The sequence below is a fragment of the Antechinus flavipes genome, chromosome 3 (genome assembly GCF_016432865.1).
Source record: "Antechinus flavipes isolate AdamAnt ecotype Samford, QLD, Australia chromosome 3, AdamAnt_v2, whole genome shotgun sequence".
Classification (NCBI taxonomy): Eukaryota; Metazoa; Chordata; class Mammalia; order Dasyuromorphia; family Dasyuridae; genus Antechinus; species Antechinus flavipes.
The window spans coordinates 330,681,656-330,970,013 of NC_067400.1; the positions used below are offsets into that span (position 1 = coordinate 330,681,656).

General features: G+C 34.5%; 1 protein-coding gene and 1 long non-coding RNA gene across 3 annotated transcripts; one reads left to right on the plus strand and one right to left on the minus strand.

Moving 5' to 3' along the window:
- The first annotated feature begins 29,403 nt into the window (after window positions 1-29,403).
- Window positions 29,404-40,076, plus strand: LOC127554246 (uncharacterized). 2 transcript variants are annotated; one of them, XR_007951923.1, is made up of 3 exons: window positions 29,404-31,018; window positions 32,416-32,768; window positions 39,266-40,076. It is a non-coding gene; the product is annotated as an uncharacterized LOC127554246 (long non-coding RNA). The 2 variants fall into 2 exon arrangements; XR_007951922.1 differs by having other exon boundaries at window positions 29,405-31,018; window positions 39,269-40,076.
- PIK3CB (phosphatidylinositol-4,5-bisphosphate 3-kinase catalytic subunit beta) lies at window positions 35,405-202,208 on the minus strand. Its single transcript, XM_051985635.1, has 24 exons — window positions 202,042-202,208; window positions 149,829-149,937; window positions 110,365-110,551; window positions 99,062-99,287; window positions 94,978-95,201; window positions 92,845-93,024; window positions 90,801-90,971; window positions 88,796-88,873; window positions 86,179-86,427; window positions 85,236-85,332; window positions 80,949-81,079; window positions 80,407-80,457; window positions 70,508-70,696; window positions 69,482-69,603; window positions 66,490-66,633; window positions 65,588-65,687; window positions 53,533-53,711; window positions 52,055-52,164; window positions 51,231-51,309; window positions 46,702-46,869; window positions 42,973-43,096; window positions 41,553-41,698; window positions 40,083-40,215; window positions 35,405-36,750 (listed from the first exon to the last, which is right to left on the minus strand). Exons 3-24 carry the CDS (start codon window positions 110,533-110,535, stop codon window positions 36,613-36,615), a joined length of 3,210 nt encoding a protein of 1,069 aa, XP_051841595.1. The 5' UTR covers window positions 110,536-110,551; window positions 149,829-149,937; window positions 202,042-202,208; the 3' UTR covers window positions 35,405-36,612.
- Between the last annotated feature and the right edge of the window lie 86,150 nt (window positions 202,209-288,358).

Genomic DNA, 288,358 nt, shown 5'->3' on the forward strand with positions numbered 1-288,358 from the left:
CCTTGAATCTCTTAGGGCCAGAGAGCACTATGGGAGGAAACCCATAATCCCACTCTCTCGTATCCCACAATCCCTCTCTCTCGAAGAAGGAGCATAAATAGAGCTTCAGTGAGCCCAGTCAGGGAGTTCAGCTGAAGATTGAGAAGGGAGCATCAGTTCAATTGAGGAGAAGCCCTCTCTCAGAGGTGCAACCAGATTCACTTCATCTCACACCACTGTGGTGGCTGGGCTCCTGCACTTCACCCCCTGAGACCAAGCTGGTCTGAAAGACTCTCCAGAAAGCTAGCCGAGCCCCAAGTGAAGGAGACAAGAGATTCATTCCATCTTTGTGCTGGCTGGAGGCTGAAGAAAGCAGAGGCAGAAGCAAAGGACAAAGCTGCAAGAGCTCTTAGAACCAAGCAGAGAGATAGGCCTCAACTAACCGGGCTATTTTGGAAGGAGAAAATAAACGTTTGAACTTTTATCACCCGGCTGCATTTTGGGTGATTATTACTCTTAACTGCAACTAAGGCTGCCTCCAGAAAACCTCCCTGAGAAACCTGCTCCCACAGAGAACCATTATATTTTAAAGAAGAAAAACACCACATTCACCTTTAATAATGGATGTTCCACGGAGTCCAAACTGTGGGACAGGTGCTAGACCCCCTTATCCAAAGTGACTACTCGGAGGCATCTCCATGTACAAAGAGGAAGCATTTATTCAGTCCTTGCAAGGAGAGGCCCAAGCACACCAGCTGAGCAGCCCACCATGGTATGTGGCCGGAAACAAGGAATGGATTATATATAGCGGAAAAGACCAGTACACCACCCCCTTCCTGTTGATTTTAAACTTCATTGGATAGACTGAAAAGGAAGTAACCATTGATCAGTGGTTGTCAGCAGTGTGGGTTACATGATTTCCCGAAGCTTAGATCTTCTCTCCAAGCCTCTCTGTATTCATCCTGCTGGTCATTTCTTACAGAACAATAATATTCCATAACATTCATATACCACAATTTGTTCAACCATTCTCCAACTGATGGACATCCACTCAATTTCCAGTTTCTAGCCACTACGAAAAGGGCTGCCACAAACATTTTTGCACATACAGGTCCCTTTCCCTTCTTTTTGCCCTATAGACCCCTGAGAATGGGGTCACATGACTTTCTGAAATTTAGATCTAAGGTCTGACCCACTCAATCCCACAGTGTTTTGAGAAATCTTCACTAGTCCCATTCAAAAGGAAAGATGGCTTTCCATAGCAAGGTTCTCCAGATTTTTTTGTTTGCAAATTGCAACATATTGATTATTAAAGTTGCAGGCTATTACAAGTTTTCTTCACAATAAGATCTACAATCATTCAAAAGAGATAGGCCTGATAATGTACAGGGGAAAAAAAGTGGATAAAGAATTTATATTAAGCAGAATTCAGTGAAATTGATGGCTCACTTAGTCTATCTTCCCTATTGATTTGGTTGACTAATGATCCCACTCAAGTGAGGTCACTTACAAACTTATGTGATCTAGCTATCCATTTTCTTTTGGAATTCATAAGTTTTCAAGGGATACTGATTAGGCCTTCAAGAAGAACAAGGACACTCAAAACACTAATTCTCAATTTTTACAACACATAAGGTTTTGAGGTTGCAGGTTTCTACATTTCATAATCATGGAAGACAATGATCTCCAAAGGATCAGAATCCTGAATGACTCAAAACAATGGAAAGATGCATACTGAGTCTTTATAATGATATATTGTTGATTTGTTCTTTCTTCCTTTCTCCTCTGTCTACATAGAGTATTATATCTTTATTCTAGGGTGCTCTTCCCAAAGGAATTATAAATTTTGATAGCTGAAACTTCTTGGGATTTACAAACCAGATTTCTTAAAGACCATCCTTAAAGCCAAATCACCCTGTTTTTTGTTGATTGAGCAAGGATAGATTCCAGCCCAACGCTGACTTGGTCATTATTTGGCCCTGATTGGCTCAAAGTGAATGTAAATAGAACTTGTTTCTATTTTGGCCAGAAACTCAGAGGATTTGCCTGAGGGTCTTTCCAAGATTTTTATGCATACATAAACACATATATGTATATGTATATATACACACACACATATACATATATTTACATATATATATTTCCCCCTCTCGCTAGGTAAAAGAGACCACCTTTGTCTCATATCTTACCTAGCTTTAATCACTGATTGAATGCTGTCTCAATCAAACTGAGACCTGGGGAATGACTTTAGCTTAAAAATACCACTGTATCCAAAACCATCTCTAGTTATCCTGATCTAATTTGGCCACTGGGTACAGATTGCTCGGTTCAATTCACTCGCAAGTTATAGTATCACCTGCCAGATGTTATGGTCCTCTTTGAGAACAAAATACAAACCACAATAGCACAAAGAAAATAATTTAAATGATGTGGATTATTTTGCCCATCTTTCCATTCAATAAGAATATGCCCAGAGTAATTTAAAATGGGAAATGTTAATTTGCTGTTTCTCAGTCAGTTCTCACATGTGACACCCCAGACCATCTTCCACATAGCTATGAAATGGATCTTCCTGAAATGTAGATCTGATCATGTCTTTCTACTCAATACTACTTCCAGAATCAAATATAAAATCTTCAGACATTCAAAGCCTTTTACCTCCTCACAGCCTTTCCATTCTTATACCTAATAATGATGAGGTTCGGCTCCTCTCGATTCCCAGTCAGGGAGCCAAAAATGATGAGGTTGGGCACAGGACAGGAAGTTGTGGGAACCCCCTTTTGGTTGGTGCAGGTCCTTTGTAAATGAATTTATGAACCTGAAAAGTTAAACTGGCAAAAATAATTTATTAATAGAACTGAGAAGTCAGCTTTTGCAGACTGACTTCCTTTGTGTCAGGTCCTGATAGAGAAGTAAAGATCTAGCAGAGAAATCCTTAAAGAGATTAAGAGGGGTAGGGTCATTTTAGGGAAATAGGTGAGAGAAAGAGGGAATAATGCTGAAAGAAGAGAATGTCTTTTCAGCGGGCAGAGGATCACTGCTTTGCCAAAGAGAGAGAGAGATTCTTTGGCATGATTCCTGCTTTTGGCCCTCTTCAAGGAATTGGGCTGGAGGAAGTTTGTTATATGGGTAGCTCTTGGTGGGAGCTGGGAACAGTTTGAGTTGGAATCAGAATAGAGAATCTTGGAATTGAATGAGTGTCCCTGGACTACTACTCTCCAGCTCAATATAGTTGAATAGAAATCTCTGTCTCCACTTGGGCTAAATAGGAGTGGTCCTGGACTCAACTAGTCCCACCCAGATAACAGAATGAAACTACTTTATCTTGATTCCTCAGAGCTTCTCTGAGGGAGTTTCCTAAGCTTCCACCCCAAAGTCCAAGAGAGTGTTTTGGGATTCCCCTCATCAATAACTCTCCACATAACCTTGTGATATTCTTGCTATTCCATGCATAAGAAACTTATCTTGACCAGTTATTTTCACTGGCCATCCATGCCTGGAACACTTTCCTTTTTACTCCTGCTTCCCTGGCTTCTAAAAAAATCTCTCAAATAAAACCCCATTTTCCATGGCAAAGATTCTTAAATTGGGTCACAAACCCCATGTGGGAGACACTAATTGAATGTGAGGGTCTTGAAAAAATTTGACAATAGTAAAAAATATCAAATATTCCACCAAGATTTAATTCTATATGTAAAAATAAACATCCATCTCATCTATATACCAATTTATTTTTGTCTTTAATGGTAAAATTATATGTATATCAAAGGATTGTTTTAAAATAAATGTCTTTATGATTTATCAGTAAATGATTTATATACCTGATGAGGTCTATATATGGGGTACCTAAGTGAAATCAGGGTTTAATTGAGGTCTAGTGGCAGGTTCAAGGTACAGAGAGTAAAATAGAGTTCCCCTGCAACCCCTCTGGATTTGGCGCAAGGATACAGAGTTAAATGAAGTCTAGTGATGGTGTGAGAGTCCCCTACAAAGGAATTTACAGGCCCGAAAACCTAGATTGTAAAAGAGGTTTTATTATGGGGTTTGGAAGTAAGATTAAAGTCTGATTAAGGAAATAGGTAAAGGCAGAGAGAGGAGGGCACTGGAAACAGGGTTCCAGTGGACAGAGGGTCCTTGGGGTACCAGGAATGGTGCTAGCATGTTTCAATCCTCTCCAAAGAGAGGGCTCCTGTTTGACTCTTTTATAAGGAGAGATTTAGCTAAAGGGGCCTGTGGGTGGAGTCCCAAGTTGGTTCCTTTGAGCTTTCAGTGGAGGCTTGAGTTTGCTTGGTGGGGGTTGGGAAACCTGAGTAGATCATTAGAATGAGGGCTGAGAGAGCCCAAAATGACTCAGAATGGAGTTGGGGCTGGGACAGGCCTGGATCTTCTATTGGAATTCAAAGGCACCAGGATTTGTGAATCAAAGGTCCTAGCTTCCTGGATTGATAATGCACCAGCTAGGAGGGGTTGGGAATCAGAAATAAATCAATTCTTTTAAAGGGACCACAACCCGCATCATACCTATTTCATATACCTATATACCCAGGGTCACATAAAAATTTCTCAGTTGAAAAGGGGTGAGTGGAAAAAGTTTTAAGAAGACCTGTTCTAGAGGAAGCTCTTCCTGATTTTCCTTAATTCTAGTGCCTTTTCTCTGTTGCTTATCTCCAATTTGTCCTGTATATATTTCATTTGTATATAGTCATTTGCATGATTCCTGAACTAGGCTGCACCTTGAGAGCAGAGCCTTGTCTGGTTTTGTATCCCCAGTGCCTGGCATATAATAATTAGTAAATGCTCGTTGCTTGACCAATGACCCAGAAAGCTAGTTAAAGACTAGTCTAGTATAGAAGTATACCATTTTGTATTTATTTCTTGTCCTGCCCAGTTTCATCTGTTCTCAGAATAATATTGTTTTGTTGGGATTCAGGTTAAGCTTTCTTGTTACATCCACTACTTGTCATTATTTTGTCAGACTATTGTTTAGAATCTTCCATCTACTCTCCAACATTTTATAAAATATATTTTACAACTACTTAAATGCAATGTACGCTTAGTTTTTGCTGAGTACTGTACTTCAGTTTTTGTGTACTGTCATTGAAGATCTGGAGACTTCTTGGATATTCACCCACTCCTCTGTCCCTCAACCTTGAATTGTGGTCTTCAACTCATCAGCTTGGTCTGTACACTTATTCTTCCCACTCTTCATGACCTATTCTCTAGTCACCAACTTCAATTCAAAAAATGAGAGGTTTCTTTTCTTTTTGTGTGTGTGAGGCAATGGGAGTTAAGTGACTTGCCCAAGCTCACACAGCTAGAAAGTTGTTAAAGGCTGAATTTGAATTCAGGTCCTCCTGGGCTGATGCTTTATTCACTGTGCCATCTGACTGCCTCAATAGGAGAGATTTCTTAGTGAATTTAGATAAAGTAGAAGTAATGGATAAGTCATTTACTGTATATAGCAATGGTAATTAACTTCTTTGCTTTACCTGAGGTTAGATTCAGTACAGAGGAAGAGACCCTCCTGAGGGTGTAGTCACTATTTTCAAGTTCTACTGAGTGAACAGGTTTTCTTGCCTCAATTACCAGTTCTCTTTGATTCATACTTTTAAGTCATGTGAGCAACAAGATGGAAGAGTAGACATTTTCTCAAACCTCTCCAAAACAGAAATTTGCACCAAAGATAAAGCAGCTTTAGCGTTTTCCATGCTCTAGGACACCCATAATTCACAAAGTTTGAAAAGGAAAACTAAACTCATGAACTGATGTTTCCTGAGAGCTGACTCAGTGGCCTCCCCACATCCCCCATGCTAGACCCCAAGGACACAGGAGTTTGCAGCAAAACCCAACTCAACACCATGTTCTATTCCCCCTATTCCCCCCTCTCCAGTGCCTGAGAGAACCTGAGTCCAAGCTTTGGAAATTTTCCCCTCTGCAATAGACCGCAGCCAAAGCCTTCAGGAACAAAAATCTGCTGGGGATGTGGCAGGGGTAGAGGGTAGGAGATAACTTTATAACACCAGAGTCCTAGTGCCAGGGCAGACAGGTCCGTTATACTAATACTGCAAAGCTCCAAACTTATGAAGGATCATAAAACTTAAAAAAAGAAGGGAGCAGGACAGGACACTTTGGGGGGAAAAAAGGAAGGAATAAGGAGTGAAGGAGGAGGACCCATGCAGCACTCCATTACACATGAGGAAAAGCATTACACAACATGGAGATGGGGCTAGTTCTGACCACCCAAAAGTTACTTGGGGCTGAGACCTATGCTGGTGAACTGGTGTGAAAATTGGCTAAAATGATTTTGTATCTAGCCCCTAAAGAAACTACAATCAGGAGAGTGAATCAAAGTGAATGATAGAGGAAAATAAAATGGGAAAAAAATTTCATTTCGAAATTACCAAAGATTTCAGAAAAAAGAAAACAAAAAATTGAACACAAGCAGATTGTTGTTGTTTGTCTTTCCATTTCTAAGAGAACCAGAAAAAAATTTATCTTCTAGATCCAGGCAACAAATGCAGATATTTATGAATAAATGCTGCAAAGGAAAGAAAAATAATTCAATATTTGAGACAGAGAACTCTGTGAAATCTGAGAACACACATACACTGTTCCTGAGTGATTCAAAGGAGAAATAAGAATTATGAGAGCAGAATTTATAGCCTGCACAGCAAAAATAATGGGCAGAGTAGAAACATTGGCATTTGCAATGGCAAGTGTCTGATTCATCCCCTTTTCCCAGATGTCACCCCTTAGGCCAAGACATTACTATGTAATCCCAGAGTAGCAAGTCTTTCCACACTAAGGCAACACAGGTGATCTATTGGGAAAAAGTCAAGTTCTACAGTTGAGGGAGGGATCATGTGTTTGCTTCTATTATAAGGGGATTACAAGTTATTAAACCCATTTTAAACCCAACAATCTGAATCCATTTTTGGACTATATAAGTGCAACTTAACATTAAGTACTTCATGTGTAAGTCCCAGGATCCAAATGTAGATATGTACAGAATCTACTCTCCACTTGAAAATCAAGTGTAGATAAACAACCCAGATGAAAGATGGAAATGTAATGTCTACAAAAGAGAGGTCAAAAATAATATGCGCTATACAAGAAATGTGAAAAAGAAATTGTTTTCATCTGGGAGATAAAAGTCTCAGATGGTTGTGTTGAAAATCCTGAACTGGGCTTTGGATGAAGAGACTTCAATAGACATGAGGAGCATTCCATGGGTGATACTATAATGCCAGAGAAACTGAGCAAGTCAGAGATTAGAGACCAATTCAATAGTTTATTAAATGGAGAGATAAACTAGGACCAATGAATCCATGTTTGGTCCCAGGGTTGTATCAGAGGGCAAGCTTTTTTATAGGATAATAAGAACAATGACATAATTGGGGAGGTACCTGGATGGGGATAACCTTATGGGGGGAGGCCTTTAGGATGACACAATGGAGGAAGGTTACTGATATTCTAATGACATCTAAAATGGATAAACCTTTATCCTGTCACACATTAAGAAGGAATGTCTATAACCTAAAAATATAAAACCTTTATCTCATCAACCATTTAATAGGGAATGATTACAGCCTGGGGTTTTGGGGCAGAGCAACTGAGGTAGACCTTTATTTCATCAAACATTAAGAGGGAAAGATTATAATCTGAGGCAGAGTAACTAAATAGGACAATGGGGAAACTAGATCAGGACATATCCTAGGTCAGGACATCAAAAGGGAACTGTGGCACAACAATACAAGGGTCCAAAGCATTATGGCAGAAGGCACAGCAAGAAAAAGATTTGAGAGTGATTCTTTTGAGACATAAAATATATGCGAGCAAGTCAAGTGAGGTAAGTTGGGAAGAGATTAGAGTTAGATGGTAGAAAGCTATTGTTATATGTATAAATTTGGACTCACTGAAGCAGGCTCCCCTCCTAAAGGAGACCCCAGCATATGTGTCTACTTTTTCTTCTCCAATGGAATAAAGTTTTTTTGTTTATAACCACTATAAATTTTTTTTCAAGGTTAACTGTGGTTACAATAATGAGTTCTTTAGTGTTTTCGTAGTTAACAGTGGTTGTAAAACTGTTGTGACTCTGGTTATTTTTATTTATTTATTTGGTCAGAGCTAGCAGTTAAAAGCCTGCTTTCTGTGAGCTTTCTGTTATTTTTTTTTCCAAAGTGAGCAGTGGTTGCATAATCTCTCAAACTTTTTGCCTATTTATTTTCAGAGTTGACAAGTATGAGGAAGAAATATCTATTAGAGCTGTCCAGAAGTGGGAGGGATTGCTTTGTAACAATGAGTTCTCTGTCACTACAGTGTTAAACATGTAATAGAGTTGATTCTTCCTCCTGGGAAACCAGCAAGAATCACAGATAGGTCATCTTTTAAAGTTAAATATTGATTAAATTGTATCTTTGAAAAGAAAAATATGCTGCATATAATAGATTCATAATTTCATGTACAATCTTTTTTCTATGTGTAGCCTGAGTTTCTAACAAGAGCCAGCCTCGAAGGGCCTTTGAACATGCTCACTTTGTTTAACATGGAGCTTGCAGAGTCCTTGTGGGTATCTAAGATAGCTTCTTTTGATTGATTGCCAGTCTTTAAAATGTAAAACGGATAGTACTTTTAAAATATTGGGTACTAAAAAGTGAGAAACATGAGAAAGTCAGAGAAATATGGAAAGAATTGTAGAAATTAGTGCAGAATAACATAAGTTGAACCAATAGAATAATATATAAAATGACAACAGTAATGTAAATAATAAAATCAACTTCTGAGCTTGGTATCTAACATTAGTCCTGAAGAAACTATGTATGAAACATGCCTTCCTCTCCTGGGTAAAAGAAGTAGTAGGACAGGGAGCAAAATGTTGCATATTTTGGAAGATGGAAGATATCACATTGCTTCTTTTTGCTTAAACTTTTATTACATTGGTGAGGGACCAAAAATGGTCAACTATATTAGGAAATGACTAGTATAAAGGATCAATAAAACTCCTTTTAAAAATAAAATCAGATAGTAGTTGAAATAACAAAAGCTATGGTCCATGGATTGGTGGGCACACTCTGGGATGTCTGTGATTGGGGATGAGCCCTGAAAAGAGTGATGGTTGCATTCCCAAAAGGATCTTAGTGACTATTAGCCCTTCAGGGCTGATTTCTTGGAGGGGAACAGCCTGGGCTTCCAGGAACATGGGTACCAGAAACTCCTAGAGGAGTTGGGCCCTATGTCTGACATGTGATGTAGCCCAGAACACAAGCTGAGCAGTTTCATCAGCTGAGGGTGGTACAGTGGGAAGTGCTCATGCATCAGTGCTGGGCCCAGGACTCATGCACTAAGATAATATTAATTGCTTCCTCCTCCTGATAAAAGAAATCATGGGACAGGGAGCAAAATGTTAAATATTTTGGAAGATGTAGCTCTCTTATAGGTTCTTTTTGCTTATTATCATGAAGTGTTGGGAGTGAATGGGGTCCATGTGCCAAACATGAGGATGGCAAAATCTTTACTCAAATTCTAAAAAAACAAACAAAACAAAACAAAACCAAAAAAACACCCTAAATACTAAACAATAATATAATGGAAAATTATCAATGAAACCATATATCCTCATTTAACAATGACCCCATAGTGTTTGAAAACCCAAAACTCCTTTAACCAATAACAAAAATGAATCCCATATATCAAAGGAGAAACCTATTCTGGGAACTGGCTGCTAGATTTGCAAAGAACTGATGAAAGGAAATGTTTTCCAGATTGCAAAGTAATACGGGTGGGAAGGCTGAAGAAGAATGAAACTTTTCCAGAATATTCTCTTGTAAGGGGTACTGTCAAGTGATAAATAAGACCTTATTCCCAGAACATTGAAGTAAGTTTTAAATGCTGTATATCCATTAGTGAAGACCTACATTAAAAAAAAAATAGGCTGGAAAGAATCTGAACCTATTTTGATAGAATAATGTACTTTGTTCTTATATCACTTGTGGGCCACAAACTATTACAATCAGGCTATTTGACCAGACAATTGATTATATTAAAACTACATTGGTTACAAATGTTGTATGTCTTCCCAAGAATAGCTCTGTTTACACTGAATAGCCAGAATCTGGTCCCCTCACACAAATGTGCAATTTACTTCACCTGTTATAGCACTAAACCAGGCTGAATGAAATAAAGAATTTAATAATATAAATAAATTCAATAGACTAATTGGGGAGAAGATACTTTAGACATCGGGAAAAACATTGAGCAAAGGCATAGAAATGGGAAAGAATAGGATTATTTAGGAGATAAAGAATATAGTCACAAAATTCTAGATTTAGATCTGGAAGAGATGCATGCAGTCAACTGTGGCCCAAGGGTCAAATGATTTGACCCTGGCCACAAAGAAAATGAATGACAGAGCTGAGATTCAAATTCAGGTCCTTTGACTCCAACTTCAGTTCTCTTTCCTTCATATAACACTAGTAGATTGTTTGGCTAGAACATTGAGTATGCCATAAAGCTGGAAAGTGAAGAGTACTGAATGTCAGAGAAAAGAGGTTGGATAAAAAAAAAAAAAACATCCTAATCTCAGATTAATTGAAGCAAGAAGTTCACCAAACTAGAAAGTAAGAATGTACACATGCATGTATGTATGCATACATGAATACATACATATATGTATGCTACTCTTGTAATCCTGTCTATTTTTCAAATTTCTGAAGATATGAAAACTTAAATTTAATAGTTACTTATATATTGTCATTTCTTTGTAGACACTGTATGTTAGTAAAATACTAATTTGAAAAGGCACATCTAGAAGAAGGCTATCAGGATGATGGGTATATCCAAAGCTATGTCTTAGCAATAGAAAAAACTAAAATAAATAAAATAAAATAAAATACCCTAGGAGTATTTAGTCTGAAGAAATGACTGGAAGGGGTGGAAAACACAGATTTTTACACTTTTCAAGTACCCAAAAGCCTTTCATTTTGAATAAGTATTATACTTTATTTTATCTCTCTAGAGAGAGAATAATTAGGACTAGTGGATAGATGTTATAAAGAGCATTTCGACTCACTATAAAAAAGTACTTCTTAACAATCATAAATCTTAATGATAAAGAAATGGAGAAGTAAATTCCTCATTAATAACAGTATGATGTCCTTCCTTCTTACTTTTAAGATTTTTTGATTTAATCATTTTGAATGACAGAGTCAATTTAATCTTTTCCTAATGATTAACAGCTTAGAACAATTAGGAAAAAAAATTTGAACATGCAGATAGAGAGAAGATAAATTTGGAGGGTAAACTGGAGCATATTTTCTTTCTTTTTTTGCACATGGCCAATGAAGGAATTTGTTTTTCGTCATTATGCAAATCTGTAATGAGTTGTTTTTCTTGACTTTTTATTGGATTGGAGAGGAGGAGAGGGAAGAGATTTAAGGGAAAGAATTAAAAACTGAAAATAAAATAAAATTGAATTTTAGAAAGAAATGTATGAAAGAGAAAGAAAACAAAATCCTATCTCTAGTTCTGTCCTTAATATGCACCAGAAATGATTATGATATATAATTAACTTCAAAATATTGTCTGCTGTCATAAAAATGATTACATTAGTTTTAAAGGGGGAAAAATTATAAAATTATAATAGCACAGATTTGAATATATGCACATATATATAAATATGTATATATACATATAAATATATATAAACAAATATATAATATATGATCGTTCTCTGGGAGCAGGTTTCTTGGGGAGGTTTTCTGGAGCCAGTCTTAGTTTCAGTTCCAAATAACCACTTCAAATGCAGCCCGGAGTTAAAATCCAGTCCTTTATTGTGTCCTTCAAAGTCTTGAGCTTCAGCCCCTAGCTCTCTCCAATGTCCCCAGTCAGCACAAAGGTGAAATAGGGAATGACTGTCTCTGCCTCTGTGATCTCGCTTAATATATGTCAGTATTGGAATCCTTACAAAGTGTTAAGTCATTAGAATTGATAGAGACAATAATTATCTAATTTAGCATGGATCAGATTAATCTGATTCTACAAGGAGATGTTATGGGCCAGAAACAAGATACTAAGTGGAATTGAGGAGACAATGTTTAAATCTAGTTTAGAATTGATTTAATCTTACAACAAATAATGGTTTCCCAGTGATATAATGATTGGTGTGTACTCAGTGTACAGCATATAAATAAGAAGTTCTCAGGGCCAAACACACAAGCACAGACGCCCACTCCCAGAGGCAGAGACAGTCATTCCCTATTTCACCTTTGTGCTGACTGGGGACATTGGAGAGAGCTAGGGGCTGAAGCTCAAGACTTTGAAGGACACAATAAAGGACTGGATTTTAACTCCGGGCTGCATTTGAAGTGGTTATTTGGAACTGAAACTAAGACTGGCTCCAGAAAACCTCCCCAAGAAACCTGCTCCCAGAGAATGATCATATATTATATAAAAGAAGAGAACACCACATTTTGGCGTCTGAATGTGGGGCTGACAAGACCCTGATCTCAGTAGAAAAGCCTCTGATCCTGAATCCAGTGTAAAAGTCTCCTTAAACCAGAAATTAGGGTGAGTACAACAAAGACATTTTGTTAAAAGAGTCAAAGTAGAATTTCTTTTCTTTCTTTTTTTTTTTTAATAACTTTTTATTGACAGAATCCATGCCAGGGTAATTTTTTACAGCATTATCCCTTGCACTCACTTCTGTGTCAAACTTGGGTTCTCAAATTGTGCAAAAGATGATTGGTAGATAAATTATACTTGTGCCATGTCATAAATGGAGGTGAAGAGGCATCTGTCTCTTTTTTTTAATTTTTAATAACTTTTTATTGATAGAACGCATGCCAGGGTAATTTTTTACAGCATTATCCCTTAGCATTCACTTCTGTTCGATTTTTCCCTTCCCTCCTCCACCCCCTCCCCCAGATGGCAAGAGTCCTTTACATGTTGAATGGGTTGCAGTATGTCCTAGATACAGTACATGTGTGCAGAACCGAACAGTTTTCTTGTTGCACAGGGAGAATTGAATTCAGAAGGTATTAATAACCCGGGAAGAAAAACAAAAATGCAAGCAGTTTATATTCATTTCCCAGTGTTCTTTCTCTGGGTGTAGCTGTCTAATAGTCTTTCTCATAAAAACCTCATCTCTTTGCAAAATACTAAATATCTTTGTCTTGCCATGTTGCCACAAGATAATAAACACATACGCTTTCATACAACAGATAATAGCCCATGATAAAAAAAATATTCTTACTGCAGAGAAATCATAAAATGTAGACAAAGTTGTCACACTTTCCTAATAGCCTGGAGGCTTACAAGCCAAAAAACAAAAAATAAATATAAATTGTCCAGCCTAATTAAGTGGCTAAGCTAAAAGTGGTCCAACAATTTGTACAAGTGCATGACTGAAGAGGCAGGGCGGGGTTGGTCAAAGTATCCTTGGTACTGTCCACAGTATCAGTGCTGAACCAGCTAGGCAACCAGCTAGGCAAATACAATTATTGGATATGGTGCTGAATACTAGAGAATAAGTTACCTAAAGAAATTGACCCATTGTATTAATCTTCTAATCTCTCCCTAGTCCTAGGCACAGTGCCTAATGCTTACTAAACATCTAATAAATTTTGTTAAATGGATAGATCTATGCAAAGTCCATGAAAATTAATATATAATTTCTAGATAATTCCATTTTCAAAAAATTGTAATTAAGAAATTTTATAAAAAGTAATCATTTGACCTATCCATAAACTTTTTTTTAAATAACTTTTTATTGATAGAACTCATGCCAGGGTAATTTTTTACAGCATTATCTCTTGCATTCACTTCTGTTATGATTTTTCCCCTCCACCCCTCCACCCCCTCCCCCAGATAGCAAGCAATCCTTTACATGTTGAATAGGTTACAGTATATCCTGGATACAATATATGTGTGCAGAACTGAACAGTTTTCTTATTGCACAGGGAGAATTGAATTTGGAAGGTATAAATAATCCGGGAAGAAAAACAAAAATGTAAGCAATTTATATTCATCTTCCAGTGTTCTTTCTTTGGGTGTAGCTGCTTCTGCCCATCTTTGATCAATTGAAACTGAATTAGCTCTTTTTATCAAAGAGATCCACTTCCATCAGAATACATCCTCAAACAATATCATTGTTGAGGTATATAATGATCTCCTGGTTCTGCTCATTTCACTCAGCATCAGTTCATGTAAGTCTCGCCAATCCTCTCTGTATTCATCCTGCTGGTCATTCCTTACAGAACAATAATATTCCATAATGTTCATATACCACAATTTACTCAACCATTCTCCAATTGATGGACATCCATTCATTTTCCAGCTTCTAGCCACTACAAAAGGTCAAGAATTTCAAGGGAATTAATGAAAAAAAAAAATCAAATGAAGGTGGTCTAGCTGTACCAGATCTAAAATTATATTATAAAGCAGCAGTTACTAAAACCATCTGGTATTGGCTAAGAAATAGACTAGTTGATCAATGGAATAGGTTAGGTTCAAAGGACAAAACAGCCAATAACTTTAATAATATAGTGTTTGACAAACCCAAAGACCCCAGTTTCTGGCATAAGAATCCACTATTTGACAAAAATTGCTGGGGAAATTGGAAATTGGTATGGCAGAAACTAGGCATTGACCCACACTTAACACCAAACACCAAAATAAGGTCAAAATGGGTTCATGACCTAGGCATAAAGAATGAGATTATAAATAAATTGGAAGAGCATAGGATAGTTTACCTCTCAGACCTGTGGAAGAGGGAGGAATTTATGACCAAAGAAGAACTAGAGATCACTATTGACCACAAAATAGAAAATTTTGATTATATCAAATTGAAAAGTTTTTGTACAAACAAAACAAATGCAGACAAGATTAGAAGGGAAACAATAAACTGGGAAAACATTTTTACAATCAAAAGTTCTGATAAAGGCCTCATTTCCAAAATATATAGAGAATTGACTTTAATTTATAAGAAATCAAACCATTCTCCAATTGATAAATGGTCAAATGATATGAACAGACAATTCTCAGATGAAGAAGTTGAAACTATTCATAGACATATGAAAATATGCTCCAAATCATTATTAATCAGAGAAATACAAATTAAGACAACTCTGAGATACCACACCTGTCAGATTGGCTAGAGTGACAGGGAAAGATAATGTGGAATGTTGGAGGGGATGTGGGAAAACAGGGACACTGATACATTGTTGGTAGAATTGTGAACACATCCAGCCATTCTGGAGAGCAATTTGGAACTAGGCTCAAAAAGTTATCACACTGTGCATACCCTTTGATCCAGCAGTGTTTCTACTGGGCTTATACCCCAAAGAGATACTAAAGAAGGGAAAGGGACCTGTATGTGCCATAAACTCTTTAAACAAAAGTATAGCTGGCTTAATTAAAGGCTAAAATATCTAACAGTTTCTTAGATTGCATCTCCTTTGAATATTTCATAGCCTTTGAAATATATAGAAATGTTGCCGGCTCCATTTATCTGCCCATCAAGGATATCAAACTCAAACCCAAGAGAATTCTATTATATTTGTCAACTAGGCATAATTGTAGACTCTAGTCTGTATTTTCCATAGTAGGTCCTCTACCTAAAGTTAAAAAAACAACTTTATAAGGAATTGCTTTCATATCAATTCCAGGAAAACACAGGATGACCTGGGGTGTTGTAGAGGTACTAGATGCCAGTTATTTGCAAGAGTAACTGGTCTTCAGTAAATTCTCAATAGCTAATAGTTCAGTTCATATTTAAAATTCAAGAGGATAAAAGGACCAGGAAGATACTGAAACTTAGCAACCCCATGGTTACTTGATCCATCAAAAAGTATCTCTTTAAAATCCAGTGGCACAGGTTCTTGAGGACAATGGGAATCCAAAAGTAGGTCTGCTCTATGACTCATCCTAAGCTCATTTCCATACAGGATGATTTAAAATGTTTTCTCTCTCTTTTTTTTAAATAACTTTTTATTGACAGAATCCATGCCAGGGTAATTTTTTACAACATTATCCCTTGCACTCATTTCTGTTCCGATTTTTCCCTTCTCTCCCTCCACCCCCTCCCCCAGACGGCAAGCAGTCCTATTCATGTTAAATATGTCACAGTATATCCTACATACAATATGTGTGTGCAGAACCAAACAGTTCTCTTGTTGCACAGGGAGAATTGGATTCAGAAGGTAAAAATAACCCGGGAAGAAAAACCAAAATGCAAATAGTTTACATTCATTTCCCAGTGTTTTTTCTTTGAGTGTAGCTGCTTCTGTCCATCTTTGATCAATTGAAACTGAGTTACATCTCTTTGTCAAAGAAATCCACTTCCATCAGAATACAGATTTAAGATGTTCTCTGCACATTTAATCAACTTTATAATATTAATAATTATATAATATAATTTATAATATGTATAATTTGCTCACATAGACATTAACTTGTCAATAATTACTGCTGTAAGTTCTTGTGTTTATGATTGTACATTTTTGTGTACCCCTATTTTTTATAATTCTCAATTCTAGTTCTTTTATCTGTAGAATTAACTGGAGATGGAACTGGCAAACTACTCCAGTATCTTTGCCAAGAAAACACCAAATGGGGTCATGAAGAGTTGAACATAACTGAAAAACAACTCAATAACTACATCACTATGAGAATTCACAAACATTGGTCCTCTTTGAGATGAGCAATCCCTGAGGAAGAAGACAAAAGTAGGAGATTAGTTAATGAGGGAATGGCATTGGAAATGGTATAACATAAAACACAATTCTCTTCTTCACATAAGTAAATTATATTCCATGTTCATATGATGACAATTCACATTTCTATAGTGCTTTAGGATTTGTGAAGTGATTTTCTTACAGCAACCCTATAATGCAGATAGTATAAGCATACATTCCCATCTTTTGAAAGGCAACATGGCATTTTGATGTAGAGTTGGCTTTAGAGTTGGGAAAACATAGTGAAAATCTCACCTTGGAGACAAACTTGAGTGTTCAACCTTAGGCAAATTATTTAAATTCTCAATGATCTTGGAGTAGTTTCCTTCTCTGAGACTTCCCTGAATCAGTGAAATCACAAATCAGGTTCCTATGTTACAGCTGAGGCAATCTAGGCTCAGGAAATTTAAGTGACTCCCCATAGTCAGACACAGTTAAGGGTCAGAATCAGAACTTGAATCTAGGACTTCTGACATCAAGTTCAGTGTTCTTCCCATTATATCACACTTCTTTATAAAGAAAGGAAGTAAAGTTCTTTTGTTTCTTTCCAGATTCTTATCTTACTTAGGCTTGAATAAAGAGGACAATTAGTTTGCTATCTTTTATAATCTGATTCCAGTTATTCTTTCCAAAACCAAAAAGTAGCTCTATTTCTTAATTTTATATTTTTTGCATATATATGTACATATTTCTTCTCTCAAAAGAATGTATTCTACTTAAAACTAGGGATTGTCTTTTTATTCCCAGCTGCTAGGATAATACTGTCCATAGAAGATTTCCTTTCCTCTCCTCTCTTCCCCCACCACTTGCACACAGGAAACATTCATTTGCAAAGAAAATTCATCACAGAACTGATGGAGTACACAGTAGTCATCCTTCCAGATCTCTCTCTACCTTGTGATTACACTCTCTTTAGTGAGAATTGCTTGTTGGAAGCTCCAAAAGAACAGAAAGCAGAAAGAACTTGACTCTGGAACCTGAAGACCTGCATTCAAATATTGTCTTTGATGCTTGCTTTCTGTGTGTCACTGGTCAAGTCACTCAACCTCTATGAACCTTAGTATCCTTATCTGTAAAATGAAAAATTTAGATTAGTTGACCTCTTGAAGAACCTTTCTTTCAGTTCTTTTACAATATGCACTTGGGAGAAATTGATTTCCTGCACTCTCCCCCTTCTTCCATAAGGGGGAGAAGTGAGCAAAGGGTTCTGAAAGCAGAGGGAGCCCACATATACTTTAAATCAATGTTATTTTGTTTCCCTATTTGAAGGAAAAGGGTGAGAAAAACTAAAATCTCTTTATCAATTTATTTTGAAGAAAATACAGAACATTCCAGATGTCTCAGATGTATCAAATACCTAGTTGCATAGAGCAGGAAGAGATTTTACACATCTAACCCATATCCATTTTTTTCCATTTTTTAAATAGCTTTTTATTTACAAGTTATACGTATGGGTAATTTTACAGCATTGACAATTGCCAAATCTTTTGTTCCAATTTTTCCCCTCCTTCCCCCATCCTCTCCCCTAGATGGCAGGATGACCAGTAGATGTTAAATATATTAAAGTATACATTAGATACACAATAAGTATACATGACCAAACCGTTATTTTGCTGCACAAAAAGAATCGGACTTTGAAATAGTGTACAATTAGCCTGTGAAGGAAATCCAAAATGCAGGCAAGTGAAAATATAGGGATTGGGAATTCAATGTAATGGTTCTTAGTCATCTCCCAGAATTCTTTTTTTTTCCATTTTTAAAAAAAAATTTATTTTATAATAACTTTTTATTGACAGAACCCATGCCAGGGTAATTTTTTTACAACATTATCCCTTGCACTTGGTTCTGTTCTGATTTTTCCCCTCCCTCCTTCCACCCCCTCCCCTAGATGGCATATCCATTTTTAAGATGAAAAAACTGAGGGCAGATGATTTACTCAGAGTCCTGCAGGTAATCAGCAGCACAGCTAGGATACGGATCAAAGTTATCTTAATGCTAAGTTCAGTGCCCTTTCCACTGTTCTATTATTAGTTAAAATGGTATTACAGGAATCAATTAATTCCACAGGGGGAAAAATATTGTAATTGAGTTTCTGACTAAAGAACATCAGAGTGAAGCTTTACAGTATCATGTTGAGATTGTTATATTACTAATGTTATTAAGAATCGACATTGGTCAGAGTAATATCATTATGTGCAATATGCCTGTGTTTCTTTGATATTTCCTATTTTATTGACTTATGTCTCCATCCTTCCCCTCCTTCCCTATCTTTGAGTGCAGCAGTATTTTAAAATCTTTGACTTACTGAGCTGAAGGAATGTATTGACTGTGCTGTGGTTTATGGAAGGTTGAGAATAATTTAAGCACTTTTGTGTCCCTATTACAGAAGCCCCAGAATGAGCATAGCCTAGGAATCTACCTGTGTTTATGCAAGTGACAAAGAAAGCCAGCATAGGGGATTTAAACATACACACACACACACACACACACAGAGTTTATATATTTAGAGAGAGATTGGAGAAATGGGACTTGAGTTCTCACTAGTCTATGGATGTTCTTCTCCAATTGCTTAGACCTGACTAGAATAGCAAGGTAGCTTACAAATAGCCCCCAGGTTTGTCTAAGGTTAAGGGGACAAGAACACAAGATCATGTGTACTTGATCACAAAACGAAGAAGTGCAGACTGGGGAATCAAGCAGAAGAATCTGGAAGCTCCTTGTTTTGATCAGCTTAATATCATTTTCATGAGATTCTTCCCCTCTCTCAGTTCTGCAAATTCCAGAATCATATCAAGGAAAAGTTGATTGGATTTCATGACCTCTTAAGTTTTTGCCCTCTCTGTACCTTGAGGGGTTGGTGTGAGTTCTGAATGGGTCACAGGCTTGAATGTGTAAAATCTAGAAAATAAATGACCAAAGAGTAACAGAAATTATGCAACTTTCTGTTAACTGAAAATTCCAAAGAGCTCACACAGGTTATCCTAACTACAGTTAACTATTAAAAAATAAAATAAAACCAAAGAGCTAATAATGGTTATAAACAAAGTTTTCTTTATTCCATTAGAAGCGGGAAATTGGACATATGTACTAGGGTCTCCTCTAGGAATAGACCTGTTTAAGGAAAGCCAAATTTTTATAGATATAGCAGTTACTATGTAGTAAGCTGTAGTCATGGCAATGAGGGGTAACAGCAACAATGAGACAAGTTTGATTCATAGCAGGCCTTCATGACCGGAGGGTGGTTCCTTTCAGGTGCTTGTCTGAACTCGGGGACCATCCGGGGCTGGTGTGGAAACAGTTCTGGGATTTTGCTGTGGCAGAGTTCATCCATAGAGTGAGTACAAAGGATTGTTACTATACCAAGTTGAGGGCACAGTTTGCTTTGCTGTACCTTAACTCTGAAAAATAGGGTGTCCGTTAATATTATAAAGTGAAAAGTAAAAAGAGAGGATCTTGGTATGGAGATCCTGACAATATTAACCTACTATAATTTATTTTGGTTATTTTGACCAAAGCCTTTATACTGTATTTTTGTAAGACACTTTCCATGAAATACATTGAGGTAAGGAACCAATTGGAGTGGCCACTGGCATAGGACCATATAATTTATGAAATCTGATTGGAAAATGAAGAATTATTTCCTGAAATGAATTTGGAATTTGATGCCCCCATGGAAGAAAGCCAAAAGATGAGTAAACTGGCCAGCTGCCTGTATAAAAGAAAAGTATAGGGAGCTTGGCTAATAGTCCAAACCATCTTCTCATGTTGGGTGGCTAATAGAAAAACAGAAATTTAAAATATTGCATTTTTGGGGAAAAAGCAAGAAGAAATCATGGATGGGAAGGTTCAGGTTGACATAGAATTGATTGTTTATTTTTTAACAATCTCAGAGGTTGTCAGATTATCAGTCACATGGAATTAAATTAAGATCTTAGGCTTCAAGGAATTTACATGATAATCGGGGCAAAATGAGTTCACAGATTATTACAGGCATGGAGGGTTAACCTATGCAAAGGCACAGAAGGTAGTAGATTGGTCAGGAAACAAGTAGGCCAGTTGACTGGAATGTATTAAATGAAGAGAAATAATTTACAATCAGTCTGGAAAGATAGATACAAATCAGACTGTGAAAGGCAATAAATGCCAAGCAAATGAGTTTTGTGTTATCTGCTGAAAGCAATGGGAACCCACTGAATCTTCTGGAGTAAGCAAGCAAGTAATATAGTTAGAATCATACTTGAAATATTGGAAAAGTCTGGAGACTCAGGGAGAGAGGGAACATCATGTCTGTCCTTTAATGTCTGAAAGGTTGTCCATTATTAGGCAGCATTTAACTAATTTTTGCCCCTTAACCTGGGGAAAAAATATTTGAAGGATTGTCATGAAAAAAAGACATTTAATTTTCTCTGATTGGCCCCCAAAAAGATCATAAACAATGGCTAGAGTTTGCAAAGAAATAGATTTTGGTATGAGATAAGGGTATAGATCTTTACCATCTGTAACAAAGAGAATATCCTTTCACTGTCGTCATCACTTACTGTAGAAGAATCAATCCATCAACAATATTTATTAAACGCCTAAAAAATGCCAGGTATTGTACAAGATGCTGTTCTTGATAAAGATAAAAATTAAATAATCCTTGCCCTCAAGTGGCTTACATTTGAGGGGAAAGATGACTTGTTCTGTTTGTGCTCAGGTAGCAGAAGTAGGAGAAATTACAGAGATGTAAATTTAGGTTTGCTGTAAGAAAATATATCCTAATGAATAGGATGAGCTTGGACCTCTGATTTCCCTGGCATAGAGAATGGTCAGGTGAAGAAACTTAATCTACTCATACTGATCAGCACCTTCTCTACGATTTACATTTAAGGAGTGGCCTATAGCATTGTGATGTTAAATGACTTGTCCAGTGTTATAAAACCCATATATATATAAAACAAGACTCCTGATCTTGGCTGGCTTTCTAGCCAAAATGAAACACATTTCTAATTACAGCTTCCCCATTAGAATAGTACAAAATGTATTTGCCACATGAGGCAGTGGGATCTATCAAAGTAGAGGTCTTCAAAGAAAGGCTAATTCTTCATCACTTGTAATAAATTGATGTTACCTTTCTGTTCCAGTCATCATCCTCATCTCCCAACCACCATATTAGCCTCTACCTTTGGGATAACAGGTTCTGATAGGGAAAATTTTGTCTTATTTTGGTAGAAACCAATGTCTCACCCACCTACCCCCCTTTTTAGGTCTCCTTTCTGGTATATTCCCCTATTAGAATGTAAGTTCTTTGAGGACAGAGACTTTTGACTACTGGGCATATTTATATTCCTAAAACTTAGCACAATACTTGACACACAGGACTTAATAAATGCTCAAATCTCTCATCTTTTACCTAATATTCTTATTTAGATACTATAAGAACAAAATGGCATCTGAAGTCCCTTCCAATGCTTAAATTCTGTGATTTGAACAATTCTACCTTGTTACTTAAGAAAGATTTCTTAAAATTGAGGGAAAAAAGTGGGATGCTTTACTTGGCTTTTACCTTTTCTAGCAGGATTTTGTTTGTGATACATAAGAATGCAGATAATTTATGTATTCTGCTATTTTGCCAAAATTAATAATTTTTTCAACTAATTTTTTAATTTAGTCTTTGGGATTTTCCAAATGTATCATCATATAGCCTGCAAAAGAGATAATTTTATTATTTTGTTCCTTATTTTGATTACTTTCTTTTCTTCTCTTATTGCTATTGCTAGGAATTCTAATACAATATTGAATAATATTAATGAGAGTGGCTATCCTTGTTTCACATTTGATCTTACTGGGAAAGCTTCTGGCTTATTACCATTGTAAATAGTGCTTGCTGATGGTTTTAGATGGAATGCTTTTTGTCAGTTTAAGAAAAAAACTATATATACTTTCAAGTGTCTTTAATAGAAATGAGTGTTGTATTTAATCAAAAGCTTTTTATTATTGATATAATCAATAGTTTTCTTTATGTCAAACTATTCCTGTATTCCTGGTTTGATTCCATTTGGTTATAATGTATAATTTTTATAATATATTACTGTAGTATTTTAGTATTTTATTTAGAATTTTTATATCCATATTTATTAATAACATTTGTCTATAATTTTTTTGTTTTTATTCTTCCTGGTTTAGGTATCAGTGAAGGAGTTTTAGTAGGATCCTTTCTTTGTCTATTATTCCAAATATTTATTTATTTTGGGAATTAATTGTTCTTTAAATGTTTGATAGAAATCACTTGTGAAATTAGTATGGTCCTGGTGTTTTTATGTTTCTCAGAAAGCTCATTTATGACCTGTTTGAATTCTTTCCCCACTTCCACCAGCAGTATTTGTTTGATTTTTTAAAAAACAGTTCTATTTAAAACTTAAGCTCCTTGAAGGCAGTCTATTTTTTTTTGTTTGTATTTGAACCTTCTGTGCTTAGCACAGTACCTAGCACATAGCAAGCACTTAATTCATGCTTCTTGCCTTATCTTACCAAGAATACCTACCCACTCTTCACCTATTTTCCATCTTTCCATTCAGCACATCTCAAATATCACCTGAACTTCCATGTCATTCATAGTCTTTCTTGATAGTTCTATCTTGTCTAAAAACTCCCACATGATCTACCATTTAGGTATAGCTAATTTTGTATTTTTCAGTCTTTATTGGTTTTATCTTCCTCATTCCACTGAAAATTCCTAAAGGATAGGACCAGTATATCCTTCTCTTTTCCCCACATATCAATCAGAATGATAAACACACAAGTGATAAAATTCGGTAAAAGATCACTGAATGAAACACAATCTCCTGCTTGAGATAAAGGTAAAACTGAAAGAAATGCAGGAATTTCAGAAATCAGAATCTGGATTCCCTGTTTTTACTGTCTCCCAGAGCTGTTTCTCTAGAAGAGCAAAATTATGCTAAAACAATGACTTAAAAGTCAGTAAAAATATTCTTGACAAATGAAAAAAAATTGAAACAAAAAGAATTAGTGCTTTAAATTTCCATGTGCTTTCTTTGTACCAATGCAGCATGGTAGCTAAGGAACACAAGAGAGAAGAAAGGAAAGAGGTAGAAACTGTGTGTTTTTATAATGGTTTTTATAAAGCTTTAACTCGGCTCAGAGACATTATCTTACTGAACATGAGAGAATCCATATTGGAAAGAGGCTCTGTAATAAAAGCATAAAATTCTTCAGGCAGAAGCAAACTTATGAGACTCATAAGAAAATTCACACTAGAGATAAATTGCTTAAGTATAGTTAATGAATGTTAGAAAGCCTTCAGTTGGAGGGAACACATCTAGGAACATCCTGTTGGGTAATGTAAATGTGACCAACGTAGAAAAGTTATCATCCTATAAGGAAACCTATCACTTCAGAATTCATGACTATGCCCATAGAATGACTCTAGCATGTATATTTAATTTCTCATTACAAGCTTCTGTGGAGTTTGAGCATAGAAAACACGGAAAGTGCTTCATAGGATCACAAGGTCATAGATTTAAAGCTGGAAAGAACTTTAAAAATATACCAAGTCCAATGGTGCCATTTTATAGATGAGAATACAAAAGAAAAGAGTCATTATGTGACTTGCTCATGATCTTTTGTTGTTCAGTCATGTCCCACTTTTTATGACCCTATTTGGAGTTTTCTTAACAAAGATAGTGGAATAGTTTGTTATTTCCCTTCTTTGGTTCATTTTACAAATGAGAAATTAAGCAAACAGAATTAAGTGATTTGTCTAGGGTCACACAGTGAGTTTTTGAGCTTGGAGTTGAATTCACAAAGATGAGTTGATTTCTGATTCAAGCTCTGTTCTCTGGGTACTGCACTGCCTTGCTGCTCAGTGTTACACAACCAATAAGTATGTGAGAGAGGCAGTATTTGAACCCCTAAGTACTTATGAATATGAAATGGAGGTTATAAATAGTTAAATAATTAGATCTGATCAAGTACTTGGATAATAATGGTTTGCAACATTGTACAAGAGGCAGCAACCAAAAAATATCTCAAAGTAAAAGAAAAGCAAGAAAGCAAGAGGGCTATTTGTCACTTTATAAACAGTTGATGAAAGAAGGAAAGGGAAAGATTTATCCAACTAAATGCAGAATTTCTGCTAAAAGCACGAAGAAATAAGCTTTTCCTAAATGAATAATAAAAAGAAATAGAAGAAAACAATAATATGGGAAAGACAAGAGATCTTTTCAAGAAAAATTAGAGATACCAGGGAAAGTTTCATGCAAAATGGGCATAATGAAAGTAAAAAAAAAAAAAAATGGCAGGGGTTTAATAGAAACAGAAGAAATCAAGAAGAGGTAACAAGAACATGCAAAAGAACTATATAAAAAAAGATCTTAACACCAATGATAACCACAATTGTGTGGTTACTAATCTAAGTAACATTCTGGAGATATCCAGACATTCTGGAGAATGAAATCAAATAGGTCTTAGAAATCATTGTTTACATATACTTTAACATATTTGTTATTTATGGGACTATCTGCCATCTAGGGGAGGGGATGGAGGGAAGGAGGGGAAAAGCTGAAACAGAAGTTTTTGCAAGGGTCAATGTTGAAAAATTACCCATGAATATGTTTTTGTATATAAAGAGCTATAATAAAAAAAAAGAGAGAGATCATTGTTTACAATAAGGCTGGGGGGGGAGGGTGATAGATCTCTAGCTGAGATAATTAAAATCTTAAAACATGAAAGTGCTATATTCAATATATTAGCAAATTCAGAAAACTCAATAGTGGCTACTGGACTGGGAAAAGATCAGTTTATGTTTCAAACCTAAAAAAGAGCAATGCCAAAGAATGTTCAAATTATCAAACTACTGTACTCATTTCATGCACCAGGAAGGTAATGCTTATGATGCTACAAGCTAGGCTTCAGTAATATGCGAACTGAGAATTAATAGAACAAGTTGCTTTTTGAAGAGGTAGAGCAATGAAAAACCAAATAGTCAACATTCACTGGATTATGGAGAAAGCAAAGGAGTTCAGATAAACATCTATTCTGCTTCTTTAACTACACTAAAACTTTTCACTGTGGATCACAAAAAAATGGCAATTTCTCAAATATCATCTTATTTGTCTCCTGAAGAAACCATATTCAGACCAAGAAACAACATGGAACAATTAATGGGTTTAAAATTGAAAACATAAGACAAGGCTGCATATTGTTATTTTATTTAACTTGTGTAGAACACACAATGCCCAATGCCAGGTTGGATGAATCAAAAGCTGGGAATTAAGATTAATTAAGGTTATCAGGAGAAATATCAATAATTTCATATATGTAGATGATACCACTCTAGTGATGGAAACTGAAGAATTAAGAAGCCTTTTGATGCAGATTAAAAAAGAAAGAAAGCTGTTTTTTGAAACTTAACATCCCACCCACCCAACACTAGACTCTTGGCAATTGGTCCCATCACCTCCTGGAAAATAGAGGAAGAAGAAATGGGAGGTGTGTTGTTTTATATTCTTGGGCTCTAAGATTACTAGATAGTAACTATAGTCTTGAAATTAAGAGATATTTCCTCCTATGGCAAATTTGGACAACCTACTAAAAAGCAGACATCATTTTGCTGATAAAGGTCTATATAGTCAAAACTATGGTTTTTTTCAGTAGCAATGTATGGCTGTGAGAGTTGGACTATAAGGAAAGCTGAATGCTGCAAAATTGATACTTTTGAATAGTGGTACTAGAGTAGACTTTTGAGGATCCCTTGGACAGCATGGAGGTAAAAATTAATTCATACCTAAAGATATTAATTCAGGCTATTCACTGGAAGGTCAAATTCTGAAGGAGAAATTTAAATGTGTTGGCTTCATCATGAGAAGAATGGGATTCATTGGAAAAAAAATTGGAAGCAAATAGAAAAGATAATGGCAGAGAGTAAAATAGACAGTATTATGGAAACAATGAGCATGAACTTGACTTCAAAAGATTTAGTGGAGGAAAGAAAGGCCTGGCCTGATATGGTACATGGAATCATGAAGAGTTGATCTGAATGCACAGCAAAATCTTCTTGATGCAATGTCTAATGCTCCATCCACTAATCTGTGCTTCCATTCTTCTAGTCTTATTTGTTTGTTAAATACTGAAAATCAAAGTATCCATTTACCCCCATAAGCCACAATATTGTCTAGGGCTCTGAAAGGGAATATTGACAGTAAATAGTAAAGATAAAATAATAAAAACTTTAAATCTCTTTAAGGGGCAAGGATGTGGTAGGGTGGCTCACACAAGATACTCCTCACCACCAATACTTTAATTTCTGGACCTGGCTGCACAGCAGAGGCTTGTTGCCCAAGCAAAGCAAAAAGAACTCTGACCACAGACAGCTTTTATGGAGGGAGAAAACAGATCTCAAAGCCTGAGGTTCCTAAAGGCATATCAACTCGATGAAACCCCAAAGGATGATATGAGCTGGTCCCTATATTCCACAAGGGTTTCTTGGAAGAGTTCAAAAAGTATCTTAAAAAGAGTTAGAAGAAAAATGGGGAAAAGAAAATGTATGTGTTATGGGCCAGAACTTGAAACAAGGTACTAAGTGGAATTGAGGAGACAATGGTTAAATCTAGTTTGGCATTGATTTAATCCTACAACAAATAATGTTATGGGCTAGAACTTGAAACAAAGTACTAAGTGGAATTACTAAATGGAATTGAGGAGACAATGGTTAAATCTAGTTTAGCATTGATTTAATCTTACAACAAATAATAGTTTTCTAGTGATAAAATGATTGGTGTATACTCAGTTTGGAGCATATAAGGGAGAATTTCTCAGGGCAGAAGGACAAGTATACTAGAAGCTCTTGGAGACTGAGACAGATTTATTCCATCTTCTATCTTTGTGGTGGCTGGAGGCTGAAGCACAAACCTTTGAATTCAGAGACAGTCAGGGAGATTCAAAACCCAGAGAAGACAGGCAGGATCTCGTTTTCGGAACCAAGGAGATAGGCCTCCAGAAAAACTGGCCAAGCCCCATGTGAAGGAGACAAGACTTTGAAGGAGACAATAAAGGATTTGGACTTGCCTGAACTGAAACGAAGGCTACCTCCAGAGATCCCAAGAAAACCTTAACAGAGAACATTACATTTTAGAGAGAATATTACAGATATGGAAAGGGAAACAAATTATCTGAAGGAAATTCCTTTAAAAATAATATGATGAAATAGGAAAAGCATGTAATTGCCTACAAAATAGATTTGATGAAATGGAAAAAGCATATAATTCCTTACAAAATAGATAAGAAAAAGAAACCAATTAGTTGAAAAACAGAATTTGTGAAATGGAAAAAAAAAAACATAATGCTAATTTGGGTTCAGTAGCATTACAGTTGAAGAAACTTAGAATAGGTGAGTTGGTACACTCTATATTTAATAGATCTACTAGCTCCTGAAACTGATGAGAGCCCTGGAGATTTTGAATTCTTTCTTAGATGCTTTAAATGACAACAGATTGAATTAAGATCCATGATAGCCAAATTTCCATTGCATCTACAACTTACTAAAAAAGTTATTGCAAATTGTTACTACAACTGTTATAATGAAGTTCTATTATTGCTATGCTGTCAGTCCCAGTGTTGTTTGTCCCATAGGGGACAAGAATGTAGCATATGAAGCCAAGATGACACAGATGGAGATCATCTGACCATACTGATCATTTGCCGCACTTTTAAACAAAATCATGAGTCAGTTAGTGATGTTAAGACAATTTCATTAACTACAGGTCCTGATGTGTGGAGACAATGTATGCCAGCAGCTGTCATGAATCATGGGTGGATTTAATTTGCCTTGTAGAAATATAAACTTCATAAGCAAAGCCTATTAGATATAATAAAAGCTTTGGTTACTCAGTATTTTATGCAGCTGGTACTTTTATAATGAACAGGATATTGCTTAAGAGTAAAGGACAAGCAAGTAGTGCAGTTGCATCCTTCAACTACTCTGGACCACAAGACAGAATGGATGGATGCTTTACAATGAATTTGTCCTTGCAAACAAAGAATTATATTCAGGTATATACAGATTTCAGATCAGAATAGTAGGTAAGCCTTGCCCTCAATATTATGATATGAGCAATTTCCCAAGCCAGAGACATTGGACCGCATTATTGCTAAATTTCAGCCCAAGCCTATATTACTCATACTGAATATAGTGCTCTGAGATGAAGTTATTCAAATTGCACTCTTTACATTGGTTCATTGATGTAATGATCCTTATTGGAAACTTAAAAAAAATTGTTTACAAGAAATATTACAGTCTGATTTCATAAATAAAACAATTATGCTTTTTGTGTGTTAACACTGTAGCTCATACTGGAAAAGGTAATCATGTTTCATAGTTGATTGAAAGTAGTTCTATACATAATACATACATACATATATATATATATAAACTATGTTATAAGTAATTGGAAATGCTTCTAAAATGTGTTTATGAGCCATGCTATACATGATTATTGTAACTGTTGATATTCCTTTTGTAAAAATGTGAAATGTTACAACTTGTGCTTATGTAGACACACTCTTTAGTCTCAACACAAAGGCAATGACTTCAATAAAGAGTATTTATACTAAACTGTAAAATCCTCTTCTCTTGCACTCATCACTCACTCATCACTGGTGTCTTGTGAATAAAGATTAGATCATATATTGTCACCAATGTAGGGATGACATTGGTCTTCCCACCAATGCAGATCAATATTTGGTGACTTATAGTTGAGAGCACAGAGAATAAGTGATTGGTCCACAGTCACTATATGTCAAAACTTGGACTTCTTGATTTCAAGACCAGCTCTCAGTATGCTGCCTCTTTCTTTCCCCAGTCATCCTAATTTACATCTTTCCACTGAACACACACGATTCTGGAAGAGTAAGTGAACTTGTTGACTTTGCAAATCCTTTCCTCACATAAATCCAATTTACTTGCATGTCATGGCATCACCTCTCTGATATCCTGGTCCTTTTTGAGAACGAAGGACAAACAACAAGGCTCTTAAGTGTTTTCTGAACTGAATTGAGAAGAAATATTTGATGAATTACCTGAATTTGTGACCAGTTACGAGTCTTTATCATTTGCTTTGGAAAACCAGTCTGACAAATGGGCAGGATGCATAGACTTGCCTGCATGTTGCCTATTATCAAGAGTGAACAAGGATCTATTGAAGAGGCAAGACAGATCCCCAAATGCAAACACAATTAGGAGCTTTGCTGCAGAAGGAAGAAGCTAATTGGATTACTCAGGGCAGCAGGAGGCTATTTCGAGAGAACATACCCTAGCACGGAAATGAAGATTAATCTAATGTTGTTCCTTAGAGAGAAGAAATTGTTTCCTAATGTTTAGCATTGTCGACTAGATCTCCTCCCTTCTATCACCTCATACTTCAGCTTGTGCAGGAAACAGAATCTCCGTTCTTAGAGAGAAAGAATTCTTTCCCTTTTTTTTTTCTGTTGGATATTGGCTCCACGGTCCTGCAGTAGTTTTCATTTAATGAGAAAACTTTGCTTTCTTGGTCCCTTCCTGTGTTTCTTAGAGGACTATCAGACGCAGTCCTTATTTCCTGGGTCTTAACTTGATATACTAACATTTCTATTCTGACCAAATGTAAGAACTTGTTCTGCCTATCATTCATCTTCATTTGCTTGCCAAGATTGGAGTAAGGTAAGTGTGCATGATGCAAGGATCTATTACCCTAGTAATTTGGCCCTATTCTTTCTTCACAATCCGCTTTTTTATTTACTGGAAATGTCCTCTCTACCACTAAATTCCAGTTCATCGTTTAGCTTGTTTATGCTCGACATGAAACTCTCCTAGCCCACCCCTCCCCTTTCATTGATTCTAGAGCACTTGTGACAAACCAAGATATGTGTGTGTGTGTGTGAAAGACAAAAAGAAGGGAAGTGGAGAGGAAGACAGAGAGTACCTTCTATCCCTTACTAGACTAAATTTCTAGAGGGCAGAGACTTCCCCCTCCTCTTGTATTTCTTAGTATCTACCAGAAACTTTTTTTATGATCTGGCTGCTTCCTCTGGGACTTTATACTGGGATTGACTGATCATGTTTCTTTTATCTTCCAGGTCGTTCAAGACCTAGCCTGCTGCCTTGTCCTGAGCTCTCTTAGGACTCCGTAAGGCACCATGAGCTGGAAGAAATGGAATCAGGAAAGCAAGGAAGTCCCTTTAGGAGAGTTCCACAGTAGTGGAAGAAGGAGAGAGCACCTGCTGAAGAGGCGGTTTCCTGCCCTGAGGTTCTTCTCTGAACCGGTTAAATGGAAAAAGTAAGAGATGGATGTGGGAGTAGAGAATGGGGAAGCATGGAGAAAATAGTGGGCATGGTATCTTTTTATAATTTGTGAAACTCTGTAGTTTATAGTACTCTCTTCAAAAGCGTTTCCCATCAAGTGTACTCCACTATAGCAATGCTGTTGGCTACAGTGAATAGTTAAAAATATTCCTATTTTATCTTTGAGGAACTAGGAAGAACTAGGAGGTCCAAGAACTAGGAGAAATGATAGATGACTTGCTCAAGGGCATAGGAGGCAGCAGGATATTATGCAAACATTGGGACTAACTTTGCCACATTTTTAGTTAGGAAGCCCCAGGCAAGTTAGAGAAACAGAAGCTAAAATTTGGAAGGTGCCTTGGAGCCTATATAACCCAACCCTATGTGACCAAGAACCTTTCACAATAGAAGGCAGTTCAATGGTTCAAAAGGCAGTCCTTTCCCCTATTTAGTTCAACTCGACCATGTACTAATGGAAACAATTCCTGCCTCCAAGGAAAGTGGAAAAAATCCCTATCTCCAAAGAGAATTACACTCAACTCAAAGAATGCAACATGTAGAAAGACAAGTGAAGAAGGTAATTTAATCAGTACCAGGGAGTGGATGCCATTTACTTGTTTTGGACAATTCTAATTATCTCTCTGAGCCTGTTCCCTCATTTTTTTTTTTTTTTTTTATGGAGAAAACAGTAGTCTTATCTATCTCCTTTACAGAATTGTGGGGAAAGTGCACTGCAGATATTAAAGTGACATGAGATGTCACATTAGTGACCACAAACCTTACTACAACTACCACTTCCAGATGCTGCTGCAACTTAGAACAGACAATTTTTCAGTGCTGCCCTTTCCCTCTGCCTCCCGATAGGATCCCTTTATTTTTAGGCCTCTAAAATTCAATTACTTTTGATGATGGACATTAAATGGAAAACACAACTTACTAAATGTGAGATTATAAGAATTTAGAGGATAGAAAATAGTCAAGAAAGGGTTCAAATATTATGTGTTACAAAATGGGGTAACTTGGGCTTTAGTTTTCTTATTTTTAAAAGGAGAGGTAGGAGTTAAGTAACTCAATTCTCTTCTGGCTCCATAGTGTGCTCATGCATTTAGGATTAGAAAGAGAAATGATTATAAGTAAAGACATATCTTAGGTAAGCCACTCGCTTTCCTCAAGCCTGTTTCCTCATGTGTAAAATAGATTTCCACTGTCTGTCAATCTTTGATCTTATGATAGCTCAATGATCCAATGCAAGTGGGAATGAGCCCTGTGCAATGGAAAGGACTGGAGATGAGAAAATGAATGAGGCCTGAAGAATTAGGATTGCAGAGAAATTTGAATGTCAATAACTGAACCCTGTTCCCTCACCTAAGATGACTATTACTTCCTTTACAGGTGGAAATCACCAGTCTCAGGATCAGTTCCTTCAGTTCCTTCCAGTCCTCTGGTAAACGGAAAACCTCAAGAAGGTGAAATTCAATGTCTTCATGGGACAAGCTCTAAAGAAGCCTTATTTCCCCAAGAGGGAGGTACTTGGCAGGGCATGCCCCTGAACAGTACATGTCCCAGGTGTGAGATCGTGAGTTGCAGGCAATGTGACACCCTGCATTCTGAACGAGACTTCATTGCTCATAGTGTGCTGGAGCACTATGACCAGGCTGGGAGCCAGAGAGCTGGCCAGTTGCACAGGGGTCATCAGAGGAGGAAATGGAATTGATGGTTGGGATCCCATCCACGAAACTTGACAAGTGAGTGAAATTGTCTTCATTAGCTTCTGCCTCCTGTTTCTTTGTCCTTTTACCGTTTTTAACAGCTTGGTCTACTCTTTCCCATCCTTGTACTGTCCAGTATACTTCCCTCAAAGAAAAATCTGATAATAACCTAATTATGCTGTTTGGGTTTAACCAGTTGACTTTGGATTCCCAAGGGAATATTCTCATTTAACAAAGGAAATTGTTTTACTTTAAAGGAATACATATCTAATGGTATAATTCCAGGCAGTATGACAATGAGTTTATAAGTAGCTGGGGTCTGCTTGAAGACTACACATCAGGTTAGGAAATTACCTATTCCTAGCTATGTTACTTATAATTCCCTGTAGAGGTTCCAGTTTATTTCTATTTTTTTCCCTAGAATCTTGCATCTTAGAATATACTGCAGCAGACTGCTGGCAGACAGTTTATCCATTAACATGCTATTGATATATATAACATTACATGTTCACACTTTAACCACATAGTGGCAAATATCCCTTGTCTAATAGGTCTCAATTTGAAATAATAGAATGCTTTGCTTGGTATTCATAAAAAAATCTGGGCAAGTAGAAAAGGTAGGTATTACCTCCATTTTATATACAAGGAAATTTAACTTGTTAAAATAGATACCTGGTCTCCTGACTCCTAGTAGAGTTCTCTCTATCAAAAAATTATACACATATACACACACAAACTTATTAGGTGGTTTTTGTTTTAAATATGTATTAAACATTGTAATTACAAAAAAATGCCCTGCTCATCTGTCCCTTTTCTGTACTTCCCTCTACATTAAAAAACAAGTTTTATTTTTTGTTGTGTGCTTTTAAAATTTACAATAGTAACTTGTTTAATGCTTAATGCCCAAACCCTAATTAACCATTTATGTGAGTTATGAGTAGTGATAAATGCTGCTTGCTCTAGAGTCTCTGATCAATGAAAAGAGCCTTCCTATTCTCTGGACCTCTTTCCTTTCCTATATAATTTCCCTATCGGATGACCACGTGAGTGAACGAAAATATGGAGATGAGATTTAAAAATCAGATTCCTTAGTTCCTCAGTGGTGTTTTTAATTTCCTAGAAAATGTTAAAGCTTAGAGGAAGTGTGAATTAGTGTTTGTGGAGAGAATGTTCATTCACATTGATGAAAATCACACGTTCTTGAATTAGTGGGATTGTGTGAAGAAACTATATGCAGTAGTTTTTAAAAATTAAAGAAAATCAGCATGTGCAAGTTATAGCACAAAATAATAAATAGGCACTTATTAAAAAGAAATATAACACTGGAGAAGATGAAAAGTCAGAAATGAGAGACTTTTTCCAGTTTCCATAATTTTTTTTTTTTAGTTATCTTCAAGGGAACCAGGTATGTATAGATAACATATGCTCGATCTAGAGCTTATATCAAACTTTTTCTGAGTAGCTTCCTCAGGTATATTATGACCCAGGGAAGAAGAACCAAAAAACTATTTCACATGAACGATCAGACTAAATTTCCAATAGACTGGTTAGCCTCAATAAATATTCCTTATACATTTTTATCTTTGTATTTTCAGTGGCACAATTCATGGCACATGATGTATGTTTTCGTGAATTAAAATCCATTTGGGAGGGAGGGGGAGGTAATAATAAAGTTCCCAAAAGGTAATATAATTATATCTACCTGCCCCTTATAGGTTTCAGGACAGGTAGGTATGAGTATTTTGACTATATATAATGATAGTGGTTTATAGTTCCATAGGCCCTATCTAGAAATAATAACATTTCCAAAATTCTCAAAGACTGCAAATAAAGTGACTGGCATAGGACAAAAGCCAAGGACAAATATCTTCTACTTCAAAGGATCCCATCTTTGGATACTACTTGGGTGTAGTCTAGATGTGACATGGGTAGGGGTACAGTCTGGCCTATGAGTGAAAGGCATTCCATATTTGATTGCCCAACAGACTCAAGAGTCTGTACCAGTCTAACTTTTGCTGAGAAAGAGATTCTTAGCATTCACCTAGTTACTAAGGCTGCTTCAAGAGTAAGGTGAACATGCAACCAATCAAACTTACAAGCATCCACTAGCCTGCAGAAGAGTTACATAACCTATATTTCTTCTCCCTCTTCCATCCCTCCCTCAAACAATAATGAAATAAAGAACTAGGGAGGAAGATGAGAGCCATTGTTCTTGGGAACTATGTAAGAAGAAAGGGTGTAGCTTTCAGAGAGTTCTTCAGATGGCTTGGTCAGCTCTTCCATTTCTGAAAAGGCACTTCACTCAGGCAAGGATGACCCTGGGGAAAGAGGAATCCAAGGCAGGACAGACTGCACTGTATTTTGACTTGTCCACTGATTAGTTTGGACCCTCTAAAGAGACAAAGAATCTGTTCTCTGAAGAAAAGAAAACAACTTTTAATCAAACGTCAATGGAAAGCATGTTTAGTTGAAAAATAAACATATCTTGTTAATTTCCTTCCTCTGTCATTGTGGAATGAGAGTGACCTGTGTTTGGAGAACAGGCAGCAGCTTCAATGGATCTCTCGATGCTCATTGGAGTACACATTTTACACATTCAAACCCGTAGTTCCTATTGCACATATCAAAACTGCTCTCCACTTAGCACCCTAAAAATCTGGTACCTCGGCAAATAACTTTTTAAAAAATCCAATTTATTATGCAGCTGAACACACAATATTCTGCAAAAATCATCATGTTAGAAATTTTAATAAATACAGTAAGAACAGATCTGAGACTGTTCATTGGCATTTTCTAAAAAATACTGAATTTCAAGTTGGGAATTTACTTCATAAATAGTTTCCTTGTCTTTTGTTGCCTGTTTTTTTTTTTTTTTGTTGTTGTTTGTTTGTTTGTTTTGTTTTTTTTGGTACAATTGCTCAAGTATTATCCCCATATAGCTAACCTTTCCTTACACATACAGTACATAAATCGTGTATCAACATACTTCATTAGGGAAGTGGTTGGAAGAACTGGATCAGTTAGTTACCAGAAAGGAACGTGGAGAAAAAGAAGCCCTGCTTTTGGCAAAAACAAAAACCCTGGCTGAAGAAAACCAAAGGCAACATATCTGAGATACTTTTGCACACACATACACACACACACACGCACGCGCGCACACACACACATTCACTCACTCACATGTGGGCACATGCGCTTGCGCATGCAAACACACATGTGTATATATACATATACACACATATTTGTGTGTATGAAGCATACATGCACACAACCATTAGATTTTCAGCAAGTCCTGATGGAATGATACCATAGTATAGAAATAGCAACAAGAAAAATCAACAGGTTTCCACAGGTTTGATTAAAAAAAAAAATACATCAATTTTTAGTTTGCACAAAGACACCTTTTTTAAAAGTCTCATTCTGAACGTAAAAACAGCCACTGGTTTTTACACTGTCCCATAATTGCTGTGTGTAAAGTTCTTGGCTGAGTTAGCATATGTTTTCATGACACAGAAAAATGAATATTTACATCACTGCTTAAAAGTACCAACTTTTAAAAAGAAGAAAACATCTAGTAGCTTTCTGCGTGCAAAGTCAGCAAGAAGTGATTATCCATGATGTTGATAGATTTTGTATTGGGTCTTTGTCAATCAATCAGAAGTAGAGTGCAATCAATCATGATCATTCAGGTTAGGTTGGAGATTTTTTTTGTTTGTTTTGTTTTAAACTTGGTGTTCCAGGATTTTGTTCCCTTTTTAATTAACACTTGTCAGGGCAGTGTTCAGTTTAGTGCAAATCCAAAATGAAAGCCAAACTAAACAAACCAAACCAGTAACAACAGCAAAAGAACAAAAAACACAGGGAGAAAAGCTGGCACTTGTTAAGACCGGTAATCTTTCCTCATGGTGTGTGCCATCCAGTTTACTTTAGTAGTCCAACTTTCCCTGAGCGCCTCATCAAATTTCTGCTTAAATTGCTTTAGTGCTTCTTCCTCACTCTTCCCCAAGGCCAAAGAGTCCTAAAACCAAAAATAAATTAGTGAATGAATGCTTGTGTGAAAAAATAAATTCCGACCTAACCCATAATATAAAATTGTGTACATACACTACAAAGGTCAATTCAATTCACATCCTATGAGTGTGCAAGCAAGGTTATGCTAGGAGTTATCAAAGGTTAAAACTGTACCAAGACTTTTGTGACACACAGGATGTGGCACCCTGTGAAAGATAAAAGTTCTGCTCTCATGGAACATATTATCCTGTTAACAGTTCTTTCCATAAAATTTTGTATTTTATACAAATAAGTTTCTTTTTAAAGCCTATTTTTTTTTCTTTTCGCTAATGACATATGCAATTATGTAACAATAACAATTCTTATAAGTAATATTTGGAAAGCAAAAGCAACAATAAAAATGTATATTAAGTTGGAAGCTAACCACTTATTAAATTCTATTTAAAGAAACAAACATTAGAACTTGTAGCTACTGTGGTGTAAATATGGCTCTTCTGATCAATGTGTATTTATATGTATAAATAAAATATGAATTAACTAAAGAAGATGTGGTAAACAAGAATAATGTCCTAAGTGAAGGGGCTGATAATCTTTCAAAAGTGGTATCAAACTGGTGACTCTTTGTATTAGTGGGGAGAAAATGGGGGGGTAAATAACTAAAACTTGAACCCAGAATACAAAGAAATGATAATGAATAGAAAAAAAAAGGAGGGGGAGGAGTATCAAAGAAGGTCTATTCACACATTCACATAAAAACCACTCTTTAACTATATGCCTTTTGCTGGCTGCTGATGCTTGGCCTAGGCTCTTGTAAACAAAAAAGAATATTTCTCTTTTGGTGACTTCCTACAAAGACACATTCTAATGATCTCTTCAGTTCTCTATCTTAATTGGAAGGCTATATTTCCAAATATGCTCAAATTAGAGCCTGTTACTACCCAAGCCAGACTGAATGTGTATATGTGTGTGTGTGTAAAATACTCATTAGAAGAAAATGGACTGAAAAAGGAAAATAAAATTAATTCATTTCAAGGTATTCAAATCTATTATGGTTTTGCCTCAGTTGTGTACTTTACATCTATTTAATTAACTGTAAATTAAAAACTGTAAAGTAGTTTGTCAGAAGCAGGTAGGAAAATGACCCATTAAGACCCTGAGACAACACTGGTGATGAGGGAGGAAGCACTTGCTAATTGCAGGGGAAGAAAACTGAATTCAAGGAAGAAAATTAACTACTGGATAGTTAAGGGAGTGGGACAGAGATGTTTAGAAAAGTCCTTAGGAAATATGAAACTAGCCAATGAAAGTTCCTAGTGGCAGAATGAGGTTTTTTTTTTTTTTTTTTGGTCCTTCATTCTCAGAGAGGACATGACATTAGGGAGGTGATGCCATGACAGGTGAGCGAGTTGTACAGTATGGTCAGGTGCACTGGACAGTTGGGAAAGCAGGATTAACTTATATTATATTATATTATGGAACTTAGCAAACAACCATAAACAGAATGCTTAGTAAACAATGTAAGGAGGAAAACAGTTGGGGTCAATGGAAGGAATGCTTTTAAATTATTATCTGTTTCCAAAAACACTTCTACATCTCCAAGTTTTTTTATTTTTTTAAATGACAAGATTTTTCTATTTTAAACTTATCAGTGCATGATCTAGAGTAGCAAAAGTTTAGAGGAACATGATAAAGATCATGATCATGAGGTCTTGGAATTATAATTAATCTGCTCATTACATATCAGTATTTTAATTTAAATGTAAATTTCAATTACTATCTTACTATCATTCAAACAAGCAGCATTTATTAAGCGCCTCCAATTTCCAAGGAACAACACAAAAGTGCTGACTTCCAGTGGCCTGCATTCTACTGCTTGAGAGTCAGCAGCTACACAGCAAAAAAAAAAAAAATTTTTTTAGGGGGACAGACTGAAGTCACTCAGGAGATAAGGAAAGGTTTTCCAATAAGAGGTGGAAATAGTGGTGAATTATGGAAGCTAATCAAAAGTGGCAGACATTGCAGTAAGGGGGAAAGAAGGTAGGCAGGAGAATCTGCAGAGACCTGCTGGTTATAGAGAGAGGGTCTGGAGGGTCTGACAAACTGCAAATAGACCAGCCTGGCTAGAACTGAGTATGTCAAAGGAAGTTGGAAAATAAATCTGGAAGGCAATAGTGAAAGATTTTAAATGCTACTCTTTGACTATTAAGAGATTTTGCCTAATAATTTGGAACATCTTGGAAATGATAGCAATAACACAATATAAGTAATTATGTTAAAACTGCAGTATTTGGTGTCTAGTAAACACATCTACAAAAGACTGAACTGCATGTTTTAATAACTAAGCTATTTGTCTCTTCTAAATCATTTCAGGGAATAAAAAATCCTTCCAAAAGTATGAAGTTTTACCAAATGTCATAAAATGGTTATTTTAAAATTAATCTTTTTTAAAAGGTTTCATTCAACTTGATTTTGTTCTGAATTCTAAATTCTCTCCCTCTCTTTTCTTTATCCTCTCCACTAAGAAGACAAGAAAAATAACTGCTGAAAATATGTATACACATACAAAACCAATGTCCACATTATCCATATTCCAAGGGGGAAAAAAAAGCAAGAAATAAAAGAAAATATGCTTCAATCTACTAAGTGCATCAGTTCTTTATCTGGAAGTGTAGAGAGCATGTTTCACCCATGAGTCTTTTATAATTATGGTTAGTCATTGTGTTTAGTTTTACTAAGTTTTTCAAAGTTAATTATTTGTATAATATTGCTTTTAATCTATACATTGTTTAAATTCTGCTTATTTCACTTTTTTCTTTTTTCTTTTTTTTTTAACTTTTTATTGACAGAACCCATGGCAGGGTTAATTTACAGCATTATCTCTTGCACTCACTTCTGTTCTGATTTTTCCCCTCCCTCCCTCCACCCCCTCCCCCAGATGGCAAGCAGTCCTTTACATGTTAAGTAGGTTATAGTATATCCTAGATACAATATATGTGTGCAGAACCGCACAGTTCTCTTGTTGCACAGGGAGAATTGGATTCAGAAGGTATATTATTTCATTTTCTATTGGGGCATTGGGAAACCATTTCTTACAATGCAATAGTAGTCTATCATATTCACATGCCATGATTTGTTCAGCCTTTTCTAATACATGAGCAGCTCCTCAGAATTTCCAATTCTTTGCTACCACAAAGAGATGCTATAAATATTTTTGTACATATGGTCCCCTTTTTGCTTTTTTTTGATTACTCTGGAGTTTTGATAATTAGCTACCACAACAAATTTCTTGTCAAGATTTAGGAATGGAATTCTGCATGTATTACAAAGTCAAGTTCTTACCTTAAGATACTGTATATCCTTGACTGAGGTGAGCTCAGGAAGTCCTGCTGTCAACATCAGAGCAAACAGAGTGATAAAAAGATTCCCATGCCTTCGTAAAATCAAGTAAGCATCTTCACAACATTGACGGAATCTGCAAGTAGCAAATCACATAGATGTGGCAAAGGAGAGAGCATGTTTCAGAAAAGAACTCTGACAGATATATGGTTTTCTAATGACTTATAAATTACTATGCTATATTTTTACCAGAAACTTTCACTTTTGAATGATGGAAGAAAGTCTACTCAGCTTACCTTACCAGGTAAATAATCTAATAATCATATATGTGCTTACATGCTTTTCTCTAAATTGAAATTGTATATATGGCAATATGGTAGCACAGTAGAAAAAGAGCTGAACCTGGAGTCAGAAAGGTTTGAATTAAAATCCATCTTCAGACTTGGATAAGTCATTTAACTTGTTTGTCTCAGTTTACTCAACTGAAACCTGGAAATAATAATAGAATCCATCTCCCAGGATCAAATGAGAATCAAGAAGAATAATACCTGTAAGATGCTATGATATGGGCATGCTGGGCACACTGCAAGTGCTTTATAATTGCAAGCTATTATTACTGTTTTTATTATTAATGATGATAATAAGTAGTGTAGTGAGTGTATGGTGACTATCGAATTTGGAACTGAATTAGATTTGAGTGGATAACAACACTTGGTTTCTTTACTTGGAGAATTCTTCATGTTGTGTTACATACAGGGAGCTTGCAATTGATAAAAATGATTAGCTGTATAATGTATATAACTATTATGTATGTGTGTATGAAATCATTGTTATTCAAACCAACAGGAATTATTCGCTCTGATTTCAGATAAGCAGAAATAAACTGATCCTAACCAAAGTGTTAACAAGTTCTATGTCTTTATTTTTAATTTTTTATTAACCTAATCACTCCAAACCACGACAACATCGAGGACTGAATTTGAAAACCGTGGACTTCTATTTCATAGGAGGTGGATTTTTAAAAAGTGCTTATTAAATTTAACACAGTAGGAAACAAAAGTTTCTGCTTGTGTCTCCTTCTGAACTTTTTTCTTCTATATATTTTAGATGTTTAGTGATCTTTTTTGCATCATTATCATCACCCATTAATTAAACTCTTAGAACAAAGTCAAGTTTGCAATGCTATAATCTTTCTCAAGAGCTATACACTACGATTCAATTTTTTTTTTCACAAAAATAAATAATTTCACCAATAATACTAAGAACTTTCTACAAACTAAGCAAATAATGGACTTTAAGTTCTGGGTTTATGGAGTTGAATTGAAATAGTAAATTCATTCACTTTCAAGCAATGGACTCTAAAAAAGGTAACCTTTCCTCTAAATAGAAACAATGAATAGGAATTGCTAAATTCAGCTGGCCAGATGAGAAAGTGTTAGACGCATTTAACCTTGACATCAGGGATACACTTACCGGCCAAACTTCTCTGTGTTTCCTGTTTTTCCTTGCTGAATGACATGAATGAAATCATAGGTAAGAATGAAAGGCACTCGTTCCCGTTTAATGCCAAATTTAGATTTGAAGTTTCCAAGAATATGTCCAAAATCGATGTGGAAAAGCTAAGAAAACAAATGGAATTTCATTGTCCCAATGACTGGACTCTCTTTGCTGATGTGTTTACAACAGAAAGACAAATCTCTCAGAAGTTGCAGGCCTATGATGCTTCATCTTAGCATTATGTGCCTAAAAGTCAAAGTATTTCTTTTCCCTTAAGAAGGGATTTTTTTTAAAAACATTTCTAAGTTTCTTAAGAGCAATATATATATATATGAGACAATATGTGTATAGTGGGAAAAAAAAAACAGATTTTTACTAAAAAGGCAATTTTCCATTTCTAGCTTTCAAGGAGCAATGCTAACTAAATTAGCAAAGGCTCTGTTTCATTAGGGAGAACAGTGGTTGCTGGATTCTTTACTGACAGAAAGCATTTATATCACTCCAAAGCTTGTTTCATTTATGAACATCAATCAGAACAGATCTGCTCGAAGTTTTAGATTCTACAAGTTCATTCTTTCTGTAAGTAAAATTAAAATAAGCCCATTCAATTTCAATAAGGCCTCTTTTTTTCCTGGTAAACTCCTGAACCATTTTTATATTTCAGAAAATACACCAGGAGCAGAGAATTTAAGTGAAAATATTCTTGCCTTATACATTTGATTAAAAAATGTTTTATGTACCAATGAAAATCACAGTGATTCATACCTGAGAAAAATTTCACATGCAAAGGAAGATATTTCATAAGAAACCACCTGGCCTAAATCTTTCTTCTCAATGATGAACATAAAACAGTATTATAATGCTGAGATTGTCCATTCAGATTTCTCAAAATGAAGACAAGGACTTTAAAGAAGTCAAAGGAGCACTGGAAGAAATGGGGAACTAATTATGGCTTAACTAATTAATACATCTCAGCACCGTCCTCTTCATCTTGTTCAGACTTCATAAGCACCCCAGTGTATGTTGACTTTATGTTCTGTTAATTAGGAATCCACTCCTTTCCTATCATCTCTCCTCACCTCTATTCTGAATCAATCCTTGCAGATTATATTTATTTTAAATCCTCATGAAGTAGATACACCCATATAATTTTAAATAAAATGTCTCAGTGACATTTCTAAAAATGAACAGAAATCATGGCAAGTATGAAGCATAGAGATAGAGGAACAGTGATAGGAGTTTTATCTCAGAAAAGAAAACCTAGAATGAAATCTATGGCTAATAGTTTGTCTAGAATTTCTGTAAGGAAAGAAGTAATTCATTTGGGGACATATGATAACAGCAACAACCCAGTATCCTTGGACTTTTCATTGAAAGACAACAAATAGTAACTTACCTGTCCAGTCTTCCTGACCATGATATTGTCACTATGTCTATCACCGATCCCTAAGACGTAAGAAGCTACACAGTAGCCAGCACAAGAGAGCGTGAACTCTTCAATGGCTCGATCTAAGTCATCCCTAAAATCGTCAAAAAACAAAAGGTAAATTTAGGCTATTTATGTTATCTAATGTTAATTCAATTCAATATCAGTTAATGCCTTATATGTAAAGAGGAAATTGCATTCAAAAGCTCGAGAAAGAGAAGTATATAAATATAACAACATGTGAGTTAGGCTTTGAAGGAAGAGAAAGATTTGAACAGATTAAAGATGGAAGAACACATAATTCATTGCAAGCATGAAGTAAAGTCTTACTGATTATATCACTAGTATTTTACAGACTAAGCAAAGTCATAGAAAAAGAAAAGAATGAATGTGGCTGTAAGGTAGAGAACATGAAAGTAAATATTATCAAACAAGAATAAAAGAAAAATTAAAAATAGGAAATGGCTTTCAATGCCAGGTTTAATCATTTGTACTTAAGTTGTTGGCAATAGGAAGCTACATAGAGACATGCATTATGAGTATAGTGTGAAAGCTATTATTAGGGCAGGGAGAGATTACGCATATCTGTCAGGAGGCGTTATTAAATAGTACAACTGATATGTATAGAACCTTTTACATTATTACCAATGAAAATAGAAAGAAAGGTATGAAAGCTATATTATTATACAAGTAATATTGCTAGCTTTTGGCAACTAATTGGATGTAAGAGGTAAATCTTGAAGAGCAGTCCATATTGGGGTCAAAATAATTCAAGAGATGCTCAGAGAGAATAACAAATATTGAAGGGGATATGAAAAAATAGGGGCACCTACAATCACGGTGGAGTTGTGAATTAGTCTGTCCAAAGGGATATAGCTGTGCAGAAATACCACCATGACATTTGTATTTCAAAGAACTCAAGGAAAATGGAAAAGAACCTATATATACAAAAAATTCTATGTATAGTAACTTTTTTTTTTTTGGTGGTAAGGAACTGGAAATTGAGAGGATGCCAATAACTGGGGGGAATGGCTGAACAAGTTATAGCATATGATTGTGATGGACTACTACTGTGCTATAAAAAATGAGGGAGATGCTGGAGATGCTTTTAAAAATCCTAGTAAGTTTTTAATATGAACTGATAAAAAGCAAAGCAAGCAGAATTAGAAGAGTAAGCTAGGGGAAAATATAGACCAAAAAATAATTGGAAACTAATCTTATACTAAAGAATGATTCGTGAAACAGCAAATCATAGATATAACTTCACCCAAGAAAATGACAATAATGAGGTCATACCAAAATGTGTGGGATGCAGCCAAAGTGGTAATAAAAGGAAATTTTATATTCCTAGAGTCCTACTTGCATAAAATAGAAAAAGAGAAGGTAAATGAATTGGGCTTGCAACTAAAAATGCTAGAAAAGGAACAAATTAAAAACCCTCAGTCAAACACTAAACTTCAGATTCTAAAAATAAAAGGAGAGATTAATAAAATTTTAAGAGTTCTATGAAAAAACCAACAAAATTGATAAACCCTTAGTAAATCTGATTAAAAAAAGGAAAAAGGAAAATCAAATTGTTAGTCTTAAAAATGAAAAGGGAGAACTCACCACTAATGAAGAGGAAATTAGAGCAATTAGGAGAGTTACTTTGCCCAACTTTATGCCAATAAATTCGATAAATGAAATGGAAGAATACCTTAAAAAATACAGCTTGCCCAGATTAACAGAGGAAGAAGTAAATTGGTTAAACAGTCCCATCTTAGAAAAAGAAATAGAACAAGCTCTTAAATCAACTCCCTAAGAAAAAATGCCCAGGAACAGATGGATTTACATGTAAATTCTATCAAACATTTAAAGAACAATTTACTCCAATGCTATATAAACTATTTTAAAAAATAGGGATTGAAAGAGTCCTACCAAATTCCTTTTATGATATAGACAAGGTACTGATACCTAAACCAGGTAGGTTGAAAAGAGAGAAAGAAAATTATAGACCAATCTCCCTAATGAATATTGATGCTAAAATTTTAAATAAAATATTAGATAAAAGATTACAGAAAATCATCCTTAGGATAATATACTATGACCAAGTAGGATTTATACCAAGAATGCAGGGCTGATTCAATATTAGGAAAACTATTAAATAGTAAATTGTGTGAAGATAAAATGTGAAAGACTTAGCTACTTTGATTAATATAATGAAAACTGTTTATCTACAGAAAGAAATGAAATCAAAAGCAAATTCAAGTATTTTTTTTTAACTGTACTTTGCTTTTTGCGGGAGGGAGCAAAATGGCTAATATGGAAATAAGTTTTGGATCACTTCACATGTATAAGATATATTACTTGCTTTCTCAATGATTAGAAGTGGATGGAAGAAAGGAAGAGAATTTGGAACTCAACAAAAATTTTTAAATGAATTTTATAAATATATAAGTGAATAAAAAGTGACACTGATAAAAAAAAATACTAGGATAAGGTGATAGATGGTGAATAGGTAGTGATAAGGTTGTACATTGGTGAATAGGTAGTGATAAGGTTGTACATTAGTACAATGGAGACAAATTATACCTAAAGATGATTAGAAGTAGAAGCATTAAAAGATCATGAATTATTCTGCCATTTAATGGTGCTATTTCTAAGGAATGTTAAATAGTTTAGTGTGAAACAAACACATGCCCTAAATCTAATGAAAAGACAAAATACATGGTAAAGATAGATTTTGCTCATAGTAATTGGGAAAAGAATTTTGAAGCAAGTCTCTCTGATGAATGCTTCATTTATCAAATGTATAGGGAACTGATTCAAATTTATAATAACAAAAAAAGAGAAAAAGATAGGTTTTGCTTGATGATTAAACTTAGGGAGATAAAAGTGAGTTTTAAAATATTTTTAATCAACATGGAAATCAGGAAATTAATTATTAGATATTATAGTTCTATAGTTTTATTTAAGTCATAGTGTTTAAAATGAATATAGACTCCTTGTAGAAGCTAAAAATTACAGTTTCTTAAGACCCTGCTTTTAATTAAAGCCTATTTCAAAAAACATAATAATAATTAGACTCTAACTGTGAAATTGTTTGTCAAGCTTTAGAACTTTGGTCCAGAAAGCATTGTCAAACATTCATTTTATCCTTACAACAATTCCATTATTATTGCTATTTCGCAGATAAGAAAACTGAGAGATTAAGTGGCCCAGAGCCACATAGCCAAGAAACATTTGAGGGTACATCTGAACAAAGGACTTTCTAATTCAAAGTTTAACCTTCTATCTACTATGCTACTTAACTGTCTCTAATGAATATATATATATATATATATATATATATATATATATATATAGTAGGAAAGATATTATAGTTCCATTGTGATCTAGTTAGATCAATAAATATTTATAAAGCTAGCAATAAAGTTGGGTGAGACCTTAATAGACATCTAGTTCCAACCAATTTATAAAATAAATCCTTCTACAACATACAGAACAAGAAGTGATCCAGGCTACATATGAAGCCATTCAAATGAAAGAATATGCATCCATTTCCTAAGGTAGTCCCTTCCACTTCTTGTCTACTCTGATAAAAGACTTTATCAAACCTCTTTATAATGTCAAGACAGTGATAAATTTTCTAAAGAGAGCTTACTGACATGACAAAGCCAATTACAAAGCATGACGGTAATAAGAAAAAGAATAACTAACCCAGAATTATACTCTTTAAGCCAGTTTAGAAGAGCATCTTTATTGAAGGCAGCGGTAGCAGCAACATTACTACTATTTAGCTGAATATCGGCAATTGTTTCAGAAGTACTAACAACTTCAATTAGGCCAGAACGGTCTCCTGTTGCTAAACAACCATATGGCAGCATTCTAAAAGAAAAACACATTAATATGTTATTAGGAAACATGAGAGATATACACATTTAAATAACTTATTTTAAGATTAGGTGAATAAAATTTTGTATTTCTCCCTTAATGGTACAAAAAAATAAACATGTTGGTTATATCCCCTCCTCCTACCTTCATTTATGATTTTAGTTTCACAAGGAAAAATTAGAATAATTTTACTTTCTGTTAAGAAGTAATTCACTTAGGAAGGTGATATGTTAAACCAGCCCTTATAATAGAATAAAGGGGAAATCTAAGAGATTGAGAGAACAACACTATTTTCAATTTAATTTTTCTAAACAAAAAATTATAATCTAAACAAACAAAAAAAGAAGCAACTCATTTCCTCAATGTTCTAAAGTCAGAACCAAGTCAGCCAAAAGCTTTGTAAAAAGGAACTTTTATTGGGCAGCTAGCTGGTATAGTAGATAGAGCACCAGCCCCAAAGTCAGGAGGACTTGATTTCAATTCTGACCTCAGCCACTTAACACTTCCTGGCTGTGTGGCCCTTAACCCCAATTGCCTCCGGAGGAAAAAAAAAAAAAAAGAACTTTTATTCTTTTAACCAAAATAAATGAAAGTTCATGTTTGTATGATTATCTATCTATCTCTTAAAAAACAGCAAGAGCATATGCATGTCACTGAGTTCACAAGATTGTTACTCCTTTACCCTAAAGCAGTCCTCATGAGTTAGTCCCAGTAGACCCTGCTCTCTCTTCAATGTGACCCCTGTTTGTCTTCTCTAACATTTATGACCTATTGAGGAACTGACTATTTTCTTTTCTTCCCTACTATGTCCTTATTCACACACTCTGAGGTCAGATTCTACCAAACTACTCTCTTCTATTTCTTAGATGATGCCACAAGTTTCAGTGAAGAAAAAAAAAAAAATCCATCATCTAGTATTTAACAGTGATGATAGAAATACCTTTCTCTCTTCATCTCACTTCTCCAATCCCATGAAAGGGTAAAGAGACTGTTCTCCTTTCCATTTAGTTTTAACCATATTTCCTGGTCAGATCACATTTGAAGCTTTTTTAGTTTTCTGGGCCTTGCATTTCAAATAGGACACTAATAAGCTGGAGAAGGTACCCAGGATCACAGTTAAGATGAAGTGCTTTAAAATCATGCTATATGAAGATAAGTTTAAAAAAGTAGGGATGTTAACCTGGAAAAGATCTAACAGGGTGGATATTATAATTAAAATATCTGAAGAGCTATCATGCATTAGATTTATTCTCTTTGGTTCTAAAGATCAGAAGAGATTGATGTAAGGAAAATTTCCTAAAAATGAGAAACCAAAGTAGGCTGCTTCAAGAAGTAAGTCCCTCCCTTTACTAGAAGTCTTCAACCAAAAGCTGGATGACCATTTGAAAGGTATATTGAGGAGGGAGGAGGTGTATGGGTTGTTCAGGTACAGGCTGAATTAGATAGCCTCCTAAAATTCCTTTCTAGTCTGAAAATTGGTGCTTCAAATTTTTGGCACTATCTAGTCTTCTAACTAGAACTAACTAACTAGAAACCTTGGATTCTTCTCTTTCAATGAATTTGTCAATTTTTAAAATTAATTCAGTCTCTTTTACTCCTGGCCCTATAATATAGACATATATGGTACCTGGGAAAACATAATAGTTCATTAAAATAACATAACTTGGTATGCGAAATTTCAAAAATCCCTTTGGCAAACTTGATTTCATTGTTTAAAAATACTTGATTTTAATATTAAATGTTTAGAATCCATATTACCAAAAGTACTTCTAGCCTTTGAAACAAGAAACATTAAGACATTTTAAGGATGAGATTAAATTTCAATAGTTTTGATAAATGGTACTATCTAGTCTTCTAACTAGAACTAACTAACTAGAAACCTTGGATTCTTCTCTTTCAATGAATTTGTCAATTTTTAAAATTAATTCAGTCTCTTTTACTCCTGGCCCTATAATATAGACATATATAGTACATAATAGTTCATTAAAATAACATAACTTAATAATCATGGGTATTTTGCCCAAAAGCTATTACAATGGTATTACTTGATATGGTGGGGCTTAATATTATTGTGAAAGAAAACAAGAGTATGGGATTATTACCTGAGTTTTTACTTGTTCTGGTTTCTATGCCTAAGTCATTCCCCTTTCCTGCTTCTTCCTGACTACTATAAATATTACTTCTCCAATTATCAGTCTCAAAACTTCTTCCATGAAATTCTTGACTGCTCCATATTGATATATCTCGCATTTTTAATTTATTGTTCATAAAACTTGTTTTGGGATTTTAAAATTCTTACCTGATAGTATTGCTAGAATATTTCTCATCTTCTTTTAACTATATTATAAATTCTTTGAGGGTAGGCATTGTGTTTTGTGGTTCTGTTGTTTTCTACATAGGAAATTATAATATTGAGGAATTGCTCAAAAATATTGCTCAAAAAAAAAAACGGTCAAATTTAAGACAAATGGTTGCAACAAATTTTTGGTTGCATATATTAAAGCACGAAGAAAATGTTTCTGACAAGTTATAAGTCAGTTAAGTAAATATGTGAGGATAAATGTCCTGCTTAGTATGATGGCTTGATTAAAAATATGGGTAAGATTCAGGAAGAATGCTAAGAAAAAGCCAGGAATTTGAACTAAAACATGAACTTTGAGTCTCAAATTTATGACAATCCCCACCTTTCCTTTAATACCTTTGCATCTAAATTTCCTGTTTATAAGTAAAAATAATGGTTTGTTCTAAATCTATGGCATAGTTTTGTTCTGGATCACACAGAAAATTTATAAATCATTTAAAAACACTAATAAGCCATCAAATTATTCTTCTAAATTCAAACCTGAGTTTGAAGGAATTCAACCAAAAACGACTGATTCCTGTAAAATATAACATATTTTAAAATGATCCTTTAGTCATGGTATTATTTAGAGAAAAATAACTATTTGTCTTGGAGAACAACATTCAGGTAAAAAGAGGGAATGTATCCCCCAAAGTTCCCATATATATTACTAAGGAAAGAAAAAAAAGTCAAGATACACTCCTCAGAAACTAAGGGCACTGACTTGTAGCTTAAGAAAATGGCCTTAATTCCTTTGTTTGAAATGATACCAGTGTGAATACTAAGAAAAAAGAAATTAATCTCAGGCTGCCTGAATAGCCTCATGCCCAACATGAAGATCAGGAAAATTGGATTTACATTTTACTAGAGGAAGACAACCTAATGTGTCAATTGAAGCTTTCTTTTACATTCCTTCCCCCACTCTCCACCTTCCACATGACAAAACACATAGTAGTCACCCAATGAACACTTGTGTGGGTCAACTACAGATTATTCCATTCCTTTTCTAAATATGCATTTAATGAATACTCTTTTTGAAAAAAATATTCTCTATATCAGTGACAGAAAACAACTGAGGGAAGATATCAATTTTCCCAGTACCTCATTAATAAGTTTATCCACAAAGGTAATAAAAATTAAACTCCAATATAGTTATTACTGGGTATTGCCAGCCCTTTCAAAAAAGGGAGAAAGAAAGTCTATTTCTACAGATCCTATTCTAAAAGAACACAGTAAGATATAGTTTTATTAACTCATGTAGTGAATTCATATATATTACTTATCACTACATAGTCCATATGGACAGTGATGTAACTTTAGAATATTGAACATGGAATCAATTAGCATGAATGACTTAATAGAGGTTTTAGGGAGAGGGGAAAAATATAAAATAGTACATTAATAAACAAGAATATAAAACTTCAATAAGTACAACTAATCCAAAATATCCTCAATTCTATTATTAGCTTTTCTCTTCTAGAAGATGTTTATCTAAGGTAAAGCTGAATAGAGTTATTCAGAGATAAGAATGGGAAGAGTCAAAACTATTGCTGCAATTTAAATTTTCCCACACTGTGTGTTCCCAATTGTTTTCAGCTCCAGTGCTAAGCAGGATGGTAGGACCTGAGCTATACATTATACCACTGTACACTCAACTATGAATAAATCTGTTGTTGTTTTTTTCAATTACCAACAACAAAACAACCTATTTTTTTTCCCTTCCTCTATCTTCTCCTTGGAGGAAAAAAATACTTTTAACAATTATGTATAGTCAAGCAAAGCAAATTTCTTCATTAGTCATGTAAATGTGATGTTTTTACTAATAGAACCCTTCAGTTTTAGAAAACTTGGTGTACACAAGAGGAAATCAAACTGATGACTGGAATAAAGGTTCCCTCACTCTCTATGAAGAAGTGCATTTTCAATTTTTGTGTAGGTAATAGCCTAAAAATGGCGCAAATGAAAAAGGAGAATACATATTGGGTTAAGAAATTGATCCATTACAATTCCTTACCGGAGATCCAATCCAGCCTCTTTCCAAAGTAAATCCATTAACCGCAACATTTGGAGGGTCAACATATCTTGTCGTAGGTCTAAAGGAAAAGACTGTTTTATTTGTGTTTTTGATTTACTATGCTTAATAAAAGTATGGAAGCAAAATGTGTCCAAGTATAGGGGGGAAAATTAACCAATTACAAAGGATTACAATAGTATTACAAAATTCAAATGTTATAAAACATATTAGTTTATAGTACATCTACCACTTCTTAGCTTTGTAACATCAAGCGACTCTTGGAAGCTCTAAATTTAAGAAATTAAATTAAGGTCTCTAAGTTCTATTGTAATATAATCTCAAAAATAGCCATTTAGTTGATAGACCCTCACTTTTCTATCATGTCTTTTGAGCTCATTCATTCAATTATTAAGAATTACTGAGCACTAAATATTTACTAATTTACTAAAAAAATACTAATTACTAAATACTAATATCTAGTATTACTTCTAATTCAATATATAGTTTTTGCTTCTCCTGCCAGTTATCTGCATATTTAAACTAGGCATTTGAACACAGCATCATTAAATAGGTAAATATCTTGAATATCTTTGTTAGTGTAACTGTCTTAAAAGTCCTTAATTAAAAAATACCAATTATACACTTTTATATGAATAAAAATTTAGAAAAAAATCATTTAAGAATCAAAAATTCCTCTATGTTGTTTTATTCCACAAATACCTGAGTAGACATATGATGCATCTACGAAAAGATGACAATAGGCAATGACTTACAAACTTGAAGGAACTAAAAAAACAAAAACAAAAAACAAAGAAAAACCTTACCATCCCCATTTTTAAAAATGACACCCAATGGATCTCCTCCAAATACTTTGTTATTGTATACTATTCTCAGAGGCTTCATTTTAGAATCCATGTACTTGCACTTCTCAACACTAATAAAAGACAAAATCATTAGGAAAATTCCACTTTAAACAATGATAAGATAAGTTTACATGAGTTACTGGGTTCAAACAGTCCAAGAACTTTTCACACTGGGTAAACCTGAAATCAGAGCTTAAAACATGGAAAAAAATTATTTTACCTCATCAACAAAGGTTCTATAAGAATGGTCGTGGTAAGCAGAATGCAGTATTATCAATGGCATGGACTCACAAAATACAGATTTTTCTTAACACTATTCCAAATTGCTTCATATTGGGAGCACTTTCCATGGTTGACATGGATCAAACTGAAATTTGAGACATTTTATTTTGTAATATTTTCACCTCTCTCCCTCCCCAATAATCCCTCAGTTTCCTCCATTTTTCTTCACTTAATCATCTTCCTGTAGTATTGTCAATCTGCCTTATACTGAATGATTTCAAAATCAGGGAAAAATATTCATTAGCAATGAATCTAATCTAATCACAACGGTATTCTGACTTTTTGAGGAAGAAAGGGTCCAATTCTGGATTTAAATAAAATTTTATTACTAGCATGTTTACATGAATTCATTTTTTCAAAATAAATATACAATTTTCTAGAGACTGTATTTTAAAGCACAGAAGGCAATGTATTAATTTTAAATGATTCCTAAGCATTTCATTTTCAATTTTCAGGGAGAAACTACAACAAAATTTACTTACTAAGTGGAACTGAACATTTAAAAAATATCACTTTCCTAAAGCCATGAGTATATTTTATCAGAATTTAAATGTTGGTCATTCCACACTAAGTATCATGGTCATTTATATTTTAATTTCATTCATTTATGTTGCAAAGCAATTGGGGTTAATTGACTTGCCCCCCAGGGTCACACAATAAGTGTTACATATCTGAAATCAAATTTGAACTCAGGTCCTCCTGACTTCAGGGTCAATGCTCTACCTACTATGCTATCAAGCTGCCTTCATTTTTTATTTTAAATCCAATTTAAGAATATGATCTTATATTATATAAACATCTTAAGTTGGCAGAATCCAGATTTACAGAAATAACTGATTTTATGCCATTTTAACTACCTCTTCAGAATCAGTAGACAAAGTTCTACTAAGTTAAAAGATTACTATCAATTTTTACATAAGAAGTAGTGGTTTTTAACCTTTTTTGTGTTGTAGTCTCCTTTGGAAATCTAAACCTACAGAACTGTTGTGAGAAAAATATTTTTCAAGCTTGAAAATAAACTACATATGATTACAGAGGGGGAAAATACATTGAAAATAGTTATTCAAATATTATAAGAAAATCAAGTTTTGAAATACAAGAACCCATGATATATATAATCCATTTTCTATTTAAGAGAAGAACAACCCATTACTTACTAAAGTTCTGAAAGGATGACACAAGGATTCAAAGGTGACTGAAGATCAGAAAGAGCTTCTCGGTAAGCATTTTGTTTTAAGCATGTATGCATTGCTTCTCTTCCTTTTGCTTTGTTTAACTTTACTGCATTCAATTTTATTAAACTATTTAAAGTCTTCAGCTTATTAAGAGCTTCAACCTGAAACATGTTTTAAGAGATTAATTACTAAGGAAAAAAGAAAAAATGTTTTCTGTAATCATCTTAATGATACTTTACCTGATTTTCTCCTCCCTCCTCCCCACCCCCTCAAAAAAAAATCCCCAAACAAATCAAAACAAAAAACCTTGTAAAAGTAATTTAGGAAGAATATTAAAACAAGAACAAAGGTGAAGACAACATAGCACAGTAGCAAGAAGTAGAGAAGCTCCTGCCAAAACTCCTCCAAAGAGATTTTTAAAATGTATCAGACTGAATCCTGATTAGGAAATGCAAGAAAAAAAAATCACAGCAAGTCAAGTTTCTAATCTATGACAGCATTGGGAGATAGAGAAAGAAGTATATGAGCCCTGGGACAGGGTCTGGACAAGAATGCAGTATATACACCATTTCAAGCCCCCACATCCAAGAATAAGTGCCAATTGACAGCTTTGTCATTTACTATTTAGTTCCGGGTTGCAGATCTAGGATGGAGTCCAGGATGGACATGCATTGTAGGATGGCATTTTGGGATAGAGAGCTGTCACAGGCTCTAAGCTGTAATTCAGAAAAGAAGCAATAAGGTTATAGCTCAGGTCCCAACAATAAAATGAAGTTTCAGTTATAGCTTGTAGCCCACTCTGAAACCTTCAAAAGAATACAGGTGGCTAAAAGGATCTAAACACAGGTTAGGAAGTTCAAGATCTCAGTCTAGGATAGCAATAATGAGACTTTTGCTCTGAATTTGGCGATTTTGGTGCCACTATCTCTGAAGTCCTAGAATAACAAAACAATAATAGAAGAAAAAAGCAATATACAGGCCCAGACCTTTGCTCCAGAATTATGCAGAGCCAACCTAATAAAGCACTTATAATGCTCAACAGCAACATAAACAACAACTACATGGCATTTATTATGTGCCTAGTCAGAAAGCAAGCTGGGAAAATGGGCAAAAACCAGCAACAAAACCCCATCTTAAAAAAAAAAAAAAAAGCTATTATGATTATGATGACAGAGAAGTAAGAACAGAACACAAGAAAAGAATGACTCCCAAACACATATATACAAGCAATGCCTAAAAGAAAAACAACATGATCACAAATTCAACTAGACTTTTTGGAAGAGAATGAGTGACAATTTTAAAAAGATAAAAATAGATTTTCTAAATGAAATGAGAACCAGAGGAAAAAACTGGAAAATAAATGAGAGGTATGGAAGAAAAAAAGAGAAAGGGAATTAACAGCTTTACATAAGTCTTACAAAATCTTGTCCAAATACAAATTCCTTGAAAATCAGAATGGAACAAAAAGAAGACAAATTTGTTGAGGCAACAAAAAAATAGTCAAAATTTTAAAAAATGAAAGTAAAGGTATCAGTCCCATAACAATGATCCTGAAAACACAGTGAGGAGAAAAAAACAAAGAATCATTAGATTATCTGAATGCCAAGACCACACTTGTCTCTCTCCCCGCCCCCCCAAAGACACCCTTGATATATTTCAAGAAATTTTAAGATAAAACTGTCCAGATCTTAGGATGAAAGGGGAAAATGAAAATAGAATCTATTGTTCAATTACTAAAACAAACTTCAAAATAAAAACTCCCAGAAATATGACAGTCAAAATCCAGAGCTCCCATGTCAAAGAATGAACACACTCATGATCACATACAATTTATCATCCACTACAAAAACAAATAGGGAACCTGGAATACCTAATGTTCCAACAGGATATAGGCTTAAAATCAAGAATAACTTACTAGCAAAAATAAGTAAAATAGGACAGGGGGTGGGGATGATGGATCTTTAATGAAACAGAGAACTTCCAAGTATTCCTGATGTAAAGAAAGATTGGAGCTTCATAGAATCTCTGAAGTTCAAATACAGGAGTTAAGAAACATAAACAAGTAAACAAATGGAAAATGTATAAGCTTCTCATACTCTAATATGGGAAGATGATGTATCCCATCTGAACCCTTTCACCATCACAGATATTAAAGGGCATCTATTTAGGAATGTATGAAAATGATTTTATGATGTCTTGATCTTAAAAGATATGGGAGGGAAAAAGAATACACTAGGGGTGGGGTAGCTAGGTGGCCAAATGGATAGAATATCAGCCCTGAAGTCAGGAGGACCTGAGTTCAAATCTGGACCTCAGACACTTAACACTTTCTATCCGTGTAACCCTGGGCAAGATACTTAAACCCAAATGCCTCTGGAAAAAAAAAAAAAAAAAACCACTAAGGGAAAAGTTAAGGAAAATTCTCATAATCAGAGAGCACAAATAGACATCTAAAAAAAAAAGGAGGAAACAGTGGGTGGAGTGGTTGACTTTTGAACTTACTTTCATCTGAACTGGTCAAAAGAGGGGAAAAGACACATACAGAGTTAGGTATAGAAATTTCACTTAACAGAGAGATAGGAAGGAAAGGGAAGGAGGAAGAATTAGAAGGAGAGTAGGTAAATGGAGGGATTAGTTCTAAGAAAAACAAACTTAACGATGTACAAAAATATTTATAGTTCTTTTTGAAGTGGCAAAGAATTGCGATTTGAATTGCAATTCATTTGAGGAATGGCTGAACAAATTATAGTGTGAGAAGATGGAATAAAATTTTGCTGGAAGAGACAAAGATTTTACTCAAAAGCCTAAACCTAGCATTTGAATATTTCACATCTTGAATTATCTTTAAAAGTCCACAAAGTCTAATTTAGGTAAAGATATTATCTAGGGGGGATGTTAATAATAAAAATAATAGCATTTATATAACAATTTAAGGTTTGCAAAGATCTTATAAGATCATCTTAACTCAAGTAAGTATTTATATCATCCCCATCTTACAGATAAGGAAACTGAGGCTAAACAAGGTCAAACAACTTGCCCAAATAGCTGAAACTAAATACTATGTGCAATACACTGTGTCAAAGGCATAGATACAAAGCTAAGTAACAAATACTCCTTGCCAAGGAGTAGACAATCTATTAGGCTAGATACATGGGTAGATAAATATATGCTAGTATAGGCCCAAAAAATAACATCTGCTGCCATTCTATGATGGAGAGAGAATTTTCAACCAGGAGATAAAGAAAAGTGAAAGCTTCATGGAGGAGGCAGTATTTGAGCTAGGACGTAAATGACTGATTTATAAAAATCAAGTCAAGATGGAATGATTATTAAAGTTAGACTTAACTATACAAAGCGTGGCAATGAAAAAGAATGGGATTTGCTGAAAGATGGAGGGCACTATATTTTGGCTAGAGCAGAAGTTGTCTTTGTGGAATGAAATTAAATAAGACTAATGACGTTACCTATGGCTTTGTTCTGGGTTAAAGAGTTTAGACTTTATTCTGAAGACAAATGAGAATTTGTAAAGCGTTTAGAAATGGGACAGGAGGAGTATCTGTGACATCATCAGGCTTGTGTAGTGAGAAAAGTTTGAATCTAAGGGAAGGAGCATCAAAAGGAAAAGGTTTACTAGTAAGTTACTACAACTGGGGCAGGTGGAAACTCAAGTTTGAATTAGTTTGATGGTTTTGGGAATTAGATAAAAGGGAAAAGTGTAAGAATAATTCTATAGAGCAGAGATTGAATTCCACATCGGAAACTGGGACTTGCACTCAAGAGGTAATCGTTAATACATTTCCTCTGTATTCTGACCTCCTATGGTTCCAAAGCATGGATCTAAACTGAGGTATACAAGAATGAGGGAAAAAGAAATAGAACTGATCAGAGAAATGCAAATTAAGACAACTCTGAGATAGCACTACACACCTGTCAGATTGGCTAAGATGACAGGAAAAAATAATGATGAATGTTGGAGGGGATGCGGGAAAATTGGGACACTGATGCATTGTTGGTGGAGTTGTGAACGAATCTAACCATTCTGGAGAGCAATCTGGAATTATGCCCAAAAAGTTAACAAACTGTGCATACTCTTTGATCCAGCAGTGTTTCTATTGGGCTTATACCCCAAAGAGATAATAAAGAAGGGAAAGGGACCTGTATGTGCCAAAATGTTTGTAGCAGCCCTGTTTGTAGTGGCTAGAAACTGGAAATTGAATGGATACCCATCAATTGGAGAATGGCTGGGTAAATTGTGGTATATGAATGTTATGGAATATTATTGTTCTGTAAGAAATGACCAGAGGATGAATACAAAGAGGCTTGGAGAGACTTATATGAACTGATGCTAAGTGAAATAAGCAGAACCAGGAGATCATTATACACTTCGACAACGATACTGTATGAAGATGTATTCTGATGGAAGTGAATTTCTATGACAAAGAGACCTAACTGAGTTTCAATTGATAAATGATGGACAGAAGCAGCTACACCCAAAGAAAGAACACTGGGAAACAAATGTGAACTACTTGCATTTTTGTTTTTCTTCCCGGGTTATTTTTACCTTCTGAATCCAATTCTCCCTGTGCAAGAAGAGAACTGTTCGGTTCTGCAAACATATATTGTATCTAGGATATACTGAAACATACCTAACATGTATAGGACTGCTTGCCATCTAGGGGAGAGGGTGGAGGGAGCGAGGGGAAAAATCGGAACAAAAGCGAGTGCAAGGGATAATGTTGTAAAAAAAAAAAATTACCTTGGCATGGATTCTGTCAATATAAAGTTATAAAATAAAATAAAATATAACGAAAAAAAAGAAATAGAACACAAGATAACTGGATTAAGGAAATATGTTATTAAAAATACATTCAGAGAAACTGTCACTGTATGGAATTCTCACAAAGAAGGTCTCAACATTTCCACACATTTTGAAAAACATAACCAATTCTGATGTAGAGATTCTGACATGTTAAAGTAATGAACTGTAATACATGATGGCTATTTTTCAGTCAACCTCTAAAAATAACTGATAATTTTTAAAAAATCATTTATGCCAGTTGCAATATAACATCATGTGGTCAAGATTTGTGGCTGCGAAACATTTTAGAATGTGTGGATTCAGGATATATTTAAAGAATTAAAGGTTTAAAGTTTGACCATTATTCAAAGTTGAAATCTTGAACCTATCCACCCTCTTTTTTTGGATATAGCAAAGCAACAATGTAGTAAAGATTAAAATTTTGCAAATAAGTATTGGTTCAAGTATTGGCCCAACTTCATAGAGGTTAATGTTCCTCCCTGTTTGTTTTTGCCTCCTTTCCTCTGTTGATGTCAGTGTCTTCAGGAGAAATGCCTAGTTTTCTACCTTCTTGCCCATCTCTAAAAGTTTAGTTTCTATACTTGATTCCTTCCCCAACCAACTGCATAGAAATATGCCATTTTTTTTTTTTGCAATGAATTCCCACAGAACTTAAGTCATAAGTACACTAATTCAATTAATAGAAATTTAATGTATACACATGTAATCTAAATTATATGATGAATAAGAGAGCAGAAATCACTTTCTTTACTTCCTGTCAAATAATTCTCCAATTTAAGAATATTTCAAAGGACCAAGCTGACCAATTAACATTGTGTTTAATGTGTGAGGCCAAAACCCCCAATAATTTAATGAAAATCTTTTTAGTGTTAGCTTTTAACTGGAGCTACTGGCATATTAACAAACTGACTGGTTTGAATTTCTTTTAATTTCTAACTAATTAGGAGTAAAATGCTAAAAAGGTCTAAAATAAATGACCAATAAACTCAGATATACAGAATTTCCAAGATAAAAGGACTTTAGAAAATTTTTAGTTCAAATACGATAAGACCCAAAAAGCATAAGGGATTTATTTTCATAGAGATACGAAATTGCAGAAGCTACAATGTGACTCAAGTACTACACACCTACCCTCTCCAAACACATACTGTTCTCCAAAGGGGCACTGCTCTCAAAAGTTTTGTACTGTAGCTTTCTGATTACATTCACTTCTGATTTCTATTTGTAGACTATTTAAATTAACAGGTAAGAATGGTGAAAAAAGGAAGTTACTTTTTTCTCCCAAGAATTATATAAAGGCAAACATCAATTATATAAGGAAAAGAATGATTTGTAAAGATGATTGTTATCCAAAAGAAAGATTGCTCATCATACAGTTAAGTGAAAAACTTTTGTCCTCATCAATGTAAACAACATCCTTATTAACCTTAAGTGCTAAAAACATAATAGCTAACTATCCTTAAAAATGTTCATATTTTTATTTTTAGCAGTCTGGTTACAAGGGGGGGTGGACAGGATTGTGTAGGTAAGTGAATTAATACTAAAATTTCTATTGACATGACTAACTTATCAGGCAGGATAGTATAAAAGTTTTAAGCTGCTTGATTACAAAACTGAAATAGTAGAGACCTGTCAGGTCAGCCCTATATCAAAATCCAGATCCCAGTGCTTTTCCACAATCCCATGGTCTGTACAAACATGGGTAACAAAGGAGAAAAATGGAACCGCTACTGTGCAAACAGGAACTTTCTGAAGTATTCCTACTTTTAATTTCTTCTGTTTGCACAGTTGGGAATCTCTTGTGTCCTATTTTTGGCTGGATTGACATTCACTTCCTGACAAGTACAATGAAAACTTCAATGGCTTGAACCAATTACTTTTAAGGAATTCATCACCTTGCCTTTTTTATAGGTTTCCAAATCTAATAAGAACTGACAGCTAGGAACTTTTTCTTCTACTCTTAGTCATAGAGAAGAATAAATACTTAAAAGTAGGAATTATGTCTTCTGTGTATATTACTACAAAAGAAAATGAGGTTCTTTGAAAATGGAAAAAAATTTTCTCATACAAGTAATTATATTTAAGAATTAATGAATTTTAAATGCATATTCCTCTTTTTCATTCTTGCTTTTGGGACCTAGCATTTGTCATCTAGTTTTATGTGTCTCGTCTCATAAAGTAAGCTCTAGGTCTCTTGAGATTAATTTTTTTTCATTGAACCTATACCATAGTATTGGAAATTATCAACAGTACTCATTAAATAAATGCTTGCTGAATACATGAATGCATGTGATGCTGCCAAAAATCTTTTTTCAAGTAGGAATAATCCTGAGTTAGGACAGTTTCCAACTTTGGTCTCATTTAAGTCATAAAATATGAAAATAACAAAAATAAATACACAAAATAATTATTACTCCCTTCTTCTTCTATAAGAGATGAAGCCATATGAGAGATCTAGGTAGGTGGGAAATCATTAATCATTCTTTCAGCACACATCATAGACTTTCAATAACTTAAAGGTATATGTATTTTTTCAGGGTGCTTTGGTAGAAAAATCAATCACCCTCAAAGCACATTGAAAAATTTCTATGACCTTAATCAGACTGGTCCTTAGATACAAACATAAAGGCTAATATTAAAAGTCTTCCCACTTTAGAAACACTAATTCTTCAAGGTTCTGTAATTTTGAGGTCTGAAAAATCACCACCAGATCATCCTTTTCCTCCTCCCTCTCCAACAGAGAAAAAGACTCCCTGTTTTGGGAGAAAAGATTATCATCAGAATGAATTTTTCTACATATATGCAAACTGTATAAATTATTAAAACAAAGTGGAGAGGAAGACCTTGATTTCTGTGAACTTTTTATAAATAAGAACAAACCAATGACAATTGTTATGGATCAGATATCAACATCCAATAACAATATAAAATATAAACTACATGGATCCTCTGAGTCAGTTCAATCCAAATGAAACACTGATTGAATGCCAATTATATTAAAGATACTATTCTAAATACTGAGTTGAATACGAATATAAATAAGATATTGTACTTATTCCTTAAGGTGCTTAAATTAAATAGGAAAGACTTTTTGTACATGTACTAAGTGTTCAATACAAATACAAATAAAAGAAAAAAAGGTTAAAAAACAGTGGACCCAGAGGCAGGAGGTTTGGGGTCTGGATTTCAGGAGGGATATCTACAGCAAGTTTCATAAAGAAATTGGCATTTAAGTTGGGTTCATAAAAATGAAAAAGATTTAAATGAGAGGAAGAAGATGGTGAATAAATAAGAATTCCAAACATATTAAGCAAGAAGACTATAGTCACAGAAGAGAAAGAGTATGAGATATATTCAAGAAGAATGCACATAAACAGGTCTCACTAATTTAATGGACTATATGCAGTGAAAAATATTAAAATGAATAACAATTAGTATGACGATTTACATCTGATGCAAAGTCAAATAAAGCAGGGACACACACACACACACACACACACACACACACACACACACACACACACAGTATTAGAGTACAACATAAGAGCAATATAAATGGAAAAAACCAACCACAAAACAATCAAAAGTGAATGCAGCAAATCAAAGAACAAGCATAGCTCCAACAAAGAGACAACAGAAAATGCCCACCTCACTCATTTGCAGAGATGGAAGGTCCATGGACATGGTATATTGCATATATTTTTGAACTTTTTGGATGCACTGATTGGTTTTACTGACTGTTGTTGGTCTATTCTTTCTCTCTCTTTAAAACATTACTTGTTATATGGTATGGATCTCTGGGAGGGGGTAAGGGGAGTAAGAATGATGGGAGAAATTTTGGAGATAATAAAAAAAAAGATAAAAATGTTTTAAATATATGTCTAAGAAAACAAATTCAGACAAATCTGGGGAAACCCTTAAGAACTGAATCAAGAAAACAATTTATGCAATAACCAAAAAAAACTACATGGGGGAAACAATTTTGAAAGAACAATCAATTCTAGAACATAGAAGATGAAACCTACCTTAAATCTTCTCACTAAAAGGAGATGTACTAGAGTTAAGAATGAAATACATAATTTTTGACACAATGTGTAAATATTTTGGCTTAAATTATATATATTTTTGAATTTTTATTGTTTAGGAAAAATTTTAAGGAGAGAAAGAATAACATACCAAAAAAGAGAATTAAGACAAATTAACAAAATATATAGAAGAGAGCACAAATTACAGAAAGACATACAGACAAATCAAAAGTATTTAAATCTAACATACTACACAAATATAAATACATAAATATACACATATCAGAAAGCATTCATTTGACTTTTATGACATGCAATTCTTCTTTCTTTGTGCATAGCAACAATCCTATTTATTGATGTTTATTAAGATCATTCTAAAAAAAAAAAATGAAAAGGAGAAAAAAAATGAAGACTAAGGGTTAAAATTATCCAGATGTATAAAAACATGATGTGTACAGATGAAGTATATTCACTAAATTAAAAAAAAAAAATCAGATTGGGGGAACTCTTTTTATCCTTAAAAGAAATAAATTAAGAATAAGGAAATGAAATTATGTATAAAAAATTAACACCTACATGCAATTCTTTATTCCAAAAGAATATGTATAAAACATAACTCTAAATATAGAATTCTTAGATAATAGTACCTTTAAATGTAGAGGATGCTTAATAAATGTTTAATTAAAAGAATAAAGAATTCTAGAGGATATTTTTTACCTTCTAAAATCATGCTAATGCTAATCCCAGAGTAAAGACACTTAATAACTTTTTTATGTCATAGACTTACACCCCCTTAGTGAAGCCTATGGATCTCTTCTCAGAATAATGGACAGGTAGAGAACACAATGGATAGAGTATGAGGCCTGGCTAGAATCAAGAAGATCTAGGTTCAAATCTAGATTTGGATATTTATTAGTTGTATGTTCTTAGCATGGTGCCTCACACATAGGAACTAAATAAATGTTCATTGTTTTATTATTATTATCATCATTGACTTTGGGTAAGTCACTTATTCTCTTTATCTCAATTTCTTCAAATACAGAATGGAGACAATAATAGCACCTAACTACCAGAGTTATGAGGATTAAATTAAATATCTGTAAAGTACACAGCACATTGCTTGGTATATAGTATGTGCTATATAAATGATTTTTTATTATCACTGCCATTGTTTTTGTTGTTGCATATGTAAAATACATAGGATTATAAAATAAACAACAACAACCAAATGCATGGATCTCCTAAAATTTAGCCATAGAACCCAAGGGACTATAAGACTAACAACCTTTTAATTATAGAGCCTTTTAGAATCCTTAGTGTAATTGTTAAAAACAATACCATGATAATCTAAAAATATTTAGGTAAATTCTGACCATAAAGAATGTTGCAGAAGGGATTATAATGCTGATGAGAGATTAGCTTAGAAGGATGTTAAAATTAGAAGGAATTCTAAGATTCTATGTATTAAATAACAATAATTCACCATGAAAAAAATCATTATGCAATGATACTAGGAACAGATACTAATTTAGTTATTAAATTAAGTTAAACAAAGCATTGCGATCATTAAATATCATAAAAAATATACCCATTAAAATTACAAAGCTCCCAGCTATGTTTGGCTTCTACTTAAATCTCATTATTATTGATAGTTTATAATATATTAATCCCTCAGGAGGTTAAAATCAGAAAGATCCTGAATATAACAAAAATATCAGCATTTTCTGGTAAAATATACATATCAGCAGTTTTTAATGGCACTAAACATTCTGAAACAAAGTGGAGGCCCATTGAAAATGGCTGAGCAAACTGTTCCATGTGAATGGAACTGAAAACAAGATAGGAAATGGGGAATTCAAAGGAATATTAGACGCTTATGTGAACTAAAGAAGCACAATAAAGAGAACAGATCCAGTATAACAGTGAACACAAAAGAAAATGCTAAAAAAAATAGTGACTCAAATTCATCTTGGCTTGGAGATGATGAAACACACTTTCCACTTTCCAGTAGAAAGGAGACGGGGACACAGAATGCTGGATATATTCTCAAACATAATCCCTCTGTTCTCTTTTGTACGATTTCTTTTCCTTTGTTGTTACAAAATAGAGTTCAAATGGAGTTCAAAATAGACTTGATGAAATGATGTCAAAATGACAATGTTGGCTACAATATACTGAACAACATGTCATCTTGAAAGGTGCTTGTCATACCAGGCATCTTTTATTTGGGGAAATGATGAACAATTAGTCCACAGAAAGGATTGTGGAACTAGAGATCTCTCCCACTGCTTACAATCAATTCCACCAAATATCTTCTGAATTTATTAAAGAATCTGCTACACTGGAGTGGTAGAAGAGATGTCAACCACATGTATACTGCTTATATATATATAAATCACACATATCTAACCTAGATATATATATATGCATTCACATCCACAGGCTTTCTCAAAATTCTTCAGGCAACAGCTTCAAACTTTTTGAAGTTTTAAATTTAAACTAAGTTTTTTTTAAATTAGTAAAGTTTTATGTTTTAATAGTTTAAAACTAAACTAAGACTTTAGAGATACTCTATATGTGTAAACAAAACAAAGAATTATGTGGTATTTTTTAAGTTTATAAAATCCATTACTCCAGGCAAAGGAGGCTAGAGTGGTTCACAAATGAGAAAATAAACAATGGTTATGACAGAAAATTAAAAATTTTGACCCCCAAAACTTTTTATGCAGCTAAGTTGAAGAGGTAATTAAATGAGAAAAGATTTTTTGTTGAAAATTCTTTGATAAAGATTTGATATATAAGATCTACAAAATCCTGATTCAAATATATAGGAATGAAGCCCTTTCTTAATAGAAAAATGGTAAAAGGATATAGGCCGTTTTCAAAGCTAAATTATACTAAGCAAGCCTGAGGGATACCTATTACATGTATAATAATACATAATAATTTCTACTTCCCAGATGAAGAAAAAATGGCCCATAGAGGATTAAGCTGATTTTCTTCTGTGATATATTTGTTAAGAAGGAGGAATTAACTGAATTTAGATTTCTTCTGAAAACAAGTACCTCATACAATTTCTCTATAGCTAAACAAGTTTTGGGCAAAACCCTTGTATCTGTTGGGCTTCAAGGTTCGTCTCAATTCCGATTTTTTTTTTTTACCATTAATATTGAAATTCAAGAGAAATTAATACCTGTTTAGAAAGTACTTTCATGTAGCCCACACTTCCTCGACAGTAAGCTTCAAGTATTACACCAAACTGCACTGAAAAGGCAGGAATGTGCACCTCTGACCTAAAGAAATTCAATAAGAAAATGATTAATTTATCAACATGCATATTACATTGTCAAAAATAGGTGGTTTTATTATGATTCTAAATTGTAATGGTAGCATTTAGAGTAAAGTTAAAATATTTGCTATTGTTGACCAGAATCCTCCCCCTATTTAATTTCCCCATTTGATGTCTGAGACAAGAAAATATCAGGAATTTACAAAGCTCTTCAAGTGGTGGAGGTAGGGAGCAGAAATCAATTCTTTCCTCCACAAAACAATAGGAAAACAACTGATTCATACTCACATGGGCATCAAAGTTAAAAAAAACAAAACAGTATATTTTAAAATCATAAAAACTACAATGGTTGAACAATGAATATAATCTCATGTGCATATATCCCTTTTCAGCAAATTTTAACTTTGCATTAATCAAACATAAGAAGCATAGCTAAAAGACAAATAAAACAATTTTTGACAGATATGCATTCATCTATTTTTAACCTGAACAACCTTATTACAAGAGTATAGAGAATTCAAATTAGTATAAATCGCTATAATTTTCAATTTTCATTAAAGGAGAGAAAAAAATGTATAAAATGATTGAAATATCTCAAACAGAATATGATGGATACTAAAATGCTAAACAGTTTTAAGCTACTAAAGATATTAAAGTTTAAGCTGTACTATGGAATCCCTTTTTCTTTCCAAATTAGTTAAATTTGCTCATTTATCATGTTGGATTATCGTGCTGAATAACTTCACAGGAATACAAGTCACTTCCTTTTTCCCTCACCAAAAACTTTTTAACTAAAATCTACTTACCTAAGATGCCAAAACAGAAACTGCCCTATCCTCCTATTAGCAAGTGCTCTGTCTAACATAAACCTAGATAGGGCACAATCAAGAAAAGGTTCGTATTTCAAAACTTGTACAAGTTGTAGAAGATACTGAGATAGTTCTTCATCACTGAAACAGAAGGAAGATCAAGTCAAATATAATATTAATGAACAACAGAAAAAGACTTTATTATAAAAATACAGGTTTTATAAAAATATAAAATTAATATATCAAAAATTAAAGGAACATTTTGAAATACATAAGTACATAAATAAACATATATAGGGTTACTAAATATCCTATGATAGTTCTACCCGGCTAATCAATTATATCTACATTAAATTATACATGTGCATAAATAATAATAAAGGAAAGCATATGCCACTACACATTTAATGAGTGGTTCAGAATCAAAGCTAGACAGCAGGTAAAAATAATTTTATTACTTCTTTTCCTATAATTCCTTGACTTTCAAGTCAAACAGGATTGTTAACTCTCACTGTTCCCTGAAATCAACGTACCACCTCTTGCTTCCTTGCCTGTCCATAGACTTATCCAACAAAGCTAGAATATTATCTCCTAATCTTCTCTTTATGAAATCGCTATATTCCTTCGAGGCTTACAACTAGCAAATCCCTGATTTCTAGATTATTAGTATTCTCTCCCTCCACAAATTATGATATGTAGTTACTTAACTGACCATATATACTCTCTCTCTCTCTCCTTGGTAAATCAATAAACCTTTTTTTAAGTGATCAAGATGTGCCATGTACCATATAAGCACTAAGGAGAAAAAGAACAAAACATTCCCTGCCTTCAAGACTCTTAACATTTTATAGGGGAAGAAAACACTTATGTACCCCTCTTACCACATACACACAATATATAAGTGGAAAAGGGAGAGAGACACTATCTGGGAGGATCAAGGAAACTTCATGTAGAACATATGAAGTAAACTTTGAAGGAAGTAGGTATTCTAAGCAGTGAAGATAAGGGAAGAATGTATTACAGGAATGGGCAACATTCAGTTAAAAGACTAGGAGATAGGATGGAGTATTCATGTACAATGAACAAGAAGTCCAATTTGGTTGGAATATAGAGTATACAGTATGGAATAATATGAGCCTTGAAAAGTAGGCTTGATCAGGTTACGAAGGGCTTTAGATGTTAAAGGATTTTATATTTGACTTAAAAGGTACTAGGTAGTCAATAAAAGGTAGTCACTAGAGATATTATATAGGGAATAAAAGGAATAGAATTGAATTTTGTGAAAATCCACTTTGAAAGCTGTATAAGGGACAATTAAGATGAGAAGAACTTAAGGCAAGAAAATCAGTTAAGAGGCTGAAACACTCAAGGAGGGAGGTGAAGTGGGACTGAACTAGAGTAACAATTATACGAAAAGAAGGGGACATAAGAAATGTTGTAGAGAAAAAAATGACAAGATTTGTGATTTGTTTAAAAATAAAAGATTAAATGTGGGGAATAGGTGAAAATGAAGAGTTGAGGCTTCAAACCTAGAAATTCTCTTTTGGACAAGTTAGATTTGATTTGCCTACGGGACATGAATTCAAACTGCTCCAAACGTAACTACCTTTGGCTAGATCTGTGGCTAGATCTCAAAAGAGGATCAGGTATTAGAAAGACTAGCAATATACAGATTTCGAAGTCATCTACATGGAGATAATAATAAAACTCAAGAGGATTAATCCAGTCACTAAGACAGAGGGGTAAAAAGAAAAATAAGATAATTTATAGTTGGGTATTCAACTACATAATTTCAACAGTGACCAAAAATAATTAATTTGCATCAACTAATTGGCAATATGAGATACAATGAGACAAGAATACAGTTTATAATTATTTAGCAAATCCTTTATTTAGATTTAATTTAGAGCAAATCAAAAGTATAAGTAGAACTTCAAAGCAAAAGCTTAAAATACGAGAGACTATAACATTTTTAAAAGATTAAGAATCTAGGAGATTTATGTAAACCTGGTATGCTTAGTATAAATCATTAAAACAAATTCCTTAAAGATACTACCCCATATACTTCTTAGCACAGTTTGAATTACTAAATGTAAATGAAAGTAATAAAATTTCATTTTTTTAAAATTTAAATTTAGGGGGTGTTCCTTATCTCAAAATTTTTGATTATACATTACCAATTCACCTTGCATCTTTGAAAAACTAATTAATTAAACTAAAGTCAGCAGTATATTCATGATAGGAAATTCTGACAACTTGTCTTTTTTTTTTCTTCAGCAGTATTTACATTAAAAAAAAGTATTAAGTGGATTCAGTTATCATCATTGAGACAAACTAAAAAACTATAGAATGTACATCTTAATGTAGTTAGTGATTATAATGTCTAAAATTATCTAAACTTAGTGGTTAGCACTCAAAAATAAAGGATGATAAACATGGGAAAAGTGTAATGACATGGCAAGTAAAGTCAAATTTAATATGAGATTAAATCTACTAAAAGAAGAGTGAAAACAGTGAAACATCAGATTAAGTATCCTATGTTTATTGAATGAATTATATTAATCCCTAATTGTACTATCTTGTAGAAATTACTTATTTCCCTAACTATACTGATGAAAAGTTACAAACAAAAAATTTAATAAATTTTAGAAAATCAAGTTTAGTCATGGAAGAGGAGGTCCACCAGAAGATAAATACAATAGATGTATATAAGTATTGAAGATAAGTACATTAGCTACATAAGCATTTGATCTGCTTTGTGACTCAACCAGCTTCTTCTCTCTTCTTTTTGTTAGAGACCAAATATATGCTTAGCGTGTGTACAATGATTTAACTGAGCAAAAACTTCTGATTATACTAATAAATTAAAAAACTAAAAATGAACTAAAACCATTGCCTTGAAATCCGTTCTTTTCTCATAGAAGACTGACAAATAATATAAATGTTTTTATTTTGCCAATTACAAACCAAAAAGACAATAGAAAAGTACCTCATTTGTTTCAAGCAGCCCACTGCATACTCCCTTACATACTGGTCTGGATAATTAAAGTCTAATAATTCCAATGCTTCTCTAGGAGGCAATTTAGGCCATATCTGAAGAAGAGCCTGTAGCTGTTGAAAAATAAAGAAACATTAATTAAGATGTACTTGTATTTTAAAGTCATCACTGACCATTAAAAAAAAAAAAAATTATAGAATTGACAAATTTAAAATATGGTTCTAGGAAAAAACTTACAAAGCTAATAAATTTTAGCCAGCCCAGTTTTAAAAAGGGAAAAAGGGGAAGGAGTGGTGAGGGTGGGGAGGGAAAAGTAAAGAGGAGAGACCAAAAGCCATCCGCCAGTAGATAAGCATTTAAATGAACTGGACAGTTCTCAAAAGACTGCTCAAAAAGTATAAACTACTATATCAGAGAATGCTCCAAATTACTAATGAAAAAGGAAATGCAAATCAAAACAACTCCAAAGTTTCACCTCACAGCCAGCAAACTAACAAAAATGTTAAAAAAAAAAAAAAAAATTGATGGGGATGGTCACTTTTAGAAGGTGTGGAAAGACAGGGACACTATAGTGAAATTTAGAATAGTCAACCGTACTGATGGCATACTTTCACCTACCTGTAAGGGTAAACATTTAGGCAACAATGTTTGCTAAATAATTAGTGATAGCAGAATCAGCAAATAAATCTATAAAAGAACTTCAATATTATTAATAAAGCAGATAATAAAGAATATCTTCTAATTCTGCAAGACTGAGGCAAACTGATGCTTTGAGTTATATTTTGTCAAAGCTAGAAATCTTACTATTTAATGCTGATTCTAATCAATCAATTAAATATTTATTAAGCATCTGTAATGTGTAAAATACTGCGCTAGGTCCTGGAATACAACAGGAAGGATAAAAGAACTTCTACTCAGAGATAATCAATCTTACTTATTCAACCCTTATGCTTTCAAAAATCAGAAAAGACAAAGATATTATTAAGAGCCAGATACTAGTGATTTGGTTGAACTTACCTGAGCAACATCTTCAAGTTTGTTCCATTTGACAGACAGTAGCAATTTTGGCAATGATTGGGGAAAATTTTCTCTACAGTCTTGTCTCAAAGTCCAAATAAGATCCATTTCATTCTCACATAGTTGGGATAAGGGATCCCTCTCCATGATTTCTTTGAGCACAGCATGAAATTTTTTCCCACCTCGACTCTAATAAAGTAAAATTTATGAGATTAAAATAAAACTAATCTTTGTTGATTGCAAACTATTAAAGACATATCTTACTTTATTATTTTCTACTAAAATGAACAAATACTAATATTTACCAAATTTTTTTTTAATGGGAGAGTGGGTACCTTGGTCTTCTTGATTGAGACTCAAACAATATTAATTGATAAGCCATGGTATTTCAATAAAATAGCCTTTCAAATAAAATAGGCTGTTTAAAAAACAACTAATTCCATAGAAGAGCACTAGGTGGCAATGTTGTCATTTTCTTCAAAAATATTACATAAACAGAACTATGTTCTGTTCATACCTACGTACCCCATTCTTTTACCATTTTCCATACCTAAAAAGCAAATATTCAGAAAAAACAATTTCCTTTGTTTTTTAATAAAAAAGGTTTAGTGAAAAGGGCAAAAAGGGTAAATGCAAACAAAAGGGGCAGCTTCTTGATCTGCTTCTTTTATGTTTCAATACACAAAATATTCATATGCAGCATTAACATTTAAAATTAAACATTTTTTCCTATTTTTATTCTCAAGATAATATATTAAATAAAATAGTACATTTGTTTTATGGCACATTCTATGAAGTTTGGAATAAACAACAAAGGTTACTTTTAACATATCTGTACATTTTTGGAAGATCTTGTTCTAGTCAAAACCTTTTACTCTTAAATTTTCTTTCTGCCAAAAGAATATGAGGATCTGTACTGCAAAAGAAGGCAGCTAGGTGGCATAGCTGATCAAGTACTGTATTTAGTCAGGAGGATGAGTTCAAATCCTGCCTCAAACACATAGTGGCAGTGGGATCCTGAACAAGTCCCTTAATTGCTCTCTCCCTTTCTTTCCTCATCTGTAAAATGGAGATAATAAAAGATTATTGTGGAGCTAAAAATGAGATGACATTTGTAATCTTTTAAGCACTATATAAATATGAGCTGCTATGATTTCAACCTGGGTTTCATATTGGCATGTCAATGATTTTTAAACTATTATGGTATCTATAATGACAGGGTTTATAACAGCACATCAAAATTCACCTTGAAATGTTATTTTTGTACTAATTATTTTTACTAATTCTATCTGCATTAGCCTGCTTTATTTTTTAAATTAATTTTAATTCCACTATACCTTCAGTGGAGTTAAAGCTCAATCAAAAAAAGCTGATGCCTCTGTACAACCTCAATCTACAAAAGGGCTCAGATGTAAGCTCTTTTCTGGGATGGAACTGCTTTTTTTTATACATCAAAAAGTATTGAGAATCATTACATTTTCTCATGTCCAAATCCAATCCTTTCCCATTCAGCATAAGATTAATTAAGGACATTTTCATTTTACTTTTGTAATAAAAAAAATTTATAAGTAGAAAGGAAAAACTACTAAATCTGATGAATTTATGTTCCATGTTTGTGTTGGTTAAGGTATGTGCATCATAAAAGAAAGTTAAGGTGGTAGGTTCTAGATAGTGAAATTATATAAAATCATTCTTGTATAAGACCAGGAAAAGCTCCTAGGTAATGCAGTGGATAGAGCACCAGTCCTGAAGTTAGGAGGACCTGAGTTCAAATCTGATCTCAGACACTTAACACATCCTAGCTGTGTGACCCTGAGCAAGTCACTTAACCCCAATTGCCTTAACAACAAAAAAATACACACACACACACACACACACACACACACATATACCAACAAATTCCTATTTAAAAAATTGTTATAAAGGTTCATGGTCATAGGTTAACTTTGAGTGCAATGAAAGAAGTTAGTCTCACATTTTTTGGATTTCACAATAGCCAAATCTGAGACTTAAGTATCATTAATCTCCAGTTCTGTGCTATTAAGACTTACAATTTTGGTGCAAGTTGAGATCAATATCTAAAAATACAAGATCTGAATTGTAGAATGTGATAAATGGGAACTGTAATACAGGGCATAGGTAAACAAAAAGAGATTCTGTTCAAAGGTTAAAAAGTTCTCACCTGAGCTTCAAGTAACTGGTTATTTGACAAATATGATGACTTAAATGTTGTTTCAAAAAGAAATTTGTAGAGGAGTTGAAAAGTTTTATATGTTAAAAAAACAAACTTGGTTTGGTTAATAGAATGATTAATAAAAGGAATAGGTGGCTTGTGTCAGAATTACTGTTAGAAAATCCTTTTCTGAAGGAAGTGTGGTAAAACATGCACCCTGAAAAAAATCTAATTCCATACTTTAGAAATACCCCAGAAAGTAGGAGTCAACATGCAATCAATAAAGACATATTAAAATACTAAATACAACTATCACCTATAAGGCCAACAAAAATCAAATGATTAACAGAATAAGTAGGTTTTTGTAATATTTCCAGATGAACTATCTGGAATTAAAGCGCATGTGATTTAACATCTGTGCATCTTATCCTAGCAGGCAGAAACAAATATCATAGGGACCTTTGGAACCTTATAAATTAACAGAAAAGGTTTGTAAATGAGGATTAAGGACAAACATGAAACTAAAAATTCATACAATTTATTGCTCTAAACACAATGGACAATTGGTGCATTCACAACCCTATCATCACTACCAAATTAACCTAAGTTGTCTAGATTTAGCCTCATTCTTCTGTTTTATTGTAATATAAAAATCCTCATTAGTATATATTATTTATAAACTTTTCCTGAGATCTGAGTTAACTGAGAGTTTCTAAGGGGCATGTAGGCACTATATATGTTCCAAGAAAAAAGTGAAAAGAAAGACAGAAGTAAGCTATTCAAGGGACTAAGGTAAGATTGGGCAGGAAAAAAAAAGATGACAAAGCTGGCCCCAGCATCAGTGCTTTCAAAAGATGAAAGTAGTTTAAAAATAGTTATCCCCATTCAGATTATGACAGAACCCACAGATAATAAAACTGGGGATAAGGAACCAAGTCTTTTAATTTTCCAAGATAACTCATTATTGCTTTATCTTTCATGGATTTATTATCCAAAATGGCAGAAATCTATTTACATTCTGTATAATTCTTTAAGTTTGTATATTCTTCCCTCAATACTTGAATAAAACTTTCTATTTATTTTTCCTAATTTTTTCATGTCAAACTTTTCAAAAGGTTTTATAAGTAAATAAGATATATGCAAAATTTTTCAGCTATTAAATATACTATTTGTGACTATAACTTTTCCCATTTTAAAGCTAACAAGACAGTAATCAAATCAAATGTTTATGTAAGCATTGTCCTCAAATGGCTAAAATTATCTTTCTAACCTCTGATATTGCATGTTGAATACAGCTGTTATAAATCAATTATCATCTAAAGATTTCTTTTCCTCCAAAATTCTCTTTCGATTAGGAAGCAAATAATTTAATTCAGAAAAAAAAAGTAAGCAAAGAAGGCAGGGCCATGCTCTATCCAGCCACTCCTGCCTTTATTGTCCATTATTTGACTGCCTGGTGCTGTATTGTTACCAGATGGGAGGAGAGGGAAGTAAAGAACAACTCTTCATCCCCACATTATAGTTGCTACTCTGTGGACTGGCTTTGTACTAGAGCTTTGTGGTGGGAGTAGTTTTAAAGTAGAATTCTAAAAAAGTAAACTAGGAAGTAGTTATGGAGTAAAAAATATAAAAGGTATCAAATATGCTAAATTTGGAACTATGCCCAAAGGGCTATAAAACTGTATATACCCTTTGATCTAGCAGTGTCACTACTGGGTATGTATCCCAAATAGATCATTTAAAAAAAGGAAAAGTACCCACATGTACAAAAATGTTTATAGCAGCTCTTTTTGTAGGGGCAAGGAATTAGAAATTGAGTGGATGATCGCTTCTCGGCCTTTTGGCTAAGATCAAGAAATTGAGTGGATGATTGAGGAATGCCTGAATAAGATATCATGTATGAATATAATGGGTTATTATTGTTTTATAAGAAATGATGAGCAGGAAGATTTCAGAAATGCCTAGAAAGACTTACATAAACTGATGCTGAGTGAAATGAGCAGAATCAAGAAAATACTTTACACAGTAATAGCAAGATTATGTGATGATCCACTGTTACAATTAGCTCTTGTCAGCAATGCAGTGATCAAAAATAATTGCAATAAACTTGGAATGGAAAATGTCATCCATATCCGCAGAGAACTATGGAGACTGAATGGGGATCAAAACATAGTATTTTTACCTTTTTAAAAAAATTTGTTCTTTTTTCTTTCTTGTGGTTTTTCCCTTTTGGTCTGATTTTTCTTATACAACATGACAAACATGGAAATATGTTTAAAAGGAAATACGTTTTAAATAAACCTATATTAGATTGCTTACTGTCTCGGGGAAGGAAAAGGTAACATAGAGAGAGAAAAAAGGAATGCAAAGTCTTACAAAAATGAATACTGAAAATTATCTTTATATGTATTTGGAAAAACAAAATAGTACTGAGAATAATAATCATGGCAAGCAAAAGTTGTTTTAGAGTTCTTAATAACATTATCAGACTAATTATGTTAGACATAATTTCAGTTGAAAATTGTGTTGAATATGACCTAGGACATAAAAAAAAGATTAGAGATTTGAAGTCAGTCGACTTTGGAACATTTCTGGCCCCAACTTCCAGACTGCATATCACCATTTTCACATTTAATTACCACTGCTGTGACCTGGGCCAAATCACTTCCAGTTGCCCTTTGACCTCAGTTTTTTTAACTACTAAGTTTAACTTTAAAAATTCTCAAATATTCCTATCCAGTTCAAAATTCCTTTAAAAAAATAGCTAATATTTATATTGTACTTTAAAGATATTTTGCAAAGTCTTTGACATATGTGATCCTTACAACACCTCATTTTACAAAACTGAAGCTCACAAGTGATTTGTCTGTTATCACACAGCTAGTAATTGTGTTAGCCAGAATTTGAACTGAATTCTTATAGTTACTCTAAATTATATCACCCTAAGGCATAATTATTTTGCACTTGCTAAGAGTGAAATTCAGTTACTATTTATCATTGGGGTTGAAAGATTTTCCTATTATACTTATTTATTTACCTTTGCGCATTCCCTCTTTTAGATTTCTCATGTAAAATAAAACTAGTTCTTGTTTTTGCTAGAATTCTGATAAATCATCCTATTTTCCCATATGAAACATACTTCCTTTTAGCTTCCATAAACCAGGCTAATGATACAACTCACTCTAAAAAAAATCCTCAGCACCAGATAGAGTTACAAGTGAATTCTACTAAACTTTTTTTTTTTTTTTCTGAAGCAATTGGGATTCTTAAGTGACTTGCCAATGGTCACACAGCTAGAAAGTGTTAAGTGTCTGAGGTCAAGTCTTCCTGACTTCAGGGCTGGTGCTCTATCCACTGTGCCACCTAACTGCCCCTTCTACTAAACATTTAAAGAATAATTACTTGTAATACTGCATAAACTAACTGAAAAATGTATAAAGAAGGAGATATGCCAAATTCCTTCTGTAACACAAATATGGTTTTAATACCTAAACCAGAGAGGGCAAAAACAGAGGAAGAAATGATACACGAAGTTCTCTAAAGAAGATAAAAAATTTAAATAAAATACTAGCAAGGATATTTAAAGCAATCTATTAGAAAAATCACGTACTATGATCATGATCATTATGATCTTTATGTTCATTATCACAATAAGCATAACTGACCATATCAGTAACAAAAACTACAAAAATCATATCATTGTATCAATAGATGCAGAAAAATCTTTTTAAAAAATGCAATACCAATTCTTAGTATCAAGGCAAGAAAGAAGAGGAATCAATTTAGGTTTTTTTTTTTTTCAAATGACTAATAGTATTTAGTTAAAATAAAAAGCAAGCATTTGCTGTAATGGTGATAAACTAGAAAATGTCTTCTCCAGTATGTTCAGGGGAAAAAACAAGGATGTCAGTTATCATCACTAATATTTAATATTGTTGTTGTTCATTGTGTCACACTCTTTTCTCTGTTATCGCCCCAAATCTGTACAGAATCAAGTTCATTGTTTGACCTTCACTCTTTATCAGAGTCTTTTACTTCAGAGTATTTAAATGTCAGCTTCAGTTTTTATCCTTTTAGGGAATAGTCTGAATTAATTATATAATAACTGATTTGATTGCCTTGCTAGCCAAATGAGTCTTCAAAATCTTCTCCAGCACAACAATTCAAAAGCATCAATCTTGCAGCATTCAACTTTCCTTGTAATTCAACTTTTGTAGCAATATGCTGCTATTAGAAAAACCACAGCATTGATTATATGAACCTTTGTCAACAAAGTAATGTCTCTGCTTTTTAATATGCTGTTTAGATTTGTAATAGCTTTCCACAAACAGAACAAGTTTTTTAATTTCATGGCTGCAATTGCCACCTACAATGATCTTGGAGATCATGAGAATATAAAAGCTGACACTGCTTCCATTTGCCAGGAAGTGATGGGACCAGTGCTAAGAATATACTCCAAGCAACCTTAACTTTTGGCTATTGATTGCATCCAGCCTGATATTGTGCATGATGTCCCCTGTATATAAGTAAATAAAAGGACATTATACAGCTTTGCCATACTCCTTTTCCATTGTTTAATCAATTGTTCCATGTTCAGTTCTAACTGTTGCTTCTTGACCCACATTCAGTTTCCTTGGAAGATAAACAAGATACTCTAGTATTCACATCTTTGAAAATTTGCAAAATTTTTTGTGATTTATGCAGTCAAAAGTTTTACTGTAGTTACTGTACTGAAGCAGAAGCAAATATTTATCTGGAACTCCTTTGCTTTCTCCATAATTTAACAAATGTTGGTAATTTGATCTCTAGTTCTTCTGCCTCTTCAAAACCTAGCTTGGTCTTCCAGTAATTCTTTTTTTACATCTTGCTGAAGCCTAATTTCCAGAATTTTAAGTATAACTGCTGGCATGTGAAATAGTGCAATTGTCCACTAATATGAATATTATTTGGCACTGGCCTTCTTTAGAATTGTTATATAAACTGATCTTTTCTAATCCAGTGGTCATTTGTTGAGTTTTGCAAATTTGTTTGGCATATAGACTGCAGAACTTTTAACAGCATCATCTTTTAGGATTTTGCTGGAATTCCATTATCTCCACTAATCTTATGTTTGCAATGCTTCTGGCTCTAGATCAGTAATCACACTATCTTGTTTATCGGTTATATTAAGACTTTTTGTGTATTCCTACCAACTCCTCTATTTTTGTTTTTGATTTTTATCATTCCCGTTTTGGCACAAAACCTTCCCTTGATAACTCATTTTCTTGACAAGATCTTTTGTCCTTCCTATTCTAATTTTTTTTCTATTTCTTTGCATTGCTCATTTAAGAAAATCTTCTTATTTCTCCTTCCTATCTCCTAGAATTCTGCATTTCATTGCGAATATCCTTTCTTTTTCTTCTATCCCTTTTACTTCCCTTTTTTCCTCAGCTATTTTTAAAGCCCCATCAGACAACCATTTTGGGTTTTTGCTCCTCTTTTCCTTTGGAATGCTTTTTGCTTCTGTCTCTTGGACAATGTTGTAAAACTCTTTTTCATAATTCTTCAGACATAATCTATTCATCACTTCCACTTCCTATTTATAAGGGATGTTATTAAATCATACCTATATAGTCTGATGATTTTTCCCTATTTTGTTCAACTTAAATATGAATTTTACAATAATGATCAGCTCTTGGCCTTGTTTTAACTAATGTACAGAACTTCTCCACCTTTGGCTGCAAAGAACGATAATTAATTTGAAGCCAATGTTGATCATTTGATGATGTACATGTTTAGAGTTGCTTTTTGGGTTGTTGAAAAAGTTTCTCCATGACTAGAGAGTTATCTTCACAAATCTCAAAATTAGTCTCTGCTCTCCTTCATTTTGTACTCCAAGGCCAAAGTTGCCCATTATTCCAGGGTTTTTTTGGTTTCCTACTTTAGCATTCCAAATTCCTATGTTTAATGTGACATCTTTTTGAGGGTGGTGGGAGGTGAAGGGTGTTATTTCTAGAAGATGGTATAGATCTTCAAAGCACTGAGCAACTCTGGCCTTTTCAGCATCAGTAGCTGGAAAAGACCTGTATTACTGTGATGTTGAATGATGTGTCTTCAATTCGAGACATATCATTTTGTCATTTTTGAGATTCAATACCCATACTGGTTTTCTCATCTTTTTACTGACTATAAAGGCTACCTATATCTATCTCTAGATATAATTATCTCTATATAAGGGATTACTGTCTATAGCAGTATGCTTAATGATTACCTGAAATAAATTCACACATTCCCATCCATTTAAGATCATTGACACATAAGATGTTAATATTTAATCTCTCCATCTCCAGTTTGACCACATCCAACTTACCTTGGTTCATAGTCCTTACCTTTCAGATTCATGTACAATAGTGATCAGCATCAGACTTTCCTTTTATCACCAAATATGAGCTTGCTTTTATTTTTAGCTTTGGCCCAATTGCTTCATTCTTTCTAGAGCTATCTGTAATTGTCCTCCAATCTTCCTCAGTAATGCATTGAACACCTTCCAACTTGAGAGGCTCATTTTCCAGGAATGTGAGCATCCATGCTCTTGTATTTATTGGGAAAGTTTCTAGTATATCTTGTCCCTCCTCACCCCCCTTCTGCCCTCCCACCCTCCACTCTCTCCAATTGCCTAATATTTGCTTATAGTTTTAGATAATGCTATACCCATGTTTTGTAGGGTTTTTAGGATAAGTGAGTATTGTACTTTGTTAAATGTTTTCTATATCAATTGAGATAATCATGTGGTTTTTGAATATTTTTGTTAATGTGATTAATTATTTTAAAATAAATCATTTTCCTAATGTTGAACCATCTTTATATCAATGGGATAAAGTCAACTTGACCATGATAAATATTATGGTTGAATTTCTGCAACTCCACTGATAGGATTCTATTTTTTAAATTAGAATCAATACTTATTAATTGTAGAGGATCACAGACAATGGGGGAACACCAGGTGAGGTATAAGACCCTTCAGCCCAGAGGGAACCTGCTAACAATCTTTGGTCGGCTCCCCATCTCCCTTAAGGGCTTTCGGTGCCCTTAGTGCATGCTAGTGTTTTGTTACATGAGGGTATGAGGGTATAAAAAGGGGAAAGTCCTTGGAATAAACGGACTCCATTTTTCTACCATTCTTTGGAGTCCCGCCTCATCACCTCTCCACTAAAACAGTATATTTTAACCACCCTGGCATGGAGGATCTAGAAAGCACAGTATGTTTTGTCACCCCATCTTGGGGGTTTTAGAAAGTAGTATAAGCCCCTGTGGGTGCTCTAGAAAGCAGGACACAACAATTAATGATATTGGTCTATGATTCTTTTGTTACTTTATCCTTAAAGTATGGTTTATGTATGGAACTATATTTTGTAAATATGAAACACATTTTATCTTTCCTTAAATCAGTAAAGCATAGTTCAGAAGCTACTATACAAGGTTTTTACTGATACTTCAGTCATCAGAACAATCCTTCATGAAATTACTTTGGCTATGTTTATTTGTATACAGTTGGTATTTTTCTAGTAAAAATACAATTTCTTTTAAGGACAAGAAATATTTGATTTTTTAAAAAATTTACATTACATGCAATAGGTAATATAGCAGAACCTTAAGAAATACTTGAAATAAATATGCTATCTAGACACTGAATAATACTCAGAAGTATAGTGACAAAAAAGTTGCTATTTTTACCTTTGATACTTACAGATACATTACCACTGTCACTACTTGCAATTTCAGCTGCCTTTTCAATAATCTGTTTTTAAAAAAATACAAACATACCAAGATTAATTAAACTGAATAACTTAATGAATCAAAAGGCTTAATTATACTGATATTATATAAAATTTATTATAAGGTAAAATATTGATATAAATCCTTTAACTTGGGAATTATCTAAAAGGCATTATGAAGCAATGAAAAACACCATTTGGAGAACAGGAAAAATCCATGCTCCACCACTAATGAACTTTATGACCTCAGGGCTTCTGGTACTCAATTTCATATATAAATGAATAATTTAGTGTATCTATCTTGCAAAGGTAAACTACTCAAAGGCCACCCACTATAATTCAAAGGGGTATAAATGACCAGAATCCTAATCTCCCAATTTCCAATTCAATGTTCTTTTTTCATTCTGCCATGGGGAGAATACACATTATTTCAAGGTATATCATGGGAATAACTGAAAAATGCTATTAATTCCCTACAAGTCAATTATGTGTATACAGAAAATAGTCACCTTACCTTATCAAAAGGAGGGTAATAATAAGGCTGTTTTTTATTCTCAGGGAATTTAACATGTAAAGTTGTTGCATTTTCAAAATATGGATTTGTTTGAACAGTTCCCATTGGATTCAACATTTCTTCAAGTTCGTCTAAAACAAGAAAATATTTTTAAAATTTTTTAAAAATAAAACAAATCCTTATTACTACCAACCCTCAAAAGTCAAGTAAATATACAAAAAAAATGATCAAAATGCCTGTTTGTGCTAATGCTTAACACAAAGTTTTTATTACAATGTAACTTACATTAAAAAAAAATTGACTTTCAAAGTAAAAAATAAAGGAAAATATGAGGCCTATGCTGGAAACTATATTTATACTCTACAATGCACTGGAATCTCTTTTTATCTTCAGACACATAGCAGATTCTATTTCCTTAAAAACAACATCAGAAACACCTTCCCTAGATCTTGATACTTTTTCTAAATACCACACAGAGGATTTCAAAGTTTTTAGTACAGTTTTGAGCTTAAAACTGCACTAACACATTTAAAGTTACCCTACATTAACTTTTTTTCATTACCTAAGTTTTGAAACAAATAATACTTACCTGTATTTTCACCTTAACACTCTACAATCTAGTTTTAACATACAACATCATACAAAAACAGTAATTGTGAAAAGTCATTAACTCTCCCTTCTTTTCAAATCTAGATTTTCATCATTTATCCCTCACTATCTTTGATTTCTTTTTTGTAGCTGACACTGGTGTCCATGTTTTTCTTCAATGACCTAAATTAAGATGGTTTTCTTCTAACATCAAAAAAAAAAAAAAAAATCAAGAAGGAATGTTTAAAAATTACAAAAAACAAGCATGGACCCAAAGAAGAAATGCACTCCCCTTTGTAGAAGATAGGAGATCCATAAAGTATGTAACATTAAATATAGTTTTAAACATTTTTGAAATATTGTTGGATTTGCTGATTTCTTTTTTTTTTTCCTTTAAAAAATATTCTCTGTCCTATGGCACAGCTCTTAGGGAAAAGGAAGCATGCTAGGAGAAATTTTGAAGATGCAAAATCAAAAAATATCAGTATGGAAATTTTGAAGAAATTGTGCATGGAAGTTTGATTACTTTTTTTTTTAATTAAAGAAAGGATTAAAAAGTATTGAATAAGGCTGACATTAGTTTGAAGATTTATAGTACCATGTTATGTTATTTGTTAACTTGTAAAAGCCCATACAGTTCTTTGTAAAACATAGGTGAACAAAAAGGTCAATGTGAATAGGCAGAATTACAGATTTAGAATTGGAAGTTATTACAGAAGATACAAATGCCTCATCTTACAAATGAAGTAACATCAATGAAAGAATAACTGATCTACCTAAGGCCATAGTACTAAGTCTAAAGAACTTACAAAAATAGTATGCTATAACACATATGATGTGGTATGTGGCAAAGGTTAGATTTGCAATTCTTCTGACTCCAAAGTCTATGTACTTTCCACCATGCCTCAAAATATAGACAAAAATTAAAAAACCAAAGTACAAACATATTTTTGGAGTAGGAAGAGCTTAAAACATCACCTGACAATTGATTTTCCTGTAACAATTTCTAACTTGATATTGGCTATTTACATATAGGAGAAGTCATAAGAACAGCAAACATTTAAGGTTAAAAAAAATTAATGAAACATAGCTCTTTCCACAAAGCCCTACTAGTTTAGTCTTACTATTCCATTAAAAATATTATTTTCTGAACATCTTTACAATTAAAGGTTCTGATAAAGGCCTCATTTCCAAAATATATAGAGAATTGACTCAAATTTATAAAAAATCAAGCCATTCTTCAATTGATAAATGGTCAAAGGATATGAACAGACAATTTTCAGATGATGAAATTGAAACTATTACCACTCACATGAAAGAGTGTTCCAAATCACTATTGATCAGAGAAATGCAAATTAAGACAACTCTGAGATATCACTACACACCTGTCAGATTGGCTAAGATGACAGGAAAAAATAATGATGAATGTTGGAGGGGATGTGGGAAAACGGGGACACTGATGCATTGTTGGTGGAGTTGTGAACGAATCCAACCATTCTGGAGAGCAATCTGGAATTATGCCCAAAAAGGTATCAAACTGTGCATACCCTTTGATCCAGCAGTGTTTCTATTGGGCTTATACCCCAAAGAGATACTAAAAAAAGGAAAGGGACCTGTATGTGCCAAAATGTTTGTAGCAGCCCTGTTTGTAGTGGCTAGAAACTGGAAAATGAATGGATGCCCATCAATTGGAGAATGGCTGGGTAAATTGTGGTATATGAATGTTATGGAATATTATTGTTCTGTAAGAAATGACCAGCAGGATGAATACAAAGAGGCTTGGAGAGACCTACATGGACTGATGCTAAGTGAGATGAGCAGAACCAGGAGATCATTATACAATTCGACAACGATATTGTATGAGGATGTATTCTGATGGAAGTGGATTTCTATGACAAAGAGACCTAACTGAGTTTCAATGGATAAATGATGGACAGAAACAGCTACACCCAAAGAAGGAACACTGGGAAACAAATGTGAACTATTTGCATTTTTGATTTTCTTCCCGAGTTATTTTTACCTTCTGAATCCAATTCTCCCTGTGCAACAGGAGAACGGTTTGGTTCTGCAAATATTTATTATATCTAGGATATACTGCAATATATTTAACATATATAGGACTGCTTGCCATCTTGGGGGGGGGGGGGTAGAGAGAGGGAGGGGAAAAAATGAAACATAAGCGAGTGCAAGGGATAATGTTGTAAAAAATTACCCTGGCATGGATTCTGTCAATACAAAGTTATTATTAAATAAAATAAAATTAAAAAAAAATATATATATATATGTATATATATATATATATTATTTTCTGAAAGTTAGAATAAATTAAGTCTCATTCCTTCTTCTTTTGTTACTTCCACTATCCACAGCAAAATATCATGTGGCACTTTTGGGGGGGCCGATCTTTAATACATTGCCATATAATAATTGTGTCTTAATCCCTACTAGATTGTAAACTTTATAGGAGCAGGGACTATGTGGTATCTAAAAATTTATGTGTCCATCAGCACCTAGTAAAGGGCTGTTAAGTGGCACAGCAGATAAAGAACTGGCCCTGAAGTCAGAAAGATAGACTAATCTTCTCAAGGTTAAATCTGGCCTCATATCCTTATTAGCTTTGTGATTTTGGACAAATTACTTAAATGTGTCTGCCTCAGTTTCCTTATCTGTAAAATGAGTTGGAGAAGAAAATGGCAAATCTCTCCAGTGTCTTTGCAAGAAAATCCTAAATGGGATCACAAAGAGTTGGACATAACTGAAATAAATGAACAGCAATAAAATAGGGTTATGCATCATTAAACAGGTGCTGATATTTTATTAGAGAGGTGAATTCAACATAACTGGGAATAATTAAGAAACAAATGTTTAATTTTAGAAGTATATAGCACATATTCATAAGAAAGCTTTCTATTATTTTGGTAACTCAAGATATATAAGGAATTTAAGTTAATAATGATGTTTAATTCTTTATGAAAGAGAATAAAATAAACGTTTAGATTAGCACTGTGCTAAATGTCATTTTACACATGAACAGAAACTTCATGAAAAAAAGATTCTGCATAAAATATAAAATGATGTATGAACATAATTAAATATTATGCAATCTTGGCCACAGATAACATCTAATAAAATACATTATCCCCTAATTCCACACACATTAATGAAAAGTAGGAAATATTAAGTACAGAATACCACATTCGATATTGCTTTTTAGCTGGTTTTTCTTGTTGTTGTTCAAAACAGAGCACCCACTGGGAGGTCTCTTCTATCAAGAACTAACTGAAAGTGAAGTCACCAAAAAACTTTTAAATTATGAATCAATACTTAAAACTGATCCCTCCAATCAAATGGAAATGGGCTATGTAGCCTCTACTTTATTCCAAAATTTCAAAAAATTCCTTTTATATAAAGGAATATTCCATGTCCCAGGTACCTAAATGAGCATGTGTAAGCTCTCAATATATTTCAAGTCACAAAATGATCTGGAGATAAAATAGTATGCCTTAGAGAAGAAACATAAACATAAACATATTTGATACAATACATAAAAAAATCTTTCCATTGATGGAATATACAAAAATGATTTTAAGTGCTATTCTTTTATTTGAACTGAATAAAGAATTTTATTTGCAAAACTAATAAATATACAATATAAACAAAGTTATTCTAAAAGCCTCAAAATTAGAGTATAATTCATACCGGGAAATGATGACCAGCTGTGCAATATGATGTCTCCACTTTTCAGCTGTCCTTTGAAGTCAAACACCATGGTGTTTACCCATGCCACAGGATAATGCTATAGAAGAAAGGCATACCATATTAAAAATGCTAAAAATGAACCAGACACTTTAAAATACCTTGGCAGACCAAGTTAAGAGGTTTGATTTTTTTTTTTTTTAATAACTGACAATGCAAAGAAAAATCATGTTACTTAACTGTAAGAAATTTTTAAATGTTTAATTAATACCTACCCTTAATAAATGTGCCAAATGTAAACAATAAATAACCATACAAATGTCATCTTTTGGTAACAGAAAATAAACCACAATAATGCTAAGAAATCCTGCTTCAAATTGCTGTTATCTTAAAAAATAAAATATGGTAATTATTTTTACAGCTTTTTAATATTTAAATTTATAAAAATCAAGAGGGAAACATGAAATTAGATGTAAATTCTTACACAAATAAGTTAAAAATCAGTGATGAGAATGAAATGTAAAATAAAACCAATAAAATTTTGATTCACCTATTTATAATAAATTAAATTGGCTAACAATGAAATTCTGAATGATTTTAGTGTTCAGTACCTAGGTTATCATAAAAACATTTTTCACTTGGGAGTAGTGAGGAGGTTGATCTCATGCCTCAAGATAACTGAACTTTTTAACTCTGGGAGAGACTCTATTAACTGTAAAAATGTTTAAAAACTTAATAGCTAAAGTTAATAGCAACTTTAAAAGCAAAAGTACAACAAAGTTAGATTCTTTTTGAAAGTGAATATAAATTGGGGTGATTTTCTTGGTCCTTAATCTTATAATTATTTCCTATTCACTAGTGTATAACTTCCCTTATCATTTCAGCTAATATGAAATTTTACACTTGAAATCCAGCTCTTTTTTTAAAATTGGAGAAAATAACTTACCACTTTTCCAGCTTTCCTGATAGTCTGATATTTGGAAGGATTAATTGTCTTAGTTGACTTTTTTGTTTTCACTTTATCCACAGCATAAACCGCAAAGCATAACCTAGCCATTCTTGGTAAATCACAGATGTTAATATCAAATTCCAGTGGTTCACTCCAAACATGGTCATTTCTCCCAGATATCTCTGAGCTTACAACTGGTTTACAAAGAAGTTCAGTTCCATGAAAAAGTCCAGCCCTGACATGAACCTGAAATATATAGAAACAATGCCTAGTACTAAATATATTAAGAAAATAATCAGAATAAAAATTAATTCAGGTTAAAATAAAAAATTGGTTAGAGACTAAGGAAGAAACCCCTATCTCTCAAGCCTACATGAATTTTGAGGAAGAAAAAAAAGGATAATACCAGATGATAAAGGTAAGGGAGGAGAATAGTGTTGTGAGGTCAAATTGCCTTAATAAAATAAAATAAGCTAGAATGAGATTCGAATATATATATATATATATATATATAATACTATACAATCTCCTTAATATAAACAAGGGTTCATAAGCCTAATATTCAAAGGAAATAAGGTAACTGAAAAACAAAATCCTCTTTTCTCTTCAATCTGTGCTCACTCACTTGGCGATTTTGTTAGCTCCCAAGGGTTCAATTACCATTTCTATACATCTCTTTCATATCTTCCATTCTTTCCACTAATAGAAGTAGAGGATAAAAGTTGAAGAGAAGCAGTTTTAAGTTCACTAAAAAAGAAAAACCTTACCACAGCCACCCAAAATTTGAAAAGGATGTCTTGTAATTAGTGGGATTTTTTTTATCTGGAAGTTTTCATGTGGAGAATAAATTACTAATTATAAGGGCTGGAGGAAAAGCAATTTATAAGGGATCAACCACCTCCAAACCTAAGCCTCAAGGTACCTAATTGCTGAGCAAAACTAAGTCATTCTACATGGTGAAGGGCATCTCCCAGAAAAGTTTCATGACTGTCACCTTAGAATTAACTTCCAGAATTAGTCTGAAAGGCCATTCTGGAATTGACTGGACCATCATGGTCATCCTTTACAAGTTTGTTGTCTCCCTTCCCTCTAAAATTAAATTATTTAATTTGAAGTTGTACAAGTTAGTAAACTGTTCACTCTTTTCACCGGTAATCCCATTAATGAAAAATTTTCCCAAAAAGGTGACTGTCAAAGGGAAAGGACCTCAATGTACAAAATTATTCATAAAAGCAGTATTTATGATAAAAATACAAAAGTAAAATACAAGCCCAGTGATTATAAGTATGCCTACAAAATAACAGAATATGACCATTGCCATCACAAATGAATAGCATTCAGGTAAACCCAAGACTAATCTGAAATGAAAGTTAAAAAGGCAAAATCAATAATATATCATATACAATAACTACAACAAATATAATGACAAAAAATTGTGTCAAACACAAAAAAAGTAACATTGCTACCAAAGTTAAAAAACACATTCTGTCTTCTGTTAACAAATAATAAACTACAAAATGAAATCTGGAAAGTGAATAGTCATTTATTCACAATCATTATTTTTAGACTCCTTCAGTTAATGGTTTTTAACAAATATACCTTGTGGATAGGAGAGTATAATTTGGTTATTTCTTGGAAAGTTGTTGTATATTCATGTATATGTACAGTATGTATGTATGTATGTGTGTGTGTGTGTATATATATATATATAAAGGAATTTCCTTTTTTTAGTATGTGTGTATACACACACACACACACACACACACACACACACACACACACACACTATATATATATATATATATATATACACATACACATACACATACACACACACATACTAAAAAAAGAAAATTCCATATGCATTAATAGAATCAAAATTTTGGTTTACAATATGTGAGAAATCCATGAAATTTTAATTGCCACAAGACCTTTTTACCAAGGAACAAAGTTGATACTGCTTGGTTCTGGCAAGTGATCCTAAGTATATAATCATGCCAGAAAAATCATGGACTAATTGAGTAGCTTTCCTGTATTACAGTATTATTCTATTATCTGCCAAACAAAATAAGGGAAAATGCATACTTAATACTTTTAGAGATAAAATGCCTTGTAAGGTTTTTATGAAACTCTGTAGAATTACACAATAAATTCTTGTGTGTTAACAGCTTGTGGCCTGAGATACAGTCATCTTTTTTCTTCCAGGAAATGGTACATTTTCTGTGTTCAGCATGTTTTGTTTTGTTTTTTAAATAAAATGTTGTGAATGAGATTGTAGGGGTGAATAGATAACACGAGTTTACGTTGCTTCATATAAGCATATGATCAATCCAGTCCAGTTTCTTCCTCTTTAATGCCTATAAAATATGATCCTCACTGAAATTAATCTTTATAAATTAGATAAATGTTAAGTCTATTCCATGAAGTAAATCTAATTTTACCTGGTCTTTGAAAAATGACTGTTTTTAAATAAAACATTTCATCTCTACTCTTACTTAATTGTACAGAAATTGGGAAAATGCTAAACATGCATGACAAAATTTAACAGATGCTAAATAAATTAGTTAAATGGCCTATTAAGTGACAGGTCAATTCTAATATTAAATAAACTTACTTTGACGCTTTCTTCTGTGTTCAGTTTAGTCCCTTTAACCAATATAACTTGGAAAGGCTGGGTATTATCCCAAACATTCTACAAAAGAAGAAAATTGTGCCCATTTTATCACATTGAAAAAATTCTACACGAAGCAAATCAATGAAACTAATAAGAGAAGGAAAGCTGACAATGTGGAAAAAACAAAAACAAAAAATATTCCATCAAATATATGAAGATCTGAAGTATAAGATATAGTAAATTACCAAAAATATATAAAAACCAAGAGCCATTGGATAAGGATTAAGAGTCACTGGATAAGTATTTAAAGGATATGAACAAACAAGTCTCAAAACAAGAATTATAAACTTATTACCAACAACAGGGAAGGTAGCTGCAAATCACTAATAAAGAGAAATAAAATCAAAAAAGCTCTTGGTATTTTCAAATACCCATCAAGCTGGGAGAAAAGACAGCAATGGGAACAGTCAATATTGCAGGGTTGTAGAAAGACAGGCAGGTTCACACCTGTTTGATGGAATTATGAATTGTTACTCAAAAAAATTCTAGAAAATAATGTAGGAATTGTAATAGTAACAACAACAACATCCAGTCTTTGACTCTTGGCATTTTCTTTATAAGTATCTATGTTCCAAGGAAGTTAAAGAAAGAATACCCATTATTCATAGAATCACCTTTATAGTATCAGAGAACTAAGAAAGTAGGTGCCCACTAATTGGAAATGAATAAATAAACTGTGTTATACAAATATAATGAAGCATATAAACAACATGTAAAATACATAAAGTCATCAGAAGAAAGACATATGAACTGATATTCATTCATAACTAGGAAAAGAAATTGTATAATTTTTATGACAATGAAAAGTTAAAAAAACAACAAAAAATGAAACTGAACATTATAATTAAGCCTGAGCTTGGTCTTAGTTTTGCTGATTTGCTTTTTTCTCCTTTTTTATTATTTTTATTTTAATGATTAACTTTATGGGTAGAAGAGAAGGGAGGGCTATATTCAGAAATGAAGGGACATAAAAACAAAAGTTAATTTTTAAATGGTGCCAGTTTTTTTAAAGTGACAAAATATTCTGCACTGAATATGGAATATTCTTATCAGATATGATATCAACAAAATACTATCCATACATAAATTATGCTGGTATTTAAGGAAAATATAGCAACATATAAACACACGTGCAAAAGCATATATGAAATGTCCAGGCTGGAGAGCTGGGAAGGAAAAGAAAACCAACCTATGATTCTAAGAAGAATGAAACATGATAAGGGAATAAATCAGAATAAAATCTGACTGATAGTTTTCATACTAGCTGGAATATTGAACAAGAATTCTGAAACTTCCATATTCTTGAAATATAGAATGAATAAACATTTGCCTTTTAAAAAAAATATTATTATGACTAAACAAAATCTCCTTTTGTTCTTAAGAGTAATACAAGATTCTGAAAACATGTTCCTATTAGCAAGTTCAATATATTTAAAAGAGAAATAGTTCATAGCCACTGGTAGGTTAAAAAAATATTTAAAAGGCGCCTAGCACTTCTAGGGCAGAAATTGAAAACATCAGCACTATTAACATTTTAGCAGATGACATGTTAACTGTTATGACTGGTACTGAGAATTCAACTTAACTTTTTAATCAGTTGACTTGGATTTCATATCATCAAATTTAATCTTAAACTCTGATGTCAAACTATCTTTCCTTTAAAAAATGTAAACATAGAATATCAAACATAACACTAATATCTTAAATGTAAAAGTAAACTGACTGAAATGCACTAAAAGCAACTTAAAATAACAGATGGGAGGAAAATTAAAATAACTGTGTAAAGTTTTTTTTTTTCTTAAGAATTTAGAAAGACAATTTATTAGTAAGTGATAGTCTTTTGACTCTTAATGTGGCAAGAGGAGAAATGAGGGAGGAAAATGCCAAGAAAAGCTGAAAGATCATACGTTCTTTAGGGTCACCCAAGGATGAAGAGTAAACTCACAGAAATTAATCGTGTTTTTTTGGGGGGCAGTGGAAGAGGAAGGTTCGATGAATTTCGATTTATGGCAGCTTCTATGGCAATCATTTCCTGTTCAAACATCTTCTTTATATTGCAACATTCAACAAGAGTGAGTTTGGGAAGAGTTCTATTCATGACACAGTTTCGGATATACTGAAATAGAACAGAAGACAATTATTACAAAGTAAAAACTTATACTATCCTTTCAACACAGTCCTTCCACAAAATTTTAAAAACAAGAATGAAATTAGTCAGAAAACTGGAATCTGAAATTTGAATTATTATAAAGTATTTGAAAAAATCTAACCTAGAGTGGTAACATTCACGTAAGTCCATATAGTGCAAAATTTCAAAGCTATTTTTCCTTTGAACACCAAGCAACTGAAATTTAAAATGATTCAATCAAATCATTAATAATGACAATGATTAAGACAAAAGAATATGCCAAAGAATAACAAGAACACATTTATGGCATGGATTTTTTCCAAGATTAGCTAAAGAAAACTTTTGTTAAATAATTTGCTTCCAATTTTTTTCTGGTTTAATTGTAGAATGAATTGACTCCCATTGTTTCTGATTCTTTTTAAGCTATTCTATTGATGGTTCTTTCTATTTTTTAATCAAAATCAAATTATTTTGATGACAAACTATAGTACAATTTGAGGTCTGGAAATGCTGTTTTACCTCTTTTTTTACTTTACTGTTTTTTCATTATTTATTCTTCCAAAGAAATTTTGTTAAAATTTTACTTAGTTCTATAAAGTATCTTCCTTCCCTGCTTTGATAATTTGAAAATGTAAATTACTTAGGAAAGAATTCCCTATTTCATAAAAATTGCTGGGAAAATTAGAAAGCATTTTGATAGAAATTTGGCTGGAAGTAGGAACACCGAATGATAGTTTGTTCAACTGTTGAAAAGTATTAATAGGATCTGTCATTTTAAGGGAATTTTTACTAATACTTAATAAATACTTAACTGACTGAATCACAGTATGAATATAAGTCAAACTTTTAATGAGAGAAGCAAAGATGAATGAAATGTAGTAACCAAACTAAACTCTTCTGGAGGATCAAAACTAAGATGAACACTTTGTATCTTCTGTTGCATTGTCTATTGCCTTACACAAAGCCTAAAGAATGGGCAAGAAAATCTGAACTATTAATAGTTACTGAAGAACCTATCAAAACAAAAATACTAGCATAATTCTATCCCTTTTAGATTAAAATCTCATAAGCAGAAGTTGCACTACGTTAATAAGAATAAATGTTAATCAGAAAGTCTACATTGTGCATGATATGTATGTATATACTACAAAATGGCATAAAGAAATAGTGTTTTTTTTTTTTTTAACTCAATGGCATTAGGAAAAATAAAGAAAAAATTGAAATAGAAAAATATTATTTTATAGTATTACAAGTCTTATATTATCAAATTTAAGAACTCTGATCAACATAAGGACCAATCACAATTAGGGAACATTATTAAGATTCATGATAACCAGTTATTGAGAGAAATGATTGATGCAAGATATGTGGGCTAAAATATACATTTTTGGACCAGTTCAATGAAGTAATTTGTTTTCCTTGACTACAAATATTTGTTGCAAAAGATTTGTTTTTATTTCCTTCTTTTTTAGAAATGGTGGTGGCAAGGATAGAGTAAAACATGAAGAGGGGAAGGGAAAAAAATGAAAGGAAGGAGGAGGTAATTAAAATATTTTCTTTAAAAATACATACAAAAGACAACAGAAAGAAGACTAGTAAGAAATACAGAAAAGCAGGACATAACTTGAAAGTTACATATTGGAATTTTTTAATATATTTACCACCTTCCCTCCCCACCCCATCCCAAGGATAGCAAGAAGCACATAAGAGTCCTGCAGTTTCATATAAAATACTTTTAGTATGTCATACAATGGCTATACATATGTTCATTTTATTTGCTATTTGTTAAGTTTACATGTAATAATTATAATAAATTTTAAAATGTTTAATGTATGATTTTAAATTATAACAATTTACATACCTGGAACTGAATTAAAGGGTGATCACCGAACACAAATTCTAGTCTCCCACTGACTTGTAGCACATAGTCATAGGGATCAACTTCATCTTCCTTTCCGTGGATAGTCAACCGTTTTCGGACTACCAACTCATTTAATTTGATGGGACTCATATTAGGAGATACTTGGAAACTAAAAACATCCTTTTAAAAAGAGAAAGCAAGTTATTAAATAAAATACTGCAATTATCATACTGAATTTTTTTTTTGCCACAATATCATTCAAAATTGAATACGCTAAGCTTTCAATTATTTTGATGCATTAAATTACCACAAAAGAGAATTGTCAGAGTTTAACTATAGAAAACAGATATTATTTCTAATATAGGACTTCTCAACTAGAGTTAAAAATAGTAACTTCCAATTCATGGTGAATTTATAACTACAAAGTGTTCACATACAGGGAGGCAATGGTCCCACTATACTCTCTGCTAGAAGTATAATAATTCTGAGTAATTTATTATATAAATGGAACACAGACAAAAATCAGAAGCCAAGGAGCCAAGATCTGGAAATAATGTCAAGCAAAGAATAAGTGACAAGGCTGGGAATGTTTACATTAGAGAAGGCTACCTTTAAATACAGCATGGTTTGCATATTATGAAAGTGACAGATATAAGCTATAAAAGCTAGAACCAGAATTATTCAAAATAAAATTCACTAATCTTAGTATCTTAAGACACAATTTGTTAACAATTAGAATTGTCCAACATTGCATGTTAAAGTTAAAAATTACTTATAATAAAATACATTTAAGCAAGGCCTGGATGACCATATATAAAGAATATTGTAAAAGTATTTCTTATAATGCATTAGGAGGTTGATTAGATTGATCCCAGGGTTTGTAGTCTAATTGAGACGAGGTACAAAAAGAGAAAATTTTATAATACTATACCACCAGGAAGACAAATTAAAGATAAGATGTATAAAATACCTCTTTTAGGAGAGCAGGCTTCATCAGTATCTTTTTAGAACAAAGAAATCAAAGACTCAAACACTTCCTCCTTATGTTTCTATTCTATCAAAGTTTCTACTTATTGAATATAAACTGAAAATTGATAGAAACTGGAGAACTGTTATAAAAAAAAAAGTTAATACTTAAACATATGCCCATTTGATAAATTAGGGAAGGTAAGGAAGAGAAAGAGACAAAAATATGATTTCAAAGTCAATTTTTAGACTCCAAAGACTAAAAGTTAAATGACTTGTTTTCTTTTTGGTCTAAGCATTACAACAATTGGTTTTTATTTTATCAGCAATATAACCATTGTTTTACTATAAAACAGGAACTGCTGAAGTTGTTTTTCTACCATCAGTGAAATGGAATATAATTTCTCAAAGTCCCATTTCAATTTTTTCTAACTGTGATATAAACTGAAGCAAAGAAGTAGAGCAGGGGAAAAGCAAGATTACTCAATTAGGATGCTACTGAATTATCCCCACAAAAGAATAAAACTCACCATAACAAATTATTCTCCTCTTAATTTTATTTAAATTTATGAATTTTTGTTTATTATCAAATCTTCCCTGTATTTTTATGATTCAAGTAATCCTTGAAAATACATTATTATAAAGCAAATTGTCATAGTCCTTTTGCATTTATGTGCCCTATTTGGCATCCTGGCAGAAATCAGCTGACTGAAAGTAGTAAATTTTAAGCATTAAGTACCATGGAATAAGCAAAATGGCAAAGTCTAGTCTAGTGAAACAGAGAGAGAAGAGTACTTATAGACTGTTTTATCTTCTATGTGCATTATATTCCCTTTTTTGTTCAAAATCAAAAGGAAATCTTAAAAGAGTTTTCTTTTCTAAAAATCTTAACTCCCACATACTCCAAAGCATACATTGTATAAAAATAGGAATTTTAAGGGGAAAATATGTTGAAAACACTAGCAATGAAGTCACAAACTACAAGTAGCTGAGTTAAGAAATGGCCTAAAATTCTTATTTTCTTCATTTGTAGGTCATTAGGCAACATAACATTAATTTGATTTCAATGATAAAAATTCAACAAACAGGCAATCAACAACTTAAAAGACTAATACTGGAATCACAAAGGAAAATGTTAAAAATTGCATTAGAATCATATGAACACACCTGGCAATTTTCAAAATGGACAGCAATCACAAGATTTCCACCATAAAGTTTATCTTCCAAATTTTCAGGAATGGAAGGTTCTTGTTCTGGTGGGTAAGTATGCTTTAACCATTCTATCCAAGACAATCCCACAAGGGACTGGATCTTTTCTTCACTGAACTGGCGCATCTTACTTCGGAATTCATTCACCTCAGGATCTTCCAGGGCATCAAACTCATGGAGACCTAAATGAATTCAAAATAAGATGATCACTTAACTAGCCAATCAAGTAAAAAGAATCATATTGTATGATAGGAAGATAAATACACCTATGAAAGTTAAAGATTATCCCAAAGAAGTACATATAAAACCAGAAAGAAAAAGTTACATCTTGAAAAAAGTATCAAGAGCAAATTATTAAAAATATCAAACTTCACGTAATTAAAAAAAAATTAACTTTGTTAAGGAATATACTTGTTATATAATCAAATACTGTACAACACAAAAACAACTCTTAGAAAGAAATGCTATTTTAATACCGATTTTGAGATAATGAGACCTTAGATTTATTGTAAATTGTATATCTCTATTATTTACAAACTTCAGTCATCAATGTGGAAGTTTTAGACCCTGAAAATATTTCAGGTAATTTGTATATATGAAATTTCAAACAGCAGCAGCCATGTTCTCATGGTAAAAATATTAACTAAGGGTCAGTTAGGTGGCACAATGTATAGAAGACCAGCTCTGAATTCAGGAGAACCCAAGTTCAAATCTGGTCTCAGACACTTAATACGGTGTGATCCTGGGCAAGTCACTTAACCCCAACTGCCTCAGGAAAAAAAAAAAATTAAATAAACAAATAAGTATAATATTCTACTTTTCTGTACCTAATTAGGAATCATTTCTGCTTCAAAATGCACTAAAGTTTCTTTTAAGTCTGTGATTATTCTTAAATCAGTTCAGAAAAATAATAAATATAATTAATTGAATATTAAAATTTGAATTTGGACAATGAAACAAAATTTGGGGATGTCTTCTATATCAGCATAAGAAAATTGACTATCAATAGATTGTCCTTTTGAAATTAAGATTAGAATCAAATTGTATGTTCTTTCTACACTATTATCCAAATAACCATGAGCCATAAAATGGGATAATACACCAGAATGCACGCGTGTGTGTGTGTGCGCGCGCGCGTGTGCTTGTGCATTTAAAATACTTTAAAACAGGGTCTGTTTTCATTCTATTTTTATTCTCAGTGCCTAGCAGACAGTATAAATTTAATATTTTATTAATTACTGATTTAAAGACGGAAGGATCATCTGAGAATATTTAGTCTGATCTAGTTTGAAAGATTAAAAGTAGGGGCCCATTAAAGGGAAGTAAACTACTTAGGAATATGTTGATAATTTTGTTGATAGCCCTACCAAGTCCTTTGGTTTAAGGGTTGCTTTTCATATAAAGAGACTACTCAACAAAAGAGATTTTTTTAAACTACTAATACAATCAGAAAACTTATGAGAAGATCACTGAATTACATACTGTGTGATTTCACTTATTAATATATTTCTTATACATCTACTACAAGAGTTGGTTCAAATTGTTTTGTGAATTTAACTAGGTTTTTAAAAAATTACCAGTAAGTATTTCTTGACTAAAATTAATATCTATAAGTACACATTTCTTAACATATTGTAACAGGTATCATGATATATAAGCTCAAGCAGAGCTTGTTTAACTACCAAATAAACAAAAAACCAAGCCTTTTTTTTTTTTAAATTTATGAAAATGCTTTGATAAAGACCCTCATAGTATGTCTTCTGGAATATACACATATATACACAGATATACACAGATATTACCTAATCATAAAAAATAAGAAATCAAACAGTGGATTTAAAATAATACTGATCATAAAAAAGAAAAAAACTATCAGGCATATCAACTTTCAGGAAAGCATATTTTTAGACTAGTTAGTTCAGTTGTATCAGTAAAGGTTTCATTGTCTTTTTGTGAGTTGAGGCAGAGGCAACAAGCTTGATCCTGAAGTTTAAACAGAAGTTAGTTTCACTAATTGTTTATTGTTTTACCAGAAGGAATGACCTCATCAGTCCCTAATTGTGTTTATCTCATTACATAATCTACAACTGTAATGCTTGACTTATTAAGTATTTTTTGAATGAAAATTCATTCTGGATTGCTTCTTAAATGTATAGTCAATTTCTAAATATGCACATAACTTATAAATAAATTTTTTTCCAAGATATATTTAACCGTATAACAACCTCCATTTCATTGCTAACTATACATATTATGATTAACTATTAAAAACTGTTGTAACTATTGGATTTAATGAAATAAAGTGCTACAGTAAATTATAAAAACTCATTAGGAGATTTGGGGGTAGAGAAAAGCATTTAAATTTTAGTTCCCAAAAGTATTGAAAGAAATTATAAAATTATATTTCTAAACTTAGGCTAGAGGCTTAAACTTGAGGCTTAATTGTACATGCATTATAAAAGCTTATATTTAATTTTTGTATGTCTTAGATTCATATGCCTTGAAGAACAGTGGTTATAGTTAAAACATAAAGTTGTGGAAAGTAAGCAGATCCTAGAAAATCCTTTTTAGCTGAGGTCTTAATGTAGATTGGTCAATTTTCCAAATATTCCACATTTGTTTAGTTCTTTGACTAGCTTTCCCCTATATCCACTAGAGGCATTTAGAGAACACAAAATGATCCTAAAATTCAACCAAGAAGCACACAATTTATAAGGAAAAATCCAAAGTGAACTGAACAAAAAACTACATCCAAAATTCAAATATAAGTTTTTTAATAGTCCATTCAAAAATTAGAAAACACATTTCTTGTTCAATACCATATTTTGACAATGTTTCTCTACTACGGCACATAAAATCAATGAGACAGATTGAAATTTGACATAGAAACTTGAGAAAACTTACATAAACTGATTCAGAAGAAATTAAGCTAAACCAGAAGTACAATACACACAATAATTGCAGTGATAAGCGAAAACAATAAGTAATAAAACCCTGACTAAATGTTAACAGCCAGTCTCAATCCTGAAGAGTAAAGGATGAAACATAGCTCCATTTTCAAGGAGAGGGGTAAGAGACCACAGAGGTAGAATGTGGTGTATAATGGAATACATGATCATTATGACCACTTTGCTTAAATACATTTTTTTTGGTCATAAGAAAGAATTCAATGTTGGGAGTTTAAGGGAAAATAAAGAGGACATGAATAAAACTTAAAAATAAAACGAGGTAATACAATAGTAGCTCCAGAAAATAGGGTAAGTTTTCTGGGTTCTAGTGAATATTCTGTCATAACTACAAAGCCAAGAAAGGTCTTCTGGTTTTGCTTATCACATTAATATCAAATATATTTTGCATCCCTACCTTATCCATTGAACCATACTTTATAATAAGAGAAAAGAGAGGAAAGTTCATTTATTTAAAACCAAACATATCTCCCATTTTTTGCATCCCTTTTCCAAAAAGACTATTAGTCCACAATGACACATCCTTCATGCCTCAACACCAGGCCCTCCTCCCCCAACATTAGGAAAGTTAAGACTTTACTCATTCTGAATTATCACACTGCTTTATTTAAATTATCACACTGATCAGAACATGAAGATTTTTTCCAGTCTCTAGATCCCCCTCTAAGGAGTAGTCTTTTTCTCCCCAGTGGTCACACTTGAGATATTTATGTACATACCCATACAGAACAAAAAGCTATATGGTATATCATGTTTCCATTGGCAATTACTTTGCCTAACTATAGAAACTAGAATACAACTTATGTGTTAAAATTAGAACAATATAAGTGAGAACTTTTGCCTGAGAAACAGAAAGCCAGTTTTATTAAAGTAATGATATTGTCAAAAAAAAAAAAAATTGATGCTAAAAGCTTATTTCATAACTACCTGACTTAAAAAAAATCCCAAATATCATATGAATTCATCTACATGTATATGTGTATATAAGAATAACTCTCTACATATGCATGATTTTAATCATTTCCCACACAACAACAACAACAACAACAACCACCCAACATTGAGATTAACATTACCTTTTCCTATAAGAACTCCAATTTTGGAGTCTAATTTTTCCCCTGGGTCACAATTTCTTGTTATCACTTTGAGAACTGGAAGAAAAGGTCTGACATCACAGAGTCTTCTTGTTTCATCTTCAAGCTCCTCATAAACAGCAGTCTGATTCACACATGCAAACATATAAGATTCAATTTCCATAAGAAGGTTAAACATAGGGTAGTTGTGAGCTTGCTTCCATAGCATCTGCAAGTAATAATTAGACAAATATAAAGTCAGTTCTGCTATAACAGTTGTTTTGAAAATGTAAATTTGTCCCGGAACTGAAACATAAAGGAACAATTTGAACATAATAATAAGAGTTTGCATATGCACAATTCTTCCCTGCAACAAAGAGAATGCAGAAATCTGCAATATTTCACAATAACTCACAAACTTTGATGCTTCCAAAGTCCATTTCCATCAGCAAATTTCAGGTCTTTTTTTTAAGGTAAAGTGCCATGTTTACAGTAAATCTTCTAGTACAGTAGGAGATTAGAAGAATTGTCCATATAGTATCCCTTCTGCCTATGCCCCTTCTCTTATACACAGAGCAATAATAGCCAGAAGCTTTTGGAATTTGCCATTATTTATTGTAGTACTTATATATTTCTTAATTAGTGATTCATCATTATTAGGTTCTTATCTTTTTGTTTTTAATGTCAGTAACAAAGTTTTTGAACACTGGGACCTTAACACCATTTTCCCATAACCCCTAAAATTTCTAATTATGCAATTTTACTTTTGGAGAATTCATATGTTGAGTTATAGCAAAACTGACTGCACAGCAAAGCAAAAACAAAATTATATTATATTCTCAAATAAGTTACGTCTTTTATGGATGGAGGAAAAAACTAACATTAATACAATCTAATGATTAAAAACTAGCAACAGTCAATTTCAGAAACCAAGAAAAAGAATAATTGGCTAAAACAGATATTTTTGAAAGAACTGAACCAAGAACAAGAGACTACTAAGTAAGCAGTAGCAGGAGCTTAATCCATCTCATTTGGCTAATTCTTGCCAATGACTAAAAAAACAAACAAACAAAAAAAAAAAAAACCCAAACTCTACACAACATTTATATAACTTCTCATCAGAGTAAATGCAGCATATGAAAAATAAATAAAATAACTTAATTTTTTCAAGTTATAAGCACAATTCAATAAATAGACAGTGTGCTATAAGAAGAGTGCTGGATTTGTCATCTCCATTGGACCAGGTGAGCTCTATCTAAAGTACCTAGCTCTCTTAAGTTCAAAGAACTTATTGATCCCCAAATAGGCACATCTTGTTTAAAGCAAGAAATCACATTATTTTAGGGATCCTTGGCTCCTTCTCTACTGTCTTGAATTTCTATCTATGCTTCTTTCATCTGACTCCTTCTATCTACTCACAACCACAGCTCTAGGTTGGCCCCTTGTTATGGTTGCTTGGGTTACATTCTCCTGTTGCTGAATAGAATTGAAGAAAATCACCAAACCCTGGTAACCAGTCCTCTACAAATTACAAAATGTTACATATTCCAACTTTGCCTTCACTGAAGTAAGTTTATCTTTTATACTTCTCTGATAAATTCATTATCTCATTCAACAAAATAACTTTACCCTCTCTTCTCAAACACTGCTTTCCCTCCAATACCCACACCTTCTTTCAGGTGAGGATTTTGCTTCAAATATCATCAGATGTCACTGAGAGCACCTTTCCCCTTCATTTCATGTCACTAAAACTTTCCCCACCATCTTCTCCTTTACTCTCTTTCAAAATATGAACTAACCTATGCCCTTGACAAGTGAAACCATCAGGCATTCCCTGATGTCATCCCCTCTTATCTTGTACAGCAGACTGATCCTTCTACCAAACCCACTCTCTCTCTAATTTTCAGTCTCCCCTTATCTAGTGGTTCTTTCCCTGCTACCTACAAAAACACCCAAGAAATTCCCATGCCCAAAAAACCCTCCACTAGATCAATCCATCTGTTATTTACTGTTATGTCTCTAATCTCCTACTTCTGATAATCATTCATACTTGCCCTCACTTCTTCACTTCTCACTTACTCTTTGATCAGATTTCTTAAACTCATTAATCAAGTAAAACTGTTCTCTCTAAACTTATCAGTGAATTGTTAACCAACAAATGTGAAGGACTTTACTCAATCCTCATCTTTCTTGACCCGTTTGTTGCCTTTAATACTGTTGATGTCCTTCCCTACTTGGAAATTTTCCCTTCTCTAAGTTATTGTGACATTGCTCTTTCTCCCAAGTTACGCTACTTGTCCAACCAATTTTTGGGAGTCTCTTTTCCTACATCTTCACCTATGACACACTTGCTAAATGTGAGTCTCTTATCCCTAAGGGGCTCCTTTAAGCCCTCTTCAGTCTCTTCTAATTAGCTTCCATGGACTCAATTATCATCTTTATGCAGATACCAGCCCTATATACTGAACCCTACACTGTCTCCTGAATTCCAGTCTCCTGTTACCAACTGCATTTGGATAACATTAAAGATTTTCAAACAATACATCAAAATGAGAACTCGTTAACTTTGTATCCATACCCTTTCCCTCTCTAAATTTCTTAATAGTAAGGGTATCATTTTCTCAGTCACTCACACTCACAATCTTAGTGTCATTTCATACAAAACCCAAGTATGCTATCTAGTCCTGTCATTTTTGCTTTCACAATATTTTTCTGTTGTATCCCTTTTTCTTTCTACTCAGTTACCATGTAAGTATAAGCATTCTTTGCTTAATGCCTGGACTACTGAACTAGACTTCTGCTTGATTTCCCTATCTCAAGTCTCTCACTATTCCAAGCCAACATTCATTCAAGTGTCAGTATAATCTTCCCAAGCCACAGATATGACAATGTGACTTCATTAACTCAAAAATCTCCAGTGATTCTATTCCTTCTGGGATCAAATATAAATTCCTCTGTTTAGCATTTAAAAGTCTAACCAATATGGTTTTTTTTTATATTTCCTTCTTTCACATTTTACTTCCTTACAGAAACAATACAGTGACATTGACCTACTTGTAAATGCCCCCACAGGATGCTATTACCTAACTCTATTCTAGCCATCTCCCATGGTTGGAATGCTTTCCTTCCTCCTGGATTCTCCCTACTTCAAGACTCAGCTGAAACCTAATTTCTATAAGAAATCCTTCCTAAACTAATCTATTTTTTTAGTGCTATGCCAATCAAACTCACAAGAAATTATTTTACTGAACTAGAAAAAATAACAAAATTCATCTGGAAGAACAAAAGGTCAAGAATTTCAAAGGAATTAATGAAGTAGAAAAGCAAATGAAGGTGGCCTAGCTGTACCAGATGTAAAAGTATATTATAAAGCAGTGGTCATCAAAACCATTGGGTACAGGCTAAGAAATAGACTAATTGATCAGTGGAATAGGTTAGGCTCACAGAACAAAATAGCCAATGACTATAACAATCTAATATTTGACAAACCAAAAAGCCCCAGCTATTTGACAAAGAGTGCTGGGAAAATTGGAAACTAGTATGGCAGAAAGTAGGCATAAACTCACACCGAACACCACATACCAAAATAAGGTCAAAATGGTTCATGATCTAGACATAAAGCATGATACTATAAACAAATTAGAAGAACATAGGATAGTTTACCTCTCAGATTTGTGAAGGAGGAAAGAAGTTGTGACCAAAGAAGAACTAGAGATCATTATTGATCATAAAATAGAAAATTTTTATTATATTAAGTTAAAAAGTTTTTGTACAAACAAAACTAATACAGACAAGATTAGAAGGGAAGCAATAAACTGGGAAAATATTTTTACATCCAAAGAATCTGATAAAGGCCTCATTTCTAAAATATATAGAAAAATGACTCAAATTTATAATAGTTCAAGCCATTCTCCAGTTGATAAATTGATCAAAGGATATAAACAGACAATTTTCAGATGAAGAAATTGAAACTATTTATAGCCACATGAAAAGTGATCCAAATCACTAATGATCAGAGAAATGCAAATCAAGACAACTCTGAGATATTACTACACACCTGTCAGATTGGCTAAGATGACAGTAAAAGATAATGATGAATATTGGAGGTGATGTGGGAAAACTGGGACACTGATACATTGTTGATGGAGTTGTGAATGGATCCAACCATTCTGGAGAACAGTTTGGAACTATGCTCAAAAAGTTATCAAACTGTGCAAATGCTTTGATCCAGCAGTTTCTACTAGGATTATATCCCAAATAGATCTTAAAGGAGGGAAAAGGGACGCACATGTGTAAAAATGTTTGTGGTAGCCCTCTTTGTAGTGGGAAGAAACTGGAAAGTGAGTGGATGCCCATCAATTGGAGAATGGCTGAATAAATTATGGTATATGAATGTTATGGAATACTATCGTTCTGTAAGAAACGACCAACAGGATTATTTCAGTGAGGCTTGGAGAGACCTACATGAACTGATGCAAAGTGAAATGTGCAGAACCAAGAGATCATTATACACAGCAACAACAAGACTATATGATGACCAATTCTGACAAACGGGTCTCTCTTTAACATTGAGATGATTTGGACTAGTTTCACTTGTGCAGTAATGCAGAGAGCCATCTACACCCAGACAGAGAACCACAAAAACAGAGGGTGGAATACAGAATAGCATTCTCACTCTCTCTGTTATATTGCTTGCATTTTGTTTCTTTTTTCTCAGTTTTTCTTTTTCTTCCTTCTTGATCTGACTTTTCTTGTGTAACCAAATGGCTGTGTGAATGTGTATACATATATTGGATCTGGCATGTATTTGGGTATATTTGGCATGTATTAGACTGCCTGCTGGGTGAGGGAGGGAATGGGGGAAAGAAGGAAAAAATTTGTGGCAGGGGGTTATGCAGGAGTCAATTTTGGAAAAATTACCCATGCATATGCTTTGTGAGTAAAAAGCTTTAATAAAAAAAAAAAAATTCTTCCTCAGGGCAGCTAGGTGGCACAGTGTTTAGAGCACCAGCCCTGAAATCAGGAGGACCTGAATTCAAATTTGGTCTCAGACACTTAACACTTCCTAAATATGTGACCCTGGGAAAGTCACTTAACCCCAATAGTCTCAGGAAAGGAAAAGAAAAGAAAAGAAAAGAAAAAGAAAGAAATCCTTCCTGGTCTTTCTCTTCTGTGCTCCTTCCTGAAATATTCCATATGTACACAGATATTAGCATTTTGTTTCTTCTATTAGAATATGAGATCTTTTGACTTTTAATATTTGTAAAATGCTAATTATAGTACATGGCTTAATAAAAGATTGTTGTTTCCATTTCTCTAAGGATATGGTAAATTCTTAATAAATATTTGTTGACTGATCTCAGATTTGTTTTTTTCCCCAGTTCCACTGCCACAATCGTTAACCTAGTTATTAACTCATGACTGAATTGCTATGAGAGCCTCTAAACTATGAAGACTGATTCTGTTATTCCCCAAATTAATTTTCCTAAGACTTTATTTTACTGCTCCCCTCAAAAGCTAAAAATGAAGAACTGAACATCCACATTTGGCATTCTGCAAAGCTATGACAGAGAATTAAATTGTTAGGAATGAGAATGTAGGGAGAGTAGAAAGATCATAGAAAAGAATGTGAGAAGCATCTACTTTATATGAGCAGGAAAACAAAGAAAAGGGTAGTTGCATAAAGATATGGTTATTTCTGAAACAAAAGGAAGAAAGTATATATATATTTTAAAGAAATGATTGCTATTTATTTATTTGCTTGTTTGGGTTTTTTTGCTGAGGCAACTGGGGTTAAATGATTTGCCCAGGGTCACACAACTAGGAAGTATCAAGTGTCTGAGACCAGATTGGAACTCAGGTTGTCCTGATTTCAGGGCCAGTACTCTATCCACTGCGCCACCTACATACCTGAAGAAAGTATATTTCATCAGACTAAATGAGGCTCAGTATGATTAATTTAATCCTACAACAAGGTGTTAACTCAGTAGAATTGATAAGACAATGGTTATCTAGGTTAGCATGTGAGTTCTCGAGTTCAGGATGATTGATTTAGTCTTATACCAAATAATGGTTCCCTAGTGATATAATGATTGGTTTATACTCAGTATAATGAAATGATGTAATTGTAATAAGAGTATATAAACTGGAGAGAAACTCAGCCAGACACAGATTTCAAGAAAAAGACTGTCCTGGTGGCTTCTCCTGCCTCCCACACTGAAACCAAGACCCATTCCAGAGGACCTCCAGAAAGCTAGCCCGGCCCTAGGCAAAGGAGACAGACTATGAAGGAGATAATAAAGACTTTGGACTTTATCCCTGACTATTCTTGGGATGATTTCTCTGCTAAAACGAAAGCTGGTCCCAAGACTTCCAAAAAGCTAACCAGAACCTTACAGAGAAAGGCTTCTATCATGTTAAGTAAGATCCCTGTAGAGGATTAGCTAGAAAAGCACAAAATGAGAAGTAATGAATGGGTTCATTCATTTATTTATTACTTACTAAAAAGAATACCAACATAATACAATCACATAATTGCTTTACATCAGAGTAAGTATTTTATAGAAGATCCTAGAATAATAAATTATGAATTATGAGTAACCACGGAAATTGCCTATACCAATCCCCTCATTTTATAGATGAGGAAATAAAAAAGTTAAATGTTTTGCTTGGGTCACAGAGAAGGGCCAGGATTGAAACCTAAGTTGTATGATTCAAATCTAATGTCAGACAAAAACAAAATCTAATGTCAGAACTCCAATAAAGTCCATGTCCTCTCGTATCCTATGTAAAATATGTCTTAAGGATAATATTAATATAGATAGGTAAATGGACAGAAATAATTAGTTCTGTTAAACTGTAAGCTCCTTGAGGACAGAGACTATAATTTGTCTCTTTTGTATTCCTAATGCTTAGCACAGTGTCTGGCACATTGACATTTAAATGTTCACTGACTGACTGAGATGAGATGACAGGCAATCTTGAACTTACAAATACATAAAAAAAATTAGTTGGCCTAAATCTGAAATCCTAAAAAGTGACAGTATTTGGAAATCAATTCAGAAAATTTAAGAGTACAGCTTTCTGATAATCAACTCAGAATACCTGGACTGACAGACCTAGAAGGTTGTCTACTTTTAAATATAGGCAGCTATAAGAAGGTTTCCCTTTCTTTTATAAAATTACAAGTATAAAGAAAGTTTCTACTTTCATAAATATTAACAGAATTAAGAAACTAATCAACCTTTTCTTTCTTCCTCCTACCTTGCCCATAATAAAGCAACTTTTGCTCAAATTGCTTGGTCAAGAGAGGTGTTGCTGTTGCAATTTGAAATTCATTTTCCCCTAACAGCAACAGTGTGATTAGATAAGAGATTAAACAGCACCATTAGTATTACACATGACAAATTAGTTGAGCTTTCTTGTGGGTAGAACTGACAGAGAAATCAAATGAATACAAAGGCACTCCAAATTTAAATAATCAGCTACTGCAAAATTGATTTTAGGCCCAGTATCTACTCTACCTTGGTAATATCACATCACTACGTTCCATTCTGGGCATCATACTTTAAGAAATATATTGAGAAGCAGGAGGGGGTATAGAAGAGGATAATTTAGTGAAGAGTCTCAAGATCATGACATATGATATCAATCTATGATTGAGTTCTACTTCATTAGGGGGCTTCAAGCAAAGAAAGGCTAGATACCATGGCTGAGCATGCTGCGTTAAAAAATCCTTATTCTGGACAAGATGGCTTGTGGGATTCTTTGCTAGTCTGGAATTCTGTGAAAAAAGTGATGGCACTCATAGATTTGTACTATTTAGTCACATATTACCAAATATTAAATTAAACCAAAAGCATCATAGTTTGAGTTCCCCAAAAAAATCAATTTCCCAAGTACAAAATAGAGGTAAGCCTGATTAAGAACAGTTGTGTGAAAAAAGATTATAGACAAATATGAACAGAAATGTAAGTGCTTTTTTTTTCTTAAAGTCGAGAGGTTTTAGTAGACTCCGGATACAATATTAGTTAATGATGGGACAAACATGGCAGGCAAAAAGATGTGTTCATATATTTCATTAAGAGAGACCTGGTATGGGGACAACTAGGTGGCACAGTGGATAGAGCACCAAGTCTGAAATCAGGATAGACATTTAACACTACCTAGCTCTGTGACCCTGGGCAAATGACTTAACCCTAACTGCCTCAGGGAAAATTAAAAAAAGGGGGGGGGAGGGGATTCAAAGACAGACTTGGTATGCAGAACAAGAGAGGCAAGTGTACCATAATGCTTTGGCATTAGACTATAATTGGATTGTATTGGATAAAGTATTGGATAAAGTTTTAGGCAACATATTTTAGTAAAGATACTGAAAAGCTCTAAGATTCTTAACAAAATTAAAAGCAAGATGAACTATATTGGAGATCTTTCATGAAAGACTGGATGTTGTTGAGCACGTTGTTCACCCAAGCAAGAAAATGACTATACAACCAGCCATTACTACTGTTTTGCTTAGATGGTCCCTTTTCTTTTCTCTGCTCTACTCATGTTGATAATATAAAGTTTTGTAAACAATAAAAATTAGTCTTATATGAAATTTTTTATTAATTTACAGAAAATACCTCATTGTCCTATGATACTAGATAAGTAACATTTTTTTAAAAAATAGTTTATAGTTATTATCAAGAAACCTTCATAAATGATGAATATAAAGTATATGAAAGGGGAAAAAGCCCCCAAAACTGCTTTTAGTTAAAAATAGATTTAATAAATGAAATTTGAAATTAAGTATTTATGTTATTATTTACTAGAACTTTCAGAAACTGAAAAAAAGTGATTACATATGCATTAATATCCAAAATAAGCTATTTCATCACCTTTAAGAATCAATGCTCTAAAATCCTATTTAAAGTAACAAAGTTTAAGAAATCATCAACCATTTAGTCCAAGGATAATACTCATACAATATTTAGCAGTCCCATTGTTCATAATCTGGATACAAATAAAATATCAAATGTCTTTTTTTAAGTAGCAATATTTTAACTGATCTTTTCTTTTTTTTAGATTTTTTTTCAATTAACAAGCAAATTAAAAAAGGGGAAAAAAAGAGGAAAAATGCAGTCCTCAATTTTACATCAATATGCAATCTCACATTAACCATATTCCTCCAAAAATATTATTCTTTCTAAATTTGAAGTTTATCACCTTTCTATCAGAAGAGTCATGTTTTATCTTCATTCTTTTAGATTCATGGTTTATAACTGCATTGGTAAGAAAGTCTTTCCAAGTCATTTTTCACTTTTATCAGTTCAAAGTATTCTTTTTAGTTTCCTCTATTTGTAAATGTCCCTTTTTTCTGACACACTAACACTCCATTACAGTCAGAAATAACAATTTATTTAGTTATTCCTTAATGACAGGATGCCTCTGCCTTTAGTTTACAATTCATCTACTATTAACAAGACTTTGTATTAAATGATGGTTTATAATGTTGTTCTAGCCCCTCCCCTTGTAAAAATGTGAGTTCTTTGAAGGTAGGGATCGTGTTTTGGCCTTGGAGTCTGATTAGTAGAGCACTGAATAAATTAATTTAGGAAACATTGTCATTTTTATCATACTGGTTTCATCTACTCATGAATAATTAACATTTCTCCAATCATTTAGGTCTGTGATTGATCTCTTTAATCAGGTTATAATTAGGATCCATTCAGTAATGCTTAAGCTTCCATGTGTAAAGTGATTGTTCTAATAAGAATAAAAATTTATTTACCATTCAATTTCAGCATAGGTTATTTTGTAATATTTTCTATGTTTAATTTGTATTACCTTTATCATTAGATGTCTTAAAAGTTGGGATAATGTAAAATAGTTATGAAATAGTAAACAGAAAATTGGTCCCCAGAGCTTGAAGACCCAGCCAAATCCTAGCTTTGCTAATCACCATTTCAATGACGTAAGTAAATCTCTCAACCTACATGGTCTTGAAAAAGCTCATTTGAAAAACAAAATTGTTCCAGATGATTCTAAATATGACCTCCAGTCCCAAATTGTACATATGTCTTATTTCCAAATACTATCAATTATAAAACTAAGTAGAAAGCATAGTAAGTGCTCAATAACAATTTTATTGGCATGACTATATTAGTCTGATATTGATTTATATTTTAAAAAAGCATGCGATTATTTTGTTCTTTTCATTCATATTATCATTACTTAAGGTCTTCAATTTCAAATATCCATACTTTTATTGTTTTACTTTTATTCTCTTTTTTAATCAATTTTAATATATTATATAAAAATGATGATTAGACCAGTCATTTCCTTGGCATAAGAAACTCACAAATGAGGAAGACATTTCTACCAATGGAGGTCAGGACCCTTTCTACAATTTATAGTCTTTTTGAGGGTTGACCAGTGAACTGATTAAATAACTTCTTCAGGGTTGCAGCGTCAACATGTGTCAGGCTTATCTGTTTCTATCTCCCATTTCACAGTATTTCTCTTGAATAAAGTGTGTTATCACTTGAAATCTCAACACTTCAAAGGATGACTCATGTCCTGATGCTCAACACTTTCTCAACTCAGCCTTGCCTCCCCTCTGAGTGAAGGGCTAGGGAGGAAGCTTTCTATATATTTCCAAGGCCTTCTTTTATAATGGGCTAAGAACCTTCCTGGGTATTCCAGAAAAGAATATACTCTTGTTTTTTTTCTTCCCTGATTTTCAGCTTCCTTTTCTGCATTATATTCCCCCTTTAGATTGTAAGCTTCTTGAAGATAAGGTCTATTTCTTTTTCTTATTTATAGCCCAGTGCAGTGCCTGATACATAGAGGCATTTAAAAAATGTTTGGTGAATTAAACTGAATTAAACAATAAGTAATTAGAGCAGAAAGGTCCTAGAATTAGCACCTGTTTGGAGGATTTTGGAACACACCTAAGAAATGAATTTGTTTTGCCTGACAATTCATAATTATTTTAAGGACTTTGGTGGGATTTGGGGTTATTTTTTTCTCCAATTGAAAGGGATGCGGGTTCAATGACGAAGTCAAAAAATTTAAATAGAAGGTTAAATGAGAATTTATTTTTTTATTGTTGAAGGAACACCAGAAAGAAGCAGGACAACTAACAGGACACTTCTACAAGCTACAGACTGAATATATTATTTACTTTAAAAAGAAAAGCAAGCTGTATACAAGGAAGATCTACAGTTTCATGTATAATCCTTTCTGTTCTACTGTGGATATGAAATACTTTTGGGGGGTATTTTAAGGTCAGAATAATTTTTTTTAACCATCTGTTAACATACCTGTTTAATATTAGAAATAGTGGCCTCCCGAGGTACTTCCAATTGTATATAGATCCCTGTGGGCAATAAAAAATCCACGGGAATGGAGCCATCTGATGCTATCTGAGAATCCACAGCCCAAATGTCAAGGTTGTCTGCCATAGCAGGAGGCATTATAAAACTGAGGCACATTCATAACCACAGGGCCCTAAGGGGGAAAAAAAAAGTAAGATTTAATAAGATTGATTATTACAAAGATTCTGATAAAGCCCTCATTTCCAAAATATATAGAGAACTGACTCTAATTTATAAGAAATCAAGCCATTCTCCAATTGATAAATGGTCAAAGGATATGAACAGTTAATTTTCAGACGAAGAAATTGAAACTATTTCTAGCCATATGAAAAGATGCTCCAAGTCATTATTAATCAGAGAAATGCAAATTAAGACAACTCTGAGATACCACTACATACCTATCAGATTGGCTAGAATGACAGGGAAAGATAATGCAGAATGTTGGCGGGGATGTGGGAAAACAGGGACACTGATACATTGTTGATAGAATTGTGAATGGATAGAAACATTCAGTAGAGCAGTTTGGAACTATGCTCAAAAAGTTATCAAACTGTGCATACCCTTTGATCTAGCAGTGTTTCTCCTGGGCTTATATCCCAAAGAAATCTTAAAGAAGGGAAAGGGACCTGTATGTGCCAAAATGTTTGTGACAGATCTCTTTGCAGTGGCCAGAAACTGGAAACTGAGTAGATGCCCATCAATTGGAGAATGGCTGAATAAATTGTGGTATATGAATATTATGGAATATTATTGTTCAGTAAGAAATGACCAGCAGGATGATTTCAGAAAGACCTGGATAAGACTTACATAAATTGATGCTGAGTGAAATGAGCAGGACCAGGAGATCATTATATATTTTAACAATAATACTATATGATGATCAATTCTGATGGACGTGGCCATCTCCAGCAATGAGATGAATCAAATCAGTTCCAATAAAGCAGTAATGAATTGAACCAGCTACACCCAGTGAAAGAACTCTGGGAGATGACTATGAACCACTACACAGAATTCCCAATCCCTATATTTTTGTCTGTCTGCATTTTTGATTTCCTTCACAGGCTAATAATACACTATTTCAAAACCCAATTCTTTTTGTACAGCAAAATAACTGTTTGGACATGTATACTTACATTGTATTTAATTTATACTTTAACATATTTAACATGTATTGGTCAACCTGCCATCTGGGGGAGGGGATGGGGGGGAAGGAGGGGAAAAATTGGAACAAAAGGTTTGGCAATTGTCAATGCTGTAAAATTACCCATGCATATAACTTGTAAATAAAAAGCTATAATAAAAAATTTTTAAAAGGCTGATTATTAGCCAAATATTCAGCTAAGATATGATAAAACATTCAGATAATCAATGTTAAATAGTCAGGGAGATTGTGGGAAGATAGGCATTGCTGGAAGAAATATTAATTAGTGAAACTATTTTGGAAAACAATTTGAAATTATGCATATAAGGTGACTAAGAAACATTCCTTTGATTCATACATTACATTAAAAGGTTTATAGCTTAAGAAAGTCATGGCTAGGAAAAAAAAAAGCAAAAAGCAGCACCTTTTTGTGATAGCAATATACTGGGAAAAAGTAACTGCCCATCCACTGGGAAATGGCTAAACAAATTGTGGTACATGAATGAAGTGGTATTTTATTCTGCTATATGAACAATGAATATGTTGACTACAGAGAAGTTTTCTGCATTAGTTAATACAAGATGAAGTACAGAGTCAAGAAAACAATACATGCAAGAAGTACAACAATGTAAAATGAAACAAAGTCCCATCATTCATACAAAAAATCAAAACTGAATGTAAAGATAAAGAAGCAAGGCTTGAATTTGAGAAGACATCCACATCCAATCCCATCTTTCTGTGGAGGTAGGAGGTCCAACAAATGTGGTCCACTACACACAAATTTAAACTTTCCCTGACATTACTGATCAGTTATGTTGATATTACTTTTTCTTTTTTTGTCTTTAAAAAATACTACATTATTTAGAAAAGGTCCATATGGAGGTGGGGGAGTGGGGGGGGGAGATTATGATATTAAAAAAGACATCAATAAGAGCCTATTAAAAAGACAAATAATTTTTTGGTTATTTAATGTCACCATAGCAACAATACAATAGTGAGCCAAAGAAATATCATACATTTATGAAATGATCAGAAATAATTTTTTAATTGTTTGCTGATTTACATTTAAGGTAAACTTTAGCCCCTGATAAAACTCTATACTTCCTTATGTACTCAATGGTCATGTTGTAAGTCAGCAGATTAAAGGATCTAAAGGATTAAGAATTCATATCCTCTGAAGAAAATGAGGCAAGATACTGAAGAAAGATTATAAGGACCACCTTTCTATTTGTTATTCTGTTTCCTATTAAGTAGAAATTCCCTCATCTTCACCTCACTGAAAGAAAAAAGACACACACACAAAAAAGAGTCTGTTCTAGCCCCTGAAATTATCTGCACCCATCTCCACCCGCTCCATCATATGAAGTATTTTTTAAAATTCCCCGAGTCAATGTAAGCCTATTTATTATATCTACAGTGTGCTTTAGAGTCTAGAAATTGGCTCAGCAGAATTGAATTATAAATTCAGGCTGGAAAAAACTTAATGGCATGCTTATTTGTTGAGCCATGAAGATACTTAGGATCTAATGCTCATCTATGTACAGAAAAAAGTTTCAAGTTCTGAATCCAACCAAACTACAATAGCAGGTAGCTCTATCTCTATGACTAAGCCAGTAAATTAAAAGGTCAGCCATGGAGTATGATTCACCCATTTCCGGGTTCCTCTCTATCCAGAGGTATGCCAAAGCCTGCTCTTATCAGCTCCAACTACTAATATTCAATGTAAGCATCTACATCTTATAAACAGGTAAACTCTACAAATTAGAGCTTAATTTATCATTTTGTTGACTTCTGAACTTAATGTGATGAAGAAAATGTTAAAGCAGATTAAGGACAAAAGTGGGTCCTGTATACACATTTTGGAACTGGTGGTTAAACATTTACCAGTACAGCATCACCTCCTTCTACCAAAAGATTCCCAAACAGAGAGGTAAGAATGGAGTTAATTTGCTTTTTCATCAATTATGTTCTAAACCCCCAAGGAATGAAGGAAACTTGGTAAAAACATCACTGGCACATATCAGAGATGGGGCTGGGGCTGATCTTGTATAAAATTTTGTTTGGTTGTATCGATGCTGGTCCATTCCTGTTGAAAAACTAAAATGGCACCATTAGGAGGTGTCCAGACAGAGTGGAGACCCCTCTATATGTATGGATCTAAAAACTTGAAGAATTACCAGTCTTCATCCCTCCCGAGGCCTTGGTCAGCTGTAAAGAATAATCTCACAAATCTCATTTGGTTATAGAAAAGTTTTTACATAGATTCTCTCCTATTCTGGAACCTAACAAAACAAAAAGTATCATTTAGAGACAAATTTGCCATGTAAAAAAATAAGATAGGTTGGAGAATTTGGTGAATATTTCTTTTCATTCCAAAAAATATCCTATGAACCCAGAAAATAAAACAATTTACAAAACTATGCAAGCAAAGTGAGCAGTGACATTTAGTATTGCAATAAATTTTACAAACATACATATATCTTAAACCTGCATTGGGTTAGTAAATTATATTTATCTTTTGTTTCAACTAAAATTTGTAACCTAAATATTTTTTAAATGAGGGGAAAAAAATCCAGGAAGTTATCTAGTTGAAGATGTGACTCTTTTCTGACACTTTACCTTGCTGCTATACAAACTGACTTACCCTCCCCCACAACCATGCAAAAGAGAAGAGATTGAGACCATGAGAGGACTAAAATATATACGCTCAGCAAAATATTAGTGAGTATCTTTTTTGTGCAAGGCTTTGTTTATGACTTGTAAAAATCTAGACTCTTAAAAATCGATGTCAGAATAATTTTTGATCACACAAAAATTAAATATATAAATAGTACTTTTCTTAATTCAACAGTATGAATGAATGAGAATCCAGCTAATTTATAAAATCAAAACTGAAAACTGAACATTGAAGATAATTAGCTTAAGTTCTTTTTGTTGTGGTAAAGAACTAGAAACTAGGAGCGATATCCATCAATTGAGGAATGGTGAAACAAGTTATAGCATATGAATATGATAGAATACTATTGGGTTGAAAGAAGTGATGAAAAGTTGAAAAACCTACAAAGATGTGCCTGAACTGATACAAAGTAAAGCTAGCAGAACCAAGAGAACAATCTATACAGCAATAGCAAAATTGTAAAAATAATAATCAACTTTAAAGTCTTTGTAACCATAGCAATACAATGACCCATGATTCCAAAGGACTCAGGAGGAAACATGAGATAGAGAATCGAGGGATGCAAAGTGCAGAACAAAGCATTTTTCCCTTGTCTTTTTTTTTTTTTTTTTTTGGTGAGGGAGGGGGAGTTGAAAAAGAGGAACAAGGTTAATGTAGAAATTGGTTTCTCAAGCACTTTAAGTCAGGAGGATCTGAGTTCAAATCTAGTCTCAGACATTTAACACTTCCTAGCATGTGACCCTAGGTAAATCACTTAATCCCAATTGCCTCAGCCACAAAAAGAAAAGAAAAGAAAAGAAACTGGTTTCACAACAGTATACATAGGAGTAATAGATTCTCCCCCCCCCCCCCCCCCGCCTCACCCCCCATTGCCATAGTGAGAAGAGAGGTAGGCAAGAAATGCAAAAGGGAGAAAATTTATAAATTGAAAAAAAAAAAGAAAAGAAAAGAATTCAAAGTATCGATGCTTTAAAAAGTATATAGCCAAAAAGTAATAAGTTAATGCTTCAATCTAGGGAGAGCTTATATCATGAATGGAGCACCTAAATAATTAAGTGGATAAGAGTATTAGGCTTAAAGTCAGGAAGATTTTTCCTCCTGAGTTCAAATCAAGCCTCAGACACTTAATAACTGTGTGACCCTAGGCAAGACACTTAATCTTATTTGTTTCAGTTTCTCATCTGTAAAATGAACCAGAGAAGGAAACTGCAAACCATTTCTGTATCTCTGCCAAGAAAATTCCAACTGGGGTCATGGAGAGTCTGAAAAGCCAGAAATGACTGAACAATAATACCCATGAGTGAGCTGTGGCCAGACCAAAGCACTACTAAAAGCAAGAAAATCCACCAGATCACTGATAATAAATGAGCCTTATTAAGGAAGTAAAATTACATTAAACTTATACATACACCTAGATCCTCCAATATGACAGAAAAATATTAAGTTCACTGGAAGATTACATCAGGATCTAGCTTGTACACACAAAAAATTTAAATACTATTTCATTCAACTAAAGACAACAAAAAAGAAACATGAAGAATGGAATCTGGGGGGGAGGGGAAGTATATCAGAAATTCTTGATATTCTTCAACAATTCAAAGGAAAAGCCAAAAGGTCAAAAGAGTACAAGCAGCCAAAGTTGCACATCTCCCATCACCATCGACATTTAAAAACCACATTATTAACAGATAATGATGACAAAGACAAAGCGAGAATCTCTTAAGATGTGGAAAATTTCTAGTCACCAAATGGTTGAAAGTAATTTCAACACTGAAAATATGGAACTGGATCAAATAAGAAACAGAAATTGTGTGTACTGCTAAAGTAACAAATGACAGAAATGTTACATTAAGGGAGGTAATTGAAAATCTAGCTTCTCTACCAAAATAACTGGAAAGCATAGGCAACAGATAAGATTTTTGTTCCAAATTTTTGTTCCAAATGCTTCATGAATGTACATGAATTACTAGCATAAAATGTTGCCAGCATTTTCTGATGCAAACCTAATTTCACATTTCTTGAGGTATCATTTAACAGCAAAGATGAGAATACCAAACCTATCCAAATACAGACCAAATGATTATTTGTTTTATACAAGGCACACATAACTTGCAAAGGAACACAACACCTAAAGAGGTTAAAGCACTTATGCTCTCTAATATCATAAAGCATATTACCCACATTAGTCATGATTTAATCTTTTTTTTTTTTTTAAATCAGTCAAGCATACTGAGAATGGTCAAATATTAGACATACATATAGGAAATTTCATTTTAAAATACTTTAACAAAACAATTATTAAAAACTGATACAAAATGAACTCTCTTCCAGGGAAATACTTGAAGTATAATACAGATATATTTTGAACTTACTAAAACAGAACTTAAGTATGGTTTTTAAGTCAAGAGAGACTCATAAATTATTATTAATTATTTAATGTTCATAGATTACATCAATTTATATGGCTACAATGAAAAACAACTTAAACCAGTTCATCTGTTAAAATTGTTCTCCAACAATATCAACATATCTCTTGAACTTGATAACTTCTTACATAGTAGACAGGAAGAACAGAGAATAAAGACTTTAAAATTTAATGAAGAGGTCAAATCGAATCAATGAGTAAAAATGATCATTTTACAAATTCATGGATCTTGTCCACCCAAAAAACATGTAGCATAAAGCTCTCAAAAAAGTAGGTTGTTGAAATGATGACTGGTATCCTAAAGTCAACACTTAATGGGAAACATACATTTAGAGCAATTGCCATGGGTGCAATACCAGTCATAATATATATTTTTGGTATAAGATAGACAACAGATAGAGATGTACAAACAAAAACCCGAATATACATTTAGACATTATTGGTATCTAATTTAAATTAATTAATCTAATTTACTCATTGAGTCACAGTAGCTAGAGTATACGATTTGACTTCATGTTCAGTTTCATCTCTGATATTTATTGCAGGCAAGTCATCTATAAAAAGGAGACAATATTTATAGTTTCTATCCTATACTGTTGTATATATATTTAGCCCATGAGGCTATTACTCAAAGTCAGCAATAGAAAAAGGAATATTTACTCATGCAGTTAGCTGACTGATCTACATTTGCAGGGTTCACAATAAATAAAATTTACAAAACAATTTTTGGACAAAGAAACCTCAATCATAAAGAAAAGTTAAGGGTGACAACAGGTGGAAAGTTGAATAGCTGTAATTAATTTATGATTTGATGGAACCAATAAAATGGCTAAGATCTATATCGGACTAATTGTAGGTACTCCTCAAAACTATGTCCTACTTGACCCCTCTTTTCTTCTCCCTTCATAGTGAAGGGAGTGACCTCATTAGCTCCCATGAGATGATTACATACATACATACATGTATAAATGGACATTAAACAGAGAAAGGGGAATATATATATATATATATGAAATTGTAAATCTTTCTATATTAGATATAGCTTGATTTTCTTTTAAGAGTATAATAAATTCAATTTGTAGTTTTCAAAACTGTCCTACTTTGTCTGCCTGTCTTTCTAGTCTTCCTTCTGTTTTCTCATTTGCATTTTGTTTAATGGGGACAAGGCTTTTTATTAGCAAGTTATCCTGTACGAAATCTCACTGCAACCAGATTAACTGGATACTGAAATATATTATGGTACACTTTCCTCAGAAGACAAATCAAGAGGCAAAGATTTTATTATGCTGCTAAACTTATAGACCAAATTCCAAGAAAAGTTAGTTATTCCCTCAGCAAGTAGATTAACCTCAAAAAAGGAGTCAACTATGTAACAAGAAGACACCAAAAGGGTTCAAAAAGGAATTAGCAGTTGGTGAGATATTGTTAAGTCCTTTTATATGGGAACTATAACTGGGTGGGAGAAAGAATAGATGTAATTTGGCTTTTTGATTGGGTTCAGTAAACAGTGGGGTTGTAAGCATTAAATCAGAGCAAGAAACAAAAGATTTACCGTTTACATGATCCTATCAGTGCTCTTCCCTGCTTGCCTCAGGGTACTCCAGATTGTTTACAATGATTTAGAATAATTTCTGCTACTGCTCCCCAGTAAGATTAAAAATAAAACTATTTTGGGACAGGTAGGTGGCTCACTGGATAGAGCACCAGCACTGAAGTTGGGAAGACCTACACTTAGAACTTCCTAGCTGTGTGACCCTGGGCAAGTCACTTAATCCCAGTTGCCTCAGCTAAATAAATAAATGAAGCCATCTGTGTGTAATTGAGATAGGGTGGAGGAATAAGTAATAGAAATTGAACAGGTTGAGAATTGAGTGGGTAGGAGGCATTAGGGAGAGTCAGAGTCTATGTTTTAAGTCCCCCAAAATGGGACAAAAATTGGGAAGGAAAGCAAAATCATGAGTTAGGTTCTGAACTCAGTTGAGGAATACAGGGGAGCAACCTTAAGGTTTGTAAACAACTTCTAAGATTTTGTTAAGAATTGTAGATATGAATTGTTAAAGATATACATACTTTGTTGATTCTATAGCAATGAGAAAAATAATCCTTCACTGAACTACAGAATAAAGCAAAAGTGAGGTTGAAATTATGCATTTGAATTATGCATACTGTTCATTACTCAAATTTGATTAATTTTTAAAGATCACAAAATTTCAGCAGCTATTATAAGTGTACTACTTGATAAATTTACAGATCAGAAAAAAACTAATTATAGAAAGGCCTTCAAACATGGTAAGAAAATAAGATTTAAATTTTCTTTCAGATGACAATTACTTGAGAAAAGTCCTTAGGAAAAGGGAGGCTGTTGTTTGTCCTTCCTTACAGAGGACTAAAGAGGGTGATGTTTTGACTTGAAAGGGAATTGGATTTAAGGGAAGTAGATCCCTGTAAAATAATCAGTCTCACTCTCTCTTCCAGTGTCATTTGAATACAGTGGCATGACATAGGTCAGTCAGAATCACCAGAAACAGCCCCAAATGCAGTGGGAGACATTGGTCTTTTTAAGCTAAGATCTTTCCCAGGTTTCAGTTTGTCAGGTTTGAGTCCCTATTCAGTGATTAAAGACTATATAAGAATTGGGGCAAAAGATGGCCTAGTATGCCTTCCAAAAAAGAATCAATCTGGGAAGGGGGAAGATGAAAAAACTAGGGTTTCAAGTCAGAACAGAAACAACTGCTACTTACTTTCACTCACAGCCATTAAAACCCAAACAATGACAAAATAAGACTTGGGCTCTGGCCTATGGAGGCCAAAGGATTTGGATTTAAAGGCTCTATTTAAGTAGAGTAAATATTAAGTATTCAAGTAGCTCTATTTAAATCTTTTTTTTATTAAAGCTTTTTTCAAACTTGGTTTATCAAAAACTGTGTTTCAAGAAATCAGGAATGAAAACTATGTGAGACAAGAATTAATACTCCCAGTTTTTCCAAAGGGAAAAAAAAATTTGGAATAAATAAATGGGGAGGAGAAGGGGAGAAGTCTAGCCTCCAAGTCCCAAGATAAAGGAAGAAGAGGAGGAAAGAGAAGAATGAAGAAAATAGCAGCACTGTCCAAGTGAAACTAGCTAGTTAGGTGTCCCAAGATGATCATTTGTCCTTTTTCCTTTAGGAGGAGCAAAGACATTGGAAGTGTGATGTTTTGACTTGCAATTAAATTGGATTTAAGTGAGGCAGAGCTGTGCAAAGTCATCAACCTTAATCTCTCCTCCAGAGTCATTAGAGTCTAGTGGCAAAACATGTATCAGGACAACAAGCAATGGCCCTCATTGAAGTCTTGTTGGGTAGTAAGGAAGTCTAGAGTCCAAGGCTTGCTTCCTTGGCTATGTGATGATAAGGCAAGTCATTTAACTTTTCAGGGGCCAGACAACAAAGGAGATTCTGATATGTACTGATAGAGGGCTTTGTCCCATTAGGAGTATCCAATACCTATGACATTATAGGTCTGTCCTGCCCTTGCAGACAATAAAATCATCAGATAAGTTCATTTGGACTGAATGGGACCACATGAAGATTTCTTAAAAACTCCATAAAATGGAGTGGGAGAGACCTTAAGCCTAAATTTCAGGAAGTCACATGATCTCTATTCTCTTTTTCTCTTTCTCTTTTTTTAATAATAACTTTTTATTCACAGAATCCATGCCGGGGTAATTTTTTTTAACAACATTATCCCTTGCACTCGCTTCTGTTCTGATTTTTCCCCTCCCTCCCTCCACCCCCTCCCCTAGATGGCAAGCAGTCCTATATATGTTAAATATGTCACAGTATATCCTAGGTACAATATATGTGTGCAGAACTGAACAGTTTTCTTGTTGCACAGGGAGAATTGGATTCAGAAGGTAAAAATAACCCGGGAAGAAAAACAAAAATGTAAATAGTTCACATTCATTTCCCAGTGTTCTTTCTTTGGGTGTAGCTGCTTCTGTCCATCATTTATCAATTGAACCTGAGTTAGGTCTCTTTGTCAAAGAAATTCACTTCCATTAGAATACACCCTCATATAATATCGTTGTCGAAGCGTATAATGATCTCCTGGTTCTGCTTGTTTCACTTAGCATCAGTTCATGTAAGTCTCTCCAAGCCTCTCTGTATTCATCCTGCTGGTCATTTCTTACAGAACAATAATATTCAGTAGCGATAAAATTCAGGCCTTATTAGATATAGTACAGGAGCAGCTTGAACAAGGGCATTTACAACCTTCTCTAAGTCCTTGGAATTCACCAGTGTTCGTTGTAAAAAAGAAATTGGGAAAATGGAGGATGCTCACTGATTTAAGAAAAGTGAACGAACAGATGGAAACTATGGGAACTCTTCAGCCTGGACTTCCATCTCCTACTCAGCTTCCTAGAGAATGGCCTCTTTGGGTTATAGACATCAAGGATTGTTTCTATTCCATTCCTCTGGATAAGGAGGATATGAAGAGATTTGCCTTTTCGGTGCCCAGTGTCAATTTAGCTGAGCCTTATAAAAGATATGAATGGACGGTTTTGCCACAGGGTATGAAGAACAGCCCCACTATGTGTCAAATGTATGTTGCTGCTGCTCTTGCTCCAATAAGAAAAGCATTTCCAAAAGTTATGCTATTACATTATATGGATGATATATTGGGATGTGCACCGGAGGAACAAATTCTAGAAGCATGTCTACAAAAAACCATAGAAACACTAAGATACTACAAACTTCATATTGCTACAGAAAAAATTCAAAGACATGCTCCTTTTCAATATTTAGGATATGAAATATATCCTAAGGCACTTACACTACAAAAACTGTCTTTAAGAACAGAGAGGTTGAACACTTTAAATGATTTCCAAAAATTAATAGGAGATATCCAATGGATGCGTCCAGTATTAGGTTTAACTACCAATCAATTGCAACCCCTATATGACATTTTAAGGGGAGACACTGCTTTAAATTCACCACGCCGGCTTACAAAAGAAGCTCAAGAGACCTTGAGAGAAGTTGAACTGGCTTTATCCAATGTAGTTGAGAGAGTAACTCAAAAACCCTTGGAAATATCAGTTTTTGCTACGAAAGAAGCACCCACAGCAGTCCTTCATCAAGGAGACAGTGTGATAGAGTGGGTGAACCTCCCAGCACAACCAGAACAAAGCCTTACGCCTTACCCAGTGCTTGTGGCTAGGATTCTATTAAAGGCCATTAAGCGAGCAATACAATTATCTGGGACAAGACCTGACAAGATATATACCTTCTATACAAATGCACAAATTAATGTATGCTGTGAAACCATCCCAGAGTGGCAGATTTTATTGGCCGTGGCTCCAAATTTTGCACATGGATCTCCATTAAAGATAACCAGACTACTGCATAATTGGCAATGGATTTTTGAAGAGAAGGTTTCTAAGGTTCCTCTTGAAGGAACAACCATCTTTACAGACGCAGCCAAACAAAATATTTGTGCTGTATACTCTCATGATCTAACCGTAAAAAGAGTAGTCAGAACTCCTTTTCAGTCCACTCAGCAGAACGAATTATATGCGATCATGCTAGCTCTCACTTATTACCCAGGCGACATAAATATAATATCTGATTCAGCCTATTCAGTAGGTGTGGTACAAAGAATTGCCACAGCCCAAATAAAATTTGCAGCTTCTAATATATATCAGCTCTTTAAGGAACTTCAAGAGCAAGTGAGAAAGCATCCAGGAAAGATTTATATCCTGCATGTCCATTCACATAGTGGACTTCCAGGTCCTATTTTTGATGGAAATTCAAAGGCAGATAGCCTTTTAACTATGTTGGCCAGTACGCCTTTATTTCAGGAGGCCCAGGAATCCCATTCTAAATACCATCAGGCTGCTCGAGCTTTGTGTTTACAGTTTGGGATTACAAAAGAAGAAGCTAGGAGCATAGTGAAAAGCTGTACAGCTTGCCTTCCCTTCCACGCTCCTACACTGCCTCCAGGGAAGAACCCTCGTGGTTTGAGACCCAATGAAATCTGGCAAATGGATGTGACTCATTATAAATCTTTTGGTCGTCTGTCTTTTATCCACGTTGTGGTAGACACCTTTTCAGGATTCACTTTTGCCATACCAGCAGCAAAAGAGACAGCCCGAGTGGTCACTGAATTCCTCATTCAAGCATTCGCAATTATGGGTGTGCCACAAGAAATAAAAACAGATAATGGACCGGCATATACCTCCAAACATTTTGAACACTTTTGTGCACAGTATAAGATTCTACACACTACTGGCATACCCTTTAATCCTCAAGGTCAAGCAATAGTAGAAAGAAGAAACAGAGACATTAAGACACTCCTCCAAAAACAAAAGAAAGGGGGAGCCACGGGTAACCCTAGAGAACTTCTAAATTTAGTTCTCTATACCATTAATTTTTTAATCTTTGATAAAGATGCATTGGCTCCAGCAGACAGGTTTTATAACCCACCAGAAGAGCAGTGTCCAGTGCGAGCAGCTCCACTATCTTTAGATAATCGCCAGGTGATGTGGAGAGACCCAGAAAGTGGTGAATGGAAGGGACCAGATAGGCTAACTGCTTGGGGGAGAGGATTTGCTTGCATCTCTACAGGTGGAGAAGGAATCAGATGGGTGCCTACAAGCCGCATTCGCCTTGTCCATCGCAGAAAGATGGAGCAGACCCTTGAAACAAAGGAGAAAACCCAAGAAATATCGGGTGGTTCTGTTGCTGATTGTGCTCACAAGAATTATTAGATTCCTGGCACATGAACTAATGGACAATGGAATCCTATTGGACTGTTTCTAGGACTTATGGACATGTGTAAATTTTCAGATTGATTCTTGTTATTTGTTACATTACTACTAGCCTGTGTTATATTGCTATGTGCTCATGTAAATTATGTATAATGCCTCCCATATTGATGGATTTATGTATACCATGTATATCTGTTACAAAGTTCTGGCCCATATTGATGGATTTATGTGTACCCCCTCAGAAACCCCCTATGTTTTAAAACAAAAGAAAGGGGGAGATGTTGGAATCCTTACTAACTGCTAAGTAATTAGAGTTGATCTAATCTTACAAGAAGTTGTTTTGGCCAGAACCTGAAACAAGGTACTAAGTAGAACTAATCAAGACAAGGCTTGTGTTCCCAACTTTACTCAAGGGAGTCCACACCTTAAAGCTCTTTGGGCCAGAGAGCACTATGGGAGAAAACCCATAATCCCATTCTCTCAGAAGGTTCACATATAAGGCGAGACAGCCATTCCAGAATACATTTTTTCCTCTTGGCTGGCTGATCGCGCTGGACTCGAAAGGAACAACTCTTGTGCAGAGAACTCTTTAACGGATTTCAGTGGAGCTACGCCAGAAGCCCTCTCTCCGCGGCAAATTGGTGGCTGGGCTCCCCAGAAGGAGATAAGAGAGACCTTCCATCTCTGTCTTGGTTGGAGGCAGAAGAAAGCAGAGGCAGAGGCTGAAGGACAGAACCTTTGGATTTGGAGACATCCGAAGGGCTCCAAGCCTCTAAACCGGCTGTGCCTTTGAGAAGAACTAACTCCAACATTTGAACTCTAACAATATTCCATAACATTCATATACCACAATTTACCCAGCCATTCTCCAATTGATGGTCATCCATTCAATTTCCAGTTTCTAGCCACTACAAACAGGGCTGCCACAAACATTTTGGTACATACAGGTCCCTTTCCCTTCAGTATTTCTTTGGGATATAAGCCCAGAAGTAACACTGCTGGATCAAAGGGTATGCACAGTTTGATAACTTTTTGGGCATAATTCCAGATTGCTCTCCAGAATGGTTAGATTCGTTCACAACTCCACCAACAATGCACACGATCTCTATTCTCAGAGGGCTTTAGGGCAGAAAAGATCAGACCATAATCTAAGCTCCAGGAAATTACATGTCTCACAGGAAGTAGACAGCATTGCTGACCACTGGTCAATGGTTTCTTCCTTTTTAGTTCATCCAATGAACCCAAAGTTTTTGTTATTTAACCAATTCAACATTCCTAGCTCACCAGGCCAGTCACCATGTTGGGACATAAGAGTTGAAAGGCTGTCTACTCAAATGGTGTGCTTGGGCCTCTCCTTGCAAGGAATGAATAAAAATGCTTCCTGTTTATATCTGAAAATGCCACTGAGTAGTCAATTTGGGTAAGAGGTCTAGCCCCTGTCCCACACAGTGTATGGGGGCTCGTCCAGGATTTGTGATGTCCCAGAGAGATGGCAGGCACTCCAATGCAAGACAGGCACCAGATTGGGTTTTCTCAGCCTCCCTCTCTGTGAAGTATGGGCCTGAAGGAAGGCACTCAGACACAAACAGGAACACAAGTCTCTGAAGAAAAAAAAGCCCAAGGCAAGAGAAGTGGCCAATCAGGTAACTTGTATGCACATAATCCAGAAGTAAAAAGGAAGGAGCAGTCCGGGGATCAGCGCTGCTCTCCCCAGGGCACTGCCTGTGTCCTTGGGCTGACCTTAGACTGAAAGAGATTCTGGGATATTAAGATTTGGTGATGCAAGGTTAAGGGGTGGCACCTAGTAAGCCAGAAGGAAGTCCTGATAAACAGCACAGAGCAGAGGCACTTTGACAGATGAATGAGGGAGACCCCTCCAGTTTGGGGATCTGAGTCAAGGGCTCACTGGATTATAGGATCTCAAGCCATGAGACTGGAGCTGATCACCTCAGAGGTAAAGGGGAAGGAGTAATCCAAACCCAAATCTTTGGAATTAAAAAAAAAATCTAAAATACTATCAGTGTCCTTGATGAGATATTGCTGTTTTGTGTGGGAAAGAGACAGTCTTCTTCCATATAATTTTTGTCTGTGTCTGTTGTTTGTGTCTTTGTGCAGAATGTTTGAGTCATGTCTGTTCTGTGAGATAAATTTTGTTTAAAAAGGCCTTTTTCCGGTGGACTTTAGCGCTGGCCATGCTGGGAGTGGCAGAAGTTATTTGATAGGTTATTATGCACAATGATTTGTAAGATTTTTTCGTTTGTTTGTTTGTTTTTACATAGATCTGAAGCCCCTGATTGGTGAAACTTGCTATTGCGATTAAATCTCTTGAGACTGTAACCAAGAATGTTTCGAATTTCAAATTTGGATATGATTGCCTGATGGATTATTAAGTCAGCAATCTGCCATTCCAGAGAAATGCCCTAAGTTACTTAGAGGAATGCCTTCCTGAATTGTCACAAGTGGATGTCTTATCTGGGCAATAGCTGGGAAAACAACCTTTGTCTCTGCTTAAGGTGGGATCCTTCTGACTCAGTTTCTCAGTTCTGTTTCTTTGCTTCCCACCTGATTATTCCCGAGTCTGGCTATGAGGTAGAATTGTTACTGCATGATTGGTTGTCAAAGCTAATGATGATTTATCCTATCATGTATGTGCTCTCAGATTGAAGCCCTGAAGAATCAGTTTTGACTGATTATATTATAATTATGTCCCAACCTTTTCATCTTATAGCAAATTTCTGTAATCAGAGCAAATGGTCAGTAGAAGAAACAAGGCACAATACACATATATAAATGATATCCTGATCTGCAGCCCAGCCCTGGAGGGTTCTCTGCCTGCTGCCTTAACTTTCTTGCTTCCTGGAGTAAGAGTTTCTTTGTCTGAAGGCCCATTTTACCCGCGTCTTTGGGCCACCTCTCGCCTCCTAATGGGGAGAATAAATAGACATCTGATCAGGCCAAGGTTTTTGTTTTGCATGATTATATGGAAAAAAAGGAACTTTTGACAGTAAAAATAAGTAAATATGCAGGGGAAATTCGATAATTATTGCAAGCTATCCATGACTTAGAGAGGTTTCTGTTGTATTTCGTAAAGGAATGGGGATTTACTTCAAGTCAAGGGAAACAGGCTTGCAGTTTCATCTACTGGTGCTCCTGCTTGTTTGCCCCTGACCATGGCACCTTTAATCCCCCATCTCCTGATTCCTACATTCCCTCATATAGCTCCTAGGAAAGTGAATTCTGAAAGGACTGTTAAGGCACTAGGGTTTTTACTCAAGGACATCATATTCACTTAAGGCCACAATATTCTACTCATTGCCCCTACTCCTTTGAGGAAACAAAAGCAGGAATTTGGGGAAAACATTCTTTGGTATTTATCCTAGGAAAACCTGTCTGGATAAGAGACAGTCATTATAGCCTCATCTTCTCCCCATCCCCACCCCTAGTTTTCCTCTTGGTGTGTTTCCTCTAACCCATATATTAACTCCACTTTTGTTTATTCTTTTTCTTTTGTTCATATTTAGTCCTTGTATTTTTAATCTAATTGTCAGAGTTGAAATTCCAACACTTGGTCAACCTGAAATTACCTGATTTTGACATTCAGTACCAGACACTGCTTATCCCCCTACAAGTCACATATCTCCTCTCGTGTATCAAGATTGGTGTAAGAAATCTTCAAATGTATGAAATAAAAAGGAGGGAGTGAATATGACCAAGTGAAGATTTCTCAAAAAGTCTGAGATGGAGTAGGTCAGACCCAAAAGCTTCAGAAAGTCACGTGATCCCTATTCTCAGAGAGCATTCGGGCAGAAGAGTTCAAACCCTAGATCTAAGCTTCAGGAAGTTACATGTCCCATAGGATATACTGCTAATTATTCCTTTTTGGTCCATCCAATGAACTTTTGGTTTTTTAGTTCAAGCAATACTTTTGCTATTTAAGCAATTCATCATTTCTGGCTCGCTGCCAGGCACAATGCTGGGAGATGGGAGGCCTCTGTGTGTGCTCAGCTAGAGTGCTTGGACCTCTCCTTGCAAGGACCAAATAAATGTTTGTATCTGAAGATACCTCCAAATAGTCAATTTGGATAAGGGGGTGTACACACAGTTCGAAGCTAGTGCTTTTTTTAAAGTATTCTTCTGAGCTGGGACTGGGTCAATTTATTCTTGGCTAGCATATATCATTAGTGTAGATGACAAGATACTTCAGGCTTCAAGAAGCTTAAAGTGTTCAAGCTGGCTAAAAGCCAGCAGAGCTGAATCATGCTGCCACTGTAGAGTTAGTGGAATCAGACTGTGGAGTTCATGTTCAACAACCTCTGTAGTGTTCGGACTAGCTTTCTGGGGGAATCTCTGGATGGGCCTTGGTCTTAAGTGGAGAAGTGATGAAGACAGAAGAGCCACTCGCAGAGTTTTCTTTATTTTAAGTCCTCTTAGCCCTTAAATACCTTAGTATGATTACATCATTACAACACACTGAGCATGTGCCAATTGTAGAAACATTACATCACTATATTATATTGCGTAAGTGCTAGAGTGATTACATCATTACATCACACTAAGTATATATGTGAGAGAACCATTGTCTCATCAATCACACTGAGTAAGTGCTAAATATAAGCACCCTACTGTCCTTGTTTCAAGTATACCTTTCCCAAAGTTCTCCCACTATCTTCAGTCCTCTACATCTCCCGCTTTCTTTTGTTTAGAACACAGGTGGTTACACCATCCCTGACTTCTCAAAAAGAGAGGTGAGAACACCAAAAAGGAGGTAATCACATCCTCCCTGACTTCTCAGGAAAGGAGGTGAGAACACCAAAGGGATATGGGGAGTCAAACCAGATATTGTTAGCAGATTTCCCTCTGGGCTGAAGGCTTACTTGAAACAGGTATACATAAATCCATTAGCATGGGAGGTAGTGAACAAGCACATAGTAATATAACACAGACTATTAGTGATGTAACAAACAATATGAATCAACATGAGGAATTATACATGTCCATAAGTCCTAGAAGGAGGGTATATAAATAACAATCACACATGCGTCTCCTTCAGCGCAAGAGATAGAACAAAACCAATCTGTAGTCCATTACTACCAATCTGTAGTCCATTACTTCACATGTCAGGGAATCCAATGATTCCTGCAGATTTTGAAGACTTGTAACAGTCTTTATCATGTCTCAGGAAATCCAATGATTCCTGAAGGTTTTGAAGTCCTACAACAGTCTCATCATCAATTTTTGATGTTCATGAGTCAACTGCCATACACATTGGGTTAACAGCCATGCTTTTTCAGTGGCACATGTAGTCAGAGATGGAACCATGTGATGTTTCTTGGGTCTTTTTCATTTCGAGGGTCTTCTCTTTTTCTGTCTCTCTTTGATGGACAAGGCAAATATGGCTCGCTGGCACCCATCTGATTCCTTCTCCATCTGTAGAGATACAAGCAAACCCTCTCCCCCAAGCAGTTAATCTATCTGGTCCCTTCCATTCACCACTTTCTGGATCTCTCCGCATCACCTGGAGATTATCTAAAGATAATGGAGCTGCTCACTGGACACTGCCTTTCTGGTGGGTTATAAAACCTGTCTGCTGGAGCCAGTGTATCTTTGTCAACAATTAAAAAATTAATAGTATAAAGAGTTAAATTTACAAGTTCTCTAGAGTTACTTGTGGCTCCCCTTTTCTTTTGTTTTTGGAGGAGCATCTTGATGTCTCTGTTTCTCCTCTCCACTACTGCCTGTCCTTGAGGATTAAAAGGTCTGTCAGTGGTGTGTAAAATCTAATACTGTGTACAAAAGTGCAAAATGTTTAGAAGTATATGCAGGTCCTTTATCTGTTTTTATTAATTGTGGCACACCCATAATTGCAAAAACTTGTATAAAGAATTCACTGACCACTTGGGCTATCTCTTTTGCTGCTGGTACTGCAAAAGTAAATCATGAAAAAGTGTCTACCACAACATGGATAAAAGACAGAAAACCAAAAGATTTATAATTTGCCAAATGTCACTGGATTCAAAGGATTCTTCCCTGGAGGGAGCATAGAAGTGTAGAAAGGAAGGCAAGCTGTACAAGCTTTTACTATGCTTCCAGCTTCCTCTTTTGTTATCCCAAATTGCAAACATAAAGCTCAAATAGCCTGATGATATTTAGAATGAGATTCTTGGGCTGCCTGAAATAAAGGAGTATTGGCTAACATGGTTAAGAAGGTGATTTGCCTTTGAATTTCCATAAAAAATAGGACCTGGAAGTCCACTATGAGAATGGACATGCAAGATAGAAATCTTACCTTGACACTTTCTTACTTGCTCTTGAAGTTCCTTATTAGAAGCTACAAATTTAATTTGGGCTCTGGCAATTCTTTGTACCACACCTACTGAAGAAGCTGAATCAGATATATTTACATCTCCTATATAATAAGTAAGAGGTAGCATGATTGCATATAATTCATTCTGCTGAGTGGACTGAAAAGAAGTTCCTACTATTCTCTTTATAGTTAAGTCATGTGAGTATACAGAACAAATTTTATTTTTGGATGCATTTGTAAGGATAGTTGATCCTTTAAGAGGAACCTTAGAAACCTTTTCTTCAAAACTCCATTGCCAATTATGTAATAGTTGGGTTATCTTTAATGGAGACCCATGAGTAAAATTTGGAGCTGTGGACAATAAAATTTGCCACTCTGAGATGTTTTCACAGCATGCATTAATTTGTGCATTGGTATAAAAAGTGTATATCTTTGTCAGGTCTTATCCCAGATAATTGTACTGTTCGCTTAATAGTCTTTAATAAAAAGTTTAGCCACAAGTACCAGATAAGGAGCAAGGCTTTGTTCTGGTTGTGCTGGGAGATTCACCCACTCTATGACACTGTTTCCTTGATGAATGACTGCTCTGGGTGCTTCTTTTGTAGCAAAAACTGATATTTCCAAGGGTTTTTGAGTGATTTTTTCAACTACATTGGATAAAGCCAGTTCAACCTCTCTCAAGGCCTCTTGAACTTCTTTTGTAAGCTGGTGTGGTGAGGCTAAAGCAGTGTCTCCCCTTAGTATGTCATATAATTGTTTTAATTGATAAGTAGTTTAGCCTAACACTGGATGCATCTATGGGATATCGCCTATCAATTTCTGAAAGTCATTTTAAAGGTGTTCAAATTCTCTGTTCTTAAAGAAAGTTTTTGTGCCGTAAGCACCTTATGATATACTTTATATCCTAAATATTGAAAAGGAACATACCTTTGAATTTTTTCTGGAGCTATATGCAATCTGTAGTTCTTTAGTGTTTCTATGGTCTTTTGTAGACATGCTTCTAATTTGCTCCTCAGGTGCACATCCCAAGATATTATCCATTTACATGGAAAATATCTTGGGGTGTGTAACAATATAACTTCTGGAAATGCTTTTCTTACTGGAATAACAGCAGCAGCAACATACATTTGATACATAATAGGGCTATTTTTCATTCCCTGTGGCAAAACTGTCCATTCATATCTTTTATAAGGTTCAGCTAACTTAATGCTGGGTACTGAAAAGGCAAATCTTTTCATATCCTCCTCATCCAGAGGGAAAGAATAAAAACAATCTTTACTGTCCATAAATCAAAAAGGCTATTCTCTAGGCAAATGAATAGGAGATAGAAGTCCAGGCTGAAGAGTTCTCATAGTTTCCAACTGTACATTTACTTTTCTTAAATCAGCAACATCCTCCATTTTCAAGATTTCTTTTTTACAACAAAAATGGGAATTTCAAGGACTTAGAGAAGGTTGTAAGAGTCTTTGGTCAAGTTGTTCCTTACTATATCTAAAAAGGCCTGAATTTTATCACTCACTAAGGGCCACAGTTCTACCACATTGGTATATCAGTTTTCCATTGAATGGGAACAGGTGAGAGTGTTGGCAGGCCTTCTACAGCAGCCCTGCCTAAAAAACGGAACTACTCAATTGTAATCCTAACTGTTATAAGCTGTCTCTTCCCCATAGATTGATGGGGATTTTATTAATTACAAAAGGAGTAAAAACTGTTTTACCTTCAAATGTCCATCTCAAAAGGGTAGCACTAACTTCAGCTGCTATTGATCCTCCTACACCAGACATATAGATGCCGTAATCTTTGGCCAATGACTGGGACAACTGGCACCTCTAATGATGGTTTGAGCTGTACCTGTGTCTACCGATGCCACTTCATCATATCCAATGATATGCCACTTACATAGAAAGTGAGCATAAGACGGTCAGCTATAACAGCTGCAGTACAGACTATTCCAGGATACTGTTGCTGGGAGTCAAAATCTGGGTAAATATCACCAAATTGCATATCAGGAGTGTGTATCAGTAAACCTGATACTACTACTTCTCTTGGGTGATAAGTCACACATTGTCTACCTGTATTAATGACTAAGATATATTAGCTACACATTCCCCAGTTTCCCAAATCAGTGTATAGATAGACACTGTTTTATAAGTACTCTTAGGAAGTGAAAGAGTCAGTCTACTGTGCCTGAAGGCAAGGGATCTATAGGACGGAGAGGAACAGATGTCACCTCTCCAGGGGATATCTCAGTAGCCCAGCTTGCATACAACTCTATTCTCCCCATTTGTAATCCTTTTCCCCCATCAGGTTGCTTCTTGGCTGATCTGCCATCATGACCAATGTGTTTTTTGCCTGGGGCTCTAGAGCCCAGTCCCCCTACATTCTGATGCCCAATGGAAGCCTTTGTTGCATTTTAGTCATGGGGTTTGGGGTCTTGTTCTCCCACCCTGTTTTTTCACTTTATCTTTATGCCAACATTGAGCTTTCAAATGCCCTAGTTTATCACATTGAATGTATTGATGAGTCTCTTTGGAAGTCCCTTGCCAAAAGGATATTCAGCTCTTGGGAAGTCTGTACCATATAAAAGGTACTTTTGCCCACTGTGGCACAGAGTCTTATGATCTCCTCTAAAGGTGCATCCTTGTGTAGTCGTAGTATAATTCTTCTATAATCCTCATTAACATTTTCTCAAGTTGTCTCACATAGTTCTCATTTTCTCGCAAGTTGTCCTATAATTTCTGTTGTTACATTTTCACCATTAGTTCATATGATAGTTGCCTGCAGATGTTCCATGAAATCAGCAAAAAGTTTGTTTGGACTTGTGCTATTTTTGTGAAGGCTTCCCCTCAATCTTGTCTTCCTTAACCCATGCTTTGATAGCCACAGAAGCAATTTGCTCATATGCTGCTATAGGGTAATTGATCTGGGCTAAAGTGTCTGTATAAGGACCTTTACCTGCTAGCTGGCCAAAGGTATCTGGTATATTAATTCCAGGTTGCTTGGTATTGGGCTTGTATTCTACAGAGTTCACTATACTGAGAAAGCCACAGTTTTGTCCAGGTTCTAAACATGTCCCTGCTAAAGATTCCCAATCACTGGGAGGGTTAAAATTCATAAGCCAAATTCTCTAATACCATCTTAACACAACACAAGGTAGAAGAGTGCAAGCCTTTTTCAGATCTTTGATAATTTCTAGATTAAAAGGAGTGTATCTTCTCCTGTTTTGACCTGAAGAGTCAAACTCTTCAATCACAAGGTATCTTATCCTTCCTCTTTAGCTTTAATTAGTGCCTTTTGTAATCACTTCATAAGGGGTAGACAAAACTGCTGCATGGGTGATGCTGATGATGTCACTGCCCTTTCCACTCCTCCTCCTCCCTCCATCCAGGAGGACAAAATTGAGGGAGGAAGATCAGGAGATGGAGAATGCCCTAAGGAGCCTGCTCAAGTATAGGTGGAAGTTTAACTGAGCCATGGAAGTGAAAAGCACCACACCCTTTAAGCTCATCAGCACTATCCTTATGATACTTAACTCCTTTCTTGTCCAATTCTTCATACCTTTCACCTGCTTTGTCAGTACCACCCCTCTCCTGCTATTTCTCCTCACATTTCCTTGTCTGATTGTCCACATTAAAATTTTTCCTTGTTTTAGAACTTGTGGGATCCTTTAAAGCCAATTGTATTATTTTGTACATAAGGAATGTTTCCTCAGGAACTGAATCAGGATCCATAGCTTCATAATATTCAATTAGTTGCTCTCTCACCATTTTCTACATATCTGGTTCTAAGTTTTCTTCCTTAGAGAGCCAAGGAAATGTACACTCTAATACATTTAAGAGCCCAGTGATCTACCTCTGAGTTACCAACAAACCTTGCTTCTCTATTAACCCAACTATGCATGCTACATACTTTCCTCAGGGTGGGGGAGGGCCTTTTTTTTAGTATTTGCCCCATTTCAACTGAAAAAAGAAAATGATTAGTTTAGCCCTTACCAAATCTTCCTGCTTGCTTATTTTTATACTTACCCTATTCCAAGTCATGGGACTTGTCCACTGAACTTGGCCGACTGTGTCAGTCGAGCTGATCTATGCCCTGCTCTGCAAGGCCCTGCGTTTCTCACACCCCACGTTTAGGCACCAAAATGTAGTGTCTGGACTAACTTTCTAGAGAATCTCTAGATGGGCCTTGCAAGGTTTTAGGAAAAGTGATGAAGGCAGGAGAACCACCACAAGGATGGTCACAGATGGAATCCAGAATCTTCTTTATTTCAAGTCCTCTCAGCCCTTAAATACCTTAGTATAATTACATCACTACGACACACTGAGCATGTGGCAACTGTAGAACCATTACCTCACCATATCACACTGTGCAAATGCTAACTAGAGTGTTTACATCATGATATCACACTAAGTATATGTGAACTAGAGAACCATTATCTCATCAATCACACTAAATAAACACCCTGCTGTAAGTATCTTTGCTTAAAAATATATCTTTCTCAGAGTTCTCCCACTATCTGCAGTCTTCTACAAACCTCAGTTAAGAATTACCAATAAACTGAGAGTAATTCTGGTCTAACAACTCAGGAGTTCATCATTCTAGGAGAAATTTTTCCCTTGACCCCTCCCCCTGTTGTTTAAAAAAAAAATGGAAATGTTCCTTCTACATCAAAGGAGAAACACACATATGATAATGCCTATGTGACAGCGAACATGCAACAGGTTACAAGGAACTATGACCAAATAAGGTGAACACCAATGAAGTAATTAGGAGTAGAGATTACTGTGAGGGAATTAGGCTATAATCTCTGTACCTACTCAATGGGGAATAAAGGAAGGGACTTGTGTGTTTGAGACACCTGTTATTGCAAGATCACAAATAACAATCTTTTCCTGGCTTCATCAGCCAGTCTGCTGAGTTCTTAGTAAAAACTCTAATCCCGCAAAAAACAAACAAACAAACAAACAAACAAATAAATAAATAAATAAAGGGTGGGAGGGGGGGAGAAGGGAGAGGAAGAGAGGAGGGAGGTGGTTTGCGCCTTCACAGGAAAAACAAAGGTGGTCAAAAGATATGAATAAAAAGTTCAAAAGAAAAGCTGCCTATTATTTAAAATAATTGATATTAATAATGCTCCAAGCCACTAGCAATGAGAAATAAAAGATTTTTACCTCACACTTGAAAAACTGGTGGAAATGTGGATTAATATTAGCATTCTGGAAAACAATTTGGAAATACATCTTTAGACCTAGAGATTCCACTATTAAGCATACATCTCTAGGAGATAATTCATAAGAACAAAGTCTGTGTGTGTGTGTGTGTGTGTGTGTGTGTAATACATAGCATGTTTAATGTAACAAAGAACTGAAAACAAAATAAATGTCTACTGATTCTAGAACAGTGAAAAAAAAATTCTTCACATGAGTAATGGAATATTTAGAATATTGCCTTTAAGAAATGACAAATATGATGAATACAGAGAAGCATGATAATGTTACATGAACTAATGGGAGACTGAAGTAAGCAAAAGCAAGTAAGCAAAATATACCATGATAATAATGCAAAGAGAAAAAAATATCACCAAAAAACAATCAAAAGTTACTGTTGCAGAATTACAAAGAACAAGTTTAATCTCAAAGAAAAGACAGGATAACAGAAACACTAAATAAAGTTATAGATGTTGATTAGTTTTTTATTCTTTCCCCCTTTTTTCTTTTTCTATTTCTTTAAAAATACCATCTGTTACATGGAATAGAAATGTAGAGAGAAAAGAAAGAAATAATAAGAAAAATTGTAGCAGTTAAAAACAAAGTATATCTTTAAAAATGTAAGTGAATATTGAGAACACAAGTAAGTTACTCATATTGTTACTGAACAGATTATTTCATTTTGAAATGCAATATAATCAATTTTAGTTCTTGTTTCAGATACAATGACACCAGGAATGACTCTTTTAACTGAAACAAATACTTGCATGGAATTGCTGTGAGTCATTAGTCAAAATGTATTAGTGTGTGATGGTGCCGGTAAGTAACAACTGAACAACCCCTACACATCCAGGAACTGAAATAATGCCAAAATATGTCATCTGAATGGCAAAAAATAACAAGAGGAATCTTAAATAGCTCAAAGCTCAAAAAAAAAAGTATTATTTCTGGTTAACTTTTGACTTTGTTCATAGACATTGTAAAAAAGCAACTTCCACTATTAAAGGAGACTACTGAAAGAAATATGCTGTACTTGACCAGCACAATATTAGGGTAATTTGTAGTTGTGATATCACAAATCACAAAAGATCTAAGTCAAGATCACTTAAGTCAGAGCCATCTCAACCAGCAAAGATTGTTCCTTAATTGGTTCTCTAAATACTCTCTATTAAATAGAGGACTGTATCTAGTATTGCTTAGATTTCTCTTCATCTATCCCTAGTAAATAGAAAGGTTCAGGAAGGGTAAGAAGAGAATAACAATGACTTATATTTATATAGCCCTCTTAAGATGTCAGAAATTATTTATTTATATGATCTAATTCAAAAATATCAAAATAAAATTTATTTTCACCTAAGCTGTTCCTAGATCTCCTTAAATAGAAAAAAACTTGTGTTTTCCCCCCGCTTCATTATATAAGTTGCTTAATATCTTTGTGTAAATCTTTTATAAAACTAAGATCAGTTCAATCACCTCCAACTTCACATACTGCATGCTGGCCTAGAAAAGGGGTCTTTCAGAGTACATGGTGACACAGAATTAGTCAACACCCTTTTGGAAAATCCCCAATTCAATTTGCCTCTGTTCTAGAGAAACCCAGTAATAGGAAAAACATCTTCTGACCAGGTTGAATCATTCCCCATTCTTCAAAAGTTACACACATAGTCTTCTATCAAGAATCATATTACTATGACCTACATAAAACAGTTCTAAATCTAAGTCTTTAGAAATTGGTAACAGTGGTTGATTAATAAAATTCTTAACCATTAATCAATCAATAATCAATTTCAGAGAAGAGATAACAAAAACAGATATGTAGATAAATAACACAATTCTGATATCAGAACTGAAGGACTGATTACAGAAAAACAGAACAAAACTGTAAAAATAAGTTTCATAATGGGAGAGAAGAAACAAGTGATTTTTTTAAATGTGTACTTTTGGGGCTGCTAGGTAGCACAGTGGATAGAGCACTAGCCTTGAAATCAGGAGGATCCGAGTTCAAATCTGGCCCCTGTACTTCCTGGCTGTGTGATCCTGGGCAAGTCACTTAAACCCAAATGCCTCAGCCAAAAAAAAAAAAAAAAGAAAAAGAAAGAAAGAAAGAAAAAGAAAAAGAAAAACTTTCAAGTGAAATGGAAATAGTTAAAATTTTAAAAGTACAGGAATGAGAAGTAAATTAATTCTTCTCTGAAGGTTTTAAGAGGAAGAAAAAGAAAGGATAAAAGGATAAATACACTAGTGTAGAAAAGGGAAAGGCAGCATCAGAACTTGCTATTTCTCACACTTGATGTCCATGAGCAGAATATACAAACATAAAGGGAGGGATGGAGGATTTGTTGTTCAGTCATTTTAGTCCTATCCAATCCTTCATGACCATGAGGGGTTTTCTTGATAAAGATATTAGAATGTTTTGCCATTTACTTCACCAATTCATTTTACAAATGAAAGAAACTAAGAAAAACAGGGTTAAGTGACTTGTCCAGGGTTACATAGATACTAAGTATCTGAGGCCAGATTTTAATTCAGGATGATGAGTCTTCCTAACTTTAAGCCCAACAATCTATCCTCTGTACCATTTAGTTGCCCTAGTTCCAATCTCTTTCCAGTCTCTTCCTCTGTGTAGTCTACTTTTCTGGTAATTCTTAGTTCACACCTTGCTTAAAACCTAGCTTGAAGTCTTAAGTATAACTTTGCTGGCATATGAAATGAATGCAAACTTTTGGTAATTTGAACATTCTTTGGCATTGCCCTCCTTTAAAACTGGGGTATTAAAAACCTTTTCAAATCCAGTGGCCACTATCAAGTTTTTCAAATTTGTTGGCATACAGAGTATAACATTTTTTAGGATTTTAAATGGCTCAACTGGAATTCCATGACTTTCACTAAACTTATTGTTTGCAATGCTTCCTACCCATGGTCCACTTGACTTTATTCTTCAGGATGTCTGGTTCTATATCAGAAACCATACCATCCTGGTTATCTAGTTATACATGATGTTAAGATCTTTGTTACATAGTTCTTGTATATACTTGCCACCTCTTCTTAATTTTTTATTTCTGTTAAATATCTGTCATTTTTTAGTCTTTCATCATGCCATGATTTCCTATGTTGGCTTTCAAATCCATATGTTAAATGTGATATCTTTTTAAAAAATATTGTTCTAAAAATATTTTTAAGTCTTCATAGAATTGAGAAACTTTGGCTTCTTTGACATCAGTGATTAGAGCAGAGACTTGTATCTGATGCTCAATTGTTTGTCTTTGATTTAAAGAAATATCATTGTCATTTTATGATATCGCAGTATTATTTTTCTCAGTCCTTTATGGATTATGAAAGCTACTTCAAGGAATTTTTGCCCACAACAGGATATGTAATATGATCAACTGAATAAAATTCACCCAGTCCCAACCATTTAAGTTCACTGACAAGCAAGATGTGGATATTTAATCTTTCCATCTCTTGTCTGATCACATGTAATGTACCTTGATTCACAGATCTTATATTCCAAGTTCCTATGCAGTATTGATCTTTATAGCATTGGACTTTCCATTCATATCACTAGGCACATCCCCAGCTAAGCTTCCTTGTGATGCTGGCCCAGCACGACTCTTCCCCAGTAGTATTCTGTACACCTTCCAAACTGAGTAGTACATCTTCCAGTCATATCTTTCATCACATCTTGGCAAAGACACAGGAGTGGTTTGCTAGTTCCTTCATCTTTATTCAGAACTCTTCAAATAACTTATCCATGTTAGGTAATCCTGCATAATATACTCATAGTTTCATTTAGCTATGCAAACCCCTTTATCAGGACAAGACAGTGATCTAGTAAGGGAGATTCCTTTTACTTGATTATATTTATTTGTTACAAGTCTCTCTGTGATTGTCTGTGATAATCATATTTGACATTTCTTATAATACAGTAACATTATTTCCACAATCCCAATATTGACTATTCCCAATTATTTCCATTCTTACAAATTTTCTGGGTATGAGATAAAACCTCAAGGTTACTTTAGTTTAATTTGTGTTTCTCTTATTATAAGTGATTTAAAACATTCTTTCACATAGTTGTTAATAAAACTGCTTATTGATAACCTTCGACAATAGTCGGTATTTATTATTTAGAAGTATGGCTTTTGATACTATATTTATTAGTTGTCTATATATCTTTGATACCAAAAACCTTCCCTGAGAAATATGGAATATGGTCTGCTAGAGTGAATATATTTCAGGAGGGGTGTTCACAGAAAGCTTTTCCTAAATTTAAGTGGGTCTCCCATTTTAGAACTGCACAAAAAGTCACCTCAAAGCTCATGGACAATAAGAAAGGGAACTAGACAAAACTCAAGGATATTTATGTTGTAAAAATTTTTCTACAGAGCCACCATGTATATATGATTTCCCCAGAGAAAGAGCCCAGAATGATCAAAAGGGATGGAAGAAGTGAAGAATAACCTAATAACAAGTATAACTGACACTCAGATCAGAACATCACAAGGGATGATCTCTGTGATACCAAGTATTCTACTCTGAGGCACCAAAGAGGGAAGAGAAGATTCAGAATTCTAACCTCAAAGATCTAGGGGAATTCTAGGGAGTCAAAAGCAGAGGCAATCAATTCATCCAAAAGGACAATGGAGGGCAGATTATATATATTATCATCATTATAATGGCTATATTGTAAAGCATCAAATCAGGAATTAAAGTTGGAAAAATAAGTAAATCAAAGAAGTTTGCAAATCTACTGACCTCCAAAAATAAAAAATAAGGGACTTCATTAAAAATTGTAAGAAGGGACTCAAAATACATAAGTACTAAAATGAATATATGGAAAATATAAAACAAAAACTAAAATAATAATAATAATAAGTCTATGGAAGAAATAATTGGACTCCCTGAAAACTAGACTTTAAAAAAACAACAAAAAAAAAAAAACTTTGATAACATATTTCAAGAAATCTTAACTGAAAATGGTTTGAATGTATGACAATCAGAAGGCAAATTAAAAAATATCTCCTAAAATTAGTATGGCAGAAACTAGGCACTGACCCACACTTTAACACTATACACCAAGGTAAGGGCAAAATGGGGGGCATGAAGAATGAGATTATAAATAAATTAGAAGAACATAGGATAGTTTACCTCTCAGACCTATGGAGGAAGAAGGAATTTATGACCAAAAAAGAACTAGAGATCACTACTGATCACAAAATAGAAAATTTTGATTATATCAAATTGAAAAGTTTTTGTACAAACAAAACAAATGCAAACAAGATTAGAAAGGAAGCAATAAATTGGGAAAACATTTTTACAGTCAAAGGTTGTGATAAAGGCCTCATTTTCAAATTATATAGAGAAATGATTCTAATTTATAAGAAAATCAAGCCATTCTCCAATTGATAAATGGTCAAAGGATATGAACAGACAATTCTCAGATAAAGAAATTGAAATTATTTCTAACCATATGAAAAGATGCTCCAAGTCATTAATCAGAAAATTGCAAATTAAGACAACTCTGAGATACCACTACATACATGTCAGATTGGCTAGAATGACAGGGAAAGATAATATGGAATGTTGGAGAGGATGTGGGAAAACTGTGACACTGATACATTGTTAGTGGAATTGTGAACACATCCTGCCATTCTGGAGAGCAATTTGGAACTATGTTCAAAAAGTTATCAAACTGTGCATACCCTTTGATCCAGCAATGTTTCTACTGGGCTTATACTCCAAAGACATACTAAAGAAGGGAAAGGGACCTGTATGTGTCAAAATGTTTGTGGCAACCCTTCTTGTAGTGGCCAGAAACTGGAAGCTGAATGGATGTCCATCAATTGGATAATGGCTAAATAAGTTGTGGTATATGATATTATGGAATATTATTGTTTGGTAAGAAATGACAAACAGGATGATTTCAGAAAGGCCCAGAGAGACTTACACGAACTGATGTTGAATGAAACGAGCAGGGCCAGGAGATCATTATATACTTCAACAATAATACTATATGAGTATCAATTCTGATGGATGTTGCCAGCCTCAGCAATGAGATGAACCAAATCAGTTCCAATGGAGCAGTAATGAACTGAACCAGCTACACCCAGTGAAAGAACTCTGGGAGATGACTAAGAATCATTACATTGAATTCCCAATCCTTCTATTTTTGCCTGCCTGCATTTTGGATTTCCTTCACAGGCTAATTGTACAGTGTTTCAGAGTACGATTCTTTTTGTACAGCAAAATAACGGTTTGGTCATGTATACTTATTTTGCATTTAATGTATACTTTAATATATTTAACATCTATTGGTCATCCTGCCATCTAGAGGAGGAGGTGGGGGGGAAGGAGAGGAAAAAGTGTAACAAAAGGTTTGGCAATTGTCAATGCTGTAAAATTACCCATGCATATGACTTGTAAATAAAAAGTTATTTAAAAAAAAAGTTATCAAACTGGGCATACCCTTTGATCCAGCAGTGTTACTACTGGGCTTATAACCCAAAGAGATACTAAAGAAGGGAAAGGGACCTGTATGTGCCAAGATGTTTGTGGCAGCCTTATTTGTAGTGGCCAGAAACTGGAAACTGAGTAGATGCCCATCAATTGAAGAATGGCTGAATAAATTGTAGTATATGAATATTATGGAATATTATTGTTCTGTAAGAAATGACCAGCAGGGCGAGACTTACATGAACTGATGCTAAGTGAAATGACCAGAACCAGGAGATCATTATATACCTCAACAACAATACTGTTTGAGGATGTATTCTGATGGAAGTGGATCTCTTCGAAAAAGAGAGCTAATTCAGTTTCAATTGATCAAGAATGGACAGAAGCAGCTACACCCAAAGAAAGAACACGGGGAAATGAATATAAACTGCTTGCATTTTTGCTTTTCTTCCCGGGTTATTTATACCTTCTGAATCCAATTCTCCCTCTGCAACAAGAGAACTGTTCAGTTCTGCACATATATATTGTATCTAGGATATACTGTAACCTATTTAACATGTATAAAGGACTGCTTGCCATCTGGGGGAGGGGTTGGAGGGAGGGAGGGGAAAAATCAGAACAGAAGTGAGTGCAAGGGATAATGCTGTAAAAAATTACCCTGGCATGAGTTCTGTCAATAAAAAGTTATTAAAAAAAAAAAAGAGAGAGAGAGAGAGAGAGAGAGAGACAGAGAGACAGACAGAGAGTTAAAAAAAAAAAAAGAAATGACCAGCAGGAGGAATACAGAGAGGCTTGGAGAGACTTAAATGAACTGATGCTAAGTGAAATGAGCAGAACCAGAAGATCATTATATACCTCAACAACGATACTGTATGAGGATGTATTCTGATGGAAGTGGATTTCTTCGACAAAGAGAAGATCTAAATCAGTTTCAATTGATCAATGATGGACAGAAGCAGCTACACTCAAAGAAAGAACACTGGGAAATGAATGTAAACTGTTTGCATTTTTGTCTTTCTTTCCAGGTTATTTTTACCTTCTGAATCCAATTCTTCCTGTGCAACAAGAGAACTGTTTGGTTCTGCACACATATATTATAGTTAGGATATACTGTGACATATTTAACATGTATAGGACTGCTTGCCATCTGGGGGAGAGGGTGGAGGAAGGGAGGGGAAAAATCGGAACAGAAGTGAGTGCAAGGGATAATGTTGTAAAAAATTACCCTGGCATGGGTTCTGTCAATAAAAAGTTATTTTAAAAAAAAAAGAAAAAAGAAAAAAAAAAAAAAAAAGAAAAGTGATTCAAGTACCAAGAATCAATTCAACTATTAATAATCCACATAGCCATCAACCAGCCTTGTAACTTCTTCTAAATAGAAGATTTTGTAATACAATATTACAATAAGCACCATTACAACAAAAATAACTTACCAGGAAAAGCAGATTATCATCCCACAAGGTCAAAAGTGGTTTTAAAATAGAATAAAGAAATTTCAAGTATTTATGATGAACAGACCAGAACACTACATAGGAACTCTGAAATGTCTCTAGACTTTTATGCCTAGAGAAACCTAGAAAAGTAAATTTATTTGAGAAATTGGAGAGGGACATTTGATTATCTAAGTTTCCTTTTAAGTACTTTAATGCCTTCCTTTTATTTTGAGGATATAATGAAGGAAAAGCATTCCTGTGTAGAAATGAGGAGGAAAGAGATTAAAAACTCGCCATCCTAGAATTGGAGTATGTGAGAAGAAAATTATAACAAAGAGCCCAAGCTAGGAGACACAGTGGATAGCGCACCAAACCTGAAGTCAGGAGGACCTGAGTTCAAATCTGTCCTCAGACACTTAACACTTCCAAACTGTGTGACCCTGGGCAAGTCACTTAACCCCAATTGCCTCAGCAATAAATAAATAAGTAAATAAATAAATAAATGAATGGAAAAGAAAAAAGAAAAAAAGAAAGAAAGAAAGAAAGTCATATCAAAGAATGGAAAGAACAGGTAGAAGATAAACCACTCTAATCTGAAATGGACAAATCAAATCAAAGGGCATCCAAGTCCAACCAACTGGCAAAGTTGCAGAATCAAATTAATGTGCATATATCAAATAGTTCTGTATGTTACAAATGAAACCCAGCTGGAAAAATAGAAAAAGAAGTTCCATTTAAAAGAACTAGAGAAAGGGCAAAAATATTTGGAAGCCTAACTATTAAAATACACAGGAACTATATGCAAACACTACAAATGAAATCTTTATACAAACACATAAATAAATGGAGAAATATGGTTCATAGGTAGATCAAGCTAATATAATAAAAATGTCAATAGCACCTAAATTAATTTACTTATTCAGTGTCATATAATCAAACTACCAAAGGATGACTTTTATAATGGAAAAAAAAATTATTACAAAACCAACTGGAAGGAGAGAGACTCAATCTTAAGGATAATTATGATTAGAAACTATTAAATCATAAAATTTTAAAGGTAACAGTTACCTCAGCAATAATCTAGTTGAATTCTTCCCGCCAATTATCAGAAAAGAAAATTGTGGCTCTGCTTAGTTCAAGTCTCCACTTAATTATTCACTCTCAAAAATCTTCCAAATCAACAGTTTTCTATAACAAACTTTCTATTACTTTACCTCTTTCCCTTACTTCCTTCTAACAGAATTTTGCCTAAGAGACTTAAATAATATATTTTCTGCCAGTCTATTATTCCCCTATTTTATTTGTCTGGATGTCACGGTTAGTCATTTCATCTACGACCTTAGTAAATAACCCAGAATTCTTGCTCCCTAGATTTTATGTCACATCCACATTACTAATCTCCAAATATGAGTAAATTCAACTGATGCTTTATCTCTTTTGACCTTCAAACTCCAATACATTAAGGAAATAAATAGCAAGTGTCACAAACATGATGAGCAGTCACATAAAATTCTGGCCTTTAATAATTTAATTTTATTTACTATGTTCTTTTAGTTATGAATAGTGTACTAAAACCAACATCAATAAATGTTGCTTCATTTACTCCTTTATGTGTCACGTGGCAGTCAAAAGGAGACACTTGCAGCTATGAAAACTGTGTTAAAAGGGCATACTACATAAGGTTCTTTCACAATATTTGTGTGAAGCAAAATTCATGACCATCTAACCACAGTTATTTTCTGAGACAAAGCAGGAGCATGTCATGTTGTCAAAGAACGCAAAACAAGCAATACTACCACAATATGATCTTTACAAACTTCTCTTAGTAACTGTGTAAATAGTTCATACGTTTACAGGAAGAAATCCCTGAGGCAGAAGCTAAACTAGAATTGGAAAACACAGGGGCATTTACAGAAATTGGGACTGCAGCTTTGAAACTACACTGCCCAATTCATACATGCTCGCATTACATTAGGAAGCCTCAAAAGCAAAAATGTTTTCCAGCTAAATCATTTCTTTTTCAAGTAAAAACATAAAACAAGATCAATGAGACCATTCTCAATTCAGAAATTTCTGTATCCTACCCTACTAGTCACTGTTTGAAAAGCTATGCTGTCATTAAGAATTCAACAATTTTATATTTTTATAAACAAGTTGTTTAAAAAAAAATTTCCTGATGGGTATCTCAGAAATACTAAATAATATGATGATAAGGAATATGTTTTATACCTTTATCTTTTGTGTATGGTATTAATATTGCCACAAGAATACTGTCGCATTTTTCTTAGACTCTACTTACAAAGAAACTGAAATATTACCAGTCATATTTTCAATAAGAAGATTGTCAGTTTCTTTAACAAATGCCTAAAGAGCAAGTTTTCTTTTACTGAAAAAGTGATAATTATTTTATCCTACATTCAACCATAATAAATACACTTTTCTTCTTGGCCAAGCAGAGCTATTTAACAAAAGACATTTTTGGCTAGTTAGGTTATATCCAATAATGATTTATTTTGCCAAATTATTCCTGAAATCTATAAAAACACATCAGAACAAAATAAAACATTGTAAAGAAAGAAAAAAATAGAACTTTCACAGTTTCTATATTATTTGACTGCAATGCATATTATTAGATAATATAATTCAAACTACATTGATAGTATTCTACTTAATTGTTTATGGAATAAACTTGTGATAAGGCTCTTTACTCTGAACACTGAATACTAATGGTTGATATTAACTCATCTCTATTATCAGAAAAGAAACTAACTGCTTTATCTTATATTAAAAAAAAAAAACCAGCCAACAACCTAACAACTATTCTGTAAGATGAATTTCTTCATTCCATTCTCTCATAATACTGAAAGGAACTGGTAGGCCATGACCAAAAATACATGATTGTTTTGGACATGAAACTTAACAGCAGTACAGAAGCAACACAATGTTATCTTTTCCACAACCTACAGCACTATCAAACCATCCTTTACAAAAGATACTTTTAAGAAATATATTACAATAAAAAGTTTGGGGAGAGGAGATGAAGAACACTGCTAAAATTCTTAACCACATCACATTGTTTTCTAGTTAATAATTAAGTCAAAAACTGGAGGATGTTTTCTTTTGGCATTGTTAAGTACAAATGTCCTTAAATAATCTTAGTTTTGATAAACAGATTAGTCCACACAGCCTCCTTTCCCCACCATAATATAATCTTTAATGTATTTTGGAACACAATTTGCATACAAATATTAAAATATTTGTGGAATGAAAGAATTTTTCAAGAACTAAAAATCTTCACTTTCTAAATATCCAATTATTTTTAAAAATAAAACATCTTTAAAACAGAAACTTAAAAATGTCAAAATTAATTTGATAAATATCTGCTAGTACATGAAAGGGGGAGAACAGAGGAGGTCAGAGAGGAATGTGTGACGACCCCAAATTCAAATGAAAACAAGCACTGATGGGAAGGTTAACTCCTGTGGTATCAGAAAGAAAACTTACTGGAGGTAAAGAAGGGAAATGTTTGAAAAGGGTGGAGTGGGGACAAAGGGAAAAAACCTTACTTAGTGGTGGGAGTGGGGTTCATTAATGAAAGCTCATATGGGTGAAGAGAGATGGTCTGTGAAAGGAGATGGGGACCTTAAGCTAAGTGCGCCCTGAAGGATCTAACACTTGAAAAATGCTCTTGTCCTCCAAAAGGGAAGTTAGGAGGGATAGCAGGGAAATATGACCAAGGCTTTGATTACAAAGTAAAAGACTAAACTACATATGGTTGACACGTTGGCTCTAAGGAAAATTCCAAAAGAAGTACTCCAAAAATATTTTAATGAGAAGGTTAATAAACGTAGAAACATCCAAGATGCAACTTTAAATGTTAACACTTGTTTTGATATATTAATTCCAACATTTAGGGGATATATTGTTTGCAAAATAAAACTGCCCTCATCTAAAGATGAACTGAGTTAGCAGTTTTCAGGTGAAGAAATTAAAGCTATCTATAGTTATATGGGAAAAAAATGCTCTAAATCATTACTAATCAAAAAATGCAAAACAAACAACTTTGAGATAGCACTTCACACCTATCAGATTGACTAAAATGACAGAAATAGAAAATGACAAATGTTGGAGAAGATGTGGGAAAATTGGAAAGCTAATACAATGTTGGTAGTTGTGAATTGATACAACTATTCTGGAAAGCACTTTGGAACTATGCACAAAAGGTTACAAAACTGCATACTCTTTGATCCAGCAATACTCCTAATAAGTCTATATCCCAAATAGATCATAAAAAGGAGAAAGGTCACACATGTACAAAAATATTTTTAGCAGCTCTTTTTTTAGTGGCAAAGAAGTGAGTATTTAGGGGATATACACCAATTGGGGAATAACTCAACAAGCTGTGATATACTAATGTAATGAAATACTATTGTGCTATAAGAAATCATGAGCAGAATGATTTCAGAAAAGCCTGGAAAGACTTATATGAAATGTTGCTGAGTGAAGTGAGCAGAACCAGGAAAACACTATACACTGTACAGAAACTTGGTGCAATGATTAACTATGGTAAGACTTATTTCTTCTCAAAAATACAATGATCCAAGGTAATTCCAAAAGACTCATGATGGAAAATGTTTTGCACATCCAGAAGCAAAACTATAGTCTGAATGCATATCAAAGTATACTGTTTTCACTTTTTGTTTTCTTCGTGGTTTTTCCCTTTGTTCTGATTCTTGTGGAAATGATTAATATGATTGTACATATATCAAATCAGGTTTCAAAAAGGAGGAAAGGGGAGAAAAGGGAAGAGAATTTGGAACTCAAAACTTTAAAAAAAAAAAAGATAAATTATATTTACATAATTGAGGAAAACTAAAATATTAAAAATGAAAGAAAAATATGTCTCACTGTTTTATTGTGGAATCTATTACTAGATGAGGCCATCAGTTGGCAATATATTTTCTTTTTCAAATTAAAATCACCTATCCCATATTAAATGGAGCAGTGATTTGAAATCTTAATCAAGAACTTAAGTGGGTACTTGAGAAGTCCTTAAGGAACCAAAGCTCTTTTCTGAAAAACTAGTTCTGTTTACTGCACTAGCCTTTTTTCTAAGCACGAATATAAAACCAATTTCTCAAATTTTCACAACAAAAAGAGCTCTCCAGTGACACTGAAACACATTTTATTATTGATACCTTATTATAATATATTACTGACATTGTTAATAAACTAATATTCAGCTATGTTTTAGAAAAGCACTTCATCCACTTTATACATGAGGTAACTCTGGTTCATCTACAAAGTGATAAGTGGGATAGCCACAACTCAAACCTACCAAATTCTGGAAAGCCCAGCATAAAGATGTTTGTATTCCCAGTAAATCATCTCTGTTGAATTTTTATCACAATTATTTTATGTAATGATTTATTTGTAGTTGCTCTTCAGCCTCATTATCATCAGCTGCCTTTAGGCTCTCAAATTAAATGTGTCTTAAATGGAATTTACTTTCTCTTTTTTCACCTTCATCTCATTTCACCATTTCCCCAATTTCTGTTGAAGACACCAGTAGTATTCCTCTTTTATGGGTCAGAACTCAGAACTTAAAATATGGATTCTTACAAGATGTTAAGTCAGTGCTAGTTTAGCATGGTGATTAATAATAGTTCTCTAGTTCAGTACATGTACTTAGTACTTAATATAGTTCTAACAAGATTAATACCTATTTTATTTATTTCTTGCCTGGACTATTGCAAAAGCCTCCCAGAGCCTCCTAATCAGTCTCTAACATGACTTGTATCTCCCCTTCTCCACTTTAATTTTCTCAGATGCCAAATGCCAAATTCCTAGTGCATTAAGTCTGACTATATTATTCCTTTACCCAAGAATCAGCAACAATCTGCTACCTTTAAGATAAAATACTAATTGCTCTCTCTGCTGTGGAGAGCCAGAACTCTGGAGAAGTATACTTGAAACAAAGTGTTAACTGAAAAACATTGATGAGACAATGGTTATCTAGTTTACATGTACTTAATACTTAGTATGGTGATGTAATAGTTCTCTAGTTCACACATATTCAGTATGCTGTAATGATGCAATTGTAATATGGTACATAAGAACTGGGGACAGAAAGTCAGACTGGCAGAGTGGCAGACTGCTGGAGGAGACTGTGTCAGACTATGACAAACACAGACTGTTTAAGAGACAATAAAGATTTTGGACTCTATTTTTGTTCATTCTCCTGGTGTCTATCCTGCTGAGACCAAGGCCCTTCCAGAGGATCTCCAAAAAGCTAGCCCGAACATTACACTGCCATTTTAACCCTTTCACAATTTAGTTTCAATCTAACTTTTTAAGATTTATCTCTTGGAACTCTACCTTAGGCCTTCTACATTCTATCCCAAGTGTCTTATTAACAGCCAAATATTATTCCTATTACAGAACACTGTCTTATATTTCCAGGTGCCCATGCAAAATAATATGCCTAGAAACCTAATCTTTGACCTCTGCCCTTTTGCAACCTTGAACTCACAAGGCCTGCTTTCTACATGAAGTCCTTCCTGGTGGCCCCATTATTGGTGCTTCCACTTCCAGGAAACTACTTTAATGTTTATTTTGTATATATCTTGTATTTACTTATCTGTTTACAACATATAAGTTACTTGTGGGCAGGGAATATTTCACTTTGTCTTTCTATTTCGTTTTGGAGATAAAGCAGAATGCTTATGTTATTGAATCAGTAATTTAAAATGTATTATATATACTCTAATAATATAAAAAGTTAAAATACTTATTCTAAGAAGTTAAAAGATTAACTTGTTTTTATTGAATACCTTATAGCCTATTATTCAAAGTATTTTCAGTATATCAATATTTTTTAAAATGAAGAATAAAGATATAAATTTTTTAAAAGATGAAAACAACTAAAACAGTCAATGTTTGTCCTTTATTTCCTACTTTAAATGTCGACTATAAAGGAAAAAAAAGATGGAATAAGCAAAATAATAAAAATATTAAGTACTTACTGAAGAAAGATAGCCCCCATTTCAGCTCTTTAGGATCTTAGGCAAACTTTAAACATTCAAAAAAATTTCTGTGCTTTTACTGATGACTTCCTCAGATTTTGAAGATGATCTACAATAAAGAAAATTATTTCAAATGTTAATAATGCAAAATGGAAATCCATTGAATTTTTTGCTATTTATGAAAAAAGCAATTTCAACTTTTTAACTATATTTTAGAAACGGAAATTGCTTAACTATGACCAATTTATCTCATTTCTCAATTTTCAACTCTCAAATCAATGAGTAAGGAATCACATAGGAAAGTATTTTGTATACTTAAAAAGTTTCCTTTCTTGTTTTCTTTTCTTTTCTTTATAATAATCCTGAGGAGGAAGAAATGAAGAAAAAAAAAATCAGGGTCAAAAATTAGTGGTGGTAAGGAATTTCAATATAGAAAATGTTTTTGTTGGTGTCTCTTGTTGTAAGGTTGTTCTGTTTGTTTTGCAAAACAACTATTAATTAATTATGTTGTTTAGTCATTTCAGTTTTAACTTAATCTGGTTGAACCCATTTGGGTTTTCTTTTCTTATCAGACCAGTTTTGCTATGTCCTTCTCTATCTCACTTTACAAATGTGGAAACAGAAACAAACAGGGTTAAGTTACTTGCCCAGACTGATACAGCCAGATTTGAATTTAGGTATTACCTATCCACTGTGCCACCTAGCTACCCATCGGTTAGATTATAAAGCAGGTTATTCTGCCTCTTCTAATTTTTTATTCAATATTTTACTTCATGGTTCTACGATTTCATATGTAGGCCCTTGCTTGGCCAAGTCAGATCACCAATTCGCTTTGTCTTACTATATAAATTTCACAAGCTGTTGGGAACAATAGCAACAAAAATTAATCCACCTTGATTCAATCAGTCTAGTAATGATTCTACACTTTGCTAGGCTGCATCACCAAAACCTAAGATATACTCTATCAGTAATCCTAGTCCCAACACCTCCATTTACTAATAAAACTGCCATGCAATTAACAATACAAGTAGTTTGGCAGTCAGATAGCACAGCGGATAGCAAGCTGGGTCTGGAATCAAGAAGCTGTAGATTTGAGATTTGAGAAGGAAAGGAGAGAAGAGAGATAGAAAAAACAGAAAATGTCAGAAAAGGAGTTTTACACTGTTGACATCTTCATCTCTGTTTATTTCTGATGTTGGTGAAAGACTTTTTCCTTTATAAAAATGAATTTTTATTGGGAAAAAATAAGATGAATGGATTATACTATAATTTTCTCCAAGTTTCCTTCAATTTATAAGTTACTGTGATTTTATGAGTTAAACAGGATAGGGCAAATTCGTGATCTTTCATCTAAGTACAGGGATGTTCCAAAAATCTCAGTGGAATTTTAAGCTTTAGAGGATTAAAATTTTATACTATGATTTTTGGGATACTTTATGTTTCTCTTATAATGACAAAAGATGGCTAAGGAAATAGATGTCTATCCTCTCTAGTGTTTATCTCAAATTATTTAAAATCTCCATGTATGAAATTCTATAAGCATTCTCTTTCTACCTGTAACATTAACAATGGCATGATGGCCTTGTGTATAAAAAACCTGGCCTTAAAAAATCCAGGAAAATGTGTGTGATCCTAGTGAAGTCACTTAAGACCTCAGTCTTCTAGATAATACTGTAAGACCATATGAGGTAGAAAAGATGCTATGGAGATTTCTCACTTGAAAGTCCTCTATATCTATGAAAATACAAGTCCTATCCTTATCCTTATTCATGTTTTAACTTCAATTATCTTGTGTTTCTACAACACGATTGTAAATTGCTCCTGCAAGAAGATCACCAAGATGCCTTCCCTTATATCTCAGGTAATAGTAAAGAACACATAAGAATAAAAAATGATAATACTGGATAATTATTCACAGGCAAATCTAGTCAAATACAAACCTCAATTACATAGCTCTTATCTATTGAATCATCTATTTATTTGAATTCAAAATTAACTTCTAGTTCAAATGAAACTAATTTAAAATTATCACCTCATATCTCTTTTTAGAATAAAGTGCTATCAGTGCCTGCTACAAATATTTTTAAACCAATATAGCTAAAATTAATAATTATGACTGAAGAGGTGTTGACAAGAAAATGCCAGAAGGTATTCATATTAAATTCAAACGCAATGTTAAAATCAAGATTTTACTTTAGTTTTTTTTTTTTTTTTTTTACTTCATTGCAATCAGGAATCCAAAGATGGTTTAATATAAAAACTATAGGCTATTACAATGAATCATATTAATAATCAAAATTACATAAATAGATTAAGATACAGAAGGACTTAAGTCAAAATATTGAAATCATTTACAATAAAAACATTTAAAAGGATGAGGGATTTTTTTCTTAAAGCAATCAAAAATGTCTTTCTAAAACTAAGAGGTAACATTTATTTCTAATGGCAAAACATTAGATTTTCCAATAAGAAAATCTTATTGGATTGTATTCCTTTTCTTAACCCCACAACTTCTAAAACCTCTGCAATTCAGAAATTATTCTCCAAGGGAGTATTTTATGATCTCACCAGAGCTATCAATGATCTCTTAATAACAAATCTAATGGCCTTTTTCCCTGTATACAACTTTGGTATCATCCTCTATTCCTGTCACACTCACTCCACATATTCAATGGGCTTTAAGCCATACTAATTCTACTTTTACAGAATCTCACAAGTGTACCCTACATGCCATTCTCACATCCTGGTATACTGCCTTCATCACTTCATATTTCATGCAATAGCTTTCTGAATCCTTGCCTTGAATCTGTCCCTCCTGTAGTTCGTTGTTCATCACACAGCTGAAGTGATCTTTCTACAACACAGTTCTGACCGTGTCAGTTTCCCCACTTCACTTCTTATATCTTCAAAATCAAATACAATTCTGAGTTCTTCCCTTCTTTATGAAATTCCTCTGGCGACTATGCTGATTCCATTTTAAGTCATTCAGACAAGGAATGAATTCTAATTTATTATTCTTTAATCAATATTCTATTTTGAAAAAGAATTGGTTCTTTTGAAGCATTCATATTAAGAAATTTTATATGGATTGAACTGATTTCTAATACTTTCCCTTTTTAATATTTTATTTTTTCCAAAATATATGTAAAGACAAGTTAAGTCATTTTTTAAAAACAAGTTCCAAATTTTCTTTCTCCCTTCCTCCCTCACCTCTCCCTGCACTAAAATGGTAAGCAATTTGATATAAGTTGTAAATGTCCAATCATGTAAAACATTTCCCTATTAATCAAGTTGTAAAAGAAGAAACAGGACAAAAGGAAGGGAAAAAAAGGAAATTCATATTCCATTAGTTCTTTCTCTGGGATGTGGATAACATCATGAATTTTCTTGGATCACTATATTGCTGAAAATTGCTGTCTTTCAAGCTGATCATCATACAACATTGCTATTATGTTGACTACTAATATTTTCCAAAAAAAAGAAATGACTTATAAAAACCTTGCCTTGGGTAGTTGGGGGTAGGGGGGAGGGGTTTATGTTTATTTTCAACTTTTAAAAATAGGTAAAATAAAATAATATGCAGCTAGCATATTAGACAAGCATATTAAAATTAAATATAGAGGCAGAGATGACAAAATTTAGGAGAAAATAAGTAGCCCTAAACTCTATAGTTGGGAGTTCTCCAAGTGAATGATCCTAAGTAGCAATATTAAGACTTCTGGAGAATAAAACGAGATACTTATGACAGTAATGTGTCTAAAAGATAGACAATTACTCCCAGATCTATTCCTCACTCTCCAGACATCCTAATTCCTTCCCAACAGCCTTCTCACTGGGAGCTGCTCTTCTGATGGGCGAGTCACATTCACTTGATTCCAAGCTCTAATCCTGACTCAGTGGACTTTCTTAACTACTGCTCAAAAACATTAAATCATCAGACTACCCTCCTTTACCCCCATCTCCCTTTCTATTTTTTAAGTGCAGTCTTCTCAATTAGAATTTAACTTCTTTGGGAATTAGGTGAAGAGGTAGATAGTGCAGAGCCTGGAGTCAGGAAGACTCCAGTTCAAATCTGGCAACAGACACTTACTAGTTACATGACCCTGAGCAAATCACTTAATCTTGTCTTAACTGCTTCACCTATAAAATAAGCTGGAGTAGGAAATGGCAAACCATTCCAGTATCTCGGTCAAGAAAAACCAAATGGAGTCACAAAGTGTCAGACAAAACAAAAAATGCTCCAGTAGCTAGCATATAGTAAATACTTAATAAATACTTTATTTCTCTAGCTCAGATATGAAAATAACAATACTCTGATGGCAGAAAGTGAAAAGAAATTAAGAAGCTTCTGGAGAGTTAAAGAGTTTAAGTCAGCTTAAAGCTTAACATCAAAACATCTTAGATATATTAGCAACTGATCTCATCACTTTCTGGCAAACAGAAGGAGAAAAAGGGGCAGCAGTATCATATTTTATAAGGCTCAAAGATCACAGCAGACAGCAATTTAATGAAATTAAAAGACTCTTGCTCCTTGGAAAGTTATGACAAATCTGCATAGCACAGCATACTTATAGTCAAAAGTATGGTTTTTCAGTAGCGAAGTATGGGTGTGAGAATGGGACTCTAAGGAAAGTTGAGTGTCAAAAAAAAAAAAAAATTTCAAATTGTGGGACTAGGGAAGACTTTTGAGAGGCCTTTGGATAGCAAAGCGATCAACTCAGTCAATTTAAGAAATTGATTCAGGGTACTCATTGGAAGACCAAATACCAAAAGCTGAAAAACTTTAGCTACATGATAAGACAGGACTCATTGGAAAAGACCCTGATGTTGGAAAAGACTGAAGGCAAAAAGAAAGGGGACTATAAGAAGATGAGAAAGATAGACATCAACATGGAAAAAAAGAACATGAACTTGGATAGACTTCAAGAGACAGTGGAAGGGGGCGGAGACAAAATAGCTGAAAGGGCACACACTTCTTTCTGATCTTCTCCCATGACTCTCAACAAATTAGCAAGTTCAGCCTCTGAAATAGTGCTGGACTGGCAGAATCCACGAATATTGGGTGTGCAGCAAATTACCAGCAAAAGATAATTTCAAAGATCACCAGAAAAAAGACCACTGTTTTGGTCAGACATGGAGGGAGGTTACCAGGCACAGGCAGGCAGAGCACTGACGCCAGGCAGGCTGTGCAGACCTAGGCACCCTTGGTGTGGTGCAGACTCTGTGCTGCAGAAAATCTACAAGGAAGAATCTACACCAGTGTTGCCCACTCTGAAAGCCACTAGATCAGCAGGGAAGTTATAAAACACTCAACATAAACACAAAAAGGTAAATAGTGAATCCCAAAAGGCCAGTCTCAAGAAACTTGGCCATGGCCACCCAACACTGGGAGTAAGTTGGTACTATCCAAGTTCGCTGTTTTTAGAGGAAACTTGGAGAATCTCCCTTGCCCTAAAAACAGATCCCAACTTTAAAAAAAAAAAAAAAAAACTAGTAAAAAGTCTTCTTGGTGAAAGGGAAGAACAGATTTCAAACCCTGAGACTAAACTACTAAAAGCAGATCATCTCCAGATGAAGCCTCAAAAGGTGATATAACCTGGTCCCCCCCATCATACAAGACTCTCCTAGAAGAAAGTCTAAAAAGAGAGCTAGTTTTAACCGTAATGGGGAAAGGAAAGAAAAATTTGCAAGAGGGTTTGGAAAAGGTATATAACTCATTAAAAGACAGGTTTGACAAAATGGAAAAAAACAATTCCTTAAAAAACAGAATTTGTGAAATGGAAAAAAATTCCATTGAACAAAACAACTCATTTAAAAACTCAATTGGACAAATATAAAAAGAAGTAAAACTAGTAAACAAAGAAAATAATTCACTAAAAATCAGAACTGAACAAATGGAAATGAATGACTATGAGACAACCAGAAAAATGAATGACTATGAGACAACCAGAATCAGTCAAGCAAAACCAAAAAAAAATTTAAAAATAGAAAAAAATGTAAAATACCTACTTGGGAAAACAACTGACCTGGAAAATAAATCTAGGAGAGACAATCTAAGGATTACTGGACTCCCTAAAAATCGTGATTAAAAAAAAAAAAAGAGCCTAGACACTATTTTTCATGAAATCATCAAAGAGAAATGCCCTGATGTCATAGAATCAGAAGGGAAAATAGCCACCGAAAGAATTCACCAAACACCTCCTGAAAGAGACCCCAAAATTAAAACTCCAAGGAATATCATGGCTAAATTTCAGAACTATTGGATCAACTATTGTAAGCAGCCAGAAAAAAATAATTCAAATACCAAGGAGCCACAATAAGGATTATTCAGAATCTAGCAGCTTCCACCTTAAAGGACTGAAGGGCCTGGAATCTGATATTCTGAAAGGCAAAGGAACTTGGGATGCAGTCAAGAATAAACTACCCCAATAAACTGAGCATTTTCTTCCAGGGAAGAAGATGGGCATTCAACAAAAATAGGTGAATTCCATTAATTTCTGATGAAAATACCAGCACTAAATAAAAAAATTTGACCTCCAAATAAAAGCATAAAAAGATTTAAATAGACTCTTGAGAACTGTATTTCTGTTTGGGTATACATAGAGAGTGCATGTACAATTTGATTTTACTGTTACAATATAAAAAAGAAACCAGAGGTGGAAAGGGGATTATACCAGAAAAAGGGAAAAATGAAGGTAAAATGAGGGAAATTACATCTCACAAAGGTCAAAGGAAAACTATTGTATATGAGGGAAAGAAGGGAAGTGGATGAACATTGTGTGAATCTTACTCTCATCAGATTTGGGTCAAAGAGAACATATTAAGACATATTTGGTTTACAGAGAAACTTCTTTCACCTTATTGAAAAGTGGGAGGGGAAAGGTGAAAAGGAGTAGGCTAAAAAAGAAGGGAATATAGAAATAATAGGGGAAAGGTATAAAAAAGGGGGAGGGACTCTAAATGGAGAGGGCTGCTTGACACAAGTGGTGCTCATAAATTAAATACTGGGGAGGAGGGAAAGGTGAAAAGGAAAGAGAAAAGAGTAATCTGGGGATAGTAAGATGGCAGGAAATACAGAATTTCTAGTTTTAACCGTAAATATGAATGAGATAAACTCTCCCATAAAGTGGAAGCAGATAGCAGACAAGATTAAAAGGTAGAATCCTACAGCATGTTGTTTACAAGAAACAAATTTAAAGCAAAGTGATACACACAGAGTAAAGGTAAAAGGCTAGAGCAGAATCTACTATGCTTCAGATGAAGTCAAAAAAGCAGGGGTAGTCATCCTGATCTCAGATCAAGCAAAAGTAAAAATTGATCTAATTAAAAGAGATAAGGAAATTATATCTTGCTAAAAGGTACCATAGATGATGAAGCAATATCAATACTAAATATATATGCACCAAGTGGTATAGCATGGAAATTCCTAAAGAAGAAGTTAAGAGAACTGCAAGAAGAAATAAAGAGCAAAACTATAATAGTGTTTGCTCTCTCAGTACTAGATAAATCAAACCAAAAAATAAATAAGAAATTAGTTAAAGAGGTAAATAGAATATTAGAAAAGTTAGATATGACAGATCATTGGAGAAAATTGAATGGAGACAGAGAGGAGTACACATTCTTCTCAGTTCATGGAACCTATACAAAAATTGACCATATATTAGGACATAAAGACCTCAAAATCAAATACAGAAAGGCAGAAATAGTAAATGCGTTTTTTCCCCAGCTCACAATGCAATAAAAAATTATATTCAATCAAAAGCCAGGGAAAAATAGACCAAAAAATAATTGGAAAATAAATAATCTCATCCTAAAGAATGAATGGGTGAAACAGCAAATCATAGACACAATTAATAATTTCATCCAAGAGAATGACAACGAGATAACATATAAAAATGTGTGGGATGCAGCCAAAGCAGTAATAAGGAGAAATTTTATATCTCTAGATGCTTATTTGCATAAAACAGAAAAAGAGAAAATAAAAGGAATTGGGCTTGCAATAAAAAAGCTAGAAAAAGAACAAATTAAAAATCACCAGTCAAATACCAAACTTGAAATTCTAAAAATAAAAGGAGAGGTTAATAAAATTGAAAGTAAAAAAAGAAAAAATCCTCAGGACCAAATGGATTTACATGTGAATTCTATCCAACATTTAAAGAACAATTGACTTTAATACTATGTAAGCTATTTGAAAAAATAGGAAATGAAGGATTTCTACCAAATTCCTTTTATGACACAAATATGGTACTGATGCCTAAACCAGGTAGGATGAAAACAAAGAATATTATAGGCTAATCTCCCTAATGAATATTGATGCATAAATCTTAAATAAAATATTAGCATAGAGATTACAGAAAAATCATCCCCAGGATAATACACCATGACCAAATAAGATTTATACCAGGAATGCATGGTTGGAATATTAAGAAAATTATTAACATAATTCATATCAATAACCAAATTAACAAAAACCATATGATCATCTCAGTAGATACAGAAAAAAGCATTTGATGAAATCCAACACTCATTCCTATTAAAAACACTAGAAGAATATAGGAATAAATGGACTTTTCACTAAAATAGTCAGTAGCATCTATTTAAAACCATCAGCAAGCATCATATGTAATAGGTATAAACTGGAACCATTCCCAATAAGATCAGGGGGGAAACAAGATTGCCCACTATCACCATTACTATTCAATATTGTATTAGAAATGCTAGCTTTGGCAATAAGAGAGAAAAAGATAGTAAAGGAATTAAAGTAGATAATGAGGAAACCAAATTATAACTCTTTGCAGATGATATGATGGTGTACTTAGAGAATCCCAGAGAATCAACTAAAAAGCTATTAGAAATAATCCACAACTTCAGCAAAGTTGCAGGATACAAAATAAATCCACATAAATCATCAGCATTTTTATACATCACTAACAAAATCCAACAGCAAGAGAAAGAGAAAATTCCATTTAAAATAACTGTCAATAGTATAAAATATTTGGGAATCTATCTGCCCAGGTAAAGTCAGGAACTATATGAGCAAAACTACAAAACACTTTCCACACAAAGTCAGAGCTAAATAATTGGAAAAATAGCAACTGCTCTCGGATGATCAATTCTGATGGATGCAGCTCTCTTCAAAAATGAATTGATTCAGACCAGTTTCAATTGTTCAGTAATGAAGAGAGCCAGGGAGAAGATTGTAGGAACTGAGTGTGGACCACAACATAGTATGTTCACTCTCTGTGATGTTGTTTGTTTGCATTTTTATTTTCTTTCTCAAGTTTTTTTTTTTTTTTCCTTTTTAGATCCAATTTTTCTTGTGCAGCAAGATAACTGTATGGATATGAATACATATTGTTTTTAACATATATTTTAACATGTATTAGAATACCTGCCATCTAGGGGAAGGGGTGGGGGGAAGGAGGGTAAAATTTGGCACAGAAAGTTTTGCAAGGGTCAGTGTTGAAAAATTACCCATAAATATGTTTTGGAAATAAAAAGCTATAATTTAAAAAAAAAAAAAAAAAAAGGAAAAAAGAAAAAAAAAAATTAAGTAGGCAGTGACCCACCCATCATCATATACCAAGATAAGGTTAAAATGGCTTCATCATCTAAATATAAAGAATGAGATTATAAATAAATTAGAAGAACATAGAATAGTTTACCTCTCAGACCTGTGGAAGAGGAAGGAATTTGTGACCAAAGAAGAATTAGAGATCATTATTGATCACAAAATAGATCATTTTGATTATTATATTAAGTTAAAAAGTTTTTATACAAACAAAATTAATGCAAATAAGATTAGAAGGATAGCAATAACCTATGAAAACATTTTTACATTCAACGGTTCTGATAAAGGCCTCATTTCCAAAATATATAGAGAATTGACTCTAATTTATAAGAAATCAAACCATTCTCCACTTGATAAATGGTCAAAAGATATGAACAGGCAATTTTCAGATGAAGAAATTGAAACTATTTCTAGTCATATGGAAAGGTGTTCCAAATCACTACTGATCAGAGAAATGCAAATTAAGACAACTTTGAGATACCATTACACATCTCTCAGATTCATTAAAATGACAGGAAAAGATAATGACGAATATTGGAGGGGATGTGGGACAACTGGGACACTGATACATTGTTGGTGGAACTGTGAATGAATCCAACCATTCTGGAGAGCAATTTGGAACTATGCTCAAAAAGTTATTAAGTTGTACATACTTTTTGATCCAGCAGTGTTACTACTAGGCTTATATCCCAAAGATATCTTAGAAGAGGGAAAAGGATCCACATGTGCAAAAAAAATGTTTGTGGCAACCCTTTTTGTAGTGGCTAATAACTGAAAACCGAATGGATGCCCATCAATTGGAGAATGGCTGAATAAATTATGGTATATGATTGTTATGGAATAGTAATTGTTCTCTAATGAGATGATTCAAACCAGTTCCGATTGTTCAGTGATGAAGAGAACCATATACATCCAGAGAAAGAACCATGGGAGCTAAGTGTGGACCACAACATAGCATTTTCATTCTTTCTGTTATTGTTTGCTTGCATTTTTATTTTTCTTCTCAGGTTTTTTTTTTTTTTTCTTTTTAGATTCGATTTTTCTTGTGCAGCAAGATAATGGTATAAATATGTGTATAAATTGGATTTAACATATATTTTAACATATTTAACCTGTATTGGACTACCTGCCATCTAGAAGAGGGGGTGGGGGGAAGAAGGGGAAAATTTGGAACAGAAAGTTTTATAAAGGTCAATGCTGAAAAAAATCATCCATGCATGTTTTGTAAATAAAAAGCTATTATTAAAAAAAAATTAACAGTTTAACAGTGAGGGATCTGGATTCTAACTCTTGTACTGATTATAAATACTTTCTTGAGTCTACTGGTAAATAGGAAGAAAGAATGGCAAGAGAAATAGGTCTAGATTCAAACCTTACTTTAGATACTAAATGCATGATTTGATGATGCTAAAGGTTCTTAACTGTCCTCATTCTTAATTAGCTAATTTTAAAAATGGGAGAGGGAGCTGTATGATATGGCTTCTTAGGCCCCATTTCACATTAAACCTATGACCTTAGTACCACACTAAAATTTTTTCAAAGTCTAGGATTTTGTGATTATTTTTACTTCATTTCCTTTTCTTCCCAATTTTCTCTATGCTTAAGTTATTAAAATGTAATAAAATTATATAACTTATGCTCAACAGTAATTTTTAAATGCCACAGGTTTAAAAAAAAAAAAAAAAGAGATAGTGGAAGGCAGAAGAGCCTGGCATACTATGGTCCATGGGCTTACAAAAAGTCAGAAACAACTAAACAACAAATATCTTTCTATCTATTCAAGAAGTATTAGAATTCTTCCCTCTTTTCTAAACTTCTAATGCAGCACTATTTTGATTAAGCATTTGCAGTGTTTGTTATTATTTCAAGTCTGTTAGTTCTATCTCTTCAATGAGATTATAAACGTCTTCAACAACCATATTTTACTCCCTCCAAAACTCAGTAAAATTCAACCTAAAAAAATGAAAGGAAAAATTCAAGCAATACTTCAGGGGTCCTCAAACTTTTTCAATAGGGGGCCAGTCCACTGTACCTCAGACAGTTGGAGGGCCGGACTATTTTAGTAAAAACAAAAACTTTGTTTTGTGGGCTTTTAAATAAAGAAACTTCATAGTCTTGGGTAAGGGGGATAATCATCCTCAGCTAACGCATCTGGCCCGCGGGCCGTAGTTTGAGGACCCCGCAATACTTCAATCACAGTACGCTTAAACAACCTATTGCAAAGTTGTTTAAATAAAGAATAATTTACCTGAATGTTGGAAAAGACAATTTATATTCACAAAGACAATTTATATTCACAAACTGCTACTATACTAGCACAAAGCAGATTTTATAATATGAGAAAAAAACATACTTGCAATCATTTGTTTTGATATGTAATCCCTCTTCAAATAGTGTTCATTTACACCAAAAAATTCATTTTTAAGAGCATAATAAACTTAAAGTGTAAAACAAGATCCAGGAGAGCAGCCAATGGGAAATTAAGTGAATGTCCTCAATAAATTCCTGAAATGGTGAAAGATCTGAGAGGGGCTATCTCATATCCACCCTCTACCCTCTCCAAGCAGAGGGAGGGACTTCAGGCTATAGAAGCTGAGGGGATATGGAAACCAACCATCTTTGGCTAAAGATAAAGAAACTCAGAAAGTTCTTTTGGTCCAGTAGCTGGAGCATCCGGCTTCAGTTACTCCTTTGTTACATTGGAAATAGGAATTAGGGAGTATTGTATGGACCAGAATGCAAGGCTGAATTGAGAAAGCAGTGATTTGAGGGCAGATGATCTAGCCTCTGCTATTTACACCTGTTTGACTTCAGGTTAATCAATTAGACTATCAGTTTCTTCATCTGTAAAATGGAAAATAGCTGCTCTAAAGTCCAAAAATCTACAATATTGTGAACAATTACATGGTCATCTCACTGTAATGTATTTTATCTTCACACACTGTTGCTATTTGTTTTAAAGATTGGGTCATATTGTTATGAAAATAAATGTATATGCAGTGAACATATAAGAATGCTCCACAAGTGTTAGTGACATAATAACTACATACACTCTGTAGCCCATATTATAATTTTATAGATACCTGAGATTTTACAATGGGTCCCAATTCAGTAATACAACTATTTTACCATTTAATATATGTTTACTAAACTGAAATGAAACAACTACAAACAAACATCATGCACCTAATTTGCTGTTTCTAAGTTTGGTCCTTCATCTCCTGCCTTAGCACAGGCTCTCCTCCAACCCTGAAATGCCTGCTTACCTCCATCTCTTCAGATGCCTGGACTTCTTCAAGTTTAGCTCTTGTCCCAGCTGCTCTGACAGAAGTCACTCTTCCCACCCCAATTTCCTTGGCTGGGAACAAGAAAAAGAAGAGAAGGGAGAAGTACAGTTTCCAGAAGAAGAAAGTAATAGTCTTGCTGTACTCTGCCCTCAGCAGATCTTATGTCATGTTACATCAGTTCTGAGTGGTATGCTTAAGGGAAGAACTGAAGAACTAGAAGAGATATCAGAGGAAGGTAACCAGGATGAGATGGCTCTTGAGTCCATGCCATGTAAAATCACTTAAGAAGACTGGGTGTTTTGGCTTGGAGTAGACTCAAGACGGAAATGAAATGTGCTTTCTGGTACCTGAAGCACTGTTGGTGGAGGAGCCAGCCAATAGACTCATTCTGTTTGACCCTTGGAGACAGAACCAAGAGCAATATGTAGAAGCTGAAAAAGAAGCAAATTTAAGCTTGATATCAGGAAAAATTCTTAACAAGTAGAGCTGTTCATAAATGGAATGGGCTATCCCTAGAAGTAATGGATTTTCCCTGTTTAAATGTTTTCAAGCAGAGGATGGATGGCCATTTATCAGGTATGTAATAGTGGATATTTCTTAGATACATATCTTGTACTGGAAGATGGTCACTGGGACTCTTTAAAAACTTTTAAATTCTCTTACTCTCTGGATTCTATAAGGAGAGACAAAATAGCCATCTAAATAAGGGGACAAGATGATGTGGCAGTTTTGTGGAAAACGCACAAGTAGGTGGGGAGTAGGGTCAGTAGAGGCCTTATAGAAAAAGAATACTGGAGAATATTGAGACTTTTAAAAGAGTTAAGGAGAAAATACATTCCAGACATGAAGATCAATTTGTACAAAGACAAAGAATAGAGTCTTTTTGTGTCATACGTGGACAGCAAGAGGACCAGTTTGGACCATACCATGCATTAAGCCCGGAAAAGTAAGACTGGATCAGGTGAAAAATGATTTTAAATTTAAACTTTAACGAACTGTTGGTAGAACTGTGAACTGGCCCAACTATTCTGGAAAGTAAGTTGAAACTATACTCAGAAAGCTATTAAATTGTTCATATTCTGACCTATGACATTATTATGTCTATATTACAAAGATTTCCAAAGAAAAAAAAAAGTCCATAAATACAAAAATATGTATAGCAGCTCTTTTTTGTGGGAGCAAAGAATTATAAAATAAAGGGATATCCATCAATTTGGAAAGAGATGAACAAGTTATTTATGGTATATGAATGCAATAGAATACTAAGATCCACTCAAAGACCTACCACAATTCCTAAAGACGCATGATGAAAGACATAATATGCACTTCTATAAAGACTCAAAAACGCAGACAGAAGCATATGTTCTTCTCCTCCCCTACTTTTTTTTGGGGGGAAAGACATATTTAAATCAGGAATTTTGTTTTTCAGACTATATATTTGTGATGAACTTTGTTTTTCTTGTCATTCCTACCTATGGAGAAGGAAGAAAATGAAAATGTTACTGAAAATAAAATTTTAAAAAACTTTCCCTGTTCCTTCATTTTTAAAGAACCTTTCCACAATGTCTGCCATTACCAATGGACCAGGAATTGCAAGAGTAGACCAAGACTACTCTTAATATTTTTTCAGAGTTTCTCAGTGTTGAGGAGCTGCTTTTCCCCCCTTCCTTTCTTCCCCCTTTGAAAGATGCCCAAAAGCCCTAGAATACTATCTTAAGAAAGTTTCCAATCATGTCTCTCTTCAGCTCAGGTTTCATATAGTAGAACCCAGAAGCATCAGTAGACTGCTAATGCTTTGGTAAATTCAAAGCAACATAAGGCATTCTTATCGTTGCTAAAAATAGCTTACAGAGAAATACAAAATTGCACTCTGGCAAGAAAAGGGTATGGGGTCCAGATGGCTTTGAAGGAGAAAGTGAGGCTACTGACTTTGCACAGCTCTCCCTTATTTCAATTCACTTGCAAATCATGGTACCTCCTTTCTGATGCCATGGTCTTCTTCAAGAATGAAGGACAAACAACAATATAAACAAACCAGAAAAATCACTGCCCTAAAGGATCTCATTTTCTAACAGGATATTACACCTATTTGGAAGTTAAAGTTGGAAAGTCGTATGGTACCTGGTAGATAGCAATCTGGTCTCAGAGTCAAGAAGACACAGGTTTAAGTACCATGTCTAATACATATGGATGAGGGACCTTGGAGACATCATGTAAACTCAGTATTTTACATAACTCTCAATTACTATAACTAGTATAAAATGCAGAGAGCATTGGTAGAGAGAGTTTCCACATGAAATCAGGTCCAATAACCTCTCACTATTCTCCTTAAGATGCCCTGCATTTTGGTGCTTTTGTTGTCTTCATTTACAATGCTGTAGTCATTGTATATACTTTTTCTACGGGTTCTTCCTTCACTCTACATCAGAACCTGCAAGTTTTCCCATGTTTCTACAAATTCATCATTCTTAGCGTAATAATATTTCATTATATCATAAAATCTTTCATTCAGCTACCACTCAACTATTAGCCATGTAGTTTACTTATAGTTTTTTTTTTCCTATTCTAAATCATGTCACAAGAAACATTTTTGTTGTTTCTTCCTGGCACTGACTTCCCTGTGGTGTATATTTATACCCAGGAGTGAAAATATTGAATGGGTCAAAGGATATGAATTATATAGTAGCTTTCTTTTTTGCAATGAGATTTTTGCTCAGGGTGCTATTTCCTCATTAAAAAAAAAAAAGTTTATCACATAAAAGACTTAGCTCTAGAAAGGCTTTCACTTTAGCCTTTCATTTTAGAGATATAGAAACTGAGGGCTCAAAGTTAACTTCCCCAAAGTAATAAAGGTAGCAAACACCAAGAAACACCAAAACAGGAGACAAAAACATAAAACAAGTTAACCAGCACTCTTTGCTTTTTGGAGGCTGTGCATTTTATATTTCTAATTGTTAAGGGACAGCTGTGTCATTATATGGTTTTTCATTTTCCATTTCTTAGCAAAGTGCTAAAGTAAGTCATCTGTGCCTTTTTTTTTTTTTTTCAGCCCTCGGCAACCTTCAGAATCATTGCCCTCTATTCTTATTGTGCTTTGAACCTCATTACAAAACAAACCAAAAATACCAAGGTTACTATTGCTTTAATGCAACAGAACCTCCATTTCTGCAATTTTTATCTACAAAAAATTACTGACAAAGTCTCTACTTTTGTAGTTCCTTCTTTCCACTGCCTGTTGCTTAATGTAATTTCTTCATTTAATATGCTTTAAATTTAGTTGATTTAGTATGTACTCTTTATTTTAGCTTTTTAACTAATTTATTTTGCTTTTATGCTTTTACCTGATCTAACAAACTAAAAGGTCAATTTGAAACCATAAATGATTCTTTCTAAGGCCTGGAGGGACTTACATGAACTGATGCTAAGTGAAGTGAATAGAATCAAGAGAACATTGTAAACAGCAACAAGAAGATTATACAATAATAAATTCTGATAGACATGGCTCTTTTCAACAGCAAGGTGATTCAGTGTAGTCCAGATGGTATTGTGATAAAGAGATACACTCAGAGAGAGGGCAATGGGAACCCAATGTGGATCACAACATAATATTTGCACTTTTTGTTGTTATTTGTTTGCTTGTATTTTGTTTCCTTTCTCATTTTTTCCCTTTTTGATTTGATTTTTCTTGTACATGATAAATGTGGAAATATGTATAAAAGAATTGCACATGTTTAACATACAGTAGATTACTTGCCATCTAAGAGAGGAAATGGGAGAAGGGAGGGAGAAAAAAAATTTGGAACATAAGGTTTTTGCAAGGATGAATGTTGTAAACTATCTATGCATGTTTTGAAAATAAAAAGTTTTACAAAAGTAAAATAATAATTTTATCTTGTTTTCCTATATCTTTCTCTACAAACTCTCATTCCTTTACTACTGTATCACACAAAATAGTGGATTAACTGGGACTCTCCTATTTTCTGTTCATTCCTGTAATACTACATTGTTTCACCTAACAATCACAAAGCTTTATTTTCTCAAATAGTGATTTTTCTTTCAGGAATATATTTTTCCTAGCCTCCTCAACTTTCAGCATATCACAAATGTAATATATACATAGTCATCTCTTCCTCCTTCCTATACTACATAACAAACCTTTAAAAAAATATATTAGGAGTTTGAGGAAGACCGAGTCCTCCTATCCCACCTGAGCTAGAAGTGACCTCAATGTTGATCTGGAAGCCTTAACCTGCTCAGTTTTTCCAATGTGGCCTGCCTAAAAGCTTTACCGTAATAAGGCTCAGAGAACTTCCAGAACTTAAGGCATTTATCAGCCCCAGCTTTTACCTCCAGTAACCAGGGATTACCAGTATGTGCCATCATACCTAACAGGTCAGTTTTTTTGGGTTTTTTTGGTCAATTTTTTGTTTTTTTAAGAGCTGAATTGTCATAGAAGCAAAATATGAAATAAAATCTGGAGAATTAGAAACCTAGCCTTGGGTTTGGGGGGAGAATAAAAATTGTGCATACAAATATGAGGGATGTGTCCTGAAAAATCATGTACATTTTGTGCTATATAGCAGAATAAGAGAATATCCAGTTCAATGCTATCATTTTATAGGTAATGAAATGGAGGCAGAATTAGATAAATAAAACATTTAATAAGCACTTCCCACATATTAGCTAAGCATTAGGAATGCAAATCCAAGCAAGGCAGTACCTACCCTCAAGCTTCCTTCTGATAGGGGAAAGACAACATAGAAAGGAATAGAAACACAAAAAGGGGAGTTGGAAAAGGGAATAGGGAGAAGGCTGCAAGCTATGCAGCAGGGTAAACAGAAACCTGGAGGCCTGACCCTCTCCAAAAGCTCACCTATCAGAGGAGAGTGACCCAGGAGCTGAGTTAAAGCTGGGTAGAAAAGGCATAGCATAAAGTCTGCTGGGAAATTACATGAAAATCTGAATCATGTATTATCCAGGTAAGATTTGAACTTGGGTGTTCTCAATTAAAGTTCAGCACTCAATCAATCACTCCATAGAGTTTCTCCTCTTCAATTTCTGAAAATGTATAATGAATATGCAGCATCATTTTTTTATTTTTAAAATCATTAAATATTTATTAAAGACTATATACACAGTATTGAGTCAACAAGCTGTACTACACAAAAAGGAGAATCACCAGATTGGGAAAGGAACTAGAAATCATGCGATACAAAAATGAACTATTTAGCTTGGTTTGCACTAGAAGTGGACATTTTCTCCTTAGGGCGTTTGCTTCACTAATTGAATTGTTATGACACCCTCCCCCGCCCCAAATAAATAAATAAATGGATGAATGAGTAAATAAATAAATGAATGAATGAATAAATAAATAACAGCCACATCAAATATATTACATAAACATAATAAAGGTAAAAATAATTTTTCTCCCCCATTTTTCATTGTAGACATAATTTTACATATGAGACAGAGAAAGACTTCCATTAGTAGATTATAATGGTTTCTTCATTCTCACTGTTTTTGCAAGTTAAATACTTATTTAGTTTGTGCAAGAAACAAGGATGTAAAGATGAAATAATTTTGAGGACTAATATTGAATAAGACTATGTACAGGAAAAGTCCAATTCAGGTATTACTTGTGACCTAGTATCTGTAAGGGCAAACAATTCCAAGCATTAGCTCACTCAGTCCCTTAATAATGAAAGATTTACTCAAGATAAATTTAGGATAATCTTGGTGGAGAATGCATGTGACAAAAACAAAGCAGCACAACTATGCTATTTAAAACTCTGTTTTGACAAACACCTTGTTATTAGTAGTTACTGTTATTTACAACCCTGTTATGATAGACACCTTGTTATTGCTAGTTAAGATAGAACTGTAATGTCAAAGTATGGTCTATACGTTAACCTTGGAAAATGTATAGTGCCATCTGGAGGTAGCTAGTGTTAATGCAACCCTAACTTAAAGAGTATAAACGCTGGCTCTCAGAGTAATAAACGAAAATTGCAAAGCAAAATTTTCTGCCTAGCTCATGGTTATTCACACTGATTCATACTCTCAGTATTCACTGGAGCTAGAATCCAACAAAATAAGATGTAGATTATTTCCTCAAGAAAATTACAACCTAATGATGGAGGAAAAGTAGGCAAAATCATGTATATCACAAAGAAGTATACTCTAAAGTGTGAAATTTGGGAAGAGATGTTTCTCTTTTGAAGAGACCTTGGGAGGCAGTGGCACTAAAGTTGAGTCTTGAGGGGAGAGGAAAAAAGAAGCATTTTAAGAGGCAGAGAAGAAAATCAAGTCCATTTTCAGGGCGAGGGATAGGTTAGCAAAGGTACAGAGACAAGGATAGTTTGATAATTTCAAATATTAACTAATCTATATGAGTTCAGGAAATGAAAAAATGCATCAATAGAAGAGTGGAATATGATGCTGAAGAGTAGGCTATAGTCATTAGGATACCAAGTGTGAACTACTTGGCAGGGAGCACAAAAAAAATATAATGATTTAAGTCAAGAATGAGGTTTGGTCTGTTCAAGCACTTTCCAAGTGCTTTTCCACAATTTGGAACACAGACACTTTTCAATAAGATCCAATTGTTGACCAAATTGTGTGCTGATTAAGATTTAACACTCATGTGACAAACTGCTGAGAAACCTTTTTGAACGATGTCTAGAAGTGGCACCAGGAAGTGTTGACAAAATGAGGTGATTATGTCAATTCTATTTTTCTCCAAAGAGTGTTTTCCAAGGCCACAAATAATGCCTCTAATCCAGGCAGTAGCTTACTGTACAGAAGTACATGTGGCTGGTTACATAAGAGTTGAGAGGGAGAACATAGAAAATTAAGTGTAAATAATCACTTTGATTAATGCTCCTGACAAGATGTCTTTAGCCAAGTTCTATTTCCCTAATTGAAATGTTCCATTAGACAATTATATGTTAAAGTACAATGTGTTACCAGAAGTGGCACCAGTCCTGGAGTTAAAGACCTCCATTCAGAGTCTTAACTGAACAACTTGCCTGTCGTGACACTAAACAAATTAATAGACCTCTCTGAGTTCTGATTTTCCCAGCTATAAAAGAGGAGAGGAATGAGAATATTTCAAAATCCAGTGTTCCTTCTATAACATCATATTATCTCCCAAAAACATATAATATTCTTTATCATTTCCATTGCTTTATGAGTATATCATATGAACCTAAAGAACCTGGCATAACAGATCAGATCTCTCATCTCCCTTTTAGATAACTGAGTAAATAAGAAAATGTTTGAGTCCCATAATTTCATCTCCCTCAACAAATTACTGTGTTCAAAAATTCCTAAGTATATATATATGGAAGCAGAGGTAGCAAATAATCTACTGCTCTCCATCAATCACTATCCTGGAATGCCCCAAGAGTAGGGAACACACATCCTATACCAAGACAAAGTTGTGAAACACTTCTTGTAGCTGCTATACTACCCCAATTTGTGAAAATGTCACATATAAGTACTCCAATTTTAATATAAACTTGGAGTCTTAGAACATCCTACTCCTATTTCCAGACAAATTTAAAAATATAAATGGTAAAAAGAATATGAACAAGCAATTTCCATGAGAACAAATCAAGCTATAAACAATTATAAGAAAAAAGAACGCTCCAAATCACTAACAGTAAGAGAAATGCAAATTAAAATGACTCAAGTTCCACCTCAGACCAAACAAATGGTTGAAAATGACAAAAATGGAAAACAACTGTTGAAGGGAGTTGATTCTGAATCAACTGGTGGAATTGTGAATTGAACTACCTAGCTATTCTAAATAAATAAATTAATAACTTATAACTATAGCCCAAACATCACTGGATTATACATACTTTCTGAATCAGTATATGATATTATTCCTAGGCATATACCCCCCCCAAAAAAAAAAAAAGAGGCCAAGGTGCTACATGAATAAAAAATTAAGATGGCACACTTTTCATTGTAACAAATGACAAGAAACAAAAGCTGAGTTCCAATAAATTGAGGAATGGCTGAACAAATTAAGGCTATGAATATAATGGAATATTATGCTGCCTTTCTTTGTCTGGAGCAATAAGATAACAAAGCTTGCCTCAAAACCAAGAAGACAGGGAATCATGTTCTGTTCCTGTAGATATATTACTTGACTTATCAGGACTCTAGGTAAGGCAATGAAATTTTAAAGTACAAACCTAACTTTGTTCCTTGTCTGGAATTTACTGATACCATTGAAATCACATGACCAGTTCCTTATCCCTGGGCAAGGATTTAAAAAGAACTTTAGGTTCATATATAAAAAAATATATATGAACTATGATTTAAAGGAGTTCATAGTACCAAGTCGGATCATTAATAACCTCATCACTGTTAATGAAAACAACTTTCAAAGACTTAAGTGTTACTAATATAAACTACAGTTCCAGTGGACAAATAATGAAGTATGGAAAATGGTGCTAAGAAAGAGGCACCTTTTCAGACACAACAAATAGAACAATTTGTTTTTGCTTGACTAGACTTATTTGTTATAAAGGTTTTTATGGAAAGGGGTATGGTACCTTAGAAAGTGTTCAAGGGAAAGTAAAGATTGTGATGTAAAAAGAATGAGAGACAAGCATCAAGGAAACATTTTTAAAAGAACACAAACGAAAATGAAAATTTGTATTTTCAGGGCAATGGTACTATTACATTAAACTTATTATGGATTTTAAAAAAATTAAATTGTTACAAATTCAGGGTTTCATATACAAGCTTCTTTCTGGTCTTCTTTGTATATAGAAATGTTCATGATTCTCTAGAAGGAAAAGGACATGGAATGGATTGAGGGGGTGGGAGTTTGGGGAAAATTGTATCAGTATTAGATATGGTGAAATGTGCTACAAAGAAATTTTTTGAGCATGCCCTACTCTTCACTTGGAATGTGTGTATGCCTAAGAGTCAAGTTGTTACCTGACATCGCTGCCCCCTTGAAAATTATTTAACAGTTAAAAAAAATCCTTTTTGTACTAGGTCACAGCTTGTCTTCATTTATTTAAAAAATTCCAATGTTTATCTTTGAAATATAGGCTTTTTTTGCTAGAGAATTGTGAAGACTTTGCACGTGTGGAAGAAATGGTTTTCCTCTGGAAATTTAGAAGTTTATAATTTCACTAGCTATAACTTGAAAACTCCTTTGATACTCAGAAATGATCCGACTGCATTATCTTTATTCTTTTATAGATTAAAGTTTACTTCACTGTGTCTGAAGGTTACATTTGAAAACTGGAAGTATTTCACTATTCAAAACATAGGAGGGAGTTGTTAACTCTTTTGGTGAACCAAAACTCTTGGTTTTTAATGCCTCCTCAAACTATTTTTAAATACAAAAAGTACACTGGATTAAAAAGGAATAATAGTCACATCAACTTTTAAAAACAGGTATATAACTCCCTGAAATCTATTCACAAATCCATTGTTCTAAACCTTATCTAGAGATTTGATTATGTGGTTAAAAAAAAAAAATTCCTATTCAAGGTAATACATCATAGGAACCAGGAAAAAACAACAACCAAAAACAACTTTTCTTGAAGTTCAACTGATCTTATCAAACCCCTCATAAAGTACTCAGAGATGGTGACAAGAATACACTATAAAGGATGTTATTCTCTAGATTGTTGTATATAATAAAGCCAAAGGCCAAATCTAGAGTTTTTTAAACTTCTGGGCCAGCTAGATTGCACAGTGAATAGAGCACTGGCCCCAGATTCAGGCCCTGAGTTCAAATTCAATCTCAGACATTTACTAGCTGTGCCTCCCTAAGTTCCAACTGCCTCATAAAAAAACCAAATTATACAAGTTCTTTAACCTCCTTAACCACGTAATTAGAATTATGTTTTATTTTTTAATAACCACTGTTTTTTAGGAGGCAAAGGCTTGCTTATACTAAATTTTTTTGTGAGCAATACTAATTTTTTTCCTTTTTCTTTAATTTTTTTTTCTTTTTCTTTTTTTTTTTTTTTTTTGAGACAATTGGGATGAAGTAACTTGCTCAGGATCACCTGATCAGGTTACATTGCACCATCTAGTGTCCCTTAGTATTTTTTCCTTCAAACTATTTTATTTGAACTCATGGTTAAATACATATTCTAGAGGGTTTTTTTGTGACTTCTGAGACAAATTTAAGTAATTGGGGCAGCTAGGTAAAGCAGTAGATAGAGCACCGGCCCTGAAGTCAGGAGGACCTGAATTCAAATCTGGTCTCAGACCCTTAATACTTCCTAGCTGTGTGACCCTGGTCAAGTTACTTAACCCCAATTGCCTCAAAAAAAAAAAAAAAAATTAAGTAAGGGATATCCTCTGATGGGCTGGCAAAGTTTGAACTTGAAATGTTTTTCTCCTTTGAGCAATGATTTAAAAAAAAAAAAAACCTGAATGATTTTAGAGAGGCCTGGGGAGACTTACATGAACTGATGCTAAATGAAATGAGCAGAACTAGATCACTGTACATGGTAACAAGATTATATGATCAATTCTGATGGACATGGCTCTGTCCAACAATGAGATGATTCTGGCCAGTTTCAATGATCTTGTGATGAAGAGAGCCATCTATACCCAGAGAGGGAACTGAGTGTGCACCACAACATAGCATTTTTACTCTTTCTGTTGTTGTTTGCTTGCATTTTGTTTTCTTTCTCAGTTTTTTTTCTTCTTAATCGGATTTTTCTTGTGCAGGAAGATAATTGTATAAATATGTATACATATATTGGATTACCTGCCATCTAGGGGAGGGGATGGGGGGAAGGAGGGGAAAATTTGGAATACAAGGTTTTGCAGGGATCAGTGTTGAAAAATTATCCATGCATATGTTTTGTAAATAAAAAGCTTTAAAAAAAAAAATTTTTTTTAAACCTGAAATTGTCTATTGACTGTACTAAGCTTAAATTCTCCCAAAATAAATATGCAGGCTTTATAGAAAATTTCTGTGAGCTCTTAATATTCTAGAAATAGAGCATTACTCACCTATATTATGGTACCTATATTAAACTTTATCTAAGATATCCCACAATTGCAACTGATCATGATACAATGACACTTTTTGAAACATATTTGGAGATACAGGATACATCATTTACTTTGAAGTGGAAGTTAAGGGAGGAGAAATATAATTTGGCAGTCTTAAAAATAAACTTTATACAATACTGTCCTTCATAATAATAAAGAAATATCCCAGGAAATTTGAGAATACCATTTGGGAAAGAAGTATCTTTTAAACAACCTTCACTGAAAAAACTGTCCAGGGCACTCAGTCATATTTGTAAAAAAGCCTCTAGTCCATAACCTTCAAATTCTGAAACAAAATCAGTTACAACAAAACAGAAATAGAAACATGCCCTTCCTAACCTTAACCTATCTCCTTTTTGTACCAGTTTCTCTAAATTTTTTCTTCTATTGGTCCTTAATCTAATTTCTTGTTAGATCCTCCCTCCTTGCCTCATTATTAATAATTATTTAATTCCTATTACAATAGGCCCTGACCTTATGAGTCACTAAATAGTGCTCTAGAGTACTGAAAGAGTTTATTCATCTCATATGAGTGAGCAGCTGACTCATTATAGGACTAGTTCATTAATAACATTACAGGGCATTACATCCACATAAAATTGGTCTTAAAAACAATCTGAACAAATCTAAACCATACAAATACCTCTGAATTTGTCCTTCAGAGTAAACTAAGCCACCCAAAATATGGAACAAATCTTTGGCTATAAAAATAGTGAATTTCCATTCTCATTTTTCAAGACAATGAAATAAAATACTCAAAGTACAAAGAGTTATTATTAACTTTAAGGTGAGATATCTGGACTATTCCAAATTGAAAAAGGAATTTAGCAGCAGCAGATGACTTAAATCCTTTTTTTACCTTCTAGATGATATAAGGCACTAATTTAAGTACAATTAAACAGTATTACTTTGGATTCCACCAAATGTAGACAAAGTTAAAAAAAAAAAATTCTACCATCTGTAGGCAAAGATTATCTTGATACAACCAACATAATTTCTTCTCTTTAATCTCCAATCAGCTTCCAACTTCTTTTAGCAATTCCTTCCTTTCCATTATTATTACCACCCTTGTCTAGAGCCTCCCTTTGACTGCTGTACTAGACAACTGTAATAGATTCCTAACTAGTCTTCCTGTTTCTAATTTCTCCTTTTTCCAATTCATCCTCTACACAAGTACCAAAATAAACTCTCCCAAGACAAGTCTAATTATTCTACTGCTTAGCTTAAAAGTCTTCAGTGATTCCTCTTTGAGAATAGAAAAACTAGAAATTCTTTAGTCTGGTATTGGAAGCCCTCTACATTGAATAACATGTTCCTTTTTTTAACCTTTATTTTGTTATCATTCCCATTCACAAACTCTCTTTCAGGGAGTATCAGAAACCTGAAAGCTTCTCCAATCTTGAAATACACTCTCACCTACCCTCTCAGAATATATACTTAACTATTCCCTTCATGGCTCAGTTCAAATGGCACCTCTTTCATGAAGCATTCCTTGATTCCTCATGTTCTCTGCAGTTGCTGTTTTCTATCTAAATTTTCACTAGCATGTAGCTGTGCACATATCTTACCCTCTCTACCATGTCAGCTTTTTGAAAATAGGGATTCTTTTTTGTTATCTCCAGTCAATCAATAAATGCCTATTATGTGCTAGACGCAGTGCTAAATACCAGGGATACAAAGAAGGGCAAAAGACAGTCTCTGCCCTTAAGAAATTCACAATCTCACCAAGGAGACAACAAATATGTACAAACAAGCCATAAACAGAAAAACTGGATAAAATTTACAGAGGGAAAAGACTAAAAATAAGAGGAATTTAAAAAGCTTTCAGCAGAAGATGGAATTTTAGCCAGGATTTGAAAGAAGCCAGGAGGTAGAAATGAGGAGGGATAGCATTCCAAGCACTATAGATAGTCCAAGAAAAATGTCCAAAAAAAGAAGTCTTGTTTGGGAAATAACAAGTGTCACTCACTGGGTTGAAGGCTAGATGGGAAAGAGGAAGAGTTAAGGTGTAGGAAGAATGGAAAGATGGAGGTGCTAAATTTTAGAGGAATTTTAAGACAAACAGAAATTTTGTATTTTATTCTGGAGGTGATAAGGAACTACTAGAGTTTTTAAAGTCTGGAATATAAAAGCACAATGTTGAACTGAATTCTAAGCAATTATATTAAATGCTATGAAAAAGCCATACTAAAGGTGGTTTAAACAGTCCAATAAAATAAATAAAACTGTTTAGAATAAAAGGCAAAATAAGTCGAGCAGGTACAGTGAAAACAGCAACAGTTCTAGGGCTGTGTTCAAATATTACTTCTAATAATTAAAATTTTGAGCAATCACTTACCCCCTTGGTTCTACTTCCTCTTATATAAACGAGAGCTTTGAACTAGAGGGTCTGTGTGGTCCTTTCAAACTCTAGAATTATGATTTTACAATAAATATTGTAAAGAAAGGTACAAACAAAAGGAGAAAGAAGCTATAGCAAATATGGTTAAAAATATTGCTTCTGTACAAGGGGGAGAGGGAATGCTTATGTGATAACCCACTTGTAAATCCCTATGACAGAGAACATGCAGGGAAGGAGAAGAAAAGAGAAGGAGAAGAAAGAGAAGCAAGTGTCAGATTTATATTCTTGGGCTCAAAGACCATTGCAGACAGCAAAATGCAGCTATGAAATTAAATGACTCTTGTTCTTTGGAAAACTATGGAATATCTAGATAGCATACTAAATAACAAAGATATTCCCTTGCCAGTAAAGGTCTGTATAGTCAAAGCTATGGTTTTTCTAGTAGCAATGTATGACTGTGAGAATTGAATTGTAAGGAAAACTGGGGAATGTACAAATAGGTTACAGGGAACTATCCAAAAAAGGTGACCGCCAATGGAAGAAGATATGAAGAATTGGAACTTGTGCTCATGTTGGGGAATCAGCCATTCCAGATAGGTTGTAACCTCTGTAGTATTCAGTTAATGGGGAATTAAGGAAGGGACTTGAGTTTAGGGACAGGGTACAAAAAGTTATGGCTGAAAAAAGTTACAGGGTGTACCTATTCTTTTGGACACTCATTTTTGCAAGATCACAAAAATTTTTTCCTGGCTTCATCAGCAAGTCTGCAGAATCTTGATAGGAGGCTTGTCTCTTACAGAAGCCAAATTCATTAAGAAGATTAGACTTTCCAAAAGAGGCATCATTTAGATAATGTTATATATCTAAACTGAAGCTATAAGAGTATCTCAGGTGTGGGGCACTTCTCAAGGAATGGATCCTAATTTAATCACCTAAGAGGATAAAGAAGAGATGGTCCTTTAATCCATTCATCTAATGAAAGCCCTTCTCCCCCTTTTGTTTGGACCCATCATCTACCTTTCCCAGGAGCTTTCCCAAGAGCCTAGTAAAGGTTTTAGTTATTATTTCATTTTTAATTGTATTATAAATGAGATTTTTAATTGTGCTTCCACAACTTTAACAGCAAAGTTATATTTTTTATTTTTTTTTGGCTGAGGCAATTGGGGTTAAGTGACTTGCCAAAGGTCACAAAGCTAGGAGTGTCTGAGGCCACATTTGAACTCAGGTCCTCCTGACTTCGAGGTTGGTACTCTATTCACTGTGCCACCTAGCTGCCCCAAAGTTGTATTTTTTTTTCTACAAAGTAACTTTACTCATTCATCAATTTTCACTTAAATCAATTCCTTCTGTTATATTTCCTTCATTGATTAAAAGTCATACAGAAGAACAAAAGGTCAAAAATATCAAGGGAATTAACTACAACAACAGTAGTAAAGACATCTGGTGTTTTCAGATCTCTACTGTACAATTGTTGAGTCATTCAATTGTGACTTGACTCTTGGACCTCATGGACCAATAGCATTCTTCTATCCTTCACTATCAAAGTTTATCTAAGTTGATACTATTTAGACAACTCAAGTTCTGCCATTCCCTTTTCCTTTGCCTTTAATCTTTCCCAACATCAGATTTTTTCCACTGAGTCCTGTCTTCTTATCACATAGCAAAAGTATTTCAGCTTCAGTTTTTCAGTATTTGCCCTTCCAGTGAACAGCCTGAATTTCTTATACTGGCTGATTTGATTTCATTGCTGTCTACAGACCTCTTCTCTGCACCATAATTTCAAAGTCTCAATTCTCTGGCACTCAGTTTTCCTTACAGTTCAATATTCACAATCACACACTGCTACTGTAAAAACCATAGCTTTGACTATACAGACCTTTACTGGCAAGGGGATATCTTTGCCATTTAGTATGCTATCCAGATATTCCATAGCTTTCCAAAGAGCAAGAGTCATTTAATTTCATAGCTGCATTTTGCTGTCTGCAGTGGTCTTTGAGCCCAATAATATATAATCTGACACTGCTTCTCTTTCTTCTCCTTTATTTGCCAGAAAGTGATGAGATGGTACCATCTACATATCTGAGATTGTTAATGTTTCTGCCAGCATTCCTAATTATGACTTTTGATTCATCCAGTTTGAGGGAATTCTTGTCCACAGTAGTATATGTAAAGATTATTTCAATTGAATTCACCCATTCCCATTCATTTTTTGGACTATATCCAGCTCATTTTGGTTCTTAGACCTTATAGTCCAGTCTTCTATGCAATAATAATCTTTATAGCATCAGACTTTCCTTTCCAACACATCCACAGCTGAGCTTCCTTTTAGCTTTAGCCCAGCCCCTTAACCCTATAATCAATTTTTATAAAAATGTTATGCCAATAGGTGCATATTTCAGTTATTAAAAAATTGCAAAAAGTATATGAAATGTTTCTAATTTTTTTTACTTTTACTTGCCTTTATGTTAACTTTATCTAAGTCTGAAAGAGACCCATACAAATGCCCAGCAATTATTGTCATACTACCTAGATGTTCTGTGATTCAGTTCACTTTTTTCACAAACTTGGGGAGTTATACCAATTAGAATGCACACACACATATTAATACTGATTTTTGTTATATATAATGCCTTAAGTATAATGTTCCTTTGATTCCCTCCTTACCTCTATTGTTTTGTCTGCGATCAGGACTACTATTCTGACTTGATTTGGCTATGGTGTAATCAATTCTAATCTAACTTCTCATTTTCACTCTGTATGAATCTTTACATAAAGTTTCTGGTTTTGCTTTCTAATCCATCTTCTTCCTTTGTTTTATGAGCTAGTTCAGTTTGTGTATCCTCCAATGAAATCTTATTATAGTTCTTCAAACAATATGATGTTTCCTGAAAAATTTTGAAATTAAAAACTTGAAATCGTTTAAATCTTTTAATCCAAACACTCCTACCATTGGGATTATATATTCCACTCCCCCCAACCCCCAAAAGAGCCAAATATACAAAGGATCACAGCAAAAACATTTGTGATTAATGGCTGAAAACAAAATTTGTACCAAATTACTAAACAAATTAAGATATATTAAAGTAATATTACTGTGCCAATAAAAAATGAAGATAAAGAATTTAGAGAAATGTGGGAAGATATGAATTTTATTTAATTCAACAAGCATCAAATTACTACTATGTTCAAACACTGAGATAGAGATTAAGAAACTGATTTAGGCTGAAGAAAGCCAAGTACAACATACACAGTAATCAGAGCAATGTAAATAAAGTCAATAAGAAAAATTAACAAAGCTCTGTTCTCATGTAATGGTCAATAGAAACTCTAAAAGTAAATGAACATTGCAGCTCAGTGTTCAATATTCACAAGAATATAAACTACTGGGGAAAAGATTCTATTCAAGAACTGCTAGGGAAAACTGAAAGGCAGTTTAGTGGGGGAAGTGGAGAAGGGAGAAATTTGTTTAGATCAGCAAAAGAATTGCACCAGGAACTTGCACCAAGAAATAGGATGACTATCTAGAATGGGGTTGGCCTTCTACATACCAAGTGAGGTAGGCAATTTTTGTTTTGTTTTTCCCTGAAGAGCCACAAACATCTTATATCACACACCAAGGAAAGTTCTAAATAAAGATCTTAGACAAGTTTTTCCTCTAGTCACTTGTTTCCCTTATAATTTTAACTATAGACTTTCGGTTAATAATTTTTAATTTTATATAACCAAAACTGTCTATTTTATCTTCTGCTATTTAGTCAAAAGGGGTAATTTTTTCCTTGATACTCTAATGTTTATGCAATGTCGCCTAAGACATTTATTAATTTAGAGATTTTGGTGCAATATGTTGATCCTTATATTCATTTTTATCTGTTATTTGTTCATGTATATGTATATGTGTGTATATAAGCACCTTGAGGACATTCATTTTTCCCTCTATCTTCAGTGTTTAGCACTGGATATCTTAATTATGTCTGGATTATAGTGACTAATATATGCTTGTTGATGAATAGCTTGTTTAAACAGGCTGAATTAGAGCCACTATTATTTGATGAGGATCACTTCATTTTAATTATTTCTTCTGATTTAGAAATGATTTGTATCTTTGCCCTAACCTAGGGCATGACTCAATAGCATGAGATGATTCTGAATGCCTCTATCTGTAATTTTTTATTTCCTACCTCTAAATTTTTTTGGTAATGTTTAATGCCCACCATATCCAGAGATTTCAAACTGTATTCTAGAAGAAAATATTCCTAATATACAGGTATAAAACTTCTGAGTATTCCTTTGGACTCCAATCCTCAAACATTCTGTTTCATCATACTCTGGCTATACTCCCTTATACATTGAAGTCTCCTAGTATCTAAGCATATACACTGATAATAGTTGGGAAATATTTTCAAGATCTTTATGTTGTTTCAAATTATTTTTTAGATGTACATAAAAACTGTAATTATCTTCATGACAGTAAATTTGTCTGTAGCAGCAGTACTAAATCAAAAAGACCAAATCTTCCACATGATGCTTTTTATTGCTTTCTAGTGTGTGATAAAAATCAACACTCTCAATTCCTTTACAGGCATCTTCAAGGAGAACCACCACACTTTTTCAATTAATTGCAACTTCTTAGTGTCATATGATTTTTCATTTATTTTAAGAAATTCAACATAAATATGGCTAATTGTTAGATACATTAAGTTGTTATACTTAAATCAAGAACATTTAACTAAATTACTATTTGGAGATTGACAAAAAATTACTGGCTTCTTGGGTCCCATTAGTTCTTTTTTCCCCACTCTGAAGTGGCCATTTTGGATACATAAGGATGTAGGGGTTTTTTTGGGTTTTTTTTTTGGGGGGGGGGAGTGGAGAAGTATAGGGGAGTGTTATTTTATAGATCTTCATGATCAATCTTCTATCAATGAGTTTCTGTCTTGAGCTCAGCTGGTAATAGGACAGTGAACACAAGTTTTCTACTAGACCCATAATCAAAGTCTTTTTAGCCCAACAGAAGGCTGTCTGTCTGAGCACATATTCTGAAGGCATGCTCTACAGGATACCAGGCTCACCTCAAATCATTGGGCATTAGGGCAGGACATTTGTGTAGAAAGAAAGACCTAATAAATGTAAACGCTATTGTTCCCATTTTAAAAATGGCACAGAGATGTTAAATGACTTGCTCACAGTCTTAGAGGTGGTCCCTATCAAGGCCAGGCTTTCCTGGCTCCATAAACACTAATATCCCAAAGACTTCTGGAACCACATATTTTTTGGTAGTGGTAATGCTGAGAAAATTTCAGGGATTCAATAAAGATTTATTCAACTGAATTGTAATTAATATTGTAAAGCTACTTGTGAAAAACAATTTTAAATATTCACTAACATATACAGTTTGCTTGATAAGCTATTTTTGTTCAACCTTCTCATAAAAAACTGATATGCTAACATCAAATCTTTTATAAATTAAAGCAGTCATTTGAAGATTCCTGAAGATACCAAACATGTATCTCTCTAAAATTAAAGAATATTTTAGTACTGTAATGTAAATTAGCTTTTCTTTAATTTAGTACTGCAGTTATCCTGCATTACAATATTTAGTTCCACATTTTAAACTTCATTATTGAAATGATTTCTTATTTTATACTCAGAATATACTATATTTGCTGATGACATTGTTTTCTATATAAGTAAAATGATAAATATATTAAATCAATGTTGTACTGGCAACTACAGCACTTAATTCATTTAATTTTTTCCACATTACAAAAAAACCTACTCCTTTGGTTTGCAGATTTATCTCTGACTCATTTTATCACTAAACTTCAGTGCAGCTAAGCTCCCACTGCTTTCAGTTATGTTGTGGGCATCTGACTTTTATCAGTCCAGTTTTTATCAGACTGAGTTACGATCCCAATTTTGTTAACCATAGAACTGCTTTATATATGTGTGTGTGTATGTATATTCAAGATGCAACCTTGTAAACGCATTATATTTGTTCAGCCTTCTTTATAGGTATAAGACTAAATCTCCACAAAATCACACATTTTTAAAGTATCACCTTAAATGATAAAACTCACACAGACACACACAGACACACATGTGTTTGGCACTTTAAAGACTTTACAATCTGACTTCAACCCATCTTTCCAAGAAAATTATACATTACTCCTCTTCATGCAGTTACTCAGTCAACAAGCATTTGCAGCATTCCAACAAAATGACAACTACTTACATGACTTTCCATCTATTGCTTTTGCACAGATTAAACCCCACAGCTGGAAAGTGGTGCCTCCTTGACCAGTACTACTTCCTTTTTTAAAAGGTTTTATTTTTTCATGTCTTAGTACCAATATCATCTACTTAATAACAAGCCATCTTTGTAGGACTTTAGTAAAGACTAACCAAATTAACTACAGATAGGATGACAGAAACTTTGACTTGAAGAAATGTTAGAAATTATCTCATGCAACTTTTCATATAATTCAGAAATTTTAAATCATGCACTTTAACTTGGAAGATTTAGTTATTTGAATCTCAATAGTGGATAGCTCATTCCAAGCTGAGAGAGTATAAATATTAGATTTTTCTTCAACTTAATTCAGTTTACCTCAACTGTCTTCTAATAATTTCAGTGCATTAGGCTCACCTTTTTCTTAGTAAATAAACAAAATTAATTTAATTCAGTTTTTATATTAGTATTTCAAATACTTTGAGATTATTATCATTTCATTTCAACTGACAATTTTCTCTTTTTAGGGCAAAAATTCCAAGCTTCTTGGATAGTAGCAGTATTCTGAATGCTTAACATATTGGTTACTACCTTGTTGGATTAACAAATGGTTAATTTCCTATTTTAAAAGTGATACCCAGAACTGAACAAAAAATTACTAGCTTTGGTCCAACCAGTTTAGAATAAGGAGTGTTTATTGGGAACACCATCTTTTTATGAATAAGCCTTAGTGCTCTTAGTCTGGTATTGTCTTACCTTTCACATTACATTCCTCCTTTATACTGTAAGCTAACAGTGCGTTTCAAGTCAACTTAAACGACAGTATTTTTGTATTTGAACTGTTAGGTGAGATTTCCAATAATTTGTCCTTTCCTCCTTCCATTATATCTTCTACCCATTTCATGAAAAAGTGGCCTTCTTAGCCCTTTTTATAGTAGCAAGCAATAGGAAACTGAGTGGATGTCCATCAGTTAGGGATGGCTGAATAAGTTACAGTATGTGAATGCTATGGAATATTATTGTTTTATAAGAAATAATCAGCAGGATGATTTCAGAAAGGTCTGGAGAGACTTACATGAACTAATGCTAAGTGAAGTGAATAGAACTAAGAGAACACTGTACATAGCAACAACAAGATTACGTGATGATCAACTCTGATGGATGTGGCTCTTTTCAACAATGAGGTGATTCAGGCAAATTCCAATAGACTTGTTATGGAGAGAGCTGTTTGCACCCAGAAAGAGGGACAGTGGAGACTAATGTGGATCACAACATAGTATTTTCACCTTTTTTTGTTGTTTGCTTTTTTTTCTCATTTCCCACCCTTTTTTGATATGATTTTTCTTGTGCAGCATGATAAATGTGGAAATATGTATGAAAGAATTGCACATGTTTAACATATTGGATTATTCTGAGAAGTTGCCAGTGAATGATCTTGACTGGCATATCTAATAGCTTTTTGTCAATCTTTGTCCTATTTGACCTTTCTGCAATCACTAACATTTGATAATTCTCCTCTCTCTAGGTTTTCACAAAAGTACTCTCCCCTATTTCCCTTGTTACTTGTCTCATCACTCAAATTTCCTTTGCAGTAGTTTTATCCAGGTCATATCCACTAAATGTTGGTGTCCTACAAAGCCTCTTTTTACTTGATAACTTCATCAATTCCATTATTCAATTTTCATACCTACATATAATGATTCTCAGATCTACTTTTCTAGCTCAAACCTCTCTCCTGACTTCTAGTCTTCTATCACCAATTACCTATTGGAAATCTTAAACAAGATGCTTCCATTGTCATAAATTCAACATGTCTAAAACTGAACTTTTCTGCCTAAAACTCTATTTCCCAATCTCCCTAGCTTGAAATCAGTGTCATACACTTCTCATTCTTTTTTACTCCCCAATATATCTATTGTCAAGTCCTTGCTATTCTAACTTCATGACATCTCTTGTACATGTATGTCCCTTTCTCTGCTCTATCTGCTAACCAAGGCGCAGATACTCCACTTCATGACTAGACTTTTGTAATAATAAATGCCTGCTCTTGAGTCCTTCTTCCTCTCTCCCCAACTCAAAATCTTTCTCCACTCCAAACCCATCTTCTACTTAGCCTCAAAGTCATCTAACCATGCTACCACCCTTATTCAAACAATTCGTGACTCCAGGATAAAAAATAAAATCCTCTTTTTGGCACTTTCTTCATTACTTAACCTCTTCTATCTTTCTAGTCTTCTTATACTTTACTCCCTAACAATGATTTCCTTGCAATTCCCCCCCACAAAACATTCCATTTTCTGACTCTGGATATTTTCATTGGTTGTCCCTTATTCCTGGAATTCTCCCTGTCTTCTCTAGCTTCAGAATTCCCGGCTTCTTTCAAGTCTTAGCCAAAATACTAACTTCAACTGAATTGGTCAGTTAATGAATAACTATGAAGTTTTCTTCTCTGGACTCAGATTGCACCTGAAGCCTAGGATAAAGCCAGGTATACTTCATGAACTTTTCTTAGAAGCTTTAATTGCTTCTTTTGAGTGTTTTTGAATTGAACTTCATTACTCTTATCTTCTCCCTTCTTCCTTGGGCCTTGAAAGTTCAACTGCCACCAAACTCACTGTCAAAAAAAAAATTTAGTTCCTAAGCCTCGGCCATGCCCTCTAAGCTTAGATAAACATCACCAGGGTTCTACTTCCTCAAATAGAAAAGGGATTGACACATAGTTAAGAAACAGAGCTAATGTCTGCCCAGCAAACCATAGGGTCTATGCAAATAACAATGCCTATGCCGATTACATAATTCTGGAAGGTTGTTGACCTTTATACCACTTCTCCATCAGCCCTTTCTACATTAAAAAAGAAAAATTTGCCTGTCATTTAAATCTCTCTACAATTTGATTTCTATTTACCCATCCATTCTTACTTCATATGAATTCACCTTTATTCATTCTAATTTTCTTCCAGTCAAACTTATACCAGAGTTATTCTGCATGACATTCTATATTGTCACTATACTTTCGACACAAACGATCCCCCATTTTCTGAACATACTTACTCTCTCCTTACTTTCTCACCCCTAGCTTCTTTCAGAATATAGTTTTAGTGCCACCTAAAGGAGACCCTTTCTGATCCCTACAGCCATGAGCACTCCCTCCCTCTTGAAATTATTTTTAAATACTTTGTTTTGATGTACATATGTACAAGAAAACACAAAATTCCTGAAGGCGGGAACTGTTTGCTACATTTTTTGTCTCTATAGCCCTAGTGCTTTGCAAAAAGTAGGCACTTAATATGTTTGAGTAATTAATTTCCTCTTATACCTGCTACCTGCTCCTCCTTCTGCCTTAAACTACTTGTTTCTGTCATCATCTTAAAAATGTCATTATATACATATATATGTATTTATAAATATAGTTATATATAATATATATTTTAAATATTTAAATAAATAAATAATATATATTACGTATAAATATAAAAGCTTCTTAGAGGTGTGGGATCACTTTTTGTTCCCTTCTCTTTGTTCTCAGTGCCTAACAAAATGCTTTGTACATAACAGTTTTCAAGATGAATTGAACTGACTCTTCCTTCTTTCCTTCACCTGTCATATTCAATTAATTACCATTCTGTCAATTCTATTTGTAGACATCTGTTTCTCCTCTCTTCCCACTGCCAACACTCTAGCACAGGCCTTCACTACCAATTAGATGAATTACTGCAATAGTCTAAGTCTCTCACTGCCACTCTTCTCCCCCTCCAATCTGTTCATACTAGAATATTTCTTATACATAGATTAAGTCATGTCAATTTTGTGATTCCCAACTGCTTCCTATAAAAGTTCAAACTCTTCTTCCTAGCATTAGACCCTCCATTAATCTAATACTTTTATTTCCTGTGTCATTTCATCTTTGCCCCCTCTATTCTTCTCCCAAAAAGAGACTATACTTTCCCCTCTTTCTGTGTTCATGCTACTTCCTATACCCAAAATGGTCTCAGTTAGCTTGCTGAATTCCTCCCAATTTTTTAAAGTCAAAATCAAATACCACCTTTGATTTGAAGCCTTTCCTGATGGCATTCTCTTCCTTTATTGGTTCCTCTACAATATCTGATATTGAAACTATTTATTGTATCATCGTAATATATGTGAGTGCATATGTGTGTGTGTTTATATAAAACATGTGTATACCTATGTGTGTGTGTATGACTTATACATGTCACCTCAAAATCGAGGATTGACAAGAAGGAACCTAAAGCATTCTGGTTCTCATTGATTGACAAACAATGAGTTTCAGGTCAAGTCTCACAAGTCATTGTTTGGGCCCTAATTGTCTTTCCCTCCCAGATTTTTTTTTTTTTTTTGGACTAAGTAAAAAAGGCCATTCTCTGCCTCATTTCTTACCTAGTCTTAATCACTTGGGAATTGCCTCAATCAAACTGAGAACTGTTAAAGACCTTAGCTTAAAAGGGTCAAGGTCTGCCACAACATCCAGGACCACCTCCAGTTGTCCTGATCTATATCTTGCCACTCGACTCAGATGGCTCAAGGAGAAAGTGAGGCTGGTGACTTTGCACAGCCCTCCCTCACTTTAATCCAATTCACTTGTATGTCATGGCATCACCTCCATGATATCATGGTCCTCTTTAAGAATGAAGGACTGGGGCAGCTAAGTGGGGAAGTATATAGAGCACCAGCCCTGAAATCAGGAGGACCCAAGTTTAAATCTGGTCTTAGACACTTAACACTTTCCTGGTTGAGTAACCCTGGGCAAGTCACTTAACTCCAATTGCCTCAACAAGAAAGAATGAAGAGCAAAAAACAAAAGTAAACTCGAAACTGTTGAATACAGATTAAGACCAAGTTAAAAGAAGAATTCTATGTATTATTCTTATAATTTATAATATAGACTAATTCCTCTTCGACTATGATCTCCATGTGAGGAAGGACTCAGGTTTTAACTTTCATTAATTAATCTACTATTCAGCACATAATAGGTTTTTAAACTTTTATTCAATAAAAAAATGAAGAAAATGTTACAAGATAAGAAGTGTCATCATTGGAAAATGAAGTTTCAGGCAGGACAAGTGGCAGAATAAGAATTGTGGGAAAAGTTATGTATGTATGTAAGTGGGTTCATTTTCCGTAAAACGAACATTCTATAAAGGCTAAAAATAAGCATAATGGAAGCAAAGACTAATAGAATGAACTCATGCAACAAAATAAAGCAAAAGATTGGGAGAATCAAAGTGATGCAATCTCCTTCCTTTCCTCCTAAAGGAACTTCAGTTCCTCGTGGATGGAACACTCTTTCCTCCTCTACTAAGACTACTAACATCACCAACTTCTCTTAATTCACAACTAAAATCCCATTTTCTACAGGAGCCATTCCCCAATCCCTCGTATTTTGAGTGTTTTCCCTTTATTAATTTCTATTATTCTGTATATAGTTTGTTTTATATTTATTGGCATCCGACCCACTCACCCCCCCCCCCCATTAAGACTGTGAGCTCCTTTGTATCCTAGGAGCTTAGCACAATGTTCAGCACACAATAGCACTTAAAAGATTACTGATTCTCTATACAATCTCTTGATGAAATCAATTATCATCTCTAGGCAGATGACTCCCAGAGCCACACGTCCAGTCTTATTCTCACTCCTATATTCTACTTCCAAATAACCAACCACCCAACTCAACATTTTGAACAGCATTTAGACAATGTTTGTTGACATTTGGTAAGCAGTATCAAGCATATGGTAGGAATTTAAATGCTTATTGATTTCTTTTCTTTTTTGGTGAGGCAATTGGGGTTAAGTGACTTGCCTAGGGTCACACAGCTAGGAAGTATTAAGTGTCTGAGGCCAAATTTGAATTCAGGTTCTCCTGACTTCAGTGCCAGTGTTCTCTCTACTATGCCATCTAGTTGTCCCTTATTGATTTCAAACTCAAGTTCTAAAAAGAACTTATCTTTCACCCCAAATTTCACTATTCTGTCAACAAAGCAGGCTGAGACAGATGGGTCTCCTCAGGCTTGAAGGCCCATTCTGGTAAAAGGTTGCTGGAGGTCCAAAGTGAGTTGTAAAGCTTTGGGACCTGGCTACTGGTATCTAGCCAAACACCTGGATTAGCAGCACCACAAAGTTAGCAAGTTTTGTTCATTTTATCTCTACATCACATGTAATGTCTGTCTAAAAAGCACTGAGCTTGGAATCTTGGGAACCCTAGGAAGGCCTGAATTCCAGTGCTACAGATGTTTACTACATGAGGGTAGGCAAGTAACTTAATTGCTCTGGATCTCAGTTTTCTCATCCATAAAATTAAGGGGTTGAGGGGGCAGCTAGGTGGCATAGTAGAGAGAGCACTAGCCCTGAAGTCTGAAGGACCTGAGTTCAAATCTGGTCTCAGACACTTAACACTTCCTAGCTGTGTGACCCTGGGCAAGTCACATAACCCCAACTGCCTCAGCAAAAAAAAAAAAAAAAAAATTAAGGGTTGAACTCAAAGGCCTCTAAAGTTCCTTTCTGGCTCCAAATTCTATGAACCTTTCTCTTGACTCACATGGCAACATCACCAGTGCACTGGACTACAATAGCCTCAGCTAGTATCCCTATCTCAAGATTCTTCCTTTCAATTCTAAAATACAAATATGACCATAATGAATCAACTCTAATGGCTCCTTCTTTACTCTAGAATCAAATAATTTCTCTGGCATTTAAAATCTTCTCCACTCTCCTCTTCCAATTTTCATATTCATCTGTCTTATTCCATTAGACTGCAAACTTAGTGAGGGCAGGGACTGGCCCTTTCTTTTTCAGCTAACCCATCAGTATATTAAAGCAGCTAAAAAATTAACAAATTATCTGAAACAACTATAAAATTTAGGTGAGAATGGTTGGGGTGGTGGTGAAAGGGAGTGTTAAGAATCCTACAGGGAAATCTTCAAAGCTAAAATCAATTCTACAATTAGAATTCACGGTAAGCTGGGTTACAATAACTCCAACAACAGATCTAAGAAATACTTTAAAAAGAAATAATAAAATAGAAAAAAAAAGAATAAATCTAAGATATTTTAATTAGGAAAAACTCTTACAGAAAAACAGAAGCTAGAAACAATTAACAAAATTACAGGTTCCTGATAAAAAGACTGGATAAAACAATTCAAAGATACAAGATATCAAATGATAGAAAAATTAGAACAAATAAAATATAAAATTAACCAAGAAAACAGAACTTAGGAAAGATAATATAAACATAAAACCATGATGAAACAAAAATCTGAATACTGTATTTCATGAAATTCTTTTAAAATTGTCTAGAAGTACATTCAAAGATTCTGATAAAGGCCTCATTTCCAAAATATAGAGAATTGATTCAAATGTATAATAGTTCAAGCCATTCTCCAATTGATAAATGGTCAAAGGATATGAAAAGACAATTTTCAGATGAAGAAATTGAAACTATTCTAGTCATATGAAAATATGCTCTAAATCACTTGATCAGAGAAATGCAAATTAAAGACAACTCTGAGATATCACTACACACCTGTCAGATTGGCTAAAATGACAGTAAAAGAAGATGAGGAATGTTGGAGGGGATGTGGGACAACTGGGACACTGATACATTGTTTGTGGAACTGTGAATGAATCCAACCATTCTGGAGAGCAATTTGTAACTATGCTCAAAAAGTTATTAAATGTGTGCATACCTTTCAACCCAGCAGTGTTACTAACTGGGCTTATATCCCAAAGAGATTTTAGAGGAGGGAAAGGGACCCACATGTGCAAAAACTGTTTGTGGCAGCTCTTTTTGTAGTGGTTAGAGACTGGAAACTGAATGGATGCCCATCAATTGGAGAATGGCTGAATAAATTATGGTATATGATTGTTATGGAATATTATTGTTCTGTAAGAAATGACCAACAAGATGATTTCAGAGAGGCCTAGAGGAGCTTATATGAATTCATGTCAAGTCAAATGAGCAGAACCAGGAGATCATTATACATGGCAACAATAAGACTATACAATGATCAATTCTGATGGATGTGGCTCTCTTCAACAAGATGATTCAAACCAGTTCTAATTGTTCAGTGAAGAAGAGGGTCATCTACACCCAGAGAAAGGACTATGGAAATAAGTGTGGACCACAAGATAGCATTTTCACTTTCTGTTGTTTGCTTGCATTTTTGTTTTCCTTCTCAGGTTTTTTTTTTTTTTTCCCCTAGATCCAATTTTTCTTGTGCAGCAAGATAACTGTATAAATATGTATACATATATTGGATTTAACATATTTTAACATATTTAACATGTATTGGACTACTTGTTATCTAGGGGAGGGGGGAGGGGAAAAGAGGGGAAAATTTGGAACAGAAGGTTTTGCAAGGGCCAATGTTGAAAAATTATCCATGCATATGTTTTGTAAATAAAAAGCTACTTAAAAAAAAAAAAAAAAAAACTGTCTAATTGTTGGTGGAATTGTGAACACGTCCAGATATTCTGGAGAGCAATTTGGAACTATGTTCAAAAAGTTATCAAACTGTGCATACCCTTTGATCCAGCAGTGTTTCTACTGGGCTTATATCCCAAAGAGATACTAAAGAAGGAAAGGGACCTGTATGTGCCAAAATGTTTGTGGCAGCCCTGTTTCTAGTGGTTCATTTCATATAATTATAACTAAAACAACTTATCTCTTCCCCAAAAAAACTAAACCAGGGAGAAAAAGCAGACAAAACTAAATCACTATAATTAATATTAATACAAAAATATTAAATGTTAGAAAAGCAGCTCATTTTAAAAATTATCTATCAAGAACAGTTTGATAAAAAAAATGTTCAATGTTGGGAAAAACTTCAAGCATCATCCATTTTTTGGCCGTGTTCAACAGTTTATGACCCTATTTAGGATTTTCTTAGCAAAGATATTAAAGGTAGTTTGCCATTTCTTCTCTGGCTCATTTTACAGAGGAGGAAAATAGGGGTAAGTGATTTGTCCAGGATCACAAAGCTAGGAAGTGATAAATTTGAACTTTTGTTCTTCCTGATTTCCAAACCTGTCACTTTATCCATTACACCACCTATCTACCCCAATCAGCATCATAAACAATATTTTTTAAAAATTTTAAATTCATGCTTGTATAAAAAAGAAAATGTAACAAAGGGTAATAATAAAACTGTGCATACCCTTTGATCCAGCAGTTCCACTACTGGATATGTCTCCTAAAGAAATCAAAATCGAGGGGAAAGGACCCACATGTGCAAAATTGTTTGTAGCAGCTCTTTTTGTGGTGGCAAAGAAATGGAAAATGAGTGGATGCCCATCAAATGAGGAATAGCTGAATAAGTTATGGTATATGAACAGAGTAGTTTTTTAAAAGCTTGAAAAGATTTGCATGAACTTTGATGCTGAGTGAAGGAAATAGAACCAGGAAAAATATCGTACACAGCAATAGCAAAATTGTCTGATGATCAATTTTGATAAATTTGGCTCTTCTCAGCAATTCAGTGATTCAAGGCAATTCCAATAAATTTTGGATGGAAAATGCCACTAGCATCAAGAGAGAATTATGGAGACTGAATGCAAATCAAAGCATTTTTTTCTCTTTTGTATTTTTTTTCTCATAGTTTTTTCCTTTTGTTCTCATTTTTCTCTCCCAACATGACCCATGTGGAAATATGTTTAAAAAGTTATCAAACTGTGCATATCCTTTGATCCAGCAGTGTTTCTACTGGGCTTATATCCCAAAGAGATATTAAATAAGGGAAAGGGACCTGTATGTGCATGAATGTTTGTGGCAGGTCTCTTTGTAGTGGCCAGAAACTGGAAACTGAGTGGATGCCCATCAATTGGAGAATGACTGAGTAATTTGTGGTATATGAATATTATGGAATATTATTGTTCTGTAAGAAATGACCAGCAGGATGATTTCAGAAAGGCCTGGAAAGACTTTACATGAACTGATGCTGAGTGAAATGAGCAGGACCAGAAGATCATTATATACTTCAACAACAATACTATATGATGATCAATTCTGATGGAGGTGGCTCTCTTCAACAATGTTAAAAAAAAAAAAAAAATCAATGTACATGTGTAACTTTAAAAAAAGAAGAAATGGCCTTTATCTGGTTTTACCAGATCTAAAATTACACTACAAAGTGTTAAGTAACAAAATTAATAATACATTCCAAAAAATAGAAAAGGAGACCATGGAATAGAAAGATAAGCAAGATATAAAACACTATATTGTAATCTAAAGTTCAATATCACTAAGAAGTCAAACTGCTACAAATGAGGACCCTTTATTTGAGAACCACTAGGAAAAATGGAAAGCAGCTTAAAAAAAAATAGGTTTATTAATGTCACTATCTTCTACCACAACAACTTTCAAGTGAATAAACAATCTAAATATTAAGATGTAACATCATTTAAAAATCTGGAAGAAGATAATGTACAAAGTTCCCTATTTCACAATTATAAAAGGGATTCTGACTATACAAGAGACTTTTAAAAGTCATAAAAAATAAAACAGCTGGTTATTTAAAGTAAAAAAGCTTCAGAAACTCCCATTCTTTCCCTACCTCTACCTCCATCCCCCAAATCAATGCCTCTGGAATCATAAAAGATACATTGGGGAAATATCTTTGTATCAAATGTCTCCAACAAAAAGCTAACATGGAAAATTTAAGGAGATTTGACAATTTTTAAGATCAAGGATTAAATTTCCATTAGACAAGATAACACAAGTTTTCAAAAGAATTACAATCAAAAATCACCTGAAAAAAGTACAGTCCTAATAATCAAAGAAATAAAAATTAAAATAACCATGGGACATTATTTCACATGCATTAAATAAACCAAGATACTAAAAACTGGGGGAAATGGATTACTAGTGTAATCTTGAGCAGACAGAAATGCTAATTTACTGTAGGTTGAAGCTGAATTGGTTGAACTGCTGTGGAAGTCAATTGGGAATCATGGGTCAAAAAATTTTATAATTTCTCTGTAGTGTGCAAGTTACAAAATTGTTCATATCCTTTGACTCAGAGATTATAGTATTTGGACTCTATCCCAAAGAAGTCATTGACAACAAGACTTATGTGTGCAAAAATTATCTAACAGCTTTTTTTCGTGAGTGATAACAAAAAGTTAAAAAGAAAATCTGTGCCCAATAATTGAGGAATATCTAAATAAATTGTGGCATGAATATAACAAAATATTAATATACTATAAGAAATAAACAACAGATTCCCTGAAAACCAGAGAATAAACTGATCCCATAATGGGAACAAAATCAGAAGAGTGAGGGGGGGAGGGGGGGAGGAGAAGAAAATGTTAGGTAGCTGAATATCTGTCCTGAAAAAGTGGTTGAGAGGAGACAAATTTAGGAATCACTGGACCCTCCCCCCAAAAAGAAATATAAGAATAATATTATAAGAAATAAGCTATCACTGACTTAAAAGGACATTAAATATTACACAATGATGAATGTTCATGTACTATCTTAAACCATTCCCACATAAACTAAAAGAAAACGTAAAATTTCAAATTTCAAAAAATTAGGGATATAAAACGCCCATGATTTGTAAAATATCTTCATTGAAGCCACAAATCTTTTCAAAAAATTATAAAAGATGAATTTTTTTTATGTAATCAAGATAATGTCTTAAATTTAAACATTATCTTTCCTTCAAGAAAATTAAAGTATTATTGCCACCATTACCTGCAATCTAGCCTAAAGGTTTTTAATTGATGACTAAGCATTTATTAAGCATCTATCATGTGAAAGGCATGCTAAGTTCTGGGGATACAAAGGCAAAATCAGAACAGTTCTTTTAAAGAGATTTATGAGGGAAAGAACATGTATATATATATGTATATATATGCAACATTTTTAAAAAGTAACCTTAAAGTAGGTTTATTATTGGGGAAATAGGATGAAGAGGGAGGATTTTATATACTTAATAGTTTCAGGTGGCAACAAGATATTAAAAAGGAAGACTGGCTACATAAAATAAATACAACGCTGAATGAGGGGTATGAATGGGAGAAGTTCAATCAAGTGGGGAGAATTTAAAAAAGGGGAAGAAAGTAAAAAACGTATAGCACCTATTACATGCTAGGCACTGTGCCAGTAAGAAATTTATAGCGCCTATTACATGCTAGGTACTGTGCCAAACACTTTTACAAATATCTTATTTGATTCTCAAAAAGATTATAATTATAAATCATTATACCTAACAACTTTGTAACTAATAATGTAGAAGCTAAAGTTGATTAATTGGAGACATTTTCACATGTTTACTATATTTTTGTTTGGAATGTTGGTACTTGGTGATTTGTAACAAAGTCTGGAAAGCCCATGTACCAAATAATGTATTTATAAAGAATAGATCTATATAAGTATGCAGGAGTCTAACTAGAGAGCAAAGAAAATTTAATACTAAGTAATAACAATTTTTCAATTACTACACACTAACAATCATTTCTTACATGGCTGTCAAATGACTGAACTATTCAGAAATTTTATGTTGTAGTTGTTCAGTCATTTCAGTTGTGTCTGAGCCTTTGTGACCCCATTCCTATGAAAAATTATTTCATGGTTTCGAAGATTTTTAAGGAATTAAATCTATATAGGAACTATAAATATTTTCAACTTCCTTAAAAAATGGCTAAAACTTAATTGTTATATTAATTAAAGACTTTAGCTACAGAATTTCAGCTAGGAAAATGCAAATTAAATGTTAAATCATCTCTCCCAGACTGAACATTTCTATCCTGGCTCAACAGGTAAAGAATTCATGGAATTTAGGTATTCGGGTTCTAGTTAAGCACTGTCCAAATAGTCAACTTTAAAAACTGCCAAGGTGCAATTGTTTGTTAATTGCCCTGACTCCCCTAGACTACGACTACAACAATTTCCTTTGCCTACTCTATCCTAAACTGGTCTATACTTTTCTAGTTTTATAAATTGGTTATTGGTAGTAACATATAAAAGATATGGTCAGGAATGTGGTTAAAACCACAATCCAAATAAAGCTTCTGGCTTACTTGTGGATTACTTTTTTAATCCATGTAATCCCTCTCTCCAGTATTCACTATCAGGTTTCTCTTGAAGAAATTTTGCCAGGTGGTCTACAAATCACTCAGCACCCCAGAAGCTAGTCAGGGCAATGTCAAGAAACACCAAGGCAAAGTGTTCTCAGTGGTTCCACCTGAGTCTCACACAACCCTTTCCCCATTCTTGTCACCACTACCTCTTAAAAATTAATTACCCTTTATCCCAATATAGCTGTCAGAGCTAAATGTCAATTAATCTTTGATAAGGTTATAATGACTATAATTTTAGATCAAGAGTTTAAACTATGAGTTGCAGGTTCCAATGGATAGAATGAGGTGCAAGCATTTAATCTGCATCTCCCTCCAAGAAAGAGAAAAATGAAGACAGAACACTGAACTTATAATTTTATTGCCCCTGCTATTTGCTTTTTTTTCTTGAGGCAAGTGGGAAGATGCGAAAACAAGAAAGTTCTGAGTAAATTAGGCAAGAAGTAAATGCTAAATTTTTACTTTCCTCATATTGTAGCCCTCTAAAACCACAGATCCTGCTTCCAAGCCTGACTCTTTGAAGAACCTACCATTCCAGAAAGTAATTCATGAGAAAGGACTAGCTGTCCTCACCCAAATGCTTTCATAAACACTGGGCAGCCAATTCACCCTACCTAAAGCAACAAGACACTGAGACAGATGTGAGAGGTAATATGTGCCAGGTAAAGCAGACCACCATTTCCCCTCAGATCCTGACGGAAAAAGCACAGGATCCCGACCGAGTCTAAGAATCTTGGGAATAGCAATGCTTCCAGCCAACTACTTTCCAGTCATGATCCTGGGATTGTAGAGAGACAGCTCAACAATTGCTACAGAAAAGTCATAGAAAAGTTCTTGCTACACGAGTCCTTGGTGCTCTCAAATGGCTCAACATCAGAAATGAATGTCATTTGATCAGTGGAAATGACAGAGACATTAATATCTGCCATGGAACTTTTCCATCTGAACTGAAGCTTAAACCTTCCATTTGTGTTGTCTCACCCATTAAAATGAGTTCATGAGAATTCTGTTCAATCATAACTGATTCTCTGAGAGTCTATTTGGGATTTTCTTAGCAGATACTGGAATAGTTTGACATTTCCCTATCCAGCTCATCTTATAAATGAGAAGCTGAGGCAAATAGAAGTAAATGATTTGTCCAGGGTCACACTTCTACTAAGCATCTAAGGCTGAATTTCACTCAGGTCTACCTGACTCAGCAACCTGTGCTCTATGTACTGAGACTCCTAGCTATCCTTCCTTGAGATTAAGATCTTTTCCATTTGTAAACCCAACAGTTAGCACAGTGCTTTGCACATACTTCATTCATTTTTAAGGAGTCATAAATTGCCAGCAGCCTCACCTCTGAAAACTTGTGGCTGACTGACTCATTCACCACACCCCTCCAAATTCCTGTAAATTTATATACGAGTTTACCCCCAGCAAAATGTAGAGGGGCAAAATAGCACTAATCTTGAAAAAAGTTGTGAACTGAATCTGGCATCTACGTTTTACTATCGTGGAACCTAACAAAAATTAATTAACCTAGGCCTCAGTTATCATACATGTTTAAAAAAAAAAAAAAGGTTATTTCCCTTGACTATATCCCTAAGTGTTATAATAAAATGTATAACTGTATAGTATGATGATAATGATAAAAATGTTAAAGGCAGAAGTATATTATTTTTATATATTTTGTTTGGTATGTTGTAATATTTGGAAGAAACAAGACTAATTTTAACATGAAAACCTCCTAAGGTAATATAAGGTTAGACTAACATCTACTCCACATATTCACAGACATACATCATTTTATTGTGCTTTGCTTTATTCACAGATTTTCACAAAATGGTTTGTGGAATCTCTGCTTCAAACAAGTCTATTGGTATTGGTATTGCTATTTTTCTAATAGCATGTGCTCATATTATGTTTCTGTCAAATTTTAGTAATTCTCACAATATTTCTAACTTTTTCATTATTATGATATCTGTTCTGGTGATCTGTAATCAGTGATCTTTGATGTTACCATTGTAATTGGGGGTAGGGAGAGGGTACCAAAAATCAATCCACTCCTCCCCATCTCTCTCCCTCTTCTTAGGCCTCCCTATTTTCTGAGACACATTATTAAATTAGGCCAATTATTAACATTACAATGGTTTTTAAATGTTTGAGGAAAAGGAAAAGTCAACTGAGGCAGCAAGCTTTATTGTCTTATTTTAAGAAAGTGCCATACCCATTCCAATCTTCAGCAACCACCATTTTCGTCAGTTAATAACCATAGACACCAAAGCAAAAGGCTCTTCCAGTAAAAAGATTATAACCCACTGAAAGTTAAGATGATGGTTAGTGCTTTTTTAAAAAAATAATAGTGTTTTTTAACTTGACATAATACTAATACACACCTAATAGAATACAGTATAATGAAAACATTATATGCACTTTATATATAAACTTTATTTGCACTGGAAAACCAAAATTCTATGTGACTTGCTTTACTGAGATATTCATTCACTTAATTTGGTGGTCTGGAATTGACCCTACACTATCTCTTAAGTATGCTTTTATAATCCCTTTAAGATTTACAAAGAACTCTCATGAATAATGTACTTTATGAAAATGTCCTTAAAACAAAATACAATTACTTTTAAGTTTATCTCAAATTTTCTTCTGACTATAGTTAAAATTTTATCAAACAATTCAACTAATTAGATATACTAAAACTAAGTGAACAGACTGGGGGAAATAAATGGATACTGCCAGGAATCAAGGGAAAGGCTGGGAATATAGTCTTTGATAATCTTAACCCTGAGTGCTGGTAATGGTGAAGAAGGGAGAAAATGAAGTCTGATGAGATAAGATGAATAAGCAGCATTTCCTTATCTAGGAGCCTAGACTATTCCAATAGCATTCTAGTTGGTCTCCTGGCCTCAGATTCCCCCGATTCTCCTCAGTAGCCAAAATTATCTTAAAGTACAGGTCTAACCATTTCTAGCAATAGCTCCCTCTTCATCTCTGCCTCCTGGTTTCCTTCAAGTCTCAACCAAAATCTCACCTTCTAAGAGAAGACTTTCCTTAGCCCTTTTTATGCTAATGCCTTCCCACAGAGATTATCTCCAATTTGTCTGGTAAGTGTATATATGCACATATGTATGAACATACTCACACATATAATATGTACATAGTGGTTTGCATGCTGTCTCCCACATTAGAATGTGAGCTCTTTGAGGTCAGGGGCTATTTGCTTTTCTTTTTCTCCCCAGGGCCCAGCAGAGTGCTAAACTAATAGGAAACACTTAATAAAATGCATGATGACTTGTTTGTTGACTTAGAAGTTTTCCTTAGGGATCTAACATATGTCTAGATTGATAATCAACAAGCTTTTATTAAACTCCTACTATAGGTCTTGTGCTATTCAAAGTAAAACAATAATCTTTAAAACAAAATTATATTGAAGGCTTTTGCAGTAAGATTAAAGAGCATATAATCAAACAGAATTATGAAAATATATATAAACTTATTAATACAAAAGAGACACAAAAGAAATAAAAGAATTGGGGGGGGCAGCAGTGGGATGTGGGGATGGAAAGGGAAATAGGAATCATAATTCTACAGAAGAGAATTGAGAAGCTCTCTATTCAAACCCCTTCCTTTTACTAGTGAGGAAATTGAGGTCCAGGAAGTTAATTTCTCCAAAGTCATTCAGGTAACAAGTATAAAATGCAGAATTTGAAATTAAAATTATCCAATATGAACATCAGTACTCCTACTGTAATACAAGTCAGCTAAAAAAGCAACAATTTAATTTTTTAAACTATCCTTTAGTTAATTTATCTTTCTACAAAATTCCTTTTCATCAAGGTACTTCTACTATTTCCTGGTCACAAACATAACCTATTTTCTTCCCAGGCTCTTATCCTCCCCAATCCTCAAATCACTGTCACTAATCGTCCATAACTTTCCCCTGTGCCTCTTTTTCCTTAGCCTAAATCTTAACTTAGCTTAGTTAAATGAGGAGACATTAAGACTAACAAGTTTAAGGATTCTTGTCCTATAATGAATATCTAAGGCAAAAAAGACCAAGAAACACAAAAAAAGAAATTTTTTATACACAATAACAAAGATATCATTCCACTTTTAGTAGTTAACAGTAATCAATTGAGAACAATTGGCCAAAACATAACATCTAAATTAGATAATTTGAGATCTTGATATCAAATTAAAATGTTTACACAATTACTTTCCAAACTCAAAGGTTTTGTTGTGTAATAAAAACAAATAAATACACTATCTTTTCTGTGAATCCTATACTTACTCAAGTAAAAAAAAAAAAAAAAACAATTTAAATCTTTTAAGCCTTCAAATCCAACTTTAGTCAAATTTAAATTTTAAATATGAGCAAAACTCTACATGGCAATATAAGGTAAAGCTTGTTTAAAGCTTCATGATGATGCATATGCTAGAATAACCAGCTAAATCTTTAGCACTAAGACACCATTCAACTAAAAGTTTGGCAGGATGCATTTTTAAAATTCAAGCTCTTCTCACCATATACTTTTCATTCATTAACATTTTTAAAGTCTGAGCATATGCAGCATCATTAAGTGTACAACATAAGCAGTCTGGAGTAGAGGATACAGAGAATGGATAAAGTTGATCTAAAATAAAAAGCAGTGACATAAAATGCTGGGTCTAGAAGAAACCTTCAAAATAATCTACTCCACCAACCCATTTTAGATGGGTTAAATGATAGAACAGAAAGGAGAGTAGCAAAGGTAACACTAAAATCGAAGTCTCCTAAATAGCCTACCTCAAATATCTTTCAACATAAGATTCATGTAGAGAGTTGTTAACATTTAAGACTAAGCAACATAAAATGTTGCTGAAGGAGAACACAATCTAATCTTTCTATAACTTAACAAGAAATTGGGTCAGAGAAGTTAAGTGATTTGACCATCATCACAAAGTTGTTGGTGGCAGAAGCAGGATTTAAAGCAGTCTTCCTAAACTTTGAAGTCCAACATTGTATCCACTACACTAAAACTGCCTTTCATAATTAAATTAAATAAGAATTTTCAAACTAAATTTTTTATATGGCTGCCAAAGTTCCATCTTTAAGAACTACAAGTGAAAAAAGCTATTAAAAAAATAAGTGAAGCATAAAAGATCTCTAATTTTTCCTCATTTGACTTGAGTGCTACATTTATGATTGGGAACCATTGCTAAATAATGTAATGGTGCTTCTAAAAAGTACTAAACCTAATTATGATTCCATTGAAAACCTTGCCCATAATTATTTACAAAACCACTTGTTACTTACTTCAAATGTAGCAACCTAGAGGAGGCCTGTTTCCATATTCTTGCACATTTGTACGATGTAACAAATGACAATAAATAATTGTCACTAGGCTTCGTAAAATAATTTTACCTCATAAAACTGAAACATTTCAAATTTTGTGTCCGACCAAGAACAATCTTAAAATTATTTAATATAACTTTTTAACCTTCCCCTCAGCCATATACTTAAACAGGCATTATTACCAAGTATTTCAAAGAAAGGACCATTCTCTTCTGGGCCACTAAAATATCAGGCAGACCACATTCAACTGTAGTTCTTTAGCAATTCATTCAAGTGCTGCAACTAGAAAACACCTCAGAAATCAATTTGCCTCTAAGTACATCTGCAGTCATCAATTAGCAGTAGATACCAAATGCTTAGTCCCCTCAGCATCTCAGACTTAAATTTAACACAATGATAAAAGGGAACCTAACCTAATCATGGGAAATTGTAAAGATAAGAGATTTGTTGTAAATCATCTTCTCTAAAAGCAGTAAATAGCTTTATTTTCGTTTTCTTCTCCACCCCCAACACTCCGTCTTTCCCTTTTTTACTAGTTCGGACCAGCTGCTACTGTCCCACAGAAAGGAATCAAAACATCTGGCAGGAGCTCCCAGGGAGTTTCCTCTCCACCTTTCAGGAAACTAATCCCAGACTAAGAGCACGGGGTCGCTACCAGACCCAGTACCTAGTGTAGCCATCGAGCATTTCGGACACTCTTCCGCACCCGCTCCTGAGCTTCCCGAGAAGTCGCAAATCGTGACGTGTCTCTCCCAAACAATCCGACAAAAGCTATCAATATCGCGACATGTTACCCCCTACACACACACACACACACACACACACACACACACACACACACACACACTCCTCCTCCCCTGCAGTTGCAGGCGCCCTGGGGAATGCGAATTGTCCCCTCTCACCAGCCCCCACTAGCTGGGAGCCGCCGCAGGTTGGGGATGGTGTGGACACAGGGTCAGAGATACGGAGCCGGAGCTGCGCCGGCTAGCAGCGCGGCAGGTTGCGCCACACCGAGCCTCAAAGTCCCGGCCTGGGAGGAACCAAGGGGGGAACCCCGGGTCTTAGGGCCTCAGCTCTGCTCCTGGCCCGGCCCCCCCAATACACCTAGCACCCCATACACAACACCTCACAATCTATGCGCGTAGACACACACAGAGACAAATACACACATACACACACACACACACACACACACACACACACACACACACACACACACGACGCCGACGCAGACGCCGGGGGAGACCGCGCAGCCACGGCCGCATCCGGGTTCTCCCCCTCCTCCCCTATCGGGACCCGCCTGGGCACTCACCTGCCCCGCGCTCTCAGTAGCAGCAGCCGTCGCGGCCCCCGAGCTCTCGTGCCCCCATCCCGTCCTGGGCCAGCGCAGCCCCCAGCGCCAGGAGCAGCCGCGCGCTACGCCAGCCGTCCGGCAACTGCCATTTCCAGCGCCGCCGCCGCGGCACCCACAGACGCGCGCGCGCGCCCCCGCGCCAGCCGCCGTGCATGTGCCCGCGCTTACTTCCCCTTAGCCCCGCCCGCCCGCGGCCTGGCAGCTTCCCCCACACTCTGCCTTCCTCCTCTCCTCTCCCAAAGGGGAGGGAGGGAGTGGTGTCTCTAGCTGGTAGCAGCCAAACTAAGGCTGCGAGAAAAATGCATAAATGGCTTTCTTTGATGTGTGTGTTAGATTGGGGGGAAGGAGGGGGAAACCGGGAGGGAGGTGAGAGGAGGAGGGAAAGGAAGGAGGTTTGTTCCTCCAAGCCAGAGAAGTGTGAATTTAATGTAAAGCATCCCTCCCTACTCCCTACCTCCTCCCTGTCTCTTTGTCTCTGTGTGTATCTATCTCTATCTCAGTATGTGTGTATGTGTCTCTGTCACTGTATGTGTGTGTGTGTCTGTCTCTGTATGTGTGTGTGTCTGTGTATGTGTGTGTGTGTCTGTCACTGTGTGTGTGTCTGTCTGTCTCTCTGTGTGTGTCTGTCTGTCTCTGTGTGTGTCTGTCTGTCTCTGTGTGTGTCTGTCTGTCACTGTATGTGTGTGTGTCTGTCACTGTATGTGTGTGTGTGTCTCTGTCTGTCTCTGTATGTGTGTGTGTGTGTCTGTCTGTCTCTGTATGTGTGTGTGTCTGTCTGTCTGTCAGTCACTGTATGTGTGTGTATCTGTCTGTCACTGTATGTGTGTGTGTCTGTCTGTCTCTGTATGTGTGTGTGTCTGTCTGTCACTGTATGTGTGTGTGTGTCTATGTCTGTCTCTGTGTGTGTGTGTCTATGTCTGTCTCTGTGTGTGTGTGTGTCTGTCTGTCACTGTATGTGTGTGTATCTGTCTGTCACTGTATGTGTGTGTGTCTGTCTGTCTCTGTATGTGTGTGTGTCTGTCTGTCACTGTATGTGTGTGTGTGTCTATGTCTGTCTCTGTGTGTGTGTCTATGTCTGTCTCTGATGTGTGTGTGTCTGTCACTGTATGTGTGTGTATCTGTCTGTCACTGTATGTGTGTGTCTGTCTGTCTCTGTATGTGTGTGTGTCTGTCTGTCAATGTATGTGTGTGTGTGTCTGTCTGTCTGTCACTGTATGTGTGTGTGTGTGTCTATGTCTGTCTCTGTGTATGTGGAAGGCCTCTTGTCTCTTTGTGTGTATGTCTCTGTGTCGGTGTCTGTATGCATATGTCTCTGTGTGTGTCTGTCTGTCACTGTATGTGTGTGTGTCTGTCACTGTATGTGTGTGTGTGTCTATGTCTGTCTCTGTATGTGTGTGTGTGTGTCTGTCTCTGTATGTGTGTGTGTCTGTCTGTCTGTCAGTCACTGTATGTGTGTGTATCTGTCTGTCACTGTATGTGTGTGTGTCTGTCTGTCTCTGTATGTGTGTGTGTCTGTCTGTCACTGTATGTGTGTCTGTCTCTGTATGTGTGTCTGTCTCTGTATGTGTGTGTGTGTGTCTATGTCTGTCTCTGATGTGTGTATGTGTCTGTCTGTCACTGTATGTGTGTGTATCTGTCTGTCACTGTATGTGTGTGTGTCTGTCTGTCTCTGTATGTGTGTGTGTCTGTCTGTCACTGTATGTGTGTGTGTGTCTATGTCTGTCTCTGTGTGTGTGTCTATGTCTGTCTCTGATGTGTGTGTCTGTCTGTCTGTCACTGTATGTGTGTGTGTGTGTGTCTATGTGTCTGTCTCTGTGTGTGTGTCTGTCTCTGTATGTGTGTGTGTGTGTCTGTCTGTCTGTCACTGTATGTGTGTGTGTGTGTCTATGTCTGTCTCTGTGTATGTGGAAGGCCTCTTGTCTCTTTGTGTGTATGTCTCTGTGTCGGTGTCTGTATGCATATGTCTCTGTGTGTGTCTATGTCTAGTTGTCACTGATGTGTCTGGTCTGTCTGTCTTTGTGTGTGTCTCAGTCTCTGTATGTGTATGCCTGTGTGTGTCTATGTGTCTGTCTCCGTCTGTGTGTGTATGTATCTCTCGGTGTGTCTGCCTGCCCGTCTTCTCTCTGGGTCTATCTCTTACCCCCTCTCTCCTCTGCACCCCGCTCCTTTTTTGTTTTCCCCCCTCTGAGTTCCCATTCTATTGCTCTGTTTTCTCTCCTCTGACAATTTCTGGGAGAGACTTGGATATTCATTGCTGGGGGTCAGTTCTCACCAGATGTGCACTTATCAGGCAAACTGGTCCTCTTTGCCTTCAAATGGAGACTGGGAAAAGAGTCTTTATCAAAACGATGTTTCAGTATTTTTGGATCATTCAGGTTTAAATTTTAATTTCTAAACCAAATAGTATTTGGGTCCTACCTGTTACTTTAATGACTATTTTATTTATGCAGTTACTTGTTGACCAGGAACCAGTTGTTCAGAATTGCTTGTTTAGATGACAAACCAAAATTTCAAATAGCCAAAACACAGGAATTTAGTTGAGCAACTTCACTTGGTTTCCCCTTAAAAACCTTGAGTCTAGGTTCTATTTTTATTGTATATTGAAGGAGTTTTCTGTTTTACCCTTTCCAGATAGCCTAACCCTTCTGAATGCTGATGATCTTAAGATTATTTAGTGGATCATTTAGTTCATTTTACAATAGAGGTAACTGAGGCCCAGAAAGACTGATTAATTTGCCCAAATAAAGCAATTTTTCTTCCATGGAGTATGGGAAGAGATGGACCCATACTACTGGTTCCAACAGGGTCCAAGGCATAAACCACAAGCATCCTGTCCCTGCCCACAATCATTAGTATGTTTCCTAGCCTGTCTCCCTTCTTTCCATCTTCCTTCAAAAGATAAGCACATATATTTAGGGACATAATACATAGGGATGGGGATCTATTTTATTTTATTTTATACTTTTGCACTTTCGGTAGGAAAAGAACTGTAATGGATAAAAACAAAACAAAACAAATTTTAAAAAAATGGAATAGACTAAGGAATGGAGGTGAATAAAGCATGAGGGAACAGAGCAAGAATCCCAAGAGATGCTGGCCAAGAAGGCAAAGAATGGTAGATTTTCAGGACAGGAAACAACAGATGTTTTACCTCTGCACAGTCCCAGAGGCCAAAAGCATAGGTAAAAAGACTCCACTTTCCAAATCAAACCTAGTAAGTTTCTCCTCCTCCCTTCTCCCTCAATACAACTTCCAATCCAGCGCATGAAATGCTCTCATCATGGACTCTGAGAAGCTCCCTCCTTTCTTTCATTCAATTAGTTCTGCTTGGGTAGCAGCCAGGCTTATGTAAGCCAAGATTCATCCCTAGAAGGAGAGGCTGAAACTCTCAATGAATGTTGAGGGGGCCCTCTCATGACTTAGGAGGCTAATAGAGAAGTAAGGCATCAAGACTGTGGAAAAAAAAAAATACAAAAGCTAAGAAAAAAGGCACTGTCTTTTATCTCCTGTAATCCTCTCTCAGGGAGTAACAGAAGCAGCCAGACTGAAGTTGAGAAGCTAAGACTTAGAAACAAGTTTTCAAGGCTTCTTAAATCAAGAGGATGTTCACCATTAAGACAGACTTTTCCTGAAGACCTCCTGCTCTGTTTCATTTCCTTTTTGCCATACGGACATAGAAGGAACCAATCTTTGTGTTGTGTTCACATTTTTAGTCCCTAGTATTTTAATAGTGTCCAGATTTCCTGGACCTTTAAGACTATCCACTCTTTCTCTCAGTGACCTTGTGACCTTGCTCCATCTATCATTCCCTTTTCACATATATTATCTTCCTCTATATTAACTTCTTTCTTTAACCATGTTCACATCTCCTCTTAGACAGAATAACCTTCTCTTGACCCTGTTCCCTAAGATATCCTTTTTCTCTCCTTTTTTCCATGCCAAACTAAGAGAAAAAGTAATCTACATTCCTTGCCTCCTCATCATCATATATTCAGTCTTCAACTCCTTGTAATTATGAGTTTCTACAACTGCTCCAATGTCTCTTAAAGATCTCAAAAAATACTCAGATCCTCGAAAGGATCCGTGATCTCATCACTGTGAATATTTCCTCAGTAGAGCACATTGTGACTCATTCATGCCAGTCCATATATTGCCTGTTTGTCACAAACTCTCCACAGGTAGTCTGCTCAAAAATGCCATAGACCTTCCTCACTTTATTTGACATCTCAAAGATAGCAATGGAACACTGAGGCTATATCCCTGTGATTCTTTTGCTCATGCTACATGACCAGCCCATTTTTTCTTTTCTTGTCTTTTTTAATTTTAAATTTAAATATAAACTGAAAAAAAGATTGCCACATAGCAGAATATAAGAGAAGATTCTATATAGAAAAATAAATTTCCATTTTAAGAAAATCTAAATGATACAAAGCACACATTGTTTTCAAAGCTGCCCAACTTTTTCTCTTTCTTGTAGATTTTTCTTTTCTTCTCCGCTGTGTTCATTTTACTTTGTTTTTTTTCCCTCTTCCTCCCACCCTAAAGAAAGGCTAAAGATATATATGGACATAGAAATCTATAAACATCACATCATATATATAGGTGTATATATATATAGATACGTATACATATATCTATATCTATATCTATACACTCATTCAAGTATATGTAAGACTGTACTATGTTTATTTCCTCTTGATTTCTGTTTCTCTGAAGGTATCTAGCATCTTTCTTCCTAAGTCCAAGTCTTTCCATGTTTTTCTCAATCAGCTAATCATTACTTATACTACAGTAATATCACATTCTAACTGAGAGATCTTTGAAAGTTTTCTCCCAAATTTCTGCAATCCTTCTTTTCTGGGCTACATAGGTTTTATTTATACAAGATAAGTTTAATTTAAGATAATCAAAATTATCCATTTTCTACTTCAATAATACTTTCACCTTATAATATATTTAAGGTCTAATAGTACTGAATCTATTTCCTTTATATCTTTTTTTTCCCTTGTTTCTTTGAAGTTCCTGACCTTTTGTTCTCCCAAATGAGCTTTATTATTTTTTTCTAACTCAATAAAATAATTTTTTAGTAATTTAACTGGGATGACATTGAATAGATTAATTGACTAAAATTGTAATTTTGAAAATTGTTTTGGTTTTACTTTCCATGAGCAATAAATATTATTTCAATTAGTTAGATCTGATTTTATTGATATAAAAATTATTTTATGTTTATGCTCATATCCTGTTGTGATACAGGAGCCACCTGCCAGTTAGACCTGGAGGTCTAACTCAGATCTATAGATTGGATCTCTTCATGTGAGCGGATGATGATGATACAAAAAGACTGAGAGGCAGTTGCTGTTCTCTAACCTCTCCACTGAGAGGCAGTTGCATTGTCCGACCTCTCTCCTCTTCCCTCTGCCTTCAATTTATTTCATTCCCAGTCCACAAGCAACACCTGTGTCAGAAAAAGCTGCTTTGCAATTACCTCAGATAGGATTCACAGTTGTGGAGGCTTTCGGAGAATTGACTTGCCCCTTCACCTAGGCATGGTCCTTAACAATATCCTGTGTCTGTTTTGGCAGGTATATGCTCAGGTATTTTATACTGTTTAGTTATTTTATTTATAATACACATTGCTTTATGAATCATGTTGGGAGAGAAAAATCAGAACATAAATGAAAAACCATGAAGGGGAGAAGGGAGAACAGAAAAAAGAAGTGAACATAGCAATTATTGACTTACATTCAATCTCCATAGTTCTTTTTCTGGATGCAAATGGATATTTCTATCTAAAGTCTATTGAGATTGCCTTAGATCACTGAATCACTGAGAAGAACCAAGACTTTCATAGTTCAATCATCGCACATTCTTGCTGTTATTGTGTAGTATTTTTCCTCTATCTGTTCTCCAGATCAGTTCTTTTTTTTGTTTGTTTTTGTTTGTCGAGATGCAATTGAGATTAAATGATTTGCCCAAGGTCACAGAACTGATAAATGTGAAGTGCCCAGATCAGTTCTGATGTTTCACTTTCTCTTCTATTTTTTCTTCTTTTAATTTTGTTTTATGATTTTTTCATATGTTAGAATTTTATTAGCTTACCCTTGCCCAATTCTTGTTTTCAAGGAATTATTTTCTTTTTTAAATTTTTGATTCTCTATTTGTCATATTCTGTGTTTGTCATAATTTTCTTCATTTTCTTGGATTGATCTCATTTTTTTTTCTAATTTTTCCTCAATCTCTCTGATTTTTAAGTCCTTTTAAAATTCTTTTAAAAACTCTTTTTTTGTTCTGGAAACCATTTGATATTTCTCATTGAAAAAGGAATGGCTTTTTAAACTCCATTATCTTCCTCTGAATATGAACACAGATCTTCTTTATCCCCATAGTAGCTATCTATAGTTGGTTTTTTCCTCCTTTGCTTACTCATTATTTATTTATTTGTTTATTTTCTATTTGGCAGCTATTAGTGTAATCAAGTTCTAGTCCTGAGGTATGGGAAACCTTAGGTTCTTCTTTACTGTTATATTCTGAGGTCTATCTCAGGGTTCAACCTTGTCCTCTTCTCTTCACTCCTAAGCTATGGCTAATGGTCCCAGCCACACAATTTCACAAATTACCTTGCTCTCTGTGGTCCCTCCAGAGCAAGACACTACATCTATTCTGTCTGCCCTGCAACTAAAACCAGGGACTCTGCTCTCCTGCAAGTGCCCACAGCCAGCAGAGTCCTTGCCCCTCTACTCCATCACTCATCAGGTATGCACTGGCTCCTTCTCCCCACAACTACAGCCCAGGAAGCCTCTGTTCATCCCAGATGTGCTTAGTACCCCTCAGCAGTAGAAGTTCCTTTAATCTTCTACTCACTCTCAGAATCCCACATGGTCTAGTCTGTATAAGATGAAAATTTTTAAGGCTGAAACTGCCCCTCAATTCAGCTATCCCGAGGACTTGTTGATTCTTCAGAGTCAGACTAAAGGTGTTTTCACTTCAGTTACACCAAACCTGAGCCCCTGGAGGTCAAGTCTTTCTTGGGGTTTTTTCAAACTGTCTTGGGAAGACAACTACTTTACCCTATGTTTATTTCTGTCACTCTAAGGCAATGTCTTTTTTTGTGGAGAGGGGAGAAGGGAATTTGGACAGAAGAAAGTTTTCTAACTCTTCTACCATCTTCCCAGAACCCTCTCCCAGCCCATATTTTCTTACTGTTATGTATTCTTTCCCTTAAAGATAACTTGTACTCCTATTCTTCTTCAAAGTTCCTCTTTGCCGACTAATCACATTCACTACATGCATTTGTCTTATCTCTTGTATGACATTTGTTTCCAATTTTCTGGAGATCCTTATGTTCTAAGTCTCACATTCATACAACAGCAGCAGTAGAATGTTGATATTAAAACATCACCCCTTTGTTTTCTTAAGAAACTTAGGATCATTAAAGAAGCATTATAATCTCCAGCCAATTCTTCTTTCAGTTCTGTGTGATGTTGAATGTATTCCACACTTGATCATCCTAGAAAAGATATATAATCTTTTATATATCATAACAGTGTAGACTGATCAGCCACATAGGAAAGATCAAATGGATGAAAATTGTCTATTGACACATTATGACATGGGATTTAGAAAGGGCAATCTATATATTCTCCCCATAAATAGATATAAGGACAGACAATTGAACTGTCTTAGTAGGGTCCAGGTTTGAGCAACAAGAGAACTTGGATTGCTTTTACCAAAGTCAAAGATGGTTCAGCAAAATCATTTAGTATTTTTTTTTTGATTCATATATTTAACTTCATTGAAAAATTTGATACTATTGTTCACCTCCTTTTGGGGAAAAAAAAGTATTGATATTTTGCCACATTAATTACTTCCCAATTAACATCATCTTTAAAAGTTAAGTGGGGGCAATAAGGTGGCGCAGTGGCTAGAGTACTAGCCCTGAAGTCAGGAGGACCTGAGTTCAAATTTGGTCTCAGACACTTAAGACTTCCTAGCTGTGACCCTGTGCATGTCATTTAACCCCAATTGCCTCAGCAAAAATAAATAAATAAATAACTCTTTTAAAAGTTAAGCAAAACTTCCAAATACAGCGATTGCAACTTACAGTGAATATACTTTCACTTACATAGTTTACCATTTAATACTTTTTGTCACTCTTTCCTCCTTTGATTTATACTGTTTTCTCCTTCCTAGTTTTCTTCCTACTTTTGTCTTAATCACTACTCTGAATTCTCCTCTCAAAAGGAGGAGGTGCTTTAAGTTCCCTTAAAGCTGAAAAATCATCAAAAACATTGTTCTAGGCCTTCTTGTCTTTACATTCCTTCCCTTAATGATCTCATGGATAATCTAATGGAATGGCTTCCATTATCACCAATATGCTAATGAAGTTTAAATCTATGTTTGTATCTCCACATTCTCCCCAGAGTTCAGGTCACATATTTCCAAAGATCTAATGAACATATCCATCTTGATCAGCTCCCACCATCTCAAAATAAGACATCTCAAATTCAAAATATCTGAAACAGAACTCCTTGCTGAAGGAAAGGTGGGAAAATAGGTATGTTAGATTTAAGTATGAACTCAGCCATTCTAGAAAACAATTTGGAACTATGCAAAAAAGTTATTAAACTGTGCATGTACCTTTTGACCAAGTGATACCACTATTAAATCTATACACACAGAGAGATCAAAGAAAATGGCAAAAGATCTATGTATACAAAAAAAAAATTATAGAAGCTCTTTTTATGGTGGCAAAGAATTGGAAACTTAAAAAGTTACCTATCAATTTGGGATGGCTAAATAAGTTATAATTGTTTTGTTGTTTGTCCTTTGTTCTTGAAGAGAACCATGACATCAGGGAGATGATACACAACATGCAAGTGAATTGGATTTAAGTAAGGAGGGCTGTGCAAAATCACCAACCTCACTTTCTCCTCCAGAACCACATTATGATGTATTAATGTAATAGAATATTATTGTGCTGTAAGAAATGATGGAGATGATATTAGAGAAATCTAGGAAAAACTTGTATGAATAGATGAAAAGTGAGGAGAACAGAGTCAGGAGAACAATTTATGGTTTTAAAAAAAAAACAGCAACTACATTTTATGTTTGTGGCAGCTCTTTTTGTAATGACAAAGAACTGAAAACTGAGTGGATGCCCATCAATTGGGGAATGGCTGAATAAGTTATGGATATGAATATAATGGAGGATACTTACATGAATTGATGCTAAGTGAAATAAGTAGAACCAAAAGAATGTTGTATACAGCAACAACAAGATTATGTGATGATCAACTCTAATGAACTTGGCTCTTTTCAACAATAAGGTGATTCAGAACTCCAATAGTAGTATAATGAAGAGAGTCATCCACATTCAGAGAAAGGACTAGGTAGATTGAATGTGGATCACAATATAGTATTTTTGCCTTTTTTGTTATTATTTGCTTGCTTGTTTGTTTGTTTTTTTTCTCTCATCCCTTTTGACTGAATTTGGAATGCAAGGTTTTGCAAGGGTGAATATTGAAAACATCTTTGCATGAATTTTGTAGAATAAAAAGCTATTATTAAAAAAAAAAAAACCTACATCATAACAATAAACAACTCTGAAAGACTTAGGAACTCTAATAACTCAACCATAATTCCAAAGAACTTGTGATGAGACACAATACCCATAGTCTCCAAATAGTGAGATCGAAGCTTATATTCTTGTTGTTCTTATTGCTTGTTTTGTTTTGTTTGTTTTTAACATGTATGGGGATTTATTTTGCCTGATAATCTATGTTTATAAAAAGATCTTTTATTTTTCTTACTTTCTCTGTGGGAGTGGGGGAGGTAGGAAGGAGAAAATTCAGACCTGAACATAAAATTGAACTAAAATCTAAAAATAAAAGTAAAACAGAATTCATGTTATATCTAAAATATGCATTTCCCTCTACCATCTCAACTTCTGTGCAAATGGCTACATAATTTATGATATGTAGATGTCATGTGATATCACTGCAAAAGGATATGACAAATATAAGTAATTCATAGAAACATGATTATTTATATGAACTATAGGAAAGTGAAGCAAACAGAACTATATACCCATTAACTACAATGATGCAAATGTAAAGAACAATAACATGAAAATGAATTCTGTGTAATTATGATAACCAGTCTTAGAACTAGAGGGGAAAAAAAAAAAGATGGATAAATTTATCTCCCTAGTACAGTGGAAAGAGCACTTATAATGAAATAAAAGGGTCAGAATTCATATCCTGCCTCTAATATATAATGGTTGTTGACCTTAAACAAGTCATTTCATTTCTCTGGGCCTTAAATTTCTTTGTAAAATATGAGGGTCTGAACTAGATGGTCACTGAAGTCTTTTCTTTTTTGGAGGGAAAGGTACCAGACTATGGGCATAAAATAATGCCACAAAGTATACTGTCATTCATTGTCAATGTATTCAGTTGATCTTGCATACCATTTTTATTTTTTGGTTTCAGGAATAATTCAAAAGTGGTTGAGATAGAATTGTTTTTGGTAAAAACAAAAGGCATCAATAAAACAAATTAAAAACAAGCCTGGAAGAATATACTTATATATTACATTATAGATATAACAAATAGCTTTATATTTTTTAATAACTTACCCTGAAGGACAAACAACATTTGTAAGTGTCAGGATGATTTAATATCAGAATAATCAATATGATAAATTTTGATAAGAGAAAAATGTAAAGACAATATAATAATATCGTTAAATACCCAAAAAGTCTTCAGTGAAATGTAGTACTCATTTATGTTTTAAAGAATACCTCACAAATATATAGAAATATAAATAGGCAGAATATTTAAAACTTTGAGCCAAAATTGTATTCAAAGAGAAGCATTAAAGACATTTCTGTTTTTTGTTTTTTGTTTTTTTTTAAAAGGTATGGAATAGGGATTTCTACTCTTTCTGATCCTGAGTAACTAGGTGGAGTTGACACAGAAAGCCTGAAGTATTGATGGAATTAATTCCTGAGGCGAGCAGGGAAGGGCACTGATAGGGATCAGTTTAACTTTATAGTCCCACTGCCTGTGGAGGTTGTGCATAACTCCATTTTGTTGTGTCCAGCCAGAAATCCAAATTATGTCAACCCCTTGAAGTTAGATTTCCTCTATAAATCTATCCATAGCCCACACCATCTTTGCTGAATTCCTTTTGAGTCAGTCTGACATGGCATTCTGCCTCATGGTATCTGTCCTCTCATTCCCCCACCATGTTTCATGGTTTTTTTCTACTTCTTATAGTCAACTAATACTTTTAGGGTGCTCTATGAATTTAGCCTGCCAATTAAGGGCATACTCCAACTGCATGGGATATTCCCTTTCTCCTGGATAATTGTGAGTTCCACTAAGGAATTGTCTTTTCCATTGTTAAGTGTCAAAATCCCTTTCCTCACATGATCAAATGCCAACATTTGATGCCTACATTAGTCTCATCATTTGATGCTGAACCCCAAACACATCATTTGGTGCCAAAATAACTCTTCTAAATCACACCATTGCCATTCCTTTTTAATGTAGCATTAGAAATTTTGGATTATTATTAAGCTGAGAAGTAAGCAGAACAAGAAAAAATATATACATATACAACAATGGAAATGGAGAGAATCATAAAAATCTGAATAGTATAATTATGACTAAAACTGACCCAGAAGAAATGATAAAAGGCATATTTTTCCTATTGTTGCAGTGATGAGGGCCTATATGTGTGGAATTTTGCATATGCCTTCTGACAAAGTAAATATCCCAGTTGATTTTGCTGAATGTCTTTTTTCTTTGAACTTTTCAGTGTTAGTTATTAGGGAAGCCTCAATGGGTGTGATCATAGAAAAATTATATGTTTGGAAATTAACATAACATAAAAACAGAAGATACCAATTTTTTAAAAAAAGTATAAAGCAGAAAAAACAACATTAATAAGTAAGAACAAGAAAGAAATTTAAGTGCCTTATTTTGCAAATAATCAGACAATCAGTAATGAAAGAAATGGATGAAGTTGAATTATCTTAATAAAATAACTGAATATAAGCAAAATCATCTAAAAGTATCAGCATTTCTATATACCACTACCATGAATAAAGAGAAAATGAAAGGTGAAATATTCTTTGAAATAAAATATATCAAATTCATGAACAATAACTTGTTAAGATTACACATGAAATTTATACAAAGAAAATTTACACAGCATTTTGACAACTAGGGAAAACTCCAATAAATAGAGTTGTATATCTTCTGCTCTTTTGTAAATTGAATAAATATGATAAAGAAGGCAATACATGTCAAACTAATTTACAGTTTTAATGCCATTCCTATTGAAATACCAATAGATAATTTTACAGAATCATGGTTATACAAACATGACTGTAGTTCCCTGTGCTAAAAGTGTTTTAAGACTAATCTTCATGAGTTCAAATCTGACCTCAGACACTTCTTAGCTATAGGATCCTGGACAAATTACTTAACCCTGTTTGTCTTAATTTCTCATCTGTAAAATTAGCTAGAGAAGGAATGGTAAGTCACTCCAATTATCTTTGCCAAGAAAATCCCAAATGGGGTCACAAAGAGTTAGACATGACTGAAAAACAATTCAACAACAATTTATATGGGTTGGGCTGGTTTCCTTTTAAGAAAACAAAAAAGTCATTCTTGGGACTTGATTAATTCAGAAGGCTAAAAGTATGAAAAATCCAGACTTTATGTGAGTTTTAGAGGAATTTTGTTTGCTCTGTGAAGGACATATTTTAGGCTAAGTATTTTTGATTGCTGTGGAGAACTCCAGGCAAAGATGGGGGTAATTTAATTAGGAATTTTATACTTTTAAATTTCATTAGTAAAGTTATTTTTTGTTGCATTGTATGGTCCTCGATTATCTCATAGCCTACAAACTCCAAGTCTAAATCATGAATTGACCTGAGTTAGACCTGGCCCAAAATAGTTAGTAGGACTGGGAAGAGTTATTTGCAATTCATTATTGCATGGGAAGGGTGAAACAGAACAAAGAGAAGCTTAGGTGACTGGATAATCAAAATAGGACCGAGGTATCTTGAACCTTCAGTCTTCAGAATAAACAAGGAATACTTTTACTTAAGAAGCTCCCATTTACCAGATTGATTTAGCTCTATAGATATTTAAGGAGCTTGACAGGGAAAGTAGAAAAAGCAGGAAAATTCATTTTTGATAATTAGTGGTAAGTGTGCTTGTTTTTAAGATTATACCTTTCAAACAGGAGGAATAACTTATAAATCTAGTAAATACACAATCAACTCATGTCAATAAGCATTTTTAAATACCTACCAATACTATTCTAAGTGTTAAGGATATAAAGAAAGGAAAAAATTGTCTCTGTACTCATGAAGCATATAATTTAACAGAGGAAACAACGGGCAAACAACTATTTAAAAGATGTAATAGAGAAAGAACTAATGGAGTCTAAATGCAAACTGAAGCATAGTTTTTTTACTTTATTTTAGTTGGTTTTTATTTTGATCTAATTTTTTTTCATAACATGACCAATAAAGAAATATGTTATGAATGACTGTACATGTATAATCTATATTAAATTACTTGTTTTCTCAATAACGAGGGAGGAGAAGAAAGAAGGGAGAGAATTTGAAACTCAAAATATTTTTTAAAAATCTATTGAAATTTGTTTTTATACACAATTGGAAAAAAATTAAAATATTTTTTTAAATGAGTTCCATTTTGGACAAGTTTAAGATGTCTATGAGGCATCAATTCTAAGTATTCATTAGGCAATTGGAGAAATGAAATGGAAGGTCAGGATAGAGGGTGATAAAATAGATAAATAGATCTGGAATTATTGGTATAGAGATAATAATTGAATCCATGGGATCTAATAATATCACCAAATAAAATAGTACAGAGAAAGAAGAGAACACAAAGCTTTAGGGAACACCAATGGTTAGTGGGAACTACCGGGATGAAGATCTAGCAAATTATGTAGTGTTCCAAGATTAAGAGAACCAAAAGAGAACAGTGTCAAAAAACCAAAACCAAAACCAAAACCAAAAACAATTATAAAGGAGCATATCAAGGAGAATAGAGTGATTGACATAATCAATGACTGCAAAGAGATCAAGAAGAATAAGACTACTAAATAAGTCTATAAATATGTCAATGGTACACAGGTGAAAGGAGGCAATCCTAATGAAGGTGGGATTAATAATATATGGATGGGAAAGCATGATCTCTAACTCAGAGAGTTTCACTTGAGAATATGTTAAATATTGCCCAGATTAGCTCAATAAGTGAATAAAAGAGGAGCAGAAAAATGAGCACAATAGAGCTATTATCTATCATGTATGTGATATATGTGTATATATATATATGAATGCTCTATTAATAAATATGTGTGTATACATAATCCTTTCTAAAAATAATTATATTTTTATTGTTTTTTTCTGATTATACATGTACATTAATTTTTAATTCACATTTATGAATCATGTGGGGTAATCCTTCTACATATACATATAGAAACGTAATAATAATTTATATGAGGCTTACTGAGTACCAGGCACTTTACTAAGTGCTTTATAATTTTTATCTCATTTGATTTTCGCAACTCTCAGAAATAGGGGCTATTATTATCCCTATTTTCCAGATGAAGAAATTTATTCAGAAAGAAGTTGAGTGATTTAACCAGAGCCACAGAGTCTAATAAACACAGAGTCTAGTAAATGTCTAAGATCATATTTAACTTCGGGTCTTCCCCACTCCAGGACTAGCACACTATTCACTATGCCACATGGCTCATTCTATTATTACTCCTAGGATAGTATCTCTTCAGGAGTGACTTCTTCTTCAGGTGAGTCAGAAGGTGGGTGGACTCTTCCAAGAAACCTCGAAACTTGCAGAAGTTTAAGCAGAGTGAATGAATCATGGGAACTATGTCTAATAAGGGTGTGTGTGGAATAATGGAGGCAACTCAAAAGTTTTTGTCAGTTTCACAGTTTCATAGGCTTACAGAGCTTACAAAGGATTTACTCTAGATAAAGTTAGAACTAGTTATAGCCCCAAATGAGTATTGTCCTTTGGCTCTTTTTAGGTGGCTAAAATGGGGAATTCTATATGAGGTTCCACAAAAATGAATTTCCTTTACATCAAGTTCCCAGACTGGGGAAAGCAAGGGAAAGTGTGAAATTTTAAAAAGAAAATGGTTTGAGGACCTGAATTTGTACCCCATCCCCATAATATCCTACTCCCATTTTACTTATGGTATTATTAGATCTTAGCTTTTCAATTGACTTCTGTCTAGCAACAGGATTTGCTATGGGCTTTCCCCACCAGAAAACTACTTTGTGGCAGATCAACAGGCAAGCTTTGAGCAGGAGGAGATTGAGGCAGCAAATAGAGCTATTTACAAATAGGACTCTGGGAATGATGGAAAGAGGTGTAGTACCCACTTTCAAGTAAAATGGGCAGAAAGTGATGATATCCCTTATATAAAGAACATTAGATTTAGTTTTTGAAACATAGAGTTAGACAAGAAAATGATTGATAATCAGCAAATGGGAATGTTAGTAAAATTATATTAGTGGATCTGTAGTCAGAACAAGTGAGGTTTTTTCTCTTTTGCCCAAATTTAAATATCCCAGAAAGTCCCTACTCTACTTGGTCATATCCCCCAAACCTCCTGACCGTTTAGAGCTCTCCAAATCTTTGAAGCCAAAATTGAGGGGACTGTTGGAAAAGGCCTCAATAAGACAAGGTTCCACTGAGACAATCTCTTCTAACTATAGAGGACCAGAAGCCATATTGCTAAGTCACTGTGGCTTAGAAAGAGAGGGAGGAGGCTGCCAACAAGACACTAGAAACCAGTTACAAATATACCACAGATCCTTTCCAGTTGGGGCAAAATTCAGTTTACTAGTAAGAAACAGAAGATTATATTACTATGTTTGTGAAAATACAGACAAAGAAAGGGGAAGTTGAAGAAAGAGCTGAACTTTTCTTGGAATTTCCCTCAGCTTGAGTCTTTTGCTCTGAGACACCTTTGGGAAAATCTACTTCCATATCTTTTTTCTCAGCAATAGCTCAGTTCTCCTTTGCTCTGTTCAAATGAATTAGAATGTTCTGTTTGCTCCAGCCTCTCAAATCTATAATTTCAGAATCTTTCCTCTTGGTTCTGAAATAGTCTCTTCCTCACCTACAAATTTCTGTGGGGCATGACTTAGATCTTCACAAAATCGATTTGACCCATTCAAGGAAGCTAGCTAGGCCCAGTTCACATTAAGTTCAGATTGTTTGATTCAGATTTAGTTATGTCACAACAGTAATTACTTTTAAATAGTAGGATAATCAATGGAGCCACACCCTTAGAATGAAGAAGAATTCAAGTTAATCTTCCTTTATACCTCCTGGTTGCACAGTTTGGTGGACTGAATCCTGAATCTCTATTTCCTGAGAGTACTAATGTCTATCCCTAAATAAGTGACATAATGACTGGACCTAATAAAACCCTGATGGTAGAGGCTCTAGTTTGAATGGAGTTTATATGAGAGACAAGATATAAAACATAAACCATATGAAAATTTTAGATTCAGCTCATTCAATTAGGTTTCTGAGAATATACTAAACAAGAAAAAAACCTGATAATTCTAGAGAGTCTCCACAGTTATTCTTCACAGTCTAAAAATGAAACTCAGAGACTTTGCTGATTCTAGAAAACCCTTATTTCTCCCCTAGGTATTTTGATATTTCCCCTATCCCCTATTTACCTAGTCTCTTATAAGTTTGCCTTTTTTTGGAGCAGGCTTTGAAAGACTGAAACAGGTCATCTACTACTACGATAACTATCTACTAGATAGATGACATAAGGTCATCATCCTGAGTTGCCCATTTTAAATTAGGTCATCCCTCTGATAAGATGGATAGGGAAAGAATGCTTACATTGTTCTTTGAAAATAGTACATTCAAGAGAGTGCTTACTTGGGCATTAGTATTCAATGTCAGTGCCCTTCATGAGAGGTTGTGATTTAACAGTAAGTTAATACCTCCAGTCCTAGCCCTAATGCTTTATATGTTTCTCCAATCCACTGAGCTTCTGCTTATAAGAGCTCAGTTTTTGAGGTACACTCTTTTGTTTGGTTCATTGATGGCTCTGTTGATATGAAAGAAATATGTATAAATGGATCTTAAGAGTCATTAATCTAGTAATGGACTAAGGGATGAGTATCCTGCAATTCTTTCCAGTAGGCTATGCTATGAGGTATACAACTGATGCTCAAGAGTTAGAACAGACAAGAATTTTATTTATATTGATTCTTAGGTCATAGCCATAGATCTGTCTGAGTGATTTGGAGTATGGAAAGAATAGAATTGTATGATTAAAAGCTTTTTTCTTTAGGTCAGGAGTATTTTGATGATGTTTCTCACCACATGCATTGTTTGTAGGGTATGTTAGTGCTCATCAAAAATATTACATACTCTTTTTTTTTTTAACACAATAATAATACAGAATAATGAGAGCGATGCGTTTATGAGAAAAGCAGAGATCAGGAACTGAATTGTTAGGGGCAAACCTGATTCAGATTAATATTCTGCTGGTTCAGGTTCAATGCTTTGATAAAATTAGCCAATTAACTAATGGAAGTTTACTTAGTCATATCATAGAACTACAGAACTTAGCTCGGTAAAAATGACCTTCCTTATCTACATATGATATGTAATCAGCAGAACAGGGTGTGGTTTGAGATATCCACCAAACCTAAGGAACCAACTACACAAGTGAATGATTTTAAGCCATATCAACATGGCTAGAGACCATCATGAAACTGCATAAGTAGAGGAACACCTTAAGCATTGGTCCCTGTACCAATCGAGATCTAGGAATAGCTCTGTCACTTTTTAGGTTAAAACAAAAATAAAAACAAAAACAAAAAACAAAAAACAAACAACAACAACAACAAAAAAAACCTAGCTTAATTCCTGTTGCAGGAGGAGGAGAACTTATCATATAGGATCTATCATCAAATCAGATAAGGGAGCCACGATATTATGTTATGGTTACTGTAGATCCTCTTAAGTTAGGATGAAATAGTTCTATTCAGCAATATCTTTTGAGTCAATTGAAGCCTTTCTTCTTAACAAATTAGTATGGTAAGAGCCAATGTGGTTTTTAAATTACTTCTGATTGGCAAATTTATTATACTTTCTTTCATTTCAGGCTAAGAGATTGCCCCTCATTGCAGCTGACATTTATTCATGATTGGAGATTGCCTTACTGTAAAGTCTATCATAAAAACTCTCATCAAGTCAAAAAATATTTATTAAGTACTTATTATGTGCAAAGTCCTGGGCATGCAAATACAAGCAAAAAGAAAGACAGTACCAGCTCTCAAATAGGGAAGACAAAGCATGAAAGAATGCATAAAAAGGAGAGTAGGTGAAGATGCTTATTGGGGTCATGATAGAGAAAGCCTAAAGAGTCAGTAGCAAAGTCTGTAGAGGAATGACGACATGGCTGACCTAGGTATTTTTCTTAAATGGAGGCTCTGAGAAGAACTAGCCAATCAGAGGAAAGGACTAGAGGAGTGGAGTATACTTTCAATGGGAGGAGTCTAGTTGTGAAGTGAATTTCTAGGGTGAGGAGACTTGTATTACATAACAGAAAAAGTCCGGCAAATCAGGAAGAGAGCCTAAAGAGGAATGAAGTATCAATGCTCTAGTTAAATATATCCTTCCTTTTTATAAGGATTATGCTCCAGTATTGCCCCTGAATAGGGCCTCCATTTTACTGTGAAGAAAAGCTGAAGTTGGGGCTTTCGTTGTCACATTTGCTGGCATTTCCATCTTTTATCACCAACCTTGGGATGCTGGTGTCTTTAATTACTGGAATCAACTTTTAAAACAATAGTTTTGTTAATCTCCTCTTCTCCCCATTAAAGAAGTTGTATCTTTGATAAATCAGCACTACCTCCAAGAAAGGGTAGGAATCTCCATTTCATCAGTTTCTTGAATCAAGTTTTCAGGAAGATTCATTTGATGAATTACTTTTGGGTATAGTCTCAGTTAACCCTTCTCAGTGCTTCTTTATTCCCTTCCTTTGTGGAATAGTCTAAGCTTTAAGGGTTCTTTTCCCCCAATGGATTACATACAATTTATGGAAATAGTTTCTAATACACTTAGTAAACAAATTTTTCTGAATTCAAGGGATTGTACCTGTTTATTTTCTCTTTCCCAGCTGGGAAAGTCCTTAATCTTTCCTCCATTAAAAAAGCAGATTATCTTGTGTTGTATCGTTTCCTTTCAATTAATTGGTCTTATTTGATTAATTGTTTTTAATGTATGAAAGTCTGTTTCCCTCTGTATTTGGAGTTAAACCCTAAATTCAGGAAGAAGTCTGGTCCTGATTTGTTGAACAATTTTCATTCATTGCTTAATAAATTGAGATGTTTGGAAGATTGATCCTTTGTTTCATTAGTCATTTCATTTTCCACCCATTATGTTACTTTTTTTTCTTTTCTAAAGGGATAGTTGGGTTAAACTTTTATGAACTATTTTAGATTTCTTTTTTTTATTAAAGTTTTTAATTTACAAAACATATGCATGGGTAATTTTTCAACATTGACCCTTGCAAAGTCTTCTGTTCCAAATTATCTCCTCCTTCCCACCATCGCCTCCTCCAGATGGCAGGTAGTCCAATATATGTTAAATATGTTAAAATATATATTAAATCCAATATATGTATACATATTTATACAGTTATCTTTCTGCACAAGGAGAAAGAAAACAAAATGTAAGCAAACAACAACAGAAAGAATGAGAATGTTATGTTGTGGTCCATACTCGGTTCCCATGGTCCTCTCTCTGGGTGTAGATGGTTCTCTTCATCACTGAACAATTGGAACTGGTTTGAATCATCTCATTGTTGAAGAGAGCCACGTCCATCAGAATTGACCATCATATAGTCTTGATGTTGCTGTGTCTAATGATCTCCTGGTTCTGCTCATTTCACTTAGTATCAGTTTATGCAAATCTCTCCAGGCCTCTATGAAATCATCCTAATCATTTCTTACAGAACAATAATATTCCATAACATTCATATACTACAACTTATTCAGCCATTCTCCAACTGAGGGGCATACATTCAGTTTCCAGTTTCTAGCCACTACAAAAAGGCCCACCACAAACATTTTTGTACATGTGGGTCCCTTTCCCTCCTTTAGGATCTCTTTGGGATATAAGCCCAGTAGAAACACTGCTGGCTCAAAGGGCATGTACAGTTTGATAACTTTTTGAACATAGTTCCAAATTGCTCTCCAGAATGGTTGGATCTGTTCATAGTTATGGATTTCTTTTAGAAGACTGTAGGGTGTTCGAGGACTTAGTATGATCAGGACAATGCCTTTCACATAAGTGTACATACAAACAGAAGACCTTACCATCAAAAGTAAATCCTTTTTTTGACATTATACTGGACTTCCAATATAATGGCAAATACAAACATATATCTTCCTATTTTTTTATTTGCTATTAACTATCAGAAGATCCACTCAAAAAATTTCAAGAAAGAGATTAGGAATATGGGAATCATTTGCACAGAAATGACTACTTTTATTTAAATTACTCCATGTTCCAGGCAAAATGAACTAGTCTATTCATGTTCTATTTCTATCCTGCCTTCTAATATCTCCAGTGACTGAAATGGACTCGACCCTCTTCCTATCTCTCTCCTTTTCTTAGGACTGCAGTTTGTTTCACTGCCTCCTTGATACCTCCTCTTCTATTTCTTTGCCTAGACTTCACTTCTTCATTTATTTCACTCTTCATATAAGCATATAACTTTTCCTCCCTCAAGAACCCTTACAAATAAGGATATTTTTCCTTTTTCTCTCAGTACCAAGTATAATGAAATTCATATTATAGGTACTTAATAAATGTTTGTGGAATAAAATAGATTAGGTTATGATTTTCTTGGGACCATGTTCCATTTCCTAGAACAGTGCCAATGTCAAGACCTAAATGAATCTTTGATCTCATTAATATAGATTCTCTCTTCATTAATATAGATCAATCATGCCTTTTCATTCTTTGAGACTCCTAACCACATCTTTCTAACAGACCACCATACATGGTTCAATTAATGTACTATGAGCTTTTCTTCTTTTTTAAAAAAAGTATTTTCATAGACAAAAGGGAATAGTCAGACTGATCATATGATAGCTCTTACTCTATAAGACAAGACCATATCCTGTTCAGCTCACATGTATTTTGCCAAAGGCTGTTTTCCATTGCCTTTTGACTCACCAAAATTGAGAAACTGAGGAATTCCAAGATTGACATATATATGTATAAACATACACACACATATGGTATTACTGGAAAACTATTACATTTGTAGATCAAATTCTTCTGTTGGTGTCAAACTTCTCCTTTAGGTTATTTTCTTCTGGCAGTGATATAGCTTTCTAAGGTAAGTGCTTTTCCTGCTCTCAATCACTACTATTCAAGGAGATACTATTGTGTTTACCCTGGCAGTGAAGGTTCCACAAGTTTTCAGAAGGTCTTATACCAAAGGAAAGAAGTAGTTCCATCTCTGTCACTGGCTTGCATAGGCAGAACATAGGCTATGAGCACACAGTAACTGCTGAGAGAATTGCAAGATCAAAACTTCTATTTGGACAAAGCAAAGTGAAAATGGGAATATTTGATACATTTTTCTCCTAGTGGGAAAATAATTATTAATTCAAGACATATATCTGGAGGAACAGAAGTGGGGGGAGGAACAGAGATCTTATTCTTTCAATTTTAGCTTCTTTCAAATATTCCATTGAATAGAAAACCTGGCAAAGTTAAAGCATCTTTCCACTTGACCCTCTGGACAATTTTTCATGTTTTGAAGATGGGAGAGGAGTGGACTAGGTGTGAGGCTCCCCTTTAGGCTACTGAATACAGAGTTTTTGTCTCAGGTCATCAAATTCTCCCAGAAATTGAAAATATAATATAATATAAAGGATATGATTTAATCAGAATTACAATTTTTGTTGAGTAAGGAGAATGAGTAGAGAAATGGGAAGAAAAAGACAGATGGTCCTTTCCTATCTTTCCAATATTGTTATGACTTATTTTTCTCCATGTGTTCTGTGATGTATGACACCAGATGATGGCAGACACCAAAAGTTGGGGTTCCGTCATGTGAAGAATTCACAATAGCCATTCCTCTTTGGCAAAAGGTAGATTTATTTAGGGGAATAGGTTACAGACAAAATGAAGAGACACATAGACACCAGAAGTGGTAAATATGAAATAGAATGGGAGAGCATATGAAAGACAAATTCCTCAGTGGAACTCACAATTATTCATACAAAGGGAGCACCTCATGAAATTAGGGCATGCCCTTAGCTGGCAGACTAAATCCTGAAAGTGACAGCTCCTCCAAAAAGTTAACTAGCTATAAGGAGGAGAAGTGGAATTGAGACTCATAGTGGATTAGGGGAGATACCACATGGCATGGGGAAAGGGGGGAAAGAGAAAGACACTACGAGTCAGAGTGCTGTGGCAGACTGAAACAAAGGGAGGCAGCAGCCATGGAATGGCCCATAAGTAGATCTTATAGGAAAAATTTAACCTCAGGGACATGACTGGGATTTCTGACAAGCATGGCAGGGTGAGGCTATTCAAGCCTCCTACAGGGCGTGAGTCTCAGGAGTTTAACATAATTTGGTTTTCAGACTGGACACCCTTCTAAAAAGGGGGACCATGAAGTTAAACTGATCTCTATTGGTGCCTTCTGCCTGATTGCCTTCACGGAGTAATACATTAGTTTCTCTTGGTCCAAAACACTGTTCGGGATATCATCATTCAGTGATACAATGACACTGGTTTACTCTGCCTCTCTCTTGTTTGTCATCTCTCCCATTAGATTGTGAGTGCCTTAACAACAGGGACTGGGTTTTTTTGGTTGTTGTTGTTTTTGTCCCTCTTTGCATTTCTAGCACTTAGCACTAATGCTAAGCATCTAGTAATAAATACTTGTTGACTAGCCCCTTTGAAAAACAAAATTTGACTGTGGGAGGAGGTGGATTTTGAAACTGGTAGTAAAATTCTAGTGCTGTCCTTCCTTATATAATGATTATAATTTGCTATACTATAAAGCTTAATGTCTAGACTGTACAAGAATTATTTATTATTTCCATTTTATAGATGGTAATGGCTAATCCTGTTGGGAAAGGCAGCTGGCATAGTGAATATGAGATTCAGAAAAAGGAGACTTAAATTTACATCCCAGAGCTGATACTAACTTAATACAGATTTTGAACAGGTTCTCAGAATCTTAGATTCTTCTGTAATATAGGGTTAATTTGTGTGTGTGTGTGTGTGTGTGTGTGTGTGTGTGTGTGTGTGTGTGTGTATAAAACTATACTTGTGCAGTTGATGGTATGTACCTGCTCCCTTGGGTTGCTAGGAGAAGAATATTTTAAAATTTTCACTGGGATATATAAATGTGTTATTTTGGCCTTTCAATGCAACCAGGGTTTCCTTAAAGTGTTTCAGCTGAAGAATACAACACTTAAAAAACAATTAGGAAAAGCATGTTAGATGGGCTATCTCTGAGATTGTAACCATTGTCTTCAAGGGTTTTCCTTGGAATTTTGGGCTCTGGAATGTGTGGGGCTTATCCACAGAAACACACCCTTATTTATACACAAATAGACTTTCACTGGATTTTATCTTTAACCAGGTTTTTTATTCAATGAAGACATTTTAAAGAAGTTAAAAATTATGAGATGTTATCCTCCCCAGCCACCTCTTGTGTTTAAAGATTTATTTTCCCACTTAAAAAAGAAGTCCCCCAGACTTGCTAGTTGCTAATGTGCCCATCTTGTGACCACTCCCACTTTCATCTTGTTTTGGTCAAATAGAACTTCTGTTTTTGTAATTCCATAGACTTCTTTTTGTTGCTAGACTGCTCTTGAATTTGCACAACAATGCCCTCACTTCAAAGGGAATTCCTTTAGCTAAAAAATTAACCAAAAGAGATCCCAGTCACGGAAGCCCTTTGTTTTTTTAAAACAAAATAATTTGTCATTTTCTAATAGCAAAACAGATGCAAGTCCTGCAAATTGGAGTGCTTTATAAATTTCTCCATTTAAAACCTAGGGAAATGAGGAAGTTTTACCTGAACAGTTTTCACACCAATACAGTTCTCAAGGAAGCTAGAAATACCTATGCAAATCACTGGGAAGGTAGTTAGGTACTAGGCCTATCTAAAAACAAGACAAAACAAAAAACAGGATTGCTCAGTTTGGAGGGGTGGGGACAGGAACATGCAGTGAAAATTCTTTTGAAATTACTTTCCCTGCCCTGGTAGTCTTTCACATTAACAACCAAATATTGATTTACTTGGTGAGGTAAACAGATATGCATTTGTAGATAACTAGGGATCCTATAAAACTTAATTTTTCAGAGTCACAGTCAATAAATATCTATGAATAACTCAAGTACTTATAAGGAGGGAAGAGTCACAAAAAAAAAGTTAATGGGTCTATAAGATTATACTGTAGAGAACAAATTTGGAAAGAATCACTGAGACTTGTTTTGTCTAAAGCCTTTTTTTAGAGTTGAGTATACAGAGACCCAGAGAAGCTACATGACTTCATAGCTTCAGACCTGGAAAGAACCTTAGAGGTTGTGCAATTTAGCCCTTTCATTTTACCGTAGAGAAAACAGCCTCAGAGAGCTTAAGAGACTTTTCCCATAAATCCTATGACTACAGATCCAGCCCTCTTTCCTTATTACTACTTCCCTTAACTTAAAGGAAGTTCTATGATGGGAAATAACAACAAAAAATGATCTCAGATTATCAGTAGAGAATTTTTTTTAACTATATGCTTATCAACATCCATTCTGTACATATAAAGTATTCTATATTATAGGCATGTATGAATTCTTATTCTATCAGTCTGAAACTAGTATATGTTATATAACCACACACACACACACACACAAACACACAAGCAAGTAGGCAGTATAGTGGCTAGAATGCTGACCCTGGAATCAGGAGGACCTGAGTTCAAATGTGACCTTACACATTCACTACCTGTGTGACTATGGGCAAGCCACTTATCCTATTATCTTATTATTATCCTAATATCTTATTCTTATTCTCATTCCAATATTTTATTATTTTCCACTTATCTATTTGCCTCAGTTTCCTTATCTGGAGAAATGGCAAACTGCTCCAGGATCTTTGTCAAGAAAACCCAAAAGGGGTCATGAAGAGTTGGAATGACTAAATAACAAAAGATATTGTACATGTGTTTATATGCATATATATATATGTATATATGTATATATACATGTGTGGTTCAGAAATGGTGAGAGGTCACCATTTAATAAAAAAAAAAAGTTGGAGAGATATCTAGAAGCAAAGCAAAGTTTATTATACGTTCTCTGGAGAAGGGCGTCCCACCGTAGAAGAAGCAAAGCAAAGTTTATTATACGTTCTCTGGAGAAGGGCGTCCCACCGTAGAGCAGACAATCAAAGGGAGGAAGCACCATTAGGGTCAGGGTCAACACTTTTAATCCCTAACGCAAATACCCCCTCCCACCACTGACCCTCATCCTCATTGGCTGAGGATCTCACATTCTAAACGCGGGAACTCCCAAGAAATTGAACTTGACCAATAAGTACATTGTTGCCCATATTTGACTGAAATAGGGAGACGCTGATGTCATGGGAGGATAGCAGGAAGGGGACTTAGGTATGCCCTTGGATCAATGTTCAAAGTCCTTTAGGCCTACTCAAACTCTGAAGTAGATGAAGCCTTACTCGATTTTTACAACTGTCTTGAAAGATCTCAACTCATCTCGTTCTCGTTCATATACATAAGAATAATGGATTTTTCACTTGAATTGACATCTTCAAAAAAAAGTTGTTGTTGTTGTTGTTTTTTAACCATATATGAAGAGATGGAAGATTCGTTAGTTACCTTACTGTTACTTGTTCTAAATTATTGAAGATTACCATGAAATCAGGGAGAAATGCCATTATAAGCAAATGAATTGGATTTAAGTTAGGGAGGGCTATGCAAGATCACTTGCCTTACTTTCCCCTCTAGAGTTATCTAAGGTCCAGTGGTCAGATATAGATCAGGACATCTGGAGATTGGAGATGGCCCTGGGTGTAATAGGAGACCTTGATCTTTATAATCGAAAGTCTTCCAACAAGTTTCAGTTTGACTCTGGCCACACCCATTTAGTGATTAAGGGTAGGTAGAAACTGAGGCAAAGAATGGTTGACCTTCTCCCCACCCCCCCAAACAAATACACACAAAAGCCCCTAAATGAATCATTCAATCACTCTGGAAGGGAAAAACCCTCAGGATGTCTGTCTAAAACAGAAATGACTACTATTAACTCTGGAGGGAAAAGTGAGGCAGATGCCCTAAAAAAGGGGTTTTCTGAACCCTCTCAAGATATCTTGAGTTTACTAGCTAGATTGCTTTCTTAACGACTATATCTTAAACTAAACTAAAACTACTCTGACTTTCATAGACTGGCCAAGAATAGATCTCAGGTCAAGCCCCAATTGTTTCGGATCAGGTGAATAGATCCCAGCAAAATACTATGTCATCTAAATATAGGAACAAGCCGACCTGAAGAATTTCTTGTTTTGACAACAGAGCTACCTTGTATTGATAACAGTTAGTGTATACATTTAGCAGGTCAAACTATACAATTTCAATTTCAAGCCATTTCAAATCAATTTCAAGAGCTATTTTGCATAATCCTGACCTAGATTACGATAATTTGTAACCTTGCTGACACACATAACTAATATAGTTAGCATACTTTGTTTAAGGTCTTTTCTCATAGAATGTCTCACCCCCTATCTTGTTATTTGTGAGTTCATTAGGAACTTTGCCTGCTTGCTAAGTGTCACGATAATCGCTTGACTCAAAAATGCTTTGAGCCTGTGAATTCATTTCAGATCATTCCTATTTATGACTTCTTGTATCTCATCAAACTGAATTGTTTCTGTTTGAATAGTTTTAGGAAGATTCTGAAGATCACCTGTCAGGATAAGATACCAGACATTGAGGTCCTTTCTTGATCTAATTTGCCAAGCATTCCAATTCTACTGCAGAGAGCACAACTCTGTTGGGCTGGCTGCATTGTTCGAATGCCAAATGTATGCTTGCCAAAAAGATTATTTTAATGACAACTCACATAGGATAGAGCAAGCACTCACACGGTGGTCCTCACAAGGACATTATCAAGGTCTCTCTCTCAAGAATTTTAGAATTGATTGTATGACATGGAAGACTCTGGCACAAGACTGCCCAGCATGGCATGCCCTCATCAGAGAAGGTTCTGTGCTATATGAGCAAAGCAGAATTGAATTAACTCAGAATAAACTCGAGATGCACAAAGTGAGAGAATGTTCATAGAGACTACTGTGTCTGACCTGTGACAGAGCATTCTGAGCTCATATTGGTATGATCAGCTACAGCTGGATACACTGTAACTCAACTTTAATATACTGATGTTATTTTAGTCTTCTTTGAGAATGAAAGACCAACCAACCTCATCAATATTATATATTATTTATCCTTGCACATCTACCCCTCCACTAAACCTTCTCAGAGTCTTATTTTAGGGGTAAGCTGAACTATGTGACAGCTAAAGTCCCTTCCAGTTCAAAGATGGTGAAATTCTATGAAGTACTTCATAGGAGGATCCAATCAGTTGTTTCTCATATATCCTATCTTAACAACACCTCTTTTGTCCATTCCTTTTTTTCCTTCCTATATCCAAACCAAACTCATTATACACTGACTCTCTCTTTGATCTCCCTGAATCCAGTTTCTTCCCCTCTCCAATCTATCTTCCCCATGTCTGCCAAATCTTTAAAAGTTCACTCTTGTGCTTAAGAAACTTCAGTGGATCCTTAGCTCCTTTAAGGATAATTATAAATTCCTCTGTCTGGCCCTTGAAACTCTTCACAATTTTTTCATAATGATTCGTCCTTTTCATACAATCTTCCTCCCAGACAAAGAGATCTGGTTGCTATTCTTTCTATGTCACACTCCATCCTCCTCCTGTGGGTCATCACACAGGCTGTTCTTTGTGTCCACAGTGCTTCTGTCTTGTTAGAAGCCCTGCTTCCCTTCGAAGGCTCTGCTCAAGTTTCACCTCCTTTCACTGCTTACATTTCTTCTGTTCTTCACTGGCTACATTTTTCCACTTTCACCATTTTGACCCTTTGATAAACTCTTTCAAATGTACATTCTTTTCTTCTCCTGAATGTCTTGAATCCTATTATTGCCATGCTAAACCTCAGGATTGGATTTGCTGAACAAAGCTGGAAAAATATCATGAAACCAGGCTGACTGGGTCTACTACATATTTGTATTACATAATCCCAACTAGACCTTCACTGTCTCAAGGCAATACTTTTATATCTCCCTATTCAATTTATTATCCTGTTTTAACAACTTTTCCAAACCTTTTCATACCTTCTCAAGCCTCTTTACCATCTCAGCTGAGAACTTTGCCTCATATGTCATTGAAAAATCGAAAGCAATTTATTGTTGAGTACCACTTTCTGCCACTATCTTCCACATTTCCCTATTTCTCACACAAAGAAGTGGACCCCCTTCTCTTTGTAAAGTTGCAAACCTCCCTTCATGCATATTCCATTCTATCCTCTGTGGAAATGTTAATGTCTCTCTACCCTAGGGCATTGTTTTCTCTATCATCTATCACTCTTGCATATCTTCAATCTTTCCCTTTCTACAGGTTGCTAACCTATTGCCTTCAAATACATTCATATCTCTTCCATCTTTAAAAAACCTGTACTGGATCCATCCATTACTACTAGCTAGCTATAGTCCTATATCAATTTTCACTTTTGTGGTTAAACTTTTTAAAGTGACCATCTATATTTGGGGTTTCCATTTCCATTCAACTCATTCTCTTCTTAACTCTGCAGTTGGGAATCTTACTTCACCTTTCAATCGAAACTGCTTTCTCTAAAATTATTAATCATCTACATGCCAAATCTAATGCAATTCTCATTCTTCTTGCTCTCTCTGCATCCATTGATTTTGTTGATCTCCCTCTTTTCCTTAACAATGTCTTCTCTTTAAATTTCTGTGACTTCGCTCTCTTAATTTTCTTCCTATTTGTCCATCTTTCTTCATCTCCTTTGCTAGATCTTTGTCCAGGTCAATAGCTAACCATAGACTGTTCCTCAAGGCTCTGGCCTGAGCTCTCTAAGTGGCTAGTAGACAGAACACTAGGCTTGAAATCAGGAAGAACTGAGTCCAAATCTGGCCTTAGACACTATTTATGTGATTCTGGGCAAGTCAGCCAATTCTCCTTGCTTCAGTTTCTTCAACAGTAAAATGGGAATATTGATTTTTTAAAAATCACAAGATTGTTGTGCAGATTAAATGAGATACTTGTAAAGTATTTAGCACAATTTCTTGCACTTAATAGGTGCTTAATAATATTTGTTCCCTTTAATGAATACTTGTTCCCTTTTCCCCTGTTCTCCCCATATTACTATTTTGCTTGGTCATCTCAATAGATTTAATTATTATTTTTATACTGATGATTCTTAGATCTACTTATCTGTCCCTAACTTCCATTCTCTAGTCTTTAACTACCTCTTAGACATCTAGAACTGGATGTCCTAAATATCTTAAATGAAATAAGTGCAAAAGGGAAATTTTCTTTCTCTGTGTGTGTGTGTGTGTGTGTCTGCCTCTGTCTCCCCTGTCTCTGTCTCTCTGTCTCTCTGTCTGTGTGTCTGTTGTTTTTCCTTCACTTGCACCTCCCAAGTCCTCCCCTTTTCCTCAGTTTTCTATTATTGCCCAGAGCACAATCATCTTCCAAGTCACCTAGGTTGGAAATGAAGGTGCATACTCCACTTCTTATTCTCTCTTTATTCACCTACCATAGCCAATGTTGTCCCATTCTGTGTATTCTACCTTCTTAATATCTCTCATGTATATTTCCTTCCCTGTCTCTACCATCAGGATGGTTAACCTGGACTCACCTGTTGTGATAGTGTTCTGAGTAATTTTTCTGTCTCAAGTCTCTCCCTCATTCTAGTCCGTCCTTTAATCAGCTGCCATAGTGATCTTTCTAAAGCATAAAGAAAGATCTTTCTAAAGCTTTCTAAAGCTATGTCACTACCTATTCAATAAACTTCAGTAGCTTTCTATCACCTTCAGAATCAAATATAAAACCTTCTGTTTGGCTTGTAAGGTTCTTTATTACCTGATCCTCTTCTACTCTCGTGGTCTTTTTAAATTTACTCATTCTTATACCTTCCATGTAATCATATTCTTTGATCCAGTAATTTAATTTTTTTTTTTTTTTTTTTTTTGCAGGAGCAATTGGGATTAAGTGACTTGCCTAGGGTCACACAGCCAGGAAATGTTAAGTGTCTGAGGTCAAATTTGAACTCAGGTACTCCTGACTTCAGGGCTGGTGCTCTAACCACTTCACCTAGTTGCCCCAATCCAGTAACTTTTAACCTTTGATTAAAGATATAATATAGTAGACCAAATTCAAATTAGACTTCATATACTTCTTTCCCTGTGCTAGTCTGCTTGATTCATATTGACCTGTATCTGGTCTACTCCTATCTAACCTTTCTCAATATATTTTCCATGGTAAAAACACAGGTCAAAGTGAAATGGAAATCTGACAGTAATATAGTTAAACCCCTGTGGTCCCAGACCAAAAATTCAAAGATAATTCAAATATAAGCAAAAGGTTCTTTGTTGTTTCTCATACAATAAACTTATCACCCCATTCATTGGCTATCTTCCATCTCTGGAATATTCTTCTTCCTCATCTCTATCTCCTGGCTTCCTTCAAACCCCAGTTGAAATCCCATGTTCCACAGGAAGCCTTTCCCAATTGCTCTTAATGCTAGTTCCTTCCCTTTGTTGATTGTCTCCAATTTATCTTGTAAATATCTCTTGAACATAGTAACGAGATTTCTGCCATTAGACTATAAGCTCCTTAAGAGGAAGGATCCCCCTCTCCCTCTTTCTTTGCATCCCAGCACTCAGAACATCCTTGGTACGCAGTAGGTACTAAATGAAGACTTCTTGACTAACCTCCAGCTAGAAATCTTTTCACCTAGTTAATCTGTGCCCCCATTCCCCCTTTGTATTTATTTTGTATGTATCTCCCCTAAATCCTTATCTATGTAAACATTGCATTCTCCCAGGAGGTTGTAAATTCTCTTTTGTATTTTTATCTTCCCAGTCTTGCACAATGTGCAGAAGATAGTGGGTGCTTAATAAATGCTTGTTTAAATTGTCTTTGAATTTTTGGTCTGGGACTACAGGGGTTCAATTATATTACTGTCAGATTTCTATTTCACTTTGACCTGTGTTCTCATTATGGAAAACATATTGGAGGAAGGTTAGACATAGGAGTAAACTAGATACAGGTCAGTATGAATCAAGCAGACTATGGCAGGGAAAGAAGTCCATGAAGTCTAATTTGCATCTAGCTTACTATATATATTATATTTTTACATATATTCATTATATATAATTGTCTTCATTATATATTATTATTTATTATATAACATATATAAAAAGATATAATATACAAAAATATATTATATCTTCCTTATTATATCTATTTATCCTTTTTTACTTGGATCTTCAAGACCTGTGTGAGCATGCTATATATAAGCACTTCTCCAGTTTACACAGATAACTTAAAAGTTCTTAGGTGAAGGACTGTGACTTTTCTCAGATTGGGGAATGTCTGGTCTGGTAATTTCCTACATTAATGAAGATCATAACCATTCATGATTTTGTAAATAAATGGGTAATTGCTTTAGGTACATAAATGTTAAGTGATTTGTCTACTAGTAAACATTAGGGGGTATAGCTAGAACACAAATCTACAGAACTCCAAATATTCCAAGCATTCTTTAATATTATCATCCAAAAAATATTTTGTAAGTATTTTAGATTTTAAGTTTTAGGGAGATTTACATGGTTTATGAGATTGGAGTAGGAGATATTGACAGCTCTGATTCAGTCTGCTTTGGCATTTTTGTAAAAGTGGAATTTCTTTTCAGTGATGAGTAAATCTAGCTGTACTTCCTAAGGGAAAAGAGACTTTGATGAGTGCTTGTGCACAGGAAAAGTTCCGTGAAACTATGAACTTGCCTACCTGGATATTTCCTTGTGATATGCCTTTTCTCCAACTACTTCTGTACCTAACCCAATTGAAAAACTTCAGATATTGGATTCTAAACCTTTTTTTTTTTTTTGCGTGTGTGTGGGTCATAGACTCTGGCAATTTATAAGCCCTTTGTCAGAATGTTTTTAAATCCATAAAATAAAATTATGTAAAATGTTTAAAAATACTTTTAATGAAGAAAGGTCAATTTTTTCTTTCCTATTTCCCCCATAAAAGAAAGAAAAATGAAACCTTATAAAAATTGTACAGTTATTCAGAATAAAATCCCAGATTAATCTTGTCTAAAAAGTATGACTCATTTTATACCTTGAGCCCCATCACTTCTCTGTCAGGATATAAATAAGCTATGTCATGATTGATCTGGAATGCTTGCTGTCTTGGGGAAGGGGTTGGAATAGGGAGAGAAAAATTTGGAACAAAAGATTTTGTAGAGGTGAATGTTGAAAACTATCTTTATATGCTATTTGGAAAAATAAAATACTATTAAACTTCCCAAAAAACATCCCCAACAAACCAAACCAAAAACAAAAATTTGATCTTCTACAGGTATGATTGATCATTATCTTGATTAGAGTTCTTAAGTTTTCAAAATTGTTTGTTTTTGTAATGTTGTTACATGTATAACTTGTTCTTCTGGTTCTGCTAACTTTACTCTGCATCAGTTCATACAAATCCTTCCAGATTTTTTTGTAAGTTGTCCCTTTTATCATTCCTCATAGGACAATTGTATTCTCTGATATTCACATATCATAATTTTTTTTGCTGTTCCCCAGTGATTGGCATTTCCTTAGTTTTAAGGACTTTGCCACCACAAAAAGAGCTGCTATAAATAAATTCTTTTTAAAAATTTCTGTAGTATGGATCTCTAGGTATATCTCTAATTGCAATATCAATGCTAGATTAAAGAAGATGCATTATTTAATAATTTTGTTTTGGCATAGTTCCAAATTCTTTTTTTTTACTGGTTGAACTATTTCACAGCATAGCTCATTTTAAATATATATATATTGATATTTCATTCATTCTCCAATCCAAAGTTTTCTAAAGGCTTCATGTAATTAACAGCATATAACCAATTCATCCTTCTGAGGAGACCATTGATCCTCTTTAAGAATGGAGGATGAACATCAACAACTACTCTTTTTATTAATTTGCCCTTAAAAAGGAATTAATTATCTTAGATATAGAGAAAATAGAGCATTGCAAAATTCAAGCAGAAAAAAATCACAAAGTGGGTACTGTTCACTTTATTTTATATCAATTCAATTTGTTCAGGTATTCCCAAGTTTCTATGAAACTGTTCCCTTAATCTTTTCTTATGGCATAATAGTATCCCATTACAATCATTTGCTTAATTTTTTTTCCCAGTCATTATAATTTTTTTTATTAATAGCTTTTTATTTACAAGTTATATGCATAGGTAATTTTACAGCATTGACAATTGCCAAACCTTTTGTTGCAATTTTCCCCCTCCTTTCCCCCACCCCCTCCCCTAAATGGCAGGATGATCAATACATGGTAAATATGTTAAAGTATAAATTAAATACAAAATAAGTATACATGTCCAAACCATTATTTTGCTGTACAAAAAGGATCAGTGTACAATCAGTGAAATAGTGTACAATTAGCCTGTGAAGGAAATAAAAAATGCAGGTGGACAAAAATATAGGGATTGGGAATTCTATGTAATGGTTCTTAGTCATCTCCCAGAGTTCTTTCTCTGTAGCTGGTCCAATTCATTACTGCTCCATTGGAACTGATTTGGTTCATTTCATTGCTGAAGATGGTCAGGTCCATCAGAACTGATCATTATATAGTATTGTTATTGAAATGTATAATGATTTCCTGATTCTGCTTATTTCACTCAGCATCAGTTCATGTAAGTCTCTCCAAACCTTTCTGAAATCATCCTGCTGGTCATTTCTTAACGAACAATAATATTCCATAATATTCATATACCATAATTTATTCAGCCATTCTCCAGTTGATGGGCATCTACTCAGTTTCCAGTTTCTTGCCACTACAAAGAGGGCTGCCACAAGCATTCGTGCACATACCCTCTTTAAGATCCCTTTGGGATATAAGCCCAGTAATAACCCTAGTCATTATAATTCATATGCCCCTCCCTACTTGGTTTCTAGTTCTTTCTACTTTTTATTACAAAAACAGCTGTTATCAATCTTTTGATACATATAAATCCTTTCCTTTTTTAATTTCCTTGTAGTATGGACCTAGTAATATTGCTAGGTCAAAGGATGTGAACAGTATACTAATTTTTTCAAATAGTTCCAAATTGCTTTCCAGATTAGTTGTACCATTTCATAAGGCCAATAATGAAAACATACATAGCATTTCAAAAGAAATCAATTATGCTGAAATATGGTTATCAAAATATTATAAAAGTAAGTTCACAGACCTCAGGTTAAAATTTTTCTTCTCCCTCCTTAGAGATTAAAAAAAATAAACTGGAAACTCTGTACCCTAAAACACTTTGGTGATTATTAGATACATTACATTTGCTTGTTTGTGATTTAGCTTACAGAGAAGATGATTTAGGAAATATCACATGGTAGAATGAGGGCCTTGAACCAGCAAGGCCTGTCAAAAAAAAAAAAAAAAAAAGCTAAGAACTAGCTAGATGGCATAGTAGATAGAGCACCAGCCCTAAAATCAAAAGGGCTTGAATTCAAATCCAGCCTCAGACTCTTAATACTTAGTAGCTGTGTGATTCCGGGTAAGTCATTTAACTCTAACTGCCTTGTTTGTTTGTTTGTTTTAATATTTATTTATTTATTTTTAATAACTTTTTATTGACAGAACCCATGCCAGGGTAATTTTTTACAGCATTATCACTTGCACTCACTTCTATTCTGATTTTTCCCTTCCTTCCCTCCACCCCCTCCCCCAGATGGCAAGAGTCCTTTACATGTTCAATGGGTTGCAGTATATCCTGGATACAATATATGTGTGCAGAACTGAACGGTTTTCTTGTTGCACAGGGAGAATTGGATTCAGAAGGTATAAATAACCAGGGAGGAAAAACAAAAATGCAAGCAGTTTATATTCATTTCCCAGTGTTCTTTCTTTAGGTGTAGCTGCTTCTGTCCATCCTTGATCAATTGAAACTGATTTAGTTCTCTTTGTTGAAGAGATCCACTTCCATCAGAATACATCCTCATACAGTATCGTTGTTGAGGTATACAATGATCTCCTGATTCTGCTCATTTCACTTAGCATCAGGTCATGTAAGTCTTGTCAGTCCTCTCTGTATTCATCCTGCTGGTCATTCCTTACAGAACAATAATAACGTTCATATACCACAATTTACTCAACCATTCTCCAATTGATGGGCATCCATTCATTTTCCAGCTTCTAGCCATTACAAACAGGGCTGCCACAAACATTTTGGCACATACAGGTCCCTTTCCCTTCTTTAGTATTTCTTTGGGATATAAGCCCAGTAGAAACACTGCTGGATCAAAGGGTATGCACAGTGTGATAACTTTTTGAGCATAGTTCCAAATTGCTCTCCAGAATGGCTGGATGTGTTCACAATTCCACCAACAATGTATCAGTGTCCCAGTTTTCCCACATCCCCTCCAATATTCCACATTATCTTTCCCTGTCACTCTAGCCAATCTGAACAGGTGTGTAGTGGTATCTCAGAGTTGTCTTAATTTGCATTTCTCTGATTAATAATGATTTGGAGCATATTTTCATATGTCTATAAATAGTTTCAATTTCTTTGAGAATTGTCTGTTCATATCCTTTGACCATTTATCAATTGAAAAATGGTTTGATTTCTTATAAATTAGAGTCAATTCTCTATATATTTTGGAAATGAGGCCTTTATCAGAACCTTTGATTGTAAAAATGTTTTCCCAGTTTATTGTCTAACTGCCTTGTGAAGAAAAATTTACAAAAAAAAAGGAAGATTAAAATATGTTTTTCTACTTTCAGCTTGAAAATGAAACTCAGAAATGTGGTTCTGAGGGAACAGAATTGGAAAGATTTCTGCCAGACTCTAAAGTACTTTTTCCTTTTTGGAAGAGCCTGGTAGCACCCTACTATTTGGGAAGCTGAGCATATCACACCTGTGACAGAGAGAGGCAACTCCACAGCTGTAACATGCCCCTTTCACCTTGAAGTCTGAAAGGGACACATGCTCACAACTGGAAATGTTCATATTATATGAATAATCTTTTCATGCTGCATCTTGTTTTATAGGTGTGTATTAAATTTATGTTTATATAAAATCAAATTTTATGTAATTTTGGAATTTTATGTAGCTCAATTTTCAGAAACTGGGGCTCAGAGAAATTAAATGGTTTGTGCAAGATCACAAAACTAGTTATTTGAAGAGTGTTACTAAACTCACATTTCACTGCAGAACTGGTATACTCTTTCAGTTATAGAAAGCTGTCTTAGAGTAATACCATAAACTTCATAGCTGAGTTTATGTATAATTATAGACTGAATCCTGCTATTATCTAATTTTGTCATGTGTAAATATCTTTTTTCCTTAATTGGATTATTTAACTTCTAGTAAGCAAGAGCTGGGTCTTTATTTCTTTTGTATTCCCCTTGGCAACTAGCCCTATAGGAAAATTTAAATGCCTGATTTGGAAGCACTGGTAAAAGTCTGTAATCCTATTCTGATGACTAGGAAAGGGATATTAGTTCACTGATTTAAGTATATTTATCTAAGGATCTTGTCCTTGCCTCTAAGTCAGTAGTCAATAAACATATATTAAGCACTACTGAGCTCCAGGTACAGTAATAAGGGCTGAGAATACACAATCTAAAAGGGAAAGACTAACATGCAAAGGGAAGCTGAAGAGAGGGGGAAGGGAGGGCAGGACATGGTGAAGAAATCAGGCTGAGAAGTCCCAAAGTAGTGAAGCCGGGTGAGAAATGAAACATCTGAGCTGAACTCTCCTTAAATGGACGTTTAGAGTTCATAGCTCCACTCTCCAGTCAGAGAGGCAGAAGTAGTGATGAGGTGGAGGGCTAGAGTTAATGAGAGGAAAATGATGAGGTTATCCTAGTGACAGGCTTCCTGAGACATGGTGAAGTCAGAGAAGCCTCAAAGAAGTACAGGCAGGTGAGAGATGAATGATATAATTAGAGAATTGAGAGGGAAAAAAAGAAAAAGAAGAAAAAAGTTGGAAAAATTGAAAAATAAAATTATAGCTATAGACTAGAAGGCTTTCAGAGGCTCACTAAATGTTTTATTACCTTTTGATAGGATTTTGACAATGCCGAGTTCTACTAGGATATATCAAACAGACTAGTTAATAAGTCAAGGGATTACTATAAATCCCAAACTAGCTGGGAAGTTACTATCCAATTCACTTTAATTCAGTTGTAAACTACTGTGTACAAGCACTGAATTGTGTACTGAGAACCAAAGACAAAAAGTTCAGAGCTTGGCCAAGCTCTTGGCCAACTTTGATTCTACGGACCTTGGTTTTTACATTTGTAATAATAGCAAAAAAAAGCTAATATTTGCATAGCATTTGCTATGTGTCAGGCACTTTGCTAAGCATTTTACAATTGTCATCTTAATTGAGTCTCTCAAGAATTCTGAAAGGTAGATATTATCTCATCCTCATTTCACAACTGAGGAAACAGAGGCAGAGTTTAAAAGAGTTGCCCAGGATAAACAAAGCTGGTAAATGGGGTTGATTTTAAATTTAGATCTTCCTGACTCCAGGCCTGGTGCTTTATTCTCTGTGCCATATGGCTGTCCCTGAAAAATGCTCCTTGTAAAATGATGGAGTTCAATTGGATGATCTCTAGATCCTTTCTTATCTTAATTAGGGTGATATAAATTTTGACTATATTACTAATAGTTGTGTGATTTTAGGCAAGCTAGCTATTCTTACTACTCCTTAGTTTCTTCATTTCTAAAATAAGGTAGGTAGACTAAACAATGTATAAAGTTCCTTTTGGCTTTAGAATTAAGTTTCTATGACTCATCCATTTTTAAACATACACACACACACACATATTGCACACCCCTCTCACAATGTGTGGCTTACTGACTTTAAGGATGTGATGTAATCCAACCAAAGCAAGGAAATTCAGAGTTCAAGCATCCAGAAATTGTAACTCCACTTCCACCTTATATCTCTGAATGAGTCTCACAGGTGTTGTATACAAAACATTATGCAATATCTGGGCATGGGATGAACAAGTTGTAGACAAGTATCAAGGAAGGAATTTATAATTTTGTTTACTATGTTTTATTTCAGACACAATTTTTTGCAGATTAAGAGTTTTACATGATTTCTTGCAAAAAAAAAAAAAAGCTCAGGACTATGTGAGCTCAGAACTAAGGGAACTAATACTGGGAATCTTTGATATAAATATAGGGGGATATGCTGAAACTGTATTTCCTAAAATATTTCCTAAAAAATTGGGAGTTTCATTGTTGGCAAAAATTCTCTGGAAATGATATTTTCAGAGTCTCTGTGTGAGTCTCCAGCATAGAATGGATACTCAGTTCAAACTCTTTAAATTGCCCTCATTTAAAGAAGGCCAAGGATCTTTTTGAACAAGAGGGCTGGAAGAGGGGTAGAATTGTGATATGTGAAAAAAGCTGATACTCTAGAAAATCGGCAGACAGGAGAGATATCAGAAATGTCGAGATCAGATTGTTGGTGCTGATGGGCTGCAGGAACTAGAGTAGTGGGTCTATTCCCTATCTAAATGTTGTATATTTATCTTCTCAATTTTCCTCATGAATATTTTGTTAACCTGATGGTTTTTCAAACCTATATCTACTATCACTTTAGTATTATAGGGTATCAAAGAGTGACAATGTAGGAAGTTGAATCGTTATTTAGGCCCCATTAGTTGTGGTAAAGCATATTAGCATTGCCTTTTTTCATTGAATTTCAAAGTTTAAAGGGATCATAGGATCATAGACTTAGAGCTGGACATGACCTTAGAATCTGCCTCCTTTATTTCACAGATAAAGAAATTATTGCTGAGAAAGAGTAAGTGATTTGCCTAAAGTGACATAGATGGTAAATAGGAAAACTGGGATTTGAACTGAGGTCATCTGGGATTTGAACTGAGGTCATCTGGTTTTAAAAAGATCTTCTTTTCACATTGCTTTTTGAAGGAATCTTGCTCCAATTTGTACCTGAGGAATTCCTTCTACACTATTACTATTAATGATTATCTAGCCAGTGCTTAGGACTCTGCAATGATAAGAAATACACTGTCTGAAATAACCTATTCCAATTCTTTTGTTGCTGTTGTTCAGTTGATTTTTCAATCATGGTTGATTCTTTATGACCCCATTTGGGGTTTTCTCAGCAAAGGTAGTGGAATTTTGCCATTCTCTAGCTTATTTTCCAGATGAAGAAATTGAGGCAAATAGGTTAAGTAATTTGCCCAGTTTTAGATAGCTAGGGTCTGAAGCTGGATTTGAACTCACAAAGACTTCCTGAGTCCAGGCCCAGTGCTCTATCCACTGTGTCACCTAATTGTCCATTTCTGGACTCCTCTAATTTTTGGAATTTTTTTTTTTTATTATCTCTTGCCTAAATCTGCTTTTCTGTGACTTCTGCTCATTTTGCTCTCTAGGACTAAGAACAAATCTAATTCTTCTTAAATATGACTAATCCTTTTCCTCTTAAGAGACCTTCACATATTTGAAGACAGCTATCATATTGATTCTTTTATTTTTCTTTTTTTTATTAAAGCCTTTTATTTACAAAACATATCATGGGTAATTTTTCAACATTGACCCTTGCCAAACCTTCTTTTCCAAATTTCCCCCTTCTTCCCCTCACCCTCTCCCCTAAATGGCAGGTAGTCTAATATATGTTAAATATATTAAAATATGTGTTAAATGCAATATATGTATACACATTTATAGAGTTGTCTTGCTGCACAAGAAAAATCAGATCAAGAAGAAAAAAAAAACCTGAGAAAGAAAACAAAATTCAAGCAAACAACAGAGCGAGTGAGAATGCTATGTTGTAGTCAACACTCATTTCCCATAGTTCTCTCTCTGTCTGTAGATGGCTCTCTTCATCATTGAACAATTGGAACTGGTTTGAATCATTTCATTGTTGAAGAGATTCATGTTCATCAGAATTGATGTTGTTGCTATGTATAATATCATATTGATTCTTAATCTTTTCTTCTCCAGCATAAGAATCTTCAATCCCATCAGTTGATTATTCACTGGAGTCATCTTCAGTTCTTTCACCAATGTGGATACCCTTTGCTGGGCAATAGCTTTCAAAAAATGTAATGCCTCTAACTGAGAATAGAGCTCCATATTTTGGTCCTACCAAGGCAGAGGCTTGCTTCCCATAGTTACAACAGTGGACCATCTTGGCTTGTCTTTCTTCCCTGTCTCTTCTAATCTTACCATTGAACTACTTGTTTTATTTATTTATTATATTCTTAACTTTTTTCTTGATAGCTTTTTTTTTTTTTTTTTTTGGTATCATCTTCATTTCCAGATATATGCTCTTTATCCAGAGAGTCATCCCTTGGAGCAAAGACTAAAAGAGAAGTTCAAAAAATCTCATCAAAGCATCAATTATTTTTGACATCACATGCAATGTTCAATTACTCTTTCTCCATGCCCTCATCATCCCACATGTCTGCAAAGAAGTAAGGAAGATTACAAAATCAAGATAGGTCATCATTTCAAGGTATTTTTTTTCTTTCCATTTTATGCTGTATTCATTGTGCATGTTATTTTCTTAGTTTTGCTTTTAAGTTCATATAAATCTTCCTATGCTTCTTTGCATTCTTTATGTTCATCTTTCTTATGGCCCAACAATATTCCATGACACTGATGGATTACAATTTGCTGAGCCATTCCTTAATGGATAGGCTCCTAATTTGTTTCTTCTTCTTTGGTGCACCCCATCCTTCCTCCTGCAAATTGAATCTTCATTTTTAAGAAAAATAGTTAAGCAAAGTTAGAGGGGGGAAAATCCTCTCAGACATCATAAGCAATCTTCCACACCCAATTTTTCTTATTTCTTCAATGAAAGAAGAAAGGTTTGACATCAGTGAGGCTGCCCTTATAATAAGCTGCTAAGGATTCTCCCTAATTTCTGTACCTTACCTAAATTCTTTGCACAACTAAAAAGCTCTTTTGTCTGTCAAGCCAATGAAAGCTATGGGGAAAAGGTATAGAAATTAAACTAAGTTCAGGGAAAAGGTAATATTATCATTCTCCATCCTAATCACATTTCTACCTTTAAAATGCATGTATGGGCTGCTTCAAATCTTTCCCGGCTTGGAACTTGGACCCTCTAAGATTTTTTGAATTTTCTCCTCTTTACATTGAAAGCAACTTACAATTATCTTATTATTATTATTGTTACCACTATTGATCTTAAAATACTATGCTAAGAGCTGTATGTATGTATGCCTGACTGCCATGAATATCTAAGATTAAAATCAACATAGAAAATATATTTTAAATTTAAAAATCCATTTGTTCTCTGTGTATATTGTCCAGACTTCTCATAAGGAAGATAGGAGGCTTCTTGTTGGAATCCTTACAAACTGCTAACTAATTAGAGTTGATCCAATCTTACAAGAAGATGTTTTGGGCAGAACCTGAAACAAGATACTAAGTAGAACTAATTAGTACAATGCTTGTGTTTGCACCTTTACTCATTGGAGTTCACAAGTTTGCTAGCTTCACAAAGTAAACTTTGTACCTTTGTGAGTTCACACCTCCCTTAAAGCTCTTTGGGCCAGAGAGCACTACGGGAGAAAACCCATAATCCCTCTCTCTCATATCCCACAATTCATCCCTCTTGTATAAAAGAAACAGACAGAGACTCTCGGTCAGATTTCAGCAGAATTACACCAGAAGCCCTCTCTCGGAGGCAAGGCAAGAGAGAATATATTTTCCACTTGGCTGGCTGGTCGCAGAAGAGAGTTCAGCTGGACTGGAGAGGAGCACTCTGGTGCAGACAGAGAGCACTTTGAGAGATTTCACCGGAATGACATGAAGAGTGGTGCTGGCTCTGGAGGCTGAAGAAAGCAGAGGCAGAGGCTGAAGGACAAAACCTTTGGATTTGGCGACATTCGGAGGGAGCTCTTGGAACCAAGCAGAGAGATAGACCTCTAAGCTAACCGGGCTATATTGGAGATAATAAAAGATCTGAACTTTTATCACCTGGCTGTGTTTTGAGAAAAAGCTCACCACAGCTTCTCATTTTATAGATAGGAAGGCTGATATGTAGAATAGGTGAATGACTGGATGCAACAGGTAAACAATTAGTGACAAGGCACTAAGGCTTTGGTGTAACTCCCTAAAAGGCCAAGATAGCATAATATTCACACTTGTTCTCTTTCTATTAGATTCAGCTGTTTCTTCTTCCTTCTGAATAACAATGTGAGGAAAGAGGAAATGGGAAAAAATAAGTCCATTTAATTTAGTAAGAAGGAGTAATCATCTCTAACCACGAGAGAGAGAATAGAGCACAAATAGGGAAAGGAAGTTTAAGAAAACAGAGATTAAGGACCTGACAATAAAACACATGTTCATATAATCAAGGCGATACTATCTTACATTAAAGATTTATTCCCTTGAGGGAAAAATGATCAAATTCAAACCTTTGTTCTGAGGCAGAGATCAAATAAGTTGAGTGGAAAGTGGCATGTGAGTGACCTTTCTGAAATGTATGTAAAATTACTAGTTAATAGAGTTGGAGGAAATAATTAGCTTGTGGAGTGTCTTGATTCCTTAGACCTTGCTTTAGTGACTATGACTGAAAAAAAGCCTCCCTACTGTGTGTTGGACTTCGCCTCCATTTTCTTGAACTCTGAATGTTCCACAATTCTTTCTCTAATACATGTACTCTTCTAAATTATTAAGTTACAGAACAAAAGCAGATTTTTATCTTGTGGATGAATACTAACCATGGGAAGAATTTGTAGTGCAGCAGAGTATAGAATGGAAAAGGGATTTTAAGAGAGGGGAACATTACCAGCAAACACTGAAATTGTTTCATATTGTTTGCAATACATGTTAAATATATGACCCATGTATTGTTTGCAATATATGTTAAAATAAAATGTCAAGGCAGTATGAGAAGATGTCATATATTTGCCTGAACATAGGCAGATGGGATATTAGAATTAAAGTTAAACCCACCGGCCATGATCTAAGGAAACCATTCCAGGTAGAGACTGACAGGTGGATTGGTCAGAAGTATCATTCAAGCCAACAAAAGCAATGTGATATCAGTCCTGACACTGGTTGGCAGGGCCCAGGAAACCTGGGAATGGACCACCCCCCAAGGGCTGACAGAAGTGTGAATTCAGAGGCCCTTTGCACAATTAGTTGTTCTGTTTTTTAACTTCTCTTCCTTCCTCTGCACAAGGAGGCTTCAGCCTGATAAGCTGCTCTTTGTTTGATTCCACAGGCTTAGTCTAAGGCTGGGGTTGAGGCACAGAATGAGCCAAATGACATCAGCATCAGAGTACAGCTGCCAACGTCAGAGAACAGGGATCCTAACCACGGATTCTGAGACCGGTATTTGTAGGAAGAAAAACTGGTGTGGATGAGGCTATAAAGTAGCATATGGCATTAATGTTTATTTTTTTCCTGTATTCACATCTGCTTATTTTGCATAAAGTGCTCCCAAAGCCCCATGGGAATATAAGGAGGAAACCCTGGCAATATCTGGATAATGAGGGTGTGGTACCTCTGAAAAAGGATGCCCCACCTCCACTCTGCCCCTGATCTATTCTAAGGAAAGCTGGAAAAATTCCAGGGTTGAGGTGAGGTATAGGTCACTCTAACTGATTATAGAATGAAAAATGACTCCCTCACAGCTCAGAAGAAAGACAGCCATCAGTAGACAACATAATTGGCTGAATGTTTGCCAAGCATGGTTGGATGGATATATACCTTTTTCTTGATCATAAAGGTATACAAATCTTAGGTTGCCACAGTCAGGTGCTCTGTGGCCAGGAACAAGGTAGATTGATCAAGTTCAACAAACAAGTGACTTACTATACCAGTCAGACATGATAAGTCAAATAAGAATAATAACTAAGGCTTTCCAAATAAGGATGGGGGGAATATTTCACTCATATTCAGGTGTGCTGTTTGTATTTCTTGGAGTGACAAAAAATAGCTACATGTTAGATGAAATGGAAGTTGTCCACATTAGGAGAGAAGATAGAAATGTTGGAGGAAGTGTTCTCTAAGGATTTGTTGTTATTCAGTCCCGTGTTTGATTTTTCATGACACCATTTGTGATTTTCTTGGCAAAGATAATGGAGCAGTTTGCCTTTTCTTTTCCTAATTTTAGTATTTCAGTATGTCTATGTTATGCATTGATGTTCTTCCATTCACCAAGTATTTAGATGCAATCACCATCTAAAATCATTAACAAAGAAAATAGGATTAAATGATTTGTCCAGAGTCACACAGTAAATACCTGAAGCCAGGTTTGAACTGGAGAAGATAAATCTTCCTGATTCCAGGCCCAGTACTCTATCCACTGTGGCACCTAGCTGCCCTTTAAAGGTGAGATATCCCTGATTTCAAGGACCTTACACTTTCATTGTTGTTCAGTCATTTCAGATATGTACAACTCTTTATGACCCTATTTGAGTTTTTCTTGGCAAAAATACTGGGCTGGTTTGCCATTTCCTTCTCCTGCTCATTTTATGAAGTAAACAGGACTAAGTGACTTGCCTAGGGTCACACATTTATTAAGTGCCTAAGGCCAGATTTGAAGTCGGCTTTCCTGATTCTGGTACTCTATCCACTGTGCCACTTAGCTGCTCTCTAAGGTTAGTCATATAGAATTTTAAGATGAGGGAATCTGCAAGATTTTGCTTGATTAGAAGAGAATACAAAAACCTGGTTTATTTTATTTTTTTCATTTTTTCCCCTGCTGATATATATGCATAGTAAAATCAGAAATATAGATGGGAAATAACTACTTTTCCTTCTCTCTAGCTTTTGTGCTAGCTCAAATTCATTTGGATGATGATCCTGAGGATCTTGAGAGTGATGTAGGCTTCATAGCCTTCACATAATTCCTGTGAGGTTTTTTTTGTAAGTATTCCTTGAAAGTAGTATTCGATAAAGGATTTCTATGAGAGTTTAAACAGAATTACAAAAAATTTAGAAAACTCTTAATAGACAGTAATAAAATAATATAATAAATATAAAAATGAAATATTCTAAGCATTCTAAATAACATAGTTGTCTAGGGATAACAGTTGTCCCAGATTCAGCATTGTCTCAGTAACATCTTCTGGCAAGATTAAATCAACTTTGAAACTCACTCCTCTCCAGTACCCAGGTCCTAGGAACCTTCTGATTGGAGAGGAGAAGGGGAACATTAAAAAAGCTCCTTTCAGATTCTCCATTTAAGAAAGGGCCCCAGTAAAGTCACTTCACCATATTTTACCCAGCTGTAGATCTTTATTATAACTTTGCATTGGGTACCCTTCCCATTCTCCCTAAATCTTTTCAGTTTCATTTTATGTTTTTCCCCCTGATCTTATATTATAGCTTCTTGAGGGCAGCTTTTGATTTTTTTTTTTTTTGGTATCACTGTTTAATATAGAGCCTGGCATAGAGTAGGTACTTAATAAATGTTTATTATTGGCTGGCAACAATCAGTGCCAGAAATAGATAATTAAAAGAATAGACAAACTAAGACTGAGAATGATCTGCTTGGCTTGTGTTAGCTAAGTGTGGTGGCTCATAGCCTACTTAATTAAGAAATAGCTGTCAGACAGACAGTCCTAATTAGGGATATGCTTGTTTGTTACTATACCTTAGTACTGAAGAGTCAAGATGATCAACAGGTAGTGGTATCTAGAAGCTGATTGCATCTAAATATTTGGTGAATGGAAGAACATCAATGCATAACATAGACATTCTGAAATAGAGTTTGATGAATCTAGCAAAAATAATATGCTCAATAAAGAAGCAGAGATTTAGTACTCAGTTAATAGTAGTAGGAAATAGCATGACATGATCATCAAAAAATATTGGCAACACTGAAGCATTAGATATTTGAGCTGTCCAAACTACACATGCTTTAGTCTTATATGATGTTTGCATGTGTCTTTTATGTATGTGCCCTGGCCACATGGATTTTCTATTTATGTTTTCTCCTTGTGTGGTCCCTGTTCACATATATTCTCAGTATGTAGCCTTCCCTACTAGAGATATACTAAACTATGGAAGGGTTTTCCCCTATGTGCACATAGAGGATTATTTTTCTATCACTTTATTTGTGATATTACAGGAATCAGTACCATTTATTTTACACTAATAAAGCTTCTTAATGGAAGATTAAAAATAAACACATCAGTAAGCCATAATGATGGAGTAGTAGGAAGTTGTACAGTGAGTTTTCCTCCACAAATTCCCCTAAACAGAGATAAAAATATACCAGAACAAATTCTGATGAGGAAATACAGAAAATATCATAGTGCGTCATTTGTTAAACCCACTTGGTATAGGAAGACAGACAGAGAGGTCTGCAGACACTAGGGCTGAGGATTGGAGCAGGAGCATATCTATGTTCAGGAAGTGTTCCTTATGGACTCCTCTTGTTCAGGAGCAAGAGGAGGTTACAGTTTCGTACTCAGATACAACCAGATCCCTACGAGGTCTGTGGTGGGACAGATGCAAACTGGTAGCTTTGTTACCCACAATTCAGTTCCAAGTCACAGCTCCAGGCACAAGTACAGACAGTGAGATTTGTCTGATGTTTGATAGCATGGTTGTACAGAAGGAGATCTGTAAAGGGGAGTGGGTATCCCAGATACGAGCTATATAAGGAGAAAGGAGGATGTTCAGAAACTAGCAGTAGCAGTGATGTGGCTCAGCTCTCAAGTGGAGAGCAAGATCTTACTTCCATCATCTATCCTAACCTGGAGAGTAATAACCCAGGTAGGAGTTCCATACCAAAAAAATTAATCTATGATTGTGCTACTCTGAACCAAAAGAGCTTTTCAGTAGAATGATAGAGGCTGAATCTGGCACTAATTTTTTTTTTTTAATAATAGCTTTTTATTTTCAAAATATATTCAAATATAGCTTTCAACATTCACTCTTGCAAAACCTTTTGTTCCAAATTTTTCTGCCTTCCTTCTCCTTATCCCACTCCCTTAGACAGCAAGTATGCTGCATATACATATGCAATTCTTCTAAAAAATCAGATCAAAAGGAAAAACATAAGAAAGTGAAAAAAAAGCAACCAACAGCAATAAGAAAGGTGAAAATACTGTGTTGTGATCTACATTCCATCCCCACAATCCTTTCTCTGAAATTGGCCTGAATCTCATTTTTGAAAAGAGCCAAGTCCATCAGAAATGATTATCACATAATCTTCTTGTTGCTGTGTACAGAGTTCTCTTGGTTCTACTCACTTCAGTTGGCATTAGTTCATGTAAGTCTCTCCAGGGCTCTCTGAAATCATCCTGCTGATCATTTCTTATAGAGCAATATTATTCCATATCATTCATATACTATAACTTATTCAGCCTTTAACCAACTGATGGGCATCCCCTCAGTTTCCAGTTCCTTGCTAGAACAAAAAGGGCTGCCACAAACATTTTTGCACATATGGGTCCTTTTCCCTTTTTCATGATCTCTTTGGAATATAGACCCAGTAGAGACATTAGCTGTCTATTCTTACTCAGACCTAAATTCAGACCAGGAAGTTGAAAGGCTTGGACTTTGGCAGGGAGGGAAGGGAAAAACAGTGATCTTAGTTTGCCCTGAATCAGACCGCATTGAGTGCATTGAACATTTGGTCCACAGTCTGTCCTTGGGACCCAAGAATAATACAGTACTCAATACCTTAAGAAAATAGCAACAAGTCAAGAATGAACAAACAGCAACAAAAAAGCATCCCACTATAACGAACTAAGATGATGATAAGGATGCTCAAGACACAAACACAAAAGAGAATGATTCCAAAAGGTTTATAAGCAAAGCCTCAGTGAAAAACAGCCTGGACAAAAATTCAATAAGAATTCCTAGAAGAGATAAAGCAAAAATTTGAAAAAGGACTTAAATATAAATCTATTTTTATATACTATTATATTACATTATAATTGAAATGAAAGGATGTGAAAATTTTTTTTATTATAGCTATTTATTGACAAAACATATTCATGGGTAATTTTTCAGCGTTGACCCTTGCAAAAACTTCTATTCCACCTATTCCCCTCCTTTCTTCCACCCCACTCCCCTAGATGGCAGGTAGAAGGACTTGAAAAATTGATGGTTCTTACCATGGAAAAAATTGGACAGGCTTATAAAACTGCTCAACCAACAAACTCCTTGAAAATTTGAATGAATGAAATAGAAGCCAAAGATTCCATAAGGCACTGATACATATTAAAGATAAGACTGAAATAAAGAAGAAGAAAATGAAAGGTATCTGATAGAAAAAATAATTGACCTTCAAATACAGGAATGAAAAGAAACCTAAAAGGTAAACATGAGTAGAAAATTATAAAGGACTAAACAAGGATAAAGTGCTCATATTAAAATATGGGGAGATAATACCTGTGAATCCTCTAAATTTTTTCATGATCAAGAGTCACAGAGGGAATCGAATTTTATAAGGCCTCAGAGTGGAAGTGTTATTTTTTGATGATCTTGAGAGAAGAATCAGGAAAGGAAGAGGACTATAATGTTGTGGTTGGCAGGGATGGGAAGAGAAAGGAAGATTGGGGGAAATTATCTCACATAATCCGGGTATAGAAGTAGACATCTATATAAAAAAGGAGTGAGTGGAAGGCATTGGCTGCCACTTGAATCTAATTCTTATCTGAATTCATCAATAGAAAGAAGAACACACACAAACATGTACAAAAATACAGTTCACTCAACAGGGAAAAAGAAAGAAAAGGGAGAAGGGAAATTAGAAGAATAGATTAAGAGAAGTTTTAGTTTTAAGCAAAGTAAACTTTATATACAAAAATATTTGTAGGTTTTTTTTGAGGTATAAAAGAACAGGAACTTGAGAGTGTATTTATAAAGTGAGGAATGTATAAACACATAAATATGGTAAATAAATGTGATTAACTACTATTGTAATCAACTCTTATCATAATGATTAACTATAATTCTGGAGGACTAATAATAAAAAATATTACTATTTCCTGATAGGAGAAATGAAGGACTCAGAATACAGAATGAGATAATTAAAAAAAAAATACATGTATAATGTAGAAATTTGTTTTGATTGACTATGTTTATAATGGATTCTGTGTAATAGATTTTGTGTTCATAATGAATTTTGGTTTTCCTATATTCTTAGTTGGGGTGGAATGGGATGGAATGGGGAGGAACAAATAAAATATTTTTTCAATTTAAATATATTTTAAAAGCCAACATGGTGGTGAATGCACATTATGATTTTTAAAATGTGATGAGTAAATAATGTGGATCTAGAAGTTTTCCTATGGGGAGGGAATATACACATATTACCCCAAGGATTATATAAGTATTTCCGAAAGAATAGAAGAAAACAATGAAAGAAAAAAATCTATCAGGAGGTTGAAAAATTGATGATTGTAACACTGATAAAAAGCGAAAGAAAAATTTCTGAATTTTATGAGATAATTAATGATATGAAGTTCTTAGGTGGTAGAGCTGGATTCTCCAAGCACAAAACAGCTTCTCCTGTCTTAAGGAATGACTGTGAGGATTGAGAGGCACCAGCAGCAGAAAGGCTGTCCAGTAGTGGTCAGGGAAAGAGAAGGTGAGTTTTGATGGTTTGCCAACCCTGTTGAAGGTTCACTGATGTGAGCAACAGGAATATATTCTTGGATAATTCTTGGGCTGTTCAACTGCCTAAAGAGAACCTCTTGAGACCTGGAAAGTCTGACAAACACCCTACTTCTGGTGATCCATGCTGGGTAAATCATATAACCACAAAGAATTTAGATTGCATAACTAGAAATTATAAATTTCCTGTCAAGAAACCAAAGACCTTGGGAGAAAGTGTGAGAAGGACCCATACTAATTTTATCCCTGCTACCTATTGAAAATAAGAGATTCCAAAGAGAAAGGCAAATATACTAAAACATTACAAAGCAAGGATTGCAAAATCCTTGTGTTTTGCAAAGTGTTTCCCTTTCTTCCCTTCCTCCCAACAATCTAGGAAGGTACACTTTTTTTTTTCCTAAGGGAATTGGGATTAAGTGACTTGCCCAGGATCACACAGCTAGGAAGTGTTAAGTGAATGAGGTCAAATTTGAACTCAGGTCCTTCTGACTTCAGGGCTGGTGCTCTATCCACTGCACCATCTAGTTGACCCTAGCTATATTTTATAGATGAAGAAACTGAAGCAAAAAAAATCAAATGGTTTGCCTAGTATCATACAGCTAGTAAGTTTTGGAGATTGGAGTTGAACTCAGGTCACTTAAATCCAATTCATTTGCATGTCATGGCATTACCTCCCTGATGTCATGGTCCTGGAATTGGTCCTTGTTGTGTCTTCTTTCTTTCCCTTCCATTCCCTTATCTGTAGATATTTTGCTCAAAGGAATATAAATTTGAATCACTGAAACCTTTGGAGTTTTACTGGTTAGGACCAAGAGTAAATCCCAGCCCCACTTGATCATAATTTGGGCCCCGATTGGCTCAAAATGAATGTAGCAAGCAGTTGCTTCTGTTTTGGCCAGAAACCCTGAGTGTATTCCCTGCCAAATTGATATGTATGTATATATAACATATATATATATTGGACTAGATGAAAGAGGCCATTCTCTGCCTCACTTCTTACCTAGCCTTAATCATTTATTGGGAGTTACTTTAGTTAAACTGAGACTGCAAAAGACCTTAGCTTAAAAGGGCCAAGGTTTCGCACTGCATCCATATCCATTTCCAGTCATCTTAATTTATACATCTGTCCACTGGACCCAGATGGTTCCAGAGGAGAAAGTAATGCAGTAACCTTGCACAGCCCTCCTTAACTTCAATCCAACTCACTTGCATGTCATAGCATCACCTCTTTGATATCACGGTCCTCTTTGAGAACACAGGACAAACAACAACAGGGTTCCCAGACTCCAGGTCCAGCGCTCCATTCACTGTCTGAACAGCAAATGAACAGTTGGTTAAGAAATAGATACTGAGTATTTGGATTTTTGACCCATATTTTAAAATATAGAAAAAATGGCCTCTTGGCTAGTTGTAGATGAATAAATAAACACATTAAGCATTTACTTTGTATCAAGCACTATGTGCCCTAATCAGCAGACTGGGGATACAAATTCAAGGAAGCATTACAGTCCTTGCCCTCAAATTTATAGTCTTATTGTTTGGGACAAAAAGACCTACTCAAATTGACTACTACAGAGATCACTCATAGAAAGCAGAAATATTTATTAGAATCTCAAAAAGCGGACCCCATCCTGGTCTGCGAGCCAAATTTCAGCAGGATAGGGCCAGAGCCTTGAAAATGCTTACAGCTTTTATATATTTCAGACAAAGAACCTCTAAAATCCCACCCTCTATATGTGTGATTGGTCACATAAATCTACTGTTCCCCTGGTTGGTCCGTGGAATGTAGTAGACAAGGTGATATACAGCTTCTTCCACCACATAGTCCAGGCCTTAGCTAAAATCATGTGACTCTGGAGAAGCCAAAACTGAGGCTTATAAGGCTTGATCTACTTTAGAATTTGTAAGTTCTTCACCTTTTCCCACACATTATGGAGGAAGTCCAAAAGAATGTAAATGATAGGAAATGGAAAGATGATTTGCTTAGAAGTCCTCTTTTTTTTTTAAACAGTTTTTTATTTTCAAAATATATCCATGGATAATTTTCAGCATTCATCCTTAGAAAACCTTGTGTTCCAGATTTTTTTCCCTCCTTTTCCCCTCCTCCCCTCCCCTAGATGGCAAGTAATTCAATATATGTTAAACATGTGCAATTCTTCTATACATATTTCTACATTTATCATGCTGCACAAGATAAAGCAGATCAAAAAGGGAAAAGATGAGAAAGAAAACAAAATGCAAGCAAACAACAATAGAAAAGGTGAAAAAACTATGTTGTGATCCACACTCAGTCCTGATAGCCCTCTTTCTGGATGCAGATAGGGTTTCTCTCTTACAGGTCCTTGGGAATTTGGCCTGAATCATCTCATTGTTGAAAAGAGCCATGTTCATTAGAATTGATCATCACATAATCTTGTTGCTGTGTACAAATGTTCTCTTGGTTCTATTCATTTCACTTAGCATCAGTTCATGTAAATCTCTCCAGGCCTCTCAGAAATCATCTTGCTAATCGTTTTTTATAGAACAATGATATTCTATAACATTCAAACCATAACTTATTCAGCCATTCTCCAGTTGATGGACATCCATTCAGTTTCCAAGTAGGAGCCTTCTATAAATGAAGGTTTGTGGAGCAATTTTCTGCTTCATACTGCAATCAGAGGACAGATGGTACTTAAAATACTGAAGAGGTGTGAGTACCAAAATTAATGCAGCTTTGAAGAATAATGAATTTCCTGATGAAATTCTACTTTAAAGGATAAGGGGAAATAGACTGTAAGTGGTGGTATGAAGAGTTTCTGGTGGAGATGGTCAGAGAAAAGACTATGAACCAGACTTTGTACCAGGTGAGGAGATGATCCAAAGTGGCTCAGGGGCCTAGAATTCCATAGAATACCTTTCTTGTTGATTATTTTTAGATAATGTCAAATAGGGAAGAATACCCAAAACATTGCATGAAAAGATTCAAAAAGATCTCAGCAGGTTAGAATGATAGGCCAAACAAAAAGAAGATAAAAGAATAATATGATATGGATAAAGAAAGATCTACTTTGGAGTTAAAAACAAACCAAAAACAAGTCCATACCTTTATAAGTAAAGACAAACACACATGGCTGGACAGGAGTTCCTATAAATAAGCCAGGGAATTTTAATGTGTTTCAATTTCAAAATGAGTTAATAATATGACATGAAGCTAAAAGTCTAATACTAGGCTAAATTGCATTAAGAAAGACATAGAGTTCAGAGCACAGAAGGGAATTATACCCTTAATAGATCCCATTTGGAGTACCATGCTCATTTCTGGACATCACAATTTTTAAAGAACATAGACAAGTTGGATTACAGCTAAAACAGTAAAATAAAGATGATACTGAGGACTGGAGACTTAGCCATATGAATATTGATTGAAGGAACTAGAAATCTTTATCTGGAGGACAGAAGACCCTAGCTGAGGACTGAATAGTGATCTTCAAGTATTTATAGAACTGTTGGGTAGAAAAGGTTTAGATTACTTCTGTTTGGCTCCCAAGAGCAGAATTAGGAGAATTAGCAGAATTAAAATTAGCAAATTAAAAGTTTAATGAATCTAAAAATGGAAATTGGTTGCTTTAAGAGGTGGTGAATTCCCTTTTATCAGAAATTCTGTGATGATATGAGAGAAGACTAATCAAAGAAACCAAATAAGTTCCCTAGCCCTAGAAGAAGGGCTTCTTGAACTTTTTCTATTCATGACTCCTTTTTGCTTAAGAAAATGTTTTTCAAGCTCAGACATATAGGTATATAAAATAAGTATTCAAACCAAACATGATAATAAATCATAATTTTGTGACTCCCCCATTCAGTTACAAGACCCTACATGGGGTTGCAACCCATTGTTTAAAAAGGTGGATACTAGAGTAAGTTATGCTTCTTCATAATGCCTTAGGGAAATTTGTAGCTCTTCAGGGTCTCTCAGGAGCATAGGAACAGATCAATTAAGCAGGATCAAATGGAGGATTTTTGAATCAAATCAAACATCTGCATCAACCTAGCAATGGAAGGAGCTAAACTCAAGGAGCCATGAGGTCCAAGGTGGTAAGAAGGTTGAAAGCTGGTTGAGCCACTGTGTCAAATGCTTTGCTCTTGTATATATTTGAGGGGCCTTAGTCAGGGTTTTATTGATGGCAAGTAATCCAATATATGTTAAATATGTACAATTCTTCTATACATATTTCCACATTTATCATGCTGCACAAGAAAAAATAGATCAAAAAGGAGAAACACATGAGAAAGAAAAAACAAGCAAACAACAAAAAGTTGAAAATTCTAAACTGTGATTCACATTCAATCCCCATAGTCTTCTCTCTGGATGCATTGGGGCTGATAGGAAGATAAGACTGTTTGACTTTCTTGTACAAATATGGGGAATTATAAAGATCCTTGGGTAATGTGGATATCTACTAAATATGGAAAGTGAAACATTTTGACTATTTACAGACTCAAGTATAAATCCTGTCATAATCTATTGGGTTTAATAAAGTTTGTCCTATATTCAATGTCTTATTTTCTTAAGTGCTTTCGTGGGAGCTCAGAGTAATTTTCATATCCTTTTTTTTTTTTGGGGGGGGGGTAGGGAAGGATCTAGATATGGAACAAATTTTTATGTTCTCAGGGGAAATCCTAAATGAGAAATGAACTAAAAAGTTACTTCGTGAGAATTCTCCAGGATTGAAACCAGTTCATGTAGCTCAGATCTTTAGTGTGAGACCTTGAGTTACCTTTATATGTTTTTACATAGCATAGCAAACTAGGAGCATCAGAAGAGTTAAAGCTCTCTAACACCCAGAATTATCAAGCAGTATCATGTCAGCATTGTATAATGAAAGATAGTAGTTTGGTTTTCTTTTCTTTATGAGTGCCAGCTCTTCTTGGTCCATTGATTTTGAACAAGCAAATTCTTGTTTTAATGGAACTATAACGAAAATACACTGAAAAGGTATCCAACTAATCTGTCTTGACAAAGAAAAAGATGTATTATATTTCTATCTGCAATGCAAAAAAGGGGAGGAAGGTGGGGATATAAAAGCAACACAAATACTTCTCTGAGATAGGAACCTGCTTTATGTCAATTATAAAAAATCCCAATGCTATTATATGCAGGCCAAGTAACTCCTTCCTCTGCCCCTGTTTCCTTCCTTTCTTTCTTCTTTGCTTTTGTATGCTTCACATGTATATTGTGTATATATATACACTATATTATGTTGTAAGGAGAGTACAAAAAGGCATCATCCATGTGTAACAGTTAGTACTGCTCAATGAAGGCCCAATTTTTTAATCATGTGCAATATTCTCTGCCTCCTACATATCCACATAGAGGTGCCTGCTAATGGAGATGCTTGAAAGAAGGACCTTTTATTTCATTAATTCAGGACAAGGACTGATATTCTAATGATTGATTCCTACTGGCTTTCTTTGTAGTTAAAGCAAAAATAAAAAGCTTTTTAATTGTTTGTTGAGTAGGAAGTAAGTGTGCATACAAAAATATTTGAACAGTTGAAATTTCTCAAATCTGTAGCAGATTCAAAGCAGCTTTTGACTGAGGAAAATGAAAAATGCTATGAATCTCTAGGTAGAGAGGAAGGATAGGGTTGCAGTTGTCTTACCTACCTTTTATCACTCTAGCACATTAATCCATTTCTTTTTGTCTCTTCATGGACTCTTCTTTATGATCATAGGTGAATGAGGATCTGAGACAGAATAGTCTAGGCAAATACTTTGTAAGCTTCATAATATCAAAGTACCAATGTCTAGTTATTAGAATTTGTAACAGTCTCAAAAGCACCTTCAAAAGTCTCTTGGTGGGGAGTATATATTTTTAATAGCATACTTTGAGTCCATTTTCTCCAAGACTGAAGGAATATGTAGAATCAAGACTTTGCCCTTATTGGAATGGTACTGGTGGTAAGGGTAGCCGTAGTACTTACTATACTACAGTATATATTGCTTTATAAAAGCTAGTGGAGATTAATTGTCTAGTTAATATTAAGGCAAGATCAACTGATCAATTGATATCAGGATGATGTTAATTGGTATTTTTTGGGAGGAAGGAGGGAATATGCTACCAGATGAGGCCTTGAAAGCATCAGTAGATATTACCCTAACCCTTCTGGGTTCTTACTATTACCCTGAAGGAAAAAGTAGCCTTGCTCTAGAGACCCAAACTGCCATCTTTATGTCTGTGTGGTGGTTGAAAGAGTGAGTCCTATAGCTATATGTTGTTCAATTATTTCATACTCTTTGTGACATTGTTTAAAGTGTTTCTTAGCAAAGATACTGGAATTGCTTGCTATTTCCTTTTCCAGCTCATTTTACAGGTGAGGAAACTGAGGCAAATAACGTTAAGCAACTTGGCCAAGGTCACACAGCTAGGAAGTGATTGGCCAAATTTGAACTCAGGAAAATTAGTCTTCTTCCCTCTAGGCTCCAAATTCTATCCACTGCTTCATCTAGCTACATAAGAAAAAAAGTAACAGATATAAAGAATCTTTAGAGGGCATTTAGTCTCCCATCCAAATATACTTCCTCTGTTCATCTCGTGAATTCCTGCTTATCTTTTTATTTTCCAAAGATTTATTGAAGGAGTAATAGGTTGGTCAGATACTGATTGGAAATAAAAAGCAGTTTTATGGTATTTAAAAGTACTTATTAGTTACTTGTCCCCAAAGTGGAGCTTCTAAGGGTCAGTTCATCAGAACAAAAAAATCTATTCCATTATAGCTATCTAAATCCATTTTGAGCTCTTGGAAAAGTACAGAAAGGCACTTAAAAGCTGTTTCTTTAGCATATGAAATTCTCATTTCTTCTTGCTGCTAAAATTCTACTGTAGTCAGCTTGTACTTTTCATTCCAGATCATCATGGTGTTGAGAAGTTTCACTGATCACCTGTTCATCTCTAATATTTATAGTATTAATTTAGAGTGTTTTCTTTGGATAAGTGTCAGTAAGAAGGTATTAGTTCAGTTTGGTTTCCCCCAGATTCAGAGAAGAAAAATTTGGAAAAGGCAGAGCAATTCTGCTCTCCTCTCCCTCTAGTAGTTTCCTGTAGGGAGCAGCCTTAATATCAAGAACCATCTGGACATTCAGCTGGTCCTGATATTCTCTGAGGTGACAAGCCATTTCTTCTTTCATATTCTAGATTTCCTCCCACAGGAAGCCAGTAGTGTCTTGGTAGTTAGCAGCTTCAAAAGCAAAATTCCCCTTCACTATTTTGTGTTTCAGGGATTCATTAGTCCATTTCTCAGGTGAGGGATTGCTCCTAAATTCAGAATTCATTAGATTCTTGCTTAACCTAGCACAGGGTATCAGTGGTCCTATTAACAACTTCAAGGAGATGGGCAAAACTGAACTTATACTATTCCTTAGCCTCCTAAAGGTTCTGGACAGCCACGCTTTCATAGTGCTGATGGATATCATGAAGGGCTGCAGGGAGGTCGACCTGCCTTAGATTCAACTCAAAAGTTACCTCCTCCATTAAGCCTCCCCTAATGCCTCAGGTTGACAATGACCTGCTCTCTTAGATCTCATCTACTTCTTTTAGAACAGGGTAATTAGGAGAGCTGCTCTGTTCTGCCAGACTAAATTATCTGCTGTGAAGCCATATATTCCAGGATATACAGTCTGGAATGATCCTAAAGTCCTTTATTAGTTATAGGTGGTTGGTGACTAATTCAGGAAGAACTTATGAAATCTATAGAACGGTCCTGTCCTTTCTCTTTTGAGCATATTGCCTTGGGATATGGCCAGTTCTCTTAGACTTTTAGTAATGGAGTAGAGGAGTGATTTTTCTGCTTTCTTCTTCTCTAGCAGCATGGAAACTAGAACATGTGTTTGGACAAGATGAGACCTGAGAATGACTTTCAAGTCCCTGACTTCCTCTTCTACTTTGTGGTTTATTTGTTTTTTTGTCTCTTTCTAGACATAAATCTATAACCAGTGACTGGTGATCCTGATATACTGATATTTGTAGTTTTTGTGTTACTTTGTGAGTTCCAGAATTCCTGGTTTTCTCAGTTGGTGCCAGCTGATGAACAGAAGGTGATTCCTGCAATTATACTGCTTCACAGAGGAAAAGATGACTATTTACATGATCATCCTAAATTTGAAGAAACTAAAGAGCCATGTATAGGTGGCTAAAAGATCTGAACTTTGTGAATCATTCAAACAAGGAAGATCAGAAATGAAACTGAAATATTTATTCAGGAGTCCCACAAAATATTTTTACTTTTTAGAGAGATTATCATGATGGTGATTTTTTTTTTTTTTTTGGTACTTTAAACATTCTTTTGTTTTTGAGGAAATAAATAGCTATCCTATTCTGGATAACTAGTTTGTAAATTGCGTTTCTTTTCTAGAATGGACCTTATTAATAACTTTTGGGGAAATCTTAAACAAAACTATACCTAGGCTTCAATTTAGATATTTTCTACATTTTTTACTTGGGCCTGAAAGCATAATGAGGCAGAAAAATTAGGAAAATTCTACTGTGTGGGGTCAAGCTCCCAGGGATAAATCACAAACTAAAGTTCTTTTCCTGGTTTTCTTTACTAGTCATGATTTGCTTTGTACAATATAATTATCTGTGTGGTATTACTAGATTGTTTTTTCATGAGGGCAAGGACCAAGTTTTATCCAAACTTTGTTGTAACTGTTTGAAATGTCTTTCTTGTATTTAGTTAAGATCTGGCTTTAACTTCTTTCCATTGATTGGTCCTAGTTTCACTGAGAACTGAGAAAGTGAATTTCTTCCAATTTTCTCCATAATAGCACCTCAAGTATTTGAAATGACCAGTCATGTCTCCCTTCATTTTTCATTTTCTCTAGCTCAATTTAGCTAATACCATACAACATAGCTTCTATATGTCTCACTATGTTTGATCTCTTTTTTAAGTTTTAAATAAGCCATTGATCTTAAAATATGGTATCCAGAACTGAATAGATTCCTTCAAATGTGTTCTGACCAGCAAAATATGGCAGGACTATGACCTTTTAAATTTTATAGTAATATTAATTCAATCTTAAGATTATATCAGTTTTGACTAATATAGAAATATATTTTGCATGACTGCACATGTTGCAGTGAGTTGAGGGAAGGAGAGAATCTGGAACTCAAAATTTTAAAAAGCAAATATTAAAAATTATTTTACATGTAATTGGAAAATATGTTTTAAAAAGATTACATAGGTTTTATAGCAGCTGTGTTAAATGATGACTTATGTTGGATTTATAGTTAACCATTAACTCTTGTTCTGCTCTACTTTGCTATTATGTTAGGTCTTATTGTTCCTGTATTTCTGTAGTTATTATTTTTAAATAAAAGCAGGACTTACATTTGCTCCTATTAAATTTCATTTTTTTTTTTTCACTGATGCTTTAACATTTTAAGGAGACATGCCAAAAAAACACAAAACCTGGGAAGGCTAATCAGGCATAAAGGCTTCAAGTATGGCCCCATGAATAAACTCTCTCAGTGAGAATCAGTTTAGTTAAATTTGTTGGAGCTCATCACCAAACTGGCCACCAAAGGTTGGATGCTTTCAGGCATTGTAACAGCTGATTAATATGAAATGAAGTAGAGTGACTGTTTATCTACATAGATGGAGGAAACAACCACAGTTGGTGTTGTGATGATTGTTGTTATTTGTCCTTCATTCTCCAAGAGGACCATGATATCAGGTAGGTGATGTCATGACATGCAAGTGAGTTGGATTTGAGTGAATCAGGGCTGGGGAAGGTCACCTGCTTCACTTTTTCCTCCAGAACCATCTGGATCCAGTGGCAAAACATAGATCTGGAGTATTGCAGATGACCCTGAATATTCTGGGAAGCTTTAAAGCTAAAGTTTTTTAATGGTTCTCAGTTTGACTGAGGTAACTCCCAATTAGTGATTAAAGCTAGATAAGAAATGAGGCAGAGAATGGTCTCTTTTACCTAGTCAAAAGTAGGTACTTGAAGCATGAAAGCATGGAGATTTTTAAAATCTGAATTTTGTCATAATAGGTATCATTTATATAGGCTTTAGAGCTTTATAATTATTTTATAACTGATACAAAGAAGCTTTACAATTATTTTTTTCATTTCATCCTCTTTACAACACTGGGAGGGAGCTGCTTTGATTATCTCCATTTTTACAAATGGAAAAATGAGATTAGGTTGACTTGCCCAGGATTACACAGTTAAATAAGTGTCTGAGACAGGATTTGAATTTAGGTCTTTCTAATTCAAAGTCTAGTACACAATACCCTTCTCCACCTGGTTGTCTTCTAAAATATTTGTCATATCCCTAAATTTTCTAAGTATGCCATTTATGTTTTTATCCAAGTTGATAAAATGTTAACCAGACTGAAAAGAACTTGCTCCCTTAATTTCTAGTAAAGTATTTTCTGAAAAAATCTTGCCTTTGTCTAGGGTATATGAAGGATAAGAAAAGATTTGTCCATTTTTAGGCAAAGGTGTATAGGAGGAAGGACTATTGTACTCTGGAAATTAGTGAAAGTGGTATAGATCAAGACATGTGAGAATAATTGATAGAATTTTTAAAATCCTATAGGGTGGTCTAGGGCTTAGATCCAAGGACCTGGAGATCATTTCTTTTTAATATCTATGTAAATCCCAAATAATAGCTCATTCTATTCATCTAAATTGATAAATGGTCTAAGGATTGAACAGATAGCTTTCAGAAGAAGTAATCAAAGCTTTGATTACCTATAGACATATGATCACTATTGATTAGAGAAATTCAGATTTTAAAAACTCAGGTACTATCCCACAACTATCAGATTGGCTAATATGACAGAAAAGGAAAATAACAAACGTTGGAAGGGATGTGGGAAAATTGAGACACTAATACATTGTTGGAAGAGTTATGATTTGTTTTGTAAAGCAATTAGGAACTATGCCCAAAGAGCTATAAAACAATGTCTAACCCTTGACCTAGAAATCATTACTAGATCTGGAACCCAAAGAGATTAAAAAAAAAAAAAAAAGGAAAAAGATTGTTAAGTGCAAAAATATTTATAGCAGCTTGTTTAGTAGTGTCAACGAATTGGAAATTGAAGGGATGCCATCAACTGGGGAATGGTTGAATGAACTGTGGTGCAGGATGCAGATGGAATGTTATTGTACTATAAGAAATGATGAACAGGAAATTCTCAGAAAAACCTGAAAAGACGTATAGAAATTGGTGAAAAAAGAAATGAGCAGGATGAAAACATTATACACAGTAACAGCAATATTAATTGTAAATGACTTAACTATTCTCAGCAATACAATGATCTAAGACAATTTCAAAGGATTTATGATGAAAAAATGCTATCCATTTCCAGAGAAAGAAGTGAAGGCAGATTAAAGCATACTTTTGTTTTTTGGTTTGTGTTTTCTTTCACAGCATGACTAATATGAACATATATGTATAATCTATTCCAAATTGCTTGCCTTTACAATGACGGGGTAGAGGAGAGAAATAATTTTGAAGTAAAATTTAAAAAATATTAAAGTTATTTTTGCATGTAAATGGAAAATATTAAATTAAAAAAAAAAAGAAAATGAAGGGCAAACCACCACAACAAACATAAAATGATAAACTACTGCTATTTATCTGGGGAAAAGTTTTAACACTAAAATTATTTTATAAATTTGCTTATGTCAAAACTTACCTGTTCCTATGTATCTACCCTCATACTTTATATTAATATTAGTTTAAGCAGAATATGAATAGTTGCACCTTCACATTGAATTTGTAGATTCACAAAATTTCAGAGTTGGAATGAACTTTAGAGATTGTCTTATCCAATTCTCTCATTTTACATAGTTGGAAATTGAGGCTTCCTTCTCCTTGTATTATTCCTTCAATAAGTTGGAAAATGATTCCTTCCTTCCTTCCTTCTTTCCTTCCTTCCTTCCTTCCTTCTTCCTTCCTTCCTTCCTTCCTTCCTTCCTTCCTCCTTCCTTCCTTCCTTCCTTCCTTCCTTCCTTCCTTCCTTCCTTCCTTCCTTCCTTCCTTCCTTCCTTCCTTCCTTCCTTCCTTCCTTCCTTCCTTCCTTCCTTTCTTTTCTGTAGGTGAAACATCATACAATTGTTTGGATATGGGCCGGCAGGGACCATTCCATGGAGCATATGATGAGTTACTCTGTCCACCTTCAGGGTTAAGCTTTGCCCTTAAGGATTTTCTGAGGTCTTGAGGTAAGCAAATTCTGAGGTCTTTTAAAGTTTAACTAAGGTACATTAACAACTCAGGGCAGTTAGTGGTAGAGTGGACGGAATGCTGAAATCAGGAAGATTCATCTTCCAAATTAAAATTTGGCTTCAGATATTTACTAGCTGAATGACTTAGGCAAATAACTTGACCATATTTGCCTCAGTTCCTCATCTGTGAATGAGTTGGAGAAAGAAATGGCAAATCATTCCAGAATCTCTGTTAAGAAAATCCCAAATGGGGGTCATGAAGAGTGGGACATGACTGAATATAATTGAACAATAATGATATATATTCAGTAGACTTAAAAAAAAGAAGTAACCCTGACCTCAGTTCCATGTTCCAAAAAGTCTCCCAAGGAACAAGTAGTTTTATCTTGCTAGTATGGTAAATATATGGTAAATATTTTCTCTGCTCTTAATCCCTGATTCTAGGGGTACCCTGAGGGGTTTGTATACTCTATTCCAATACTCCCAGTTCAAACCTCTATATTTTGTATTCCTCTCACCATGAATAAGTGACTAGTACCCTAATTCCATTTAGTCAACTAATTAACATCAGTTTTTCCTAAGGGCCATTTTTTTTTTTTTTTTTTGCTAAAGCAATTGGGATTAAGTCACTTGCCTAGAGTCACACAGCTAGGGGGTGTTATGTATCTGAGGTCAAATTTGAACTCAGGTTCTCCGGACTTCAGGACTGAGGGCCATTTACTTTATTTATTTATTTTTTTAATTTAAATTTTATTTTATTTAATAATAACTTTGTATTGACAGAATCCATGCCAGGATAATTTTTTTTTTTACAACATTTTCCCTTGCACTCGCTTATGTTTCGTTTTTTTCCCTTCCCTCCCTCCACCCCCCCCACCCCCCTCGCCAAGATGGCAAGCAGACCTATATATGTTAAATATGTTGCAGTATATCCTAGATACAATACATATTTGCAGAACCGAACAGTTCTCCTGTTGCACAGGGAGAATTGGATTCAGAAGGCAAAAATAACTCGGGAAGAAAATCAAAAATGCAAATAGTTCACATTCATTTCCCAGTGTTCCTTCTTTGGGTGTAGCTGTTTCTGTCCATCATTTATCCATTGAAACTCAGTTAAGTCTCTTTGTCATAGAAATCCACTTCCATCAGAATACATCCTCATACAATATCGTATCGTTGTCGAAGTGTATAATGATCTCCTGGTTCTGCTCATCTCACTTAGCATCAGTCGGGCCATTTACTTTAAAGATAAAGCCATAACTAATGTACAGACATTTTTTTCTCCATTAACTCAGGAGCACATTTTCCACCACACCACTTCTATCTCTGAAGATAATGGGCTCAGACTGAGTAGTTTTTTCATAACCATGTCTTATCAAATTCCTATCCAAAAATCCCTTATCCCACATAATTATGGGATAAGTCTTTGTTTTAGCTTTCTCTGGGCTGGATCCTAAAAATCCTTGCTTCCTAGGGCATTAGTGCTAGAACCAAGCATGATCTTTGACTCTTGGGACTTAGTGATTAACTCTTACGAAATCGGAGCTTCCAGATTAATTTTCTTTACTTCAATCAAAATAACAATACCAACTCAGGCAAAAGTTAAAGTCTTGGTCGCATGGGGACATATGTTGATCTTGAATAGAGAAGTTCCAGAGTTTCTTCCTTTACATCATCTCTCACTGGATATCGTCATTGGAGGAGACAAACCAAAGACAACCATTGTTGTCCAGAGAAGGAAGACCAAGGCTGAATTAAAACTTTTGAAAGAGCCCCCAGCTCTACAACTGCAGCCATAGTAATATCATGGCTATTCATATGCTAAAGCAAATGAAAGAATAAGAAATACATTGAAACATACACATAGACTTGGGTCACTCTCACTACTGCATTTATTTATTTTTAGTTTTCAATATTAACTTTTCAGTGAAAGAGCCTACCTTATTTTATGGTTAGTAACCAAAATCTCATCTTTTATCTATGATCAGGTAAATTACATTTCCCTCACATCATAAAGTGTTTGAAAATCCATGTCTCTCCAGTATGATGAAGCTGGTCACATACAAAATGAGTAATAGCTGTTTCAGAACTCTGAGTCAGAGTAACTTGTCTCTTAGAAATATGAACAGACCTATGCCCCCGACAAGTGAATTGTCTAGATAAGAGTTGTATCAAATGCTGCTTTTTTTTTTTTTTTTAAGAAATAGACATACCCTAAACAAAATGCCCTCTTATCAATTTCATGATTGTGAGGTTGAACCTCACAGTGACTTAAATTTTCATTTTTTTAAGGTAAATGTTATTTGGAGCCTTTTAATATGGTTATTGATAATTTGAATTTCTTCCATTCAGAACTGCTTATTTCTCTTCTTTATCTATTGTAGAATAAGTCAAATATATGTTCCTATATAATTGAATCATTTCTTTATATATTTTACACAGAAATTTACTGCAAAAATTTTTCCTGATTAATTATTTCTCTTCAAATATTAATTGTATTAATTTTGTTAGTAAAAAACTTAAATTTTGTTTAATTAAAATTGTCCATTTTATGTTCTCTTATCTTTCAGTCATTTGTTTGATCATGAATTCTTCCACAATCCATAGTTGTGAAAAACATTTTCTTTCTTACTTCTTTAATTTGTTTATGATGTGATGAGGCATTTAATATGTAAATCATCCATCCATTTGATATTTATTATGGTATAGGGCAAGGCTCTTTAAACTTTTGCCACCATAATCCTTTTTTGCCTAAGAAATTTTTATGTAATCCCGGGTGTACAGGCATATGCAAATCAAACATTTGCTGATTAATAGAACATAAAGAAATTTTAAAAATAATTGTTATGCCTATGATTTTACCATTTATTAAAGATGAAAGCAAATTTGCATGCTGAGATGGATGTGCTTCTTTGTCTTTACATAAAGAATTAAATCTTGGTGGAATATATGATACTTTTACTGTTGTTAAATTTTTTATGACCTCCCATATTCAGTTACATGACCCCATATGGGGAGACAATCCACAGTTTAAAAAGCTTTGCTATAACTTGTGAATTTATGTTCTAGGCCTAATTTCTGCCAATCTGCTTTCCAGGTTTTCCAGCTATTTTAATTAAATAGTAAGGTCTTACTTTAAAAAAAAAATAATACCACCCATGCCTATAAAATTAGCCATGTAACTATCTAGTAATTTGCAATCTGAATAGCAGTTCTCTGAATTCAGTAGTCTTTGCCTAGCAAAAACAGTATAAATTTTTAGCCATCAAGGATGTAACTTGTCGTTGTTGTTGTTTTAAGATAAAATTCATACATATTTAATATATATCAGCATTTCCAGGTTAGTTTTTGTCCTTTGTATCAGAGGCCATTTATTTATTTGGATTGATTATTCAATATTGCTCTTTATTAATTATGCAATCTTTAATGACTATATCCAGAAGCCATCTTGGAGAGAATACCATCAGATCACCTTTGTGGCAGTCCAACAACAACAAAATTGATAACATTATTTGGTAAATGCAATCCTACAAAATTGTCCTTTTGTAATTAAAATCATTCTTGCTTTTCTAAGTCTTTGCCAGTCTTTAAAAAACCAAATCAAACCAAATCAAAAAAGTCAAACAGTAAAGTCTCACTCCAATAGTTGGGGTCTTTGAATTCATCGCAAACTATGCTACTCCATCTGTTTTCTTTTATATGTTCCAGTGAACAAGTTTTCTATTATTTTTTAAACCAGTGCCAAAAGTTTTGATGTTTGCTATTTTGTAGTATACTTTTTTTTTTTTTAGTATAGTTTAAAATTTGGCATTGTAAGGCATTTTTTCCATCTTTTTAAAAAAAATTATTTTTCTTTAACTTTTATTCTTCCAGATTAATTTTGTAATTGATTTTTCTAGTTTTATAAACTAAAGTTTTGGTAATTAGTATGTAATTTGGTAATTTAATACAATACTGAATAAGTAAATTAATTTAAATAGTATTATCAATTTCATCATGTTGGCATGGTATACCTATGAACAATGATTATTTTCCAATGATTTAGGGAATTTTTGTAGAGTGATTTGTAGTTCAATTCATACAATTCCTATATCTCAAATATTTTATGCATTCTATAGTTATTTTGAATGGAATTTCTTTTTTTATCTCTTGTTTTTATTGCTATTTTGGAGATAAATCAATGTTTTATGTAGTTTTATTTTTTATACTGATATGTAAGTTATTATTTCAATTAATTTTAGTCAAATTGTGAGAAATACTTTTGTTTCATCCTTGCCTTTGTTTATTCTTTTAGTTTACACAATATAAAATAATAATACTAATGATAATGGATAGCATTGCTTTATTTTGTTCTTACTGAAAGCAACTTTAGAATTTTTCCATTAAGTATAATGTTAGTCTTTGGTTTGACCATATTAATTTTTATTAGATTAAGGAGCATTTCGTTCATACTTAGACATTTTAGTGTTTTTAATAAAAATGGGTATCTTATTTTGTTAAAAAACCTTTTCCATAGTTATTGAAATAATCAGGGATTTTATAGTGTTACTAATATTTTGTTTTCCTTATATTGGACCACTTCTATATTTCTGATATAAATCCAATTGATCATGGTATATTAGTCTTTTGTGGTGGTGGTGTTTTAGCCTTTGTTCATGAATATTCATTAGGGATGGCAGTTTATAGTTTTCTTTCTCTTCTTAGTTTCTATCTAATTTAGGAATTAAGATCTATTTATATCATAGAATGAACTTGGCAGTTTCCTGATCATTGAAGGGCATAAAAATGTCCCAGCCACATGGAGTTTGGATTTCTCAGTCTTGGTATGTGTTTAAGACCTGGCAAGTTACCATTCTTTGATGACTCGCTAAGCAGACATATTTCCAGATTGAGATAAGGAAGCTGTGTTCAGAAAAACTAAGTACCACTGTATCCTTGTTTCATATTCTTGCTGTGCTAGGATAAAGTAAAACTCTTTTGTTAAATGTTCAATGACTTATGTGTGCCTTGTTTTATTCCAATATCGAGGCTGAACTAAGATGGAGCTAAAGAGCTGCATTTTCAACAAAGGGATTAGTATCCTGAGTCCCATGAATCCCAGAAGCAGTTGCCTAGTTAGTCATTCCATTAAACATATATTACTATTAATAAAATATTCCTTTTTTTCTTTCACTTATGGGTTGTTAGTGATTAATATATTTTTTTTTTAAAAACAGAGATATGAGATATGATAAAATAGCTCCAGCCCACTCTTTTGTAGAGGCAGATGGCTTACAGGTGTTATACATTAAAATAAAAATTGACATTTTAAGTTTCAAATTCTCTTCCTCTTGCTATTCCCTACTTATTAAGAAGGCAAGAAATATCATGCTCATTTTACATATGAAGTTATACAAAACATATTTTTGCATTAGCCTTGTAGGAAAAAGCAAGCAAAGTAAAGACAGGGGAAAAATATACTTCAATCTTTACTCTGTATTGATCAGTTTACTATCTGATGGTGGATAGCTTTTTTCAACATGAGTCCTTTGGAGTTATGGGGGATTATTGTATTGATCAGAGTTACCACATCCTTTATAGTTGATTATCTTCACAATATTGCTGTTGCAATGTACAGTATTATCCTGGTTATTTCACTTTACATCAGCTCATATGTGTTCTTAGGTTTTTCTGAAACCAGCCCTTTCATTATTTCTTATAACACAACAATATTCTACTGCATTTATATACCATAACTTGTTCAGCCATTTCCTAATTCATGGGCATTCCCTTAATTTCCAATTTTTTGTCAATGAGTGTTATATATTGCATATGTTTTTGGATTTTTTTCAATGTATCAATAAGTTGTGCTGCTTTTTTTTTTCTCTTTAAAAATACTATTTGTTGTTATGTGAAATGCCTGTGAGAAGAGGAAGGGGAAAACACTGGAAAGAACTGTGATGATATAAGAAACAGATTTTTTTTAATGGTCTAAATCACTAACCAAGGAGGATCTGAGTTCCAATCCAGTCACAGTTACTTACTAGTTGTGTGACTCTGGACAATTCACTTAGCTTGTCTGTCTCAGTTTTCTCATCTATAAAATGAATGGAACAAAGAAATGGCAAACTACTCCAGTACTTTTGCCAAGAAAGCTCCATAAATATTTGAACATGATTGAAAAATGACAGAACAACACTAATCTGTATATGAGAATTCCTGAGGACTGCATTCTGAGTTTTAAAATGTAATATTATTTATTTTAATTTATTTTGTTATGTATTTCTTAATTACATTTTAATCTGATACAGGCTACATTAGGGAGTGTTGTGGGCCATGTGTCTGACACCTTTGAAACCAATTGGCCTGATCCCCAAGGCTGAAGAAGCAGAGAAGTTGGAGTTAAGAGGATACTTGATTCTAAGGAGCTCCAGCTGAGTCCCAAATCAAGCTCTTGGCAGGTGATCTCTGCTCTTTGTTCAAGACCAGGATCAAAATGCCATGGAACTTTTCCAACTTAGAAGCTTGAGAGCAATCTTCTGTGGAAGCCAAACTTTGAAAGAAGGTCAAGTGTTTAAGATGCTCCCTGATTCAAGAGCATGGCCAAGGAGTACTGACCTTTGGCTCAGCTCACGGCAATTTCTGCTTTGGAATGATTCAGTTCAATTGACATAATGGATGCCTGCTTTTGGAAGAACACTAAGATAAATAAATGGGGCAAATGAGCCCCTCTCTCCTCTCCTTATCAACAGCTGATTCAATAAGATCAGGAGCCCCAGAGAAACAATGAATACATGTTATCTTGTTAATTTTCTATCTTCAGTGATTCTACAAAGTAGGATTGAGTCCAGGGAACTAAATAGTGCCTTCCCTAAGAGCTTTGTGTACTTTGGAAAAAGGATTTGACATTTTAAACTTTTGACAACTTGGTAAAAATAGATGAGTGTCATATCTTTAACTTGTTTTAGCAGATAGAATTTATCTTTTTTTTATTATAACTTTTTATTGACAGTACATGTGCATGGGTAATTTTTTACATTATCCCTTGCACTCACTTCTGTTCCGACTTTTCCCTTCCCTCCCTCCACTCCCTCGCCTAGATGGCAAGCATCCTATACATGTTAACTATGTCACAGTATATCCTAGATACAATATATGTGTGACAATATATGTGAGAACAGTTCTCTTGTTGCACAGGGAGAATTAGATTCAGAAGGTAAAAATAACCTGGGGAAAAAAACAAAAAATGCAAACAGTTTACACTTATTTCCCAGTATTCCTAGAATTTATTTATCTTTTAAAACTTTTTTAAATTTTTTACTACTGCTTATTTGTTGGCTTCCTAATTTTTAAAAACGTTTATTCAGTCATTTATTTATTTATTTTTGGCTGTGGCAACTGAGGTTAAGCGACTTGCCCAGCCAGGATCACACAGCTAGGAAGTGTTAAGTGTATGAGATCAGATGTGAACTCAAGTCTTCTTGACTTTAAGGCTGATACTCTATCCACTGTACCACCTAGATGCCCCTATTTATTCAGTTTTTTAATCGTTTCCTTTTCTGTTTTGTTAATGTATATTTGTAGAGATATGATTTTTTTGTATGAAGCTTTAGCTGCATCCCAGAAATTTTATTATGTTTTTTCATCATTATAATTTTTTTTTCATGGAATTATTATTTACATAAAACAATTTGGCTCACTCATAATTGAGCATTTCTATTTTGTGACAACTCTCTGGTACAAGGGAATCCTTCCTGGAAGCATTCTTTTAACCCTTGCTTTTTTCTTGCTGGGCTGAAGAATACTTTTCAATATAGTAGGTACAACTATTAAAAGATTAGGTCATTTTTGGGATACTCCATTTAAGGTGGCACAGTCAGAGACCTGGGGGAAAATAAGCCTTTAATTAGTTAAAATGCTAAGAATAATGTGTAAAACAATGGGAATCAGCTCATTAAAAAGCTTTATTGAAAGCAATGGAGAAGAGGGATAAGGGGAAAGAGAAAAAAGGGATCCAATAGAAAATTCAAGTATACGTACAAACATACAATATAATTCACATAAGAACAGCAGTGCATTAGAGAAGATTTTACTTCATCAACAGAAAGGAGGTGCTCCAAGTTGGTCTTCTGAGAGTAGGGTTTTTATACTTGATTTTGAGTGCCCTTCTCCCAGCTGGCTGTCTTGCATATGAAAAGTCAATGCAAAATATTATTTGGGGGTTTTATCAGGGAGAAAAATTGGTGGTAGACAAATTGTTATTTGGGCAATTCAGCTGTACTAACTTTTGAAAAATATTAGTGTCTATAAGCTTATATACTCCCTTAAGGGGAGTCTATCATGATGACCTCAAGACCAATAGACCCCATTTTGTAACAATTTCATTAAGTCTCCATTTGGATTTGTGATTTTTGTTTATGTACCTTCAATACATTACAATTTTTTAAAATTATGTTGTGTTTTGTAAAGGATGTGTTTATTATCTCTGCTTTTTTTTTTTCTCCAATATCCGTGTGTCCTAATACATGGTTAGTTTTTGTGAAGGATCCTTGAGGTTCTGAGATATATATATATTCTTTAGCCATCAAATTTAGAAGGCACCATAAATCTTCTCGCTTTAGATTCTCCAATAATCCTATATTTTCCCTTTTGTTTATTTTTCAGTTAGATTTGTCCAAAACAGAGAGAAACATTGAAATACGTTGCCACTGTTGTCTTACTCTTTGTTTCCCATGTTCAGTTAAATTTTTCCTTTGTGAATTTAGATATTTAGGCATTTGGAGCATTCGAGATTAATCTTGATATTGGCTTGTTATATGTGATTTCTATCAACAAAATGTAGTTTGTTTATTTCTTTTTATGTTGTGAATTTTTGTTTCTGTTTTGTTTGGTAACATGGTTGAAATTCTTGCTTTTTTTTTTTTTTGGTATTCATCTGAAGTGAATCATTTTGGTCCAAACCCATTCTTATTGCTAACAGCAATAGTTCACAATGATCACTTTAAGGTTTACAGACTTCTCTCACAAAATTTTCTTATAAGAGTTCTATGAGGAATTTACAAAATATAGTTTATATAAAATCTGGGGAAATGCTGTCTTGTACTGGGCATTGTCTAGGATATCTATGAATTAGGCACTAAATTGTCAAAATTTGCGGTTCTCTGTACCTAATCAGGACTGCCAGTCACCTTAGTATTGGGACATCAAGAGCAAAACAAACTTACAAGTGGTCTTAATTTGAGATGAAAAATGAAAGAAAAGAAAATGGTATGGGTACTACTTCATTTAAAGAAATGAGAAAGTATAGTTTGTGTAGTTTTGGGTAGGAAAATGAGAAAAAGGGAAGTTTGTCCTTAGGTCAGGTCAGCTGGCTAAAACACAGTTGGCTGGCTTGAGGGTCTTCTGAAAAGAAATAAAATGTTGTCCAAGCTTTTCCATTAAGCATCCTACAAAGCCTTTAAGCATTATGAAGCAACCACTTTCTTCATTTCATCAGTATTTATTAAGCTTCTATTATCTATTATGGCACTATTGCACAAAGTAACTTATAACCCATGGGAATCTTTCATTTCAAGTAAGCATTTTATTTTATTTTTTTCAAATTGGGAAACATATAAATGTTATCATGTAAGTTATTATTGCTTTTTTTATAAGTAGTCACTTTATCTTTCTGGATCTGAGGACTTTCCCTTGATTTATTTATAGTATTCAGGTTTTTTTTTTTTTTTTAAACACTAAATACATGTTTCAGGAGGAGATTTTTGTTTTAAATGAATTTGCTTCATCTTTATTATTATCACTAAGAAAAATGTCAATCTCTTTCTTCCTTTCTTCCTTCCTCCCTTCCTTCCTTCCTTCCTTCCTTCCTTCCCTTCTGGAAACCTTCAAAGTTCTTTGTTATATTCCAAATGACTCATGATGGAAAATGCTTTCCATATTCCAGGGGAAGAATTGATGTAGTTTGACTACAGAGTGAAGCATAGTATTTTCATTAAAAAAGCTTTTTAAATGTTTTTTTTTTCCCTTTTGATCTGTGCTCTTCTCTCACAATGTGATTAATATGGAAATAGGTTTACATAACTGTATACATAAAAACCTACATAAAATTGTTTATCATGTTAGGGAGGGGGAAGGAAAGAGAGGGAAAAAATTTGGAACTTGAAAATGTTTTTAAATAAATGTTAAAAATTGTCCTTACCTGCAATTGGAAAAAAATACTATAAAAATAAGAGAAAAAAAAAAAAACCTCAAGGTGTAATTATGCTTTGTCTTTAGAAAGTCAGTGTGTTTTATAATAATGTTGAAGTGGCCTTTGCTTTCTCCCTCCCATATCTTTACATCACTTTGAAAAAAGCTTTCCTTTTAATAGATTTTAAAAAATAAAGTTGATTATTAATAACAAATTGGAAAACTTATGTAATATCTCCTCATTCATATTTCTTGGTAAAAGTGATCTTCTGTGAATATGCAATATATCTCAAATGCATGTGGGGTCACATATTTAATAAGTGCTTGTGAGTTTTCCCATAATGTCAGCACAAAGTCCTATACAATTCTCTCATACTTTATAATTTTGAATTAAACATTCAACAATTATGTAAAAAAAAAATCTTGTCATGATCTTGCTATCCATAAATTTGTAAAGTAGTAGATGATCCCTGCCATCAGTTTCAGTAACAGAGCATAAATGGTGAAGCAAATGAATTACTTTTAGATATTTATCTATTGCTTCATTCATTTGAAATGCACAGTGAAAAGATTTTGTTTTTTAAGTTCACTGATGGAAAAGTTCTTCAAGCTATGGGCAGTCTCTTTCACTGTATTACCTGCAGTAGAGCCATTGGAAGTTGCTTTCCCATTTAAAACTGATTCATCAAAAATTGTTTTCATTTTAATGATAGCTGAAAGACTGTACTAATGTTTCTCTAAACATAGGTTTATCATTCTAGAACTGGAAGGAACTTTACAGGTCATCCAATCCAATCTCCTTATTTCACAGCTAGAAAGAAAAGGAATGGAAAGTGGTTCGGCTAGGTCACATATACAAGTAATAAGTGACCAGAACGCATCTGAACTTGTGATTCAATGTTTTTTCTACTTTGTCATGCTTTCTGTAGTTAACATATTTGTATAAAGCAATAAATCAGTCGTTCTTTTCCATCAAAAATAATGTTTGTGAATCCCAATGATAAATAGTGTGAATATATTTTTCGATTTGGACTCCACTTTGTGTTTATATATTTTTGCCACTTAAATGGTTTCTATTTTTTTTGGCTTATACTATTTTTTATCTCTTCCATTTGATTTTCTATTCAAGTAAGCCACCATGATACTTTTCTACTCAAATAAGGTATTTATCCTTTATGCAAAGGGTATTATTTTGTTTTTAAAGAAATACGTATAGTAGGGATCTGGCCGATGGAGATTCATCCTCAGAGCATACACAGGATGTTTTGCCTTTTGTCAGCCCATTCAAAGAGGATTGGGAGCTTGCTTCCAGAGAGGTATGATTGGTGTGTAATGGAAGGACTCTGCATGTGCAATTTGCATCTGGTTCCAATCTATTTGTGGTTGTTTCTCATTCATTGTTGAAGAGGACCATGACATCAGGTTGATGATGCTATGACATGCAAGTGAATTGGATTTAAATGAGGCAGGGCTGTACAAAGTCACCAGCCTCATTTTCTCCTTCAGAACCATCGGAATTCAGTGGGCCCGTTTAGCCACAGTTTATTAACTGTGAAGCAAAGAGACAGATTGCTGATTACTTGCTGAGACAGAATTGGGGATACGTGCAAAAGGCATTCACCAGCTAGAATAAATCTCTAGATCTTCTACTTTCCTGTCCTGCTGTGTTCAAGTGAAGAGACAAAAACTGCAGTGATCCTTTGTTAGAGGGAGAAACTTCAGGTCTTGTATTATTTCCTTACTGAAACTTCAATCATGTGGCCTATGAGTATACGAATCTACTGTCTCTTGTATTTATTCTACCTGCTTTTAGGTGAAGAAGTATTGGTGAGGGCTATAAACTTATAAGTCTAAAAAAGTCAGAGTGGTGAGCTATCAGGGCTACCATGACATGGTGGCTATGTCAAATTTTGTAACCTGTCATAAAGAAATAAATTATCAGCAGCTTGTCTGACCTAACCCAAATCAAAGGTAGCCAAGAGGGAGCGAAAGTGATTATCTATTATCTATGCCATTTTCAGAAGTGAACTTGATGGGAGATGCATTCATGGAAGTTGTGGTGAGTTCCTTTCTTGGGAACTGAGATGGTATAAGGTAGGGACTTTTAAACTTTTTCCATTTGCCTGAAAAGTTTTTGTGTGATCTGTGATAAATCAAACATTTAATGATAATAAATCATAATTTCACAACTCCCATATTCAGTTATAAAACCCCACATGGGGTTGTTAACCATAGTATAAGAAACTGGATTATAAGGCAAAGAACAGGGGGGAAATGTTTTGAAACTTCTGTTCTTATTACATTTTCACAGTGAATATTCTTTTGTAAGGGCCATTATGTATTGTGGTGGATATTGCCTAGAGTCAGGAAAATTTATGTTCCTGAGCTCAAATCTGGCTTCTGATAAGGGTCTTGACTTATGTGACACTCTGAACCCCAATCTTGGTCAAAGAGAGTTACCAGTTTCCATATAACTCTCGGACAGTGGGCAAGTCACTTAACCCTGTTTACTTTAATTTTCTCAATTGTAACATGAACTGAAGAAGGAAATGGCAAACCACGCCAATATCTTTGCCAACAAAACCCCAAATCAGGTCATGAAGAGTCAGACATGACTAAAAATGACTGAAAAGTAGCAAAAGAGCTAATTGATATTATTTGGCTAAATGATCCTGGGGCACTAATCACTACTAATCACCATGACGGGTAGCTAAGTATTTCAGCTGATAGAAAGCTGGACTTGTTGTCATAAAGATCTGAGTTCAAGAATAGTCTCAGATATTTACTAATTGTAGTAAGTCATTTTACCTCCTTGCTTGCCTCAGTTTCCGCAATTGTAAAATGAAGATAATAGTACCACCTACCTTGCAGAGTTGTTGTGAGGGTAAAAGGAGATAAAATTTGTAAAGTGCTTAACATATCATCTAGCCTAGAGTTAGCACATTTAATATTTTTATCAATCCCCTGGTGATTAATTAACATTTGGAAGACTACTGGATTGGAAACTTGAGCTCCTCAGAGATAAAGCTAAACCTGAAAGGGAGATGTCTTATCTTGGGGTTCTGACTCAGAGTGAAAGCTGACATGGAGATCCTTGAAACTTTAGATATGAGAAAATACAATTAAATTTAATTGTTGCAAATTTCAAATAATTGTCTATTATTCATTCTCAAATTAATTTAATTTTTTAAAGTGAGGAATTTTTTGCTTATTTGTTTTTGGTTGTCTACTTACCTTTGACTGATTAAAATTCTTTTCCAGGAACCTTTTTTATGTCTTGGGGCTTGATGCAATCAACATAAAATTATCCACAAATAGTGACATCTAAAGGACTTGACCCTCTATAGGAATCCTGCTTTGCTCTAGATTCTATGCTGGATGTCCATCCCAGTGATAAATACTTCTGTTGAGCATATTTTTCTCCCTCTGCCACATCTCACTGAACAGAATTATTTCTGCTAATAGGCATTCTAAAGATTCTTGAATGATTTTGATCTATGGCAGAGTGTTCTTGTTTAAAAGAGTTTTTAAGGCAACATTTTTTCCATCAACCTGAATGCTTTTTCATTATTAACAAATAATAAATTCAATGGTATCTTATATTATCTATCTTTTTCAGTTAGTCATGAAATGATAAAGATGTATTTGATGATTGAAATTTCTGAGAGACAGAGCTTCTAGGTAAATTAAAATCAATTTTATTGAGTATGGTCCACAAAGCAGTCAACAAAACAGGTTAGAAGTCCTCTTGGTAGGCAAAGAGGTGGAACTTTGTTGAACCTTTGACATTTATAGTCTTTTGAAAAAGAGGTAAACCTAAGGATGGTGATCAATGACTGGTTAACAAGCAGTGAGAGAATGAATATTATAATGAGAAGTAATATTATTCCAATAAGGGTCTTGACTTATGCTACACTGAGCACCCCAATCTTGGTCAAAGAGATTTATCAATTTCCATATCACTCTGTGACAAAAGGGAGAATCCACATTTTCTCAGACTTGTCTGAGTAAACACAGTGAGCAAGAATCCACTCATTTGTCTAAACTTAGAAGTTCTTTACTGTCTTTGCCCAAGATTTCCCATATTGGTTGATTTCGGGATAAGGAAGTAAAAAAAGGGAAATACCTTGGCCTTAATTCAATAATTAGCTTCTAATCTGTGAAAGAAATAATCATTTCTCTCATATGGTTTATTGCTAAATATCACTTATGAAAGAGTTTTTGTTCCCATGAATACCCTCATTGAGAATGCCCTCAATTTTTGCATACATGACTCTCATAAATCAGTTTTCTCATGAGATTTGCACACCTTGAACTGATTTTCAATTAATACATAATAATAATAATAATAATACCACATCTTTAACCCGATCTCAGCCTCCCAGAATACCCATTATCACTGTTATTATATACTCTGTGGGCTTCCTGAACCAGATGCAAATACATGATTTGATAGCTTTTAGTGGTATTCCCATGGTGTACACTAATCCATTTAAGATAGCTTTTAACATAGTATATAGATGGGGAAGGAGATATATCAATCAGTAGTTGGTGTTTTTTTTTTTTTTTAATATGAATGAGATATGAGAGACACTTGGTATCTTTCCCTCCTTAAAATAACTTAAAAATTGGTCCCCTAATGTTCAAAAATTGTATTATCTCAGCTTGAATTTATATATATATGCATATATATGTATATATAATCTAATTCTACTATTTTTTTCACTCTGTTATCTTTAGTTCTATTTCTACTTTTTTCTGTAAGCATCTCAGTTATTATAATGTTAAGTTACAAAATATGTTGATTTGACTATCCTTGATGAAGAAAACTATTTGCTGTGGCACTTGGGATTAAGTAACTTGCCCAGGGTCACACAGCTAGGAAGTATTGCGTATCTGAGGCTGGATCTGCTGTATTAACTTTTGCAAATCTTTCTTTTTTTTAGTATTTATAATGTTTCCTCCCATTTTCATCTGCATTGCCCTTGAGGATATCTTGTCAGGCTTTCTTTTTCACTTAAAGAACTCTGGTCTGTCCATCCACTCAGGAAAAACCAAATACATTTTAAAAGTCTTTTGCCCAAATTTCAACAGACATCTGAATTTACATCTTATAGAGTTTGTCCAAATTTATGCATTTTTATCTAGAAGGGACAATATAGCTAAAAAGTGATCAAGATCTAGAGTTAAAAAAAAGAGCATCGTTGATTGCTTTTGGGAAATTGCAAAGCACTTTTACTGACCTCAAACTTAAATTAAAATCCCATTATATATATTTGCTGAGGCAACTGGGGCTAAATGACTTGCCCAGGATCACACAGCTAGGAAGTGTTAAGTATCTGAGGCCAGATTTAAACTCAGGTCTTCCTGACTTCAGGGCTGGTGCTCTATCCATTACACCAACTAACTGCCCCAAAATCCCATTTAAAAAAAAAATATGAATAATTGGGGAAGGGGGTAGATGGAGAAAAAGTAGGGACTCATCTGATCTCTCTTTCCCTTCAAACAACTTAACATCTTAAAATGAATTCTGGAGGAGAGGAAATAAAAAGCAGAATGAAATGAAATAGTTTTCCAGCCAATGACAATATAGACTATTGGCCTGAAAGATCTGTTGTATAAAGATGAATGCAGAATCCAATTCAGTGCAGGTTACATACCTCAGCAAACTAGCTGCAGCACTTTGCATGTTAAGGGAAGGAGACAAGGAAGGGAAGGAGACAAGAGATGCGACATTTTTTGACATTTTTGACAACTGGTCAGAAGGAGATTACAGGGTCCCTTTGCTAGAACTGAATATAAGACTCTGTTGCATTGTCCACACTAAAATCCAGGTCATAGACCTGTCTGCAGTCCTAGGGTGAGGAGGAGTGTGAACACACAGGAACTTCAGGCTGCAGGGAGTAAGTCATAGTTTCAGGCTTCAAAAGAGAGCTTGTGGTAGCTTATAGACTAGAATATAAGCCAGAAAAGTAGTAGACACATCTCTTTTTAGATCATACTACCTTGAAAAGCTAAAAAATTAAAAGACCCCCAGAACTAGCTTTGAAAACAGCTGCACCAAAAAAACTAAAACTTGGGACAGTTCCCTCTTCACTCCGGGAGCAGAGATCAACTTTAACATAAAGTTAAAGTAAGAAATAGATAGGAAAAATGAACAAACAACAACATAGAAAATTTCTATGGTGATAGAGATTAAAATATAAGACTCAGAAGAAAACAACAAAGTCCAAACTACTACATTCAAAGCCTGAAAGAAAAATGTAAATTGGTCTCAGGTCCAAAAAAGAATTGCTGGAACAGCTTTAAAAAGATCTAAAACATCAAAGGAGAGAGATAAAGGCAACACTGATAAAAGAAAAGTGACTGATAGAAGAAAATCATGAGTCAACAACTTGGTGAAGGAGACACAAAAAATACTGAAGAAAATAAAATACAAATAACAACTCCCTTAATGTGTGCTTCAAAAGTCTAAGTATAACGTATTTATAAAGCTATTTACTGTGTCCCTAGATTCAGACTAAGAATAAGAAATCACAAAATGTCTCTCAGTATAGAATCAATTTTAACTTCCTCTATTTTCCCCCCCAAAATTGTCCTCACTCCTCTTTATCATGTGGGACTAGTGTCCAACTATAGATTTCTTGAACTGATATTTATGGGCTCCATTAATATATTTTGAGACCCAAAGTGATCCCCAAAATATGCCTCTTTTGTCAGCTAGAGAAGCTGGAATAAAAAATATAATTGTAGACATTTGCATCGTATATTATGTCTAATGGCAAGACTCTTGGCCTTGGAGTCAGAAAACACTTAGATTTAAATCCCACCCAGTCTCTTAGTTATGTGACCCTAGGCAAATATGTTCTATGAACATGCATTTTTTCTCCTATAAATCAGGAAAAACTATTAATTATAATTTTTGTGAAGATCAAATATGAGAATATAATATATAAATATTTTGTAAACTTTAAAGTGTTACATCCATGTTAATCTATTATTTTCCTCACAAAAATCACAAATAGAAGTTAGCAAAAGTTCTTTATGCATGAATAAATTAATGCTTAGAAGGATTAAATGACACACTCATAGTAACAGGATTCATTAAGCCAGCACTTGAATCCAGGTCTCTTTACTATAAATACAAGATATGTTTCACTATATCAGTGTTCTCTAATGTGGAAACCATAGTCCTTTGTGAAACTGTAGCCTTAAGTGAGTCTATAATTTATCTTAAAAGAATGCGTAAAAATTTATTTTTAAGGTGTCGTATTTCTCCTCTGGGATATTGCAATAGCTTCCAACTTACTCCATTTGCCTCAAGTCTCTCCTTTCTCTAATTCATCTTCTACAGAGCTGACCAGCTGATTTTCTTCCATTTCAGGTTTTACCATGTTTCTCTCTGGCTCAATGACTTATTGACTCTTTTCTCTCATTCTTTTAAAATTTCTTGTTCTTCAAGGTGAAACAAAAATTTTTTTTAAATTTAATTTTATTTAATAATAACTTTGTATTGACAGAATCCATGCCAGGATAATTTTTACACAACATTATCCCTTGCAATCACTTATGTTTCGTTTTTTCCCCTCCCTCCCTTCCCCCCCCTCCAAGATGGCAAGCAGTTCTATATATGTTAAATATGTTGCAGTATATCCTAGATACAATACATATTTGCACAAGGGTGAAACAAAATGAAAAGAATGTCTCTCCACATCAAAGCCCAGAGAGCCTTCTTCTGGAAAGGTTTTGATGGTGTTTAATGAAAGTGCTTGTAGATAATACTTAAGATTTTGCATTTGGTTCTGATTGGCTACAATTGGCTGTACTCTTCTGGATTTCTCCATTATACTCTACTAGCTTCTACAGTATTCTAACATTTCAGTTCTGGAACTTACATCTTACTACTATCCTTTGTCCCTAGAGCTTCTCTCTCCCTTTGAATGAAGGGTAGAGATTAGAGAGCTATTCCCAGAATCTCCATTTAAGGAAGGCACCTAAGACCAACCATTTTTAATTTCCTACCCAGATGCATTCCTCTGGACTTCTCCATTATCCTCTACCTCCCTTAGGCAGGGGCAGATTCTAGAACTTTGGGGACAAATGTGGCCTGCCTGGTTATATGACAATGATTTGGAGAATGCTCCTAGAAACTCATCCCCCTCAGGGGCAAAGTTGAGGACATAAAACTACAGAGAAAGCTGTTTTTGAAGGGAATTGCTGGGAAAGAATAGTCTTGCTTTCATGAAAGTGGAAGCCAGCCCAAACTAGCTTTTTTCCCAGCCAAATACTTTCTGCTTCCAATCACTGTTAGATATTTATGTAATTCATAAATAAGTCAGTATATACATCTCGAGGATGTATATAAAATCCATTAATGGGAGTGTATGTTACCTGTACAAAATTTTTAGTTGTTGTTGAGAGGGATGAATAATCATAAAAGTTTGGAGACCACTTTCCTAAAGGGTTAACATACCTTTTTTAAGTTAGCTGTTAGGAAGTCTAGTTTCTTTCTTTCTTTCTTTTTTTTTTTTCTGGCTCCCTTTTTTCTTAAATTAAATTCCTCAAGTTAATGTATACTTTTTACCTCTTTAGAGAAGCAAAGGTAGAAAAGGAAAAAAAATTAATAATTCCTCTTTCCTGTCTTTTTTTTCTTCTTAATTTCCCAAAGGGAAAAGTATGCTAACATATAAATTTTAAAGCATTGGTAGAAAGAGCCTTAAATGTGGAGTCAAAAGTTTTGTGTTTGAATTCTAGTTTTTTTACCTACAACCTGTATGACTGGATTATTCATCTCCCTTCTTTGGGATTCAATTTCTTAATCTGGAAATTGAAGTAGTGGGACTAAGATTATTCTTTCTATAACTAAATCCTATGATTTAGTGACTTTTTGCTCCAAATTACTTTCTGCAATGGCTGTACCAATTTACAAGTCATACCAACAGTGTTAGTGAGCCCATTTTTTATCAACCCCTCTAGCAATTGCATTGACTGATTAAAAAAAAAAAAAAAGAGATTGTATCTGCTTGCTGGGTGTTTACTGATCTTGCCTGTGTTTAAATCCACTCATTCAACAGATATTTATTGAGCTACTAATATCTATAAGGTATCATGTTAAGCACTAGATGAAAAAAATTGGCCAGACCATGCCCTCAAAGAGCTCACTTTTCTTTTCTTTTTTTTTTTTTTAATTTTTATTTAATAATTACTTTATATTGACAGAATCCATGCCAGGGTAATTTTTTTTTTTTTTTTACAATATTTTCCTTTGCACTCGTTTCTGTTCCAATTTTTTTCCCCTCCCTCCCTCCTTCCCCTCCCCTAGATGGCAAGCAGTCCTTTATATGTTGGATATGTTGTAGTATATCCTAGATACAATATATGTTTGCAGAACCGAACAGTTCTCTTGTTGCATAGGGAGAATTGGATTCAGAAGGTATAAATAACCCGGGAAGAAAAACAAAAATGTAGATAGTTCACATTCGTTTCCCAGTGTTCTTTCTTTGGGTGTAGCTGCTTTTGTCTGTCATTTATCAATTGAAACTCAGGTCTCTTTGTCAAAGAAATCCACTTCCATCAAAATATGTCCTCATACAATATTGTTGTCGAAGTGTATAATGATCTCCTGGTTCTGCTCATTTCACTTAGCATCAGTTCATGTAAGTCTTGCCAGTCCTCTCTGTATTCATCCTGCTGGTCATTTCTTACAGAACAATAATATTCCATAACATTCATTTACCACAGTTTATTCAGCTATTCTCTAATTGATGGGCATCTACTCGGTTTCCAGTTACTAGCCACTACAAATAGGGCTGCTACAAACATTTTGGCACATACAGGTCCCTTTCCCTTCTTTAGTATTTCTTTGGGATATAAGCCCAATAGAAACACTGCTGGATCAAAGGGTATGCACAATTTGATAATTTTTTGGGCATAATTCCAGATTGAAAGAGCTTACTTTTCATATTAATTTGGGGGACAGAATAAAAATGAAAAGTTTAATAATATATGGGGAAAAGGAGGAAAAAATGAGTTAAGTGATAATATAAGACCATGAGATATTACCATCACATGTATAGAGGTCTGCATGCCCAGATTATCTAACATTGTTGTGTCTCTCCCCATGAAGGATGCTCAGGAACTGCTTCCAGGAGAATTGAGGTCATGCATTAGGGCAGCGCCTTGAAGATGTTGAATATACCTGCATGGGAAGATCTTCTGTATCTGATTCTGGAAGGTTATCCACATGATGAATGGAAGGCTCCCTGCCTAGCTTTGAGGACTTTAAAAAGGAGCAGTTGACTTTATATATTTACCTCCCGTTGCTGTGTTTGTATTTGGGGGAACCAGTTAAGTCTTTCACTCAGGGCTTCTGGTGAGACTGTTTTAAGAAAAAAGGCTTTGGGGCTTTCTTCCCCCTGGGAGGTCACTGTGGCCCCTCAGAAGTTGGGAGTAGTTGGCTTGTTTGCTTGTCCCTTTCTATTTTATTTACTGAGAATGTAGTTTTCAGTCTGGATAGGGAGCATGAGTCAGAGTAAGCTAGGAGTTGGAATCCTGGTTTGGTATTTTCTCACAGCCCAATATCAAATCCCAAAGATTAAAGAGACATCTTTGTTATTTAGTTGTTTGACCCCATTTAGGGTTTTCTTGGCAAAGATACTGGAGGGGTTTTCCATTCCCATCTCCAGTTCATTTTACAGATGAGGAAACTGAGTCAAACAAGTTTAAGGGTCTTGCTTAGGGTCCCATAGCTAAGATGTATCTATGGCTGGATTTGAATTCAGGAAGATGAATCTCTCTGACTCCAGGCCCTGTGATCTCCATTGTGTTACCGGCCTGCCTCAGAAAAGGGAAGAGATGTATCCACAAACTTCTCAGTCTATCCTGGAACCTTGAGGAGCCTGGCCCTGAGATAGTGGGGCTAAAATGTCCATGTTGCATGCACATGATTACTGGTCAACTGAATAACACAGACAGAATAGGGGTAGAGTATCTATCAATGATGAGGAAGGGAAGGGAAGGTTTTTCTAGTCAGTAATATGTGGTTGCTACACTTGATTTCATAATGAGAGATGGTTTGTTCAGGATCTGGTGTCAGTGATGTAGTTAAGCAAATGCAATTTGGTGTGAGAGCTGAACAAATGTGTAGACTGCTTGTGCTCTCTCAGGTAAGACTGCCTGGGCTGTCTCAGGTAAGACTGCCTGTATTCTCTCAGATAAGACTGCCTGTATTCTCTCAAGTAAGATTGCCTGTATTCTCTCAGATAAGACTGCCTGTATTCTCTCAAGTAAGACTGCCTGTATTCTCTCAGGTAAGACTGCCTGTATTCTCTCAAGTAAGACTGCCTGGGCTTTCTCAGGTAAGATTGTCTGTATTCTCTCAGGTAAGACTGCCTGGGCTCTCTCAGGTAAGACTGCCTGGAATGTCTCAGGTAAGCAAGCATTTCAGTCCACTTTGAGTGGCTGGCTTGTTTTTCTGCTTTGTGTATTTCTTGGGTGCCAGGAGAAAGATCTCTACCTGGTCAGGCATGGCTAGTCCCAGCACAGGGTTTTGAGCTGGAAATTTCTATACCATTGCACCTCATCAAAAGCGTACTTTGTTTAAGTGTTCCTTCCAAATGGTGTATTTTAGAAACATGAATGAAAGTGTTGCCAGATTTTTGCTGAAGAAATAAGGAGTGGAATGAATTTAGGCCCAGTACCAAGGACATGTAGAAGTATATACTTTACAGGTAAATTATCTCTGAAAACTGGAAATTCATTGTTTGTGGACTCCCACTTGTAGGCTAGCCTTTAAAAGAGGCCTTTAGTTATTAATTCAATTCAATTTAAACATATTAACATCTCCATCTCAGGGTACAAGGACAACAGGAAGGAAGCTGATTGAAATGCTGTTAGGAAGAGCCCCACCCCCCACAGAGGTTCCGTTTCCCCAAGGAGGCTTTTTCAGAGGTGGAACTTGCTCGTTTCCCTTGGGTCCTTGTTGGAAGAGGGGACACAGGCAACTCAGAGACAAGGAGCTTCCTGCTGAAGCGACCTGCCTGATTTTAACATTGGCATCTTCCCAACCATTGAGCACTCAGCCTGTTTGTCAGTTAGACCCAGCTGAATCTGTAAACCTCAGGGGAAAGCCTGAGAACATTTAATTAAACAAATACTTGTTCCGCAAAGGACAATGACATATTCTTTGTGTGGCCAACTGCAGAGAAGCAGATGTCATCACTTAAGAAATAATTAACAAACAAAGGTATTGTGAAAGTCGAGACATTGAAGAAAGCACAAAAGAAAATCCCACAAAAGGAATATTTTTGGGCTTCCCAGTGAGGCAGTCCCTTAACAATACCCCCGGCGATTTCTGTCTGCTAATTTAAGCCTTGAGATGGAGTCATAATTAGACCATAGCTTGTTGGGAGGTGGAAGGGATGTTTCTGAAAGAGTCCCTTTAAAAAACAACAACAAACCTCTACCTCTATATTCTATTTATACGTCTCAAAACATTTCCATAACCACTATTTCATGAGGTCTCTGCAATAATTCTGCAAGGTAACAGGGGCTTATTATCCCCATTTGAAAAATGAAGCAATTAAGGCATAGAAAAATCAAGTGATTTAATGCAAAGTCAACACAAAAAGAAATAGAACCAGAACATGTGTTCCCGTCTGCTGATTCCACTCTAGGGCCCTGATCTTCCTAGTGGACTTCACTGCTTTTTTCCGCAAGCTGAATTATTTCTGTAGTTCAAATTTGCCTGCTGGACAAGGTATCAAATAACCAAGAATGAAGGTGGAGACACTATCATTTTTTTTTCCCCTTTGGGTTTTCTTCAGCCTATTTTTAAAAAATATTTTATTTTATTTTATTTAATAATAACTTTATATTGACAGAATCCATGCCAGGGTAATTTTTTTACAACATTATCCCTTGCACTCGTTTCTGTTCCGATTTTTCCCCTCCCTCTCTCCACCCCCTCCCCTAGATGGCAAGCAATCCTATATATGTTAGATAGTTGCAGTATATCCTAGATACAATATATGTTTGCAGAACCGAACAGTTCTCTTGTTGCACAGGGAGAATTGGATTCAGAAGGTATAAATAACCCAGGAAGAAAAACAAAAATGCAAGCAGTTTATATTCATTTCCCAGTGTTCTTTCTTTGGGTGTAGCTGCTTCTGTCCATCATTTATCAATTGAAACTCAGTTAGGTCTCTTTGTCAAAGAAATCCACTTCCATCAGAATACATCCTCATACAGTATTGTTGTCGAAGTGTATAATGATCTCCAGGTTCTGCTCATTTCACTTAGCATCAGTTCATGTAAATGGAGACACTATCATTGCAGAGGAAGTGCAAGCCTTCTGCACTGGTCACCTTCAAACCCCTCTTCCCAGGATTCTTCTCAGGAGGAAGCTGACATTAATCATTCAGGGCTGGGCAGAATCCCTCTATTACTTACCTCAAAGTAGAATTTCAAAGATCAGGAGATAAATTCTACAAGTGTTTTGTTAAATACCTGACATGTGCAAATTACTTGGTATGCAGAGAAGGGAGGGTGTGTGCAGGTATATAAACAATTTTAAAGGACAATAATTTTCCCTTAAAGAATTTACAATGTACGACCCTGCTCTCTGGATCAATTTTTCTGAACTATTGGGGAAAAGTCCTCACAAAGCACTAGGTTCACATTTATGAATATCCCGGCCTTCCCAGTATCTGAGGTTGGATAATGTCAGAGGAAATTTTCCACATTCAAGAATGAGGAAATTCAGAATGGAAGGTTCTGTTCCCTCATTGTTTAGGGAACCTTCATTTCATTCTGTATCAAACCAACCATGTGTAATTCTAGTTAGGAACATGGC

Coding starts and splice junctions, on each gene's coding strand:
- PIK3CB (XM_051985635.1), bottom strand. CDS start 110,535: ATGTGCCTCAGTTTTATAATGCCTCCTGCTATGGCAGACAACCTTGAC. Junction 81,080..85,235: donor CAGCTGGTCATCATTTCCCG/GTATGAATTATA, acceptor TTCTTGTTTTAG/ACGAACTTGAAGAAATGTTG. Junction 65,688..66,489: donor TTTCTGTTTTGGCATCTTAG/GTAAGTAGATTT, acceptor GAATTTCTTTAG/GTCAGAGGTGCACATTCCTG.